The 269,602-nt window shown below is 44.2% G+C and overlaps 11 protein-coding genes and 1 long non-coding RNA gene across 40 annotated transcripts; 7 read left to right on the forward strand and 5 right to left on the reverse strand.

Annotated features, from left to right (window-relative positions):
* Positions 1 to 79,988: 79,988 nt before the first annotated feature.
* Positions 79,989 to 100,346, reverse strand: LOC118907224 (uncharacterized). 2 transcript variants are annotated; one of them, XR_008994401.1, is made up of 3 exons: positions 100,231 to 100,346; positions 99,745 to 99,941; positions 79,989 to 84,758 (listed from the first exon to the last, which is right to left on the reverse strand). It is a non-coding gene; the product is annotated as an uncharacterized LOC118907224 (long non-coding RNA). The 2 variants fall into 2 exon arrangements; XR_005022746.2 differs by lacking the exon at positions 99,745 to 99,941 and adding an exon at positions 87,693 to 87,751 and having other exon boundaries at positions 100,231 to 100,340.
* IER3 (immediate early response 3) lies at positions 99,918 to 101,174 on the forward strand. Its single transcript, XM_036875598.2, has 2 exons — positions 99,918 to 100,165; positions 100,262 to 101,174. Exons 1-2 carry the CDS (start codon positions 99,956 to 99,958, stop codon positions 100,520 to 100,522), a joined length of 471 nt encoding a protein of 156 aa, XP_036731493.1. The 5' UTR covers positions 99,918 to 99,955; the 3' UTR covers positions 100,523 to 101,174.
* A 117-nt stretch (positions 101,175 to 101,291) lies between these two features.
* FLOT1 (flotillin 1) lies at positions 101,292 to 111,133 on the forward strand. 7 transcript variants are annotated; one of them, XM_036875594.2, is made up of 13 exons: positions 101,292 to 101,366; positions 102,114 to 102,170; positions 102,499 to 102,574; positions 102,663 to 102,753; positions 102,992 to 103,135; positions 103,268 to 103,387; positions 103,476 to 103,571; positions 103,742 to 103,894; positions 108,786 to 108,967; positions 109,131 to 109,176; positions 109,292 to 109,429; positions 109,680 to 109,844; positions 110,764 to 111,133. In XM_036875594.2, the coding sequence occupies exons 2-13, from the start codon at positions 102,128 to 102,130 to the stop codon at positions 110,791 to 110,793; spliced, it is 1,284 nt and encodes a 427-aa protein (XP_036731489.1). In that variant the 5' UTR covers positions 101,292 to 101,366; positions 102,114 to 102,127; the 3' UTR covers positions 110,794 to 111,133. The 7 variants fall into 7 exon arrangements, with proteins under 7 accessions (XP_036731489.1, XP_036731487.1, XP_036731488.1 ...); XM_036875592.2 differs by lacking the exon at positions 101,292 to 101,366 and adding an exon at positions 101,612 to 101,769; XM_036875593.2 differs by lacking the exon at positions 101,292 to 101,366 and adding an exon at positions 101,622 to 101,769 and having other exon boundaries at positions 102,070 to 102,170.
* A 1,635-nt stretch (positions 111,134 to 112,768) lies between these two features.
* TUBB (tubulin beta class I) lies at positions 112,769 to 116,330 on the reverse strand. Its single transcript, XM_036875693.2, has 4 exons — positions 116,082 to 116,330; positions 114,635 to 114,743; positions 114,286 to 114,396; positions 112,769 to 114,002 (listed from the first exon to the last, which is right to left on the reverse strand). The coding sequence occupies exons 1-4, from the start codon at positions 116,136 to 116,138 to the stop codon at positions 112,945 to 112,947; spliced, it is 1,335 nt and encodes a 444-aa protein (XP_036731588.1). The 5' UTR covers positions 116,139 to 116,330; the 3' UTR covers positions 112,769 to 112,944.
* A 2,755-nt stretch (positions 116,331 to 119,085) lies between these two features.
* Positions 119,086 to 131,527, forward strand: MDC1 (mediator of DNA damage checkpoint 1). Of its 9 annotated transcripts, none has more exons than XM_036875683.2 (14): positions 119,086 to 119,454; positions 121,266 to 121,404; positions 121,951 to 122,331; positions 122,416 to 122,485; positions 122,767 to 124,031; positions 124,700 to 124,765; positions 125,411 to 125,623; positions 126,294 to 126,337; positions 126,811 to 128,646; positions 128,728 to 128,850; positions 128,982 to 129,164; positions 129,391 to 129,516; positions 129,629 to 129,748; positions 130,687 to 131,527. In XM_036875683.2, exons 2-14 carry the CDS (start codon positions 121,269 to 121,271, stop codon positions 130,852 to 130,854), a joined length of 4,731 nt encoding a protein of 1,576 aa, XP_036731578.1. In that variant the 5' UTR covers positions 119,086 to 119,454; positions 121,266 to 121,268; the 3' UTR covers positions 130,855 to 131,527. The 9 variants fall into 9 exon arrangements, with proteins under 9 accessions (XP_036731578.1, XP_036731576.1, XP_057349610.1 ...); XM_036875681.2 differs by having other exon boundaries at positions 119,087 to 119,458; XM_057493627.1 differs by having other exon boundaries at positions 119,088 to 119,458; positions 125,411 to 125,589; positions 126,293 to 126,337.
* Positions 131,528 to 147,396: 15,869 nt separating this feature from the next.
* On the forward strand, positions 147,397 to 150,260 carry NRM (nurim). 2 transcript variants are annotated; one of them, XM_036875400.2, is made up of 4 exons: positions 147,397 to 147,543; positions 148,117 to 148,313; positions 148,917 to 149,093; positions 149,419 to 150,260. In XM_036875400.2, the coding sequence occupies exons 1-4, from the start codon at positions 147,411 to 147,413 to the stop codon at positions 149,698 to 149,700; spliced, it is 789 nt and encodes a 262-aa protein (XP_036731295.1). In that variant the 5' UTR covers positions 147,397 to 147,410; the 3' UTR covers positions 149,701 to 150,260. The 2 variants fall into 2 exon arrangements, with proteins under 2 accessions (XP_036731295.1, XP_036731294.1); XM_036875399.2 differs by having other exon boundaries at positions 149,624 to 150,260.
* A 426-nt stretch (positions 150,261 to 150,686) lies between these two features.
* On the forward strand, positions 150,687 to 159,587 carry PPP1R18 (protein phosphatase 1 regulatory subunit 18). 4 transcript variants are annotated; one of them, XM_036875390.2, is made up of 4 exons: positions 150,687 to 150,823; positions 152,230 to 153,858; positions 157,871 to 158,072; positions 158,659 to 159,587. In XM_036875390.2, exons 2-4 carry the CDS (start codon positions 152,257 to 152,259, stop codon positions 158,676 to 158,678), a joined length of 1,824 nt encoding a protein of 607 aa, XP_036731285.2. In that variant the 5' UTR covers positions 150,687 to 150,823; positions 152,230 to 152,256; the 3' UTR covers positions 158,679 to 159,587. The 4 variants fall into 4 exon arrangements, with proteins under 4 accessions (XP_036731285.2, XP_036731287.2, XP_036731286.2 ...); XM_036875392.2 differs by lacking the exon at positions 150,687 to 150,823 and adding an exon at positions 151,037 to 151,168; XM_036875391.2 differs by lacking the exon at positions 150,687 to 150,823 and adding an exon at positions 151,273 to 151,400.
* A 2,387-nt stretch (positions 159,588 to 161,974) lies between these two features.
* DHX16 (DEAH-box helicase 16) lies at positions 161,975 to 181,073 on the forward strand. Its single transcript, XM_036875382.2, has 20 exons — positions 161,975 to 162,628; positions 163,842 to 164,089; positions 164,186 to 164,348; positions 164,666 to 164,722; positions 172,280 to 172,534; positions 172,720 to 172,923; positions 173,004 to 173,195; positions 173,838 to 173,948; positions 174,092 to 174,207; positions 175,792 to 176,002; positions 176,201 to 176,299; positions 176,411 to 176,563; positions 177,953 to 178,093; positions 178,277 to 178,439; positions 178,535 to 178,653; positions 178,766 to 178,833; positions 179,541 to 179,703; positions 179,799 to 179,960; positions 180,253 to 180,426; positions 180,861 to 181,073. The coding sequence occupies exons 1-20, from the start codon at positions 162,422 to 162,424 to the stop codon at positions 180,987 to 180,989; spliced, it is 3,135 nt and encodes a 1,044-aa protein (XP_036731277.1). The 5' UTR covers positions 161,975 to 162,421; the 3' UTR covers positions 180,990 to 181,073.
* Positions 181,074 to 181,114: 41 nt separating this feature from the next.
* On the reverse strand, positions 181,115 to 184,862 carry C16H6orf136 (chromosome 16 C6orf136 homolog). The gene is made up of 6 exons (XM_036875398.2): positions 184,628 to 184,862; positions 182,888 to 183,283; positions 182,507 to 182,595; positions 182,120 to 182,320; positions 181,495 to 181,564; positions 181,115 to 181,417 (listed from the first exon to the last, which is right to left on the reverse strand). Exons 1-6 carry the CDS (start codon positions 184,697 to 184,699, stop codon positions 181,304 to 181,306), a joined length of 942 nt encoding a protein of 313 aa, XP_036731293.1. The 5' UTR covers positions 184,700 to 184,862; the 3' UTR covers positions 181,115 to 181,303.
* A 207-nt stretch (positions 184,863 to 185,069) lies between these two features.
* On the reverse strand, positions 185,070 to 213,343 carry ATAT1 (alpha tubulin acetyltransferase 1). Of its 6 annotated transcripts, none has more exons than XM_036875396.2 (13): positions 213,237 to 213,343; positions 212,219 to 212,279; positions 212,019 to 212,110; positions 211,834 to 211,894; positions 211,598 to 211,711; positions 211,299 to 211,400; positions 190,773 to 190,818; positions 190,586 to 190,654; positions 188,970 to 189,041; positions 188,553 to 188,796; positions 185,888 to 185,967; positions 185,752 to 185,794; positions 185,070 to 185,421 (listed from the first exon to the last, which is right to left on the reverse strand). In XM_036875396.2, the coding sequence occupies exons 2-13, from the start codon at positions 212,255 to 212,257 to the stop codon at positions 185,247 to 185,249; spliced, it is 1,137 nt and encodes a 378-aa protein (XP_036731291.2). In that variant the 5' UTR covers positions 212,258 to 212,279; positions 213,237 to 213,343; the 3' UTR covers positions 185,070 to 185,246. The 6 variants fall into 6 exon arrangements, with proteins under 6 accessions (XP_036731291.2, XP_036731288.2, XP_036731290.2 ...); XM_036875393.2 differs by lacking the exon at positions 213,237 to 213,343 and adding an exon at positions 212,741 to 213,180; XM_036875395.2 differs by lacking the exon at positions 213,237 to 213,343 and adding an exon at positions 212,429 to 213,180.
* MRPS18B (mitochondrial ribosomal protein S18B) lies at positions 213,315 to 218,710 on the reverse strand. 2 transcript variants are annotated; one of them, XM_036875401.2, is made up of 7 exons: positions 218,529 to 218,709; positions 217,288 to 217,396; positions 217,084 to 217,181; positions 216,891 to 216,959; positions 215,548 to 215,614; positions 214,481 to 214,540; positions 213,315 to 213,900 (listed from the first exon to the last, which is right to left on the reverse strand). In XM_036875401.2, exons 1-7 carry the CDS (start codon positions 218,652 to 218,654, stop codon positions 213,605 to 213,607), a joined length of 825 nt encoding a protein of 274 aa, XP_036731296.2. In that variant the 5' UTR covers positions 218,655 to 218,709; the 3' UTR covers positions 213,315 to 213,604. The 2 variants fall into 2 exon arrangements, with proteins under 2 accessions (XP_036731296.2, XP_036731297.2); XM_036875402.2 differs by lacking the exon at positions 214,481 to 214,540 and having other exon boundaries at positions 218,529 to 218,710.
* PPP1R10 (protein phosphatase 1 regulatory subunit 10) lies at positions 218,033 to 235,772 on the forward strand. 4 transcript variants are annotated; one of them, XM_036875383.2, is made up of 21 exons: positions 218,033 to 218,048; positions 219,148 to 219,255; positions 219,471 to 219,989; positions 225,961 to 226,078; positions 226,762 to 226,848; positions 227,002 to 227,137; positions 227,546 to 227,597; positions 229,779 to 229,856; positions 230,003 to 230,176; positions 230,401 to 230,506; positions 230,587 to 230,714; positions 231,194 to 231,294; positions 231,536 to 231,683; positions 231,760 to 231,918; positions 232,017 to 232,263; positions 232,448 to 232,511; positions 232,623 to 232,817; positions 232,965 to 233,040; positions 233,265 to 233,378; positions 233,538 to 234,254; positions 234,523 to 235,772. In XM_036875383.2, the coding sequence occupies exons 4-21, from the start codon at positions 225,972 to 225,974 to the stop codon at positions 234,630 to 234,632; spliced, it is 2,799 nt and encodes a 932-aa protein (XP_036731278.1). In that variant the 5' UTR covers positions 218,033 to 218,048; positions 219,148 to 219,255; positions 219,471 to 219,989; positions 225,961 to 225,971; the 3' UTR covers positions 234,633 to 235,772. The 4 variants fall into 4 exon arrangements, with proteins under 4 accessions (XP_036731278.1, XP_036731281.1, XP_036731283.1 ...); XM_036875386.2 differs by lacking the exons at positions 218,033 to 218,048; positions 219,148 to 219,255 and having other exon boundaries at positions 219,277 to 219,989; positions 233,538 to 233,855; positions 233,904 to 234,254; XM_036875388.2 differs by lacking the exons at positions 218,033 to 218,048; positions 219,148 to 219,255 and having other exon boundaries at positions 219,277 to 219,989; positions 227,084 to 227,137.
* The last annotated feature ends 33,830 nt before the right edge of the window (positions 235,773 to 269,602 follow it).

Here is a 269,602-nt window from a genome sequence, read left to right on the forward strand (position 1 = left end):
ACTGAGACTAATAATTGCATCTGCCTCAGGGCGGGTCAGGAGTAACTGAGCTACTACATATAGTGCTCTTGGAACAGTAACTAGCATATAGAATAGTGACTTCTATTTTATATTGTACCATGTGAGAAATTCAGACACAATTTGCAACAGAGAAACTGTAACTAATTAATATTTATAATGAAAACTTCAACTTCACTAATAATGAAATAAAATTAAAATTCAATTCAATTTTTATCTTTCTGGTTGATAAAGACTGTTAAAATGACAGTAGAGTATACCTTCTCTAACTATCGGTGCAATGTTTCTAAAAATCTCCTTGGGTGAAAACACTGTGATTAAAGAACTTATTAGGGGTAAGGGAAGGCAGATCTTTAGTAAACCTATGTTTGAAAAAGGTTTTATGCCATTTCCTACTCGTCAGGATGGCTGCCATCAAAACAGAACATAACAAGTGTTGGCAAGGATGTGGAGAAATTAGAGCCCTTGTACACTTGGTGACAATGTAAAATGGTGCAGCCACTGTGGAAAACAGAGTGGTGGTTCCTCAAGAAATTAAAAATAGAACTACCATATGATCCAGGAATTCCACTCCTGGCATGTATATCCAAAATAATTGAAAGCAGAGTTTCAAAGAGATATATTTATACATCTGTGTCCATAGTAGCATTATTCATAGCCAAAAGGTGGAAGTGTCCATCAATGGATGAATGGATAAGCAAAATGTGGCATCTACATACCATATTCAGCCTTAAAAAGGGAGGAAATTCTAACACATGCTACAGCGTGGATGAACCTTGAAGATACTACACTGCATGAAATGAGCTAGTCACAAAAAGTCAAATACTATAAAATTTTATTGATATCAGGTAGGCAAATTCATAGACATAGAAAGCAGAATGGGGGGCTCTGGCACCTGGTGAAGGGGGGAATGCAGAGTTGTTTAATGGGTATAGAGTTTCAGTCCTGCAAGGTGAAAAGAGTCCTGGAGATCGAGTGCACAGCAACAGGAATATATGTAACACTACTGAACAGTACACTTAAAAATCATTAGAACAGTAAACTTTATGTTATGTATATTTTACCACAATTTTTAGAAAAATTTTTAAAGATTTTGTTTTTTATATTTAAAAATATTCCGTATTTTTTTGAGAGAAGTTTTAAGATGGCGGAGTGAATAGAGCAGTGGAAATCTCCTCCCAAAACCATATATATTTTTGAAAATACAACCAATACAACTACTCCTAAAAGAGAGACCAGAAGATACAGTACAACAGCCAGCCTGCATCTACATCTGTGAGAACTCAGCGCCTCACGAAGGGGGTAGGATACAAGCCATGGCCCAGCAGGACCCGAGTGACACCCCTACCCCAGTTCCCCAGCGGGAGGAGAGGAGTCGGAGTGGGGAGGGAGTGGGAGCCCAGGACTGCTAAATACCCAGCCCTAACCATCTGCACCAGGAGCACAAACACACAGTGCGTGGTGTGCTGGATACTAGGGAAACGGGACAGTAAAATTTGCGAGCGGGTCCCTGCAGCTGGCATCCCTGGGACAAAAGAAAAGCGAGTGCTTTTTGAAAGTCTTAAAGGGACAGGAGCCTCACAGCTGGACGGGAAGCATCCCGATGCAACCCGGCACACTCAGCCCAGCAGCTGGGAATCCCAGGGAACTCTGGGTACCCTAACCCCTGGGCAGCAGCACAGCTTGGAGGCCCCTCACGGCTATAAACAGCCTCCCGCCCGTTCCCCCTTTGGCGTGGCCCTGCCATAGTGGAGCAGCAGCCTGAGGCCAGCCACGCCCACAGCAGGCGCACAGAGCCACTTCCGCAGCCTGGGCAAGAATCAGAGACCCCATCTGCATGCAGCTGCCCAGCACAAGCTGCTAGGGGTCGCTGTTCTCACAGGAGAGGAAGGCCACAAACTAGCAAAAAGGGACGTTCTCCCAGCTGACACATGCCAGCTCCCCACAACTACCTCTATCACCATGAAAAGGCAGAAGAATTTGATCCAGACCAGACTATCAGAGACAACCCCTGAGAAGGAGCCTGGGGAGATAGACCTAACCAATCTTCCTGAAAAAGAATTCAAAATAAAGGTCATAACCATGCTGATGAACTTGCAGAGAAATATGTAAGAGCTAAGGAGGGAGAATTCAGAAATAAAACAATCTCTGGAAGGACTTAAAAGCAGAATGGATGAAATGCAAGAGGCCGTTAATGGAATTGAAATCAGAGAACAGGAACACAGAGAAGCTGATTCAGAGAGAGATAAAAGGATCTCCAGGAATGAAACAATATTAAGAGAACTGTGTGACCAATCCAAAAGGAACAATATCTGCATTATAGGGGTACCAGAGGAAGAAGAGAGAGAAAAAGGGATAGAAAGTGTATTTGAAGAAATAATTGCTGAAAACTTCCCCAAACTGGGGGAGGAAATAGTCACTCAGACCACAGAGGCACACAGAACTCCCAACAGAAGGGACCCAAGGAGGACAACACCAAGACACATAATAATTAAAATGGCAAAGACCAAGGACAAGGACAGTTTTAAAGGGAGAGAAAAAAGGTCACCTACAAAGGAAAACCCATCAGGCTATCATCAGACTTCTCAACAGAAACCTTACAGGCCAGAAGAGAATGGCATGATATATTTAATGCAATGAAACAGAAGGGCCTTGAACCAAGAATAGTGTATCCAGCATGATTATCATTTAAATATGAAGGAAGGATTAAACAATTCCCAGACAAGCAACAGTTGAGGGAATTTGCCTCCCACAAACCACCTCTACAGGGTATTTTAGAGGGACTGCTCTAGATGGAAGCACTCCTAAGGCTAAATAGATGTCACCAGAGAAAATAAAATCACAGCAAAGAAAGCAGACCAACCAAATACTAACTAAAGGCAAAAAATAAAATCAACTACCCACAAAAGCACTCAAAGGAAACACAAAAGAGCATAGAATAAAACACCTAACATATGAAGAAGGGAGGAGAAGGAATAAGAAGGGAGAGAAATAAAGAATCATCAGACAGTGTTTATAATAGCTCAATAAGCGAGTTAAGTTAGACAGTAAGATAGTAAAGAAACTAACCTTCCTTGAACCTTTGGTAACCACGAATCTAAAGCCTGCAATGGCAATGAGTACATATCTTTCAATAATCACCCTAAATGTAAATGGACTGACTGCACCAATCAAAAGACACAGAGTAATAGAATGGATAAAAAAGCAAGACCCATCTATACGCTGCTTACAAGAGACTCACCTCAAACCCAAAGACATGCAGAGACTAAAAATATTCCGTATTTTTACTAAAATAAACTAATAAAAAGATTATCAACTTATAAAACTTAGATTGGCAACTGCTTACCAATGAATGCTTGTCCATTAACCTTACCTCTCTGGAGAGCAGTGTCCTAAGGCTCCCTCTCTGCAGTGCTAATGAGATGTACACAAATCAGTTCTAGTTCAGTGCCACTAAGGGACCTATGAAGAGGGATTTTGGTGTTTGTTTGCATATTGTTCTCCACCCAAACATTCAGCACCTTTCCAATTATCAGCAGGAACTGTAATGTATGCAATTATGTAACACAATCATGAAACAGAAAGCACGGTCCAGGCAGAATGTGCTCTGGAAGGGCAGGGCAGGAGGAGAAGCTTGCGCACTGTCCTGGAAAGAACCAGGTGTTCCAGTCCAAGGATGCTGGTTCTCTGGGTCTGGGGTATGGCCCAGTTGCATGCTGGTGGTTCTGGGGTGAACCTGTGGAAGGCAGTCAGATCAGGGAAGGGAGATATGACTTCTACTCATGCACCTCCACCAACTTGCAGTTTGGCCATAGATGACGGTTTCCATTTCCTGGATTATAATCTCTCTTTTCTCTATGAAATGGAAGAGTTGGACTAAAGTGGCATCCTCATCCTATTACAAGGCGACATGACCTGTGAAGAAGGAACACGGGCCGAAGGCCAGGCTCTGGACTGGTGTTCTCTCCAGAGTCATCCTTCCTATCCCTTACCCTTTAACGGGTCCTTCTTACCCTGAAATCCATCTCCCATGTGTCCCCACCTGCCCCAGGCAGTGTCTTAATTCAAATGTCCATCACTTCTTACAGAGACATTTTCAATAGCTGCCCAGCTATTTCCCTGACACCAACCTTGATCCTGTCCAATCCACCCTCACCCTGCCTTGCTGGTGTGCATCTTTCACTGTGGTTGGAATTTCTGGCTTATCACAAGAGTGCTTTTGCCCTGCTTTATACACCAACCACTTTGTCAGATCATTAACATCCTGACAATCACCAGGGAGCAACTGACATTTTTACAACATGGTTCACATTATGCTGCTTTCTCCTTCTTTCTTCAGAAAACCCTCAGTGTCTTCCTTTTTACAAGATGAGCCAGGGTGTTATCGCGAAGGTTTGCCATTTTGATTTATTCCTCACAATCAGCAAAGTCTTAGAGAATTCTGCTTCCACTGGGAGCTGTGTCTCCATCCACACACCTGGGCATTGGGTAGTCCCTGTGGCCTCAGTCGAAGAGCCTCTCCTGGGATTTCCATTTTGTTTCAGTGGGGCTAATGACCAAAATTTGAAAGTTCCTTGAAGTCCAGAACTCTGCTTCATTTGCTGTTCATCCCCCAGCCCCTACACAGCCTGGGATATTTGTTGAATGAATGAACTCATCCATCTAAGATAAATATTAGAAGTTGTCCTTCACAATTCCCCAGGGTCAAAAATGAATAAGAGCAGTAAAGGAGCCATGGATATACCATGGGGAAATGACAGCCTCTTCAACAGCTGGTGTTGGCAAAACTGGACAGTTACATGCAAGAGAATTAAACTAGATTATTGTTTAACCCCATACACAAAAGTAAACTCAAAATGGATCAAAGACCTGAATATAAGTCATGAAACCATAAAACTCTTAGAAGAAAACATAGGCAAAAATCTCTTGAATATAAACATGAGCAACTGTTTACTGAACGCATCTCCTCAGGCAAGGGAAACAAAATAAAAAATGAACAAATGGGACTACATCATGCTAAAAAGCTTCTGTACAGCAAAGGACACCATCAGCAGAACAAAAAGGTATCCTACAGTATGGGAGAATATATTTGCAAATGACATATCTGCTAAGGGGTTAACATCCAAAATATATAAAGAACTCACATGTCTCAACACCCAAAAAGCAAATAATCCTATTAAATGGGCAGAAGGTATGAACAGACACTTTTCCAAAGAAGAAATTCAGATGGCCAACAGGCACATGAAAAGATGCTCCACATTGCTAATTATCAGGGAAATGCAAATTAAAACTACAATGAGATATCACCTCACACCAGTTAGGATGGCCAACATATAAAAGAATAAGAACAACAAATGCTGGTGAGGATGCAGAGAAAGGGGAAACCCTCCTACACTACTGGTGGGAATGTAAATTAGTTCAACCATTGTGGAAAGCACTATAGAGGTTCCTCAAAAAAACTAAAAATAGAAACACCATTTGACCCTGGAATTCCACTCCTAGGAGTTTACCCTAAGAATGTTGGATCCCGATTTCAAAAAGACATATGCACCCCTATGTTTATCGCAGCACTATTTACAATAGCCAAGAAATGGAAGCAACCTAAGTGTCCATCAGTAGATGAATGGATAAAGAAGATGTGGTGCATATACACAATGGAATATTATTCAGCCATAAGAAGAAAACAAAACCTACCATTTGCAACAACATGGATAGAGCTAGAGGGTATTATGCTCAGTGAAATAAGCCAGGTGGAGAAAGACAAGTACCAAATGATTTCACTCATCTGTGGAGCATAAGAACAAAGCAAAAACTGAGGGAACAAAACAGCAGCAGACTCACAGAACCTAAGAATGGACTAACAGTTGCCAAAGGAAAAAGGACTGGGGAAGATGGGTGGGAAGGGAGGAGAAGGGGAATAAGGGGCATTACAATTAGCACACATAATGTAGCGGGGGGCTCAGGGAAGGCAGTATAGCACAGAGAAGACAAGTAGTGACTCTATAGTATCTTACTATGCTGATGGACAGTGACTGTAATGGGGTATGTGGTGGGGACTTGATAATGGGGGGAATCTAGTAACCACAATGTTGCCCATGTGATTTTATATTAATGATACAAAAAAAAAAAAAAAAGAATAGGAGCACAAACAAACACGGAGCGTTTTTACTCCTCTTGCTCCCTTCTCTCAGGCCTCCTTCTACCCCGTCACTGGCCCCCACGGCCTACAGCAGACTCTCAGGAACCCCCTTACCTTAACTCCAGATGCCGCAGGTGCCAAAAGGACAGGTTAATACCAGGAATCAATTCTTCTCATCCTCAGACCCAAGGACAGTCAGCACTTCTCATCATAAAATGGGATACATATTTTAGTCCATGTTAATTTCAGCAATAACTCCTCACTCACCTCTTCACCCACCCTGAGATTCAGTGGCTCGGTAGTGAGGAGTTTCTAGCAAAGGGAAGCACATAGTAGATGCAGGTAAAGACAAGCCCACTTCCAATTCTTACCCCCAGGTGACTTTCTATACACAGGCAGAAAAGAAAAATCCAGGACTAAATAGGGTTGGGAGGCCCATATTTGGAATTTTAAGGTTAAGAAAAGAATTTGTACCTACATAGAAATATCAATTGCCACTTAGAACAGACACCGGAATGTGCTTTCTCATGGGCATTTTCAGCATTAATTACAGGTTTCTCCTACTATCCTTTCTGAAAGTAGAGCATTCCTATGAATATTTCATAAACTGAAACGCCATAAAGCAAAGAAGCAATTACCATTGGAAAACTTTTCGAGTGTTCCCAGACCCAAAAAAATAATCTCTCAGGCTTTTCTGATACCTCAAAACACATCTTGCTGACGGATGCACAAAGTGATCAAGATAAGTACAGTGCTCACAGCCGCAGTTCAAAGTTACAGGGGGCTTGACGCTAAGAGGCTGAGGCTGAGGGGATGGATGTAGTTCCCCGGGACGGCACTTGGTGGCGCCACTCTCCCTACTTGGAGGGCACGCTGCCTCCATAGGCTCGCTGCAATACAAATGCTGAATGTTATTTTCATTTTTCGTCTTTTTTTGTAAGCCTTCTTTGAAAGTCCTCTTCAGATTTCTTTTGCTTAGTGAAAAACGGTACTAATGGCAGGTCGTTCCTACAAGTGTAGTAGCATAATGCAAACTTTCAAAATGCGGGGGATACCTGGATCTAGTTATTGTTTCCTTATGTTTGTGGTTTTTTGTTTTTAGGATGGTAGCCTTCCTTTTTTCTTTTTTATTTCTAACGCACTCAGTTGTGCCATCTGGTGGCCAAATAAACTAGAACATATGCAATCACACTGGGCCTGAGAGCGCCTTTGCAGCGAAAATGTGAATATGGCCTTTTAAGAGGTATTCCTTCCCCCTTTTGCTCTCCCCACCTTCCTGCCATCTTTCCATTAAAATACATCACTCACTGCATAAGAGTGCCAAGGTGTTAGGAAAGAGTATAAAACCTAAATGTGATTTATTCCCACTAGGATGTTTAAACATTTCAACAGTAAGTTATTAACAAAGGGCCACGTGGTGGAAGCTGCTCGGGCTGAGAGTGGGGGTGGGGGAATTGATAAAGGCCTGGCTATACCTGTTTGAGTTTTTTAAACCTACCAATAAGAATTAGACAAATGTAAAGGAAAGCTATAACGGGCTTAGGCAATGTCCAGGAAAGACTGTGAACCCTGTAGTACTCAGCCAATGAGGAACCAGGGGAGGGACTCACGTACTAGGAGATAAATTATTGGCGCCAAACTCCCCAGGTGTGCTTGCCCACCAGACACCCAATCTTGCAAGACCGTCATTAAAGCCTCGCTCCGGTGTTCTCCTTGTCTCCGTGTCCACTTATTGAATTTGGACCAGTGAGAATTTCTCACAAGTTGGGGGCTCCTCCGGGATCTTCTTGCCTGTGCAAGGTGGGGGCCCAAGCGGAGTGGGAAGACGCGTCCCGCCTGGCTTTGGGCAGCCCGCTCAGCCTGGGCGTCTCACCTTCACACGGAATCCGAAGGGAGACCCGAGACTGTTGTGCGGAGACAGTGTGACCAAAGCAGGGGAGAAAATGCAGGCACCGTGGCAACCAGGCAACCTCGGGCACGAGCCAAGGTGGGAAAATTGGGCTATAAGTACTGCCTTGGTGGTTGGGCATTTTTCAGAGGTCGAGTGTGTGTGGCTGAGACGTGTAATATCAGGGTGTGTGCAAGAAACTTCCATTATGGGGGGTTGAGTACACAGGGAACTCAGACACAGAGACCTCTTGAAGGATGGGAAATACAAATTCTAGGCCTAGAGAAGCAGAGAAAGGGAACCAGATGATCTCCCTTGGAATTCCCCCCAGATAGCCTGCTGGAGTGAAGGTTATGGTACTGGGGGGACGCCTCCTGTACCGGGTTAAGGATAAACAGAAGATGATCAAATTTTGCTGTTTTGTCTGGATTAAAGTTAGATCAGATGAAAACTGGCTTTGTCAGGTTTGAGTTATTTTTTTATGGTAATAAAGCCTCCAGTTCACCTGAGGAATCTGTTGGTTACCAAGGGCGCTTCCCCTATTTCCCCTCAACACCAGGGAAGGGAAAGCTAGGGAGGAGGAAATACAGGAGACCTCCCAGGACAAGCCCTGGTGTTGGGAGAGCGTTGGGTGTTTTCCTCAGTCCCTTTCCCTGTCGCAGCCGCAGCGGGGAGTTGAGGGGCGGGGACATGGCGGTGGGGCGGAGTGAGAGTTTTGTTTGGAGTTACTCCTGGAGAAAGTGAGGCCACCTCAGGGGGGAGGGGCGCCCTGAGAGGTTGGAGAGAGAGTTTTAAGTTACAAGGTTGTGCACTTTGAGGGTGCCAGCGGCCTCGGAGAGAAGAGCACCCCAGAGGTTGGGGGTTCCCTTTTTAAGGATTCTTTAGGAGTGTGGCCAGCACCTGGAGCTGTAGACTTGTTAGGTGGTCTCAAGTATCTTTGATGAGACAAATTTCTTATCAGCCATCTGGGTAATTCTGCAAAATTAGCTTGACACAAGAAATTAACTGCTTTAGTCCCCTCCCAGGATGGCCGCTTCCTGGTTTGGGAGCATATCAGGACTGGCTGCGCTTCTTTCAAGGGGGGCAGAGTTATTGTCTGTTTGCTAATGAGTAAGTTGAGAATCTTGCTTCTTGACCATATAGGTAAAGTTACAAAAAAAAAGAAAAGAAGACGCTGGGACTGTATGATTAACATAATAAAGACAGGCTATGCTGAAGTACCCTCTCCTTTATCTGAGGAATATTCAAACATTCCAGGCCAAGTTGCTCATGCCTTTTTGAGCTTTAATTAATTAACTCTGGGTCTTTTTAGTGTACTTTCCTGGCCTTTTTCTCTTTCCACCCCACTCATATCTCATATCAACAGGCATTCAGAGGTGGAAAGAAGTATGGCTTTAGTGCATTTGCGTCTTTCCTCGGGTGGAGAGACCTGGGCAACAGAGGGCTTACCTGTACCTGAGAGGTGAGGGGGAGGGCCGGTTTTTGGCCGATGCTAGAGCCTGAAAGAGAGAAATGGCCCCAGGCTGCAGCTTATGAGTAGTAAATAGATTTTAAACTTTATTTCTCCCTTTGACTGATTTCAGTTTTCAGAGGTATTTTGCCCCAGGATTTCCTCTCCCTGGACTTAACAATGTAAGAAGGACTTAGAGTTTCCCCTTGCCTTCTGGGGAGTCCACCAGGAATCCCAAGATGTTTCCATTGAGAGAGGTCACGCCAGGACAAGGGGAAATTTGTTAATGCTCCCCTCATGGGTACTGAGGTGAGAAATTTTAAGCATTGCTAGAAGATCCCCTTGGCCAAGTGGACCAACTAGATCAATTTCTGGGACCTAATATATATGCTTAGGTTGAACTGATGTCCATCATGAATATCCTATTCCCTGTTGGTGAGAGGGGGGTGATCAGGAGAGCTGCTGTGTCCATTTGGGAACAAAAACACCCACCGGACCAGGGTGTCCAGTCAGCGGAACAAAAGTTCCCAAATGTAGATCCTAGATGGGATAATAATAATGTAGGGGATAGAATTAAAATGCAGGATCTTCGAGGGCTAATTATAAAGGGAATTAGGGAATCGGCCCCAAGATACCAAAATGTTTCTAAGGTGTTTGAAGTCCAATGGGAAAAGGAAGAATCCCCAACTGCATTTTCATAGAGACTCAGGAACCAGATGAGAAAATATTCAGAACTTGACCCAGAAGCTCAGGTAGGACAGGATCTTTAAAAAGTCAATTTTGTAACCAAAAATTGGCCAGATATATCTAAGAAATTATGGAATTTAGATGGATGGAATGAAAAACCTAGAGAAAAATTACTGAGAGAAGCTCAAAAAGTGTTAGAAGAGAGGCTAGAAGCTTGTATTTCAAACTGTTAGGAGAGCCAGACCCTCTCCAATAGACCCAGTGGAACTGCAAATTCTAGAGGAATTGAAAGCAAGCTTTAGTCACCACCCCAGTCCTGGCACTCCCATCTTTACAGAAGCCATTTCACTAGTTTGTTACTGTTGAACAAGGTTCCCTGTAGGGGTTTTGACTCAAACCTGGGGAGGAAAGAAACAACCAGTAGCCTTTATGTCTAAACTATTGGACCCTGTCTCTTGAGGATGGACTGAATGCATTCAGGCCATCGCAGCCATGACCTTACTGGTGGAAGAGAGCAGGAAATTAACTTGGACGAACCCTCACGGTCAGTACTTCTCACCAGGTTGGGGTCATGCTTACTTAGTGGGCTGGGCACTGGCTAATAGATTCTCAAATTTTAAATATGAAGCAACTTTACTTGAAAAAGATGACCTTATCTTAACCACAGACACCTGTCTCAATCTGACCAGCTTCCTATGGGCAGGGGAAGCTGAAGGTCAATCAGAATTGAGCCATAGTTGCATGGACCTCATAGAGTATCAGACTAAAGTCAGGCCTGATTTAAGGAAAACTCCTCTAGGTGGGGGTATGAAACTGTTTATAGATGGGTCCTCCCAGATGATGGAGGGCAAATGACATAATGACTATGCCATCATTGATGTAGACCAGTTATCCATCTGCAAAAAGGGGAGATTACCCAATCATTGGTCAGCTCAAACCTGTGAGTTGTTTGCTCTTAATCAGGCCTTAAAACTACTTTCAGATAAGGAAGGCACCATTTACACAGACATGCCTTCAGAGTAGTCCATACCTTTGGAAAAATTTGGACAGAAAAGGACAAGAATTGATTCATGGGAAATTAATTAAAGAGGTTCTGGAAAATCTTGTGCTTCTAGCTGAGATTTCTATAATGCATGTGAATGGTCACCAGAAAGGAAGTTCTTAGGAAGCTATGGGTAATAGGATTCCTGTTGTAGCTGCTAAAGAGGCTGCATCTGAGGATGAAATTAGATTTTTGAACCTCACCCCAAATATCCCTAAAATCTCATTGATCCCAAAGTTTTCCAAGAAGGAGATTAAGAAGCTACAGGAGGTGGGGGCATCTCGAGATGAAAAGGGCGGTGGACTTTACCAGATGGGAGAGAAATGATCAGCCAGCCTATTATGAGAGAGCTGATGAACATGTTACACAGAGGGAGCCATTGGGGTCCTCAGGTGATGTGTGTTGCTTTGTTAAAGGTTTTTATGGGTGTATTAGCATTTACACCATTGCTAAACAGGTTTGTAAGAGCTGCATAACATGCCAAAGAATTACTAAGAAGTGTATGAGAAAGCCAGTATCTGGAGGGAGACTCCCAGGAATAAGGCCATTCCAAAGTATTCAGATTGACTTTACTGAGATGCCGAAAGTGGGAAAGCTTAAATATTTAGTACTGATTGTTGACCATCTCACTGGATGGGTGGAGGCCCACTCATTAACAACTGCAATGGTAGGATCAGTGATAGAAGTACTTTTAGAACAAGTTATTCCTAAGTTTGAGTTAATAGAAAATGTTGATTCAGATAACGAGAGTCATTTTACTTCAAAAGTACTACAGGGAATAATGATTATTACATGAGCTACCATATCTGGGAAGGGCAACAGACTTGCCCACTATGGAAACAAAAGATCAATTTTTAAGAGAGTATGTGCTGGCCATGTCTTCTACCTTATCTTTTCTCAGGCCGAAAGGACTCCTCACCCAGACTCCCCCGCTTGAGTTCTTCGCTCACTGCTTCCAGCCTACAGACCTGGTGTTAGTAAAATCCTGGAAAGATCGACTCCCGCCCAGCTGGGAAGGCCCCTAGCAAGTGCTCCTGATCATGGAGACTGTAGTGAGGACTGGAAAGGGTTGGACTCATCACACCAGAGTAAAGAAACTGACTGGGAGATCTGGGGACAAAACAGACTTGGCAGGTGTCCCAGGTGGCTAACCAACCCTTAAGGCTGAAACTAAAAAAAACCTAAAAATGTTAACTTTTATCCTTCTAACTCTGTATTTCACAGGCAAATCGCAGGAAGCCCTAGAATGGGAAGGAACTCCTGGTTATCCTGTCAAACTGGTAATCAATATTACTAAAACATCAAGCCCCAAACCATTAGGTTTGATGCTTGTCAGGTTCTCTCTTGTGGTGACCTAAATGACCAAAGACAGCTTTCTGGAGATAATAAGTATATCTGTCCTGAATGGACAAATCTTAATAGAATAAAAAAAAGGCAAGTAGGCCCCATGTCCAAGATGGAGCAGTGTTTGGTGGACTATCCAGTTTCAAGAGTAGACAGCCCCTCATGCAGTAGAAAAATCTTTAAAAAGAAAGCTCCACTTAGCTAAAGGAATTCCTCCTGACAATTGCCAGGATAGACAGTGTAACCCCCTTTTATTAACTATACATAAACCTCAAGACGGACTTGGTGCAGATGTCATTGGAGTAGATCCTGTGGGAAGGTTTGGTCTTAATTTAATCGAAGGTAAGACTTCACCCATAGTGGCCACCCCCAATCCTGAGGGAAATATCAAGCCAGAGCTTCCCCATAATGACCCTAGACTAGTTACTGTAACAGAGATAAAAGATCTAAAACAGACTCTTGAAATAGAGATAGGTTATGAAGACACCAATGCCTGGGTAGAGTGGGTTAAATTTTCATGACTTGCTTTGAATAAAAGCGATTGTTACTCATGTGCTGCTGGATGGCCACAGGCGCAGGTGGTCCTGTTCCCTTTCTGCTGGGACACAGACCCCACTGGGATGAACTGCATGTTGGCCCTGTACCAGGACAAGGACGCTTGGGGAAATGAGACTTGCAAGGGTTTGTCTTTACTCTTTCATGCACTAAAGAAGTCAGAACCAAGGGCAGTCCCCTCTTTTTCCATAGAGAAGATGAATCACTCCTCATGCCTCTCTAGGCAAGGGGAAGGTTTCACAACTCCTGTGGGGAACATACTGACTTGTACCCATGTCCTAAATGTCTCTAAAGAGGGCAACTTCTCGAAATTACGCATCCCCCGACTGGATGTTTGGTGGTACTGTAGAAAGGGGAACCTGCACTACTCGTTGCCACCCACCTGGACTGGGACTTGTGCTTTAGTCCAATTGGCCATTCCATTTACCCTGGCATTTCTCTCCACATCCAATGAAAACATTTTTTCATAGAAGTTATAGATCATTACAAGGCACTACTTTAGCTAATGAATTAGCTGAAAACTTGTACCAGTGACCCTTTTATAGACTGGTTGGAAAGATGGTTTGGAAAATAGAAAGGTATAGTTCCCTTTGTTTTTAACATCCCCTTGTTATAGTTGTGAGACTTTTAACTGCTGTAGGATGCTGTATCATCCCTTGTGTGAGAGGCTTGACTCAAAAGCTTATAAAGGCAGCCATAAACAAGCAAATACCTATGACCTACACCCAAAATAATCTTATTAGAAGAAAATTTTAACTACAAGGAAGAAAGTAAAAAGCTATTAAAGAAATCTGAGAAAGGATCAAGCGTAAATTAAAATACATTACTGGGAATAAAATCAGAAATTCTTAAATAAAAAGAGGGGGCAACTGTTAGGAAAGAGTATAAAACCTAAATGTGATTTATTCCCACTAGGATGTTCAAACATTTCAACAGTGAGGTATTAACAAAGGGCCACGTGGTGGAAGCTGCTCGGGCTGAGAGTGGGGGTGGGGGAATTGATAAGGGCCTGGCGATACCTGTTTGAGTTTTTTAAACCTACCAATAAGAATAAGACAAATGTAAAGGAAAGATACAACGGGCTTAGGCAACGTCCAGGAAAGACTGAACCCTGTAGTACTTGGCCAATGAGGAACCGGGGGGGGACTCGCGCACTAGGAGATAAATTATTGGCGCCAAACTCTCCAGGTGTGCCTGCCCACCAGACACCCAATGTTGCAAGACTGTCATAAAAGCCTCACTCCGCTGTTCTCTTTAGTTCCGTGTCCACTTACTGAATTTAGACCAGTGAGAGTTTCTCACAAAGGCATTGAACTTAACGGTGTCTGGATCCCTATAAAGAAAGATGAAGACATTTGGTCTTGGTATAGTAAGGAACTTTAAAACTACTTATGAATAAAGGAAAAAGGACAAGTTAGGGGGAAAAGATCAGTTGCTCGAGGCCAAGAGAGGGAGAGCAGAATCTTTTTCATGCTTCCAGTGGCTAAATAAGAAGCATGACATTTGAATGGGAAAGGGGGAATGACCATTGTTAAGCAGGAATCAGAACCCAACACCTACAAAAGAACGTAAGAGAAACCACTGCTCTTCTAAATGGGTTCTGACCTAATCTGCCCGGATTACATGTTAGAGCACCCAAAATGCCCGAGAGTGTCACCATAAACAATCTTTGAGGGATAATGGAGAGGCAGAGAGGTGTTAGAAGGCTGGAGGTGGTGTAGCTCTGAATTCCATAGATGGAAAAAAGGTGAACTGCAAAGCAGTGACCTTGACAATGACCTTGGGCAAAAATCCTCAAGTGAGTTATGAAAAGGTATGCTGTGAGACCTCAAGAGAAGTCAGTGTGGCTACCGGGGGCCTGTAAGGCTCATTGAAGGCAGGCCATGCCAGACTGTCCTCATTTCATGGTCCCTTGTCAGCGCTATAGACTGAGAGAATGAGGCAGGGTCTGCATTTGATCAGGCATTTCATGACATCTTAAATTATACCCTTCTGGAACAAATGAAGGTATTTGTACAGTTAGGATACATGGGAACTGCCCAAATGACAGAATCCTGGGGTGCTGGAGGGTTCTCTCCTCAGTCCCACCCTGTTCAATATTTGTGTCATGCCTTGTCTTACATGTTATATAAAGTGGGTGTTTAGCGAATGTGTGGATGGCACAGAGTTTAAAAGAATAGAAAACCCATGGGAGTCCAGAATCAGTACCCAAAATCCATCTGGACAGACCAAACAGATTTTAATAGGATGAAGTCAGTCTTTCCTCTCCATTCCAGATCCCATTCTCGTGTCTTATGACTTGCTCAAGGTTTTCCCTGTTTACAGCTATATTAAAACTTGCCCTGCTTCCTCACTCACTGGGGGCAAAGGCATCTTCTCTGCCTTAACCTCAAGGGTTGCTCCTTTCACCTCTCCAGCAACTGGCCATCTGGTGCTGGAACTGAAGTCACACTAGGCAGAGTGTTTCTCACTCCCTTGACCACGCTGAAAACAATCTAGAGTCACGGATCGATATGTCCTTAGCCTAATGACAGAGACTGGGCAGTGTGTCCCTCGTGTTCCTGGCCCTAAAGCCCTCCTCCCCTCTTCTCCCCAAGACCTTACTCTATTAATCACCTTCTCTGCTGGGGGCCTTCAGGCACTTCCTCTCCTTCCTGCTCCTAAAACAAACAGAATAAAAGGAACCCCTCATTTTTGCTTTTACTGTCGTCTTTTCCCTTCTCAAACTCTTCAAAAGACTTGTTTCCCCTTCTCTGTCAGAGACTGGGCTCTAGAAGCAGACACCAGGAAGGAGTTCAGGATGCAAGATGACAGGAATCAACACCTGGGAAAGTGAGAGGAGGAAGCAGGGCGGGTGGGGGGTGCTGAGCTGGGGGCCCACAAAGCATGACAGCTCTGCAGAGCTTGGAGCAAGTACTGCCCATCAGCAAACCAAATTAGGCTGAAACAGCCAGGAGTTTATACCCCGGTCCTGCTCAGGTCACCACAAGGGCTGCCCAGAGACAGGGAGGCCCCAGAAGGAGCTGACAGCCTGTGACTGTCATTGTACCTCAGTGTCCAGCACCGTCTCCTTGCTTCTCATTTTCTGGCTGTGCAGAAGCCTACCTTCCATCTCCACTTTTATTCCACTTGTCCCAGCCCTTTGCCACAATCCAAATTCAGCAGGCATTTTTTGGTTCTTTCCTTGTAGCAGAAACTTCCTTATAGCTATATTCATCAGGGCTGACTCTCTCTTTGTATCTCTTATTCTCTCACAAGTCTCAACTTTGATTTCCAGGATAACTTCCTCCCCTACCCCTTTTTAACCTTTCTAGCCATTCCTTCCTGGCTTCTCAAAGGTCTTGTCCTCCTGACCACTTGAGAGTTGGGACCCCATCCTCAGTCCATCCTTCTCTTGCTCCATGCCTTTCCAGATGGTCTTGCCCACTGTCCAGGTTTTAAGTGCTATTCACATGCTAACAACTCTGAAATCTAGTCTCCAGTGTGCTCTCTCCCCCTCGTACATCCAGTGCTTAGATGTCATTGGCTGCTAGACACCTCCAGGCTAACAACATCAGAACAGTGATGCTCTGCTTCTCCTTCCCACCAGGTTTCCACCCTCTTCCAGTGCAAGAACTGAGGGACCCTTTGAACCCATTCCATCAAGTCCCTTTTCTAGACAACTAACCTTACTCCCTCCTGTTTGGGCATGTGTATGAACAATAGCAAGAATTCCACATATGAAGACTTGCATCACTGATGTATAAATAGCTGATGCAGGGTGCTGAGGCCAAAGGATATTCATCACTTCTTTCCTGATCATACTACTTACCTAACCAGGTATGACTCTCTGACTCAGTGGGTCCTGAGGAAAGATTTATTCAGAATTTCCTTATTACAGGTGATAAGAAGTGGCAGTGATTCTTTTATAGCTTGTGTTTCTCCTGAAGAAAACAGAAGCAGAGGGTGTTTAGCCATATTTTTTCTTCCCAGTCGTATCCCTGTGTGGCAAAGGCCTGCCTAGGAAGCATTATTGAAGGAAAATGATCTCCACTTTGCTTAAATATATTATGCTTGCTTGGTGTGTATCTTCCCACTCTTCCCAAATTGGAATTTCCAGCTGAATTCAATGAATACTTATCAAGCATGTACAATGTGCCAAAGGCAGAGCTAAGAATAAGACGATTCCTGCCTTATAGGACCTAAACAGAAGTGTGAGGAATAGGTCCTTTGCAGGCACATGCCAGTTTGCTGATGATCACAGAAACCATGGAAACTAAGTGCTGTGGGGTTCCAGAGAAGGGAAAGATCTCAATCTGTGCTGGCTTCATAAAGGCATCTGGGGCAGATCCTGAAGGGTAGGTCAGATTTCAGGGAGAGAGCACATGGCAGAAATAAGAGATAATGATGAAACACCAGCAGCATTTTTCAATGAACTACAACAAATAGTTCTAAAATTCATTTGGAACCACAAAACATACTGAATAGCCAAAGCAATTGTGAGAAAGAAGAACAAAGCTGGGGGATTACACTCCCTGACTTTAAGCTCTACTACAAAGCCACAGTAATCAAAACAGTTTGGTACTGGCACAAGAACAGACTCATAGACCAATGGAACAGACTAGAGAGCCCAGATATAAACCCCACACATATGTGGTCAATTAATATATGATAAAGGAGCCATGGAAATACAATGGGGAAATGACAGCCTCTTCAATAACTGGTATTGGCAAAACGGGACAGCTACATGTAAAAGAATGAAACTGGATTGTCTAACCCCATATATAAAAGTAAACTTGAAATGATCAAAGACCTGAATGTAAGTCAAGAAACCATAAAACTTTTTAAAGAAAACATAGGCAAAAATCTCTTGAACATAAACATGAGCAACTATTTCCTGAACTCATCTCCTCAGGCAAAGGAAACAAAAGCAAAAATGAACAAATGGGACTATATCAAGCTGAAAAGCTGTTCAGCAAAGGACACCATCAGTAGAACAAAAAGGCATCCTACAGTATGGGAGAATATATTTGTAAACAACTTATCTGACAAGGGGTTAATATCTAAAATATATAAAGAACTCACACACCTCAATACCCAAAAAGCAAATAATCCAATTAAAAAATGGGTGGAGGATATGAACAGACACTTCTCCAAAGAAGAAATTCAGATGACCAGCAGGCACATAATATGCTCCACGGCGCTAATTATCAGGGAAATGCAAATTAAAATCACAATGAAATATCACCTCACACCAGTTAGGATGACCAACATCCGAAAGACTAGGAACAACAAATGCTGGTGAGGATGCAGAGAAAGGGGAACCCTCCTACACTGTTGGTGGGAATGTAAATTGGTGCATCCGCTATGGAAAGCAATATGGAAGTTAGTCAAAAAGCTAAAAATAGTAACACCATTTGACCTGGTAATTCCACTTCTAGGAATTTACCCAAAGAAAACAAAATCCCTGATTCAAAAAGATATATGCACACCTATGTTTATTGCTGCATTATTTGCAGTAGACAAGATTTGGAAGCAACCTAAGTGTCCATCAATAGATGAATGGATAAAGAAGAGGTGGTACATATATATGATGGAATATTATTCAGCCATAAAAAGAAAAGAAATCCTGCCATTTGCAACAACATGGATGGATCTAGAAGGTATGCTCAGTGAAATAAGACAGGTGGAGAAAGACAAATACCATATAAGTTCACTTATTTGTGGAATATAAAAACAAAGCAAAACAAAAGGAACAAAATAGCAGTAGACTCATAGACACTGAGAAGTGACTAGTGGTTACCAAGGTGGAGGGGTTAGGGTGGGTGCAGGGGAGAGGGGAAGGGGAATAAAAGGGCACAATAATTCTCAATCACAATATAAGTTGATACGGGGACTGTTGAACTGCTGTGATGTACATTTGAAACCATAAGATTGTATATTAATGACACCTCAATATAAATAAATAAATAACATGAAGGATTATGCCTTACTTTAGGGACAAAATGTAGGCTGTCCAATAAATACTAAAATTTGCATTTTAAAAAAATGATGACACACCAATAGAAAGAAAAGAGTGACAAATGGCAAAAGGCTGTCAGAAAAAATATCTTCAGAGAATTTCAAAATAAACAGAGTAGTAGAAAAGAAATGTTCTCATAGCTAAGTCCAGATACTGAGACTATAGAAATACCCTAGGAGATAGAGAGAGGCAAGGTCATGGGAGAAAAATTATTTAAATAATATTATGACAAGGAGGTGGTAGGAGAGGCAAAATCACTGCCCCATTAGCTCTCTGTAGCCCCCAGCAGAGATACAGCCTTGCTCACCACCATGGGCAGCCTCAGTGTTGGCGGTCCCAGGACCTCACCTCTACCCTGCTCTCCAAGGAGGACAGTGCTCACTAAGAAAGAGTGCTGCTGTGTCCACCCACCTCGTCTGGTGCCTGAGTGGGTACCTCACACCTATCCCAGAGTAACCAACTGAGAAGACTCGTTCTAGTTCCCACTCTTAAATGAAGAAAACTTCATGAGGACAAGTGAGCTCTGGGCCTGGTAACCTCCCAAGGTGAGCTCAACAGCAAATGTTTCCAATTTGCTTTGGGAAGACTGAAAAAACTGAAGAGGAGTGAGGAATGCTGATAGTGATTCTAATTGTTAATAAAGTTGGAGCTTTTTACCACAGATGTCTGCTTAGTTGTTACAGTACTGCAGTTTATAAAAGAGGAAAGTGGAGCTCAAAACTGCTACGTCCAACCCCCTATATGGAGAAGAAGGGGCTGAGTCTTGTTTCCCAGAGGTCTTGGCAGGGACTGAGGGAATGGGTGACATGGGCGTCTCTTGCATACATGGATGGATTTTGGATCAGGGAAGCAATCTGGGGAAGCAGCACTGCAAGGCAGGAAGACATCTGACAACTGCTTACCCGAGCTAAAACCACTCAGAGAGGATGTGCTGGTTAAGGCTGTGTTTGGCTACAAATAACACAAACTCAATATAATGGCTTAATCAACTAGGCATTTATTTTTCTCATATATCAATAACACTGGAGCAGGCAATTCAGGACTGATGCAACAGCTCAAAGAAGTCACCAGGATCCAATCTCCTGCTAGATATCTTTATGTCTATTCTACTGCCTCATGGGTATAAGGTGGCTGCTCTGCCTGGAGGTATCACATCCACATTTGAGGCCCAAAGAAAGAAGAAAAACGAAAGTGTGTTGCACCTGAATCTATCTTTATTTTTTGTAATTAAAAAAGCAATTGAATTCCTGAAAGCCCCACCAAGCAGAATTCTGCTAATGACTCATTAGCCAAATAGTCATGCGGCCACCGCTAGATCCAAGGGAGTCCAGGGAAGTAAGCGTTTTCAAGTAGCACACTTGACACCCAGAGGAGACTGAGGTTCCACTGTGGAAGAAGAGGATAATGGAGTTTGAGTAGCAATCAACTCCACCTGCCTCAGATCTCCAGATATACAGCCAAATGACGAGATACAGAGGCTGCTGAGAAAGGACAGTCTGAGTAGAAGAGGGGAACATGATACCTTAGTAACCACCTCGGAGGTGCCGACACCTGCCCGGCTGGCTCTGCTGTTCCTGTGGGTGTGGGCCCTGAGGATGCCGGGGAGACAGTGGGTTATTGTACTTGCCCCAGGTCACTCAGATAGCTAGTAACAAAGCAAGAACTCAGCATTTCCTGACTCCAAGCCGGGGTTCTCTCCACAACCCTATATATTTGCAAACCATGTTCAACAGACCGTTGGAGACCTACAGAGGGGCCTCAAGGGGCTTCGGCAAGTATCTGGGGGGGGATACAGTGGGCAGGGCTCAAGTCCTCAGGCCTCTTCACACAGAGAAGCCCCACCTTTATGCTTTTGTTATATAGTGAGCTTCTCTATGAGATTTAATTTGATAAAGGACTAAACTATCATTTTTAAAACCCATTTTGCTATATAACTACTCTGTACTTCCATTATTCAGTGAGCATTTTTAGGTCTAATTATTGTATACATCTGTAGGTCCTCTGAGCTGGGAGGTGGGCCAATGCACATGGGATTCCAGAAACAGTTCATCCCAGTGTGGGACCAGCATCAGAAGATGGAACTCTTTAAAGTGGAATGAAAATGAGGTCAGACACCTGCAGAGGCAATCTGGGAATGAGCCAGGAACCGGGTTGGAATATTCCCTCTAGGCCCTCCAAGGAATAGAGTGTGGGCTGGGCTCCCAGTGAATCTGGCTCCATCTCTCTCATGGTAGAGGTCTGTGAGATGGCTTCTTAGCAGAAGGTGATGGTCTGGATTGAAGAAAGAATGTGCCTTTCTTTACTTTCATTCAAGAATCTGACAGTGATTAGAGGGGGGAAAGAAGGAAGAGACAGAAAGGAGTTTCAGTGATGACTTGAAGATCACTGGCTTTCAGGCTGAGTAGGGAAGAAATCAACTGATCTCTATAGGGAGAGATAGCTGCAGCAAGCCTACAGGGAGCCTTGTGTGGATTTTTAAAAGACACCCCCTCAAATGAATTAAATTGGAAAGGCATTTCCTCTTGGCACAGGCAGCCCATGGGCATACAAGCCTGGCAATAAAGGGCACCTTGTGTGCAAACTAGAAAAAAGTGTTGTCGGGCAGCAGCGTCTGGTAGGTCTCTCCTGCACACTAGGTGAAACCTCAACCAGGACAGGAGGAGGTTCTTGATGCTGATGGAGAAAGAATCATTGACCAGGTAGGACGAGTGTAGGTAAGGAAGGAATTCATTAAAGCAAGAGTAGAACTGAATGTTAGCAGGTGTGCAGCCTGCAAAGAGCAAGGAAGAACAGAGGGAGGAAAGGGAAGCTCATTGGACTCCTGCTCAGCAGAGGACAAATTTCTTGCCAACTCCTAAATCCAGGATCACCTGGTGTCCACTTGAATCTGCATAGCATGGGAACTAAGCCCTTACTGCCCCAGGACTTGGGAGAGCCTTGGAAGACTGGATGGAGTGAGTTTATGTTCTGAGAACTACCACTTCCCTACTGGTTTGAAATAAAACAGGGATTGAGAAAAGAATTGTCTTGATATTAGAAAGTTGAATAAAACAGCAAAGTGACAAAGACAGTCGCCACCAGAGGTTGAGGTTTGAGAGTTCTTATCTTTATCATGGAAAAGAGTTCAGAGATAAGTGCAATCAGCTTATGCAACAAGAAAGTTTATTTGATACAAGACAATACACACAGACAGGAGTACAGACCTCAGAGGGGAGGCACACTTAAGGGTTCAGGGTTTGGGGTTTTATAGGGCCTTTGAGTTGTGTTCAGCATAACATACAATGTATACAGGTGATTCATAATTCCTTTGAAGTTTTCTCTTAAGAATAAGGTTATTTCCCAATTAACAAATGGGCAGAGGATATGAAGAGACATTTCTCCAAAGAAGAAATTCAGATGGCCAACAGACACATGAAAAGATGCTCCGCATCACTAATCATCAGGGAAATGTGAATTAAAACCACAATGAGATATCACCTCACACCGGTAAGGATGGCCAGCATCGAAAAGACTAAGAACAACAAATGTTGGCGAGGATGCGGAGAAAGAGGAACCCTCCTACACTGCTGGTGGGAATGTAAGCTAGTTCAACCATTGTGGAAAGCAGTATGGAGGTTCCTCAAAAAACTAAAAATGGAAATACCATTTGACCCTGGAATCCCACTTCTTGGAATATACCCAAAGAATACAACTTCTCTTATTCAAAAAGACATATGCACCCCTATGTTCATCGCAGCACTTTTTACAATAGCCAAGATATGGAAGCAACCTAAGTGTCCATCTGTAGAAGAATGGATAAAGAAGATGTGGTGCATATACACAATGGAATGCTATTCAGCCATAAGAAAGAAACAAATCTTACCATTTGCAACAGCATGGATAGAGCTGGAGGACTTTATTCTCAGTAAAATAAGCCAGGCAGAGAAAGACAAATGCCAAATGATTTCCCTCATTTGTGGAGTATAACAATGAAGAAAAACTGAAGGAACAAAATGGCAGCAGACTCAGAGACTCCAAGAATGAACTAGTGGTTACCAAAGGGAAGGGGTATGGGAGGGCAGGTGGGGAGGGAGGGAGAAGGGGGATGAGGGGCATTATGTTCAGTACACATGGTGTGGGGGATCATGGGGAGAACAGTGTATCACAGAGAAGGGACATAGTGGATCTCTGGCAACTTGCTGCACTGATGGACAGTGACTGCATTGGGGTATGGGTGGGGACTTGATAATATGGGTAAATGTAATAACCACATTGTTTTTTCATGTGAAACCTTCATAAGAGTGTATATCAATCATTCCTTAATAAAAAATAAAGAATATGGTTATTTATGTGACTATTGATTCAGATCTCAGTATTCTTTATCTGCATAGGTTCATGTTCCCATGTTCTCAGCCCAGGGCAACTAACCTTTGAAGCTGAAATCAGTCAAAGGGAGAAATAAACTGGGAGAAACCTGTTTATTGCTTATAAGCAGTCATCTACTTCTGCTCACCCGTGTCTCTCATGACCCAGCTGAAAAAGGACCCCACTATACCTCTCCTGTCCTAGTGGGTATGCTCACTCCTCACCCACCTTATAATACCTATTAATATGGAGATGCACTAAGGCCAGGGGAGAGAGTCTGGAAATATTGCAGTTTTACCCACAATCAGAGACCCATCCTGCAGAGACACAATATCCATCCTCCATTCCTCCTTCTAACAGAAACCCAGTTTTATTTCAGTTAGCAATATTCTTCTGCTTTAAAAAAAATTTGTTTTTTCTCAGCCTCTCAGGCAGGTAGGAGTGACTGTATGTCATCGTTCAATGAGGTGTTAGCCTAAGTCACTAAGTGGGACTTGCAGAAAAATGGAGGTGACTCTACAGGTTTGGGTCCCCTTTTGCTTTATTTCCTTCCACTTCTTCCTGTCTGAAGCAAAAATATGATGGTTTGAGCTCCAGCAGACATCTTGAGAGCATTTATTAATTTATTTAACAAACATATGCTGTTTTCAGTGCTGGGGATTCAGCATGAATAGACATATGCCTGGCCTCAGTGAGCTTACAGTGTAGTAGAGGTATTGCCAGGCAACCGTGTCTGGGGAGGTCTCTCCCTGCACACTAGTCCAAACCTGAGCCCAGTTGGTGGCCGGCTCTTGACTCTGACTGGGAAAGATTTCCTGGTTAGGTCAAACAAGTGCCAGCAAGAAAGGAATTCACTAAAGCAAGAGTAGAACCAAATGTCAGCAGGTCTGCAGGCAGTAGAGAACAAGGAAGAGCAGAGGGAGGAAAGGAAAGTCCATTCAGCTCCTGCAAAGCATAGGGCACATCACTTGCCAACTCCTAAAGCCAGGGTCACTTGATCCTCATGGCATGGGAATTGTCTCCCTTACACCCCAGAATTTACAGGAGCCTCAGAGCACTGGATGGAGTGAATTTATGTTCTGAGAACTCTCAAAAGCAAAGGTAAAGAGAGTTTTCAGCCAGCCAGCTAAAGAACCAACAGCCACAATTCTGATTGGCTGATCACCAGGTGACATGAATGTGCAAACCCCTCCCTACTCCGAGGTTCCTGCAGCTGCTTCCCTATAGTCTGAAATAAAACACATAGAAAGGAAAGGATGGGGTTTAAGTCTAGGAAACTGAATGAAATAGCAAAGTGACAAAGACACTTAGCTCTGGTGGTGGATGCCAATGGAGTCTTGTCTTCGTCTCAAAAATAATTCAGAGACGAAGTGAATGGGCTTAAGGAGCAAGATCGTTATTTAATGAGACAGTATATATTCGGACTGGAGTGCAAGCAACCTCAGAGAGGAGGCAAATTTAAGGGTTAGGGTTTGGGTTTTATACGTCCTTTTGAGTAAGGGTCAGCATAAGGCATGATGTATACAGAAGAATTAATAATTCTTTTGAAGGCCAGGCAGAGGGAAGCCCTGCCTATGGCAGCTACAAACACAAAACATAGAGGCTTACCCCTGTGTGTTCTGCGCACTGGTTCTGGCAGTGGAGACAGGCATAGCATCCAGGAAGCAGGAAACAGATCTTTCCTCCCCCCAAGCACCGCATCACTCCCCTGCAATTCCCGACATTGCTCCAGGGGCTGAGCAGCTCCAGAAAGTAGAGCTTCTTGGCACTAGAGGGCACCACAGACAAATTATGAAACGTCAAAGGAAGCTGGCTCAAAGCAAAATTATGGATACACCTGAGAAAGATTCAAATGAAATCAACCTCATGAATCTTCCTGAATGAGATTTCAAAATAAAAATCATTAACGTGCTCATGGAGGTACAGAAAAATATTCAAGATCTCAGGAACTTATTTAGAATGGAGATCCAATCATTGAAGAACACAATGCAGATTATTAAAAAAGCATATTAGATATAGTGGAGGAGAAGAAAAATGAAATAGAAATTAGGGAAGAGGAATACAAAGAAGCTGAGGCACAGAGAGAAAAAAGGATCTCTAAGAATGAAAGAATACTGAGAGAACTGTGTGACCAATCCAAATGGAACAATATTTGCATTATAGGAGAACCAGAAGAAGAAGAAGAGAGAAAAAGAGATAGAAAGTGTCTTTGAGGAAGTAATTGCTGAAAACTTCCCCAATCTGGGGAAGGCAATAGTCTCTTGGGCCATGGAGGTACACAGATCTCCCAACACAAGGGACCCAAGGACGATAACACCAAAACATATATAATTAAAATGGCAAAAATCAAGGATAAGGACAGACTATTAAAAGCAGCCAGAGAGGGGCGGAAGATGGCGGCGTGAGTAGAGCAGCGGAAATCTCCTCCCAAACAACATATATCTATGAAAATATAACAAAGACAACCCTTCCTAGAATAAAGACCAGAGGACACAGGACAATATCCAGGCCACATCCGCACCTGAGAGAATCCAGCGCCTCGCGAAGGGGGTAAGATACAAGCCACGGCCCCGCGGGAGCCGAGCGCCCCTCCCCCCAGCTCCCGGTGGGAGAAGAGCAGGCAGAGCGGGAGGGAAACGGAGCCCAGGACTGCCGAGCACCCAGCCCCCGCCATCCGGGTCAGAGTGCAGGGCGCTCGATACTAGGGAAACAGGGCAGCAAGAACAGTGAGCGGGCACTGGAGGCTGGGAGCCGGAGGACATAAGAAAAGCGTGCGAACTTTTTTTTTTGCTTTTTTGCTATTTTGTTTTGGCGAGCGCTTTTTGGAAGTCTTAAAGGGATAGGGACCCCAATACTAGGGAAACAGGGCAGAAAGACCGGTGAGCAGAGGCCTGAGGCTGGCACCGGAGAATAAAGAAAAACGAACGACCAACTTTTTTTTTTTTTTTAATTAAAAACTTTTTTTTTTTTTTTAATTTAAAATTTTTTTTTCTCTTTTTTTTTTTTGGTGGGCGTTGTTTTGTTTTGGTGGGTGCTTTTTGGAAGTCTTAAAGGGGCAGGGCGGGTCACTTAATCCAGAGGTAGGGAATCCGGGATCTCTGGGCACCCTAACCCCTGGGCTGCAGGGAGCAGGGAGGCCCCTTACGGAGATAAATAGCCTCCCAGCAGCTCCTGCTCCAAGGCGACTCCACCATTTTGGAGTAGCTGCCCGAGCCAGGCCACGCCCACAGCAACAGCGGAGATTAACTCCATAGCAGCCGGGCAGGAAGAAGAAACCCGTCTGCGCGCAGCTGCACAGCACAAGCCACTAGAGGTCGCTGTTCTCCCAGGAGAGGAGGGCCACAAACCAACAAGAAAGGAAGTCCTTCCAGCCGTCACTCGTCCCAGTTCTGCAGACTATTCCTATCACCATGAAAAGGCAAAGCTACAGGCCGACAAAGATCACAGAGACAACACCAGAGAAGGAGACAGACCTAACCAGTCTCCCTGAAAAAGAATTCAAACTAAGAATCATAAACATGCTGACAGAGATGCAGAGAAATACGCAAGAGAAATGGGATGAAGTCCGGAAGGAGATCACAGATGCCAGAAAGGAGATCGCAGAAATTAAACAAACTCTGGAAGGGTTTATAAGCAGAATTCATAGAATGCAAGAGGCCATTGATGGAATTGAAATCAGAGAACAGGAACGCATAGAAGCTGACATAGAGAGAGACAAAAGGATCTCCAGGAATGAAACAATATTAAGAGAACTGTGTGACCAATCCAAAAGGAACAATATCCGTATTATAGGGGTCCCAGAAGAAGAAGAGAGAGGAAAAGAGATGGAAAGTATCTTAGAAGAAATAATTGCTGAAAACTTCCCCACACTGGGGGAGGAAGTAATCGAACAGACCACGGAAATACACAGAACCCCCAACAGAAAGGATCCAAGAAGGACAACACCAAGACACATAATAATTAAAATGGCAAAGATCAAGGACAAGGAAAGAGTGTTAAAGGCAGCTAGAGAGAAAAAGGTCACCTATAAAGGGAAACCCATCAGGCTAACGTCAGATTTCTCAACAGAAACCCTACAGGCCAGAAGAGAATGGCATGATATACTTAATACAATGAAACAGAAGGGCCTTGAACCAAGGATACTGTATCCAGCACGACTATCATTCAAATGTGACGGTGGGATTAAACAATTCCCAGACAAACAAAAGCTGAGGAAATTTGCTTTCCACAAACCACCTCTACAGAACATCTTACAGGGACTGCTCTAGATGGGAGCACTCCTAGAAGGAGCACAGCACAAAACACCCAACATATGAAGAATCGAGGAGGAGGAACAAGAAGGGAGAGAAGAAAAGAATCTCCAGACAGTGTATATAAAAGCTCAATAAGTGAGCTAAGTTAGGCAGTAAGATACTAAAGAGGCTAACCTTGAACCTTTGGTAACCACGAATTTAAAGCCTGCAATGGCAATAAGTACATATCTTTCAATAGTCACCCTAAATGTTAATGGGCTGAATGCACCAATCAAAAGACACAGAGTAACAGAATGGATAAAAAAGCAAGACCCATCTATATGCTGCTTACAAGAAACTCACCTCAAACCCAAAGACATGCACAGACTAAAAGTCAAAGGATGGAAAAACATATTTCAAGCAAACAACAGTGAGAAGAAAGCAGGGGTTGCAGTACTAATATCAGACAAAATAGACTTCAAAACAAAGAAAGTAACAAGAGATAAAGAAGGACACTACATAATGATAAAGGGCTCAGTCCAACAAGAGGATATAACCATTCTAAATATATATGCACCCAACACAGGAGCACCAGCATATGTGAAACAAATACTAACAGAACTAAAGGGGGATATAGACTGCAATGCATTCATTCTAGGAGACTTCAACACACCACTCACCGCAAAGGATAGATCCACTGGGCAGAAAATAAGTAAGGACACGGAAGCACTGAACAACACAGTAGAGCAGATGGACCTAATAGACATCTATAGAACTCTACATCCAAAAGCAGCGGGATATACATTCTTCTCAAGTGCACATGGAACATTCTCCAGAATAGACCACATACTAGGCCACAAAAAGAGCCTCAGAAAATTCCAAAAGATTGAAATCCTACCAACCAACTTTTCAGACCACAAAGGCATAAAACTAGAAATAAACTGTACAAAGAAAGCAAAGAGGCTCACAAACACATGGAGGCTTAACAACACGCTCCTAAATAATCAATGGATCAATGACCAAATCAAAATGGAGATCCAGCAATATATGGAAACAAATGACAACAACAACACTAAGCCCCAACTTCTGTGGGACACAGCAAAAGCAGTCTTAAGAGGAAAGTATATAGCAATCCAAGCATATTTAAAAAAGGAAGAGCAATCCCAAATGAATGGTCTAATGTCACAATTATCGAAATTGGAAAAAGAAGAACAGATGAGGCCTAAGGTCAGCAGAAGGAGGGACATAATAAAGATCAGAGAAGAAATAAATAAAATTGAGAAGAATAAAACAATAGCAAAAATCAATGAAACCAAGAGCTGGTTCTTCGAGAAAATAAACAAAATAGATAAGCCTCTAGCCAGACTTATTAAGAAGAAAAGAGAGTCAACACAAATCAACAGTATCAGAAACGAGAAAGGAAAAATCACGACGGACCCCACGGAAATGCAAAGAATTATTGGAGAATACTATGAAAACCTATATGCTAACAAGCTGGGAAACCTAGGAGAAATGGACAACTTTCTAGAAAAATACAACCTTCCAAGATTGATGCACGAAGAAACAGAAAATCTAAACAGACCAATTACCAGCAACGAAATTGAAGCGGTAATCCAAAAACTACCAAAGAACAAAACCCCCGGGCCAGATGGATTTACCTCGGAATTTTATCAGACATACAGGGAAGACATAATACCCATTCTCCTTAAAGTTTTCCAAAAAATAGAGGAGGAGGGGATACTCCCAAACTCATTCTATGAAGCTAACATCACCCTAATACCAAAACCAGGCAAAGACCCCACCAAAAAAGAAAACTACAGACCAATGTCCCTGATGAACGTAGACGCAAAAATACTCAACAAAATATTAGCAAACCGAATTCAAAAATACATCAAAAGGATCATACACCATGACCAAGTGGGATTCATCCCAGGGATGCAAGGATGGTACAACATTCGAAAGTCCATCAACATCATCCACCACATCAACAAAAAGAAAGACAAAAACCACATGATCATCTCCATAGATGCTGAAAAAGCATTTGACAAAGTTCAACATCCATTCATGTTAAAAACTCTCAGCAAAATGGGAATAGAGGGCAAGTACCTCAACATAATAAAGGCCATCTATGATAAACCCACAGCCAACATTATATTGAACAGCGAGAAGCTGAAAGCATTTCCGCTGAGATCGGGAACTAGACAGGGATGCCCACTCTCTCCACTGTTATTTAACATAGTACTGGAGGTCCTAGCCACGGCAATCAGACAAAATAAAGAAATACAAGGAATCCAGATTGGTAAAGAAGAAGTTAAACTGTCACTATTTGCAGATGACATGATACTGTACATAAAAAACCCTAAAGACTCCACCCCAAAACTACTAGAACTGATATCGGAATACAGCAAAGTTACAGGATACAAAATCAACACACAGAAATCTGTGGCTTTCCTATATACTAACAATGAACCAACAGAAAGAGAAATCAGGAAAACAACTCCATTCACAGTTGCATCCAAAAAAATAAAATACCTAGGAATAAACCTAACCAAAGAAGTGAAAGACTTATACTCTGAAAACTACAAGTCACTCTTAAGAGAAATTAAAGGGGACACTAACAGATGGAAACTCATCCCATGCTCGTGGCTAGGAAGAATTAATATCGTGAAAATGGCCATCCTGCCCAAAGCAATATACAGATTTGATGCAATCCCTATGAAACTACCAGCAACATTCTTCAATGAACTGGAACAAATAATTCAAAAATTCATATGGAAACACCAAAGACCCCGAATAGCCAAAGCAATCCTGAGAAAGAAGAATAAAGTAGGGGGGATCTCACTCCCCAACTTCAAGCTCTACTATAAAGCCATAGTAATCAAGACAATTTGGTACTGGCACAAGAGCAGAGCCACAGACCAATGGAACAGACTAGAGAATCCAGACATTAACCCAGACATATATGGTCAATTAATATTTGATAAAGGAGCCATGGACATACAATGGCGAAATGACAGTCTCTTCAACAGGTGGTGCTGGCAAAACTGGACAGCTACATGTAGGAGAATGAAACTGGACCATTGTCTAACCCCATATACAAAAGTAAACTCAAAATGGATCAAAGACCTGAATGTAAGCCATGAAACCATTAAACTCTTGGAAGAAAACATAGGCAAAAACCTCTTAGACATAAACATGAGTGACCTCTTCTTGAACATATCTCCTCGGGCAAGGAAAACAACAGCAAAAATGAGTAAGTGGGACTATATTAAGCTGAAAAGCTTCTGTACAGCAAAAGACACCATCAATAGAACAAGAAGGATCGCTACAGTATGGGAGAATATATTTGAAAATGACACATCCGATAAAGGCTTGACGTCCAGAATATATAAGGAGCTCACACGCCTCAACAAACAAAAAACAAATAACCCAATTAAAAAATGGGCAGAGGAACTGAACAGACAGTTCTCCAAAAAAGAAATACAGATGGCCAACAGACACATGAAAAGATGCTCCACATCGCTAATTATCAGAGAAATGCAAATTAAAACTACAATGAGGTATCACCTCACACCAGTAAGGATGGCTGCCATCCAAAAGACAAACAACAACAAATGTTGGCGAGGCTGTGGAGAAAGGGGAACCCTCCTACACTGCTGGTGGGAATGTAAGTTAGTTCAACCATTGTGGAAAGCAGTATGGAGGTATATCAAAATGCTGAAAACAGACTTACCATTTGACCCAGGAATTCCACTCCTAGGAATTTACCCTAAGAACGCAGCAATCAAGTTTGAGAAAGACAGATGCACCCCTATGTTTATTGCAGCACTATTTACAATAGCCAACAATTGGAAGCAACCTAAATGTCCATCAATAGATGAATGGATAAAGAAGATGTGGTACATATACACAATGGAATACTACTCAGCCATAAGAAAAGGGCAAATCCAATCATTTGCAGCAACATGGATGGAGCTGGAGGGTATTATGCTCAGTGAAACAAGCCAAGCGGAGAAAGAGAAATACCAAATGATTTCACTTATCTGTGGAATATAAGCACAAAGGAAAAACTGAAGGAACAAAACAGCAGCAGAATCACAGAACTCAAGAATGGACTAACAGGTACCAAAGGGAAAGGGACTGGGGAGGATGGGTGGGTAGGGAGGGATAAGGGGGGGAGAAGTAGGGGGGTATTAAGATTAACAGGCATGGGGGGGTAGGAGAAAAGGGAGGGCTGTACAACACAGAGAAGGCAAGTAGTGATTCTACTACATTTTGCTATGCAGTGGCTGTAAAGGGGTTTATAGGGGAGACCTGGTATAGGGGAGAGCCTAGTAAAAATAATATTCGTCATGTAAGTGTAGATTAGTGATACCAAAAACAAAGCAAAAAAAAAAAAAAGGGCAGTTCCTGTGTGGTAACCTCCAACGAATTCTACACAAGGGTATAAAGGGCATATAAAAGTGTAGGCAAAGGGTCTGTTTGTGTTTATACAGAGGATCAAAGCCTAATTGGGCTACTCCGAAAATGAACTAAGATACGATATGAAAAAGAACTTCCAACATCTGCACTCTCTGGAAGACTCATGACAGAAGATGATCATCAAAAAACCCCAACAAAGATCCACGCACTGCTACAGCTGTAGATGCACTCATCCCACCCATTCCTGGACTTGCCATGGGAATGAGGAAGGAGATATCTAAGCTGGCCTGTGCATACAGTGAAACAACAAATTTGACTGGATCTATACTGTTGGAACTCAACCAAGAATTTGGAGAAGTGCAAATTGTAGCGCTCCAAAGTCTTACAACTACAGACTATTTACTGTTAAAAGAACATATGGCATGTGAACAGTCCCCAGGAATGGGTTGTTTTAATTTGTCTGATTTCTCTCAGACTGTTCAAGTTCAGTTGGACAATATCCACCATGTCATAGATAAGTTTTCACAAATGCCTAAGGTGCCTAACTGGTTTTCTTGGTTTCACTGGAGATGGCTGGTAATTACAGATATGCTTTGGTTATGTAACTATACTCCTATTATGTTAATGTGTGTGCACAATTTAAGTAGTAGCTTAAAACCTATATATGCTGAAGTTACTCTACAAGAAGATATGTCAAAGAAATAATCAATCTTCCCATGTTTTCTTTCGCCTGCTACTTCTATAGCTTTTCTTCTTCCTTCCTAATTACAACCCTTAAATAGAATTCGCGCCTCATATCAAATTTACCGAGTATCATAATTCTTCCAAGTGGTAAAGATACCTCAAGACAAATGCTGGGCATAGAAGCCACAGGGCATAAATATGCAAAGAAGTAAAAAGCTAACCTTTTCAAACAATAAGGCTTCCCTCTCACTTACCAACTTCACATTTCCCTGTATGGCCCCGGAAGATGACTGGTTAGCCAGAGACGGGTAAGATTCCTCAAGGGAGGAACAACCTAAGACAGGCACAGTCGCAGGGGGGCCATCAGGTGAGAAATTGGGGATCAACAGAGGTGAGGCTTAGAACCTCACCCCCCCTGTTCTGAGAGAAATCTTCTGCATACGTGGATGTTTTATTGCCTGTGTCTAGCTTGGATTAACACACAGTCTACAGGCACACACCTGATCATCTACATTTGCTCTCTTCCAACACTAAACTATGTTTTCTACCTTTATCTTGTATCTACCTACCACTTCAGCATTTTATTAAAAATAATAATAATAAAGAGAGAAATGTGGTATCCACATATAAATCAAGTATAAAAACCAAATGAGTATTCATATTTGAACTGACTGTTTAGAGTTCATAATGCATGAGCAAAACCGAAAGTTTCTGTGATGACTGCCCTTGTACTGTTCACTATGTAACTTATTCATTATGTAAGAATTTGTTCTACATGTAAGAACTTGTTTGTTATGCCTCAGAAGATTGGAGACTGACGAAAATTAGGCTTGGAGTGGATTAATGATTGTGCATTGAGCATTGACTCCCCTATACAGAATTTTATTGTCATTAACAACCATTTGATCAATAAATATGAGAGATGCCCTCACAAAAAAAAAAAAAAAAAGACAGACTTCCAATGGTAAAATAAATAAGTAACCGGGATGTAATGTATAGCATAAGGAATATAGTCAAGATATTGTAACAGCTTGGTAGGGTGATAGCTGGAACCTAGAATTATGTATATAAATGTTCTACCACTGTGTTGTACACTTGAAACTAATGTAATGTAATACTGTGCATCAACTACCCTTCAATAAAAAATAATTATTAAAACAAAAAAAGCAGCCAGAGAGAGAAATAAGATCACATACAAAGGAAAACCCGTCAGGTTATTATCAGACTTCTCAGCAATAACCCTATAGGCCAGAAAGGAGTGGCATGATATATTTAATGCAATTAAGCAGAAGGGCCTTGAACCAAGAATACTTTATCCAGCAAAATTATCATTTAAATTTCAAGGAGGGATTAAACAATTTCCAGATAAGCAAAAGCTGAGAGAATTTAGCCCACACAAACCATCTCCACAGGTCTATTTTGGAGGGACTGTTCCTAAGGTTAAATAGCTGTCACCAGAGGTAATAAAAAGGGATAGACAATGAGTATAAAATATGATACCTAATACATAAAGAAAGGAGAAGGAAGAAAAGGAGGGGGGGAAGAATCTTTAGATTGTGTTTATAATAGCATACTAAGTGAGTTAAGTTAGACTCTTAGATAGTAAGGAAGGTACCCTTGAACCTTTGGTAACCATGAATCTAAAGCCTGCAAATGGCAATAAGCACATACCTATTGATAATCACCCTAAATGTGAAGGTCTGAATGCACCAATCAAAAGACATAATGATACCAAAAAAAAAAAAAAAAGACATAGAGTCACTGAATGGATAAAAAAAACAAGAGCCAATTATATGCTGCCTACAAGAGACTCACCTCAAACCCAAAGACATACACAGACTAAAAGTGAAGGGATGGAAAGAGATATTTCATGCAACTAATAGGGAGAAAAAAGCAGAAGTTGCAGTAGTTGATTCACACAAAATAGACTTCAAAACAAAGAAAGTCAGAAGAGACAAAGAAGGGCATTACATAATGATAAAGGGGTTAGTACAGCAAGAGGATATAACAATTAAAAATATCTATGCACCCAACACAGGAGCACCTACATATGTGAAACAAATACTAACAGAATTAGGGGGGAAATAGAATGCAATGCATTTATTTTAGGAGACTTCAACACACCACTCACTCCAAAGAACAGATCAACCAGACAGAAAATAAGTAACGACACAGAGGCACTGAACAACACATTAGAACAGTTGGACCTAACAGACATCTACACAACTCTACACCCAAAAACAGCAACACACACATTCTTCTCAAGTGCACACAAAACATTTTCCAGAATAGACCACATACTAGACCACAAAAAGAGCCTCAGTAAGTACAGAAAGATTGAAATTGTACCAACCAACTTCTCAGAACACAAAGGTATAAAACTAGAAATAAATTATACAAAGAAAACAAAAAGGCTCATGGACTTGGAGGCTTAACAATATGCTCCTAAATAATCAATGGATCAATAACCAAATTAAAACAGAGATCAAACAATACATGGAGACAAATGAAAACAACAGCACAATTCCCCAACTTCTGTGGGACATAGAGAAGGCAGTTCTAGGAGGAAAGTATAAAGCAATCCAGGCCTATTTAAAGAAAGACCAACAATCCCAAATGAATACTCTAAAGTCACAATTATGGAAACTGGAAAAAGAAAAACAAATGAGGCCCAAAGTCAGCAAAAGGAGGAACATAATAAAGATCAGAGAAGAAGCAAATAAAATTGAGAAGATTAAAACAACAGAAAAAATTAATGAAACCAAGAGCTGGTTCTTTGAGAAAATAACCAAAATAAATGAACCCCTAGCCAGATTTATTAAGAAAAAAAGACAATCTACACACATAAACACAATCAGAAATGAGAAAGGACAAATCATGACACCACAGAAATACAAAGAATTACTAGAGAATACTATGAAAATCTATATGCTAACAAACTGGATAACCCAGAAGAAACAAACAACTTTCTAGAAAAATACAACCTTCCAAGGCTGACCCAGGAAGAAACAGAAAATCTAAACAGACCAATTACCAGCAATGAAATTGAACTGGTAATCAAAAGCCACCCAAGAGCAAAACTCCTGGACCAGATGGATTCACTGCTGAATTTTATCAGACATTTAGAGAAGACATAGTACCCATTCTCCTTAAAATTTTCCAAAAAGTAGAAGAGGAGGGACTACTTCCAAACTCATTCTATGAGGCCAGCATCACTCTAATACCAAAACCAGGCAAACACACCACAAAAAAAGAAAACTACACACCAATATCCCTGATGAACATAGATGCAAAAATACTCAACAAAATATTACAAACTGAATTCAAAAATACGTCAAGAGGATCATACACCATGATCAAGTGGGCTTCATCTCAGGGATGAAAGGATGGTACAACATTTGAAAATCCATCATCATCCACCACATCAACAAAAAGGACAAAAAACACATGATCATTTCCATAGATGGTGAAAAAGCATCCAACAAAATTCAACATCCATTCATGATAAAAACTCTCAACAAAATGGGTAGAGAGGGCAAGTATCTCAACAGAATAAAGGCCATGTATGACAAACCTACAACCAACATCATACTTAACAGTGAGAAGCTGAAAGCTTTTCCTCTAAGATTGGGAATAAGACAAGGATGCCCACTCACGCCACTGTTATGCAACATAGTACTGGAGGTCCTAGCCACAGCAATCAGACAACACAAAGAAATAAAAGGCATCCAGATTGTAAGGAAGAAGTCAAATTGTCACTGTTTGCAGATGACATGATATTGCACATAAAAAACCCTAAAGAATCCACTCCAAAACTACTAGATCTAATATCTGAATTCAGCAAAGTTTCAGGATACAAAATTAATACACAGAAATCTGTTGCTTTCCTATACACTAATGATGAACTAGCAGAAAGAGAAATCAGGAAAATAATTCCATTCACAATTGCATCAAAAAGAATAAAATACCTAGGAATATACCTAACCAAGGAACTGAAAGACCTATATACCCTGACAACTACAGGACACTGTTAAGAGAAATTAAACAGGACACTAATAAATGGAAATTCATCCCATGCTCTTGTGTAGGAAGAATTAATAATGTCAGAATGGCCATCCTGACTAAAGCAATCTACAGATTCAATGTAATCCCTATCAAAATACCAACAGCATTCTTCAACAAACTGGATCAAATAGTCCTAAAATCGTATGGAACCACAAAAGACCCAGAATAGCCAAAGCAATCCTGAGAAGGAAGAATAAAGCAAGGGGATTATTGCTTCCCAACTTCAAGCTCTACTACAAAGCCACAGTAATCAAGACAATTTGGTACTGGCACAAGAACAGACCCACAGACCAGTGGAACAGAATAGAGAGCCCAGATATCAACCCAAGCATCTATGGTCAATTAAGATACGATAAAGGAGCCATGGACATACAATGGGGAAATGACAGTCTCTTCAACAGCTGGTGTTGGCAATACTGAACAGCTACATGTAAAAGAATGAAACTGCATTACTGTCTAACTCCATACACAAAAATGAACTCGAAATGGATCAAAGACCTGTATGTAAGTCATGAAACCATAAAACTCTTAGAAGAAAATATAGGCAAAAATCTCTTGAATATAAACATGAGCAACTTCTTCATGAACATACCTCCACAGGCAAGGGAAACAAAAGCAAAAATGAACAAGTGGGACTATATCAAGCTAAAAAGCTTCTGTACAGGAAAGGACACCATCAGTAGAACAAAAAGGCATCCTACGGTATGGGAGAATATATTCATAAATGACATATCCGATAAGGGGTTGAAATCCAAAATATATAAAGAGCTCATGCACCTCAACAAACAAAAAGCAAATAACCTGTTGGCAGCCGCACCCAGAGGGTGGCGCTCAACGTGGGGCAACTTGAAAGTCCCATACTTCCCAGTTGCAAAATACCCTACATCACAAAACCACATGCTAATCACTCCTTAGCATAAGAACCAATCAGATCTACTAAAAATTGCCATGCTAATGAAGCACGTATAGCAGCACCAATCAGCACAGAGCATGAGAGCTATATAAGCTGGCCCCTTCGTTTAGTCTGGGTCCTGCCCGACACATTTGTTTCACAAAGAGCTGAAGATTAAAGCTTTCTGCAGAAGAATCCTGCTGTTGTTGCGTGCTGTTCTTGCCGGCGAGGACGGGGCGCGCGACAAGTGGTGCCGAAACCCGGGAACCAGAACATCACCGGCACAGGGAGGACCCTTCAGACATCTGGAGAGGATTCAGAACTGCAGGACAGAAGAAAGCCCGGAGAGGTAAGTTCCGAGAGACGCGCTTTTAAGGGTGGTGGCTGATGGTTCTCTGTAAATAAAGAGGCACCATGGGAAACGCACCATCGTTAGTCTCAGCATTACAGGCAGTTCTCAAAGAGCGAAATTTGAAGGTCTCCGCCAAAGTTTTAGGATCATTTGTAAAAGAAGTAGACCGTGTTGCCCCCTGGTTTATCTGTTCAGGGTCCCTCTCCATCCCGAGTTGGGACAAGTTAGGGAAAGATCTTGATAGAGAAGAAGAAGAGGGACACTTGAGAGGAGGCACTAGACCACTATGGAAACTGATTAGAGCTTGCCTACAAGATGAAAAATGTGAAAAGGTGATAAAGGCAGGACAGAGAGCTTTGACAGAGATCCAAGAAAGCATGTCAGAAACGGAACGGGAGACAGAGCTAGCTCGCAGCCGAAAAAGGGCCGCTAGAACGAAAGTTAAAAAGCCCCAGAGTGAGGGAGAGAGCCGTCCAGGGCAAAAGCGAAAGAGCCCCGAGAAGCAGGTGACGACCACCTCGGAGAAAATAGCAAATACCCCTGGAAAGAGTTGAGGGAACTCCAACTTTCCAATAGGGAATCAGAAGATGAACTAATGTCCTCGGAAGAGGAGGAGGAGACTAGAACCGCGAAGTGCGGAAGTAAGGGAACCAGCAAGGCTGAAAAGCGGGCCAAAGAGAGAATGAAAGCAGGGTGCTCTCCGTCGCCCACTGCTCCGCCACCTTATGTGAGCGGTACACATACTTTCTGTCACCCAGATACCATACAAGCAATTAAGCAAATGTTCCCTGTGTTTGAGGACAACGGGGTACGCTCCCACCAGCCCCTGAGCCATAAACAAGTTAAAGATTTAGCAGAATCCATTCGGGCTTACGGAGTCAGTGCTAACTACAACTTAGCACAGATTGAAAGGTTGACAGAGACAGCTATGACACCTACAGATTGGCAGTATGTGACTAAAGCATGCCTTACTAGCATGGGACAATATATAGAGTGGAAAGCGTTGTGGCATGATATCAGCATGACCCAGGCACGTGCAAACGCTGCCGAAGGGCAACCCGCGTGGTCGTATGATATGTTGACCGGCCAGGGACAGTGGGTGGCCAACCAGACCGCCTTCCCCGCACAGGTGTACGCACAAATAAACGCGTGCGCTGCTAAGGCATGGAAAGCCCTCACTAACAAAGGGGAAGTGTCAGGCAATTTGACAAAGATTATCCAAGGGCCGAGCGAGCCATTTTCAGATTTCGTCGCTCGCATGATGGAGGCCGCGGGTAGAGTATTTGGGGACCAAGAGCAAGCTATGCCCCTGGTGGAGCAATTAGTATTCGAGCAGTGTACCAAAGAATGCAGGCAAGCGATAACACCCTGGAAACAGAAGGGGATGCATGCTTGACTAAAAGCCTGCAGAGAAATAGGGGGACCACTCACCAATGCGGGCCTAGCCGCGGCTATATTACAAAGCCACAAACAAGCCAGAATTACCAATAAAAATATTAAATGTTTTCAATGTGGGAAATTAGGACATATAAAGAGAGAATGTAGAAGCCCAACTTTAGAGCACACAACCCAAAAGACCCCTGGATTATGCCCTAAGTGCAAAAAAGGCAGACATTGGGCCAATGAATGCCGATCTGTTAAAGACATAGAAGGGAAACCCTTAGAGCTGCCAAAAAACGCCCAGAGGGGCCCCCGCCGTCAGGGCCCGCAAATATATGGGGCAACCAGCACACAAGTGTCATTCGGGAGCAACAAAGCCCCCCAAGGAGAGCCACTCCAGGTTCCGCGGGATTGGACATCCGTGCCACCACCAGAATAGTGTTAACTCCGCAGATGGGAGTTCAACCTATTCCCTCAGACTTCAAAGGCCCTTTACCACCAAACACAGTTGGATTACTCTTGGGGCGCTCTTCTGCCGCCTTAAAAGGCCTTGTAGTCCACCCCGGAGTTATTGACCAAGACTATGAGGGACAAGTGAAAATTATGTGTTCAGCCCCCAGAGGTATCTACCCCATATCCCCAGGAGACCGCATAGCCCAGCTTTTAGTGTTACCTAGTCTCCACGCCAATTACCCTTCCATCGCAGCGGAGAGAGGAGGAAAGGGCTTCAGCTCCTCCAACTACAATTCCGCTTTCATAGCATTAGACTTATCAGACAGACCAAAATTGACCCTCAAAATAGAAGAAAAGAGTTTTGAAGGAATCCTAGACACTGGAACAGATAAAAGTATTATCTCTGCAACCTGGTGGCCCTCCAAATGGCCTGTAACACAGTCCTCACACTCTTTACAAGGTTTAGGATATGAGTCTAGTCCTACCATTAGTGCCAAACCATTGAGATGGCAAGCGCCTGAAGGGCAAGAAGGTACAGTTACCCCTTATGTGCTCCCACTGCCAGTCAATTTGTGGGGGAGAGATGTTATGCAAGGCCTAGGCCTTAAACTCATTAATGAATACTCCACCCCTGCCCAAGGCATGATGATGGATATGGGATATATCCCTGGTAAAGGTCTAGGGAAACACCAACAGGGACGCACAGAGCCTATCCTTCCCAAAGTAAAAAATGACCGTCATGGCCTGGGTTTTTCCTAGGGGCCATTGAGGACGCCATGCCCATACCCTGGCTTACAGAGGAGGCCATATGGGTTCCTCAGTGGCCCCTATCCTCTGAGAAATTGGAAGCAGCTCACCACTTAGTACAAGAACAGCTCCAATTAGGACATTTAGAACCCTCTTATCTCCATGGAATACGCCCATATTTATAATCAGAAAAAAGTCAGGATCATGGAGATTGCTTCATGATTTGAGAGCAGTAAATGCTCAAATGAGGCTGTTTGGACCTGTCCAGCGAGGACTGCCACTCCTCTCTGCTCTACCCAGAGAATGGAAAGTAATCATAATAGACATCAAAGATTGTTTCTTCTCTATACTCCTAAATACCAAAGATAGGGAAAGGTTTGCTTTTACCCTGCCAGCTATTAACCATGAACAACCCGATGCCAGATTTCAGTGGAAAGTCCTCCCTCAAGGGATGGCAAATAGCCCCACCATATGTCAACTGTATGTTCAGCAAGCGCTAGCACCAATCCGCGAGAACTACCCCAAACTAAAAATTATTCACTATATGGATGATATCCTTCTCTGCTCCCCACAATCAGCAGAGGTAGAAGAGGCCTATGTAAAGCTCACTAAATCCCTAGAAACTTGGGGACTGAATATAGCCAGTGAGAAAGTCCAAAAGTCTAGTATTAGCAAATTCCTAGGAACCACTATTTCCACAGATGTTATTTACCCCCAAAAGCTTGAGATAAGACATGATCAGCTGCGAACCTTGAATGATTTCCAAAGACTCCTAGGAGACATTAATTGGTTGCGGCCATTTTTAAAGATACCTACCACTGACTTGAAACCACTGTTTAAAATCCTAGAGGGGGACTCACAACTAACATCTCCGCGCTCTCTTACGCCTGAGGCAGTACAAGCTATCCACAAAGTAGAGCAAGCCCTTATGACAGCACAATTGAATAGGATACAATTACATGAACCTTTTGAGTTATGCATCCTTCCTACTCCGGGACTGCCAACTGCTGTCCTGTGGCAACAAGGCCCATTGATCTGGGTCCACCCCCAAGCCTCTCAAGTTAGAACTATAGAATATTACCCAGCTGCCATAGCCAATCTCGCTCTGAGGGGAGTAAAAAACTCATTAACACATTTTGGGAAAGCTCCAGCAACAATCATAACCCCTTACAATATGGAGCAGATACAAACATTATGCGCTATGAATGATGATTGGGCCATACTTGCTTATAGCTTCTCAGGAACCTTTGATAACCATTTCCCAAAACATCCCCTCCTCAATTTTGCCAAAACTCATCCCCTAGTGTTCCCTCGGATCACTAGCCAAACCCCGTTGCCACATGGAGAAACAGTCTACACAGATGGATCCAAGACAGGTACAGGTGCCTATGTCCATAATGGCGAAGTTGTGACAAAAAACTATACACCCAATACTCCACAGATAGTAGAATGCCATATAGTTTTGGAAGTACTACAAACCTTTCATGGACCTTTAAATATTGTGTCAGACTCTAGTTATGTTGTTAATGCAGTTAATTCCCTAGAAGTAGCTGGACTGATCAAAGCATCAAGTTCGGTAGCTACCCTGTTCAAACAAATACAATCACAATTACTCCTTAGACGCTCTCCTTTATATATGACCCACATTAGAGCACATTCAGGCCTTCCCGGGCCTATGACCCAAGGCAACCACTTAGCAGACCTTGCAACTAGAAGTATAGCTTTCCCTCTGCTAGACCCTGTCGCCACAGCTTCAAAATTCCACTCACAATTTCATGTCACTGCTGAAACACTGCGCAAGCGGTTTAGCATAACCAGAGCCGAAGCTAGGAACATTGTTCTTAGCTGCCAACACTGCTGCAGTTTTCTTCCCACACCTCATGTTGGGATCAATCCTAGAGGTATTAAGCCTTTACAGGTTTGGCAAATAGATGTAACACATATTTCTTCCTTTGGGAAGCTGAAATATGTACATGTATCTGTGGATACTTGTTCGGGAGTCATCTTTGCCTCCCCATTGTCTGGAGAGAAAGTTTCCCATGTCATTCACCACTGTCTTGAGGCTTGGAGCGCATGGGGGTTACCCCAAATCCTCAAAACAGACAATGGTCCCGCCTATACTTCTGCCAAATTTGCTCAATTTTGTCATCACATGGGAATTAAACATATCACTGGTCTTCCTTACAACCCACAGGGTCAAGGGATTGTGGAGCGCGCGAACCGCACTCTCAAATACTATCTAATTAAACAAAAAGGGGGAATTGAGGACATACCCCCCACACCCAAAACAGCTATAGCCCTAGCACTTTTCACTCTAAATTTTTTGAACCTGGATGCTCAAGGCCATACAGCAGCAGACCGCCACAATCAGTGGCCAAAAGACCCACAGGAACTAGTGAAATGGAAGGATGTATTATCTAACCAATGGAAAGGCCCGGATCCAATTATAATAAGATCCAGGGGAGCTGTATGTGTTTTCCCCCAGGGTGAAGAAAACCCCTTCTGGATCCCAGAGCGCCTGACAAGGAAGGTCCTGGACAAAGGAGATGACCTCTCTGTGCCTACTGATCCTGCTCTCGTCGCTGGGAACCCCGATTCAGGGAGTACTGAGATGGGGAATATTGTCTGCCTTTCCTAAGCCCATGCCCGTCCGCTTCAATGCAGCGGTTTTTCCACGTTTTTTTACTTCCAACTCTAGCATAAATCTGCCATACCTGGCAAAAGACACCATGACAGCTCCTTTGGGAGAAAACCGATCCTTTGTAACCGACGGATCATTATGTTTCACCACTAAGAATCTAACCAACTGTATCTCCCTAAAGCAGAGAAAATATGGCTGGTTCAGTGATCCGATAACGGGGATCGTGCTTGGGGGGCCCGAGAACCTAATGATCCCCCAGAATGTTCTCTGGATCAATGGAACATTTGTAGACCCTCCCGGAGGCCTTAACTCAACCACCAGCCTCCGTCAACCCAAATATGCTCCCCACTGCTTAGGTGATTATGAGGGAGAACCATGGCCCTGGACAGACTGCCAGTCAGCTACAGTGACTTGGGCAGACACACACCAGAGGTTCACTATCTCCCCAGATATGACCGAAGGTAGAAGTTGGGGAACAGCAATGGTAAAAGATAGCAATTACTCCCAGCCTATGAACAGGAATCCTTTTCACAAATGGATGCTGTGTGGCATTAATGGCTCTTGTACAGACCTGTCCCCACTATCCGCCCTTTTGGGTGGAGGAAAAGGCGTTAGCTACAACATGACCTATCAGTGCTATACTGATGTGAAATCCTCAAGCCCTACCACTCGTTTCTGTTCCCCGGTCAATTCTACGCACCCCCAGGCTCCCCTTCCCACCAGCTCCAGTATGCCTTTCCCCCCCATTCCTGTTTATCTTGTCCAATGATGGTTTTAACTCCTGTTCCAATACCTCCTGTTTTCTGTCTCAGTGCTGGGATGCACTTAACTTTACCAATGCCTTAATAGCCCGTATTCCTCGTTGGGTCCCCGTCCCAGTAGACGCACCTAATACCATGACACTGTTTCGAGAGAAACGCGACTTCGGTGCTACAGCTGCTATAGTGCTTCTAATCTCCGTAACCGCAGTTGCAGCCACCGCAGCTGGCATAGCTTTAGACACCTCTATCAAAACAGCTACAGAACTCAATAACCTTGCGGAATCAGTATCCTCTGCCCTTGACCATCAGTCCACGCTTGATGGCCAGCTGAAAGGAGGAATAATGGTCCTCAATCAGCGAGTAGATCTAGTGGAAGAGCAAATAGATGTGCTCTGGCAGTTAGCCCAATTGGGGTGTGAGCGAAAGTTTCGCGCTCTCTGCATTACTAGCATACAATATAAAAACTTTATGCAAGCAGCTAATCTGTCACGAAGCCTGTCCCAGTATCTTTCAGGAAACTGGTCCCAAGACTTTGATGGAGCATTGGAAGAGCTACGGTGAGAAATAACCCACATCAACTCCACCCGGCTAGATATCTCCGTAGCAGAAGGACTCTCTTCCTGGTTCCACAGAGCTCTCTCCCACGTTAAAGAGTGGGCGGGCATGGCTGGGATGAGTGTATTCATGCTTGGAGGTCTCATGCTCCTACTCTGGTTGTTATGCAGGCTCCGTGCCCGACATAGGCAAGATAAAGTAATCCTTGCTCAAGCCTTAATGGCGGTAGATATTGGCGCCTCTCCCCAAGTATGGCTCAACATGCTCAATAAAGAAGCTCAGCTTTAGCTTGAGGTAGCCCTTGCACCCTGAGCCCTTGTGGCATTGCACCAGGCCCGGGTACCTTATCGCTTACCTGCAGCTTTCCCTAAGAAACTCGCGGTGCAAGAGGGTCAAAGAAAAGGTCCAAGACCCTTTGTACCAGGCGGTCCCAACGTCTGCTAGAGGATGCAAGGCAAAGCACTGCAAGAGGTTTTGGACCCCTCTGAGAGACACGCCTGACTGCATAGGGGTAGATGCCCAGAGACCCCTCTCCAAAAAGGGGGCATCAAGAAATGTTTGCTGGAGGTCAGGCCTCTATCTCCGCCTCAGCTGACAAGTTCCGTCCTGAGTTTCTATTAAACAAAAAAGGGGGAGATGTTGGCAGCTGCACCCAGAGGGTGGCGCTCAACGTGGGGCAACTTGAAAGTCCCATACTTCCCAGTTGCAAAATACCCTACATCACAAAACCACATGCTAATCACTCCTTAGCATAAGAACCAATCAGATCTATTAAAAATTGCCATGCTAATGAAGCACGTATAGCAGCACCAATCAGCAGAGCATGAGAGCTATATAAGCTGGCCCCTTCGTTTAGTCTGGGTCCTGCCCGACACATTTGTTTCACAAAGAGCTGAAGATTAAAGCTTTCTGCAGAAGAATCCTGCTGTTGTTGCGTGCTGTTCTTGCCGGCGAGGACGGGGCGCGCGACAATAACCCAATTAAAAAATGGGCAGAGGATCTGAACAGACACTTCTCCAAAGAAGAAATTCAGATGGCTAAGAGGCACATGAAAAGATGCTCCACATCACTAATCATCAGAGAAATGCAAATTAAAACCACAGTGAGCTATCACCTCACACCATTAGGATGGCCACCATCCAAAGACAAACAACAACAAATGTTGGTGACAATGTGGAGAAAGGCGAACCCTCCTACACTGCTGGTGGGAATATAAATTAGTTCATCCATTGTGGAAAGCAGTATGGAGGTTCCTCAAAAAGCTCAAAATAGAAATACCATTTGACCCAGGAATTCCACTCCTAGGAATTTACCCTAAGTATGCAGGAGCCCAGTTTGAAAAAGACATATGCACCCCTATGTTTATCGCAGCACTATTTACAATAGCCAAGAAATGGAAGCAACCTAAGTGTCCATCAGTAGATGAATGGATAAAGAAGAGGTGGTACATATACACAATGGAATATTATTCAGCCATAAGAAGAAAACAAAACCTACCAACCTACCATTTGCAACAACATGGATGGAGCTAGAGGGTATTATGCTCAGTGAAATAAGCTAGATGGAGAAAGACAAGCAAAAACTGAAGGAACAAAACAGCAGCAGACTAACAGAACTCACAGAACCCAAGAATGGACTATCAGTTACCAAAGGGAAAGGGACTTGGGAGGATGGGTGGGAAAGGAGGGATAAGGGGGGAAAAGGGGCATTACAATTAGCACACATAATGTGGGGAGCACATGGGGAAGGAGCAGAGGTCTGGTACATCCTGATGGAGAAGCAACTGGCTGCAGTGTACCACGTCTTGCTGGCTACGGAGCCCATTGCCGGAAAAGGTCCAACCAAGGTAATAACCACGTATCCCATAGCAGGGTGGGTGAGAGACTGGACCCAAAGGCCACAGAGTGGTGTGGCACAGACACCTACCGTATATCATGTGACTGGCCATTTGCCTTTGGCATCCCCAGAGAATGATGAAGCAGACACATTGGCCCAGGTGTGCTGGCTAGAAGGAAAGCCTGTCTCTGATGTGGCCCAATGGCTACACCAGTGTTTACTGCATGTGGGGCAAAAGACAATGTGGGCCCATCGGTGGGGCTTGCCATTGACCTTGAAGAAGTCAGCCGAGCCCAGAAGGAGTGCCCTGCATGTTGTGCAGATCAGAAAACCACTAAGAGGGGCCTAGAGCATCTCTTTGCAGCCTATGGCCAGTCACTGGTGACTGAGAGCAATCAAGGCACCCACTTTATTTAACATGCGTTGCAAGGATGGGTGCAGCAATTAGGAGTAAAATGGACATGGCCCTGGACATTTCAACACATGGACCGTCAATAGCTGGCTCTTCTGGCACCTTGGGGTAAAGGCCTGGAAGCTGGCCTCCTATGTATTCCTGTAATAACAGCAAAGTGGCCCCCCAAAATCATGGTTATTTGCTTCCATAGTCCTTGTGTCCTGGATGCACCCCTGGCTGCAGCTGCCACATGATGGCTGGAATGGACAAACTTTGGACTTAATCTGCATAGATAGGACTTTGAACTAGCTGAATCCTCTGGCTTGAGAATTATGATTGTGTTGCTGTTGTCAAGAAAAAAATGTTTAAAGAGAGGCTTGACTTTGTCTAATGTTTGGTAAAAGTTTTGTGAGCAATCTAGCATGGTTGTTAGGAATGAGTAAACAAGTGTAGAAACATATTTTGTGCTTAGTGAGAGATTGTGCTGTAAAGTACACTTACTTAATCTGCATAGGCTGAATCCTCTAGCTTGAGGAGTATGGAGATTTTATTGCTGTTGCTATTGTATGTTATTAGATTGGTCTGGTCGGAAGAGGGGGAACAAGTAAATTGTAAGGTGAGATTTCTGGAGGGGCGGCCTGTGGGTAAAACTGTAACATTTCCAGAATATCTCACCTGGCTTTAGCACATCTGCATATCAATAGACGTTCAGTGGTGGAAAGTAGTATGGCTTTAGTGCATTTGCATCATTCCTCATGGGTGGAGAGAACTTCATCTCCATATCCATGGGTAATTACCTGGACAACAGAGGGCTTATCTGAACCTGAGAGGTGAAGGGGAGGGCCAGTTCTGCTGCTGCTGGAGCAGAGGAGAAAGATGGCCCCAGAATGCAATTTGTGAGCAATAAACAGGTTTTAAACTTTATTTCTCCCTTTGACTAATTTCAGTTTTTAGAGGTATTTTGCCCTGGGATTTCCTCTCCCTGAACTTACACTCATTAACTCTGTGAGTCCTTTTTGGCTCTTTTATCTAGTTAACTCTTTTAGTCCCTTTTAGTGGGCTCTACTGGCTTTATTCTCTCTCCACCCCTCCTTTCATGTCTATTTTTCTCCCTAAGAGAATCAGTCCAGGAACATGCATGGAGTTAACACTACTATTACTGCTGTATATAGTACTATTATTATTGGTGTATATAAAAGAACACATCTCAATCACCTCTTCCTTGTACTTCTTCTCACCACCTTCTGTGGGCGTCCAGCCTCTTTAGCCCTTTCTTCCTTTGTAAGTTGACACTGGGCTAGGCTCAGCTTCAGGGGAGGCTTGAACCATAGAAAGGCTAGTCAAGAAGAGCATTACAGCCCAGAACTGGGACAAGGTAGAATTCTGTATTAGAGATGACTGTTCCTAAAATCATCTCTGCCCACTGGACATATACTAGACAGTTCTCTCCGATCTGCTAAGGAAGATACCCTTTCTCTTCATTGTGCTCAGCAATGGAAACCTCCTTAATCAGCCTCTCAATTCAAACTGCCTTAATTTCATGTAATTAAAGGATATGTTTATTTTGTCCCACAAAAGATCAATGCACTCCAAAATTCGTGATTTTATCATAGTGAAAGCAAAAGAAAGAGGAGAAGAGGAAAAAGAAGGAAGGTAGGAGAAGCAAGGGAGTGAGGGAGGAAGGAAGGGAAAAAAGTAAGGTAGGGAAGGGAATAGCAGGGTGAAGTAGACAGTTTCAGTGAGCTTGACTGGCCAGTGGGGGAATAACAGGGGGCAGAATGGTCTGAGACTGATAAACAAGGTGTGATAGGAACAAGCTGGAACTAGATTCAAACCAAGATGAAGTCCAATTTGACTAGGAGTAGACCTCTAACTTCATTAATATTCCATTTACCTAGTAAAATTCACACCCATCAGCACCATGATGATTTACAATTGTCATGACAACCCCCAGAAGGGATCTAAAAGGAAAAACACCCCCTCTTGTAAGAATCTCCCTGGAGAAATCATGGCTATTATACTCCCTACTTTACATGCTTGTACTTTCAACAAAAGAGCTGACAGACTGAGGTAGAGCAGAGACATGGGACAAGCATCACAATTGATTTTTCCTGCCTATGATGAAAAAGGCTGAGATGTAAACAGTATAGTAAGAACAGGAGGGACTCCATCTTAAGGCTGAGATTCCATTTTAAAAACCAGGGAGTTAGGAGGTAAGTTTCCTAACATATTTTATGGTAATTGACCAACAATTGACCCTATCTTAAGGCAGGGCAAACAGTCCTAAATGATATGTCCCCATTGCTTGAGGGTAACAATTATCTTGGAGAAAGGGATCAAAAAATTCCTTGCATTAAGTTTATCTTACAGAATATTTAGAGGACTGACTATGGATGATAACATACTGTCTCTCACTGGAGGCAGACATCATGAGACCACATGTCAAGCCTACAGTCCCTTGGCCCTTACCCCATTCTTGAAATACATGAAATACACAAGTCCTAAGCTTTCTTTCTGAGGCAGCCCACTCGCCTTTCTTTGAATGTGTACTTTGCCTTAAATAAAGCCTTCTTGCTGCTCAATTTATTGTATTTTGTGTATGTGCTCTTCCAAGCCTCTTGGGAGATTAAATGAGACCGCTTTTCCCAGTGGTAAGCATCTTTGTTATTTCACGATTTCATTCAGTTTTCTGGACTTAAGCACAAGTCTTCACTCTCTCTGTCCTACTTCAGACATGTAAGGAACGGCTACTTAGACCTCTGATTTGGGCTCACAAGTTCACGTTGCCTTGGTGGCCCTGATGAGACTGCAGCTGTACAATCACGGGCTTTATTAGCCCACCCGAAAATCTTTCTTTGCTTTGGGGAATTTACAGAACATAGTCTCATTCTATCCAGTGCTTTGAGGCTTCTCCAAATCCTGGGGATGAAGGGACTTAGTTCCCATGCCATGCAGATTCAAGTGGACACTGGATGCCAGGTGACCCTGGCTTCAGGAGTTGGCAAGGGATCTACCCTATGCTGAGCAGTTCAGTCACTTCCCTTTCTTCCCTCTGTCTCCCCTTGCTCTCTACTGCCTGCACAGCTGCTGCCATTCACTACTACTCTGACTTTAATGAATTCCTTCCTTCCCCACACTCATCCAACCTGTTCATGAATTCTTTCTTGGTCAGAGTCAAGAACCCTCCCCTATCCAGGTTGAGGTTTCCCCAAGTGCACAGGGAGAAACCTCCCCAGATGCAGCAGCCTAGCATCCACTTTGTGTTGCTGTATAATCTGTACATTCTACCTCTTAATAAATCTGCCTCATGCTGTACCTGGCATGCATTTGATTTCTCTCCTGCATGTAGTCAGGAGCCCTCCCAAGGGCTTGAGCCTCCCCATATTCTCCTGTAATGGAAGAAAACCAGGGAAAAGGGAACAGCCAGCCTGTAGAAGCTGTGTTGTTGCAGCACAAGGAAGAGACAGGGGAGAGAGAAGCAGAGAATGTGGAGTGAGTTTGGAGCTGATGTGGAGATGGAGCTTCTGTTCAGGCCCCAGAAGGGCTATGGAGTTAGAAAAGTTACTGCCATGTCCCCAACAACAGAGAACAATCCCCTTCCTGCCAGGCCACACTGACCTATGGCTGTTATGTCCTGAGTGGCACTCCAGCTCTCCTGGAGGCCTACAGAGACCATTTCCTATTTTCCTTACTCGCCTGCATAGCATAAAGAAAAGCCCATCCCCCAAGGTAACTTGGGTGTTTGTTCTTTGCAGCCCAAAACAGCTGAATGCCTCCTTTACCATAGCTTGTCTGCAGAAAGCGGTCAGGGGTTTGGTTCATTTATGTTTTCCAGTTGAAAGGATTGTTGAGGATGATTGAACATGGGAATGGGAATGTTCAAAACTGAAGGATGGAAGAAGAGACGCATACCCAGCTTGCCAATGGAGGAGCTCTGTTCAGGTCCCAGACCCATCAGACGATGTGTTCAGAAAACAAAATATATCTGATAAGGTATAAGTGACAGAAATGACCACAGTCTTCTTCTCACTGACACAGTTGTTAAAAAGCTGACGTTATTTTTGACCTACAAGTACCCTTCTTGTGCTTCTGAACAAACAGCAACATAGGCCCTTCCAGCCACCTGCGTACCATCTGTACCCTCAGGCTCTGCTACCTGATCCCCCAGATCTGCCCCCTCCCCCGGTGTCTCCCCTACTCCTGCCCCTTCATCTCCAACACACATTTTTTCCCTTCTCCTTCATATATTCAGTCTCCCAACAGCTATATCGGAAGTGTCCACCATATACCAGGCACTATGCCAGCAACAGAGTAAAAGATGAGCCAGACAGCACTCTCCCAGGCCGCAGGGCTTTCCAGCCCCACGTGAGTCTAGAGCTACAGAGTCTAGAGCCAACCACTCTGCCCACATCTCAGCTCAGAGGATCTGGGCAGTGAAGTAGGGTGAGGTTAAATCTCAGATGGAAAAATGAGCAGAACTGCATACAGATCACTGTGAACCTTTCATTATGGAGACCACAGACTTAGGAGTATTGAGCCTGGAGTTTGATGTCACATAGACTGAAATCTTACCATTTACCAGCTGTGTGACCTTACCTCGGAGCCTCTTTTCCCTTCTGGGAATAACAATCTTAGCCAACTAACAGGTCAGGATCTGACGATTTACTCCTTGTAAAATGGCTAGCACAGTACCTGGCACTGGTTGTAGGAAGTAGCTGGTAGCCAGGAGTTGGCATTACTGAAAAGAATCTGCCCTGGGCATTAGGTCAGCAGAGGAAGAGAGATCCCACACTCTGCATTCCACTCCTCCCTTCCTCTGCCCACTTCTCCTCCTCCTCTGCCTCCAGTCTTCTCCAGTAAGAAGTTTGAACTTCCTAACAAGGAAAACAAGAGGAGGAGGTAGGTAGAAACAGTAAACACAGATCATCAACAGAAACTGAGCTCCAGGGTGCCGCACAGCTGTGAACACCCTTCCCCCACCAGCTGGCAGCCATTCTCTACCCCACCCCCACCTGCAAGCCCAGCTGGTCGTCCAGGGTGTCTGCCAGACCTGCTCCAGCTTGAATCACTCTCTGGACAGTTCTTTAGTCCACTCTTCCTGAAACCTAAAAGGTTACAACTCCCTTGAACTGCTGGGAAAGCACTAGCAATCACAGAGTCCAAGAAAGAAAAACAAGCAGCAAAATGGAATCAAATGCAGAGAGTTGAACAAGATGTTTATTTTGATCCATGTCCAGTTTTGGCAAACATAGGAAAGAATAAAATTGTCCAGGAAAAGGCAAGCTGAAGAGAGGGGGATGGCAGCTAGTAATATCAAATTCAAGACTGTATATTAAAAAAATAAAATTTGATCCATTTATCATAGCATATGAAAGAATAAAGTCCATATGGAATATAAAAAATGAAACCATATAAGCACCAGGGGGAAAATGGGTGAATTTCTCTAAAACTTGGTGATGAAGAAGGCTTTCAAAAACTATGACTAAAAAAAAAAGTCCAGCTGCAATTGAGGGAAAAAAATGATAAATATGACTACATAAAAATTTATAAGCAAAACCTTTTATAAGGAAAACATGATCATAAGCAAAGTAAAATGGCAAACATCACAAATGGCTAACATCCCTAATACACAAAGAGCTTCTAAAAGTACAGGAAGAAGAACCAACAATTTGAAGGGGAACAGAATGTGTCATCCCAAAATGTGCCACTGTTTCGGCATGTGGGTTATTTTGAACTGAAGACAATGAGACCCAGCCAAGTCAGGAAAACTTTGACCTCGTCCTTAACTGCTTTAAAGAATTTAGATAGGGGGCCCATTCCAGAATGAGAGCTGTTACCAGAGATAAATTTTTAAATGACAAAGACTTTGCATGTCAGGGCAAACATCTGATTACCAAACATCTCCTATTTTACTGTGACTCACCCTCCTCCCCTTTGAAGCCCTGGGCCCCGGTCCCACTCCTCAGCTTGGACTGGCAGTAAGCCTCAAATTGATTCTCATGTCTTTATGGGCTCCTGTAAGTACATAATTCAATGTGTTTTTCTCCTGTTAATCTGTCTTAGGTCAATTTAATTATTAGATCAGCCAAAGAACCTAGAAAGGAAAAAGGAAACTTTTTCAAACCCTACAATTTCAATTTAAAAATTGTAAGAAACAAACCATTCACAGAAAGAAACGTAGAAGATTCCATAACATATAAAAAGATGTTAAACCTTGCTTCTAATTTTAAAAATACAAATCAAAACTATATTCATGTTGTATCTCTTACTTTCCAGATGGGCAAAAACCCAAAAGCTTGTCAACACACTTTGCTGGCAAAACTATAGGGAAACAAACACTCTAGTATACTGTTGGTGGGAATGCAAGGTGAGGCAAACCTTATGGAGGGAAATCTGGTTGACAGTATCTGGCAAAGTAACATATGCATTTCCTCTTTGATGCAGGTATACATTTCTCAGAATCTATCCCCCCACAAAAATCACCGGCAAAAATGGAAAAGCGTTTAAATACAACCCTGTTTGTAGTAGCAAAAGGTTAGAAACAACCCAAATGTAGGGGGTTGATTTAATTAAATATTATTAAAAACAAAATTCAACCACATAAATCTGAAGATCTGATTAGTTTCATTAAGCAATTCGCAAATGGGGCAGCTTCCCATTCAGCAAGTAGAGAGATGTTCCAAGCACTTGTACAAAATGGAAGGTTTTTATAGATGCGGAATGGGGCAAAAAGTTAGCAAAAGAAGAGATTAGGGATGGTTTCTGGTAAGATTATCCTCCTTTATGAGGGGCAGGGGCAGATGACCTCACTACTGATCAGGAAATTCCAAACAGATTGGTTTAAAATTTCACTTCTTGGAGAGGCTGAAACTGCAACTAGGTAAGGCATTACTCGGCCTAGGAGGAGTGACCCCATGTTGGGCTTGTGTTTTTCTTTTCAACAATCTTAAGTACTATGGAGCATAAAAAAGGGAATAAAAATATCTCTATGTGCTGCCATGGAGTGATCACCAGCATACACTGTTAAGTACAAAAAGCAAGGTGGAACTGTAAGTAAAATAATTATAATAACTTTTAAAATGAAAAGTGGGGAAAGCTACATAGCACTGCAGGCAAATTCTGGCGCGTTAAGACCCCCCCCACCCCTTAAGATCCAATCACCACCAACCAGATGGTCGCCCACCCTTTAAGATCCAATCACCAACGCAGAACACACCCTTCCCCTACTCCTTAAAAACGCGCTTCCTCACCCACGAGCTGCTGCTCCCCTTCTCTGGGGGCAGCCATTTTCTCTTTCAGATAATAAAATCTCTTGCGCTGGCCCGTGTCTCCTGAGTCGTTCGGGGGTAAGGAAGGTCGCAGCGAGATACCCTTTCAAGTACGCTATGTAGATTTTTTGTAATTGGACACTTTGAGAGGGTTCTACGCAGCCAACTCAATAATTTGAAAACTGGTAAGAAAAATAACACTTATCCTGCCTTTCCTGTAGGAACTGCACTAGACCACATGTTGATGAAGGAATTTCTCTTGCAGAAGTAAGTAGTCCGGCCAGTAAATGAAGAATAGAGTGATATAATTCCAATCGCATTTTGCAACCTCCATGAAATCATCACGGATTAGTCAATGATGACTAATAGCTGATAAATCACCAAGAGAAACATGCAGAGATTATGTGGCTTCTGTTGGCAGTTGAAGGATTGTCTGAGGAGTCCTGCAAAAATGAACACTGAATCAGGCCTCTAAGTGCAATCACCAATTTACAGAGACTTCACTGGACAGAGGAACGTGGTACGTAGTACCTTAAGGATATAATTGGCCAAACCCAGACTGCGGGAAACTCTACAGGACCAAAAAGAGAAGTTTCTTCAACAAATATATTTCAAGAAGAACAGAATGGGAGAAAGAACCTATACATTAAAAGAAACATAAGAAAAATATCAACCAATATAATGTATGAGCTTTCATGACTGATTCAGAAAAGTAAACTCATAAAAAAGTATGAGACATTTGTAGGAATCTGAAAAAAAAACTCCAAGGCTCCTAGATTCCAGGCTGTTCTCCCACTGGCCTGAGCCTAGGCACAACTGCTGTTGTAAGTAAACACCGCTTAAGAGCCCTGAACCACCCGGCCTGAACTACCCGGCTGGAACAAACACAGCCTCCTCTTTCATCCTCCCAGCCCCCAGTGGCCCCTCCTACCAGGCCAACCCAGCTACCAGCTGCAGAGGAGAGAAGCAAGAGGGTCAGACATTCAGCTACCAGAATGAGATTCCCGCAGGAGGTTCTCTTGAGATGGTTCTTAGGCTCGCATGCATCGGAACACAGGTGTTGGCATCATTCAGGATGCCCCAGATGGATACCTTCTGCTTGTGTGAAGTGAGTTATGTCCCTGATCCCCACTGGGCCTGTGATTTGGGAAGGGAGGTGGTCAGAATGCTCTCCCAAACCCCACCAGCAGCACCACTGTGGAGTAGAGAACTACAGGCTATGCCCTGTGGGATTCCATTTGGAAAAAGGTAAACCCTGTCACCAGGGCCTGAGGAGTCTGAAATCAGAAGACCTGGCAATGAGTATCACCCTGTCTATTACTACACCTACACCAGGGGCCCCTCACTGCTTTGAGCTCTTCAACTGTAATAGGATAGAGAGCAGACACTATGTTCCAGGGCACAGGAGAAGAACTTAAGATAAACAAAAGGACCCAAGGAAAGGCAAGAAATGAGCAAGTCAGGAGGTCTTGCTGGTGCATCAGGCCAAGGGGGCTGAAGCTGCTAGGCAGACAGTAATAATAATAATTCAGTATTTATGGAGTTCTTACTGCCTGCCAGGAGCTGGACTAAGTCCTTGCCTGCACCATCCCATTTAACACCCTCAACAGCTCAACAGTTCTCTCCAAGGCAACCTCACTCCCTTGTCTCAGGAGCACATCTCTCACATATTTCCTATTTCCAATGCCTGGCTGTTAAACGCAATAATTTAGCGAAGATGCTGGAGGGGCAGTCTTGGTGTAATGTCGGGGGTCACTGGAGGGCCAAAGACCTGAGTAACACAATCCACAAAGCTTCTTCCACCTGACATTTAAGCAGAGGCCTCTCTAAAGAAATTGTCGTCTCTGCAAAAAGTGTCCAGGAGATGCCAAGCTTCTCCAGACAGGGCTTTGTATTTTCTGTGACCCATGACCAGGCCTGGCTCCCTTCACAGGGGTGCAGTTGGCTGCTGCTATTTTGGATCCTGTCCCAGGAAGTACAGCAAGTAAGGCATGAACCACATTTCTAAACAAAAACTTGTTGGACCTCTTACAGTTTCATAATAAGTGAGTAAGTCTGAAAGTTGCGTTCCTGTATTTGCAAGAAATCACAATGCAATTAATTGGTGATTATAGAGCAATTGCATTTTTTCCATCATTTCCTAATGTGGGGTCATGCCTGGAACATGCAATAATGATATAATGATAATGACAGAAAAGGGTGAGGAATTTACACAGGCGGCAAAGAGGCAAACTGTGTTCTGTGGGTGCCATCTGTCCCCAGTGAAGGAGCGTTTGAATTGTGTACATTAATTTGGCCCCAAAACAAAAAATCCACCAACACATAATTAGGGACAGGCCTTAACTCTGTATGTAGCTACAACTAACTAATCACAGCCAGAATTATTTCAGTGAATCAATGAAGCAGCAACGGGGCATGTGTTTTTACTAGTTTGTGTCTCCTTGATATGGATATTCAAGACATAAACAACTGGAATCTGCAAATGTAACACTGTGGTTGCTTTACTGTTGGTGAAGACCCCTGGCATGTGGGAAGGCACCGTTCGGCTGAGGCACAGGGAAGAATGCTCTGCCTGGCTGGGTCTGGTTGAGTGATAGAGGGGCCACCCAGCTTCCCAAAGCAGCTTTGTGTTTCTCAGCCAGTGGTCCAGCAGGCAGAAACCTGCAGGGGACAAAAATTTTCTTAAACTTTGTTTCTTTGTGAAAATTGCCTAAAAAGAAAGCCAATCACTAATACCTATAATAGAAGTAATAAAAATGTGAAGAGTTCTGGTTTTTAGGAATTGTATTTTGGGGTACAGACATGCATTTTTATCTCCATGGCAGCTCAGCTTTATTAAACCACAATAAATGCAGATAGTTGAGATTTGAGAAACATTTCAGGAAATGTTTTCAGGCAGCTCAAAATTTCTCAGAGAAACAAAACTTAAGTGAAAGTAGGGAAATAGGAAAGGCAGTTAACTTGTGGTAAGAATATAAACAGGAAGCAGTAGCCTTTCAACATAAATATAATTAAGAAAGCCCTGGAAAATCCAGATAAGCATTTATGTATCATCTAATTTGGAGATATGCAAAGATCTCTGGTGCCTTTTGTACAAGTCAAAAGGATCACTCTCATTTCTACAAGCATGAGTCAGGGTAAATACACATCAGTCTCCCTTGTATTTCAGTATCCCTCACCCAAGACTTGCAACAAACAGGTTTTGGGGGTTGAAAAATTCTGTACTCTCTGCAATAAGATTGCCTTGGGGGAAGGATGGTGGTGAGAGCAGCCAGTATGCCAAGCATAGAGGCCCCTGTCCAACAGAAAAGGCTTCTGATTCACATTCCAAGTGCACATCCTCTGCACACACCCTCCCCTCCCTTCCTACTCTATTTACTATTTTACTCGTTTAAGGATATCCAGATTTATCATGTTTCTATCTTTATTTAACTATCAAAGTCCTTTTAGATGTAAACTTGGAGTACATAAATAATACTAGTACCTACCAAATATTATAGTTACTAATTATATTAATAGTTAAAGTATTAGTTGTACTTTTATAACATATAAATAACACATGTAATATAAAACCATAATATATATACTGTGCTACATACAATATACATATATAAAAAATAGTTATGCCCCAGTAACAGTTATAGTATTAAGGTTATGGTATGCTATAACATTCCAATTATATGTACTATGTTCACAATGCTGAGAGAGAGAACTTAGAAAAACTAGGCACAGGAAAGGTGGGCAATTTGCTCAAGTTCTCACAGTTAGTAAGTGGTAGACTCAGGGTTCAAACCCAAGTGCGGAGAAGTCTATGTCAGGGCTTGTTCTATTACTAAGTTGTCTCTGACAATGTACATCTCTTTAATATCACTCTTTTACCTATCATTAATTAGACAGCATCAACAGTTTTACAAAAGTTGTTTACCAAGCTGAGCTAAAGGAGGGTTAACTGCAGCACACACACACAATTCTTTTATTGAGCTAGATTTCAGTCTTGCCAATGGGTTTCAGCCATTCACTATGGATTCAGTGTGACCAAAGAAAATGACAGTAAAACGTTCTTGAGATGAAAGTGTTGTACCCAACTTTATTTCCACAGTGGCAGGTCAATCACTAAAATCCCGTTCACTCAGAGTGAGTCTGCATGCAGCAAGCTGGTCTCTGCCTCTGGGCCTCTGTCCTCGGCGCTGCCACCACTCCAGCCTCTGCTCTGCTCTCCTGCAGCTTTGCAGCTGTGCCACCACGTTGCCCAGAGCATTGGGTGGAGCTCTTTATATAGAGTCAATAGCAATGTACTGCCCACACGTGTGTAGTAAGCTAGCCAACCAGGGCCAGGTGAGAATCCTGGCCACAGTAACTTTCACTTTATCCACAATTCCTCCATCTTTCAACCAAAGGTATCCATGTCTACTCCATGGCAGACGCTGGCACTAGTCCACAAGTCAGGCTTGGTCCCTGTCCTTGTTGCACTTCATGTTCACCTCTTCTAATAAGGTGCCTCATTGTACACCCTGCACTTTCCCTTCATAACACCCACCACCCTTTGGTTTCCTGTTTTGTGTCATTCATCCCTTTGTCCTGTGACCTCCATGGGGCAAAATGGCGGTCCTGTTTGCTGCTATATCCAGGGTTTTTTGCCTCCCCGGCACCTAAGAGAGACTTAATAAATATTTGTTGAATGAATGGATGTGAACAAACAGTAGGAGCAGGCTCTCTCGAAGGTTAGAGCAAGTGGTGCACCAGCCAATAGTTAGCTGATTATCAGTTTCAGTGCCACAGGGTGCTGACCTCTGTGTAACAGAAACCAGCAGCCTCCCTTCTATTACGCATACCTCCAGTATCCACCTTGCCCCTGAGGTGTGCCCAGGCCTGTCTTGCCTGGGAGCTATACATGCAAAAGGCTAAAATCACCTAAATGTCATGTTAGTTTCATAGCTCTTGCTCTGTGCACACCCATCCAATCAGGGTGAGCCTTTGATCACAATCTCTAGCCTTGGGTTGAATCTCAAGAGAGTCAACAACACCTGGAATGAAAGACAACACCACCATTATTCCACCCCATACTTTATGGGGGCTCCCCAGAGATGGTGGCTTTCCTGCTGTGCCTTCTGTAGTCTCTGAACGAGAAAAGAGATGGGCATTCTGGCATCAGGCAAGAATAGTGAGGTGGGTCCTCAGGCAGGGACCTGGAACCCAGAATGAGAGCCTTGGGTGGGTGGGGGCAAGAACTGTGTATCTCCAGCCTCCCTCAGACTCCAAGTTCCAAGATAGAGGCACCAATCCAGGAGCATGCCTGCAATTGCCTGTGGGATGAAAGTAAATCAGCTGTGTCTTGTGAATCAGATTGTCTGGTTACCTATTTCTCAATTCTTTGCTTTCCCTTTTCCTAACTCGGCCTTCAGGGAAGTCTTACTTAATTGTGTCAGGGCTTTGCAGTACTGATGGCCTCAGCTGTGGTTGTTCATAAGCACAAAGGGAAAGAGAAACCTCTAGGGACCTGTTGGGGCTGGGAAGTCCCTTCTCCCCATGGAGGTAGTCCTTCCCACTGCCCCCCTTAAAGGATGAATCTCTTCATTACAAGAGATGGCTGTTTCTTTGCAGCCTCTAGGCCAGCTGAGGAGAGCTCCTGATTCCAGCCCTCAAACGGAGATGATCAGTGTACCTAGAGTGGGCTCTGGAGATTTATTCTCCAGTTATTTAATGTTGTTATGCTCTTCACAGATCCCTGTTGCCCTGGGTCATCTGGGGGCCTTGAGAGAGGAAGGTCAATACCTGGCAGGTGACAGAATCTCAGCTGTGGTCTCGGGGGCAGGAATATGGTCCATAAAACTGCCTCCCACCCCAAGAACCCAAGGCTCAAAGTCACCTTTCCTTCCACAAACAAGGTCTCCCCTCTTCTCTGTTGTGCAGAACCTCCCACCCCTGGCCCAGAGTACTTCTCTAGTTTTCTACATGAATTGGATCTCCTCTTCCATTGCTCTGAAAGAAAAGGCCTCTTCACGCCAAGCCACAACCCCTCCCAAAAAAATCCCCAACTAAAAACGTTGGTACTTTGTTTATGTGCAAATAACCAATATTCCACAGCCTCTTCTCTCTCTCATGTGTGCACAATTCCTCATTTTCCAACTGACTTGTCTCCAGTTTCTCAGTGTGCCCCTGAGAAAGTTTGTGACCTCTGGGAACAGACCCTGTCGTTCTCACCTCTCAGGGCCTCAGAGTTAACGCTCTATTAGGGGCACGACCTCAGAGAAGAGTTCGGTTACAGCGGTGTGCTGGTAAACCAGCATGGGAGTTTTGTGGGCCAGAGGAGGAGTCCCTAATTTGTAGAGGTTACCAGTTTTCACAGTGTAAATACTCCCTCCCACCAGCTTGTAAAATTCCTGAATATTTAACAATGACCTGTACTCACCCCAGTGTGTCTGAGCTGGCCACAGCACACCCCTGGTTGAGGAGGGTTGGGGATACCTGACTGTCCCTGGGTCCCCTGCATGTCCTGACAAAATGAGCAATACACCCAGTGGAACTGAAGGGAGGGAGGGGCCCTTATGTGCCATTTCTGCCCACTGGCTCCCTTGGGTCAGTGTACTGGGAAGAGTATAGACTTCAGGAAGCTGGAAAAGCTCTGGGTTCAAATCCTCATGTTTCAGCTTCCAATCCCACGAAATAGTACTGATAAAACCTACCTACAGGATTTCTTGCAGGATGAAATGGGTCACCCAAAAGAAATGCCTCATTTATAGCAAGATCTCAATAAGTGCTCTTTGATTTGCCCCAACCCTTGTCTCAATTTTTCCTGTTGTTCAAATGATTATTTTGTAAAGGGTCCAACAGGGGGAGCCCAAACTCAGTCTTGTCAGGGAGGGGGCTGGCAATTCAATGGGACTCTCACCACAGTTTTGGCTTTAACTCTGAAGCTTTGAGGAACACAGCTCTTTTTCTCACAGCTCTCCCTATTCCCAAAAGAAATCATCCCAAAAGAAGTGAGTCCATCAAAATGTGCTGTTACTGGGGTTTATGCCACCTGACTTCATTCTCTGAGACTGCCAGCTACACCCAGAGTCAGCACAGTCCACAAAGGGGCAGCATGTTGGGCCCAGAGCCAGGGCATCAGCTCCACAGAGGCTGTGCTTCACACAGTGCAGAGCGCGCACAGCTCTCTGCACACCCCAAGCACCTCCCACATCAGACCCATAATACATGGCTATGCCACATGCATGGGCATCTATGGTAAAATTGGGCCACAGAAGGCTGTAGTTGGATATCTAGATGAACTTTTCAACTATAAAGCCAACATCAAAGGAACTGGAGCCTTTGTGTCTCTGGCTGGGAGAGGGCGGAGGGGAAGGGAGTCTGTGCAGAAGGGATGGCGCCCACCAGATTTGAGAGGTTGGGCTGTTTGCCAACAATGGAATTGTTGACATGATACAGGAAGAGGCAGCAAATGAAATTTTCAGGAAATCTGTTTTTTTGTGGTAAAGAGTTTTTGCCAAACTGAGAAAGTTTCAGGAACTTAGAAGCCTGAAAACTCTTAAATAAAAATGAATGAAAAGCCTTTAGACTTTGGTTTGAACCACCTACGGCCACTTTCCTTCCAGTTGACTGACTACCCAAGTTATTTAACATCTCTGCGTCTCAGTCACTCACACATTCATTCCCCCTGCCTATATTACTGAGCATCTTGTGTTTGTCAGGCAGGGGGCAAGTGAGGAGACAAGGATGAGCAAACCAGGCATTCTTTTTTCTTATGGCATTTTCAATTTATTCATCTGAAAAAGGCGTACTAATGCCTGGACAACTGGACATACATATGCAAAAGAATAAAGTTGGATCCCTATCTCTACCACATATAAAAATTAACTCAAAATGGCTCAAAGACTTAAAAGTAAGAGCTAGAATTATTAAACTCCTAGAAGAAAACACAGGCATAAATCTTTATGACCATGGATTAGGTAATGGTTTCTTGGCTATGATTCCAAATGCATAAGTAACAGAAGAAAAAATAGATAAATTGGACTTCATCAGCATAAAACTTTTGTGCTTCAAAAGACACCATCAAGAAAGTGAAAAGATGACCCACAGTACAGGATAAAATACTTGTAAATCATATATCTGTTAAGGGGCTTGGATCTAGAATATATAAAGAATTCTTAAAATTCAATGATAAAAAGACAACCCAATTTATTTTACAGCATCTTACTATGTTGATGGACAGTGACTGTGAATGGGGATGTGGGGGGTACTTGGTGAAGGGGGGAGCCTAGTAAACATAATGTCCTTCATGTAATTGTAGATTAATGATACCAAAATAAAATTTATAAAAAAAAAGACAACCCAATTTAAAAATGGGCAAATGATCTGAATAAACATTTCTCCAAAGATAAACAAATGGCCAAAAGTACATAAAAAGTTGCTCAACATCATGAGTCAACAGGGAAATGCAAATATAAACACAACAAGATACCACTTCAAATGCACAAAAATGGCTAGAATCAAAGACAGATTAGAGAAACTGGAACCCCCATACACTGCTAGCGGAGGCGTTAAATGGTCACTTTAGAAAACATGCTGGCAGTTCCTCAAAAGGTTAAGCGAAAAGTTACCAGATGACTTATAAATTCCACTACCAGGTATATATCCAAAGGAAATGAAAACGTATATCCACATACATTCTTGTACATGAATATTCATACCAGTATTATTTGTAATAGCCAAAATATAGAGATAACACAAATGTCATCAATTGACGAATGGATAAATAAAATGTGGTATATATACCCACACAATGGAATAGTATTTGGCAATAGATAGAAACTATTGATACATGTTGCGATGTGGATGATGAACCTTGACAACAGTATGTTAAGTGAAGGAAGCCAGACACAAAAGGCCACATATTTTATTATTTAATTTATATGAAATATCCAGAATAGACCAATCTATAGAGGAAGAAAGTAGATTAATCATTGCCTAGGGCTGGAGAGGGGAAGGATCTGAGGGGAAACTGGGAGTAACCATCAATGGGCATGGGGTTTCTTTTGGGGGTGATGGAAATGTTCTAAAATTGATTGTGGTGGTGGTTGCACAACTCCATGAGTACACTAAAAACCATTCAACTGTACACTTTAAAAGGGTGGGGGGCGGAGCCAACATGGCGGCGTGAGTAGGACAGTGGGAATCTCCTCCCAAAAACATATATACTTTTGAAAATACAACAAACACAACTAGCCCTAAAAGAGAGACCAGAAGACGCAGGACAGTGGCCAGACTGCAGCTACACCAGCGAGAACCCAGCGACTGGTGAAAGGGGTAAGATACAAGCCCCGGCCCTGCGGGACCCGAGCGCCCCTCCCCCCAGCTCCCGGCGGGAGAACAATAGGCAGAGCGGGAGGGAGACGGAGCCCAGGACTGCCGAACACCCAGCCCCAGCCCATCCGGGCCAGAGCGCAGACACAGTATATGCCCAGGGGGCCCTGGATACTGGGAGAACAGGGGGTAAGACCTCAGAGCGGGTGCTGAAGCTGATGCCCCTGTGACAAAGAAAAGCGGGGGCTTTTTGAAAGTCTTAAAGGGACAGGGACTTAACAGCTTGACGGAAACAACCCAGGTCACAGTACAGCAGCTGGAAATTACAGGGAAAACCGGGGGCACTAACCCCCTGGGCAACAGCTCTGAGACCACTTTAAAAGGGTGAATTGTATGGTATATGAATTACATCTCAATACAGCTGTTATTAAAAATAAAAGCATAATGCAAACAGATACGTTTGCATCCACACTTACAGCAGCATTATTCACAGGAGCCAAAAGATGGAAACCCAAGTGCCCATCAATGGATTAATGGATAAACAAAGTGTGGTATACACCTGCAATGGAATAGTACTCAGCCTCAGAAAAGAAGAAAATTCAGACACATGCTACAACATGAACAAACCTCAAAGACATTCTGCCAAGTAAAATAGAAGCCAGTCACAAAAGGACAAATATGATGTGGTTCCACTTATATGAGGGGCGTAGAGTAAATTCATAGAGACCGAAGGTAGGATGGTGGTTGCCAGGGGCTGACGGGAGGGGAAATGGGAAGATGCTGTGAAGGGTTACAGGATTTCAGTTGGGGAAGATGAAAAGCTCTGGAGACAGATGGTGGTGATGGCTGCACAACAATGTGAATGTGCTCAATGCCACAGAACTGTGTGCTTAAAAATGTTGAAACCGGGAGATTTTTGTCCATGTCGAGTAATTTTTATTGGAGCAAGTGCATGTGTTCTGTGACTTATTTCCTTGTAGGCGTGAATGGTGAGGGGTCTTCTTTCTTTCTCTGCATGGGCCACTCCCAGGGCCTGGTCACAGTACCCAATGGGGGCAAGTCACCTTCCATTCAGGCCAGGAGCAAAGCTTCAGTCTGAGGCCCATGAGGCAGGGGTCCTCCTGCAGCTCCTTAGCCTCTCTTGCCTGATTGCCCTGGGCAGTTTCTCCCACTGCTTTCTCTTCACAAAGAAATCAGGATACATTGCCTTCTCTGAAGGACGCCAGTCATCTGAACACCATGCAGGAACCTCGCAACGCTCATCTCTCTCAGAGGAGGCACCCCTATGAGGGGAAGATGCAGGGCTCTGGATGCTGGTTGTTCCAGGAGTCTTCCTTCAGCTCTCTCAGCAGCCGTGCGGCCTTTACCAAATCCTCACTCCTACGTTCTTCAAACTGGGCTCTCATCAAACAAGCATAGGACCATTGTTTGTCCCTGTGGATGCACCATGACTTAGGGGGGGCACGGCACTCACTTATAAATCTGTGGGTGGGTCAGGAAGGCCAGAATGCCATGATGGCCTGCTCACCCTCAGAGGCCACCAAGGCTCCCGAATACGTAAATGTTATGTTATGTATATTTTAACACAATTTTTTTTTAAGCATAAAAGCATAGTAACAGTTATTATGCCTCATAGGGTCATTGTGAGGATTAAATGAGATTAACATTGGCTGAAGGAACAGCTAAAGTGGGTAGCATCGTTTATGTGAGTGGAGTTGAGGGGGGAAGGGAAGGGGCACTGTAACTTTCTACTTTAATTCACTTATCAGTTGTTTCCATTTTTTTACACCTGGTATACTTTTTTTTTTATCCTGGCATACTTTTATAACTCAAAAAAGTAAAGAAATGAGGGCTACTTATATTCCTGTGTTAGTGATTTGTAAAGACTTAGTATCCATAGGAATGTGCATGAGGATGGGATCAATGCTCTGATCTTGGCCTGTGCATGACCTTGTCTGTTTGCATCTTTATGTGTAATTTTTTCCAGATTTCCTTAGCTTTGCTTACCTTTCTCCCCCGTCATTCCCAATTTACTAAGTCCATTAGTCACAAAATCTTAAACCTCTCTGTCTGACCACTGGATCCTCTCCTCTTGCCCCAAGAAAGACCCCAGACTCCAGACGGAGGAGCTTCCTGCTCTACCTGTGTCCTCTAAACACCTCTTCCTCATTATTACGTCCTGCCCTAGAGGGAAGCCTTCCCTGAGATCTGATTTTCAGTCTCTCACTTTGAAAAATGAGAGGTTCACTCCTCCAGGAGGTCTGAGATGGCTGGGAGCCCTGGCCGGAAGTCTGCCTCCTGGGCAGGAGGACGCTGGCATAAATCCAGACAGCTGACGTCACCTGGTCCAGATGGCGGAAGCCGTTGCCCAACTGTAGGAAATGGATGCCAACAACACATTTCTCTGTGACTCCTTCCCTCGGTTCAGAAAAGCATTTTCCTAGACAGGATGCTGCTGACTAGTAGAAAGTGTCCTGGCCTTTGAACTACACAATGAATGTGTTGAGAATGAGGCTGGCTGCAGCGAAGACTGACAAATGAGCATGAGACCTTTTGTTGGACATGAGGTCAAGACACAAGTCTGAGTTGGAGCTCTGCCACCTAATTTCTGACCTTTGACAAACAGTCTCATTTCCTTTGGTCAGTTTTCTTAGCTATAAATAATGATGCCTACCTCCCAGAAGCTGTCGTTGCAAGGCTGGAGCGAGGTCATCTGTGTGAAAGGTGGCATAAACCTCAAGAGGGATGCCAAGCAAAACCGCCTCTGTGAGAGCCTTCCTGAGCACAGCAGACCCCAAGCAAGCCGGGAGAGAGTGGTCTGAGGCCGGACCGGAGTCAGGCAGCCTGCATGGGAATGCAGCTTGCTGCTTACAAGCTGTGTTTCAGATATGCTTGACACCCTCTCTGAGGTTACCTCGCAGTCAAAATGGGGATGATTTGATACCCTCATCACCAGGTTGTCAGGAGGGTAAGAGAGTTACTCCACACAGAGCCCTTAGAACACCGCCCGGCTCATGGCAGTGCTTGCCTGCCTTGGCAAGGATGATTATCCTAGAGGCCATCATGTGCACTGGCAGGCTCTGGGCTGGGCATTCAGCCCAATCCCAAGAAATCTCATAAAAAGAGATTCTGCCCCAACCTACTGTCCCCACAACAAGTAGAGCACTTTAGCCAAAATCTGGCCATGTCACTTCTCTGTTTAACTGCTCAAATCTGCCTTAGCCCACCCAGAAAAAGACATGGAGCCCCTGAGATAGGCCCTTGGGTCCCTCTCCAGCCTCGCCTCCTGATGCCCAACGCCTTTCATCAAGGCTCCAGCAACCCCAGACTACCCGCAGCTTCTCAGCTCCACCACCCGGCTCCTTTTGCCGCTCTGCCCAGCAGGCTCCCACCTACCCTCCCTTTGCTAGTTCCTAGTTATCCCTCAAGACCCTTGGACTCATGTCTTCCAGAAAGCCCTTTTTGACTCCTCTGAGCAGTGCCTGGATCCCCTTTTCTTCTTTTAAGACCTTGTAGGCATTTCCATCATTGCACAGGCCAAACTGTGTTCTAACTGTTCATGTAACTGTTTCACAGGAGATTGCGGGGTCCCTGCAGGCAGAGGCTGCCCTGGGTCGTGCTCACCTAAAGCAGATACAGTTTCCATCTGCATCTGCAGTTGTTTTTCTTACCATCTCTCTCTGTGTCCCAGCCATCCTCTGTACCTCTCTTCTTCCTGTTCTTACGCCTTGTTTCTCCTTTCTTACTTTGCTTCTCTCCCTTGCTCTGTGTCATATTTCTGTACCCTTTGTTACTTTGTACCTTTTCTTCTTCTGTGGTTGAGTGGTGGTTTGTTCTCTTGCTTCTTCACCAGGGTTCATGCCTGGGTGCATCACTTCTCAGAAAGGAAGAAAGAGATTTTGAAAGGGAAGAAATCAGTCCTTATTATGTTCTCAGAAGTTCCACACATTTTATTTCTTATAATCTTGGTAATGTCACTAATATGGTATATCATTCAAGCAAGCTAAGTTGTGCTTCTATAACAAACATCCCAAAATCTCAATGGCTTTTTGCAACAAAGATTTATTTATTGCTCCTGCAATAAACGGTGGGTTAGCTAAGGCTTAGCTCTAAGCCATCATTGTCCTAACTCCAGGACTCAGGTTGACGGAGCAGCCACTATCTAGAACATTAACATAGGAGGAGAAGGGAATGTGGGAAAGCACACACTGACTTTTCAAACTTCCACATGGAAGGGACACATTTTAATTGGCCAAAGTAAGCCACATAGCTGTGCCTGGGTTCACTGGTAAGAGTTAAATGGGGTGGCCAAGCACAATCTTCCCTAGGTAACTGGAGAAAGTGACTCAAAAGTCTGTGAACGGGCCTGATAACCACAATGGCTTATTACTGTTCCCTCTTAACAGATGAGGTGGCTCAGGCTCAGAAAGGTTATAGTTTGTTCAAGGACATACAGTAAATTTCAGGGTAGGGGTGTGTGGAACCCAGGTCTTTTGGTTCCGGAACAGAACTTTTTGGTTCCAGAATCCTTCCCACAGTACTAAATTTTGGGGGGGTACCTAGATGTTTTCTGCCATTTTCTACCAAGGTTTTGTATCCTGGAATGAAGCCTGGCTTACAGTTATGCCAGGAGCAAGATGATAAGAAGTCCAACTTTGCTCACCACCCTCTGCATTGCATCTGGTAAGGGGCATCAGACTCTCCAAGGTGGCGTTTTTAGAGACTTCCAATTTCCAAGACAAAAATCAAGTAGGTCACAAAACTTCAAGTACAGTCATTAGAAACCTTCAAGGCAAAACTGATCTATGGTGACTGAAGTCAAAATAGCAGCTGTTTCAGAAGCGGGTAGGTAAGGGGGTGCTGCCTATTGACTGGACAGGGGCTCAAGGGAACCTTCTGGACTGATGCTATCTTGATCAAGATGGAGGTGAAATAAGTGAATACAAATATAAAACTTAATCAAGCTGTACACTTCAGATTGGTACACTTCGCTGAATATCAGATTTATCTCAGTAAAAATAAGTAATAAAAAATATTCTTCACCAAAATAATAAAATATTTACTGTACCAAAGATCCTGTCAAGAGAATAAGACAAGGTAATGAGTAGAAGAAATATTTGCAAATCACATGTCCAACAATGGATGTGTATCCAGAATATATAAAGAACTCTAGTCAATAGCAAGAAAACAGACAACCCAATTTAAAAATAGGCAAAAGACTTGGATAGATATTTCACTATATAGGATATATGGAAGGCAAATAAGCACATAATATGATGTTCAATATTTTGGCCATTAGGAAAATGCAAATTAAAACCTTATTACTACTAAAAATCTACTTAAATAGCTAAAATAAAAAATGTTGATGGCACTATCAAGTATTAACAAGAATGCAGAGCAACAGGAATTCTCATGCATTACTGGTGCAATGTAAAATCATACTCTGGAACATAGTTTGGCAATATCACATAAAGTTCATACATGTACTGTATAACTCAACACTTGAGGTATTTACACAAGCAAAATAAACATGTTTGCCTACAAAAACCTGTATACTGAATGTTCATAGCAGTTTCATGTGTGATTACCCCAAACTGGGTTAAAATGTGTAAATGCTATAAGGTCAGTGTAGGTCATTCCTTAGAGTCAGAATTGGGCTCTCCAGGGCTGGAAGAATCCCTTTGCTTTTTTTACTCCCCTTGCAAAGTGGTGTTCAAATGTGCCCAGAAGGGTTACCGGGGCTGGCAGCCTGGAAGAGAAATTTCCTTTTACTATTCTGAAAATGTCTGTGTGTGTCCTGATGCCAGAATACATTCTGTAAATTCTCATGCCATCAAAAGATATTTCATGCAACTAATAGAAAAAAGCAGGAGTTGCAGTACTTGTATCAGATAGAATAGACTTCAAAACAAAGAAAGTCATAAGAGGCAAAGAAGGGCATTACATAATGATAAAGGGGTTAGTACAACAAGAGGATATAATCATTATAAATATCTATGCACCCAACATAGGAGCACCTGCATATGTGAAACAACTACTAACAGAATTGAAGGGGGAAACACAATGTAATGCATTCATTTCAGGAGACTTCAACACTCCACTCACTCCAAAGGACAGATCAGCCAGACAGAAAATAAGTAAGGAGACAGAGGCAATGAACAATACATTACAATAGATGGACCTAACGGACATCTACAGAACACTCCACCCAAAATCAGCAGGATACACATTCTTCTCAAGTGCACATGGAACATTTTCAAGAATAGATCATATGCATGATTAGGGCACATGGTGTGTGTGGGGTCACAGGGAAGACAGTGTAGCACAGAGAAGACAAGTAGGGACTCTGTGGCATCTTACTACACTGATGGACAGTGACTGCAATGGGGCAGGGGCAGCGTGATAATAAGGGTGAATGTAGTAACTACATTGTTTTTCTTGTGCAACCTTCATAAGAGTATATATCAATGATACCTTAATAAAACAGAAAGAAAGAAAGAATAGATCATATACCAGGCCATAAAAAGAGCCTCAGTAAATGCAAAAAGATTGAAATTGTACCAACCAGCTTCTCAGACCACAAAGGTATGAAACTAGAAATAAATTACACAAAGAAAACAAAAAAGCCCAGAAACACATGGAGACTTAACAACATGCTCCTAAATAACCAATTGATCAATGATCAAATAAAAACAGAGATCAAGCAATATGTGGAGACAAATGACAATAATAATTCAACACCACAAAATCTGTGGGACGCAGCGAAGGACGTGCTAAGGGGGAAGTATATTGCATTACAGGCCTACCTCAGGAAAGAGAAACAATCCCATATGAACAGTCTAAACTCATAATTAATGAAACAACAAAAAGAAGAACAAATGAGGCCCAAAGTCAGTAGAAGGAGGGACATAAAAAAGATTAGAGCAGAAATAAATAAAACTGAGAAGAATAAAACAATATAAAGAATCAATGAAAGCAAGAGCTGATTCTTTGAGAAAATAAACAAAATAGATAAACCCTTAGCCAGACATATCAAGAAAAAAAAAAGACTCTACACACATAAACAGAATCAGAAATGAGAAAGGAAAAGTTACTATGGAAACCACAGAAATACAAAGAATTATTAGATGATACTATGAAAAATTATATGCCAACAAACAGAATAACCTAGAATAAATGGACAACTTTCTAGAAAAATACAACCTTCCAAGGCTGACCCAGGAAGAACATAGATGAACATGGATGACCCTGATGAACATAGATGCAAAAATCCTCAACAAATTATTAACAAACTGAATTCAAAAATACATCAAAAAGATCATCCATCATGATCAAGTAGGATTTATTCCAGGGATGCAAGGATGGTACAATATTAGAAAATCAATCAACATCATCCACAACATCAACAAAAAGAAGGACAAAAACCACATGATCATCTGCATAGACAACGAAAAAGCATTTGACAAAACTCAGCATCCATTCATGATAAAAACTCTCAACAAAATGGGTAGAGAGGGCAAGTACCTCAACATAATAAAGGCCATATATGACAAACCCACAGCCAACATCATACTTAGCAGCAAGGAGCTGAAAGCTTTTCCTTTAAGATCTGGAACAAGACAAGGATGCCCACTCACCCCACTTTTATTCAACATAGTTCTGGAGGTCCTAGCCATGGAAATCAGACAACACAAAGAAATAAAAGGCATCCAGATTGGTAAAGAAGAAGTCAAACTGTCACTGTTTGCAGATGACATGATATTCTACATAAAAAACCCTAAAGAATCCACTCCAAAACTACTAGATCTAATATCTGAATTCAACAAAGTTGCAGGATATAAAATCAATACACCGAAATCTGTGGCATTCCTATACACTAACAATGAACTAGCAGAGAGAGAAATCAGGAAAACAATTCCATTCACAATTGCATCAAAAAGAATAAAATACCTAGTTATAAACCTAATGAAGGAAGTGAAAGACCAATACCCTGAAAACTACAACACACTCATGAGAGAAATTAAAGAAGATACCAACAAATGGAAATACATCCTGTGCTCATGGATAGGAAGAATTAATATTGTCAAAATGGCCATCCTGCCTAAAGCAATCTACAGATTCAATGCAATCCCTATCAAAATACCAATAGCATTCTTCAGCAAACTAGAACAAATAGTTCTAAAATTCATATGGAACCACAATAGACCCCAAATAGCCAAAGCAATCCTGAGAAGGAAGAATAAAGTGGGGGTATTACACTCCCTAAATTCAAGGTCTACTACAAAGCCACAGTAATCAAGACAATTTGGTACTGGCACAAGAGCAGAGCCACAGACCAATGGAACAGACTAGAGAATCCAGACATTAACCCAGACATATATGGTCAATTAATATTTGATAAAGGAGCCATGGACATACAATGGCGAAATGACAGTCTCTTCAACAGGTGGTGCTGGCAAAACTGGACAGCTACATGTAGGAGAATGAAACTGGACCATTGTCTAACCCCATATAAAAAAGTAAACTCAAAATGGATCAAAGACCTGAATGTAAGCCATGAAACCATTAAACTCTTGGAAGAAAACATAGGCAAAAACCTCTTAGACATAAACATGAGTGACCTCTTCTTGAACATATCTCCCCGGGCAAGGAAAACAACAGCAAAAATGAGTAAGTGGGACTATATTAAGCTGAAAAGCTTCTGTACAGCAAAAGACACCATCAATAGAACAAGAAGGATCCCTACAGTATGGGAGAATATATTTGAAAATGACACATCCGATAAAGGCTTGACGTCCAGAATATATAAGGAGCTCACACGCCTCAACAAACAAAAAACAAATAACCCAATTAAAAAATGGGCAGAGGAACTGAACACACAGTTCTCCAAAAAAGAAATACAGATGGCCAACAGACACATGAAAAGATGCTCCACATCGCTAATTATCAGAGAAATGCAAATTAAAACTACAATGAGGTATCACCTCACACCAGTAAGGATGGCTGCCATCCAAAAGACAAACAACAACAAATGTTGGCGAGGCTGTGGAGAAAGGGGAACCCTCCTACACTGCTGGTGGGAATGTAAACTTGTTCAACCATTGTGGAAAGCAGTATGGAGGTACATCAAAATGCTCAAAACAGACTTACCATTTGACCCAGGAATTGCACTCCTAGGAATTTACCCTAAGAATGCAGCAATCAAGTATGAGAAAGATCAGTGCACCCCTATGTTTATCGCAGCACTATTTACAATAGCCAAGAATTGGAAGCAACCTAAATGTCCATCGATAGATGAATGGATAAAGAAGATGTGGTACATATACACAATGGAATACTACTCAGCCATAAGAAAAGGGCAAATCCAACCATTTGCAGCAACATGGATGGAGCTGGAGGGTATTTTGCTCAGTGAAACAAGCCAAGCAGAGAAAGAGAAATACCAAATGATTTCACTCATCTGTGGAATATAAGAACAAAGGAAAAACTGAAGGAACAAAACAGCAGCAGAATCACAGAACTCAAGAATGGACTAACAGGTACCAAAGGGAAAGGGACTGGGGAGGATGGGTGGGTAGGGAGGGATAAGCGGGGGAGAAGTAGGGGGGTATTAAGATTAGCATCCATAGCGGGGTGGGAGAAAGGGGAGGGCTGTACAACACAGAGAAGACAAGTAGTGATTCTACAACAGGTTGCTACGCTGATGGACAGTGACTGTAAAGGAGTATATAGGGGGGACATGGTATAGGGGAGAGCCTAGTAAACAAAGTATTCATCATGTAAGTGTAGATTAATGATTAAAAAAAAAAAATGCAGTTCCTATGTGGTGACCTCTAATGAGTTCTACACAATGATATAAAGGACATATAAAAGTGTAGGCAAAGGGTCTGTTTGTGTTTATACAGAGGATCAAAGCCTAATTGGGCTACCCCAAAAATGAACTAAGATACGATATGAAAAAGAACTTCCAACATCAGCACTCTCTGGAAGACTCATGCCAGAAGATGATCATCAAAAAACCCCAACAAAGATCCACGCACTGCTACAGCTGTAGATGCACTCATCCCACCCATTCCTGGACTTGCCATGGGAATGAGGAAGGAGATATCTAAACTGGCCTGTGCATACAGTAAAACAACAAATTTGACTGGATCTATACTGTTGGAACTCAACCAAGAATTTGGAGAAGTGCAAATTGTAGCGCTCCAAAGTCTTACAACTACAGACTATTTACTGTTAAAAGAACATATGGCATGTGAACAGTCCCCAGGAATGGGTTGTTTTAATTTGTCTGATTTCTCTCAGACTGTTCAAGTTCAGTTGGACAATATCCACCATGTCATAGATAAGTTTTCACAAATGCCTAAGGTGCCTAACTGGTTTTCTTGGTTTCACTGGAGATGGCTGGTAATTACAGATATGCTTTGGTTATGTAACTATACTCCTATTATGTTAATGTGTGTGCGCAATTTAAGTAGTAGCTTAAAACCTATTCATGCTGAAGTACTCTACAAGAAGATATGCCAAAGAAATAATCAATCTTCCCATGTCTTCTTCCGCCTGCTACTTCTACAGCTTTTCTTCTTCCTTCCTAATTACAACCCTTAAATAGAATTCGTGCCTCGTATCAAATTTATCGAGTATCATAATTCTTCCAAGTGGTAAAGATACCTCAAGACAAATGCTGGGCATAGAAGCCACAGGGCATAAATATGCAAAGATGTAAAAAGCTAACCTTTTCAAACAATAAGGCTTCTCTCTCACTTACCAACTTCACATTTCCCTGTATGGCCCCGGAAGATGACTGGTTAGCCAGAGACGGGTAAGATTCCTCAAGGGAGGAACAACCTAAGACAGGCACAGTCACAGGGGGGCCATCAGGTGAGAAATTGGGGATCAACAGAGGTGAGGCTTAGAACCTCACCCCCCCTGTTCTGAGAGAAATCTTCTGCATACGTGGATGTTTTATTGCCCTGGTCTAGCTTGGATTAACACATAGTCTACAGGCACACACCTGATCATCTACATTTGCTCTCTTACAACACTAAACTATGTTTTCTACCTTTATCTTGTATCTACCTACCACTTCAGCATTTTATTAAAAATAATAATAATAAAGAGAGAAATGTAGTATCCACACATAAATCAAGTATAAAAACCAAATGAGTATTCATATTTGAACTGACTGTTTAGAGTTCATAATGCATGAGCAAAACCGAAAGTTTCTGTGATGACTGCCCTTGTACTGTTCACTATGTAACTTATTCATTATGTAAGAATTTGTTCTCCATGTAAGAACTTGTTTGTTATGCCTCAGAAGATTGGAGACTGACGAAAATTAGGCTTGGGGTGGATTAATGATTGTGCATTGAGCATTGACTCCCCTATACAGAATTTTATTGTCGTTAACAACCATTTGATCAATAAATATGAGAGATGCCCTCACAAAAAAAAAAAAAGGACAGACTTCCAATGGTAAAATAAATAAGTAACCGGGATGTAATGTATAGCATAAGGAATATAGTCAAGATAATGTAACAGCTTGGTAGGGTGATAGCTGGAACCTAGAATTATGTATATAAATGTTCTACCACTGTGTTGTACACTTGAAACTAATGTAATGTAATACTGTGCGTCAACTACCCTTCAATAAAAAAATAATAATTAAAAAAAAAAAAAACTCTCAACAAAATGGGTAGAGAGGGCAAGTACCTCAACATAATAAAGGCCATATATGACAAACCCACAGCCAACATCATACTTAGCAGCAAGGAGCTGAAAGCTTTTCCTTTAAGATCTGGAACAAGACAAGGATGCCCACTCACCCCACTTTTATTCAACATAGTTCTGGAGGTCCTAGCCATGGAAATCAGACAACACAAAGAAATAAAAGGCATCCAGATTGGTAAAGAAGAAGTCAAACTGTCACTGTTTGCAGATGACATGATATTCTACATAAAAAACCCTAAAGAATCCACTCCAAAACTACTAGATCTAATATCTGAATTCAACAAAGTTGCAGGATATAAAATCAATACACCGAAATCTGTGGCATTCCTATACACTAACAATGAACTAGCAGAGAGAGAAATCAGGAAAACAATTCCATTCACAATTGCATCAAAAAGAATAAAATACCTAGTTATAAACCTAATGAAGGAAGTGAAAGACCAATACCCTGAAAACTACAACACACTCATGAGAGAAATTAAAGAAGATACCAACAAATGGAAATACATCCTGTGCTCATGGATAGGAAGAATTAATATTGTCAAAATGGCCATCCTGCCTAAAGCAATCTACAGATTCAATGCAATCCCTATCAAAATACCAATAGCATTCTTCAGCAAACTAGAACAAATAGTTCTAAAATTCATATGGAACCACAATAGACCCCAAATAGCCAAAGCAATCCTGAGAAGGAAGAATAAAGTGGGGGTATTACACTCCCTAAATTCAAGGTCTACTACAAAGCCACAGTAATCAAGACAATTTGGTACTGGCACAAGAACAGATCCATAGACCAATGGAACAGACTAGAGAGCCCAGATATAAACCCCACACATATGTGGTCAATTAATATATGATAAAGGAGCCATGGACATACAATGGAGAAATGACAGCATCTTCACAATTGGTGTTGGCAAAACGGGGCAGCTACATGCAAGAGAATGAAACTGGATTATTGTCTAACCCCATACTCAAAAGTAAACTAAAAATGGATCAAAGACCTGAATGTAAGTCATGAAACCATAAAACTCTTAGAAGACAACATAGGCAAAAATCTCCTGAACATAAACAGAAGCAACTTTTTCCTGAACACATCTCCTCAGGCAAGGGAAACAAAATAAAAAATGAACAAATGGGACTATATCAAGCTAAAAAGCTTCTGTAAGCAAAGGAGACCATCAGCAGAACAAAAAGGCATCCTACAGTATGGGAGAATATATTTGTAAATGACATATCTAACAAGGGGTTAACATCCAAAATATATAAAGAACTCATACACTTCAACACCCAAAAGGCAAATAATCGTATCAAAAAAACGGGTGGAGGATCTGAACAGACAATTCTCCAAAGAAGAAATTCAGATGGCTAATAGGCACATGAAAAGATGCTCCACATCACTAATTATTGGGGAAATGCAAATGAAAACCACAATGAGATATCACCTCCCACAGTTAGGATGGCCAGCATCGAAAAGACTAAGAACAACAAATGCTGGCAAGGATGCGGAGAAAGGGGAACCCTCCTACACTGCAAGTGGGAATGTAAACTAGTTCAACCATTGTGGAAAAAAATATGAAGGTTCCTCAAAAAACTAAAAATAGAAATACCATTTGACCCAGGAATTCCACTCCTAGGAATTTACCCAAAGAATACAAGTTCTCAGATTCAAAATGACACATGCACCCCTATGTTTATCGCAGCACTGTTTGCAATAGCCAAGAAATGGAAGCAACCTAAGTGTCCATCAGTAGATGAATGGATAAAGAAGATGTGGTACATATACACAATGGAATACTATTCAGCCATAAGAAAGAAACAAATCCTACCATTTGCAACAACATGGATGGAGCTACAGGGTATTATGCTCAGTGAAATAAGCCAGGTGGAGAAGGACAAGTACCAAATGATTTCCCTCATTTGTGGAGTATAACAATGAAGCATAACTGAAGGAACAAAACAGCAGCAGACTCACAGACTCTAAGAAGGAACTAGTGATTACCAAAGAGGAGGGGTGGGGGAGGGCTGGTGGGGAGGGAGGGAGAAGGGGATTGAGGGGTATTGTGATTGGCATACATGGTGTGGCAGGGGGGATCATGGGGAAGACAGTGTAGCATAGAGAAGGAAAATAGTGACTCTGTGGTATCTTACTATACTGATGGGCAGTGACTGCAGTGGGGTCTGGGGGGGCTTGATAATATGATAATATGAGTGAATGTAATAACTACATTGTTTTTTCATGTGAAACCTTCATAAGAGTGTATATCAATAATACCTTTAAAAAACTGTATAAAAGATAAGTTCTCAAGCCGTCAGGTTACCTGGGGTGGTGGCACTAGAATGGAGATACTTTGTGGGAAAAGTACTTCTTGTCCTCAAACTCTGGGACAGGACCAGCTCCTCCTCCACTTGCCTTGGAGCAGCACCCAGATGCCAGCCTTGCGCAGAAAGCCCCCAGAGTCTCTTTTTAGTCATTTGGATTTCTCTTTATTGAGGTATTTAAAATATGTGAACACTTCTTCTGAGCTTTTTAGATATTCAAAGATTCTATTTAATGAAGCTGATTAACAAAACATGATTCTAAAAGCCTTGTTTCAGACCAAGAGCATATTAAACAATAATGTATGAAAAGAAAAATGGGTAAACATAACCTGATACTAGCATGGAATACTATCCAGAAACAAATTATTGATACATGCAACAACTTGGATGAATCTCAAAAGCATTATCTGCTCTTAAAAGGTTGTATGGTATATTTCATTTATGTGATATTTTTGAAAAGACAATACTATAGTGACAGAGAAAAAACAGAATAGCAAGGGGTTTGTCGGGGAGAAGGGAGGATGTGACTACAAAGGGACAGCATGAGGGAGTTTTGGGGGGCAATAGAACTGTTCTATATCTTGATCAGGGTAGTAATTACACGAATCTTTACAAGATAAAATTCATAGACCTGCACACTAAAAAGAAAGGTCCATTTTATTGCATGTTAATTTTCTAAATAAAATTTTAAATTTGAAAATCTTTTTATGTTAAAAAGAAACCTAGCCCCTCAACAACATAGAGGAGGCCCTGAGAGGAGGTACTAAAGAACTAGTTACCCTGGAAGCACACCACCTTCCTCCACCCTGACCCCATATCTGACCATGGGATTCCTCCCAGGCACTCTCTGCTTCTCACTCTCCCTTCCATTCTCCTGCTGGGCCACTCACACATCTCCTCCTTTAGACTCATTCCAAAGGAGCCAAGGAACTCATTCTGCTGTTTACTCCTACATCCTGAGTGCCTGAAACCTAGGTATGAGGCAGGTGCCCATTGACAGAGTGAAAGAATGCTCTTGCACCAGCCTTAATTCATCCTGGTACATGGCACAGCCTCGTCTATATTTAGCCTCCAGCAGCACTGGACAACGCACAGCTGGAAGGCATCACTGGCCCCTCTCACAGCCCAGGCCTGGTTATAAGCTCACCCCTCCTGGAAAGCTAAGTCTCCAGCTGTGCTGTAGTTTGAAATTGGAAAATATAAAAATTAAAATACGATGAGTTTTGTTGCTGTCATTTTAACTTCTACAGTATGTTTTTACTATAAAAATAACATCTGTTCAATGGTTTTAAAAAACTCAAATAGTGCTGGGGGGCGGGGAGAAAGGTAGATCCAGTCCTACTTCCCAGAAGCCATAATCGTTACTAGTTCATTTTCTATCTAGAAGCATTTATATAAGCGCGAGTGTCCGTAGGCATGTAACAGGCCTGAATGAAGTGACCTACAGCTCTTGGGACTCAGGTAATGCCCTATTTTTTTTACGGACTCACTCACATCAAAGCTGGCTTCAGCCCTGACCATCACTGACTGACAGTTTTCAGACTGTCCTGGGCCATGAAGGACACCTAGGCTCATTCAGTCCTGGGGAACAGGAGAGTCTGCTCCTCTGGCCAATGGTCAGCACTGCCTTGCTCCTTACCAGGCCTATGGGGGCCATTAGAAGTCAGGCCACTCAGCTAACCTTGGCAGCTCCTAATTATGCCAGAATGCCATCCACAAAGCCAGAAGAGGGGGGAAAAAAAACTTGCGGAATAATTTGCTATTTGAGAAGTGAGAGGAAAAGAAGAAAACGGGGAGAGAGGGGGAGAACATCGATGTAGCTGTGCTCCTAGGAAAAGTCAGAAAGGTACAGCACATCCTCAAAGCTGGTTTTGGTTTCAGATAGTTCTTTAATTTGCAATTAAACTGGGGACGCACCGAACATTTTTAGTGCTTCTAGATAGTCTTGATTTTCTGGGAGCATTTGCTGAGGCTCTGAAAATGCCCTGTGCAGGGCACCCCAGCCCAGTGCTCAGGAGCCTGGCAGACAGTCTGAGATGAGGGGCTACTTTCAAAGAGGCCCAGATCTCCTCAGGCCCTGGAAAAACAACCCTCTCTTCCCTCTGGGTCCCCAGAGGTTCAAAAGTCAACCAAGGGCTGAGCTACCACCTCCATACCCTCCTATCTCAGACCAAACATCCAGCACCTTCCAAAACCAAGTCCTCCTTAGGGGCAGGTTTACTTTAGAGCCCCACTCAGCCTGATTTGTCCCTTTCCTTGAAAAACACAAAAAAGCCAAACTCTTCTAGGGTCAGGGAACCCACAGTTTCAAGGAACAAAGTCCTGGCTTATGCAGAGGAGGAAGAGGAGAAAAATTCCTTCATTCTTCTTTAATTTTCAATAGATTGTTGTTAGAATAAATTCATAATAAATTGTTCTGCTACATAATATATTTAAAATTTTATTGTTTCATCAAATATAATGCTTATTGGGAAAGTTATTGTGGGTAAATCAATTAATAATCATTCATGAAATGTTTCTTGGATGAAGAAGCCCAGGAGGGCAGAGTGTGGGAGAGTTTCTTTAAGGAATAGAAAGGATCCTTCTGAGAAATTTCAGTCCAATTTAGACAACAAAATGCTTATACTATTTGGGAAACTATTTGAGGATAACTCAGGCCAATAGGTATCTATGGAGCATCTACTAATAAAAGCTAATATTTACTGACAGCTTTCCAGGAGCCTGACACTGTACTAGCTCTGGGAGTACTGCAACCAGCCAGAGATGCATCCTACGTTACAGAGCTCAGAAGGACAGACATGAAACATATGGGAATGAGGTGGTGAGTTTTACAAAAGGGGGCATACAGGCTGCCTTAGGATGTAGAGCCAGAGGACTAAACACAGGACGGAGGATCAGGGAAAGCTTTCCTTAGAAACTGACACTTAAAATAAGACTTGAAAGTGACTAACTAAAACATAGAAACATCAGAACTGGTGGGGCAGGAGCTGAGTTTATTGCTTAATAGGCAAGGGAGAGCCATGTCCCTAAAGAAATGAATTCAGTGGGTCTCCCTAAGCAGAAATTGAAAGCACTAGATATAGGTGCCAAAGGAGGAAGCCCACCAGTAAGGCAGGAGTTGAGTGCCCATCTCTAGCTCACAGAGGGGGTTGTACCCTCTACTTTATAGCTGGTCATCTTTGGGTCTCAAAAGAGCAGGTGTTCTCAAAAAGATTGAAGACAGGTTCTATGATGTCTTGGTGAATTCAGGGCAAAAGAAGGCAAAACTATATATGCTTGCTCTAAGGCTAGATAGACTTTTTCCTTACAAAGACTAAATAGGAGTAAGGCAGGCAGAAGAAGAAGGCAGGCTGCTGGGGAGATCAGAGCTGCAAGAGAGCTGAACAAGTTCAAGGAACCAAGAGAAACTCAAGATGCAGAAGCCTAGAGGCCGAAAGGAGAGTGGGGCTTAGAAGAATCTGGTAAGGTGGGCTGGATTGAGAAGAGCCTGGTGGACCACATACTATGAACTGAATTGTGCCCCCACCAAAATTCATATGCTGAAGACTAAATTTCAATGTGACTAGATTTGGAGATAGGGTCTTCAGAAGGTCATTAATGTTAAATGCAGTCCTAAGAATGGAGCCCTAATCTGATAGGATTGGTGTCTTTATAAAAGAAGGAGGAGATATAAGAGCTTTCCCTCCAAGTGCACACCAAGAAGAGGCCCTATGAGCACCAGGGAGGATAGCAAGCACCACAACTCAAGTAAAGAGGACTCAGCATTAAGCCTACCTTACCGGCACCTTACCTTGGACTTAGAGTCTGCCGAGTTGTGAGAAATACATTTCTGTTGTTTAAGCCATCCAATCTGTGGTATCTTGTTATGGCAGCCTGAGCAGACTACTACAACATATTAAGAATTTTGAACATATTCCTAAAAGCTCAGTGGGTTTTAAGCTGGGGATAGACACGCTCACACTTCTGTCTGTGAAGGCTCACTCTGACTGCAAAGTAAAGAAGGGATCTGAGCGGGGCAAGACCAGAAGCAGAGAGACACGGTAGGAGGTGAGCATAGGTGTCCGGGCTGGAGATGATGGAAGAAATGAGGAGAAGTGGACAGGCCGAGAGGCCTTTATAAGGTAAAATCAACAGGACTTGGTGATTAATAGAATGGGAGGAAGACTGGGAGAACTCCAAAGGCCCCCAAAGTAACAGGAAAGAGCACAGGGCTGAAGAAGCTCAGATTGAGGTTCTAATCCCAGATTTGCCACCAGTAAATTACCAGATGGTTTTGGCCAAGTCCCATCACTTACAGAGAGAGGTGGGGCTGGTGATCTCACAATTCCATCCAATTCAGTCATCCTATGATTATTCTCTAAAGTAAATACATTGACAAGGACACATTAAAACAACAGTGTCACCTCCCCAAGGCTAGCTTAGGGACCCTTCCTCCACGCTTTACTTAACTATTGGTCACCTTATATTTAAGGATATATCAGAATGCTCCGCTTACTCATTGTCACCCTTAAAAGACATAGGGCTCCTTGAGGACAAGAGCTGGCACCCTGTACATGGAACTAGGTCAGACATATGGCAATTAGTTCACTGTTTTTATTAAATTGACTTTTTTAAAGTATGGAGAGGACAGACACATGGCTCTTCTAGGAAGGTGTTTTGGTGTGAAGTGCTGTGTGTTTTCTGTACACAGGGCACTGTGGTGAATGACTGGGTCAAAGGATAAACAAGAAAGCCAATCATGGACTTATGTCAAGTCAAGTTGCTGAGACAGACGTTAAACACTTGAGTACAAAACCAACCGTTTATTTCCAGTTTTGCTACAAGGAAAAGTACTGGGGACTGTGAGTGTCTGACAGGAAGACCTAACCAGGGGGTAGATGAAGGTTTTTTGAAAGAAGGACCTTTACGATATTAAGGATGAGTTGATTTACTGGCAGAATGAGGGAGGGAAGAGAGAAAGCTGGTGGGGGTGGGGAGGGAAAAGGCAGAGGGAGAGATTTGGAGGTAGAAGGAATAATTGGCATGCATGGAGGCCTGAGGCAGGCTGAAGCACAGCCGAGAATACTAGAAGGAAACCCACCAGCATGAAATGTTTCTTATATTTGGGCTGGAATTACGGGTACTGTTAATTTTCTTTCATATACCTTTTGTAGTTTACAGATTTTCCATAACAAACACATATCATTTTAATCATCAGAAGGGGGGAAAACAGCATTGTTAGTTTAAACAAAGTAATAAAGGATGTGTGGTGAATGGGTGTCACAGAGGAGGGGGCACATTCCACTGGGATTGGTGACATAAGCAATGAGTAATTCCTACGTGGAGGAGAGCATAAGCACATTGGTGGGGCCGGAACAAAGCAGCAAAGCTGACTCACAAATGATACAGTCAAAGCCAGTCCACCAAGGTCCACAAAGGTGAGGCCCAGAAGTCGGGATGATGTGGGAAGTCACAGAAAGCTACGTTCAGAAGAGAACGCCAGAGCCAGAGAACATGCTAGCAGAGGGGAACAGGCTGGGGAGAAACCAGAGGGAAGAGATGGCCTAAGAGGTCCCCGGAGGGCTGGTACAGGAGAGTGGAGACCTGGTATGGGCAGGAGTCCCACATGAAGGAGCTGCCTTTGGTCCTTCTTGTTACTTCCCAAGCACCAGGGGGTTAGGCTGCCCATGCTTTCTGCCCCCACAGCGGAAGTGGAAACTGTGGTTTCCAAAAGTCCTTCCTGATCTGCAATATCTGAGAAAGAAACTGCTAACTCAGGGACATCTCTAAAGAGATAAAGTCAGATCGGTTTGGGGGGAGGGGGTGGCAGGGCACAAGCCGGATTTGGAAAATGGAGGCCTGATGCAAGTTCTAAGATCTGCTCCCACCCACTCCCAATCTTGATAAACACCCCTGCACCCTCACGGGCTACTTTGCCAGGATTTCCCTCTGAGGCTGAGAGCATTTTTAGGGCTGGGAAGTGAATTGAGGAGGCGGTGGAAATTGGATCCCCTCTCCCCTGAGCTGGACCTCCTGGAACTGCCTCAGCCACTTCTGTTCCAGGTTTTCCCCTCTTCCTATGCAGTTACCTCAGATCATCATCTGATTGCTCCACATGAATGCTCCCTGACACTTCTTACTCCTGTTGTGGGTGCTGCCTGCTCACTGCCAGCACAGAGATTTGAGGAGCAACTTCATCCTGGCCTTCTACCCATCCTGGAAGCTGAAAGCAGTGTCAGAGTCTGTGTCCAAGCCCTTCATTGAGCCCACAGGAAAAGAGATGTAAAATCATATTAAGACATCATGTCAAATGGGTGTATCAGATGCAGGACCAGTATGCACAGCTCTGAGGGAGCTATGTCCATAGCCTGCGATTGGCCCTGTGCTGCTCTGAGGCTAGAGGAGGCAGGGGCGCCAAAGGAGCAGTCCCGGACCGTAGGAATTTCATTTGCCCTTTGGAGGCATCAAGTTCTTAATACAGGTAACATCAACCCAGAAGACCTGGGCTCATGTCACAGCCAAGCTCTTGCTAGCTAAGTCATCGGGAGTAGCCCACTTACTCCTGTAGGCCTCTGTTTCTTCAACTGTGAAATGGTCATGATGGCTGATTCAGATCAAATGATGCAGTGTATATGAAAAATTGCTGATAGACTTCAAAAGCAGTTCTTCCTTCCACAGGTATCTGTTATGAGCCTATTACTGACCAAATGCTGAGGTTATAAAGATAAAAAGTAACAGGCCTGATCTCTGCCCTCAGGAAGTTCTTCCATTGCTGTTATTATTGACAATTGCTGCATAAAGGGACCACTCCTAAGAAGCAAATGGAGAGTTCTGACAGAGTATGGAAGATTACATTTTCCAAAGATGGATGCCCTTCCTCTCCCCATGCTCTTCTTGTCCAGGGTGACACATCAGCCTCCAGGGTGGGGACATGTTCCCTCCCCTTGAATCTCGGTGGGACTATGACTGCTCTGACTAGTGGGGTTGGGGGAAAGCAATGTAGGTCATAAAAAGGTGGGGTCATAAAAATACCACTCGGGCCTGGTTCTTTCTCTCAGTAAGCCAGCCACCATGCAAGAGAAGCCCACCCTAGACCATGGAGAGAGGAACTAAGCCCCCAGCCAATAGCCAGCATCCACTGCCAGTCTTGTAAGCAAAAAATCCTGCTGACCATTTCAATCCCCGGCTTTGGAGTCTTCCACCTGCAAACTCAGGCATCATGGAGCAGAGACGAGCCACCTGTACTGTGCTCCGTCTGGATTCCTGGCCCACAGCACCTGCTCACATAACAAACAGAGGGTCATGCCACTGTCTTGGGGTGATCTGTCAGGTGGCACTAGATAACCAGAACTAGAGTAGCTTTAGGAGCGACATGCAAATTGAAACTGAAAGTGCCCTAGAGGAGCTAAGAGTCAGAAGGAATGGCAGTACGTGTGGAAAGTTTTAGTGGCCCTCACCATGTGGTTTCTAACCCCGTCCAGCTGTGGAATTGCTCCCTCAAAGGCCAACAACAAATTCCAAACAAACACACACCTCGACATTCTCTCCCAGCTCATCCTCCTCCACCTCTTCCCTGGACTTGCAGTTGTAACATGAGTTCAGCTACCACACTAACATGCTCTACTGGTCTCTGTTTTGCTTTCTTCGTTGGCTCCTTTTCTCCCGTCCACCTTCCCAGGAGGGTGTAACTGACTTACTTTCCAAAGGTTTGCTCCCCACTCCCTATGGCCCTCAAAGAGCTCATTTCTTCTTGTGGCAATGATCACCTATGTGCCGGGGTCTCTCACTCCAGTATCTACGAAAGCCCTGTTCTTCTGCTTGAACGCCTACCTTGTATCTCCAATTTCCCACTAGTCATGTGCCAGTGCTTGATCTCTTTGCCACCTCAAATTCATCACACCCAGTGGACCCACTGAATGGATGCGGTCTGGGCCTCACTCAGATCCTTCCTACCAGCTGGCCCACTCATCTCCCAGCAGCCAGGCATGGCACCTGGTAACCATACACAGCTGTCACCTTTTCTGGATACCTGCCCTGGACCAAATGGGAACCAAGCCAGGCCCCTTACACACCCTTTGGATGGACCTTGGTCAGTGACTGCCTGATGTGGAGCCACCATCTTCCTTGTGTCAACTTGGAGCAATGCCGGTACAACTTATACTGAGAGCCTCGCTGTGGGCTGGGACTGCCCCTCGGCCCACATCCCTGCTTAGCTTCCTCTTCTTTGTCATTCCTTTGCTTTTGCTCTCCTTCTCCTTGCCAGTCTATCCCCTGAACCCAGGTCCTACTCCCAGCCCTGCTCCTAAGTGACCCTGATGTAAAACATACCAAGTCAGGTTCGTGCCCTTTGCCCTGTCACTGTGAATCATGTCTCTGGGCCACTGCAGCCTGGAGCTCTCTATCACACCAGCCATTAGAGCAAACACTTTTCCTAGAGAATGCCTCTCAGACTGATTTCTTCCTCCTCATTCCCATTGTCCCCACATGATCACCTCACACCTGGATTGTGAAATCAGTCTCCTCTCCTATCTCCCTGACGCCTTCCTGTTTTTCCTCTCTCCCCTAAGACGTCTAGCATGTACATGCCAAATTAAAATTTCTTAAATGTCGCTGATGTACTTGCTCTCCTACCCCAAAGTTCAGCGCTTCCCATTTCTAATGGCATTAGATAAAGATTCTTTTGTCCACTTTCCTGGACCCTCACTGAGATTTGGCTTCCACCTTATTTATTTAACCTGATTTTTCAGTATTTCTTATTTTCTGTTCCAGTCATCATCTCCAGAGTTCCACAAACCACACTCCATCACACCAGCCCCACTTTCCTAAGTCCTGTCCATTAGTGAGAGGGCCTGCCAGATACTCCCACCACCCACCCTCTCCTTCTTCTCAGTTTCTAGCTGGGCACATGGCTGCCTGGAATAAATAACACATGTCCAAGGCTCCCTTGCAACTAGATATGCTTAAGTGGCTTCATTCACCCTATTTCATATAGTCAGAAATGTTGTGTGTTGTTTCTGTTAATGGCCTTGATAGAAATGGGAGTGCGTCTCTTTGCCCTTCTCTTCCCTACCGGCTGAAATGTGGAGCTTGAGCAGACATCTCAGATCATGAAGTAAAAGCCATGTTTTGAGAACAGGCAGCAACAAAGAAGACCTACTAGGCAAGCCCTAAACTGCCTATCGTGACCTAGAGAATGAACTTTTATCTGCTAAGAAACTCTTCTTTTCAGTTTTTTTTTTTGGTCACTCACAGCTGAATCTAAGCCTAACTGACACACTAGCCTTCAAGGCTCTGCTCATATCCTGTGAAGCAAAGAAAGGAATGGATGCACTGGTGCCTGGCAAATGCTTCGTAACTGCCTGGCAGGGTGGGGGGACTGAGACCTGATTTGCAAATTTCCAATTTGCAGGGTATAAGTATTCTCAACAAGGTCAAATGTTCCCTTCAAGCTACCAATGTTATTTCCACTGGTTCACAAAACGTTAACAATCAGCTCTTGTGAGCTGGTATGAGCTGGCTCCAGCCCACCACTGGAGAAGGGCTGGAATGGCAATGACAGTTAATGAAACTTGCTACATGCCAGGCACTGTTATAGGCATTTTGTATACATTTTCTTCTTTAATCCTCTTACTCAATGCTGAGGGGTGAGGCCAATCTTCCCCAGGTTAATTAATAATTATATTAACAATAAATAATTCCCCAAACTAATCCCTTTTGGGAAAATTCCAGTACAGATGGATTTGTTTTTATATCTTTCCTACAACCTGGGAAGATATGTTGGTCACTCCTATTATGGATAATTAGAAAAAGTAGGAAATGGGGTTAAGAAGAGAAACTGGAGTGTAGTGGATAATTTCTGGGATTTGACCATCCAGCATCCACTTTCTACTCCTCTGACAAAAGTCATTGGTATTCTCTGGGGGAATTACCTGTATGGTATCCTAATGAGCTGTCGTTAAGTGTCCTTTCTTCTCCTAGACCCTACCTAAACTGGGCTAACCAGACTCTGTCCGCTGGGGCTGGAATGATGAATGTGAATGAGAGGGATAGGCAAACCAGTTGTCACTCATTTATCTCAGCAGGGAGCAAGGTCAATACTTGATTTTTGCTACCAAATCCCCTGGAGTTGCCTTAGTTCCTATGTTCCCTGAGCCTGGTTCTCTAGCCTTCTTTTGATTCTGTGAGCTGGCCAGTATCTTTACAATACTCACCTTTTCTGTTTGTTAGCCACAGTGAGTTTCTGTGGCTTGGAACCAAAGGAATCTGAATGCTAAGGAAGAAAGGTGGAAGCTTCAGAAAAATTAAAAGAAGCAGAGGCAAAGTGCACATAGCTTTTCAAAGACATTTCTAACCCATTACCACCAGGGAAGTGGCTATGATTATGTAAGCAGAACCTAGACAAGCTCAGTCAGAAGACAGGGCTGGACTTTTATGTGTTCTACTCTGCAGGAATTATGGGCAGAGCTGACTTTATATAACACCAAATGTTAAGCAAAATGTTTGAGCTCTACCATTGGATGCTCATCACAGGGTTGATAAAGACAACTCAAATCTTTTTACATCTAGTGTATCCAAGTTGATCTATGATTCTAGAATCACTATGAAGTGCCTGAGAGTTTTTTTGTTTCTTTGATGTTGATCATCTGGGTGGAGGACCAGAGAGAAAACACAGAGGGCTAAGTACTCTTTGTCAGCATTTTAAATTCTAGGAAGTAAAATGAATTTACAATTATGTCATTAAAAACTGTAGGCCATGATTTCTTTAAAGAACACACATTTGAAGGGAAAATAACAAGTTAAAGAACTAAAAAGTTGGGCAGAAAAACACTTGCCTTGGCGCAAGTTTCCTATAGCTTTTTTCCTTGACTTCCCTTTTCCCCATGTGTGAACTCCTGTGATCACCTCTCAAGCCTCCCATCCCAGAGGTATGTTTTTATAGCTTGTCAGAAAAATGAGTTTCTATAGAGGTGGGCTGGGGTGTGAAGGGTACACCAGAAGGGGTCTTCTCTCACTGGGTGGGGCCCCCTGCCACACTGCAGACCCCTGGTCATAAAGAAGTCCCAGCAGCTCACTTCCCACTCAGAGATGACAGCATCTGTGACCCCCAGAGCTCCTCATCATTAATACCCTTTTCTTGCCAGCAAGCACTTTTCATTGCTCATCAGTGTCCCACCCAGCCCTTCTACTGCTGCCCTGCTCAATAAAGAACACTCCATAAACATCTGCAGGCCTGCTAGGTAATTTAACTACTCCTGACTTCCTCCCCTGTATACTGCTCCTCACTGGAAACATTCTGGAAACAGACCTTCTAACTGGCTCCATGAATGGGCTTTGGTTTCAAGCTTCCTAGAACATATAATAGCTCCCATTCAGGAAGCAATTAAGGGCCAGACACTGCTCTAAGCAATTCAAAGACATTACTGCTCACCTTTAAACAGTGTGAAAGAACAGACATTGATCACCCCACTCTCCCCCATCCACTTCCACCTCATTTTCAGGTAAGAAACAGCTTTCAGTATTTAATTAACTTGACCAAGGGTTCCTAACCAGGAAGAGGCAGAGGCAGAACTCAAACAGTTTTCTTAAGAAACTAGTTGCTAAGCTACTGAAGGAACAGACAACTTCTAAATTGAGAAAATAAAGAATAATTTCCTTTTCTCTCTAACAGGAAAGAGTCCAGGAAAGGAGCAAAACAACCTAAATTTGTTTTATTCATCAGTTATTAGTTCCCCATTACACATGGCAAAGGTGAAAGAGGAGAAAACTCCGTTTTATACCAGTACTAGTAAGAGCTAAGATTTGTATAGAATGGTAATTATCTTGTGCTAGGTGTGTGTTACACTCATCTGGTTCTAGTTCTCACTTATAATCCCCTATTAAACTCTCTCTCAATACTACATAACTAGCTCATACTTTAAAGTATATTCTTAATATAGGTTTAAACATTGAAAGGGCTGTATGACTTGGTTTCTAGAGCTTCCAACAACTCTAAAATGTGTGTTTCCATATTATGATAACCTGGTTTGTAAGCAATAAAGCTCGGACTTAGAATCCAAATTTCCTGATACCTTTTTCTTCTTTCCTCTACCCTACCCATCATCACAGCAAGTCAAGGTGGGATAAACAGTATTTTATGCTTGTATATTTATTTCTTTCTGCCACCTACCTCACATAGGGAAGGAATGAGATGATAAATGTCAAGTTTGGAGCATTCCTTTTAGAACGGCCTTTTTCAAAATGTGGGTCAGAACCCACAGCTGAGTCATGAAATCAACCAGCATTTTTTAAATAAAATAAAATGCAACAGAAATATGGGGTATGGGTAAATACCATTTTGTGAAACTTCTTTCAATTGTATATACATATCTGTATGTATGAAGTGGATCATGCTGTAAAATGTATTTCTTACTATGCGTCACATACAAAAGCTGGAAATCACTGTTCTATATGTCAACTCTATAGAGTTCTAAAATACTATTACTATTTATGGATGTGGAACAATAAATACCTGCACATGTCTTTCCTAAAAAAAAACAAAAAAACAAACTGTAGGCCATGGAGAGTCTGCCAGGTTTTTAGTAGGGAGGCCAAGGAGTTGTATTCAGGTTTGTATGACTGCCTGGCATTCCTGCTAGTCCTGTGCCTCAACTAAATCTTTCCGCTACACCCCACCCCACAGTGATCTCACCCTGCACTGAATTCCTAGAGTGCTTGCTTTTTATATCAATGTTCCATTCATTTGATATTTATCACAGAGATTTGCTGGGTCTTCTTATGAGGATAAGTATTTGTTAAACTCTAATATATTAGTTATTATGTGTGATATAAGTATATACATATATGTGTGTATGTACAGTTATATGGTTATTATGTGTTTGTCTCTTATTTTCCTTTCATTAGGCTATAAATTTCTCTCGGCCCATATTTTATCCATATTTTTGTCTTCCTTTGCTCTTGGAAGACATTTGAGATTCAGTCTACTGATGTTCTGAGTGGGACCTAGCCTCCACCATTTCACAAGTATATGACTTTCATCCACTTACCTTCACCACCCTCCGGTGTCCTTCAGAGCTTCTGGATGGGTTAGTCTCATGTGGCCCATGACAGAAGGAACGCTTTACTTCCCCTTTTAACCTCCCATCTTTTTTTGCAGAAGTTTGGGTCATAGATGTGATTAAAATGTTTCTCTTTTCAAGAATAGATTTCTAAAGAAGTGATTTCTAGACCTCTGAATGGGCAGTATGCAACATGATCTAAAGAGAGAGGATGGATCTTGATTGTTTTAAAAGTGTTGAAGGCAAATTAAAGCCATTTGCCTGCAATAAATGGAGCATTTTTTCTTCTTTTGCCTGTCCATCATCTAGCCCAGTGCTGCCCAATAGAACTTTATAATGATGGAAATGTGCTATAGCTGGGCTTTCCAATATGGTAGCCATTGGCACATGTGGTTATTGTGCACCTGGAGTGTGGCTGATGTCAATGAGGAACTGAATTTAAAGTCCTGTTTAATTAAGTTTTAAAACAGCCACATGCTACCGTATTGGACAGCACAGAGCTACATCAAGAGAATCTGGGTCTATTTATTCATTCATTCATTCATTCATCATTCAACCAAAATCTACTGAGTACCTAACTTAGTCTCTCACCTGGAAGTGTTCAAAATTTGTTTGGGGAAACAAATGATCTTTTGAGATGACCTCAAGATTTTAACGTGTCTTCTGACTACACCACGTCCTCCTAAGAAAACTAGTTGGAGAAGGTTTCTTAGGCATGGGTCACCCTGCACTGCAGATGACCTTACTCGCTGACATCACCTGCTGGATTAGGAACCTTGCCTGAGCAAGAGGCAGCTCCCAAGGGCTGGCAGGAGAACAATGATATGCCCAGATGAGAGCATGCCCAGCAGAGCTGCCCAGCAAGGTTATTCTACCCTGGGTAGTGTGTGCACAATCCATTCAGAGTTTGGCAGTGAGACACAAGGAAGAATGCAAACGTCAGAGCAGTGTGAAATCCCGAAGATACAAAGAGGCAGGGCAGTGAGCCGAATAACGTTAATTATGAGGATTGTTGAGAGGCAGGAAAACATAGAGGTGGTTGCTCTTTCTCTGGATCCAACTTCCTGGGTGCCAGTTCCAGCTCTGCCCCTCCCCTGCTGTATAAAGCATCTGCACTGTCTCCTCATTTATCAAGTGGATGTTATGATGGTCCTCTTCTAGAGGATTGCCATGAAAATTAGATGAATTAGAACATGGAGTTGAACCCAAGTGCTCTAGGTCCAGCATCCAATCTCTGATCAACATGTTTTGTTGCTGGCCTTTGCAATGCGGTAGGTAGACCAGAGTTCCAGTCTAGCTCTCACTGCTTCATGATTATGCAATCTTGGGAAAGTGAGCTGCCTCATTGAACTTCTCATTTTCTTCATCTGCAAAATGAGGCTATATGTCCTAATAAATAGTAGGGTTTGTGAAGCCTTAATTAATGGTTCACATACAGCATTCAGAACAGGGCCCAGGCTGGGTGGGCTAGTGTTACTTTACACTGTGCCACAGGACCTATGCAGAACCATGCAGCAGAAACCGAGCAGGGGAAGAACAGACAGAGATATTGAGCCATATGGGGGTCTGCGCAGGACGGCAGGTGGGCTCTGGAGCTGCTGCTGGTTCCTTGAAACTGCTGTAGCATCCTGAGGATATGCCAGTTCTTCAGGGGCAGATGGCTAGCTGCAGATACAGCTGCATTCCAGCCCATCCCTGTCTCCTGAGGTAACCTGAGAGAGAGCCTGTTCTCTGACGAGGAAGACATTTTGATGTGGCAGATTTGATGCAGGAGTTCACAACAGGGACATTTGGATGCAGCCTCTTTAAAACAGTCCTATCAGAATATATTAAGGTAAGCCACTTTGGACAACAGCATGGCAATTTCTTATGGAGTAATTATATGTACCTAATTACACTACTCCTAGATATTTAATGAAGAAAAATAAGAACACAAAAAGTCGCATATAAATGTTAATAGCAGCTTTGTTTATAATGGCCAAGAAAAACCCACGTGTCCATCAGTGATGAATGAACAAGTCAACTGCAGTGTATTTATAAATGGAGTACTATTCAGAAATCAAAAGGACAGAACTACTGATTCATGCAAGAACAGTGATGAATCATATTATATTGAGCAAAAGAGTCCAGACACAAGAGTGCCTACTACAGTTTTATTTACATTCTAAAATGGGCAAAACTACAAGAACAGAAATCAGATCGGTGGTCACTAGGGGCTGAGAGTGGAGAGAGGCTATTATTGCCTTACAAAGGGGCATGAGGAACTTTCTGGGGCAATGGAAATATTCTACATCATGATGGTGGTGACATTTACACAACTGCATGAGTTTGTCAAACCTGATCAAACTGAACTCCTAAAAAGGATGGCCTTCACTGTATGTAAGCAATACTACAATATACCTGGCTTTAAAAACAAAGGTAATTATCACCAAGCCCAAGCAAAGTGGGGGAGAAACAGGATGAGCGCAACCCACAGGGATGGGTTGAGAATATATGACTTCTACATTCCTTACTAGTTTACTTTAAATGCTGAAATTTAGTAACATGTTTCAGCCTTGTCTGATGCCATCAGAATGTCTGTATCACAATATCGTGTGCACTTCCAGGCAACCAGAAAGACCAATAGACAATGACTAGAATATATGGGGTTTGATGTTTCCGATTTATGCACACAAGAGATGGACTCATTCTGCATGAGGGAGTCAGGGGTGGGGTTTTTCCACGAGGGCAGAGAGGAAAAAGGAGCAGAAACGGTCATGTGTAAAGGGTCCAGTGGCTATGAGTCTGGCATGTGTGAGAAAAAGCACAAAATCAGACGTGGCCCCCTATCTCAGGGCACCAGGAAAGCAATGGGGGTTGAGAGAGAAGTCTATTAAGTTGCAGGATTTCATGTTTGGGAAGCCAGGGGGGATCCCACTGGAGTTTGGAGGCCCAGAAGTTTCTAAGGCAGGCACTGACGTGGTCAGTCTGTCTTTTAACAAGAAAGCTCCAGGGTGACCTAGAAGATGGACTGGAGGGAGAAGAGTATGGAAGGTTCTTTGTGACCCATCCTTGTCATCCTTGCCATTGAAATAAAAAGTGCCTTTCTGGGAGCAGATTGTTCTCAATACCAAAAGTACTAGGTAAGTAAGTCTCAGCTAGGATACAGCAGCCCTGAAGGAAGCTCAGATGCCCAGTAATTTGGGATCCCCTATTTCCCATTAATTCAGGTTCCTACAGTTAGCACCACTTGGTCTTTTGGAGGGATGCAGCAGTTACAGGAGCAAACCCTGAAGGTCGTGCTCCACGCTGGAGGAGGTGAACAGAGCCAAGGGACACAAGGATATTTTCAGCATCCCCTTGTGAGCAATCCCTTTCTGTGCGGGGTGGGATTTCCAACCTGGAGAAACAACTAAGTCATCTGGGAAGGGAGAGTATCATAAAAGGACCAGGGCCACCAGAGCTAGGATGACGGCATCATGAGGCTCAGACACTCCAGGGAATCCGTGAGGCCATGGAGAGAAAACATGAGGGGAAGCAGGACTACTGTCTGCCTGGCCTAGCTTCCTCTCTCATGAGCTCATGGTCAAAGTCAGGCCAGCGATTCAGTGAGCCTGTTTTTTCCCTAACTTGGTTCTGAGTCACACAGGCAGCTACCCTTCCCAGAAAACCTGCTCCAGGGCTCACCCTCAGACAGCCTGGCAAGCCCCAGCACTGACACGCGATTCCCTTGGTGGGGCGGGAGCTGGAGGCTGGCCAGTCCCCAAGTTATGCCCCACCCTCAGAGGAGGCCTGGCTTCTCCCAACCTGAAAAGAAAAGGGCTTAGAGCAGCTGCTTTGGATATAGCAGGCAGGCCCAGCAAAATTTTGAGTAGGAGGGAGATACCACTGAATCATGTGGTTGCTGAGGAGGGAGAGACATCAGAGAGCCTTTAGTCTAGGCCCTTGACTTTACAAAGCAACTCATCCAGTAAATACAGGGTGTCTGAAAAGGCAGGACAAAGGGGGAAATCCTTTATTTGTTGCACGTTTCCTACCATATTATGCTCTGTGTTAAATCTCAATCATATTCTCCAAGGCTCAAACGGGAGCAATCGACAGAGCAATGCAGGCTGCTTCCCACATGAACAGCTCTGGAACACTAGGGAATTAAAGAGCCCTGCATTGCTAGTCTTTTCAGGCAGTCTCAGTCGATTGAGAGGCACAGTTCTAGGCACTGAAAACAGGGTAATGTACAAAATGGATGAAATCCTGCTTTCACGGAGTTATCATCTGGTGGGAAGGAAACCGAGGCCAAAGGGAGGAGCTACAACACTGGTGTCCTAGAAGGCCAGCATTGGTACAAGAACAGGTTGCTGAGTCCTCTTCCCAACTCCCCACTGAGCAGCCTCTGTGGAAACTGGGCTGGGCAGGGCTGGGCTGGGCTGCATCCCAGGGCAGGGTATACGATGTTCTCTTGGTGACCTTGCCATGGTGCTCCAAGCACCCTTGTCATCCTTTGCGTCAGGGAAAACTGCCAGGGCCTGATCCTGGCCACCCTAAAGCCCAAATGAAAGGCTTTGGGAATCACTTATTAACTTGCTGCCAAGAACTTCCAACCCACTGGCCACAGCGCCTCTGGCAAGAACTGTTCTGGCTAGAACTATGTATGTGGGCCAGAGGAAGTTGCTTAAAATCACTCTCATTGGCTCAACAAGAACTAGGAAACAGAAGTCTCTGTTTCTCTGAAGAAAAGAAAAAAAATGAAAAACCTGCCTGAGACGGAGAGGGAGGGCAGGGAATGAAAAGAGAAAGAGAAAATTGTATCTCCTGATGGTCTGAGCACTTGGAGGCTATTTTCTCATCCTGGACTCCTGCTTCTGGGGTGGCTCCCTGCTGCCCATATCTCCCCCATGGCAGCCTCTCTTCCCACAACCGTGATAATGGCCAGCACAGAAGAGGCTTGAAGCTTGGGCTATGTGCCTAGGAGCAGTATGTTCCTATCCTTGATCCTTGCCATAACCTCAAGGCCAATCTGCCCAGTTTTCAATTGAGGAAATATTTTCAGGAAGTTACCATACCTGGCCCAATACCACAGTTAATAAGTTGCAGAGTTGGTATTTAAAACCAGCTTCCTCTAACACCACTAGACTACAACATGCTCTTTTTTGCTCACACCTCCTTTCTCTCTCAAACCCATCTCAAGTCAACAAAGAGTCACCGAGCATCTATTAAATGCCAGATGCAGCTAAGAGCTTTCAGCTTTCATTCCGAGTACCCTGGCTCCTCTGTTGCTGCTTCCTTTTCCCAGAAGCACCCTTTCCAAACATCTGTCTCTCTCCCCTGCCCATTCTGCCTCCTCCCCATTACCTTTGTCCTCCCTGCTGGCCTGTGGTCAGCAAGGCAGCAGACTCCAGGTGGAGCAGCAGTTGTGACTCACTCTTTATGTCAGGGACTTACCCAGGCTGAGGGCCAGAGCTTTGCCATTTGTCCCCTGAACAGTTCTTCCTGAATCAATGGCAGATCACCCCAAGCCACAGTTGAGGATCCCCGACCCTCCTCTTCAAAGAGGAAGTGAGGGGGTGCTCTGAAGGGACAGAGCTGTATGAATAGATGCTTCTGAGGGTGAGGGATAGATAGCTCCCTGATGAGATGGATTTAAGAATATTTAAGTCCCCACTAGGTGAAAGGCCAAGTACTGGAGACCACAGAAGAAAAGGGTGGATGTGGTCCTGTACACGCATGGAGATTATATTCCAGTGGGGAAGATCAACAACAAAAAGGAAACCAAGACATAACAGGAATCCCCATTGTGTTGAGTGTTATGGAGAACACTGAGAAAGAGGTTGATTGGAGGTCAAGACTACAGGTCAAAAGAGGAATGAAGTAATTTGGTAACCTTGGGGGAGATGAGGAGGAAATGAGGAGAGGTGGAATGGAAAGGGGCTAAGGGCCTGTTTCTCTAGAATTAGGGCAGTAAGAACCTGTCCAGCTACTACTCTCAGCCCCTGGCCTTAACTCATACCCTGCCCTCGGGCCTGTACCCCCCACTGACTTAATGATTCACCCTCAACCTTTCCCTAGCTTCCTGGGATGGGGGAGAGCCCTGGGTCTCTCAGGGCAGCAGAAATAGGGTTGGGGTGGGTTGAGAAGGAACGAGTGGGTTCTCTCTTTGTCCCTTTCTGGTCTTGCCACAAAGAAAGGCCTGTCTGTGCCAGGAGGACGGTGAGGATAACCAGGCCCAGCTGGAGGCCCGGATTCCAGATGTGGGAAGCAGTGGTGAAACAAGATCCTGACATCCCCCTTCATTTCCCCTCCCCTGCCTAATGCCCTAGAGAAATTTTCCACCATAAACAAGTAATGCATTCCTGACCTTGGTGCCTCCCCACCCCCCTCCACCAAGCCGTTTTCTTCCATCACCACTATCTCCCCCACCCCCAGTTTGTCTGTGTTGAGCATGTGGACCCATTCACACATAAAAGCAGTCATGAGTTTATGTTGATCACTGTGTAGTGTGCAGGCTGCCTTGGAATAAGGGTGGAGGCAAGTATGCAGGCTCACTGACCTTGGGTGTAAATGTAAGGATGATGACGGCAGTTGTGAAAGGCAAGTGGGGGAAAGGTGTGTGGCTTTGTTTGTAGAGGAAGAGTGTTTTATGCCCATCAGGAAATCTGTAACGCTGAAGGGTCTCCTGTTCAGACAGGCATAGTGGGTATAAAATAAAGGCCATAATAGCCCAGAAAGCAATTGTATATACAGCAATAAAGTATCTATTTCTAGCCCAATTGTGGGGATGTCCCTTATTTGCAACCCCACACAACCTTGGTTGAGACATACTTTAGAGGACCCTTTCTTGGTGTCTATGTAAGAATCGTCCCAGCTTTCCTTAAGATGTACTGAATTTGTATGTGGGGTTTGAAGGAGTGCTACCATGTCTCAAAAGTTTGGGATGAGCGAGCCAGTGTGTGCACTCTGTATGTGCATTTATCCATCTGCATGTTCATCTCTCATTGAACAAGAGTGTTGAGCAACTACTATACCAAGGCACAGTACTGGGTTCTACGGAGGACACACAGGTATCTGTGACACAGCTTCTAGTGGAGGAGGACACACACGTGTGACACAGCCTCTAGTGGAAGAGGTCAGGTATGTACTCACTGTGTGTGCCAGTCATGATATGATCAGGTGTAAAGAAAGACCTGAGTCAGATGCGTTTCAAATCCCTGGAGTCTGCTTTGGTCCCTTCATCCTCTTGCTGTTGGCTCTCCATGCTCCCTGACTCTAATGATACCCTTCTCATCATTCAATTCTGATGATCTTATTTGGCAAAGTACCTTATTGCCACCCCTCCTCTTGGTTCTTTCTGCCAGGCCCATTTCAGGCCCACATTACCTTCCACTGGAACCTCCCACTAGCCTCCTGTCCCCTGCTCAGTGTCTCTTAGCCAGGGAGGGCATACTGATCATCCCATCGGTTTCTAGCCTGAAATGCCCTCCTTTTGTATTATCCTGTGACCTACAAGCTCCACAGTCCAGAGTCAAACCCTATCTCCTGGCCTGCAGCTAAGCTCTCCCTACTCTGCCCACCTCCTTCCCAGCCTTCATTTCTTCCCACTACTCCTTTACAGGAAACTTACTGATTGTTTTTCTTGTCATTCCCCAAACACATCCTGTAGTTTTCCAGCTCAAGGCCTCTGTTAATTCTATTCTCTTTCTCACAGTCATCTTCCACACCTTCCACTACAGGCCGCGGGCCTACACTCAGCTCTCCGCTCTGTGTAGTGCGCCATGTGTCACTCTCACAGCAACCTCCCCACCTTGACTTTCCTGGGTTCCCTGTGCTGTTCAAGGTCATCTCAATACCACTCTTCCAGGAAGTCCCACCTGATTGATCAGACAGATGTGAATCCTAGCACTTTTGGGAACCCCTTTAGCACTTATTCTTCAGTTTTGTTAAGAGCCTCAAGAGAGCGGGCCTGGTCAGGATTCCTCCCCATGCCGGAGGGTAAGACCCACAAGGCTGAGGACCTGCCTTATCTGGCTTGCCTCGCTCAGCAGCCTGCACAATGAAACCAACCTCAGTATTTCTCAGCAGCTCCTTTAACAGGATGCCTGGCTCGGTGAATGCTCAAAAGATGCCATGTTGTGTGTCCATGAGCAGCTGTCTCTACGGCGATCATGAAAATGTGTCCATTTTGTCTTGAGATATCACCATTACCACATTTGCATCACAGTTTAAGATGTCCTTCAATACACTTTATTATTTGAGCCTGCACACGGACAAATCTGGGTTGCTGCCATCCTCTTGTGTTTTGGACAAATCTGGGTGGCTACCATCCTCTTGTGTTTTGTCTTCTGCTCCATCCTTGTATGTAACATTTCTGCACACATTTAAATGGATAGCTTTGCTGGGTTCCCTGTGCCATCTCTGTACTTTTGCTCCATGTGTTGTGTGTGTGTCATATGCATGTTGAAGGGGAGCAGAATATGCCACCCCAAAATGTGCCACTTTGGCACATAGATATTTCAGGCTGAAAGCTATCAAGACAAAGCAGCCTCAGGAAAAGCTTTGACCTCTCCCTTAACTGCCTAAAAGAATTTAGATAGGGGTCTTTACCAGCATGAGCGCTATTACCAGAGATAATACTTAACTGCATGGTAGGACAAACATCTGATTACCTAACATCTGCTCTTCTTATCTTCCCGTGAATTGCCCTCCTCCCTTCTGAAGCTCCAGGCCCCTATCCCATTCCTTAGTTCAGGATGGCACCTAAGCTTCATTGACTGGCTGCCTCTAGTCTCACGTGGGCTCCTGTATTTATACAGTAAATTTGTTTTCTCCTGTTACTTTGTCTTATGTCAATTTAGTTATTAGACCATGCAAAGAACCTAGGAGGATAGAAGACTAAATTTTCTGCCCCTACAATGTGGTGTGTGTGTTTGTGTGTGTTAAGGCAGGTAGGGTTGTGTCTGTGTGTTCTAGTGTGTTCATTTCTCTATCTCTCTTTGGCTATTTCTGACTTCCCTCTTGGGATGTGTGTTTTCTAAGCATATCTGCGGGCGTGGAACTGTGGTTCCTTGACTTCCCTGGGTCAGTGGTGTAGCAGGATGACCAGACTCTCTTATGTCAGCCCTTCTGCCTCCCCAGAGATGGGCCGGGGGTTAAACCATTTCCTAAACTGCGGGCCCCTCTCCAGCTGCAGCAAGTCTGGACATGTTCTTGCAGCTGGGATCTCACCACCCCCACTCACGGCGCACAGGCTCACAACACACACTTGAGTGCCTAAGGTTGCACAGGCCAAGTCTCCACCCCTTCTCGTGGAGTCGGAATTTCCAGCTGCTCCAGCCAACTGCTCCCAGCCTCGGGTGGAGTTAAGCAGGTCCCGCCCAATTCTCAGCGTACATAATTAGGTCTGTACGGCCACGGGCCTACACTCGGCTCTCCGCTCTGTGTAGTACGCCATGTGTCACTCTCGCAGCAACCTCCCCACCATGACCGTCCTGCGGGCCCCGACCCCGGCCCCCACCACCAGCCCGGGACCCCGGCGGGGCTCCGGTCCCGAGATCTTCACCTTCGACCCTCTCCCGGAGCCCGCGGCGGTTCTTACAGCGCGCGCCAGCATCTCCCGCGTGCACCGAAAGCGCAGCCGTAGGGTCCTCTACCCACCGATAGTGAGTGTCGCCGAAGTGGGCAGCCGGGGGAAGGGCGCGGGGGGGGTGAGGAAGTCCAGACTCACCTGACCTCTTCCCTGTGTTATCTCTTGTCAGGTCCGGCGCCAGCTGCCAGTCGAGGATTCTAGCCCTGCCAAAAGGCTTCTCTTTCTCCTGCTCACCATCATCTTTTGCCAAATCCTGATGGCTGAAGAGCATATGTCGGCACCTCTGGCCCCGGAGGACGCCCCAAGCGCCGCGGCCCCCGAGCCCACCACTGAGACCCCGGTCTTCGAGCCGCTGAATGTGACCTCGGAACCCTCGGACTACGCTCTGGACTTAAGTACCTTCCTCCAACAACACCCGGCCGCCTTCTAACTGGGACTCCCCACACCCACCAAAATAATCTGAAAAACCAAAGAAACACCAGGTGTACCTGGTACATGAGACCGTATCCCAAACTGGGACTCTCCAGGCAACTCAGACTCTACACTACAAGGAGAGGTCAGCTGTTGCCTGGGATGTAGATGTGCAACTACCCTGGGCCAGGCTGGAGTGGGAGAAGAGCGTTAATTTATTTTTCATTGCGCTTAATTAATATTTATATGTATTTATGTCCCCCTAGGTGATGGAGGGGTGTATATAATATTTATTTTAACTTATGCAAGGGTGCGAGATGTGCCCCTTGCTGCAAATGTGGGTCTTTCAGTATTTATTGAGCTCTGTGGGACTGGTGAAGGCAGGGCGCCTGAAACTGAGCAAGCTTCGGGAGAAGGAATAGAGAGGACTGGGGTCCGAGAGGGCGCCCGGTGTGGGAGTTAAGGACGGTGGTGGGTCGTAAGTTTAGGGGCTGACACTCTCCGTCCTCCAGCGTGGACCGTTGGGAATAAGTTCCTTGGACTTTGATCTCTTTGAAGTTAACCCAAAGGGGTAGTAGCTACGGGGTCAGGGGTCGGTGGGCGGTCTGTGGGGGACTGTGGGGCGCCTGGTGTGTTCTGTGAACACAAATAAATTCGATTGTCAACAGTCATCTGGATGTGTCTTTGTAAGCGACGATACCCGACTCCTCCCTGCCTTCCGGCCCCAGAGAGCGGCGGGAGGGGCCGAGGCTACGTCCCCAACAGACGCTCCTCCCCGCTCCGGAGCCCCTCTTCCTGAGTCACGCAACCCAGCATCCGGCGACCGGATGCAGTTGTTCCTAGCTCAGTTTGTGACCTTACCAGTTAGTAACCACGGGGCAAATCCGAAATGAGGCAATCTCCCTCACCTAGCGGTGCCAACCCTCGAAGATCACGTCCTGCGTCCCGGGGTGGAGCGTGGGCCGGGGGCCGGGGGGGCCGGGGCCCCATCCCCCCATCCCCGGCTTGCGAGGAGGCCAGCGTGGGCCGGGCGGTCGGCGGGCTGCGGACCTAGCGCGGCCTGCCGGGAAAGGGGCGGGCCGAGCGCGCGGGGCCGAGTGGGGCTGGGGGGGCGTTGGTCTGCCGCAATACCAGGGTGCGGCCGGGTGGGGGGTGTCGGCTCGAGCGCGATCCCAGCTTCCAGGAAGGCCGGACGCGAGTGCTTCTGCTTGGCTCTCTAGTACCCTTCGCGCCCCCCGGGCCTGACCGTTGCTCGCGTTCCAGGAGGTAGGTAGGGGAGGGGAGGGAGAGTCGGGAAGCGGAGGAGCACGGAGGATGGTGCGAGGTCGGGGGCCTCGGCGCCACAGGGGTTATCAGATCTGGGATAAAAGTCTTCACTGAAGGCGGGGACGCAGCAGGGGGCAGGGAGTGGCGGTAAGCAAAGGAAGGAAGTCGCTGGGGATCTGCAGGACTTAACAGGGAACCGCATTAGCAGACGCCAGGGTGCGGAAGGAACAGGGCCTTGATGGCTGCAGACTGGGCGGGACTGACGGAAACTGGAAAGGATTCTTACCTTGGGCTCCACAGGGCTCCTTCCACATCCGCAAAGGCTTTCTCCCTCTCTCCTCCAGCTCCTACCTCAGCCATGTTTTTCACCTGTGGCCCAAATGAGGCCATGGTAGTGTCTGGTAAGTATTGTGCTCTTCTCAAGTCAGTGACCCCAAAACCCCTGCAAGTCTGGCCTCTGCCCCTTGCCCCTGTCCCTTGAGGGTCCCCAACGCCAAGCCTTTTGCCCCAACCTACCCTTTATGGCTACAAACCACCCACTTGTGATTCTCAGCAACTCCCCTTCCAAGATCCAGATTGCATCCTCTCCAGTTTCCAGATTTACTCTTGGGAATGGTCTCCACACTCCCAAGACCCCAGTTCTTCAGTCCTCTATATTCCAGCTGTACCATGGCCATATATTCTAGCTGTACCATGGCCACTGCAGTTCACTGCCCTCTCACCTTGCAGGTTTCTGCCGGAGTCCCCCTGTCATGGTGGCTGGAGGGCGTGTCTTTGTACTGCCCTGCATCCAGCAAATCCAGAGGTAGGGAGGAGGAGAATCAGGGAAGGGGAATCCCAGTCTTCTCTCTTTTTTCCATCTTCTCACTGTCCATCCCTTCTTTTTCCCCTAGGATCTCTCTCAACACACTGACCCTCAATGTCAAGAGTGAAAAGGTTTACACTCGTCATGGGGTCCCCATCTCAGTCACTGGCATTGCCCAGGTGAGGCTTTCAGAGCCTTTCCCCCAGAGTCTACTCCCTCATCACTTTTTTCCCCAGACATTAAGAATTTTATGAACATGGCCTTCCCAAACCTCTGCCTGCAGAGAAATTTCTCTGCTAGTCTCACTTTCTCAGGGGACACCCAAGGCACTTAACACCTTTTCCCTTCTTTACCTGCTTCCCTACCTGGCTTCATGAGACCTTCACCACACCCTCCCTACCCCTAATTTGGCTACAGGTGAAAATCCAGGGGCAGAACAAGGAGATGTTGGCAGCCGCCTGCCAGATGTTCCTGGGGAAGACGGAGGCTGAGATCGCCCACATTGCACTAGAGACATTGGAGGGCCACCAGAGGGCTATTATGGCCCACATGACTGTGGAGGTGGGCCTGAGCATGGAAAGATCTGGAAGGGATGCCAGAGTGAGGGGAGCCTAAGGACCAAGTTAGTCTATGGGAGACAGTGGTTAGAGGATCTGAGAGCTTAAGTTTCTCCTCACTGTCCTGTTATCCTAGGAAATCTATAAGGACAGGCAGAAATTCTCAGAGCAAGTTTTCAAAGTGGCCTCCTCAGACCTGGTCAACATGGGCATCAGTGTGGTTAGTTACACCCTGAAGGACATTCACGACGATCAGGTAAGCCTAGGCAATTGTTCCCCTCCGCTTCCCTGCCCCCATCTCCTAAGCCCTCCTGAGAACTCTGACTTCTGCATCTCTCCTGCAGGACTATTTGCACTCCTTAGGGAAGGCTCGAACAGCTCAAGTCCAAAAAGATGCTCGGATTGGGGAAGCGGAGGCCAAGAGAGACGCTGGAATCCGGGTGAGAGAGATGGGGGTCATTTGGTCCCCATGGGCTTGCTGGGCACCCAGTGGGAGAGGGGAAGGAAGGGGCACAGCTGAATGCAGGCTGGCAGGGGAAGTAAATCACAGCAAAGGCAGGGGAGCCTTCCTCTCCCTACTCTGACTTCTACCTGATCCCTGTGTGGACAGGAGGCCAAAGCCAAGCAGGAAAAGGTGTCTGCTCAGTACCTGAGTGAGATTGAGATGGCCAAGGCGCAGAGGGACTATGAGCTGAAGAAGGCCGCATATGACATCGAGGTCAACACCCGCCGAGCACAGGCTGACCTGGCCTATCAGCTTCAGGTCAGAGCCACCACACCAAGCACATGGCCAGGCTGGGCTTTTCCACCTCCCGTTCCCTCAGCCCCTCCATCTCAGGCTGCCACTCTTTATCATATCCTACCTCTGATCCCCCCATTATCCTAGCTCTCAACTCCCTATGAGGAAAATTTTAAATACTTATATGTTTCATCTAAAAGGCAAATAAAAGGCCAAGAAGGGATATGATCAGTAGGGCTGGTCATGTTTGGGGCAGGCTGTGCCCTGTGCAAAGGCCCTGGGTGAGGGGTTGAGCCAGAGCTGAGAACCAGCCCATGCTTCCCTTGCTAAGCTGTGCATTCTGGCATGGGTCAGCAGGTCTGCATCCACCCGGAGAAAGGGGCGCTTTTTCTGATTTGCACCGGGCACTCCATGGGTTCACAGCAGCTGTGGTAATCAGAGAAGGGTGTGAGGAAGGACAACATGGCCTTGGGCTTTGAATCCTGCAAAATGAGATATGGGCAGCCTTTGACATTGCAAGGAGGTATCCTCAGTCCTCATTGTCTGTGGATTCTGTGTTTGAGAATTTGCCTATTCACTGTAATTTATCAGGAACCTGAGAATCAGTACTCACGGCACTCTTGCAGACATGCAACGAAAAATTCGAGTTGCCCGATGTGCATTTCCCTGTTGACTGAACAAAATATTCTATCTTCTGATGAGTTTCAGCTCTCATCATATAAGTCACTTTCACAGTACATTTGCTGCCATGGTTTCTGCATCTTTGGTGCTGTTGGTGATTTTGCTGTTTAAAATGGTCCCCAAGCCTAGGACTGAAGTGCTGTCTGTGTTCCTCAGTGCAGGGAGTCTATGATGTGCCTTATGGAGAGAATACGTGTGTTAGATAAGCTTCTTTCACAAGTGAGTTACAGTGCAGCTGCCTGTGAGCTCACTGTTAATGAATTAACAATATACATTAAATTAGGTGTCTTTCAATGGAAACACATGTAAAACAGGGATATATGTTGTCTGTTGATGAAAATGTTGTGACCACAGGCACACAGGACCCCTCAAACAAAATTACTTTGCCAATTCCCTGTTCATGGCTCCTAGAACAGAACTACTGTAAATAATGAGAGTCAACCATACTTTGACACCTTTACTCAAAGGATAGCAATATTATGAAATTCATTTTTGCCAAGAGTTTGGTACAGGCTGAAAGCATAAGGAAGTGCAAAACATGTTCAGCACTGATGTTAAATTCCTGGATGGCTTGACAGGTAATTGAGGGTGGCACAGCGCTTTGATCCTCAAAGTGTGGTCTGCTTACTAGCAGCATCAGCTTCATTGGGAAGCTTGTTAGAAATACAAAATCTCAGGCTCTGGCCCTTGCTGACAAGCAGAATCTGCAGTTTAGGAAAATCCCTGGGTGATTCAAGTACACATTGAGTTTGAGCAGCATTAACATAGTGGAAACCATTAACCACTCAAGGATAAGGTTCTACATCTTCTAAACATGGCTTTTCTTGTCTGCAGATCAAAGGATTGGGCTGGGTTTATCTTTTGTCATCTCATTTTGTACTAGGCTTTGTGCTAGGTGCTCAAGAATTCATTTAAAAAATATCTACTTAGTGCTTACTATGTTACTATGTGCCAGACATTGTTTTAGACATGAAGATACAAATATGAATGAGACAGAAGAGATTCCTGCCTTTGTGAAACTTACTTTAACACAGGAAACAGCCAGTAAGCAAATAAATAACTTTGACAGACCCTAATTATTAATCTTGTTTAAGTGCTATGAAGGAAATAAATGGTGATGTGAAAAACAGTGAGCGGAGAGCTCTATTAGGTGGGGGGGTGATCCAAGAAAGCTTCAGTGAGTAAGTGATACATGAAATAAAACCTGAGGATGAGAAAGACCAGCAATGTAAAGAGTTGTGGGCCAAGGGCATTTTAGGTCAGTGCTGTTCAAATAGAACTTTCTATGATGATGGAAATGCTCTGTATTTGTGCTATGATGTTGAACTCTTGAAATGTGACTAGTGAAATGTGACTGAGGAAATGAATTTTAGATTTTATTTAATTTCAATGTGTGGCTATTGGCTAGGCAGAGGACCAGCACATGCAAAGGCCTTGAGGTAGAAAAAACTTAGTATGTCTTAAGAACAGAAAGCAGGTTCCTAATCTAGTGTGGCTGGTATGCCTGTGAGTGAGGAGAGGCAGGCAGGGCTAGGTCACAGAGGGTTCTGTTGGCCTTAATGGAGACTTAAAATTCAAAGTGTAGTGGAAAACTACTGGATAACTTTAAGCAGGGAGGTGTTGTTAATTTACATTTTTATAAGGATCAGTGTGGCTGCTCTGTGGATTGTCAGAAGAGAGGAAACAGGGAGATGAGTTGGAAGCTTTTTCAAAGATGATGTATTAAATAAATGCAGCTAATTGCATTCTCTCTGAAATCTCCCTAAAATCACACAGAGTGATTTTTAAAAATTATAAATAAAGATGGAGGGACTAGAAACAGAAGGAACAGAAACCATACCATCATTTTGGAAGCTGCAAACCATGGTAATTGACTAAGCCAGCCTGAGACAGCTAGGCCCAAAGCTGCAGGGGAGAAAACAATGAAATGACCTAAGACTCAGGAACTGGCTGCACCTAGGATCTCTGGAGCTGTAATGAAGGCTGTTGAAAGAAGGAGAAGCAGGTGAAAAGTGACTTCCCAGAGCCTCTCTCTGTCTCCGTGTCTCTGGGTAATGGTCCCTTCTCCATCCCAGTAGACATCTGGGGGTTTATTATCTAACAAGTAAACCAGAGGATGTGAACCTGGGGTCCGCCAAGTATAGGTGAGGGCCTCGTACTTCACCAGTAACAGGGGCATGCAGTGACTATATGCCTACTGAATGCTCAATGCTGAAAGCCTTCCATAACCCCCCACCCCATTTGGCTCCCAGACTCTCCATCTTCCACAGATGGGATTGAAGACTGCTCTGGGGAACACGACCAGTTGAAAAGGAAAGGCTTAAGATCCTGAATCAGAGGCTCCTCAGCAAATGGCCTGCCCTGCCCCCATCACCGTAGAGTGAAGCTCAAAGCCCACAGGTCTCTCCTTTATCCCTCTCAGAGCCTCCTTGCAGTGTTTTGGACCTTCTTCACTATGTGCAACCAAAGATTGCCTGTTGTATGAGGGAATCCTGCAGCATGGAAGGCAGAGAGCAAAACCACAAACAGAGCAGAGCAATTTGAAGGATACCTACTAGGCAAGGAGAAGAAAGCTTTAGAAAAAACCCAAGATCTAACATCCTCAGTGAGTTAAAAGAATTCACATCCAGGAAATCAGGACACAGAAAAGAAAACAAAAAAAGAGCTTTTAGAAATTAATGAAATGGCAGAAATGAGACAGAAAATCATGTTGAGAGATTCTAATACGTCTCCCAGAAAATAGAACAGATGGGAAAAATTAGACAATAGACAGTCTAGGAAATCCAATAGAACAAAGAAAATGAGAGGAAATCACCGATGAAAAATTTCAGAAATATTTATCTGTTCTGAAGGGTGTGTCCTTCCGGATTGAAACAGTCTACCAAATGCCCAACACAATGAAAAACATCTGTACTGTGAAATTTCAGAACAAAAAGCCAAAAGCTTCCAGAGAGAAAGGTCTCAAACAAAGGCTCAGATCTCAAAATGACTTCAGATTTCTCAAGAAGATAGGCCATGAAGCAGTACTTTCAAAATTCTGATAGAAAATGAATTCCAAATAGGTACTGAACCTATTTGTCATTCAAAGAGAAGGATAGAATGAAAATCTCAGAGAAGCAAGATCTCAAAAAACTTATTGCCCACATAATCTTAACAATGCAAAGAAGCTATTGGAAGTTGAGTTTCACCAAAGAATGGGCCTGCAAAGAGAGAAAATAGAGATAGCTCCAACACATAGATTATCCTTCACACTGGGGTAGAGAGCAGTGGGTCCAATTTGGAACTGGCTTGTAATTTTAAGGTAAAAGATGGTACAGGGAGCCATATCCAAAAAGTACCCTTCCTCTGGACTTACAATATAGGCCTAGTAAAGGCAGGGGTGCTATCTCTTGTACTGATGAGACCCACAGAGATGAGGATGCATGGCTGAGCCAGAGCAATGAACAAACAAGCGTGTACCTCCGCGGTACCTTGCCTCACCAGCATCTCAGCAAGAGCTTTCTGATCCCTGTACTCTACAAGGAATAAGAAAATGTCTGCCTAAATACAAGGAATTCCATGTATTCATGTTCTTGTAGATGCTTGGAGTGTCTCTGGAAGAATACACAAGAAGCTAGTCACAGTCTGGGGGAAGGAACAAGGTGGTTGAGGAAATAGGTGGGAGGAAGCCGTACTTCTCACTGTTTACTTTTCTTCTTTTGAATTTTTACCATATACAAAAGATAAAAATGAAAAAGGTTGACACACGGAGAAAGTCAGTAGGAGGCTATTGCAGTAGTCAGGGCTCGAACTGACAGCAGCAGCACAGAGGGAGGGAAGTGGATGGGTTTGAGCAAGACTGGAGGTGGGAGATGGCCACCATGTGCCCAGTGCTCTCCAGGTGCTGGTACCCTAGAGGGAGAAAAGGGAGAAAAGCTAATATGGGTAGCTCAACAGAGGGGCACTTCAGTTGACATGAGAGAACAGGGTCTGGATCCCAGTCTCACCCAACTCTGACACTGAGGTTGCCTAGCGAATGCCCTACCCTTGATACTGGCTCTGAGGAGGATCAGGCCACCCCAAGACCATGCTTAGGATCTGTATGGGAAATGGACTACACTGTGCTGGCTGAGCCCACCGGGGACCAACCTCACATACCTGTTCCACCTTTATATCTCACGCTGGAGCCTTGGCCTTGGCTCTGTGCCTGGGCACTGGCTCTTGCGTTTTGGCGCTGAGTGTCCCTCCTGCCCAGGTGGCCAAGACTAAGCAGCAGATAGAGGAGCAGCGTGTGCAGGTACAGGTGGTGGAGCGTGCCCAGCAGGTGGCAGTGCAGGAGCAGGAGATCGCCCGCCGTGAGAAGGAGCTGGAGGCCAGAGTTGTGAAGCCTGCAGAAGCAGAGCGCTACAAGCTGGAGCGCTTGGCGGAGGCAGAAAAGTAAAAGCCCCCTCCCTGGCCCTGCTCCTGTCTCCTTCACCACCTGTACTCCCCTGTGAAGCCCAGTTGCTGAAGCCTCTGTCCAATGCTGGGCCTGCCTTTCTCCCAGGAGCAAGGTCCCCACCCAATTCAGCCCCTTCCCCCACTTCCCTTCTGTGCCCAGGTCCCAGCTGATTATGCAGGCAGAGGCAGAAGCTGAATCTGTGCGGGTGAGTTGGGAGACAGCGCTTGCTGGCCTGTGGAAGGAGTGTGGGTTGCTTCTTGAGCTGGGGTTTCCTGTCAGCTGCTGCCATCAGTACCACAAGTGTCCTACGCCCTCCTCAGGTGCGTGGAGAAGCTGAGGCCTTTGCCATAGCGGCCCGGGCCCGGGCTGAGGCTGAGCAGATGGTCAAGAAGGCGGAGGCGTTCCAGCTGTACCAGGAGGCTGCTCAGCTGGACATGCTGCTGGAGAAGCTGCCCCAGGTCGGGGGTTGTGTGGCAGCAGGAGAGGAGGAACAGAACTGGGGATTGAGGAATGGTGGAGAAATAAGGGCTTGGGGAGAACCAACCAGGCTAGGGGACTGGAAATGAGTGGGAATTACAAGCTAGTGAGCAGAATGAGGACAGATGGTCCTCACCAGTGAAGAACAAGGATCTTAAAACCCTGGGTAAGGTGTTTTAGGAGGGATGTGTTAAGACCACAGCTGCTGAGTGGGCATCTCTGATTTACCAGGTGGCAGAGGAGATCAGTGGTCCCTTGACCTCGGCCAATAAGATCACACTGGTATCCAGTGGAAGTGGGGCTGTGGGGGCAGCCAAAGTGACAGGAGAAGTACTGGACATCCTGAGCCGCCTGCCAGAGAATGTGGAGAGACTCACTGGCATCAGCATCTCCCAGGTGAGGATACTAGGGTGGGGGCTGTGGAGCAGAATTGCTGGGTTCCTGGGGCCTGTGACACAGCAGGCCTAGTGCTGGACCCGACACCAAGGCCTAGGGGCCGCTCACATTTATTGATAGCTTTCTAGGTGCCAGACACAGGGCTTAAGCTTCTACACAAATGGTTTAAATTTTTTTTTAAATCAAATATCCTTTGGGTATATAGTGTTTTACAAAGTAAAGAAACTGAACTTCAACATGTTAAGTAACTTATCCCATGTCATACAGCTGGTGAAGCTGGGCTTCAAACCCTGGCCAGTTGTCTCTGGAGCCTGTGCTTATGGTCACCCCACTAGTATAAGGGATTAGTTGCTGTTTGTTGACAATCAGTTAATTCCAGGGGCTGTCACTGCTTTTCTTGGTTCCTATTTATTTACCTATAGATTATGGTAGAGGTCAGAGTGGGCTCTGGAACCAGGTTGTGACCTTGTATAAATTATGAGCTCTGTATCTGTGTCATCTTAAAATCGGGTTAATAGTAACTGTTGAATTGTTATGGGAATTAAACGTTTGAGTAAACATTTATAGTGTTCACAAGAGTGACATAGTATGTGCTAAATTAAACACATGTATAAAGCACTGGACCATACCAGTGACATTCCAGCTGGGTTCCTTAGAGCCTCCCTAAGGCCTGCAGGGGAAGATTGGGAGTTAAGGAGGGTCTGTGTGCAGATAGGGCTCTGGCCCTGTCAGCCCCCTATTGATTTGTTATACATGGATTGTTAAGGCCTGCTTGGTGAAAGGGGGCAAGCTGTAGAGTGCCAGAAAAAAACATTAGATTCCTGAAGTACACATCCTCCCTGCAGGCCCTTCATCCAAATGGTCTAGGAGAATAAGATGCCTGGTTCCCAAGTTTTCATCAGTGTTGTCTTTTTGCCAGGTGAACCACAAGCCTTTGCGAACAGCCTGAGCCCCCAACCTTCACCGATGCCTCACTTCATGGCTCAAGTTGCTGAAACGGCCCCCATGTTGCATGCACTTCAGCTGGCCTCCCTGCGCATGTCCTTTTACAGTGGGGTTCCATCCGTATCTCAATACCTGTACCTTGCCTTGGAGGGGATGGGTGGCTTCCCTTCCTAACCCCACACTGCCAACCCAGGGGTCCCATCCAGCCTTGATTCTTCTACCCTCCCCAGTTTAACTTCATAATTTGACTGTCTGAGCTTGTTTCTTAGAACTCTTTCCTGACCAAGACTGAGAGATGGCCTGGAGTTTCTCAGCTTTGTCAAATAAATTGCTATTAAATACTGCTTGCTTACAAGCAATTATGTAGAACTCATTCAGAATGAATGCTACAATGTAGCTTACTCCCTTGTATTCAGTATGCTTTTTAGAATGTGAGAAAAGTAGTCTACTGTAGAAAACTTTCCCCCAAAATTTGGTTGTAATCAGGAAAGCATGCTGAATTGTAACAAGTGTTTAAAATTGCATTAGTCCCCAATTAAATTGACTGTTAAATCTCCAGGATAGCCTTTTCACTTATAAGAAGCATGAGACAGGTATTATGTGCAGCATAGTTTAGAATGGGCCAATGAAGTAGCATTCCCCATTAGTTATCTTAGCCTTAGGTTGACTGAAAAACATGCAAATAGGAAACAGCAAGATCCCTGTAACCCAAAGGAATCCTGGGTTTGCTCTACATAGGAAATGGTGTAGTGGTGGCTTTCACCTCTGCACTTGAGATTCTCTGAAACAGAGTGCCAACAGGTTTCTGGTCCAGTGCATCTGGGTAGGCCTGAGGATACACATTTCTGCAAGTTCCAGGGGAACAATGTTGCTGTTCTAGGAACTCATTATACACTGACACTGATCTCAGTTCCCATTTCTACCTTGGTTCTGCATGTGGGCCTATGCCTATCCCAGTTACTAAGACTGGTTCTTGGTGGAGGTGGGTGGTTTGGGGCCCAGGAAAATAAGAGGATAAATTAAGTATAAAGATACTTTCATCGTTTAGGGAGAGCAGAGCATATGTGTAGCTTAACTTGAGTCCCAATGCCTCCACCAGCAACCTTTCCCTAAATGAGCACACATCTCACCACTTTTTTCATTTCCCATTTATTTTCTGGCTCTCAGGGCAATGTTTTTTTCAATATGAAAAACAAGTTCAACACAAAGTAGAAACGAAGTATAGAACAAAACCAAGAGTAAAGGAAAAAGCAATAGCAAGAAGGAAGCAGATGTTGCCAAGATGGGCCTCCTGTCCATTCCCCTCTACAGAATGACCTGAACATTTCACTGGCAGTCCACACCTCCCCCCTTGTGTGTGTATAGCAGGGCTGGTATTTTATTCTAGAGCTAAGAAAAGGTGGGTATGGGTAAGACCTTTGCAAATTTCCAAAGGCTAGGGACCAAGGCTGGTCTCTTCCCTCTCTTGACCCCCTTTCTCCAATCCTGTGAGGGAGGTAACATGGGAGAGGGAAGGACGCCACTGGATGGTGGGGTAGACCACTGCACAAACAGCTCAGATCAGAGCTTGGAGGGAGACTAAATCTGGAGATAACACCATTAACACTTCCCCAGAAGCTCAAAGAACAGCAGGGAACACCTGGAAACTAGGACTCCCAACAGTCTGCCCTGTTCCACCCCCCCAAAATTAGCTAGCTCTAGATTGTAAGACCACACACCTTCCTTGTAGGGTCTTCTACCTGCTGCAAAGTAGCTTGGGTTTCCTTTTCCCTGGGCTACCACACAGGATTAGGATGGTAGCCATCTGTCTGGGTTTTCAGCATATGGGTCTAAATGTGATCTCGTAAGACCAGCTTCTTGGAGGATTATCTTTAAAACAGTTAAGTATTAACTGCACAAATGGGGAAAATGGGCACCAGAAGGGAATACAGGGTTACCTAGTATGGCAGAAATCTAGGTTTTCCAGAGTGGAGAGAGGAGACATTCAACAAATATTTATTGAGTGCCTGTTATGTCAGGCACTGTTCTAGAGAGACACACTCCTCACAAAAGAAAAAAGATAGAGGCAGAAGATGCAAATTTTGAGGGAGAGTAAAGGGGTAATTGAGGAAAAAGGCTGAGGGAACTGAGAAGCCTGAGGTGATGGAGCTCTGCCTTAGGCCTCCTCTTCAGCCTCCTCACCGAAATCCTCTTCCTCTTCTGCGGTGGCATCCTGGTACTGTTGGTACTCAGAGACGAGGTCATTCATGTTGCTCTCAGCTTCAGTGAATTCCATCTCGTCCATGCCCTCACCTGTGTACCAGTGGAGGAAGGCCTTCCGGCGGAACATGGCAGTGAACTGCTCTGAGATGCGCTTGAAGAGCTCCTGGATGGCTGTGCTATTGCCAATAAAGGTGACTGCCATCTTGAGGCCACGGGGTGGGATGTCACAGACGGCCGTCTTGACATTGTTGGGGATCCATTCCACGAAGTAGCTGCTATTCTTGTTTTGTACGTTAAGCATCTGCTCGTCAACCTCCTTCATGGACATCCGCCCACGGAAGACAGCAGCTACAGTGAGGTACCGGCCATGGCGGGGGTCACAAGCAGCCATCATGTTCTTGGCATCGAAGACCTGCTGGGTGAGCTCAGGCACAGTGAGGGCCCGATACTGCTGGCTTCCACGACTGGTTAGAGGGGCAAAGCCAGGCATAAAAAAGTGGAGACGTGGGAAGGGCACCATGTTGACTGCGAGCTTGCGCAGGTCAGCATTGAGCTGGCCAGGGAAGCGGAGGCAAGTGGTGACACCGCTCATGGTGGCTGAGACGAGGTGGTTCAGGTCCCCGTAGGTTGGTGTGGTCAGCTTCAGGGTGCGGAAGCAGATGTCATAGAGGGCCTCGTTGTCAATGCAGTAGGTCTCATCAGTGTTCTCTACCAACTGATGGACAGAGAGGGTGGCATTGTAGGGCTCAACCACGGTGTCAGACACTTTGGGTGAGGGCACCACACTGAAGGTGTTCATGATGCGGTCGGGGTACTCTTCACGGATCTTGCTGATGAGCAGGGTGCCCATTCCAGAGCCTGTGCCTCCGCCAAGTGAGTGGGTCAGCTGGAAGCCCTGCAGGCAGTCACAGCTCTCTGCCTCCTTCCGCACGACATCCAAGACTGAGTCAACCAGCTCAGCCCCTTCAGTATAGTGGCCCTTGGCCCAGTTGTTGCCTGCCCCAGACTGACCTGGAAAGGGGTCAGAAAGCAAGATTGATTGGTCAAGTTTGGAGGACACATGACCACATTTCTACCTTTCAACTCCTGGAGTAATACCCAAGGATATTATCTTCCTTCTCCCTCACCTGTGATACATCTCCCCACTAATTTACCACTTGGGCAGTCACTACACCCCACATTAGAGATTTCAGAACACAACCCTAACTAAGCTTTCTAGTACACAACCATCTCCTAATTCTTGCTGTTTCCTTGGACCCAAATATGTCAGACTTAACAATTATGTTTAACTCACCAAAAACAAAATTGTCTGGTCTGAAGATCTGACCAAAAGGACCTGAACGGACTGAATCCATGGTCCCAGGTTCCAGATCCACCAAGATAGCACGAGGAACATATTTGCCACCTACAGGGAAGAAAAGTACAAATTAGCCGACAGGAAAGTAAATTGGGGGCTGGGGACAGCCAAGAACCCAAACTTGTGATTACAGGCACTGCGACCAGGTGGCAACAGAGGCACTTTGGCCCTACTGGTGGGCTCTCAAGTAAGGTCTCAAAAGGGAAAGGATAATGGACTCATCCAAAAGGGGTTAAGGTGTTTTCTCCAGGAATGGAAGCCGAGCTTCCTGGGCTCCTGCCCTCACCTGTGGCTTCATTGTAGTATACGGAGATGCGGTCCAGCTGTAGGTCGCTGTCCCCGTGGTAGGTGCCGGTGGGGTCGATGCCGTGTTCATCACTGATCACCTCCCAGAACTGCCAGGGAAAAGTAATGAGGCCTTAACAGGTCTGGACCCAGCCTATGATGTCCCTCCATAGTTTTATTCCACATACACGCTCCATTCCAGGGCCTGCCTCTCCCCTATCTGCCTGCCACACCCTTCCCCTTAATGCCCGCACCCCCGGGAAAGCCGCAGATTTCACTATCGCGAGTTTGAGCTGCAGCTGGAAAGTGGAGGGCCAGGCGATTACAGGCACCAGGGTGGGGTGGGGGTGAGGCTGACGGACCGGAACGGAGAAGCGCCCCTCCCTACCCACCCCCACCCCACCCCCACCCCCCGGCACCGCCCTTCCACGAGGCACACAAAGGGCCGGGGGAAGAAGAAACCCGCTACCGCAGTCGACCCCGCCCCCGCGTCCCGACCCTCCACGTGACTGCGGCGCACAGGCGCCCCCAGCTGCCGACAAAAGGTGTCGCTCGTGGGCGGGGCGCAGCTCGGGCCTCTCGGGCCCGCCGGGCCGCATTGTCCTTGCGCGCCAGGAGCCCCGCCCTTCTGCTACAACGTAGCAGCCGCACTTCCTCCCTGCCCCTCCCCTGCTACACTGTAACCGCGCGCGAAAAAAAGAGCGCAGGAGGATCCCTCAGTCCCTCCCTAGGCCTCGGAATTTTACTGCTTCGCTTTTCTCTATTTGACTTGGTTCGAAGGGACTCTATAAAGGACCCAACCTCCTTTTCTCCCGCACTTTTTCAGATCTGTTCACGCCCTAAAAGGGTCTCTTCAGGCGAAATGAAGGTAAAATTAATCCAGCACGTATGCTTTTCATCCACAAAAACCGATGGGGCCGCCTCTCGGGGACCGCGGACGTGCTCAGATCCCGTCCTTTGTTAAGGGTAACGCTCAATACAGCCCACCTTGGCACACCGCGCTCCCCACCCCACCTGGCATCTGGGCCTTCTGCAGCTGCCCGACCAACCGCGCCCCCGCCCCCTCCAGCGAAGCCCCGCCAAGAGGGATGCACATGGGGAAAACCGCCTCGCTTTGTCTCGACCGTTTCCGCAACTCCCTCCCTCCCCGGTCTTAGGACCGTTAGCAGACTCCTCTTAAGTAAAATATTAACAAGCCTCTGTCTTCCAATCCCCCACCAAACCCGAAGGGTGCTTTTTAGTACCTTCCCCAAAGTGAGCCTGCCAAGAAAATAACTCCATCTTTCGAAAGCGAATTCGAGCTACAGATGTTTATTACACATAGAAAACTTTTCCGGGGCAAAGCTTAATGCTGAAGAGTGCAAATGTCCCACAACCATTCTAAAGAATGTACTCGTTTTTTTCTTCTCAAATGAAACACAGCTTAAAAAGAAGTTTAAAATCCTTACCTTGGCACCAATCTGGTTGCCACACTGACCGGCCTGGATGTGCACGATTTCCCTCATGGTTCGAATTTATTTCAAATTTTTTGCTCGCCTCAAGATGTGTACGGAGCCAAGAAAATGAGTTGTAATCTTTCTCTGCGGCTGATCGCTGGCTGGGAAGAATGGACGTGCCTCGGAGGCTGGAGCAGAAGGTCCGAACGCGGCGGCAGGAACGTTCTGAGAGGGAGAAAGAGGAGGGAGGGCGAGGGAGGGAAGACGGGCAGGGTGGGGCGCGCGTGCGCCAGGGCTGGGAGGCGGGAGAACACCCCCGGCACCGCGTTCTGGAGACAAAGGCTCCTCCGGGCTGGCCCTGATTAGTTGACGCCAGCCTTGTATGTGACTTCCATTGGTCTCTGAGCGGGTGGACGAGCGCAGTCCTCCTTGGGAGTTGTAGTCCTCTATTGTTGTCCACACAGCAAAATGAAGGGACAAATGGGTAGGTACTGGGTTTTGGTTTTTGGGTTCGGTTTTTTAATATAAAATTACCTTGCGCAAAATTTATTTCCTCTATGCCTGAGCTTTTTGTACAAAAAAGGAGTAGTGTTCGGGGATACAGGAACTGGGGACACTGGGTTGCCAGGCGTTGGAAGGTGGGGTGGGTACGCCCTGAAAGCTCCCCACTGCGGTAGCTCGGGGGAAAGACAAGACTGCTTAACTCAGCGAAAACGGGATAAATGCGGCACCCTGCTGAAACCTAACCGCTAGTCCTTTGGTGACCCAAAGTATGATCTCCGATAAGCCGCTGCTCCCCAAGATACCTCCGAAGGAGGAGGGGATTGTCCCGCTGCTATTTTCTTGGGAGTTTCCTCTAATGATAAAGTTTAGAAAGAGAAACAAAATTGCAACAAGGGCTTTTCAGGATAGAAGTGTAACTGTCTGAGGTATGTTCTAAGAATAAGTTGGTTTGGAGAAACTGCTATCTGGGATCTGTGAAGCCCGAAGTCTCCTTCCCATATAGGGGATCTGGGCCTTGGAGCAGTGTTGAAGATTCTGTGTTTTTGTCAAACCGAAAATTATAGGGTGAGGTGCCTGAAAGAACTTCAGTCTTCCAGCCTGCCTCTCTGGACACTTTGATGAAGTCAGTGGTTTTTCAGTTCGCTGGTTTCACTGACTTGGTGGCTGGCCATTGCAACCTCTCAAGAGCCTCAGAATAGAAATAAAAGGTGGAGGGAACTGATGGGAGAAAATTGGATGAACTCAAATCAGGGTGATATACTTCTGAGGGAATTAATTCATTCCGTAGTTATTAAGTATCCATCAAACCAGAGGCTATGAGACAGGTACCTTGGGCTTAGAGTAGGGTGAAGGCCTTTGGAAAAAGCAAGGCAATATAATTATAGTCAGAACAATGTAACTATATGCACTATATGCAAAGAAACCCCCTAGCAAAACATTAAGCTCTAGAGTCATTCTTCAGTGGGATCAGTTAATATTCCCCAGATAAAGTCTCAGCATAGCCCATGTTTTTATTATGCTAATCATTTGTAATCATGTGTAAGATTATCTTTAGCATGCTAAAAGGTCCAGACTACATTTGCTGTTTTCCTCCTTCTGACCTAATCAAGTAATTTAAAACCTGGGCAATTAATATGGCAAGCAACATATAATATAATGAACAGCATAGTAAGCAAGAAAAATTCCATCTTAAAGATGAGATTGCCTTTTAAAACCCAAGATGTACAGTTCTTAAACTCTTCGGCAAACAGACAATAATTCAGCTCACGTTAAGGGCAGGGCAGGTATGCTCCCAGACCAAGAAGCTGCTATTCTGGGAAAGAATCTGCAGTAAATGTCTTATGTTAATTTTGCAGAATTACCTGGAGGACTGATGAGAAAAGAGACTTAATGTCTCATCAAGGATGAACATTCTAAGACCACTTTTAACAAGTCCACACCCCTAAGTCCTTTATCACGTTCCCAAAAATCCTCAACTGCCTATAAATCCCCTAGACAAAGCACCACCCCAGGCTCTCTTGTCCCCTCCTGGCATGAGCGAGGAGCTCTGTCCTCTCACTTTAAAAGCCTCTCCCTGGCTCTCCTACCTTGAGTGTTTGCTAAGTTCATTCTTCAACTCCACGAGCAAGAACCCTGGCATCAGTTAGGGATACAAAAATGATTAAGAATTGGCAACCTGGTCTCCAGGATCTTGCAATTTGTTGAGAAGTGTGTACACCAATACAGCAAGCACTATATAATAGTGGACATGTGATATCAAGGTCATCACTGTTAACTCACGTTCACTTCAACACCTATTTCCAGTGCTAAGTAAGGAACATCAAGTTGTTCAAGACCCTACTACCCACTTAAAATACAATGTTTTATGTGTTTGGGGATGATCACAATGGAGTAGCTATTTTGTGGTAGTGGAGAGACATCAAAATTTACAATTAGACGACTGTCTCTACCTTACATTAACAGTAGGAATCTCGGCAAGTCATTAACTCCACAGAGCTTCAATTCCCTCTGTAAAATCTACTTCTGCCTATTTGTTGTGGTCAGAATGGAGTGACATAATGAATGCAAAAGGACTTACTAAGTTATACATGTCAAAGTTATTTTCTTCTTGTCTTAGTATGAGATAAATAGATGATTTTATCATACTTCCTTCACCCCCTTGAAGGACCTCAGTCAAGCCTTTAAGATGGCTAGCAAAACAATTCTCTGTTCGCCTAGGGATCTTTACTTTAGGAAAATGTCCTCAAAATGTCCGTCAGGGATGTATTCTCAGGGAGGAAATGACAAGGACTTCTAAACAAAACAAATCAAAAGGAAATGAACTTCCATTGCAAAGAGTCCTCAGTGCCACGCCTTAGGGCAGTTCTCCGAACTGCAGCCTCGGGACACGACTGCAACCCGCCACTCGCTTTCATTTCTCATGAGTCAGCGGACACCATGCCTGGGAGGACCGAGGAAGGGCGCTCTGGCCGCACCAGACGCACTATGATAAGCCCTCTATCCGCCGCCGACAGCCAGACTCTGTGATCACGTTTGGAAATCTGCGCGGGAAGTGGGCGGTGGGTGGTGAAGAGGTAGTGGGCTGTCCCTCGGAGCTGCCCAATCGAGGTGCGCCATTCTATGCGCGCACAGCGGCCTCTGATTACCGCCTCAACTGATAACCGGCTCGGCGGAGGAGCTGCCCCTTTGAGCAGCAGGGGGGCGGGGACGTGGACGAGGCTCTGGTTGAGCCGTCGCGTTGGGCCCAGGCTTTACCAATCGGCGTGCATCAGGGCCGTGACAGACCGCGGCAGGAGCCAATCAGCGAATCGGCTCTCTCCAGGCCAGGGCGCTCGCGCCACCAGGTCGTGGCCGTTACTCGTGGCGCGCGCGGCGACTCAAAGTAGGTGAGTTCTTGGGGGCCTCGCCCACGGCGCCCAGGGTGCCATCTTAGTTTTCCCGGAGGGCGGGAGAGGCGTGCCTTGGGTGCGACTGGGCGGAGATGACTTGGAAATTTACTTCTCGGATTGTAATACTCATCCTCACTTGACGTCCGTCCCCGAGTTTAGGTATGAAGACACAGGGAGACGTTGGGCCAGGAGGGAACCCACTGGGTTGGGAATCAAAGATGGTGGCCCATTAAATTGAAACCAAACGTCATGGGCACCCCCTGCGTTTGCCAGTCATAAGAACAGAGTTAGCTCCATCTCCGTGAAGGTGTCCTACTTTACCTGTCAGCAGTTCCTCTAGCGTGGCATTTAAGTGATGTTCACCCATACTTTTGTGAGATTTCATCTCTTTTCATTTGTTCTTTGACCAAAAGGGCAGGGTTAATTTTACGTTTGGTTCATGAATGTACCCTGAACACTTCGAATGGAACAGCAGGAATAAAGTAACAGTTGTTATGAATATGATGAACCCCAGAGGAAAAGACGTAGTTCTGCTGATCCAGTCCTCAAAGGGGTGTGTGAAGGCAGAAATGGAAAGTAATGATTACATTGTAATGAGAAGCCTTAGGCACAAGTCCGCTGACTACTGGTGGGCCATGTGGATACACCAAGAACACCAGAAAACAGGGACTATTACAGGAAAGTTTTGCTAAGAAAGTGACAGTTGAATTGAATCATAAAGGATGGGTAGGAGTTGGCAGAAAACTAGGAGTGAATGGCCAAGGAGCTGGCTAAGTCATGCAGATGTGGGGGACAACAGTGACAGTGTGTTCAGCTATCAGGGAGAAGGTCCATGTGGCTGAATCATAGGCTTTCAGGGAAGGTGATACATTGCAGGACATAGCATTCAGATCACAGAGGGTCTTGCTGAAGAGTTTAGATTTTATCTTGTGGCATGGAAAGCCTTCAGATATTAAACAGAGGAGAGACCTTATCTGAGTGATCTTGGGCAAGTTCTTTAACCCATCTATTCTGCAGAATCTTTATCTGAGAAATAGAAGATAACAATTATACTTCTTTTACAGGGTTCTTGTGATGATTAAATGAGTCAGTCAATATAAACTAACGAATAATGCCCCACATATAGCAAGCCTGTATATATGTCAGCTGTTAAAATTCTTTGCAGTTTAATCTGGTCACACTGAGATGGTCTGGTAAAGTGTGAAAAGCATGGGCTTTGCAGCCAAAAGCACATTTATTCCTATCCTTGGACTTACCTGTTGTGTTATCCTGAGCAAATGATTTAATGTTTTTAGCCTATGTTTCCTAAATGCCTGTTTCATGTGGCTTCTATGCCTGACATGTAACACAATACCTGACACATAGTTGATGCTTAGCAATAATTAGCTCCCCTTGAAATGATGTTTTTCAAACTAGGGATTGAAACCTGTTAGTGGATAGTGAAATAAATTTAATGGGTTGCAATTTGGCATTTAAAAAATAGAGAATAGAAAAAAAATACCCTGAAAACTACCAATGTGTTATGTGTAGTAAGGCTAAACATTATTTCTCAAAAACGTTTATCTACATAAATATGCACATGTGTTTATATATATGTGTGTATTTAGGACATTATATTTATTTCTATTATGTGCTGTCAAAAATATCTTTTAAATGCTTCTGAAGGATAACAGCAGAATAATTGTCAGACAAGAAGCATCAGCCTCCTTAACTATCCAGGCTTACCCTGAGTTACCAGTCTTCTTTCTTGAAGCCATGTTTGTGAACCAATGACAGAGATGATGATAATGTGTTTCCTTCCCAGATCATGGAGGACACCCAGGCTATTAACTGGGAGGTTGAAGAAGAGGAGGAGACAGAGAGACCCAGTGAATCCTTGGGGTATAGCTTGAAACCCGTAGGGCAACTGCATATCTTCAGTAGTGCCCATGGACCAGAAAAAGGTCAGAGAGTACTGGTTGCAGAAGTACTGGTATAGGTTTCTTATTTTTGTGGAGATGTAGTTGGAGGGTTGCAAGAAGTTTATAGTGTTTCAAGGAGGTCTAAAAAAAATTTTTTTTTACTGAGAATGGAGAAGAGGGGGCTGATTGAGTTGATTGCTCCAGGCAAATGCCCTGGACACAATGGGGGGATTTTACTTTGGTAGGAGAAGATGAAGAAATTCAAAAAAAAATTCAAGATGGTTTGGAAATGGATGGCTGCACAACAATGTAGATGCATGTAATCCCACTGAAATGTATACTTAAAAAATGGTTAGGTGGTAAACTTTGTATATTTTACTACAATAGAAAAAAAATCCAGTGTGGGTGGATGGGTTACTGACTTTAAATAACACATTGCATATATTCTTCAAAGCCTAGATGTCCTAGGGTCTTTTATTTTCTAGTGCATGTAGGGATCTTGAGTGAGTAGCAGGGTATTTAATAAGATATCATCTTCGTAGCAGGCCAGAACTCTCGTCTTAACCTGTCTACCTCTCTAATTCTTAGATTTCCCACTTTACCTTGGGAAGAATGTGATAGGCCGAATGCCCGATTGCTCCGTGGCCCTGCCCTTTCCATCCATCTCCAAACAACATGCAGTGATTGAAATCTTGGCCTTGGACAAGGCACCTGTCCTCCGGGATTGTGGGAGCCTCAATGGTACGCAAATCCTGAGGCCTCCTAAGGTCCTGAGCCCTGGGATGAGTCATCGTCTGAGGGACCAGGAATTGATTCTCTTTGCTGACTTGCCCTGCCAGTACCGGCGCCTAGATGTTCCCCTGCCCCATGTCTCCTGGGGCCCTCTAACTGTAGAAGAGACACCCAGGGTACAGGGAAGAACTCAACCCCAGGAGCTCCTGCTGGCTGAGAACTCAGAGGAGGAAGTAGGTAAGTTTGTGGATTGAATGGGTGATAAGGAAATGGAGACAGTGAGTGTAAAACTGTCAACTTACTCCCTTCTACTCTTGGCAGATTCTCTTCCTGAAAGATGTGTAGTGAAAGGACCAAGGACCTCCCCTTTGGCAAGTGTAGTTCCAGAGAGGTGAGTGTCAAGGGCGAGGCATCCAAGTCCTCAAAAGGATGAGGAGCCAGGGACTGGAGGATCCATCTCTAGGAGAGATGATTACCATGAAAGAGGACTGGGGAGCCACATGTACTTTCACTCAGCTAGATTTTTTTATTGAGTACCACTGAGGTGCCAAGTGGAGAACTAATTGCTGGAGAGAGAAAAACAAATACTGCCCTCACACAGCTCACAGTTGAGTGGGGTATCCTGCCTTGGGAACTAGGTTCTATAGATTCTCTCTTCTCTTCCCTTCACAGTGATGAAGAGGGGCCTTCTCCTGCCCCAGATGGCCCTGGGCCACCTTTTGCCTTCAACTTGGACAGTGACACAGATGAGGAACAAAGGCAGCGACCAGCAGTAGGAAAGTTCTCCTCAGCTGCTAGAAGAGGTGCCACTGCAGAGACAGAGCAGCCTAAAACTGTCTCAACTGAAACCCAGCTTGAAAAGGATCAGTGCTCAGTGAAAGAAAGGAACAAAAAACGAACAGTTGAGAGGGATGCAAAGAAAGGGGCAGTTCCAGTTGGGGTGATTCTGGAGATGAGTCCACCTGCTGGGGAGGATAGTGACACCGGTGCAGGCAGGCCTCCAGGAAGGCCAGCTGAGGCCCACTTGGAAAGGGCCCAGCTTTCTGGCTTCATAGACAGTGATACTGACGTGGAAGAAGAGGAGATCCCTGCAACCCCAGCTGTAGTTCCCACAAAGAAGAGGCACATCTTCTATGAAGTTAGTATAAAGAATTCTCAGGCACCTGGCTTGGCCCATCAGCAAGAAAGCCAGACCGGGAGTGATACAGATGTGGAGGAGGGTGAGGCCACATTGGCAAGCCCTCTGGAGAGAAGCCAAGCCTCCATGCTGATTGGCAGCAATACAGGTCTCGAGGAAGAAGTCTCAGCTGCACTTACTCTGGCACAGCTAAAAGAGAGCCGAGCCATTCCGTGGAGCAGAGATACAGCTGTGGAAGAGGACAGGGCCCAACCTGCAGCCCTTCTGGAACAAAGCCAAACCCCTATTGTGAGGGTCAGTGACACAGATGTGGAGGAGGAGGGGATCCCAGTGGAAAAGAGAGGGACTGTCCCCAAGAGTCACACCTACAAGGCACACTCAGAGAAGAGCCAGCCTCTTCTCAGGGACAGTGATATAAAGGGGGAGGAAGATGAGAGCTTACCTGAGGTCCCCCTAGAGAGAAGCCAAGCCTCTGCCACAGTAGATGTCAGCACACAAGTAGAAGAGAAAGTCCCACTGGGGCCAGCTGTTACCCTGCTGGAGAAGCGTCAGGTGCTAGTGGCTGGGACAAGTCAAACAGATGTGGAAGCAGAAGATGGTCCAGCAGACCTGCCTAAGGTGCATCTAGAGGAAGCCTGGTCTCCAGCTGGGGGCTATAGAACAGATGTGGAAGGAGGCACAGCCTTAGCAGTCTCAGCAGTGGCAGATGTCAGAGGCAGCCGGCTTCTGGCAGAAGGGGATGCTGAAACGGAGTGGGCTGTGCTTGAGCAGGAGAGAGCACTTGAGGCAGGGGCCCAGGGTGAGTCACCTGTGGCACAGGTGGTGCAGGGCTTCCTCCCTGTCTCAAGAGAGAACCGAACATATCTGGTGGTGGTCACAGGCAGTCCAGGGGAATCCACCCAGACCCAGAGAGAGGGAGCTCAGGCCCCCCCAGAAAGGGTGAGAGAACCACATGCAGATAGGACCAAAGACTGGAGGAAACCATGATAGTGGGTGTTGGCCTACCTTCCTCCCTAGGCCCCCAAAAGAAAGCAAGCTTAGAGGGTATCTAGTCCATTTGAGCTGCTATAACAAAACACCATAGACTGGTGGCTCATATAAACAAAAGAAATTTGTTTCTCACAGTTTTGTAGGCTGGGAAGTCCAAGATCAGGGAGGCAGCATAGTTGTGTTCTGGTGGGGGCCTGCCTCCTTATTCATAGGCCCCTGTCTTCTTACTGTGTCCTCACATGACAGTAGGGCACAAGGGAGAGATCTGGGGTCTTTTACAAGGGCACTAATCCCATTCATGAGGCCTCCATCCTCATGACCTAATCACCTCCTTCCTCCAAATACCATCACATTGGGAACTAGGTTTCAACATGTGAATTTTGGGGAGACCAAAGATAGGGGTAGGGGAGAAAACATAAGGAATTGAGAGTCAGCTGTGATTTTTTTACTATCTATTCTGAATTCCTTCCCAACTAGATTCTGAAGATCTGTACCTACAAGCTACCCAGTGCTTTGTGGAGAGACAGGATGAGAGCCGAGAAGGTGAGGACAGCTGTGTTACGTGGATACCAGGGGAGATGAGACTGGTGGTCCTTGAAGGGTGTGAAAGCTGTCATGGGTGGGGCAGGAGACCAGGAGTCCTGGAGTTCTGTGGAGGAGCTGTGCTCAGGCCATCTTTTCCTGTGCTGCAGTCCAGAGCACAGAGGATGAACCCACCCAAGCCTTCCTGTTTTCTCTACCCCAAGAGGCTGGCCCTTCCTGTTGCCACTTCCAGACCCCGGGTAGAAGAGACTCCTCTCCTCTGTGTCCCTTACTTGACATCCTTGTTTTCTCCCTTGACACATTTCTTTCATATTCTGTCACTATTTTGCTGATGTTTCTCCGTCTCATCAGAAAATGCCATATTGTCAGACCCATAGAGCAACTGGTTTAGCATTATTTTTAACGAGGCTGCTATGAAGGCTTCTACATGAAGGTGTGTAGTCTTCCTTTTCCAGATAACATTAAATGTTGTAACTGTCCTCCTTATTCGCAGCTTTCCTTTGATAACCCGTTTAGGTTTATTATTCATTATCTTAATCTTCTCTCAGCCTATTACTTGTTCAATCTACATCTCTGTCTCTCTGTCTCTCTGTCTCTCTGTCTCTCTCTCTCTCTCTCTCTCTCTCTCTGTGACTCTACTTCTAGATGCCCTGGAAGAGCCATGGGAGGTCTTGGCTACACAGCCATTCTGTCCAAGAGAGTCTGAGGCCTCAGAGCCCCAGCCCATTGCTGCCCACTTGGACATCCATGGATCTTGCCCCTTTCCACCTGGGGCAACACCACAAGACCAACATCCAAAGAGCCCAGTTCATGCAGAGCCACTGGGGAGAGAAATGCACACTGTGAAGAAAGACATGGGTATACCAGGAGAAAGAGCAGAGAGGGCAACGCCTGAGAGAGGGCAATTAGAGAGGGAAACCCAGGAACTGCCACAAGAGGGAGAGCGAGCAGATGTGATGGGAGAGGAAGAGCTACCCATGGGGACACAGGCTAGAGAACAGAAGCAGGTGTTAGCCAGAGACATTCAGGGACAGGAGTCTGATCAAAAGGTGGACCGTGCAAGTACTGAAAGGGATACAGAGAGCCCGAAGGTGGAAAGTAAGACACTCAAGGAAATACAAGAGAAATAGAAAAGCAGGCACTTGGAAGAGAAGTCTGTGAGAGAGAAGCAGAGAAACTACCAGAGAGATGGCAAGCCAGGTGGATTAGACGTCAAAGAAACCAAAGTGATACTACAGAGAGGCACACAGAAAGGGGATACAGAGGGAGGGAGCCAAGCCCAGAAAGGGCAAGCCTTCAGTCCAACACCAGAGCCTGCATCAGGGGCAGGGGACCTTCAGGGACTTGCTTCAGCCACAGTAGCTTCTGGGAGTCAGTCAGGTGGAGGAGGGGGAGCCCCAGTGAGCCCCAGGAAGCAGCGGAGGGGTAAATAAAGGCAGAAGGAACCCAAGGTGGTACACAGCCCTTATGATAATCAGCCCCTAAGTGAGTGACTGACTACCTACATTTATCTTTACTTTCCATCTAGGCCACTTGACTTGCAAGATGCCACCTGCTGAGAAGGCTTCCAGGGTGAGAGCTGCTTTCTCTACCTCCACTATTCCATGAATAGTCTCCACCACCCCCACGCCGCTTCCCCTGACTTTGCTTTAATCAATTCCTTTTCCCCATCTTCTCAAAGTTCTTTATTTTCTGCCACTCCTTAGTTGGCTTCTGTCCCTTTACCTTGGCACCTGGTGTTTTCCATATCTGTTTCCCCACCTGTTTTAGAAAGTCCCTTTCTCTGTATCATTTCCCTCTTTCTCCCAATCACCTCTTTGTTGCCAGCATCTATATAGAGAATGCTCTACCAGGGTTATAGGGAGAGGTCTGTGGGTGGGATGACTGCTTCCTCCCCAGGAAGTTCCCCATCTAATGGGAGAGAGGAAACAGACAGAGAAATGTCAGTGAGCACACTTTAACCAGAAGCAAGTGTTGAGAAACAGTATCTAAGTCCTCTCTTCCCTCTGACTCTTCCTCCCTTGCTTGCTTCTATTTCTTCCCAGGGTGATCAGCAATCCCCAGATGCCTGTCTGCCTCCTTCAGTGCCTAAAGCCTCAGACCCCCAGCAAAACCCCCCCTTCTCTCAGAGCCAAAAACATCCTGCACCCCAGTCCCTCCTTTCTCCCTCTCCACCCTCTTTAGAGCCACCCATTCCCAAGGCCAGGAAAAAGGGGAGGCAGCAAGTTTCAGAAACTTCCTTGTCCTCAGAGTTAGAGCCTCTCCACCCAAAAAAACCCAAAGTCAGGCCCCAAGGGGCCTCCAGAATGACACCCTCTCCAGTCTCTTCTGTAGCCCTTGAGCCCCAACCTGCAACCCCTACATACCATCCCCTTAGCCCTAAGCCCACATCTCGGGTCACTCGAAATAGGACATATAGGTCCTCTGAAATGACCACTGCACCAGTTGTCCCTTTAGCCCAGGAGCTTCAGTCTTCTACCTCCATGGACCAACCTGTCACCCTGATGCCCATATCCTGGGCCGCTCGGACACGTAGGTCCTCTGTCAAGACCCCTGAATCAGTTGTCCCCACAGCTCCTGAGCCCCAGCCTTCCACCTCCAGAGGCCCACCTGTCACCCCCAAGCCCCTATCTCAGGGCAGTACACATAAATCTGTCAAAACCCCTAAACCAGTTGTTCTCACAGGTCCTGAGCTCCAAACTTCCACCCCCACAGACCAGCTTGTCACCTCTGAGCTTACATTTCGGGCCACTCAAGGCAGGGCACTTAGGTCCTCTGCCAAGACTCCTGAACAAGTCGTGCCCACAGGTCCTAAATTCCAGCCTTCTACTTCCACAGACCAGCCTGTCACCCCCAAACTCACATCTCTGGCCACTCGGGGCAGGGCACGTAGGTCTTCTGCCAAGACACCCAATGTGGTTGTCCCCACAGGTCCTGAGCTCCAGCCTTCCACTTCCACAGACCAGCCTGTCACCCACAAACCTACATCTCGGGGCAGGACACAGAGGTCTTCTGTCAAGACCCCAGAACCAATTATCCCCACAGCCCCTGAGCTCCAGGCTCCCACCCTCACAGACCAGCCTATTACCCTTGAGCTCACATCTCGGGCCACTCGGGGCAGGACACATAGGTCCTCTGCCAAGACTCTTGAACCAACTGTTCCTACAGCCCCTGAACTTCAGCCTTCCACATCCATAGATCAGCCTGTCACTCCTGAGCCCACATCTCGGGCCTCTCAGGGCAAGACACGTAGGCCCTCCATCAAGAGCCTGAAACCAATGGAACCCACAGCCCCTGATCTTGAACCTCCCACCTTCACAGAGCAGCTTGTAGCCCTCAAGGCCATAGCTCAGGGCGGTCAGAGCAATACACTAAAGTCTTCAACAATAAGTGCTGTGCCAGTTCCTACCACCTCTGAATTCCAGTCTCCTGTCCCTACAGGCCAGCCTATTTCCCCTAAACCCATCCCTCAAGCCAATTGCAGCAGGAGACCAAGGGCCACTAGGAAGCACGGGTCCCTCACTGCTCCTGTGGTCCTGGAACCCTGCTCTGCACCTGCTGAACCTAACTCCTGTTCAAGGAACCAAAGACGAGGAGCAGTGAGAGCAGCTGAGTCCCTTAGGACCACCCCTGACCCTGCCTTTGCCCAGCTTCCTGAGGCACCCATTCATGCTCCCCAGATGCAAAAGGTAGAGGCAGCAGGTAGATCTGGAGCCACCCCAGAGCCCCAGTCCAAGTCCTCTCAAAGCCGCAAGAGGTCTTTAGCTACCAGGGAGTTAGAAACCCCACTTCAGAAACAGCTCCAAAGAAGGGAGGTCCCCCAGAAGACAGCATTCTTCAAGGAAGAAGAAGATCCCACAGAGAGACCAGGGAAAGAAGAGGTGAGGAGAGGGTTGGGGCCATGAAGCTAGGAAAGGGCTTGGAGGCTCAGAAACTCCCACAAAGATCTTCCTCCTTCCCAGGATGTAGTGATTCCAGGACCAGGCAAAAGAAAGAAAGACCAGGAAGAGGAGGAGCCACCCAAGGGAATACCAAGCCGCAGCCTCCGACGGACCAAACCTAACCAAGAATCCACAGCCCCCAAAGTAGGAAAGAAGGAGCAGGGGTCTTCCTGGGAGACAGATGTGGGAGGGTGGGAGGAGATCTCAGGGATTCTGGAGATGGGTGCTGACAGCACAGGGTGCTGTGACCAGCTCAGGCTCACCACCCCCCACAGGTGCTCTTTACAGGAGTGGTGGATGCTCGTGGAGAGCATACGGTGCTGGCCCTGGGAGGAAGTCTGGCCAGCTCAGTGGCAGAGGCTTCCCACCTGGTGACTGATCGGATCCGCCGGACAGTCAAGTTCCTTTGCGCCCTGGGTCGAGGAATCCCCATTCTCTCCCTGGACTGGCTGCACCAGGTAAGAGGCCAGGAGATAGTAACAGACCAATTGAGACAGTGACCAGAGAAGACTGCTCAGACACTACTCGAGTGCTGGGAAGAAAGGGGGTCCAAGAGGACAAGGGAGGTTAGTGAAGCAGAAGGCTCAATTCAGAAAACATTCTGTGAGTTCCCTACAACTGCTAGGCAGGATTACTGGGTGATGGGCTGGGCTGAGCTCTGATGCTCACTGCCACTGTCTTTAGTCCCGCAAGGCTGGTTACTTCTTGCCCCCGGATAAGTATGTGGTGATTGATCCTGAGCAGGAGAAGAACTTCGGCTTCAGCCTACAAGATGCCCTGAGCCGGGCTCGGAAACGAAGGCTGCTGGAGGTGAGAGGCTGTCTTCTGCCCCCATGCTTCAGCCCTCCCTCCAGAGGTTTCCAGACAGCCCATGACCTCTCAGTGCATACATCTACTGTCTCCACCATTTTCCTCCTTTTAGGGGTATGAGATTCATGTGACCCCAGGAGTCCAGCCACCACCACCTCAGATGGGAGAGATCATTAGCTGCTGTGGAGGCACTGTCCTACCCAGCATGCCCCGGTCCTATAAGGTAGGAGTGGTATGTTCTGGATCTGACGGGGGTAGTAGTTAAAAGAGGTGGCTGGAATGGGAAAAGTTTGGAGGAAAAATGGATGTACACATGGGAGCATGGATAGTGAGAGCATCTAGGAAGACCTGTGGAATATAAAGGGATAGCAATAAGGGAGCAGTCTTCTGATTCCAAATGGACTGGTTTTTATTTAAGCTGTTTTCAAATATACAGAAAGGGAGAGAGAATGATGTATGAAGCTCCATATACCAATCACTCAAATATAACCAGTTTATTTAGGTTTTACTACATTTGTTCTATCTATCCCTTTTTTCCTTTTTCTTTCATTTTACTTGCTGAAGTGTTTTAAAGGAAATGGCAAATATATGATTTCCTCCTATATACTTAAATCATACATCACTAAAAAATATGTAGATTTTCTTATATAATCACAATGCCATTATTGATCTATAACAAAATTAACAATAGTTTCTTGCTCATTTTCTCATACTCCATTAATCAAATCTCTCTAATTATCTGGAAATGACTTTTTACAGTTCAAACCAGGATTCAAAGAAGGGCCAAGTACTGCCACAATTGTATCTCTTAATTCTCTTTTACTTCAGAGCATACCCCCAACCCACCCAGCCTTTTTTATTTCATTGACTTCCCACAGAAACTAGGTCAGTTGTCCTTTAGAATGTTCTACAATTTAGATTGTTCTGTTTGTTCCCTTTTTATTTCATTTATCTTGTTCTTCAGCCTTCTATATTTCCTGTAAATTGTAGCTAATATAAACAGCCTAAATAAATTTCCTGGCAAGAGTACTTCATAGTGCAGTGTATTTCATATGGCTTCATAGTAAGAGGTGCTATGTTAGTGATGTTACAATGGATTAGTGGGTCCTGAACCTATTTCTAGGATTCTGTTTCACCCCTAACTTTCTGTCTTTGCTCTCTGTTTCCCAGCCTCACAGAGTTGTGATCACATGCTCGCAGGACTTCCCTCGATGCTCCACTCCATGTCGGGTCGGGCTGCCCATCCTCTCACCTGAGTTCCTGCTGACAGGAGTGCTGAAGCAGGAAGCCAAGCCAGAGGCCTTTGTCCTTTCCACTTTGAAAACATCGTCCACCTGAAAACGTCACCCCAGTACCCTTTTCTCTCCCAGACCAATAAGTGAAGTATTAGAAAATATTTGGAATAAAGAACTGGGAGCTTTAGAAAAGATTGGGGAGTACTCTTCTAATGTGTCTTGGAACATGGGTGGGGCCAAAAAGGTTTATGGGTGGACAGAAAGATAGGGAGATTGGGAGCCATAGATTTTCTTAAATGGGCACTTAAAAGTTGGCTAACCCCATTCTCTGATATATTAAGTGGCTGCTCATATTTAGCCGAACTGATGAGCTTACAGCTCTGTGGCACACAGTGTCCTGCCTCCCACTTGAAAACCATCTTTCTTCCTCTTTTACTGATATTCTTATTCATCCTCTGAAAGACAGTAGAAACAATTTTAGTATCAGGAACTGGGAGTGAGTAAACTTAAGAGTAGGGTTACAGAATGCTACTAAAATATTTTCCTCTTTCCTGACCCCATCTTGTTAGAAGTGTCCTTTAGCTTTGACTTTGAGGAAATCTCTGCACATTTCTAGCCTGCTTTTCCAATACTTATAAAATTAGAGTTTAGACTTAACCTCTGTGATAAATAAATTTTCACCCTGTGCCTTATTGTATAGTGTAGCTTTTTTTTAAGTACTGCTTAAATTTAAATTTTAAAAGTTGGTTCATTATAGAGATGTGGAAAAATTAGAATGCTGATACATTTTTTCATGGGAATGTAAAATTGTTCCACCCAAAATAATTAAAACAGATGTCCAGAAGGGGAGGACCCAAGATGGCAGCGGGAGTAGGACTGCAGAAATCACCTCCCCAAAACATACATATTTTTGAAAATACAACTATTCCTAAAAGAGAGACCAGAAGATACAGGACAACAGCCAGGCTACATCTACACCTGCGAGAACCCAGTGCCTTACGAAGGGGGTAAGATACAAGCTGTGGTCCGGCAGGACCTGAGTGCCACCCCCACCCCAGCTCCCAGTGGAAGGAGAGGAGTCAGAGCAAGGAGGGAGAGGGAGACCAGTACTGCTAAATACCCAGCCCTAGCCATTCGCACCAGGAGCACAGACACACAGTGCGTGCTGTGCTGGATTCTAGGGAAATGAAACAGTAAAACCCACGAGCGGGTCCGCGCAACTGGCGACCCTGGGACAAAAGAAAAGCAAGTGCTTTTTGAAAGTCTTAAAGGGACAGGGACCCCACAGCTAGACGGAAGCATCCTGGGACACTTAACCCAGCAGCTGGGAATCCCAGGGAACTCCAGGGCCATAACCCCCTTGGCGGCAGTGCAGCTCCAAGGCCCCTCAGTGATAAACAGTCTTCCGCCCATTCCCCCTCTGGCGCGGCCCCACCATAGTGACCAACAGCCTGAAAGCAGCCACGCCCACAGCAACCGGGCGGAGCTCCACAGCAGCCCAGACGAGAATCAGAGACTGCGTCTGCACACAACTACCCAGCACAAGTTGCTAGGGGTCGCTGTTCTCCCAGGAAAGGAAGGCCAGGAGCAAGTGGAATGGGACTTGGTTCTCCCAGCTGACACATGCACCAACTGCCTATGACTACCTCTATCACCATGAAAAGGCAGAAGAATTTGATACAGACGAGATTAACTGAGACATCCTCCCCTGAGAGGGAATCTAGGGAGATAGATTTAACCAAACTTCCTGAAAAAGAATTCAAAGTAAACGAAATAACCATGCTGATGGACTTGCAGAGAAATACGCAAGAGCTAAGGAGGGAGAATACAGAAATAAAACAATCTCTGGAAGGACTTAAAAGCAGAATGGATGAGATGCAAGAGGCCATTAATGGAACAGAAATCAGAACAGGAATGCAGAGAAGCTAACAGAGAGAGGTAAAAGGATCTCCAGGAATGAAACATATTTAAACAGAACTGAGTGACCAATCCAAAAGGAACAGTATCCACATTATAGGGGTACCAGAAGAGGAAGAGAGAGAAAAAGGAATAGAAAGTGTCTTTGAAGAAATAATTGCTGAAAACTTCCCCAAACTGGGGGAAGAAATAGCCTCTCAGACTATGGAAGCACACAGAACTCCCAACAGAAGGGACCCAAGGAGGACAACACCAAGACATAATAATTAAAATGGCAAAAATCAAAGACAAGGACATAGTATTAAAGGCAGCCAGAGAGAGAAAAAAGGTCACCTACAAAGGAAAACCAATCATGGTTATCATCAGACTTCTCAACAGAAACCTTACAGGCCAGAAGAGAATGGCATGATATATTTAATGCAATGAAACAGAAGGGCCTTGAATCAGGGATACTATATCCAGCATGATTATCATTTAACTATGAAGGAGGGATTAAACAATTCCCAGACAAGCAAAAGTTGAGGGAATTTGCCTCCCACAAACCACCTCTACAGGGTATTTTAGAGGGACTGCTCTAGATGGAAGCACTGCTAAGGCTAAATAGATGTTACCAGAGAAAATAAAATCACAGCAAAGAAAGCAGAACAATGAAATACTAACTAAAGGAAAAAAATAAAATCAACTACCCACAAAAGCAGTCAAAGGAAACACAAAAGAGCACTCACACACACACACAATAACAACTAACATACAAAGAAAGGAGGAGGAGGAATAAGAAGGGAGAGAAGTAAAGAATCATCAGACTGTGTTTATATTAGCTCAATAAGTGAATTTAAGTTAGACAGTAAGATAATAAAGAAGCTAATCTTGAACCTTTGGTAACAACGAACCTAAACCCTGCAATGGCAATAAGTACATGTCTTTCAATAATCACACTAAACGTAAATGGACTGACTGCACCAATCAAAAGACAGTAATAGAATGGATAAAAAAGCAAGACACATCTATATGCTGCTTACAAGAGACTCACCTCAAACCCAAAGACATGCACGGACTAAAAGTCAAGGGATGGAAAAAGATATTTCATGCAAACAACAAGGAGAAAAAAGCAGGTGTTGCAGTACTAGTATCAGACAAAATAGACTTCAAAACAAAGAAAGTAACGAGAGATAAAGAAGGGCATTATATAATGATAAAGAGGTCAATCCAACAAGAGGATATAACCATTATAAATACATATGCAACCAATAGAGGAGCACCAACATATGTGAAAAAATACTAACAAAATTAAGGAGGAAATTGAATGCAATGCATTTATTTTAGGAGACTTCAACACACCACTCACTCCAAAGGACAGATCCACCAGACAAAATAAGTAAGGACACAGAGGCACTGAACAACACACTAGAACAGATGGACCTAATAGACATCTATACAACTCTAAACCCAAAAGCAGCAGGATACACATTTTTCTCAAGTGCTCATGGAACATTCTCCAAAGTACACCACATAGTAGGCCACAAAAAGAGCCTCAGTAAATTCAAAAAGATTAAAGTTCTACCAACCAACTTCTCAGACCACAAAGGCATAAAACCAGAAATAAATTGTACAAAGAAAGTAAAAAGGCTCACAAACACATGGAGGCTTAACAACATGCTCCTAAATAATCAATGGATCAAAGACCAAATTAAAATAGAGATCAAGCAAAATATGGAAACAAATGACAACAACAACACAAAGCCCCAACTTCTGTGGGACACAGTGAAAGCGATCTTAAGAGGAAAGTATATAGCAATCCAGGCATATTTAAAGAAGGAAGAACAAATCCGAAATGAATAGTCTAAAGTCACAATTATCAAAATTGGAAAAAGAAGAACAAATGAGGCCTAAAGTCAGCAGGAGGGACATAATAAGGATCAGAGAAGAAATAAATAAAATTAAGAAGAATAAAACAATAGAAAAAATCAATAAAAACAAGAGCTCGTTCTTTGAGAAAATAAAGAAAATAGATAAGCCTTGAGCCAGACTTATAAAAAGAAAAAGAGAATCTACACACATCAACAGAATCAGAAATGAGAAAGGAAAAATCACAACGGAGCCCACAGAAATACAAGGAATTATTAGAGAATACTACAAAAAACTATATGCTAACAAGCTGGAAAACCTAGAAGAAATGGACAACTTCACAGAAAAATACAACCTTCCAAGACTGATCAAGGAAGAAATCTAAACAAACCAATTACCAGCAAAGAAATTGAAGCAGTAATCAAAAAACTACCCAAGAACAAAACCCCCAGACCAGATGTATTTACCTCGGAAATTTATCAGACATACAGAGAAGACATAATACCCATTCTCCTTAAAGTTTTCCAAAAAATAGAAGAAGAGGGAATACTTCCAGACTCATTCTATGAAACCAGCATCACCCTAATACCAATACCAGGCAAAGACCCCACCAAAAAAGAAAATTACAGACCAATATCCCTGATGAACATAGATGCAAGAATACTCAACAAAATATTAGCAAACCACATTCAAAAGTACATCAAGAGGATCATACACCATGATCAAGTGGGAATCATCTCAGAGTTGCAAGGATGGTACAACATTCGAAAATCCATCAACATCATCCACCACATAAACAAAAAGAAGCACAAAAATTACATAATCATCTCCATAGATGCTGAAAAAGCATTCAACAAAATGCAGCATCCATTCATGATAAAAACTCTCAACAAAATGGGCATAGAGGGCAAGTACCTCAACATAATAAAGGCCATATATAATAAACCCACAGCTAACATCATACTGAACAGCAAGAAGCTGAAAGCTTTTCCTCTGAGATCGGGAACAAGACAGGGATGCCCACTCTCCCCACTGTTATTTAACATAGTACTGGAGGTCCTAGCCATGGCAATTAGACAAAACAAAGAAACACAAGGAATTCAGATTGGTTAAGAAGTCAAACTGTCACTATTTGCAGATGACATGATATTGTACATAAAAAACCCTAAAGACTCCACTCCAAGACTACTAGAACTGATAGCGGAATACAGCAAAGTTGCAGGATAAAAAATTAATACACAGAAATTTGAGGTTTTCCTGTACACTAACAATGAACTAATAGAAAGTGAAACCAGGAAAACAATTCCATTCACAATTGCATAAAAAAAAATACCTAGGAATAAACCTAACCAAGGAAGTGAAAGACCTATACCCTGAAAATTACAAGACATTCTTAAGAGAAATTAAAGAGCACATTAACAAATGGAAACTCATCATATGCTCTTGGATAGGAAGAATTAATATTGTCAAAATGGCCACCCTGCCCAGAGCAATATATATATTTAATGCAATCCCTATCAAGTTACCAACATTCTTTAATGAACTGGAACAAATAGTTCTAAAATTCATATGGAACCACCAAAGACCCTGAATAGCCAAAGCAATCCTGAGAAGGAAGAATAAAGTGGGAAGGATCTCACTCCCCAACTTCAAGCTCTACTGTAAAGCTACAATAATCAGGCCAATTTGGTACTGGCAGAAGAACAGACCCACAGACCAGTGGAACAGAATAGAGACTCCAGACATTAACCCAAACATATAGGTCAATTAATATACGATAAACGAGCCATGAGCATACGATGGGGAAATGACAGCCTCTTCAACAGCCGGGATTGGCAAAACTGGACAGCTACATGTAAGAGAATGTAACTGGATCATTGTCTAACCCCATACACAAAAGTAAATTCAAAGTGGATCACATACCTGAATGTAAGCCATGAAACCATAAAACTCTTAGGAAAAAACCTAGGCAAAAATCTCTTGGACATAAACATGAGTGACTTCTTCATGAACATATCTCCCCGGGCAAGAGAAACGAAAGCAAAAAAATGAACAAGTGGGACTATATCAAGCTGAAAAGCTTCTGTACAGCTAAGGACACCATCAATAGAACAAAAAGGCATCCTACAGTATGGGAGAATATATTCATAAATGATAGATCCGATAAAGGGTTAACATCCAAAATATATAGAGGGCTCACACACCTGAACAAACAAAAAGCAAATAATCCAATTAAAAAATGGGGAGACGACAAGGGAGGAACAACCTAAGACAGGCATAGTCGCAGGGGGGCCATCAGGAGAGAAATTGGGGACCAACAGAGGGGAGGCTTAGAACCTCACCCCCCGCCCCGTTTTGAGACTTCTGCATCTGTGGATGTTTTGTTGCCCTTGTCTAGCTTGGATTAATACTTAGTCTATAGGCACAGAATTTATCATCTACATTTGCCCTCTTACAGCACTAAATTATGTTTTCTACCTTTATCTTGCATCTACCTATCACTTCAGCATTTTAATAATAATAATAATAATAATAAGGGAGAAATGTGGGATTCACATATAAATCAAGTATAAAAATCAAACGAATAATCATATCTGACTTGATTGTTTATAGTTCATGATGTGTGATCAAAACCGAAAGTTTCTGTGATATGATTGCCCTTGCAGTGTTCACCATGTAAGAACTTATTCACTATGTAAGACCTTGTTCACCATGTAAGAACTTGTTTGTTATGCTTCAGAAGATTGGAGACTGTTGAGATATAGGCTTTGGGTTGATTAATGACTGTGCATTGAGTCCCCTATACAGAATTTTATTGTTGTTAACAATCATTTGATCAATAAATATGAGAGATGCCCTCTCAAAAAAAAAATGGGGAGAGGTGCTGAACAGACAGTTCTCCAAAGAAGAAATTCAGATGGCCAATAGACACATGAAAAGATGCTCTACTTCGCTAGTCGTCAGAGAAATGCAAATTAAAACCACAATGAGATATCACCTCACACCAGTAAGGATGGCCACCATCGAAAAGACAAACAACAAATGTTGACGAGGTTTGGGGGAAAGGGGAACCCTCCTGCACTGCTGGTGGGAATGTAAATTAGTTCAACCATTGTGGAAAGCAATATGGAGGTTCCTCAAAATGTTCAAAATAGACATACCATTTGACCCAGGAATTCCACTCCTAGGAATTTACCCTAAGAGTGCAGGATCCCAGTTTCAAAAAGACATATGCACCCCTATGTTTATCGCAGCACTATTTACAATAGCCAAGAAATGGAAGCAACCTAAGTGTCCATCAGTAGATGAATGGATAAAGAAGATGTGGTACATATACACAATGGAATATTATTCAGCCATAAGAAGAAAACAAATCCTACCATTTGCAACAACATGGATGGAGCTAGAGGGTATTATGTTCAGTGAAATAAGCCAGGTGGAGAAAGACAAATACCAAATGATTTCACTCATATGTGGAATATAAGAACAAAATAAAAACTGGAGGAACAAAACAGGAACAGAATCACAGAACCCAAGAATGGACTAACAGTTACCAAAGGGAAAGGGACTGGGGAGGATGGGTGGGAAGGGAGGGAGAAGGGGGGGAAGAAAGGGTGCCTTACAATTAGAATGTATAATGGGGGGGCACAGGGGGGGCTGTGCAACACAGAGAAGACAAGTAGTGATCCCACAGCATCTTACTACGTTGATGGACAGTGACTAATGGGGTATGTGGGGGGGACTTGTTGAAGGGGGAAGTCTAGTAAACATAATGTTCCTCATGTAATTGTAGGTTAATGATACCAAAATAAATAATAAAAAATAAAAAGTTAAAATAAATAAAGGTGAATTGAAGTTATTTTTCAGGTAAACAAAAACTGATAGAATTTGTTGCCAGCAGAACTGCCCTAGAAAAAATGCTAAAGCAAGTTTTGCACACTAATGGAAATGTTACCAAGATACCTTTTTCTTTTCAGCAATGTGTTCTGCTCCTTTACTGCTTCCTTAACCCAAAGATGAGTTCTCAAGAATGGTGTATTTCTGCCTACTACTACTCACCTCCCACTCTCACTGACATTCATCCAAAGCAGTAGATTATACTATAAATGTGTTGTGATCCAGTTAATCATTGCATTTCCCCAAATACAATGTTGTCCACTTCAATACTTACTTAGCGTTTATATTGAAAACGGTTCTTCACAGTCACATTATTTTTAGGGTTAACTGTGCATATGCAATGCTCTCCTACAGAGATCTCTGTTGTGTTTAATCTGTTTGTTCAATCAGAGTCCTGTTGTGATTATTTTGTCAGGAAGGGTAAATTAGTAATATGTTCTCTGAATCTGTGCTCATGCAATATTTTTCTTTCATCCTGATAGGGGACTGAAATTTTGAGTGACTGCAGGGTTGTTCATCCCAAACACATCCTCTGTGTTGTGTATAGATTTTATTTTACTGTGTACTAACTTTCATATATTTTGACTTTTCACTTTCATAAATATTTTTTCTGAAATTTTCTTTTTCAATTAAGGAATACAATAATTTTACCAGAAGAAAAAAAACAGATGTCCAAACAAATACTTGTACACAAATGTTCATATCAACACTTCTTTTTTTCTTTATTAAGGTATTATTGATAGTCTTCTGAAGGTTTTGTATGAAAAACAACGTGATTACATTTACCCATGTTATCAAGTCCCCACCCATACCCATTGCAGTCACTGTCCATCAGTGTAGTAAGATGCCACAGATTCACTATTTGTCTTCTCTGTGCTACACTGTCTTCCCCGTGACCCCACACACACCATGTGTACTAAATATAATATCCCACAATCCCGTTCTCCCTCCCAACCCATCTGCCCTGCCCCACCCCTTTCCTTTGGTAACCACTAGTCACTTCTTGGAGTCTCTGAGTCTGCTGCTATTTTGTTCCTTCAGTTTTGCTTCATCGTTATACTCCACAAATGAGGGAAATCATTTGGCACTTGTCTTTCTCCTCCTGACTTCTTATTTCACTGAGCATAATATCCTCCAGCTCCATCCATGTTGTTGTAAATGGTAGGATTTGTTTCTTTCTTATGGCTGAATAACATTTCATTGTGTATATGTACCACCTCTTCATTATTCATTCATCTACTGATAGACACTTAGGTTGCTTTCGTATCTTGTCTATTGTAAATAGTGTAGTAATAAACAAATCTGAGAAGTTGTATTCTTTGGGTAAATTCCAAGGAGTGGGATTCCCAGGTCAAATGGTCTTTCTATTTTGAGTTTTTTGAGGACCTTCCATATTGCTTTCCACAATGGTGAACTAGCTTACATTCCCACCAGCAATATAGGAGGGTTCCCCTTTCTCCATATCCTCACCATCATTTGTTCTTCTTAGTCTTTTCAATGCTGGCCATCCTAATTGGTGTGAGGTGATACCTCATTGTGGTTTTCATTTGCATTTCCCTGATGATTAGTGATGTGGGGCATCTTTTCATGTGTGTGTTGGCCATCTGAATTTCTTCTTTGGAAAATTGTCTCTTCATATACTCTGCCCACTTTTTAATCGGGTTATTTGTTTTTTGGGTGTTGAGGAATGTGAGTTCTTTATATATTTTGGATATTAATCCCTTGTCCAATATGTCATTTACCAATATATTCTCCCATTCTGTAAGATACCTTTTTGTTCTGTTGATGGTGTCCTTTGCCATACAGAAGCTTTTTAGTTTGATGTAGTCCCATGTGTTCATTTTGGCTTTTGTTTCCCTTGCTAGAAGACATCCATTCAGGAAAAGTTGCTCATGTTTATATTTAGGATGTTTGCCTATGTTTTCTTCTAAGAGTTTTATGGTTTCATGACTTACATTCAGGTCTTTGATCCATTTCAAGTTTACGTTTGTGTATGGAGTTAGACAATAATCCAGTTTCATTCTCTTGCATGTAGCTGTCCAGTTTTGCTAACACCAGTTGTTGAATAGGCTGTCATTTCCCCATTGTATGTCCATGGCTCCTTTATCATATATTAATTGACCATAAATGGTTGCCTTTATATCTGGGCTGTCTAGTCAGTTCCATTAGTCTGTTGTTGTGTTCTTGTGCCAGTACCAAATTGTCTTGATTGCTGTGGCTTTGTAGTAGAGCTTGAAGTTGGGGATCATAATCCCCCCAGCTTCTTCTTCCTCCTCAGGTTTCTTTGGCTATTCGGGGTCTTTTGTGGTTCCATATTAATTTGAGAACTATTTGTTCTAGTTTGTTGAAGATTGCCATTGGTATTTTGATAGGGATTAAATTGAATCTGTAGATTGCTTTAGGTAGGATGGCCATTTTGACATTAATTCTTCCTATCCATGAGCATGGGATGTATTTCCATTTGTTGGTATCTTCTTTAATTTCTCTCATGAGTGTCTTGTACTTTTCAGGATATAGGTCTTTCACTTCCTTGGTTAGGTTTATTTCTAGGTATTCTTTTTGATGCAATTGTGAATAGAATTGTTTTTCTGATTTCTCTTTCTGCTAGTTCATCGTTAGTATATAGGAATGCAACAGATTTCTGTGTATTAATTTTGTATCCTGCAACTTTTCTGAATTCATATATTAGATCTAGTAGTTTGGGATGGATTCTTTAGGGTTTTTTATGTACAATATCATGTCATCTGCAAACAGTGACCGTTTAACTCTTCTTTACCAATCTGGATGCCTTTTATTTCCTTGTGTTGTCTGATTGCTGTGGCTAGGACCTCCAGAACTATGTTGAATAAAAGTGGAGAGAGTGGGCATCCTTGTCATGTTCCCGATCTTAAAGGAAAGGCTTTCAGCTTCTCGATGTTAAGTATGATGTTGGCTGTGGGTTTGTCATATATGGCCTTTATTATGCTGAGGTACTTGCCCTCTATACCCATTTCTTTTGAGAGTTTTTATCATGAATGGATGTTTAATTTTGTCAAAAGCTTTTTCAGCAACAATAGAGATGATCATGTGGTTATTGTCCTTTTTGTTGATGTGGTGGATGATGTTGATATATTTCTAATGTTGTACCATCCTTGCAACCCTGGAATAAATCCTACTCGATCGTGGTGGATTAACTTTTTGATGTATTTTTTAATTTGGTTTGCTAATATTTTGTAGAGTATTTTTACATCTATGTTTATCAGGGATATTGATCTGTAATTTTCTTTTTTTGTGGTGTCTTTGCTTGGTTTTGATATTAGAGTGATGCTGGCCTCATAGAATGAGTTTGTGTAAGTATTCCCTCTTCTTCTACTTTTTGGAAAACTTTAAGGAGGATGGGTATTAGGTCTTCGCTACATGTTTGATGAAAGTCAGTGGTGAAGCCATCTCATCAAGGGGTTTTGTTCTTAGGTAGTTTTTTGATTACCAGTTCAATTTCGTTGCTGGTAATTGGTCTGTTCAGATTTTCGGTTTCTTTCTGGGTCAGCCTTGGAAGGTTGTATTTTTCTAGAAAGTTGTCAATTTCATCTAGGTTATCCAGTTTGTTAGCATATACGACTTTTTCACTGTAGTCTCTCAGAATTCCTTGTATTTCTGTAGTGTCCATAGTGATTTTTCCTTTCTCATTTCTGATTCTCTTTATGTGTGTAGGTTCTCTTTCTTTCTTGATACTTCATGCAACTAATAGGGAGAAAGAAGCAGGAGTTGAAGTATTTGTATCAGTCTTGCTAGGAGTTTATCTATTTTGCTTATATTCTTGAAGAACCAGCTCTTGCTTTGATTGATTCTTTCTATTGTTTTATTCTTCTGAATTTTATTTATTTCTGCTCTGATCTTTATTATGTCCCTCCTTCTACTGACTTTAGGCCTCATTTGTTGTTTTTCTAGTTTCAATAATTGTGAGTTCTGTTTCTAGTTTCATTAATTGTGAGTTTAAACTCTTCATATGGGATTGTTCTTTCCTAAGGTAGGCCTGTATTGCAATATACCTCCCTCTTAGCACCTCCTTCGCTGTGTCCAACAGATTTTGTGGTGTTGAATTGTTGTTGTCATTTGTCTCCATATATTGCTTGATTTCTGTTTTTGGTCATTGATCCATTGGTTATTTAGGGGCATGTTTTGAAGCCTCCATGTGCTTGTGGGATTTTTCATTTTCTTTGCATAATTTATTTCTAGTTTCATACCTTTGTGGTCTGAGAAACAGGTTGGTTCAATTTCATTCATTTTGAATTTACCAAGGCTCTTTTTGTGGCCTAGTATGTGATCTATTCTTGAAAGTGTTCCATGTGCACTTGAGAAGAATGTATATCCTGCTGCTTTTGGGTGTAGAGTTCTGTAGATGTCCGTTAGGTCCATCTGGTCTAATGTGTTGTTCCATGCCTCTGCCTCCTTACTTATTTTCTGTCTGGTTAATCTGTCCTTTGGAGTTAGTGGAGTGTTGAAGTCTCCTAGAATGAATGCATTGCATTCTATTCCCTTTTTAATTCTGTTAGTATTTGTTTCAAATATGTAGGTGCTCTCTGTTGGTGCATAGATATTCATAATGGTTACATCTTCTTGTTGGATTGACCCCTTTATCATTATGTAATGTCCTTTGTCTCTTGTGACTTTCTTTGAAGTCTATTTTGTCTGATACAAATACTGCAACTGCTGCTTCTTTCTCCCTATTAGTTGCATGAAATATCTTTTTGCATCCCTTCAATGAGTCTTTTGTAGGCAGCATATAGTTGGATCTTCTTTTTTTATACATTCAGTGACTCTGTATCTTTGGATTGGTGCATCCAGACCATTTACATTTAGGGTAATTATCGATAGGTATGTACTTATTGACATTGCAGGCTTTAGATTCATGGTTAGCAAAGGTTCAAGGTTAACTTCCTTGCAATCTAAGAGTCTAACTTAATTCACTTAGTATGCTATTACAAACACAATCTAAAGGTTCTTTTTTCCTCCTCCTTTTTCTTCTCTTCCAGTCTTTATACATTAGGTATCATATTCTGTACTCTTTGTCTATCCCTTGGCTGACTTTGGGGTGGTTGATTTAATTTTGCATTTGCTTAGTAGTTAACTTCTACTTTCTATACTGTGGTTTTATTACCTCTGGTGACAGCTATTAAACCTTAAGAACACTTCCATCTAGAGCAGTCCCTCCAATATACACTGTAGAGATGGTTCGTGGGAGCTAAATTCTCTCAGCTTTTGCTGATCTGTAAATTGTTTAATCCCTCCTTCAAATTTAAATGATAATCTTGCCAGATAAAGTATTCTTGGTTTGAGGCCCTTCTGCTTCATTGCATTAAATATATCATGCCGCTCCCTTCTGGCCTGTAAGGTTTCTGCTGAGAAGTCTGATGATAGCCTGATGGGCTTTTCTTTGTATGTGATCTTATTTCTCTCTCTGGCTGCTTTTAATAGTCTGACCTTATCCTTGATCTTTGCCATTGTAATGATTATATGTCTTGGTGTTGTCCTCCTTGGGTCCCTTGTGTTGGGAGATCTGTGCACCTCCATGGCCTGAGAGACTATCTCCTTCCCCAGATTGTGGAAGTTTTCAGCAATTACTTCCTCAAAGACTCTTTCTATCCCTTTTTCTCTTCTTTTTCTGGTAGTCCTATAATGCGAATATTGTTCCATTTGGATTGGTCACACAGTTCTCTCAGTATTCTTTCATTCTTAGAGATCCTTTTTTCTCTGTGCCTCAGCTTCTTTGTATTCCTCTTCTCTAATTTCTATTTCATTTATCATCTCCTCCACCATATCTAATCTGCTTTTGAAATCTTCCATTGTATGTTTCACTTCTGATACTGTGTTCTATAATGATTGGATCTCCGACCAGAATTCATTCCTGAGTTCTTGAATATTTTTCTGTACCTCTGTGAGCATGTTTATGATTTTTATTTTGAAATCTGTTTCAGGAAGATTCATGAGATCAGTTTCACTTGACTCTTTCTCTGGTGTATGTATGATTTTGCGTTGAACCAGGTTCCTCTGACATTTCATATTTGTATGTGGTGCCCTCTAGTGCCCAGAAGCTCTACTCACTGGAGCTGCTCAGTCCCTGGAGCAATGTCGGGGGTCTCAGGGGAGCGGTGTTCCTGCCTGGGGGGAGGAAAGAGCTGTTTTCTCCTTCCCGGCTGCTATGTCTGTCTGCACTGCCAGAACCAGCGAGCCAAGCACACAGGTATAAGCCTCTGTGCTTTACGTTTGTAGCTGCTGTAGGCAGGGCTTTCCTCTGGCTGGCTGATGCCAGGGCAGAGTTTGCTGATTGTGAGTCAGGTGCGGGCTGGCTGGGAGGAAGACGCAGCAAGCTGCGTATCATGGAGGGTGGCCTTGGAGCCTTTTAGCTAGCCAGGGGGCTGGAGTAACTGAAGATCGTGAAAGTTCCCAACCTGCTGGGCAGAGTGCACCTGAACAATTTTTTCTACCTGTCCTTTGTCCTTAGCAGTAAGCTCTGTGCAATACTTGCCCCTTTAGCAGTACTTTTACTGTTAGAAAGTCTCTCAGACTGCCCTCCTTTCTTTTGTTCCAGAGCAGCTGAATATGGATCCCTGTTTTCCAGAAGTGGCTGGAATCTCAGTCTCTCCTTTTATTCTGCCTGTCTTAGCTTTCCAACACGTGTAATCACCACAGCACCATGCAATGTAGGTTTGTGCTCCCAGGGCAAATCTCCAGAGCTAGTTGTTCAGCAGTCCCAGGCCTCCACTCCCTTACTGCTCCATTTTCTTTCCTTCTGCCAGTGTAGTGGGGTGGAGGAAGGGCTTGGGCCTCACCGAGTCATGGCTTTGGTACGTAATTACCCTGTTGCATGATGTCTATTGTTTTCTCCAGGTGTATGCAGTCTGGTGCAGCCTTCTTTCCTGTTGCTCTTTCAGGATTGGTTGTATTAATTATATTTTTGTATTATATATGGTTTTAGGAGGAGGCCTCTCTCTCACCTCTCATGCCACCAACTTTAATCCCCTCCTATCCACATCCATATCAACACTTCTTAAGAGCCAAAAGATCAAAACAAGTGTTCATCAGTGGATGAATGGATAAAAGTGGTATATCCTTACAGTGGAATACTATTCAGTCATAAAAGGCAATAAAGTACACACTTATGGTACAGGATTTTGAGGATAAGTCTCAAAAGCATTATGCTAAGTGAAAGAAACTAGACATTAAAGGTCACATTGGATGTTTCCACTTATATGAAACACCCAGAATAGATGACTCTATAAAGACAGATTGGTGATTGCCTGGGGCTGGAAGAACAGGAAAACAGGGATCGACTGTTTAATGGGTACAGAGTTTTATTTTGGGGTGATGAAAATGCTTTGGAACCAGACAGAGGTGGTGGTTGCACACATTATGAAAAACTAAATGCCACTGGGTTGCTTTCTTTAAAATAGTTAATTTTATGTGAACTTCAATAAAAGAGATGGTTGATTGGTTTTGTGTACTCTTCTGCAAGTAAGTTATACTTAAGTTTGGAATACTTTTGTGTAGTGGAAAGAGCATGAGTTTTACCAAACACTGTACTGACTTTTAAACATACCTAATCTCATTATTTATTTTAAGCAGAGCCATTGTTGGGTATGGCACATAGTAGGACCCAAATAAATATTAATCCCCTTACACAACTTGAAACTTTGTGCTGTATGACATTCCATGTCTTTCAGGTCCACAGAATTCCTTATAGTGCTCACTGTCTCTCTAGTCCCATTTGGCACTCAACATGCACTCCCTTCTCATGATTGGTACCATTTAAGTGCCTCAGTTTAAACTTATAGGGAATAGAGATCTTTTCTTAAACTTCCAATGAATCCCACAGCTTGTGTGTGTAATCAGGGTCCTAGCTGGAAACCATTGCACAAATTAGGATAATTTGGGGACAATGTAATGTAAAATTACAAAGAAGGAAGAGTGTAAAGAAGCCACAAAGAATATTGCAGTCCCCCAGTACCCACAGCTGTTGTGGCCACCTCTACACCTGAGAGGTTGAGAGGAGGGAGCTGTTATATAGAGAGGATTCCCTCTGTGAGAGCGGTGATTTTGATGTAGTGCATTCAGGACAACTTCCTGAAGCAGGAATCAGGATCTGGAGGGAGGACATCAGATATCTGATCTGGTACAGTGTACAATAGCTTTGATTCAGAGGAGGGTGGGAGTAGTAAGCCTCTGGGAGGGAGGAGAAGGAATGTAGAGCCTACGGGGTGCTGCTTGGCAATTTTTTCATCCCTGAGACCACAGGACTAGTAGCTCCTCAGTTCTCATTTTGGGAATATTCTTTGTCTCTTTGAGCTTATTTTTCTTCCTTCTGTAAGTTAAGGGAAATTAGTTTAATGATGTTTAAGGTCCTTACCACGGTCATAGCTACTGTGACAAGGTCCTTAGATCCATGATCTTTAATTCTGATAGAGAAAACCTTATTTTCACCTTGCTTTTTAAAATATGTTAGTCTCTAGGTGTTACAAACAGATCTGTACGAAAAATATGTTCAGACAAAAGGTCTTAATGCTTCCTAACTAGTAAGTGGAGTCAAACTAATGAGGTTGCAGAGTAAAGTCATAGGTAGTTAATTACCACAGGCTTGGATAAAATTAACCTAGTACAAAGTTTACAACTGTAATAAAGTTATCTATCACAAATTTTTAACATACTGCCTTCATTTTATATTGGAAAAACAAGAAGCAACTCAAGCCATTCGAGTGGCCGCACAGCCGCTGCCCTTTTCACCTCTCACTTGGATTCTAACATTTCCCCCTGTGACGCCGGAGGTAGCTGGCTGGGGAAGGCACCAGATGCCAGCCCTGCTGCGGGTTGAGAGACAGAGGCGCGCGGCCACCCGGAAGCCCGGGTGGCGGCGCACAGGAGCCCAGCCCTCCTGGACTGGAGTCCGGCCATGGGCGGGGCCAGAGGCGGGGCCTGCGGCCGCGGGAATCCCAAACCCTCCCCTTTCTCCACCCTCTGCTTGTCGCCATGGCCCCCGCACTGCTCCTGGTCTCCGCTGCCCTCGCCTCTTTCATCCTGGCCTTTGGCACCGGGGTGGAGTTCGTGCGCTTTACTTCCCTTCGGCCACTTCTTGGAGGGATCCCGGAGTCTGCTGGTCCGGGTGAGCGGGAGGGATGTAGGATGAGCTCTGGGGTAGGGAGGTGGAGCCCGAGTGGACAGAGCGAGGCGGGGCCTGGGGACAAATGACAGCGGGAGTACGGGAGTGGGAACGAGAACCTTGAAAGCCGCCGAGAAGCTGCAGAGAGACTACAGGGCTAAATTAGGAACTCAGGGGTTAGCGGTTCGGAAGGGTGAGAGTGTGAGGACGGAGTAGGAGAGAAAGAGCGATAAAACAGAGTATTCGAAGGAAAGTGCTTTGTGGAGAAGACCGGAGGAGAGTTCAAAAGATGGAGCAAATTTAGCCAACCGAAATAAAAGAGGGACAATCCAACTGGTGGCCTCTCCATCCATGCCTTTTGTGACTACCCAACATGAATCCTCTTCCCCAGCTCTGGAGGAGGCCTGGGGTAAAGGGAAGAAACAGGGAATGGAAAAGTGAGGTGGGCAAACCTTGAGAGGAAGCATTAAGGCTATTGAAAGCATTAAGGGTGTCCTGGGGCCCCAGGAGATGAGGATAAGTGAAAGTTCCCTACCATCTTCTTTATCTTTTGTCCCTCTCTTCCCCTCCCCCTAGATGCCCACCAGGGATGGCTGGCTGCCCTACAGGACCAAAGTATCCTTGTCCCCCTGGCTTGGGATCTAGGGCTCCTGCTATTATTTGTAGGGCAGCACAGCCTCATGGCAACTGAGACAGTGAAGGCATGGATGTCCCGGTACTTTGGGGTCCTTCAGCGGTCACTGTATGTGGCATGTACTGCCCTGGCCTTGCAGGTATGAGGCCTTGGCAGCTGAGTTCCCAAGGGAAACAGTCTGTGGGAAGGATGCCTTAGATCGGAAGGGCAAAGATCTTAGGCATCTTGGGAAAAAAGTGGGTTTAGGATAACTGAGGATGTTCAGGACTTGAAGTTCAGCTTCCATTCTTTTACAGCACATACCCTACTTTTTATCAAGAAGGGCATACATTCCCCAGGCATGATATATGAAGTGTGCATTGTTACCTTTGCAACTTTGTTCATGTTGTCCTGCTTGAGATCCCCTCGTTTGCTCTTCAGTCCTACCCTTTCCTCAGAACCACTTGCCTAGGTCTCAGAAAAGGATTCCCAATTCACACTCATCAGTCTTTCTCAGTGGGTGCTTGGCATAGGCCACTTTGTGTACCTAGGTGGCCACCCCTTCTGTTCTGTAAGTCTTCAGGGTAGACACAGGTCATCCTTACATCCTTGGGCCCCCACCCAGCACCCTCCACATGGTGAATATTTAACGATGCTTGTCGTAGAGGTAGGGAGAGCCACAGGCCAGCCTGGCGTCAGCAGCCTCAGGGTCTAGGTCTCCCAAGGGTGGGCCAGGATACCCAGCCCCTCATCTTTCCCCCAGCTGGTGATGCGGTCCTGGGAGCCCATATCCAGAGGCCCTGTGTTGTGGGCAGCTCAGGCAGAGCCATGGGCCACCTGGGTGCCACTCCTCTGCTTTGTGCTCCATGTCATTTCCTGGCTCCTCATCTTCAGCATTCTTCTCGTCTTTGACTATGCCGAGCTCATGGGCCTCAAACAGGTGAGTCCCAGATCCTCACCTGATGCTTTCCAGAACACTGCTTTCCCTTCCATGGATTTCCCTCCACCTCCCCCCATGGTCTTCACCTTCCTTGCTTTTGACTCCCTTACTTCCCTCCCTCTCTTGTAAGAGTCTTCCTTCAGCCCTTCCTCAAAGGCTAGAAACCATGGGCTTCCTGGCCTCTGGAGAAGGACCAGAGATGAAGGTCAGGAGCCATATCTCACAAGGGCCTGAGTTATAGAAGAAACTTTCCTGGAAGGGAGGAAAAGGGTGGCTAAATTGTGAAAAGGGACTGACTCCACTGCTAAGCTGTTCTCCCTTCTAGGTGTACTATCATGTGCTGGGGCTGGGGGAGCCTCTGGCCCTGAAGTCTCCTCGGGCTCTGAGACTCTTCTCTCACCTGCGCCACCCAGTGTGTGTGGAGCTGCTGACAGTGCTATGGGTGGTGCCTACCCTGGGCACTGACCGCCTCCTCCTTGCTCTCCTCCTTACCCTCTACCTGGGCTTGGCTCATGGGCTTGACCAGCAAGACCTCCGCTACCTCCGGGCCCAGCTGCAAAGAAAACTTCGTCTGCTTTCTCGGCCCCAGGATGGGGAGGCAGAGTGAGGAGCAAACCCTGGTTCCAAACCCCATACTTCTCCCTCAACATCCCAATCAGTTAACTTCCAGACCCTGGCAGCTTCAGACCAGAGGCCCAATTCTAAAGCTGAAGGGGCTATCCCTTCCCCTGATTGAGCCACCACTTCCAGGGTCCAGCTCCACATCCTACATTCTGAGTTTCAGCTACTGGACTCCAAGGTCTATTTCTCACCAGCCAGGAAGAGGGGTGGCGAATTTATCTGCCTCCTTATAGTTTAAGGCTTGACCCCCTCCCCACCACCTCCCACCTAACAACCTCCTCATAGGGACATGGGTCTAGCCAGACCACTCCCTGGCACTGTTACTTCCCTCTGAGCCTCAGGGATCTAACCCCCACTCCCCTGCCCCCGCTGCACCTCCTTAGGCCCAGGGACCTCCTTAGGCCCAGCCCCCGGGCTTGGTCCTGCAACTTCGTTGAGAGGATCCTCTCACTCTGAATTCGGGTGTCTAAGGGTTCCCTGGTTCCCACCTGTTGGAAGGAACACGTGCTGCAGCATAATAAAATTCAGCCAAATTTTTAAACAAAAGGCATGTAGTCTGTCGGTGTTTTCCCAAATTGCAGGGTTGACTTTGGAACGGAAGGCAAGTTGGAGCCTGGGCGAGCCGAACTCGAGTCTGGGCAGCCACCGCGCCCTCTGGCGACCGCTGGGCGGCGGCCACTCCCCGTGGACCTACCCCCACTTTCCCAGAGCAGCCCAGTCTCCCTTCCTCCAAATCTCCCAATTTCCCGGCTGCAGACCAGGGACCCATGGAAGACAGGTTGCACTTAAAAAGAGTGGGGCAACGGTTCTGGTACGGAAGCGAGCTTCCAAATCCATGGCTTCCGAGCGCCTCTCCTGTCGCCCCGCTCCACACGGGTTCTCCACAGCCTGGCGGCGGCCTGGACCCCACAGTAACAAAGGCCGTCCCGGGAAGGCAAAAGCGTGGGGAGGGGCGGCAGGATGGGAAGGGCGGGCCCCGCTCGGAGCAGCTGCTGCTTCCTCCCCAAGTCCCTCGAGGGGCCTGAGTCACGGGCCGCCGCCCAGGGTCGGCGAGATGGGGGCGGAGGTCTGGACACCTGGGTTCTCCAGAGCAACCGGCAAGGAGCTTGGTGAGGGGGCCCCGATAAGGGAGAGCGGAGAGCCAGGGGTCGCGGCCGGAAAGGGTGTACGGGAGCCCAGTCCCACGCGCGGACGCAGGGAGCGAGGCCCCGCCCCCTTCCCGGGCCCCGCCCGCGCCCCCTTCCCTCTACTCATTGTCCTCAGACAAAGCGGTCGCGGCCCCCGCCAGGCCCCCAGGTCTAGGTCTCGGTCTCCCTCTTTGCTCCTCCAGGGCTCCCTCTTCTCCCCCTCCTCCCTCCTGTCTCCGGATCTCCCTCGATCCCTCTCTCCTCCTCTTCCTCTCCTCTCGGGACCCCAGGCTCCCGCGCACCCCTCCCCTCGGAACCCCTCAGCGTGTAAGTTGCCCGAGGGGCTACCGGACTTGGGGAAGGCGGTGTCTCCTCTCTCGCTTCCCCGCTCCCGTCCTTGCCCCAGACCTTGGGCTGTCTCCCCTTTGTGCCGAGATTGCCTGTCCGTGCGGTCACAGGCGGGGTGGGCATGGCTGGCTATGTCAGGGTTCCATGAGAGCGGAGACCCGCGCACAGGACTCTCAGACTCCGGAGAGAAGAGACGTGGAGCCGGTCCTCCGTACGCCAGGGTCCCGGGCACAGCCGGTGTGGGAGGCAGGAGGTGGAGACGGGACGGGGTCGGGGTGGACGCCAGGGTTCTGGGAACGGGCTGGCAGCCCAGACACCCGGGTTCCGAAAGTCCCCGGGGAAGGGTATTTCCCCCGACCCGCTTTGGGGCAGAGTGCGGAGCGGAGGGGTGGGGGCTGGGGGGCGGGAGAGGCGTGTTCCGAGCGGAGCTGGAAGGGGACCGGACCTCTGGGGCCCGCGCCGAGGAGCGTCAGGCTGCTACTGCCGAGCTCCCTTCCCTCGGCCCGCTGCTTCTCCCGCTCCCCCTTTCCTCTCCGCTCTCCGTCCGCTCCTCCCCTCCCGACACCCACTCAGGCCCCACTGCCCGCTCTCCGGCGGGATTCCCTGCCGTCTCTTCCCACTCTCACCGCCCCTGGGGGGAGGCCGGGGCCACTTCCCCTGAAAGCTGCCTCCCTCACCCTCAGCCTCTCTTCTGTCTTCTCCCTCATGCCAACTTCTCTTTTCGCCCTTTCTTCTCACATCCCTGGGACTGCCTCTGATACACACTAGTCCTGCACTGCCAGATCCGACTCCCGCCTCTTCTCCCTGTATCTCCACTTTTCCTCTCACCTCACTCGCCCCCACAACTTGGCCTATAGCTTTTTCTTCAGTTTCTCAGTTTCCCCGTCCTCTGCCTTCCCTCCTCTTCCTCCTTCCGTCTGCACCCTCAGCCCCTCTGCCCTCTCTGTGCCCACCTCTCCCCCTCCACTTCCTCTCCTGCCACCCCTAGTTTCATCCCCTGGGCCTCTCTGGAGCCTCTCCTTCCTGTTCTCTGCCCCCAGCACTCCTCACCTCACCTCAAGGCAAGCATGGCCACCATCCCTGATTGGAAGCTACAGCTGCTAGCCCGGCGCAGGCAGGAGGAGGCGATTGTTCGTGGCCGGGAGAAGGCTGAGAGGGAGCGGCTGTCCCAGATGCCAGCCTGGAAGCGGGGGCTCCTGGAGCGCCGCCGGGCCAAACTTGGTCTGTCTCCTGGGGAGCCTAGCCCTGTGCCTGGGACTGCAGAGGCTGTACCTCCAGACCCAGACGAGCCTGCGGTCCTCCTGGAGGCCATTGGGCCAGTGCACCAGAACCGATTCATTCGGCAGGAACGCCAGCAGCGTCAGAGTGGAGAGCTATCTGCAGAGAGAAGGTCTGGGCCTTCCGAGACCCGGGAGCCGAAACCTAGCCCTGCGGTGATGCGGGATCAGAGCCCCAAAGGAACAGCGTCAAGAGAAGAGCACCTTAGTCCCAGGGAGGCCAGAGAGAGGAGGCTGGGAATAGGGGGAGCCCGAGAGTCCAGCCCCAGGGCTTCAGAGGCTCTGGACTGGAGGCAGAGTTCAGGAGAGGCAGGAGACTGGAACTCCAGGCTGTCAGAGGCACAGAAATGGAAGCTGAGACCCAGAGAAACTCCAGAGCAGAGTTTGAGACTGGCGGAGCCTAGAGAACAAAGCCCCAGGAGAAAAGAGGTGGTGGAAAGTAGACTGAGCCCAACAGAGTTTGAAAAAGAGAAGCTGGACCTGACAGAGGCCCATAAATGGGGGTCTGACTCCAGAGAGTCTCAGGAACAGAGTTTGGTACAACTGGAAGCATCAGAGTGGAGGCTGCGTTCAGCAGAAGAAAGAAAAGACTGCTTTGAGGAATGTGGGAAAAAAGAAGAGAGACCAGTTCCAAGGATGGCCACACAACTGACTTCAGGGTTGTTAGAGACCCTGACGAGGGAGGCTCCAGATAGCAGCTGTGGAGGAGTGGACACAGCAGATCAGAGGCCCAACCCTGTGGAGGATGACGAGAGGAGCTTGAGGCTGACAGAAGGGTGGAAATGGACCCTGAACTCTGGAAAGGTTCGAGAATGGACACTTAGGGTGATAGAGACTCAAACTCAGAAACCAGACCCTGCAGAGTCTGCTGAGAAGCGTCTTGAGCCTCTTGGTGCAGAGGCTGGAGAAGGGGAGGTTGAGAAGGGGGCGGGGGATCAGGGCAGGCCTCTGAGCACCCTACAGAACCGCTGCTCTGTGCCCTCCCCCCTCCCACCAGAGGACGCTGGGACTGAAGGCTCTAGACAGCAGGAAGAGGAAGCCGGGGAACAACGGCCCCCAACAGCAGCCCCTCTGTCTCCCCGACCCCCAGCCCCACCTGCCCCCCAGCCCCCTGGGGATCCCCTCATGAGTCGTCTGTTCTATGGGGTGAAGGCAGGGCCAGGGGTGGGGGCCCCACGCCGCAGTGGGCACACCTTCACAGTCAATCCCCGGCGGTCCATGCCCCCTGCAGCCCCTGCCACCCCGGCCACCCCAGTCACAGCTGATGCTGCAGTTCCTGGGGCTGGGAAGAAGCGGTACCCGACTGCCGAGGAGATCTTGGTGCTGGGGGGCTACCTCCGCCTCAGCCGCAGCTGCCTTGTCAAGGGGTCCCCTGAGAGGCACCACAAACAGGTAGGGAGCAGCCAAGCCAGTCTTCTGAAAAGCCCACTTGTCAGTTCTGACTCCTGTCTTTGTCTTTTTATACCCCTGTATTCTTGTATTCCTCTGCTTTTTCTTGATTAATTCCTGCCACCACCCTTCCTCCTCTGCACACACATTCTTCCTTCTTGCAGCCCTCCATTAATTTCCAAGCCCCAAGGATCCTGCCCGGCAATCAAGGGCTGTCCCAGGGTGTGTCTCTCTCAGGGTGTGCCCAGACTGCTCACTCACCCTTCCCTCAGGCAGTGAGGTGCACCCCCCCCCACGACCCCCATCTCTCTCCTTCCTTTCCTGAATCTGTGACCCAACTCAGCCCATCTGGTGGGAGTCCTTGGATCTCAAGTTACCAGGGTGAAAGCACTTTCAGCCTTCCAGGGGTGAGAATGGTGAGGCAGAAAGCCTGGGGAGGTGAGGGGGTGGCTCTGAGGTTCTAGAGAGAAATGGCAGGGAGGAGTGAGTGGAGGAAGGTCTCACAGTCTCAAGGAGGAGGTGGGCAGAGCTGAGTGGGGACATCCTAGGGTAGAGGGGGAGGGGGAAATGGTACAGGGCTGGCCAAAGCAGAGAGAAGGCTTTTGAACCCTGATTCTGCCCCATACACACAGAGGCCGTTTGAAGTAGGTGACCTCCGGGTTGCACACCCCCAGCTGGGCCACTGCTTCAGACAGTGCTCCCTTCTCTCGGGACAAGAAAAGCCTTCTCCTCTCCCTGTCCTTCCTCCCTGGTCTTCCCCTCCCCCTAGAACTGGCTCAGCATTTGGTTTTCCCCTCTCTTCCTGTCATCCTGATCTCTCCCTCCCCTTGGGGTAGAAAAAGAGAGAAGTGAATTTGGAGGAATTTAGCTGAGAGCAGGGAATACAATGGGAGTTGGGGATAGAGGTGGGGGCAGAGTCAGGAAACGGTTAGAGGTTGAACTGGAAAAGGGGCATTCAGTGATATGGGAGCAGCCAGGCTGATTTCTCCCCCTGGCCCTGGCCCAACCCCTTCCCTACACACCTATTAGTTTACAGCTTAAAAATCTGTAAGCAAAGAGAGTTCCCTGGACCTAGCACATCTTCCCAGGGACTGCAAAAGCCCTTCCTAGTCTCCAGTCTTCATCCCATGTGTGATGTCCTTAGATGTGTTTTTGTCTTCAATGCCACTGGGAAACCACAGGAACCCAACACGTGGGTTAATCCTGGGGGCCTCTTGATCCCCAATTCATCTTCATGTGAAGCTTAAGCTCCTATCCTGGAGCCACTGAATTTGAGTTTATTCTGAGACCTCTGTCTACTACCAGCCCCTTCCCCTTCAGGCTGGAACTGCCAAGGTGAGGTGCTCAGAAAAGTGTACTGCTGAGGTTGGCTTATACCTTTGGGGAGCAACAAGCAGGGAGAAGCATGAAGTTTAGGGCCCAAAGTCTGGGGATGATCTGAGTGCAGAGCAGGATCTGTGAGGGTAACTATACCTAGGTCAGGGAGCAGGGGAGCCGGAAGCAGATCGCCCAAACAGGAAGCTGGTGTGGAGGCCGGAAGGCTGGTGGGGCTGAGTGGGGAACGCTGGGCCTTGAGTATGCCAGAAGTGTGCTCAGGATGTGGTGAGAGAATAAGGAAGGCGCTCTGGGTGTGGGGGTGGGGAGAGGCAGCTCATAGTTCTCTAGACCCAGACACCGCCTACTCTGCTCTCTCTCAGGCCACTGTGCTCTCAGCACCCTCTTCATCAGGCACTGGTAACGCCCTGTTCAGCCCTGCCCAGCCCTGTCCCAACCATAGCTCAGGGGTAGGAAGATCCCACTGCCCATCCCACCCCTGTCTTCCCTAAGTAAGTTTGGTTTGCAGGCTAATTCCATCAAACGTATCCCTGCCAAGGGAGTCCATGGTATGGGCTGTGGCTGGTGCCCTTCCCTAGAGGCCCTTCTGGCTGAAAGACCCACCCCTCCCCTCTCTGGCCCCCTTGTGACCTTATATAGCTGATGGGAGACGAACGAGTGAGTCACCCCTACCCTGCACTCCCCCCAACTCGGATGCAGGCTGTGCATTCCTGAGAAGTCCAGTCAGAAGTTGGGGATGGGAGAGACAAACATGGACTGAGAGCAAATAAAATGAATCCATCATCAGTGGATAGTAAACTGTGGAGCTTTTTATCCCAGAAGGGGATATGAAAAGAAAACAGAAATGGGTTCCCAGAAGTTTAGGTAAATCAGTCAGTAGCAGAACCAAAAGTGGTCCCTTTTGAGAAGCTGGGATGTAAGGGGTCTGGTAGCTGCTCAGTTCTACTTGCCAGTTCACAGACAGACTGGGGGCTAGTGTATAGGCTGGGTTACCTCCCACCTTGTTCCTCAGTGTTGGTCCTCTGTTGGGATTTCATCTGAGGTCTGGACCAGCCCTTTGTTACCTCTTGTAGCAACTTTATGTGTCTAGGGATAACTCAAGGCTGTCACATAGGATGACAAGTAAATACACAATAATAGTAAGTAAGTCCTCTAGTGGGTTAGAAAGGTAAGTGGTCACGGGGAAAAAATTATAATAGGGATAAGTAAAACCTAGAGGACCAGGAGGTGGGGAGTGAATATGACATCTTTATGAGGGTGATTAGGAGAGAGAAAGCCATGGGGATATTTGGGGGAAGAGTGTTCCAGGCAAAGAGAACAGCCAGCACAAAGGCCCTGAGGTGGCAGTGCCCCTGGTGAGCTTGGAGGAATCACAGCTAGTGTGGCCGGAGTGAAGGAGGATGCCTGAGATGTGAGTGGGGAATGGTACATTGGGAGTACCCTGTAGGCCTTGGTCAGGCTCTGGCTTTTGCCTCCAGTGAGATGGGGAGCGCCAGTACAGGGTTTGTAGCCAAGGAGAGACACATACAGTTCTGAGTGTCAGCTTCCCATGGGACCTACGTGTCACATACCATATAGCCCTTAGCAACAACTGTCCGACCACCTCCTGGCTTCTCTCTTCTCACACCCTAGTCCCTGTGGAAACTCAGGGATGAAGAGTGCCCCAGTTCTGTCTCCCAAACAGGCACCAGGGAAGGCCTGAGTAGGTCATATGGACCTTTCCAAGTAGTTCACATGGAATCCTCCTGTTTGTCTCCTTAATCACTTTGCCTCCCAGGTTAATCCCACCCTGTCCCTTCCCCTGAGCTTCTTAGGAGAGCTAACGGGAAGGGTAGAAAGGCAGTGAGGACCTGCTCTTAGAACTATGTGTTTATGAAGGACTTTCTGCCCCCTTCAAATTCCCTCTCTGGTCTCTGCATGTCCCTTCTGCTGCACTCTCCACCCCAACCCTGTGTTTGTGTGGACTTTCCTCTCTGTCCTGTCACCTCCCCCATCTGCACCTCTCAGTGACTCAGGGACTCTTCTCCCCAGTGTGTGTTATGGGAGAGTCTTCATTTCCTCTGGGCCTTTCTATTGGTGTCCTCTTCTCTACAAGGCCCTAGAGTCCCTTTGTTCTTAGGTCTACTCCAGCTACAGGAAAGGAGTGAGGGGAGCAGGAGGGGGCAGGTGTCCAGGGTCCTGGGTTTCCCAGCAGGCAAGGGGCTGAGAACAAGGAAACCCATGTTTCTGATCTGTGCTTTTACCTGGGACTATCTTCCCATCCAGCAATTTTCTGCCAGCTCAAATCTCACCTCCTCTGGGAAGTCTCCTTGATTGCTCTCAGGACACCCAAAGATTCAGTTCTGATCACAAGAGTTACCTCCATGCATTATAATTTCTTTTTACGCTTTTTCCTACCATACTCTAAGTAGGAACCTTACTCAGTTCTGCTGAAGGGACCTCTGCCAAAGCTCAGGCCCAAGTGGGATGTTTTGGGAACGATATGATTAAGGAGGGGAAATCTGAAAATGGAGAGCCAGTATCGAAAGTAAAACTGGATCCCAGAGTGGCTGGGGAGGGCCAAGTCACTGGGGTGCCCAACTCCAGCCCCCACTCCCCACCTAGCATCTGCTCCCCTGTGGCTTCCCCCCCCACCCTTCCCCCGCTGACCTCTCCTCCCCACTTTCTCTCCTGCTCTCAGCTCAAGATCTCCTTCAGTGAGACAGCACTGGAGACCACGTACCAATACCCTTCTGAGAGTTCGGTGCTGGAAGAGCTGGCCCTGGAGCCTGAGGCACCCAGTGCCCTCTGCTCCCCTGCTGCCCAACCCGAAGACGAAGAAGACGAGGAGGAGCTGCAGCCAGAGCTCCAGAGCGGGCTGCGCACCAAGGCTCTGATCGTGGGTGAGCAGGCTCTGTTGGCCCCAGGACGCCCTCTGGCATTCAGGGAGGACACTGTGGCCCACTGCAGGTTCAAGGTGGTGGTCCTGGAAAGCGAAGTGCACATGGGGTCTCCAGATTTCAAAACCAGGAACTCTTTCTAGCGCTTTAGTGTGATTAAAAACACAAGGTTTGGGTCAGACAAAGTTTGAATTCCATCTTGTCGCTTACTTGTGGTTTGACCTTGGGGAAGTCACCTGACCTCTGGCCTCAGTTTATAATTTATGAAATGAGGTCATTCATAACTACCTCCTGGAATGTTGCGAGGATTAAGTAATTTTTGTGAAGCACATAGAAACTATGGCTGAACATCAAATTACTTAATCACTTGGGGCTATCATGAGATTAAATGAGTTATAAGAATGCTTGGCACAAAATGTGAGTCAAACAAGTGATGGCTGCTGTTACTGGTGATGACAAGCAATGAAGACATGGAAGATAGCATAAGACTTCTGTGTGCCAGCTGCCCTGCAGTGCGGGGAGCAGTGGGAGGAGGCAGGAGGCAAAGGTCCTCACTCATTCTCTATCATTAATGTCTCCTCTCCCACAGATGAGTCTTGCCGGAGGTGACCCTCTTCCAACACAAGGAAATACCTCCTTTCCAGAACTGGAGATCCTGGAGACTGGAAGATTCAGAGCAGACAGAACCTGAAAAGGAGCCTGGCAGGGAAGGGCAACCAACATCTTCCAACTTGCTTTCCTCACCCTGTTTCTGGGGGGCAGAGCCAACCGCTCAATTTCCACCGTCACCTAAGGGTGGGAGTGCATCAAATGTGCTAGTGCCTCCTAGGTGATCCAAGAGTGAGCGCCAAGTCCTGGGGAGGAGCTCACAGTTCATAGGGGGTGGAGATGGAGCACTCCCTCCATCTCCAAGGGCTGGGTACACTCTCCTTACAGCTTTCCTTGACTCCCTACCATCCCTGTAGTGGCATCCTATAGTGTAGCCCCCCTGGGGGCTCTCAGGATTTAAGCACTCATCTCCCTGGGAGACTTGGATCCCACTCCATTTATAGGCACCTCTCCCTCCTGTTTTTCTTAGGTCACTGTCCCTTTGTTTACAGCTTCTGTCTCCTCTTGGACCACAGCCTGGTTTACAAACCCTACTATCTCCTAGCCCCACCTGCCAAAGTTCCAGGTTTACAAGCCACACTTACCTGCTGTGTCCAGGTGGAATCCTCTCCCCTGTCCTCTGCTGTTGCCTCATTGGAAGTAGCCTGGGGCTGTGGCTTCCTCCACTTTTGCTCAGTATTACTGTGCCTCAGTTTTCCCCAAGAGGGAAGGCTGGGAAATCTTAACTTTGTACCCCCATCTAGTTATTTAATTCTGTTCTTCCTAGTGGTTCACAGTTGAATTGAATTGCAAGGGTGTCCAGTGACTAACCGGCACCTCAACTCTCCTCCCCCATTCCTCCTTCCTTACCAATTGCCTGTTGTTGTTTTTTTAACTTTCTGTAATACAATGGAGCTCTCTCCAATTCTCCCTGATGCTTCTTTTTCTTTAGAAAAAAATATTCTTGTTGGGGGAGGCTCTAGGTTCCTCATTCCAAGCCTCTCCCAACTTCCTATTGGCCACTAAGAAGTGGCCATGGCTGTGGGAGGGAAAACGATAGGGATGAACCACACTGACATGTAGAAAGGACTCTGGGAAACCCCTGCACTGCTTTCTTGAAGGACCAGCAGGAGAAGGACTGGTAAGAGGAAGGACAGGAAGTAACCTCTATCCTGGGACTGCCATGAGGGCAGACTATGTCAGCTGGGTTTACTGAAGCATCCCTCCCCATGCCTGGCATCTAATAAACACAAAATTATTTCTAGAATGAGTGACTGAACAAATAAATGAATAAATGAAAAGAGCTAAAAAATTGGAAGAAGATACTCTGAATTTAAAGATTCCAATATTCAGAAGCATGGGGCAGTGCAAGTGACCGTTAGAGTGTGACTCTGGCTAATCCAGGGCATTTACTCCAAGACTCAGGAGCATAAATAATAAATCTCTTGAAACTGCTGCAAAATATGGAGTATATACAGAAGTGCAGTTTCCTGAAAAAGGGCCTCATGGACAATGGATTTTATATTCCTACAGGTTTAAGATCCTTCAATAATTCATGGCTTTGTTGCCCAAGTATAGTTGATACTGGGAGATTGTCTTGCCTGAGGGTTTCAGCCCTGGGCAAGTTCACTATGAATTCAGTGAGATCAAGAAACGACAATGGAATGTTCCTGGGGTAAAAGGGTTTATACCCGGCTTTATTCTCCTGGAGATAGGTCAAGCACTAGAATCATGTCTTCAGCAGTCTGCAAGTGTGTAATCCTCCGTCTCTGCCTCTGCCCAGAATACTGGGCAGAGCTCTTTATATAGTGACTCAGTCAATAAAAGCCTATTTCCTATTGGTGTGGAAGCAGTAATCTAGCAGTAGGTCGGTTACACCATCAAGTAGTTTAGGGTCAGGTGAGGAACCTGGAAAATGGAAGTGGGGAACTTCCATTTTCCCCACAGAGGTTTTTCCCATTTCAAGGAATTTCTAATGTGGAAGATCTATACTTTACTTACTAGGTCATTTTTTCAGTTCTCTATGCTAGTAAAGATGTGGTTGAGTAGTTAATAGTCTCACCACTACAGGATGCTTCTCACAGCCTAGTCAGAAGATACATTTTACTAAATACAAAATATATTAGACAAATTGATCCTAAACATATGCCAAAGGTCTTTAATTTACTAGCAAGGGAAAAACAAGCTGTCGAAAGAATGACCAGTTTAGCGAGGGCATGGGTATAGAGGGAAACAGAGTGTTTACATTAGTAGCTAATTAGGTAAAGATCCCAATCAGCTGTGACCCAGGAAAGCCGAGGCAGGAAGCTCTGAGATGCCAGGGGTGCCCAAAGTCCATTTCAGAAAACAATGCATCCAAGAAGTCAACGATATGGAGCTAGCTACCTGTGGCTGTTAATAGGAATAACAATATTTCACTTACCAATAACAGTGTCTGACTAGTTCAGTTGATCATGGAAGTACGAAGCAGGGTGTCTTGCCAATGGTTTTCAGCCCTGGATAAGTTCACTATGGGTGCAGTGAGACCAAAAAATGACAATGGAATGTTCTTGGGGTGAAAGGGTTTATACCCAACTTTATTCCCATGGTGACAGGTCAATCACTAGAATCCTGTCTACTCAGAGTGAGTCTGCATGCAGCAAGCCAGTCTCTGCCTCCGGCCTTTCTGCCTCTGCAGCTGTCTCAGCCTCCATCATCGGCGCCGCCTTCTAGCTTCTCTTCTGCAGCCTTGCAGCCAGAGTACTGGACGGAGCTCTTTATATAGAGTCAATAACAACGTATTGCCCACACGTGGGTGGTGTGCAAGCCGACCAGGGCCAGGTGAGAATCCTGGCCATAGGAACCTTCACTTTCTCCTCACAGGGTCAGAGTTCAGACAAGCAGATAGTCAAGAAACAAATTCTACTTATTTTTAAATAAGCAGCCACCAGTGAATTTGGCAACCTATTAGCAAAAACGCAGAACACAGTCCACACATTCCTTAGTCTGAAGATCTTTTAAAATAACCAAGAAAAGAGGGCATCTTTTATTTTTCTCCCAGATCCTATCTCTTCCTGCCTGGAGGTTCTCGCTGATGCCTAACCTGTATTCGTTCCTGCTGCAGATACCAGTTCTAAACAAAGGTCAATCCTAATCAGTTTGTGCTAATCTTTCCTAAGCCTGGACCTGATCTTCCAATTTGAAATAGAATCCACCTCCCGGCCTCCCCCCGACCTCGATCCCTGCCCCGACACCCTGAATGCTTTTTAACCCATAGGACTTACATATTTTATTTACTACGTATCTTGTCTACCCTTCACCTCCCGCCCCCAACCCTGATGTAAATTCTGTGAGGGATTTTGCCTGATGTGTTTTATGGCTATATCCCCAGGGACTAAAATTGGGCCGAGCACACATTAGGCGTTCAGCATTTATTGAAAGAGTGAGTGAAGCACCCACGGACTGACCATCAGAGGGCGGCAGAGAAATTCGATAGAGGCGGAAATGAAAATGTTTTATCGAAGTTTCAGGTACTGTTCCGCGAGGTTTGAACTCGCTCGGCCACCGTAGTGCTGAGGTCGGAAAAGTGCGAGGGCTTCCGGCCTCCGCGGTCGGCGAAGAAGGTTTTGGGCTGTCTGAAACTGAACCCCAAGGTCCTAAGCCAGCACCCTTGCGGAGCTAAGGCTCCAGCACAGGACTGAAGGCCTCCAGGCTTCCGCCGGGCCCGGCAGCCAGACCAGCTGCTCGAGCCACTTCAAGGCCGGGAACAGGGAGCGTGGGTCGCCATGACTGCACCGGCCGGGCTAGAGCGCTGGGTGCAAGACGAGCTGCACTCGGTGCTGGGGCTGAGCGAGCGGCACGTGGCCCAGTTCCTGATCGGTACCGCGCAGCGCTGCGCCTCAGCCGAGGAGTTCGTGCAGCGCCTGAGAGACACTGATACCCTGGACCTCAGTGGGCCGGCCCAGGACTTCGCCCTGAGACTCTGGAACAAGGTGTCGCGAGGGGTGGGGCGCGCTGGGGCGGGGCCCGGCGTGGGAGGGGCGGGAGCTGAGGTTGGAGCCTGGGGAGGGGCCCTGGTTAATTTTACAGGTGCGGCTAGGCAAAGTGTCCTTCGGGGAATTAAGTAAGCTAAATTCACAGGCATTAACTCTTTCCGTTATCGCCTGTGTACTGTGCTAGATGCTGGATGTCCAGCTCAGGGGAGAAGATTGAGGAGGGCTCAAGTGTGTTGGGTTAAGTGCTTCTCGAACTTTAACATTCCTTCAGAGCAAACATACGATTCATCCAGGGCCCTTGTTAAAGTGCATCTTTCGATTTGGGAGGTATGGGATGAGATCTTAGTGTCTTGCATTTCTAACAAGTTTCCGGGTGAAGATCCAGGACCACACTTGGAATAGCAAAGCTATAGAAGGAGATGTGCGGGAAGTGCTGTGGGAGGGCAGAAGAGGTGGAGGCAGTGATCAGGAAAAGCAAGCCCGAAGATTCCCTGGAATTTGTCAGGTAGAGAAGGGGGAAGTAGTAAAGGTGTGACAGTGAGCTCCTGAAGGACAGGCCTGTATATTTCTCGTCTTTGTGTTCCTACCAACTAACAGAGCACCTGACAGAACAGGTGCTCAGTAAGTATATGGAAAGTGTTCAGTATGTTCAGAGACTGGCAAGTATAGCCTGGTGTGGCTGTCCTATATGGTGCCTGGGGAGAGATGAGGTTAGGATGTAAGTGATGTCAGGGTGGTACTTTATGTTAGTTTGTTTACCAGTATATCTCTGGAGTGTGGTTCAGTATCAGGCATGTGACAGACCTGAGCAAATCTATCCTTGTAGCATGTTAATCCTTTTGTATGAATGACTTAATAATTGGGAAGAACAGAGTCTGTGCAATTGAAAATTGGGTGTGACAATATAAAATAAATTCCATAAGGGCAGGGATTTTTGTCTCTTGTTTATTCCTGTATTCTCAGTGCCTAGCAAGTATACCTGGTGCATGGGACAGGCTTCAATAAATGTTTGTTAAATGAATGACTGTGAGGAAGTTTGGAAGCTGAGAGGCCCAATTCAGGCTGAAGAACATGGTGTGAAGGCATGGGGAGGAGAGAAGAGATGAAGGCTGGTTTAAGATTAAGTCATTCTGTAGACTAGGAACAGGGAAGAGTAGGAGGACAGAGATCAGGAGTTGCTCACATCCCTTTTCTTCCTCTCTACTGACAGGTGCCACGGAAGACAGTGGTAGAAAAGCCAGCTCGGGCAGCTGAGCGAGAGGCCCGAGCACTGCTGGAGAAGAACCGATCCTATAAGTTGCTGGAAGACAGTGAGGAGAGCAGTGAGGAGACTGTAGGTAAGGCTGGAAGCAGTCTCCAGAAGAAGCGTAAAAAACGGAAACACCTCAGGAAGAAACGTCAGGAGGAGGAGGAAGAAGAGGAGGAAGAGGTTTCTGAGAAAAGGAAGAGAAAGACAGAGTAAGTCAGAAGAAGGGTGAGAGAGGATGTTGCAGGTGAATGACAGGACAGTAAGCCTCCTGGATGCCCTTATTTCATGGCTGGCTTGGGTTGCAGGGGGAGTAAACAGCAGGCAGAGGAGCCAGAGTCAGAGGATGAGTGGGAGCGGACAGAGCGCGAGCGCCTGCAGGACTTGGAGGAACGTGATGCCTTCGCCGAGAGGGTTCGGCAGCGGGACAAGGACCGAACTCGCAATGTCCTGGAGCGGTCAGACAAGAAGGTGCATGGAAGAAGCATGTTTTGTAACCCAGGAAGATGCCTGGGTCAAATCTCAGGTTGGGTGTGACTGCAGAGATAGCGATCCCTGGGAAGACAAGGGACTGCCTCGTGCTATGTTCATCTCTGTGGTGAGGGGACCCCTCTGGGTCCTCTCGCCCAGGTGACCCTCTGCTGAACCTGTAGCCACAGAGGTTCCTCACTGAGAAGGGACATTTCTTTGTGCTAGCATACATTTGAATGATCCTTGTGATTCTAGAAGGGGAGTGGGTATGGGGACTTCTGGCCTTATAGCCCTCCCTTCTTGGTGTCTTCTCCTAGGCTTATGAAGAGGCTCAGAAGCGCCTTAAGATGGCTGAGGAAGACCGGAAAGCTATGGTGAGTTCTAGGCCCAGGAAGCCAGATCAGAAGACAAAAGGGAGGACTTTCTGATGGAGTGGCTAGGGATAGGAGAACAGATAACACAGGAAGTTTGGAGGGGATGCTGATAGGGTATCAAGTCTTGGGAGGAGGGGGCATGGTTGACAGGAGCCTGCTAAGGATAGGCTTAAGTTACAGAGGGAAGGAAGCTACCTACAAACCCTCCTTGCCTCCTTAGGATCAAATCACACTGTGTGTTAGTAAGGGGAATGCGAGCTTTTCCTGTCCCTGGGACTTAACGAAATGCAATCAAAGGCAGCTGGAGCAACACGGCGGTGAATGGATGGCAGAGGCAGCATTGCTGTCCCTCTGCCAATGGATGTGCTGACCTTTCGTCTTGGGCACACCCTCTCCAAATACCTTGCTACCACCTCATCCCTCCTTCCCCATCGTGGCCTTGTGATCTCCCTCTGGTATCCTGGGTTGGTCTTCTCACTGGACAGGGACGGAGCCCTTGTAACTAATGAACTGGACTTATTCTGGTGTGAGTCTAGGTAGGGCAGGCAGTTTTCCTGAGGCCTGGTCTTCCCAGGTACGGTGACACTTAGATTTCCCAAAGAAGTTTAAGACTGGTGTCTTAAGAATGGCCTAGTGGAACTCGGGTCTCTCCCAACCAATCCATCTCACATCCTACCCCACAGAATGGCTGTGGTCAGAGGCTTCCGAGACATCTCTCAATGCTGGTGTAATGTTTTTATTTCCCTGAGTTTTGCTTTTCTTTTTCAATTATAAAAACTTTGAGATAAATAGGATTGAAAGAACAGTATAATGAATGCTCATACGATTATTTGGTCAGAAATTGCTAATACCATGTGCAATATTTGTGGTGTCTATGTAAATGTGGGCCTTTTTTTTTTGAACCATTTAAAAAAGTTATAGGCATCATAGTATTTTATCTCATCAGCATGTAGCATGTACCTCCTAAGAATAAAAATGCTGCCTTCTAAAACCACAATGCCACTGTCAGACCCAAGATGAACAGTGATTCTCATATATCAGCTGTGGACCTGTCTGTAGTAAAATATCCCCAGTTACCTCAAAATGTCTTTGATAAAGGCTCTTTCCAAATTTTAATCTAGTCCAAGTTCATGCATTGCATTTGGTTGTTAAGTCTCCTAAGTTTGTTTCATTTTATCTTCCTCTTTCTGTCTCATCTTGTACCATGCCCTACATTCAGGATTTATCTGATCCTTATTTTGTAATGTTAAGTTCTTCTATGCCATGTGCTTCCTTTCAAGTGGAAGTTGGATCTAAAGCTTGCCAAGAAATCCAGGTTCTGTCGTTGTGGCAGGAACACCTCTTAGGTGGTAATGGACACTTTCATTTGTACCCCATCCAGGGATATGCTCTCCAACTATGTACCTGTTAGTACAGGTGTCCTTTCTTCCAATAGCTTCTTATTTCCTGGTTTAGCAACCATATCTCATCCTTTACTGAATCGGTTATTTCATTGGAGATTGCAAAATGGTGAGTTTTGGATTCTGACATGCCTTCTACATTTATTGGCTAGCCTTTTTATATAAAGAAGAGCTTTTCCTCCACAACTAGGAGTAAGCTAAATGTTTCTTAAAAGACAGGGTAAATGTTTGTTGCCTCTTAATTTTCAGAGTAGGGGGTTTGGCTTAACAGACACCTCATTGGTGGCAAGTATTTTTTTTATTAAGTTATCATTGATACACACAATTAAGAAGGTTTCAAGATGACAAGTTTTTTTCCCATTCTTTGTGTTTGTGTGTGTGTGTGTCACATTGGGCTCATGAATTTTTATTTTTCAATATTTAAGAATTGCATATTATTCTTTTTTTATCCTTATTTTGTTATCATTAATCTACAATTACATGAAGAACATTATGTTTACTAGGCTACCCCCTTCACCAAGTCCCCCCCACAAACCCCATTACAGTCACTGTCCATCAGCATAGTAAGATGCTGTAAAATCACTACTTGTCTTCTCTGTGTTGCACAGCCTTCCCCGTGCCCCCCCCCCCCCACATTATACACGCTAACCGTAAGGTCCCCATTCTTTTCCCCCCCCTTATCCCTCCCTTCCCACCCATCCTCCCCAGTCCCTTTCCCTTTGGTAACTGTTAGTCCATTCTTGGGTTCTGTGAGTCAGCTGCTGTTTTGTTCCTTCAGTTTTTCTTTGTTCTTATACTCCACATATGAGTGAAATCATTTGGTGCTTGTCTTTCTCCGCCTGGCTTACTTCACTGAGTATAATACCCTCTAGCTCCATCCATGTTTTTGCAAATGGTAGGATTTGTTTTCTTCTTATGGCTGAATAATATTCCATTGTGTATATATACCACATCTTCTTTATCCATTCATCTACTGATGGATACTTAGGTTGCTTCCTTTTCTTGGCTATTGTAAATAGTGCTGTGCTAAATTTTGGGGTGCATCTGTCTTTTTCAAACTGGGCTGCTGCATTCTTAGGGTAAATTCTTAGAAGTGTAATTCCTGGGTGAAATGGTATATCTATTTTGAGCTTTTTAAGGGACCTCCATACTGCTTTCCACAATGGTTGAACTAATTTACATTCCCACCAGCAGTGTAGGAGGGTTCCCCTTTCTCCACAACCTCACCAACATTTGTTGTTGTTTGTCTTTTGGATGGTAGCCATCCTTACTGGTGTGAAATGATATCTCATTGTGGTTTTAATTTGCATTACTCTGATGATTAGCAATGTGGAACATCTTTTCATGTGTCTGTTGGTCATTTGAATTTCTTCTTTGGAGAACTGTCTGTTCAGCTCCTCTGCACATTTTTTAATTGGCTTATTTGCTTTTTGTTTGTTGAGGTGCGTGAGCTCTTTATATATTTTGGATGTCAACCCTGTATCGGATCTATCATTTCTGAATATATTCTCCCATACTGTAGGATACCTTTTTGTTCTATTGATGGTGTCCTTTGCAGTACAGAAGCTTTTCAGCTTGATATAGTCCCACTTGTTCATTTTTGCTTTTGTTTTCCTTGCCCAGGGAGGTATGTTCATGAAGAAGTCTCTCATGTTTACGTCCAAGAGATTTTTGCCTATGATTTTTTCTAAGAGTTTTATGGTTTCATGACTTATATTCAGGTCTTGATCCATTTCGAATTTACTTTTGTGTATGGGGTTAGACAATGATCCAGTTTCATTCTCTTACATGTAGCCGTCCAGTATTGCCAACACCAGCTGTTAAAGAGGCTGTCATTTTCCCCATTGTATGTCCACAGCTCCTTTATCATATATTAATTGACCATATATGTTTGGGTTAATGTCTGGAGTCTCTATTCTGTTCCACTGGTCTGTGGCTCTGTTCTTGTGCCAGTACCAAATTGTCTTGATTACTGTGGCTTTGTAGTAGAGCTTGAAGTTGGGGAACGAGATCCCCCCACCACTTTATTCTTCCTTCTCAGGATTGCTTTGGCTATTTGGGGTCTTTGGTGTTTCCATATGAATTTTTGAACTATTTGTTCCAGGTCATTGATGAACGCTGTTGGTAATTTGATAGGGATTGCATCAAATCTGTATATTGCTTTGGGCAGGATGGCCATTTTGACGCTATTAATTCTTCCTAGCCAAGAGCATGGGATGAGTTTCCATTTGTTAGTGTCCCCTTTAATTTCTCTTAGGAGTGTCTTGTAGTTTTCAGGGTATAGGTTTTTCACTTCCTTGGTTAGGTTTATTCCTAGGTATTTTATTCTTATTGATGCAGTTGTGAATGGAATTGTTTTCCTGATTTCTCTTTCTGTTACTTCATTGTAAGTGTATAGGAAATGCACAGATTTCTGTGTGTTAATTTTGTATCCTGCAACTTTGCTGAATTCCGATACTAGTTCTAGTAGTTTTGGAGTGGAGTCTTTAGGGTTTTTTATGTACAATATCATGTCATCTGCAAATAGTGACAGTTTAACTTCTTCTTTACCAATCTGGATTCCTTGTATTTCTTTGTTTTGTCTAATTGCCATGGCTAGGACCTCCAGTACTATGTTGAATAACAGTGGGGAGAGTGGGCATCCCTGTCTTGTACCCGACCTCAGAGAAAAGCTTTCAGCTCTTGCTGTTCAGTATGATGTTGGCTGTGGGTTTATCATATATGGCCTTTATTATGTTGAGGTACTTGCCCTCTGTGCCCATTTTGTTGAGAGTTTTTATCATGAATGGATGTTAAATTTTGTCGAATGCTTTTTCAGCATCTATGGAGATGATCATGTGGTTTTTCTCCTTCCTTTTATTTATGTGGTGGAGAATGTTGATGAATTTTCGAATGTTGTACCATCCTTGCACTGCTTGGATGACACTTGGTCATGGTGTATGATCCTCTTGATGTATTTTTGAATTCTGTTTGCTAATATTTTGTTGAGTATTTTTGCATCTATGTTCATCAGGGATATTGGTCTGTAATTTTCTTTTTTACTGGGGTCTTTGCCTGGTTTTGGTATTAGGGTGGTGCTGGCTTCATAGAATGAGTTTGGGAGTATTCCCTCCTCTTCTATTTTTTGGAAAACTTTAAGGAGAATGGGTATTATATCTTCTCTGTATGTCTGATAAAATTCCGAGGTAAATCCATATGGCCCAGGAGTTTTGTTCTTGGGTAGTTTTTTGATTACCGATTCAATTTCTTTGCTGGTAATTGGTTTGTTTAGATTTTCTGTTTCTTCCTTGGTCAATTCTTGGAACATTGTATTTTTCTAGGAAGTTGTCCATGTCTTCTAGGTTTTCCAGCTCATTAGCATATAGGTTTTCATAGTATTCTCTAATAATTCTTTGTATTTCTGTGGGGTCCGTAGTGATTTTTCCTTTCTCGTTTCTGATTCTGTTGATGTGTGTTGATTCTCTTTTTCTCTTAATAAGTCTGGCTAGAGGCTTTTCTATTTTGTTTATTTTCTCAAAGAACCAGCAGCTCTTGGATTCATTGATTTTTTTCTATTGTTTTATTCTTCTCAATTTTATATTTTCTTCTCTGATCTTTATTATGTCTCTCCTTCTGCTGACTTTAGGCCTCATTTGTTCTTTTTCCAATTTCTATAATTGTAATGTTAGACTATTCATTTGGGATTGTTCTTCCTTCTTTAAATATGCCTGGATTGCTGTATACTTTCCTCGTAAAACTGCTTTCGCTTTGTCCCACAGAAGTTGGGGCTTTGTGTTGTTGTTATCATTTGTTTCCATATTTTGCTTGATCTCTATTTTAATTTGGTCTTTGATCCATTGATTATTTAGGAGCATGTTGTTAAGCCTCCATGTGTTTGTGAGCCTTTTTACTTTCTTTGTACAGTTTATTTCTAGTTTTATACCTTTGTGTTCTGAAAAGTTGGTTGGCAGAATTTCAATCTTTTTGAATTTACTGAGGCTCTTTTTATGGCATAGTATGTGGTCTATTCTGGAGAAAGTTCCATGTGCACTTGAGAAGAATGTGTATCCTGCTGCTTTTGGGTGTAGAGTTCTATAGATGTCGATTAGGTTCATCTGTTCTAGTGTGTTGTTCAGTGCCTCTGTGACCTTATTTTCTGTCTGGTGGATCTCTCCTTTGGAGTGAGTGGTGTGTTGAAGTCTCCTAAAATGAGTGCATGGCATTCTATTTGCTCCTTTAATTCTGTTAGTATTTGTTTCACATATGCTGGTGCTCCTGTGTTGGGTGCGTGTGTATTTATAATGGTTATTTCCTCTTGTTGGACTGAGTCCTTTATCATTATATAATGTCCTTCTTTATCTCTCATTACTTTCTTTGTTTTGAAGTCTATTTTGTCTGATACTAGTACTGCAACAGCTGCTTTTTTCTCCTTGTTGTTTGCATGAAATATCTTTTTCCATCTCTTGACTTTTAGTCTGTGCATGTCCTTGGGTTTGAGGTGAGTCTCTTGTAAGCAGCATATAGATGGGTCTTGCTTTTTTATCCATTCTGTTACTCTGTGTCTTTTGATTGGTGCAGTCAGTCCATTTACAATTAGGGGAATTATTGAAAGATATGTACTTATTGCCATTGCAGGGTTTAGATTCGTGATTACCAAAGGTTCAAGGTTGGCTTCTTTAGTATGTTACTGTCTAACTTAACTCTCTTATTGAGCTATTATAAACACTGTCTGGTGATTGTTTATTTCTCTCCTTTCTTATTCCTCCTCCTATATTCATTATATGTTGGTTGTTTTATTCTGTGCTCTTTTGTGTTTCCTTTGACTGCTGTTGTGGGTAGTTGATTTTATTTTTTGCCTTTAGTTAGTATTTGGTTGGTCTGCCTTCTTTGCTGTGATTTTATTTTCTCTGGTGACATCTATTTAGCCTTAGCTGGGCTCCCATCTATAGCAGTCCCTCTAAAATACCCTGTAGAGGTGGTTTGTGGGAGACAAATTCCCTCAACTTTTGCTTGTCTGGGAATTGTTTAATCCCTCCTTCATATTTAAGTGATAATCGTGCTGGATATAGTATTCTTGTTCAAAGCCCTTCTGTTTCATTGCATTAAATATATCATGCCATTCTGTTCTGGCTTTAAGGTTTCTGTTGAGAAGTCTGATTATAGCCTGATGGGTTTTCCTTTGTAGGTGGTCTTTTTCCTCTCTCTAGCTGCCTTTAAAACTCTGTCCTTGTCCTTGATCTTTGCCATTTTAATTTTTATGTGTCTTGGTGTTGTCCTCCTTGGGTCCCTTCTGTTGGGAGTTCTGTGTGTTTCTGTGGTCTGAGTGACTATTTCCTCCCCCAGTTTGGTGAAGTTCTCAGCAATTATTTCTTCAAATACACTTTCTATCCCTTTTTCTCTCTTCTTCTTCTTCTGGTACCCCTATAATGCAGATATTGTTCCTTTTGGATTGGTCACACAGTTCTCATAATATTGTTTCATTCTTGGAGATCCTTTTATCTCTTTCTGCATCAGCTTCTGTACATTCCTGTTCTCTGGTTTCTATTCCATCAATGGCTTCTTGCATCTCATCCATTCTGCTTTTAAGTCCTTCCAGAGATTGTTTTATTTCTGTAGTCTCCCTCCCTTTGCCTTACAGTTGGATGCTGTACTACCAACTTTTTATATGTAAAAAAATTATATACTCTTTCCCCAAATTAGAGTCGTTTGGTTTAAGACCAGGGAGCATCTAACTGGGGCTGAAGATTACCTAGTGTTGGCACATCAAGTGGTTTCCAGTTGTCTCAGTTATTTTCAGTTTGAGACCTATGCTTCTAAATGCTGTTATCAGCCCTTTGTTTTCCCCCTTTCTACTAAGTTGAATCAAATAGGGTAGAACATAACATATTCAATTAGTTGCTTTAACAAATCTATCTTGACAAAGAGGATGAGGCTGCACAGAGGACCTTCTAACTGGATCCTGCTGCTGGAGGGCAGTGTGTGGGGTCAGTGTGTGGCTTTCATAGAGGCCCAGCTTTGGGCATGCCATTTGTCCAGTTGGACATCACAGAGTGAAGGTGGAGGACACATCTTTAGGTTCTCATACTGGCCTGTAGGGATTGTGTCATTCTGACAGGTAGGGAAGGAAAGGGGTTGCTGTTCCAGCAGGGTGAGGCTTTGACTGCCTGTCCTGACCCAGGTCCCTGAGCTGCGGAAGAAATCCCGCCGAGAATACCTGGCTAAGCGAGAGCGAGAGAAGCTTGAGGACCTGGAGGCCGAGCTGGCTGATGAGGAGTTCCTTTTTGGGGATGTAGAGCTGAGCCGGCATGAGCAGCGGGAGCTCAAATACAAGCGGCGAGTGCGGGATCTGGCTCGGGAGTACCGGGCAGCAGGGGAGCAGGAGAAGCTGGAGGCGACCAATCGCTACCACATGCCTGAGGAGACCCGAGGACAGGTGAGGTGAAACAGGGTCTGCTTCAGCCCTGGTCCCCAGGCTGAGGGAAGGGAAAGGCAGTGGGCAGTGCCTTGGCTGGCCCAGTCTTTGTCTTGCCTTTCCCAGAGGGCAGGGGTGGTGACTGGGGAGGAGGGGATTGGGCACAGAGGGGGGCATCCTTTGTCTTCCCATGACCCTCTCCATAGCCAGCACGAGCTGTGGATCTCGTGGAGGAAGAATCAGGCGCCCCTGGGGAGGAGCAGCGGCGCTGGGAGGAGGCCCGGCTGGGGGCAGCATCCCTGAAGTTTGGGGCCCGAGATGCTGCTGCCCAAGAGCCCAAATATCAACTGGTTCTGGAGGAGGATGAGACCATAGAGTTTGTCCGAGCCACTCAGCTCCAAGGCGATGAGGTGAGAGGGTAAGTTCTGGGACATTCTGAGGAAGATGGGGAGCTGGCCCTGGAGTTCATGCCCCTCTTTCTCCTTCTTAGGAGCCATCAGCATCACCTGCACCAACCCAGGCTCAGCAGAAGGAGTCCATCCAGGCCGTCCGCCGCAGCCTCCCTGTATTCCCGTTTCGCGAGGAGCTCCTGGCTGCTATTGCCAATCATCAGGTCCTCATCATTGAAGGCGAGACAGGCTCAGGGAAAACCACCCAAATCCCGCAGTACCTATTCGAGGAGGTACAGTCATCCATCTGCTCCAGGTTGTGGGGGTGCCGGCCATTGGCAAGCACAGTCCCATCAATGCTCCTTTTATGTGACAGTTTGGTCACTTACCTTTTCCACTTGAATTGTTTGGTCATTTCCACTAAATCCTGAGGCTCCTGAGAAAGAGGGCCAGATTCTTTTCTCATTTCTGTTCTCATGTTCTGCCACCCTTGCCATGCCTGGTAGGCATTTAGTACATTCACGTTGAAAGGACATGTGGATGGACAGATGGTGGGGTATGGACCTCCCCACATTCTAGCCAGCCTGGCTCACACAGCTCTGCCAGGGCCAGAAAATGAGGAATGAACGGACTTGTTTGTTTGCTCTCCCCCTCTTTGTTCCCATTGCTTTGGGTCTGTCCCGGCTGGTCTGTCCTTTTCTAGCTCCAGTCTAGCTGAGCCCTGAACTTGATTTTGTAAGGTCTGGGACAATCAGGGCTGTGTGCAGGCCCCCTCAGGCCCTGGGTCAGCTGTCCTGTTTGCCCCACTGTCTGGTTTCTAGCCTCTGTCTATTCCCTTCTCTCCCTCTACCTTGCACCTACAACTTTTTTCCCTGAATTGTCTTGGGCTCCAGGGATGTACATAGTAAAGCATGTTCTTTTTCCTTGTCACTCAGGGTTACACAAAAAAGGGTATGAAGATTGCCTGCACCCAGCCCCGGAGAGTGGCAGCCATGAGTGTGGCTGCCCGAGTGGCCAGGGAGATGGGTGTGAAGCTTGGGAATGAGGTAAGGTCTATGGGGACTGAGGAGCAAGGGGAGCTCCTAGGGTCTGGGTCTCAGCCCATCTGCCCTGAGGACCCACACAGGTCCAGGCACTGGCCCCTCGTCCTGTAGCCCTGTACTTCCTTCTTGATTGCTAACCTTGACAGGTTGGCTACAGCATACGCTTTGAGGACTGCACATCAGAGCGAACTGTCCTCCGCTATATGACAGATGGGATGCTTCTCCGGGAGTTCCTCTCTGAGCCTGACCTTGCAAGTTACAGGTATACACAGGGGTTCTGTCCCTGCCTGACTCCCACCTCCCATTGCCCTCGTTCCTCTCGGTGCCTTACTGATCTCCTTTAATTCCTGGCCCTTTTCTCCTTCCTTCCTACCCAGTCAGTTTGGGCATTTTCTTCTGATTAGTTTACCAGTTCTTAAATATTTATGGTTCAAACAGTCTTAGAACTGACCCCCAAGTACTATGAAGGTGGGGCCCGGGGATAGAAAAGACGGCATAGAAAGCTTCTCCTCCCTCCCCAGTTGATTCCAGAATTTAGAAAACAACCAGGATAGTAGAATGGTACTGTGGAGACTTAAAAAGCATGTGACGACCACTTAAAGAAACTTAGAATATTCTGCTTAGAGGGGAGAAACTCAGAGGTCCTCTAAGTATATGAAGGACTGTTATATGGAAAAAGGGATCAGCCTTGTTTCATGTGACTCTAGAGAGCCACACCTAGGAACCATGGGGGAGGTTATAGGGAGAAGGATTTCATCTCAATGCTAAGAAGCCATAGAGTGGTAGGGACTGCAAGGGCTGTCAAAATACTCCCACCTTGACTCTTGGGCCTGTAGCCCAAGTCTTGGAGGGGCTTGGTCTATGAATAGTGAGTTCTCAGTGCTGGCATTGGCCAAGCAGGCTGGATGAGCATGTGCTGAGGAGGAGAAAGAATTCATGCATGGGATGGAGGTGGGGTCAGGCCAGCTGAGCAGTATGTGCCTTTTCAACTCTTGGGAGGCTGTGAATTTCTGGTCCTAGAAGATCACAGTGGAGAAATAGGACAAATATGATTTGATCCTTCACATCCCTTGCAAAAATCTGTAAGAACCCATGGCACCTGAGAGCCAATGCAAGTGTTTCGGGTGTGGGTTTTCCCATCAAGCCAGCCTGCCTTGTGAAACAGCCAGGGACTTCACCATCACAGTAAGGGTTAGGCATAGAGGGCCGAGTTAGGGGTGAGCTCCTGCAGGCTTGGCTGTCATCTGGAATTCCAAAGCCTAGAACAAGGAGAAAGAAGGTGGCACACACATAACTAAGTTGGGAGGAGACCAAGAAGCCTGCAGAATCCTCTAAGGTTGGGGTAGGAAGGCTCCCCTAGCCCTTCCCTTCAGAAACAGGCAGCAGGTCCAACAGGGACATGCACCAAGTTCCCACAGGAGCCTGGGAGCTTCTGGATTGTTTGAGTCATGGTGGCTCAAGTCCTGTCTGCCCTTCCTCAGCCAGCCTGGGGGGCCCAGCCTTATTCAAAGAGGACTGTCTTCACTTTTTTTTCTTTTAAACAGATACCTCTACCTCTGCTGACTTGAACAGACTCCTGCTCTGACCTAGAGGGCATGTCTGACTTGTTCTGGCCTCGGCTTTCAGCCTCCAGATCTCGGGTGCTGTCACCTGCCCAGGCTGGGCTAGGCTGCAGACCGCAGGGCTCTGGCTTTCTCTAACTTACTATTGGTCTGACTTAATGGGATGTTTCGCTTCTCCATGATTCACATTTATCCTTGGGCTCTTTGCCCACACCCAAGGGACCCTTGTGTCCATTTCTGCATTGCCCAGCTCTCCTTGCTCACTGCTCCCATTCCTTCCCCAGTGTGGTGATGGTAGATGAGGCTCATGAACGGACCCTACACACAGACATTCTCTTTGGGTTGATCAAGGATGTTGCTCGTTTTCGGCCTGAACTCAAGGTTCTGGTGGCTTCAGCCACACTGGACACAGCCCGTTTTTCTACCTTCTTTGATGATGCCCCTGTCTTCCGAATCCCTGGACGCAGGTTTCCGGTTGACATCTTCTATACCAAGGTGCCCCCCTCGGGGAGGATGGGCTTAATTGCGAGGCAGTGAAGCTGGCACCTTACAAGGAGGTTGTCCCAAGGAGGGAAGGGGAAAGAGAGAGTCCAAAGGGGAACTGGCAGAAAGTGTTTAGCTGGGAGGAGAGAAAGAGCTTTGCATGTGCAGATGGCCTTCCTGGACCCTTCTCCTTCTCTTCCTCCTCCCCAGGCTCCAGAGGCTGATTACCTGGAGGCCTGTGTAGTGTCTGTGCTGCAAATCCACGTGACCCAGCCCCCCGGGGATATCCTGGTGTTCCTGACAGGACAAGTATGTGACAAGTGGGGAGGGGCAATATGTGCGTCCCAGGGGAAGACAGGGCTGGCAGGTCAGCCTTCTGTGACTCTTGTACTTCTGCTGCTGTCCCCACTCCAAATCCAGGAGGAGATCGAAGCTGCCTGTGAGATGCTCCAGGATCGCTGCCGCCGCCTGGGCTCCAAAATCCGGGAGCTCTTGGTGCTACCCATTTATGCCAACCTCCCTTCTGACATGCAGGCTCGGATCTTCCAGCCCACACCCCCTGGGGCACGAAAGGTCAGTTGGAGAAACCAACTTTCTTCACTGTAGTTCACACCACTCGTGGCCAAAATGGAAGACTGTGCCTGCCCTATGCAAGGTGTGTCCTAGGCTTCACTCGCAGGCTGAGCAGCAGGTGGTCCTTTGCCTCCAGAGCTGGAGAAAGAGGATGAATACAGTGTGAACAGAGAGGCAGCTGAGTGTGTGATCTGGAAAGTAGGCACTGTGGGGATAGATGCAGAGGAGAAGGGAAGCCCTGGTGTGCCAGGAGGGGGGATTTCATTTGGACCTATAAGGAAAACTGTGGGGGAATATCAGAGGAAAGTCTAAGGTGTGTTTGAGGTCAGAGTGTAATCTAGAAGGCTTAGTGGAAAGTCCACATGGTGGAGTGATGGGAAACAAACTAAAACCAACTATGACTGAAATCAGGGAGGGCCTTTGATGGCAGGTGGAAGAGTCTGGACTTTAGACAGTTGAGTGGCAATCAAAGGGTTTGGAGCAAAGATGTAACTTTCAGTCAACAGATACTTAACAAGTTCCTCCCACATGCCAGGTAGTGTTCTAGAGGATGAGGACATGGCGATGAACAAAACAAAGTCCCTAGCCTCACAGAGCTTACAGTCCTTAATGTCAGGAGACAGTGGATATGTATGTACATACTGTTGATTTGTGACACATGCTGTGAAGAGATACAGAGATGAGAAGATAGGGTTGAGGGTATGGTATTTTCCTTGGGCTTGTAGGGAAGGTGTTTCTCTCTCCAGTAAGGTGAAAGGGAGGCTGAGGCCTGACCCGGTGAGGGAGAGAGCCAGGCTGATCTGTGGGAGAAGAGTGTGCTCAGCAGAGGGAACAGCTCATGCAAAGGACCTGAGTGAGGTGGGTGCTGGGGAGTGGAGCAAGAGAGCCCACAGTGCTAGGAGATGAAGTCTATAAGGTAGCCAGGGACTGGAGGACTCAGGGCATCAAGGGCTTGAATAGAATTCCCAAGTAGCAGGGGAAGCCACTGAAGGATAGGGGGAGTGATGTGACAGGTTTACATTTTAAAAGGACCATTCTGGATGCCAAGACAGTGACTTATTAGGAGGCTGTTGCAGGCAGTAATGTGTCAAGGTGAATATGAACTTGGTAATGGGAAAGATAGGGCCAGGGACCTGGACCCACCATCTCCCATCTCTGAAAAAAACTGAATCCTCTTCTCTATTTCCTTTCCACATTTTGTCTCCACTTATCCCCATTCCTCCCTTACCCTTCTCCTGGCCTTGTTCCCATCTCCTAACTTTGTACACTAATCCTCTCAGCTCCTGCCCCTTGTCTGCCCCTGTTTCTCCACTCCAAAACTTCCAGAATTATTGTGTCTAGTAGCTAGGTGGGTGGGGGTTCTCTGGGTGACTATATCCTCTTACTCAGGTGGTTGTAGCAACAAACATCGCTGAGACATCGCTCACCATTGAGGGCATCATTTATGTGCTGGATCCAGGGTTCTGTAAGCAGAAGAGTTACAACCCCCGAACGGGCATGGAATCACTCACTGTCACACCCTGCAGCAAGGTCAGCCTGGGCTCTGGCAGGGTCTCCATGGGGGAACGGGAGGAAGAAACAGCCCCAGAAGCCCTCTGGCTTCTTAGAGGACAGGAATAAGCAGTTTGCACTCTCCCAGATTTCCTGCATAAATACTACCCTTTCTCTCCCCTTACCAAATTGTTAGCCAGCCTGCCTCTCCTTTCTTTCCAGGCCTCAGCCAACCAGCGGGCTGGTCGGGCAGGTCGGGTGGCTGCAGGGAAGTGCTTCCGCTTGTATACCGCCTGGGCCTATCAGCATGAGCTAGAGGAAACCACAGTGCCTGAGATCCAGAGGACCAGCCTGGGCAATGTTGTGTTGCTGCTGAAGAGTTTAGGTGATTGGGGTCTCCAGTCCTCCTGAGGAGGGAGTGGGGCTGGAGCCACTCGTTCTTGTGAAGAAACTGTTCTACCCCCTCACATCTTTCTTCAGGGATTCATGACCTGATGCACTTTGATTTCCTGGACCCTCCACCATATGAGACCCTGCTGCTGGCTTTGGAACAGCTCTATGCTCTGGGAGCCCTCAACCACCTTGGCGAGCTCACCACGGTGAGGTGGGAGGACAGCCTGGACTGGGGCAGGATGAAGGGGTTGCATGAGCCCTCAAGTTGCAAAGGGCCACCAGAAGGAAGATGGCCTCAGCTCTCTTTTCTCTCTGTAGTCTGGCCGAAAGATGGCAGAGCTGCCGGTGGACCCCATGCTATCTAAGATGATCTTGGCCTCTGAGAAGTAAGCTACCACTCCAGCCGGGGCCCCACACACAAACTGGCCATACCTCCTCTGTCTCTTATGGCCACCTGTGTCATCTTGCTCTTTTTATCTCTAGCATATTCTTCTTTAACAAATAATAAGTTACTGAAGAACTCTTACTGCCCTTTTGAGGTCCATAGGATCAGTAAGACACTGTTCTGTCCCTGATGATAATATCAAATGGGTTAAGATTGACAAACACATAGAAAATTTGGGGGCATGAATGGAAATGGAAGACTTCCCAACTGTGAGGAGGGCTGAGTGAGGTCTGGTTTGGGGACTTAATTATTCCTAAGGTTTCAGACTGGAACACTTAGATGTAGCTTTAAATGCCATTCCTCTGCTGTGATCAAAGTCAGAGGTCATCACATGAACTTGAAGTGCCACATTTCCCGAATGCGTGGAATGCATACCTTCCTACTACAAAACCCACAGAAGTGCCCAGGTCTTTCCTGCCTCCCCCCTCTGCAGATATTCCTCCTTGGGTACTGTTTCATCTACCACCCCCACCTCCTCAACCCCTGTCATTCCACCTCTGCCACCAAAGTCTGTACTCTGATGTGTAGCCATCATCCCATTTGCAGTCTCCATGTGAGCATTCATCCATATGTAGTGATCACTTGCCCCCACTGTGTCTGTTACTATATCTTGCCGTGAACTCTCATGCTTTTCTCTCCTTGCCCCAGGTACAGCTGTTCAGAGGAGATCCTGACGGTGGCTGCCATGCTCTCTGTCAACAACTCTATCTTCTACAGACCTAAAGATAAGGTCGTCCATGCCGACAATGCCCGTGTCAACTTTTTTCTCCCTGGTGGGGACCACCTGGTTCTGCTAAATGTTTATACACAGGTCACTGGGCTTGGGTGAATTGGAGTGGGCGAGATATGGGGGACTCTGGTGCTGTTGTATATACTTAACCTTCTTTTTTTTAACCCTCTTCAAAGTGGGTCGAGAGTGGTTATTCTTCCCAGTGGTGCTATGAGAACTTTGTTCAGTTCAGATCAATGCGCCGAGCCCGGGATGTGCGGGAACAGCTGGAGGGACTCCTGGAACGTGTGGAAGTTGGCCTCAGCTCCTGCCAGGGGGACTATGTCCGAGTTCGCAAGGTCAGTGTTTCTTTGGTCTGCTGCTGGCTCCGGGCTGGTTCCTCAGCAGTGTGCCTCTCCCATGGTGGTCTGCTGCACTTCCTTAAGCCTGGAAGTATGCCCTCCTGCTCTTGTGGCAGCTGTGCTTTCCCTGTGCTTTCTCCCTTACCACTGGAGGTTCCTTTGCTGGGGGTTCTTCATGCATTCCTTACCTTTCTAGTTCTCCAGAAACCTGAGCTCTAAACATAGCAAGTGCCATGGGTGCCTGGCTGTCTGGCTTCCCCTTTGACTTCCTTTTCTGCCTGCTCCTTAGGCCATCACTGCTGGTTACTTTTACCACACAGCACGCTTGACTCGTAGTGGCTATCGCACAGTGAAACAGCAACAGACGGTCTTCATTCATCCCAACTCCTCTCTCTTTGAGGAACAGCCACGCTGGCTGCTCTACCATGAACTTGTCTTGACCACCAAGGAGTTCATGAGACAGGTGAGGGACCATCCCCTGCCTAGGAAGGTGGAGATGTGTGGGTTCAAATTGTTGGGACTGGCAGAGAAATGAACACATTGGTGTAAGGTAGGATAAAATAGGATATCCTGCAAGCTAACTCAGCATCTACTAAAATCCGAGAACTCTATGTTCAGTCAGTCAATATTTGAATGCCTCTTGTGTCAGTGATAATAGTGAATCAAGCAGATGTGGTCTCTATCCTGAGCCTACTTTAGTCTTTAGGTTCAGGCTTTTTTCAGGACTAGCTTGAGATAACACATAGAAATGTCTACCCTTGGGGTATGTAGTCTTTGAGCTCAGCACCTTTTCCCTTAGCCCTGCAGTCAAAGGGAGAAGAGAAACTTTTCTGATCAAACATACATTAGAACCTAGGTTGGAAAAGGGGAACCCTACTGACTTCTTTTTTCTTGTAGGTACTGGAGATTGAGAGCAGTTGGCTTCTGGAGGTGGCACCCCATTATTATAAGGCCAAGGAGCTAGAAGATCCCCATGCAAAGAAAATGCCCAAAAAAATAGGCAAGACACGAGAAGAGCTAGGGTAGAGAGGACATACATAGAACCCAACACCAGCTCCTTTTCCTTCTGGACATTATTTAATATCCATTAATAAAACATTTTTGGAATAATGCTTGTGGGAACTTTTGAGAGAGAGTGACAAGCAAACTAGTTCATATATTCACTTAGATTTATTATTTACAGTTAAATTACACAGCAGCTTTACACAGCATGAGATGGCAAGGAAGGTAGGAAGAGAGTGAAGAGGGGAGGAAGCCAGCTCCTGAGTTTCTTGGCTGCCCCCACAGCTTCCTGTTGTGTATAGCAAAGTCTTCAGTGCTGCCTCCACTCCAGTTCTGGATCAGGTCTCAGAACGTAAGTGTAAGCTGGGTTCTGGTTCTGACAGCCCCAGAGCTACTAGGGCTCCTACTAGCAGCTTCTTCACAGGTGTTGGCGGTGAGTGTGAAGGCATCAGCTGCAGAGAGAAAGATTAATGCCAGGTGATGGGGTGTTCTACTCTCTTACCCCCCACCAACCTGCTCTAGGACTCACTTTGTCTAGGCGATGGCGACAAATGAGCCCATTGGAATTCAGGTAGAAGGTAGAATAGGCATCATAGGTCCTGATGAAGGGAAAAAGGTTCACTGAGGGAAAGGGTGACTGGCCACAAAGTTTGACTCCCAGCATTTGTTTAAACTAGTCATTCCTAATCTTTGCTACATATGCTCAGGTACATCCTGTTGCAATTAAATCAGAATGTCTGGCACCAGTATTTTTAAGAGATCCTTAGATGACTCCACTGTATAGCAAAGCTTGAGAACCACGGGTTTGGGCCAACCCTAACAATCTCCTGTGAATTTTTTCTGTGCCAGAAATTTGCTAGGTACTTTACCCAAGGTTGTGAGGCTCAAATTGTAAAATAGGAATTTTCACTTATTTAATAAATATTTGGACATCTACTATAAGGTACATGAAGAAACTTGAGTTGAGAGCTTTCCTAATATACTAAAAGTCCCTATTTCTGTTATATTACAGGATACTAGCAAGATCTCTGCCCTTGAGTCTGCAGTCAGGTCAAGGTAGATCAAGGATTGGCTGGGAGACTAGACAATCAGGGTCCTAAAGGGGTAAGATCAGGAAACTGCTTGTAGTGTGTGTCCTTTCTTTCTTCTCTTACCGGTAAAGCTCTTCCTTGTCACGTTTGTAGAAACGCAGAAAGAGCATGTGTATGGGCAGCCCCACCAGCCGCCAGCGGGCTTGCAGGGTCCAATTCTCTGGGTGGCGGGTCAGCTGTAGAACCTCCAACTTAAGTTGTGCAAAATAGTTCCAGGCCAGGAAACGGCAGAAGGTCAGTGATATAATGTACCATGTCCGACCCCTGTGAAGAAGGAATGGGAAAGAAAGCTCATGATGGTAAAATCAGAAAATAAACTGGCCTCTCTCCGAGGAGTGGGGAACATTTGTAAGAAGCAGCCTAGGACCCTCTCGGGTAAGTGAAAAGGGTCCAATACATAGCATTGGGTCCTTTTCCTCTCCAAGGTCCTACCGGTCCCTGGATTCTCACTTGGTATGCACGTTCAGGATCTCATTGATGAATTCCACATCCGACGAATAGAGTGTGTAGTCATGGGAGTGAAGGAAGAGATTGGGAAGCTAGGTGAAAGAAGAAAGCATCAAACCAGTAGGAAAGAAAAGATGATTCTATTTCTCAGTTTCCTAGTTTTAGTGCTTCCTTTTCCCTTTTCCTCTGAGTGAAAGGTCATTTTATTCCATGTTCAATTTCCCTTAATCCAAACTGAGGATCATCTTTTCCTTGGTAAACAGATTTCTTGCCTGCCTTATAGTGTCAAGAAAGAATCCAGTTGACTAACCCTCGGAAAAATTTTCCAAGTGTTACCTACATCTCTTCCCACTGCAGACGAAGGCCACTTTTGAACTGACTTACCTCCGGTCTCAGTCTCTCATACATGACAGCCAGGTGCTCTTCCATACTTGGATCTCTTGATGGAGTGGCAGGGGAAGGGCAGGCAGTACCAGGGGCTTGGAAAGGCATCAAAGCCCCAGAATAGGGGCAGGGTGGTCCCTCAAATAGGCTCCTAAGCCCATCCAGGCAGCCACTATGCAACTCAGGTCCTGGTCCCTCCTCCCCCTTTCCTGGAGGGAGAACCACCCATGGTGAGTTGAGGGCCTGGACCTCCGGAAGAGGTAATGGGGGGGCTCGGGGAAGCAGCCGGGTAGGAAGGCATGGAAGTGGGAGGGACCAGATAAAAGGAGAAGATGGAGAAGTTGTGGAGTGGAGCCAATGGGGTGGGAATGGTAGAGGCCGTGGAGAAAGCTGGTCCTAAGGAGGAAGAACCAGAGAAAAAGGTAAGAATCCAGTTGCCTAACGCCCCTTCATGCAAACTGCTCATTAACATGCTTCCAATCCCACCTGCTCCTCCTGATAGGAAAAATGGAATATTAAAATGGAATGGATTCATCTCCCTTTCTAGTGAACATAGGAGGGAATAGTTTCCTGTGACCTAAGTATAAGTACCTCCCCAAAGCATTAGCAAATACCTTTACATTTAAGATTCCAACACTCTGAGAGCAGTTCCACCTCTCTTAGCGCAAGAATCGTAATACATATTTGAAGAACAAATGAGTAACAGGTTTTACTATACTGCAGATGAAACTATATGGCCTGTAATACAACTCGAAGATTAAGTGTGTAAGACAGATGTTGTAAAGAGAAAAGAACGTCCAACGGGAACTAGGAGACATTTCTTTGAGTTCCAACTCTATCGTGTAACCTTAGGCACTCTTAATTCCTTATGTCAGTTTCCTCTTATAAATGAGGATGATGAAGCCACCCTGACTTATTATGAGGGCTATGTGAGGATAATAGGTGTAACTAAAACTTTGCGACCCATAAAGTAGTATATAATTGTAAGTTACTATCATTTCGGCCCCCCATGATAGACCACCCTAGGGCACTTAAAAAAAGTTGGACTTCATTCCTCCTGGCTTAGCAACGTTGAAAGTGCAATACGGTTAGGTCAACCAAAGTCAGGCCTGACCCGAGTCCCTCCGCTCCCAAGGAACCCCCCCCGGGGGCGTCTCACTCTCGGGAAGGCGGGCGGGCCCCGCGGGTACCTCTGTCCCGACGGTATCCCCGAGGCAGCGCCTCCCCCGGGGGCGTGGCCATCTTGCCCGCCCGGGCACAGGGGCCCAAACCAGGTCCACCCGGGCCGGCCTTCCCGCCGGAACCGCTATCCGGGAGCAAGATGAGAGGGCGGCTAAGCGCAGTCCGCAGGTCTGTCTGGTCTGGACCGGGCAACTCCAGGGCGGCGCCGCGGCCGCGCTGCGAACCTCTCCGTCCCCTGCCCTTCAAATCACCTCCAGGCACAGATAACCGCGGAGACGCGAGCGAAAGGCGGACGCGGACCGCTGACCCACCTTCAACCCCGCTTGCCCACCCCAAGCCCAGGAGAACCGACGTCCTGTGCGCGCCAGGGTTGGCGGCGCCGAGCTCGGGTAAACCCCAACCACTAGCCCCTCTACTCACCGCCCAACACAGGTGGCAAGGGGCGGTGGGACATGACTGCGCCTGCGCGGAACGGAGAGCGCGCTCCGCCCCACGCGCCTGCTCTGAGGAGGGTCTCTCCCCGCCCCCTCTCTTCTCCCGCTCTCCCTCTGCTCTCACCTGGGGGCGAGCCTGGTAGGCGCGGAGGCAGTGGCCGAGACGCAGGGTCACCCCCCGGCTGGGCTGGTACATGATCTTCCGGGAGTGTAGAGAGCGCCTCTCGAGTCCGGCCTCTAGCCTCCTCACAGGGGTGAGCGTGCCCTGCAGCCGGCTTCTTGAAGGGGAAAGGCCGGGGGTGCGAAGGGGCTGAGGGGAGGGAAACGGAGATGTCGCGCGCTTGCGCACTGAGGATTATTCCTGGGAGGCGGCGAGGCTCTCGTTCTGCAGTAAGTGCGCCTGCGCACGCTGGACTGGAGGCTGCTCCAGAGCGCTTGCGCAGTAAATTAGCGGCTCGAGCACTGCTGTCTCACCTGGAGCGCTTGCGCAAAAAATTTGGCGATGATGGTGTTGAACTGGGTGTAACGAAAGTAAGGGGTGGGATTGAAGTAAGTTTTTCAGTAGCTACTGATAAAAATAAGTACTTTATTGCTCTGGTTAAAAATAAGACACAAATGACTAGACGTTGATAAGAAAGCCTTTTGAATGGGTGAATGAATTACATCCATTATGAGGGTGGGCTTTAACTATTCCCTGTAGTGAGAGAGAAATAATACTTTGAAGGTGTGAGAGGGGGCTATGGTCACCAAGGCCTGGTGCCGCGACGTTCCTGCAAGTTTCGAATGAACCTGGCGTTGAACATGTCCCCACCCACTGTCCAGGACTGGGCTGGTGGGGCCTGGGCCTGTGGAGGAACTGTGTGCATGGGATCCTCCCCAGACCCATCCTGTGATAAGACCTGCTTCTCACTGGCAGACCTGGTAGGTGGGAGAGAGATGGAAAGTGGTTACATGGGTACTCACGTGGGAATTAAGATCACACTCTTCAAGGTTTGTCTGGCTTTTACGTAGAGGAGCACATGAGGATTATGAGGCTGACACCATTAGTGCTATGTCCAAATTTGAAACCCCTGAGGGTGCCAAGGGATGCACAAGAGCTGAACTTAATGGGGAAAGAGGGCAGTATAATGTTAGGTGGAATGATCTGTGGGAGGAGTTGGTGTCCAGTTCAGAGAGTAAGATTTAGGAGGAAGTAGCTGAGAGTGATGTTAGGAAAGGAGTCAGTCCGGGGAGGGGCTCAGATCTCACCTATTCTCTGTTTCCTGTCTCCCCTGCTTCAGTTCTTGGTTGCCTTTGAAAATACCAGGCATGTGCATGGGAAGGCTGGAGTAAGTAGTAAATAATGGCTTACTTGATTTGAGGGTAAGAAGGGATGAATACTTACCTGTAGTGGGGGATGAGGAATTCAACCCCTCAGGGCGGCTATAGCAGCAGCTTTGGTCTACCAACCCTGGGGAAGTCTCCCTGCAGAAGAAATGGGAGATGATGGGGAAGAGGCTAGAGGAAGAAAGATGAGTGGGTATGGAGGAATTAGAGGAGAGGAATAAAAGGAACAGCACAGCAAAGAGAAGAAAGGGGTAACTATCATTTTTGAAGGGTTTTAAGCTAAGCTGTGACCCAGAAAAGGGGAGGGAGCTCATTTTATTCCCTAAGATTTTCTTGAGCAGTCCTGATTTGTTGCTTTATTATTTCTAGTTGAGGTAAGGCTAAATGTGATCTAAACCATATAAAAGTGACTCACATATAGGCAAGAAGTATGTTGGACCAGGTGTCCTGATGTTTGGCTTGGAAAAATGGTTACCTTCATTATAGGGTACCTCAGACCAGGGGGAAATAGGGAGTGCGTGGCAAGGCTGAATTCAGGGGGAAAATGAAGGGAGCCTTTTGGAGAGAGGTGACAGACTGCTGGACTCTCAACAGAAAAAAGATTGTCTTGAGAGAGGTCCAGGGGTTTGTGATGGAGAGGCCAGGAAATCCAGGGAACACTCAAGAGGCAATGAGTGGATTCCAGAGATGTTGATAAGTCTTGAAATCTCAGTATGAGTGGCCTAAGGTAAAGGGTACAAATAACTGGGGAGAGCTGGAGGTTTCTGGAGGGGATAGGGGAGTGGATATAGAAGCCTACACAGTGGAATCCGGTGACTATGCAAGGACACAGAATCTGAAAAATGTCTAGCAGTGAAGTGGGGATGGGCAGACACCAGATCCTGCAAAGGGAGCTCTGAGACTCCCTACTGGAGGAGCTGCAGATCCCAGAGGTGAGGAAGATGAGGGACAGGTCCTGATACCTCAGGAATGACGCATAAATGAGGCTGAGACCTTAAGGTTTTGTTTTTTGTTTTTTTTTTTTTTCATTGAAAATGTCCATTTAAAAACACAAAAGAATTCACAATTTATTCAGACAACATTGAGAGGGAGAAGGAAAAGGAGGATTGAGCCGAGAGAGAGGGAGATCCTGCTCCCAAGGACATAGGGGACACAGTGGGAGTACCTGACCTACCACACATTCAAAGGGTAGGGAGGGGGAAGGATGTTCTAAAACCTGGGTACTGAGCAGGGAAGAAGGTTCTTGCTATGAAGGAAGGAAGGGCAGAGGAAGAATTCTCCTATCATCTCAAGACAATCTCACAGGACAGGAATATATCAGCATCTAGCTACTGGGGAGGGGTAGTTGCAAGAGGGGATTCCAGGAGCTAACAGATCTTTGACACTCAGGTTTACCTTCTGAAACATGGCTAAGAGTGATCCCAGGGTGCTTACTGGGCTCTACTGCCAAGAAACTACCTCACAGAATTTGCTTCTGGGAAGTGGTGGTGTCTTTAGAAATATGGTGAGTCTTTAGAGCTCCATACATCACCTCAAGGGTTCCCTGACACATACAAAAATGTGGAAATTAAAAGAGTTTGGCAATGTTGAGTGGATCCCTTTGGGAAGCTGTTAAGTCCCTGTCCTACCTTACTGGACTGCTCTGAAGCAGAGCTCACTGCTTGGCATCAGCAGGTTGGGAGGAGCTGGGAAAAGTGGGGTAGGCAGCACAAAGCAGTATTAGAGCCACCAGCAGACACTGTAGAGGGATTCTGGGATTTTTTTCTACAGACAGGACTCCTTAAAAGGTTTCCCTGGCAGAGAAGGCTCTTGGGTCTTCTATGGTGCTCTAGAGTCTGACAGCAAGCTAGAGTGTGCTTCCCTGGATAATCAGTATGAACCACCCAGCCAACAAGTCTGGCAGCGAATCAGACTGTCTGTGGGAGACTGTTCAGAGTCCAAGTTAGGAGAGAAGGGGTGCTTTCTGTGGTAAGAAAAGCTACAAAGTATTAGGCCATCTATGACCATGACAACTGAGAAAGGGGAAGAGGGAATCCTACGGACTGTCAGGTTCCACAAGATCCTGTGGGATGCAGTGGAAGAGTAGGTCCAGGATTCTCAGGGAAAGCAATCTCTGCCCACCCCAGGTCTCCCAGGGAGGGGCAGGGGGTTAGCTGTCTGTCAATATCGACTCTCATCTGAGCGGGGAAGGGAGCTGTGGATGGATGTTATGGACAGGAGGAAGGGAGAGGGAAAATGGGGGAGAGAGAAAAACAGAGAAGTCAGAGGTGAAGAGAAAGCTAGGGAGAGAATTAAAGGAGATGCCTACTCTGCCTAATGGGGTGGGTTCCTGCCACACAAGGCACTGACCTGGGGCCAGTGGATCCCCAGTCTGTCAGAGACATTGCCCCTTCCCAGCAATTATTTAAACCAAGAGTTCCCTAATCTGATAGGCTCAGTTTCCCCCACCCAATGGACCTGTGCTCTTCTTACTCTTCCTCCCAACTCTCACTTTAAAACTAGAGTCCCTAGATGCCATAGAAAGTCCTATTCTGCTCTGTCACTGTAGTATCTTTCCAGACTGCTCCCACAAATATTTTCCTGTATATTCTCAAAAGGTTTCAGGACTCTTCAATCCACCTGTCCTGTTACTTCACATCTTTGACAGACTCAGATTGCCCTGTGTTATATCCAACACCCTCTTTGACAGTGGTGAGGCTTCCTAACCCTCTAACTTCTATTACCTGGTACGGCGGCGCTGGGCTGGGCTGCCCCCTGGGTCGGTAGCAAGCAGAAGGCGGGCCGTAGGGTGTGGGGGGCAGAGGCGCAGGGAACGCAGCAGCTCCTGCTCTGGCACAAAGGGGCGGAGGGGACCCCGTTCTGGCGAGTTTCCCAGGCTGCTGGAGCGGGGGGGGGGGTGGGTTGCAAGTGTAGCACGGCGAGGGGCCCTGTTAAGGGGCCAAGGAGGCTCCACAGCTACCTTCAGAACTGGGGAGAGGGAGAATAAGGAGCAAGACAGAGAAAGAAGAAAAAGGAGAGAAAAGAGAGTCATGACGGCAAAGATTCAGGTAGAAAAAAAAAGAAATCAGAGCCCTTAGAGAAAACTAATCCTTACCCTGGGTTAAGGTCCCCCAGGCCCAGACACTCTACCCCAGTCTTACATTCTCGGTCACTAGAAGAGTATGGCTTGATGTCTCCCTCTGCTCTCTTGGGTGGCAGCTTCCTTGCTGGAGCTGGCGGTAGAAAGGACACAGGCAAGGTAAGCATTAGGAGACAAACTCTGCTCCCGTCCTCCCAGTCAGTACCCCCACAACCCCAAACCTCTGCTCCCTGACACCACAGTTCCTCCTGGGGAAGAAGAGAGTTCCGCTCCATTGCAGAAGCAGCTCTGCGGCAATGCCATCACATCAAAAGGGAATTCAGGGGGAGTGCTGGAGCACTTCTGAGGAGAGCCAGAAGGAGTAGGCCAAATGCAGAGTTTAGGGAAAAGATCCAGGGGAAGACTGGCGCCTGGGAGATTCATAAGGGCAGCTAAGGGAGGTGAGCTCTTACTGTCAGTGGATGCTCTCAGGACCCCCTGGGATTCTAGGGCAGTGGAATGGTCGCAGCCTGGCCAACGAGGACCCCAGGTCCTTCTAGATGAGATGGGCAAAGTCCTTGGTTAATTAGGAATTGCTTTGGAGCCAAGTCAAGGGAGAATGCTGTGGGACTGAACCTTTCTTTCTGGTGCAAAGATAGGAAGACAGATTAAGTTTTATTATGAGGGAAGAGAGTCTGAGAAGAAAACACAGACATCTGGGAAGGGGTAACCAGAGTAAATGGGAGGCTAACGCATTGTCTAAGGCTCTGTCTCCCATTCCCTCACTTCCCTGCTTGCTTCCTCCCTTCCCCTCTCAAGAGGTTCTCCATCATGTACCAAACGAGACTTCTCAGCAAATCCATTAAGCTTTATCCACAGTCCCTTCCCTGTGGACTTGCGTCTTCACCATGCTTGTTGGCTCTCACTCCCTCTCACAGCCTGTAGTTCAGCAAGAGCTAGATGGGGGAAGCCTTGGAAACCAAAGCAAGTCATGGACATGAATTGCCTCTCAGTGTCTGACAATGATCGAAGCTAGGAACAGACTGGTGATGGATACTCCCTTTCCTGGTCACAGAGGTGGTGAGAGCTAGTTGCAAAGCCAGCTCCAGAAGGGGGCTCTTCTGTGCAAGCACGTACTGCATGGCCAGCAGAGGGCTGTGCCACTCCTCCTCTGGGAAGCAGTGAGGAAGAGGAAGTGGGCTCTGACTGGCAGGGATGAGGGTGGAGTAGGGAATCTGGCAGCACTTCAGTGGCTTCTAGGTTTGGTTTCTCCACATCAATTTTATTATTTGGTTGGAAATGTTATAAATTCTGAGTGTTATCTTCCAAAATGACTATTTAAACTTCAGATCATTTATGTCACTATTCTGTCATGAAATGTAAGGGCTGACTGCACTTGCCTGTCCCTCACTGGCTGACAGTGACTCTGATCTATTTTGATGGACCTGAAGCAGCAAGAGGCTCCTTCAGGATTAATCACCAAACAGGCTCCCAATGAGCTTGCTTAGTGAAAAGTCTTGATAAGTATAAGATGCACTGAGTTCCCTAGAGGGTGAAGGCAAACAGGTAATGACTGCTGGAGACTGAGGTTGCCTTAGAATTCTTCCAAATTGCTCACAGATCACACTGTCTCCCCACAGCCTCCAGAGGAACTAGCCATCATGGCACTACAATTCCACCCATTCAATGTAGCTTTACCAGCGGGCGTAGTCTCAACCTCAGCAGCGTGAGAGTGTCGAGTTGCCCTCAGAGAGGGAGCAGGGGGCCCTGTGAGGAAGGAAGTGGTGGTGCCCCTCAGTGAGAGGCCAGTGGGACCAAGAATCCACCTCTTTCCTTTCCCTCTCCCCAGTTACTTAAACATTACACACAAGGTGAGAAAACTTACGATGTTGATGGGCAAAGAAGCCTTCAAAGATCACAAAGTTGTTCACCTATAAGATGAAACAGGAGAAAAATGGTTGTCCATTCAGTCACTCAGCACATTCTTGGGTATGGAACCCTTCCTAGAGGGAGGAACAAAAGCCAGCATTCCTGTCCTGTAGACCAAGTCAGTCGAAAACTCAGACCCTGATAAGCAGATCCTAAAGTTGATATGGAATTGCAAAGGACCTCAAATAGCCAAAGCAGTCTTGAAAAGGAAGAAAGAAGTTAGAGGATTCACACTTCCTGATTTCAAAACTTATTACAAAACTATAGTAATGGAGTGAGTAAAGTCCAGAAATAAACCCATGTGTCTATGGTCAATTGATTTTCAACAAGGTTGCCAAAACCATTCAATTTGGAGAAAGAACAATCTCTTCAACAAATGGTGCTAGGCCAACTGATCCACATGCAACATAATGAATTTATTAGACCTCTCCTCCTACTTCCTCCACCTGACAAAAAAATAATTAAAAATGTATCAAAGACCTAAATGTAACAGCAAAAGCTATGAAAACTCTTAGAAGGAAACAGGAGTAAATCTTTATGACCTTGGATTAGGCAATGGTTTCTTAAATATGACACCAAAAATACAATCTACAAAAGAAAAAAACAGATAATTGGACTTCAACAGAAAAAAATCTTTTGCACTTCAAAAGACACCGTCAAGAAAATGGAGAGACAACCCAACAGAGAATATTTGTAAATCATATATCAGATAAGAGTATTGTATCCAGAATACATAAAAAAAACCCATAACTTAAGAGCAAATAAAGAACACAATTTAAAAATGGGCATAGAACTTGAATAAACATTTTTCTGAAGAAGATAGACAAATGGCAGCAAGTACTTGAAAATCTGCTCAATCATTAGTTGTTAGGGAGATGCAAATCAAAACCACAAAATAGATGCCACTTCACACCCACTAGAACAGGTTTTTGTTTTTGTTTTTCAGATGTCTCACTTTTATTAAACTTCACTTACTAGCAACTGAACAATGATTTACATAAAACATGATGTCAGGCTGCAATCAAAGGATCAAACTTCAGTAGATGTAAAAACTACTTAATAAAGAGTTGTGCTTTTTTCCTTAGAATGGGTATTTTTTAAAAAAGGAAAATAAACATTGGTAAGGATGTCAAGGAATTGGAATACTCATACATTGCTGGTGGAAATGTAAAATGCTGCAGTAATTGTAGAAAAAAGCTTGGCAGTTCCTCAAAAAGTAAAATATAGAAATACCATATGATCTAGCAATTCCATGCTTAGGTATATCCCCAAGGGAATTAAAAATATATGTACAAACAAAATCTTGTACATGAATATTTATAGCAGTATTATTCATAATGGCCAAAAAGTGGAAGCAACCAAATATCAATCAGCTGATAAGTGGATAAACAAAATGTGGTATATCCATATAACAGAATACTATTCAGCTATAAAAAGAAATGAAGTACTAATATGTGCTACAACATGGATGAACCCCATGAAAACATTATGCGGAGTGAAAGTCAAACACAAAAGCTGCATACTGTATGATACCATTTATATAAAATGTGAAGAATGAGTAAATCCATGGAATGACTAGATTAATGGTTGACAGAGCTAGTGGAAGGGGAACAGGAGTGACTGCTTAACGAGTACTAGGTTTCTTTTTGGGTGATGGAAATATTCTGCAATTAGTGGTGATAATTGCACAACACTGTGAATATACTAAAAACCACTGAATTGTGTATTTTACATTGTTAAACAGTGGATTGTACCTCAAAAGCAGAACATCCAGACCCTACTTTTCAGTTCTCTCAGGACCCAGGCTAATGGGGAGACAGTGCACAAAACATCAGGGAAGACAAGATATCTAAAACTGTCGAAAACTTCAAAACAACACACACTGACAAGGCCAAATGACATATGTGGGACTGATGAGGTTAATACATAATTCAAGTAAGGTAGAAATCAAATGTATAAGCACACATGACTTGATTGTTTTTCCCACACACTCTATTGATGTGTAGTCAAGGACTGAGTGATGAGAACCAAAGCAGTTCTCATGGCTTGGAGCCACCTTCACACAGTTTTGGTATCCTTGAGAAGCCTCGCGTCCTTGGGCTAGACTCAAGGCCAGATAATGATGTTTGAGTTCATTGTAAGTTCATTTATTCAATAAATATGAGAAATGCCTTTTTGGCATTGCTCTTGAGCTGTTACGCCTTGAGCCCCCTGGCTGGTCCTTTCAGGTCTTCGATAACTCATGGCGTCGGCTCAGAAGCAGGGAGGGGACGGTTGAAACTGAGAACAGGGACTGTTGAAACTCAGAATGGTGACATTTGAAACCCAGAGCAGGGAAGCCCCGCTCGGGTGACCCGTGAAAAGCAGAGCGGGCAGGCTCCAAAGATCGTTGATCTGGTAAGACTCCTGGGAAATTGCACGTAGGGATAGGATCGAGACGTCAGGGACACTATAGTGGGCCAAACTGAAACCAAAACAGCTAAACTGGAGGATTATTTAAAATTGCTCTGTGCCCTCCTAAAAACATCAGGGGTGAAAACTTCTAAAAGAGATTTTGCTCAGCTTTATAAATATATTAAGAAACATTGTTATTGGTTGCCACCACAGGGAACCCTCAAACAGACTGATTGGACTAATGCTATGAGAGATTTTTAAAAAGGCTCACAGACAGGGAAACATTATCCCTGTGCCTGTTTGGGTAGATCAATAGCCCCTTAATAGAGAAAAAAACTGGCATCCTTACACACGTTAGTTTAAGAACAGCTTCAGCTAGATAGATTAGAATTTCCCACGAGTCCGTGGAATTCCCCTGTATTTGTTATAAAGAAGAAATCAGGAAAGTGGACACTCTTGCATGATTTACGACACATTGATGCAGGTCTTAAACCTATGGGACCTTTGCAACAAGGTCTCCCTTTTCCAACTATGATTCCAAAAGATTGGAACATGGCTATTATTGATCTTAAAGATTGCTTTTTTACTATTCCTCTAGCCATTGCAGACAGGGAGAAATGTGCTTTTACTGTTCCTTCCCTGAACTTACAGGCCCCATCAGAAAGGTTCCAGTGGAAAGTGCTTCCTCAGGGAATGCTAAGTAGCCCCACAATTTGCCAAAATTATGTACACAGAGCCCTTCAGCCTGTACGTGAAAAATGGCCCTCAGCTTATATCATTCATTATATGGATGACATTCTCATAGCCCTACCTAAACATTTATCTCTTACTACCATTCTCGATGAGACAGAAGCTGAATTAAAACAATGGGGCTTATAAATAGCTCCTGATAAAATACAAATACAATACCCAATGAATTACTTGGGGAATAGAATTCAAGGAAATTCAATAATCCCTCAGAAAATTCAGATAAGGAGAGATCATCTTAAAACTTTAAATGATTTTCAGAGATTATTAGGAGATATTAATTGGATCTGACCATTATTAAATATTCCTACTTATAAACTGCAACATCTCTTCAATACTTTGAAAAGACCCTCAGATCTTAATAGTCCTAGAGAATTAACCTGAAAAGCTGAGAACTCAAGGAAGTAGAACAACACATTCAAAAAGCTCAATTATCAAAGAAAACACAAAAGAGCACAGAATAAAACACCCAACATATAAAGAATGGAGGAGGAGGAATAAGAAGGGAGAGAAATAAAGAATCATCAGACAGTGTTTATAATAGCTCCATAAGAGAGTTAAGTTAGACAGTAAGATACAGAAGCTAACCTTCAACCTTTGGTAACCACGAATCTAAAGCCTGCAATGGCAATAAGTACATATCTTTCAATAATCACCCTAAATGTAAATGGACTGACTGCACCAATCAAAAGATACAGAGTAATAGAATGGATAAAAAAGCAAGACCCATCTATATGCTGCTTACAAGAGACTCACCTCAAACCCAAAGACATGCACAGACTAAAAGTCAAGGGATGGAAAAAGATATTTCATGAAAACAACAAGGAGAAAAAAGCAGGTATTGTAGTACTAGTATCAGACAAAATAGACTTCAAAACAAAGAAAGTAACAAGAGATAAAGAAGGACATTACATATGATAAAGGGCTCAGTCCAACAAGAGGATATAACCATTATAAATATATATGCACCCAACACAGGAGCACCAGAATATGTGAAACTGTGGGTTGCCATCCATAGATGATTCTGTTTCTATGGGAATTGTTTGCCTTCCTTGTTATCGGTGGTGCATGCCGCAGCTCACTAAATCTAAACCGAGATCTGTTTCTTGTTATCTCTACCCCCTCATTGCCTGGCACCAGGGACGACTTGCCCCAGCGACCTGGAGGCAATTACATTCCTATAGTAAAGCATGTTGATCATTGTGTCTAGAAACTTGTTAACCCACTCAAAAATGTGATGCCTGATCAATAAATATGAGAGGTGCCTTTCCAGCACCACTCTTGAGGTGGTATGCCTTGAGTCCCCTGGCTGGCCTACTCAGATCTTCAATATCTCATTGCGTCGCCTCCTCTATCTGTGGGCCGGAGACGGGGAGGAGGCTGACAGAAACAAATACTAACAGAATTAAAGGAGGAAATAGAATGCAATGCATTCATTTTTGGAGTCTTCGACACACCACTCACTCCAAAGGATAGATCTACCAGACAGAAAATAAGTAAGGACATAGAGGCACTGAACAACATACTAGAACAGATGGACCTAATAGACATCTATAGAAATCTACATCCAAAAGCAATAGGATACACATTCTTCTCAAGTGCACATGGAACTTTCTCCAGAATAGACCACATACTAGGCCACAAAAAGGGCCTCAGTAAATTCAAAAAGATTGAAGTTCTACCAACCAACTTTTCAGACCACAAAGGTATAAAACTAGAAATAAATTGTACAAAGAAAGTAAAAAGGCTCACAAACACATGGAGGCTTAATAACATGCTCCTAAATAATCAATGGATCACCGACCAAATTAAAATAAAGATCAAGCAATATATGGAGACAAATGACAACAACAACTTCTGTGGGACGCAGCGAAAGCAGTCTTAAGAGGAAAGTATATAGCAATCCAGGCATATTTAAAGAAGGAAGAACAATCCCAAATTGAATAATCTAATGTTACAATTATTGAAACTGGAAAAAGAAGAACAAATGAGGCCTAAAGTCAGCAGAATGAAAGACATAATAAAGACCAGAGAAGAAAATATAAAATTGAGAAGAATAAAACAATAGAAAAAAAATCAATGAAACCAAGAGCTGGTTCTTTGAGAAAATAAACAAAATAGATAAGCCTCTAGCCAGACTTATTAAGAGAAAAAGAGAATCAACACACATCAACAGAATCAGAAACGAGAAAGGAAAAATCACTACGGACCCCACAGAAATACAAAGAATTATTAGAGAATACTATGAAAACCTATATGCTAACAAGCTGGAAAACCTAGAAGAAATGGACAACTTCCTAGAAAAATACAACCTTCCAAGAACCGAGCAAGGAAGAAACAGAAAATCTAAACAGACCAATTACCAGCAAAGAAATTGAATCAGTAATCAAAAAACTACCCAAGATCAAAACCCCCAGGCCATATGGATTTACCTCGGAATTTTATCAGACATACAGAGAAGATATAATACCCATTCTCCTTAAAGTTTTCCAAAAAATAAGAGGAGAGAATACTCACAAACTCATTCTATGAAGTCAATATCACCCTGATACCATAACCAGGCAAAGACCCCACCAAAAAAGAAAATTACAGACCAATATCCCTGATGAACATAGATGCAAAAATAGTCAACAAAACATTAGCAAACATATTTTAAAAATACATCCAAAACATCATCCATTGTGATCAAGTAGGATTTATTCCAGGGATGCAAGGATGATACAATATTAGAAAATCCATTAACATCATCCACCACATCAACAAAAAGAAGGACAAAAACCATGTGATCATTTCCATAGATGGCGGAAAAGCATTCGACAAAATTCAACATCCATTCATGATAAAAACTTTCAACAAAATGGGCATAGAGGGCAAGTACCTCAACATAATAAAGGCCATATATGATAAACCCACAGCCAACATCATACTGAACAGTGAGAAGCTGAAAGTATTTCCTCTGAGGTCGGGTACAAGACAGGGATGCCCACTCTCCCCACTGTTATTCAACATAGTACTGGAGGTCCTAGCCATGGCAATTAGACAAAACAAAGAAATACAAGGAATCCAGATTGGTAAAGAAGAAGTTAAACTGTCACTATTTGCAGATGACATGATATTGTACATAAAAAAACCCTAAAGACTCCACTCCAAAACTACTAGAACTAATATCGGAATTCAGCAAAGTTGCAGGATACAAAATTAACACACAGAAATCTGTGGATTTCCTAAACACTAACAATGAACTAATAGAAAGAGAAATTAGGAAAACAATTCCATTCACAATTGCATCAAAAAGAATAAAATACCTAGGAATAAACCTAACCAAGGAAGTGAAAGAGCTATACCCAAAATTACAAGACATTCTTAAGAGGAATTAAAGAGGACACTAACAAATGGAAACTCATCCCATGCTCTTGGCTAGGAAGAATTAGTATCGTCAAAATGGCCATCCTACCCAAAGCAATATACAGATTTGATGCAATTCCTATCAAATTACCAACAGCATTCTTCAACGAACTGGAACAAAGAGTTCAAAAATTCATATGGAAGCACCAAAGACCCCAAATAGCCAAAGCAATCCTGAGAAGGAAGAATAAAGTCGGGGGGATCTTGCTCTCCAACACAAGCTCTCCTACAAAGCCACACTAATCAAGACAATTTGGTACTGGCACAAGAACAGAGCCACAGACCAGTGGAACAGAATAGTGACTCCAGACATTAACCCAAACATATATGGTCAATTAATATACAATACAGGAGGTATGGACATACAATGGGGAAATGACAGTCTCTTCAACAGATGGTGCTGGCAAAATTGGACAGCTACATGTAAGACAATGAAACTGGATCACTGTCTAACACCATACACAAAAGTAAATTCAAAATGGATCGAAGATCTGAATGTAAGCCATGAAACCATAAAACTCTTAGGAAAAAACCTAGGCAAAAATCTCTTGGACATAAACATGAGAGACTTCTTCATGAACATATCTCCCCGGGCAAGGGAAACAAAAGCAAAAATGAACAAGTGGGACTATATCAAGCTGAAAAGCTTCTGTACTGCAAAGGACACCATCAATAGAACAAAAAGGTACCCTACAGTATGGGAGAATATATTCAGAAATGATCTGATAAAGGGTTGACATCCAAAATATATAAAGAGCTCATGCACCTCAACAAACAAAAAGCAAATAATCCAATTTAAAAATGGGCAGAGGAGCTGAACAGACACTTCTCCAAAGAAGAAATTCAGATGGCCAACAGACACATGAAAAGATGCTCCACATTGCTAGTCATCAGAGAAATGCAAATTAAAACCACAATGAGATATCACCTCACACCAGTAAGGATCACCACCATCCAAAAGACAAGCAACAACAAATGTTGGCGAGGTTGTGGAGAAAGGGGAACCCTCCTACACTGCTGGTGAGAATGTAAATTAGTTCAACCATTGTGGAAAGCAGTATGGAGGTTCCTCAAAAGCTCAAAATAGACATACCATTTCACCCAAGAATTCCACTTCTAGGAATTTACCCCAAGAATGCAGCCCTCCAGTTTGGAAAAGACAGATGCACCCCTATGTTTATCGCTGCACTATTTACAATAGCCAAGATATGGAAGCAACCTAAATGTCCATCAGTAGATGAATGGATAAAGAAGATGTGGTACATATACACAATGGAATATTACTCAGCCATAAGAAAAAAACAGATCCTACCATTTGCAATAACATGGATGGAGCTAGAGGGTATTATGCTCAGTGAAATAAGCCAGGCGGAGAAAGACAAGTATCAAATGATTTCACTCATATGTGGAGTATAAGAACAAAAGAAAACTGAAGGAACAAAACAGCAGCAGAAGCACAGAACCCAAGAATGGACTAACAGTTACCAAAGGGAAAGGGACTGGGGAGGATGGGTGGGAAGGGAGGGATAATGGCGGGAAAAAAAGAAAGGGGGCATTACGATTAACATGTATAGTGTGTGTGGGGGCACGGGGAAGGCTGTGCAACACAGAGAAGACAAGTAGTGATTTTACAGCATCTTACTATGTTGATGGACAGTGACTGTGAACGGGGATGTGGGGGGGACTTGGTGAAGGGGGGAGCCTAGTAAACATAATGTCCTTCATGTAATTGTAGATTAATGACACCAAAAAAAAAAAAAAAAAAAAAAAAAGAATGCAGCAGCCCAGTTTGAAAAAGACAGATGCGCTCCTGTGTTTATCGCAGCACTATTTACAACAGCCAAGAAATGGAAGCAACCTAAGTGTCCATCAGTAGATGAATGGATAAAGAAGATGTGGTACACATACACAATGGAATTATTATTCAGCCATAAGAAGAAAACAAATCCTACCATTTGCAACAACATGGATGGAGGTAGAGGGTATTATGCTCAGTGAAATAATCCAGGCGGAGAAAGGCAAGTACCAAATGATTTCACTCATATGTGGAGTATGAGAACAGAGAAAAACTGAAGGAACAAAACAGCAGCAGAAACACAGAACCTAAGAATGGACTAACAGTTACCAAAGGGAAAGGGACTGGGGAGGATGGGTGGGAAGGGAGGGATAAGGGTGGGGAAAAAGAAAGGGGGCATTATGATTAGCATGTATAATGTGGGGGGTGGGGAAAAGGGGAGGGCTGTGCAACACAGAGAAGACAAGTAGTGATTCTACAGCATCTTACTACGTTGATGGGCAGTGACTGTAATGGGGTGTGTGTGGGGGACTTGGTGAAGGGGGGGGCCTGGTAAACATAATGTTCTTCATGTAATTGTAGATTAATGATAACAACAAAAAAAGCTCAATTATTAAAAATTGACTTACACAAACCTTTACTCTTATTAATTAACCTTGCTCCCCATTCAAAGCAGTCCTTTTAGGCCTGCTCCACTTTCTCCTGTGTAATGTAAATGGAGTCTGTAATAAAGCTGAACCCTCAGACCAACATGTAAATAGCTCTATTCTATTAACTCCTTTCCTTAGAGGTAGTCGTCCTGGAGCTAAGGATTTCCTTGTTTGCAGCCCCAGGGAAGCGAAGAAGACTGTGACTCAGATTAAGACTCTAGCAGTGAAAAGTCACACAGTCCGTGCACTTAACAGACAGGCAGTGGCCTCTCAAGGAATGACTAAAGCTCAGGCAGAAAAAACTAGGAAAACTAACTGGGAGCAATTTGATCCCTAAATTCTATAAAAGAAGTGTCTTATCTTCTACACACAAACCTGGCCTCAGTACAAACTCTCTGATTAGAGAGTTTGGCCACTGAAAGAAGTATGCAATATAATGTTATGCAGCTAAATATATTTTGCCACAAGGAAAGAAAATAGTCAAAAGTCCCGTGAACTACGACAATATGGAACTAGTTTTCTAAATTCTTTTATTGAAAATCTATTCTACTTATTAGGTTCACCATTATCTTTGAAAATTGGGAAGTTTTAAACAAGACTCCCTGAGATAGAAGAAATTTATCTTTTACAATACTGGCTTTAAATAACTGGTGCTAGAATTGTACTTGTATTTCATTTCCAGCCCCCTGGGTGCACACAGTCCCTATCTGTTCAGAGCCTTCATCATCCCTTTCAGTCTGGGGCCATCTAAACCTTAACCCAGTTATGTAAACTGCTCACCCTTAGAGTGTATTCTTGAAAACTGAAGTACTTTTAATCAAATAAGCTAAAAAGAAAGAAGGCAACTGAATATTAGTAACTTAAATATTTGTATTAGTTTGTGTATATGTTCTTTTATATGAAAAGTGTTGCTAACTGTAGTCATTATGTCTCAATCTGTATGTTTGTGTGTCTAAGTGTGTAATTGAAGAGTATTTTCTACCTCTGGATGGTATTAACAAAAATTGATTTAAAGACAAGCGCTTGTGAACACTGGGCATTCTAAAACTTCCAGAAAATCTAATAAAAAATATTAAGCATTAATGCTAATTTAAGTTTAAGTGAAATGGACATGTCCTTATAGTTATCAGCTGCCAAAGTTTACTTAAAGTCATTTAAGTTAATGTTACCTGTTAAATATTTCAAGAAGATGCTTAAAGAAAAGCTTGACTTTGTCTGATGTTTGGTAAAAGCTTGATAAGTAATCTAGCATAGTCGCTAAAAATAAGTAAACAAGTGTAGCAAATGAACATCTTAATAATACTACGGTATTAATGTATAACAGTGTATATATCTGCAAACAGCCTGAGAATTTTTGTGGTAATCCAAAACTCTTATAGTTTTGCTAAGTTGTATAGACATATTTTGTGCTTAATGAGAAATTGTGCTGTAAGGCACATTTCCAAAAATGATAAAATATGCTCATAAATGTATCCATCTGAAGAATGCTGGTGTAACAGTTTACAATGGCCTATTTTTCAGTGCTCACTAAAGGTTAATGTACCAAATGGTTTTAACTTCTAATTAAAACTACTTAATATAATAAGGAAAACATTTCTGTATGCTACCAATGTATGTTTTAGTAAGAGAAGGTAAAAGGAATAAAAATGCATTGTGTTGAAAGTAAAAAAAGATAACTATTCAAAAGTATAGCTGTTTGTTCAAGGAAAGAAAACACTGAATGTAAGAGGAAAGTTGTAAAAGGTTTGTAAAAGATTGATATAGTCATGCTAGTGAAATTCAAGCAAATAAATCTTGATATCACGTACACAGCAAGACTAGAATTTTTGTTTGTTAAAAGAACAAAAGTTTATTACTCTACCTTTAGTGTTGAAAGATTGTAGAAAGTTTTCTAATTGTTCATTAAACAGTTTCTTATGCTTACAGTCTCAATGAATTGCCTGAGTATTTAAGAAAATGAGACCTTAATTAAAAAAAAAAGACTGTAAGCTAAGTGTTGTTAACAACTATGTAACCTTCTATATTTGCTTTTAGCCTTCTTAATATCATCGTGGTTAAATAACAAGTGTTATTTAATAACTATAATACTATTTAGGCAAGTGCCTTAAAAACTTTTGACAACTTCCCAAGACCAAATTTTAAAAAATATTTTTACCTCTAATTAACTGATATTTTCCAGAGGGCCCCTGGAACATGTCAGAGGAATTTCTTCTCCTCATCAAGGAAAATATTTGATTAATTTGGCTTATTTACCTGATATATACTTACCTGGAAAGTGCTGTCAAAAAGAATAATGCTAAACTTTATTACTGAATGTTTTATGTTACAGAAATGTCACTCTTCAACCTAAGACGCTTACTCCTGATGCCCAATTAAATTTGCCTGTTAGTACTACTATAATCACTGACTGTGTATATGTTAATTGTACTCATGTACCCGCTTACTGTAATTCCAGAAACAATGCAAAATGGTCTTCTGGATATAGACTTCCAAATGGTAAGGTATTTTGTGTAATAACAAAACATATCAAGTCCTCTCTTCACACTATCAAGGTGTTTTTAGTATGGGACACATTCTTCCTGCCCTAATAGATCGTCCTGGATATAAGCGCAAGAAGCTCCTCCGAGTTCTGCCATCTGACTGTGATGAAAACTTGAAACTTTCAGACCCTGCCGCTGTTGCAGTTGCAACTGCATTCATCCTGCCAGTTCCTGGACTTGTCGTAGGAATGCAGAAAGAAATATCCAAGCTGGCCTGTGCATACAGTAAAACAACAAATCTGACTGCTTCTATATTATCTGAACTCAACCAAGAACTAGGAGAAGTACGAGTTGCAGTACTTCAAAATCATGCTACTATAGCCTATCTATTGTTAAAAGAACATATAGGATGCGGACAGTTTCCAGGAATGTGTTGTTTCAATTTGTCTGATTTTTCTCAAACTATTCAAAATCAATTAGATGATATCCATCATATTGTCAATAAGTTCTCACAAATGTCTGGGTTACCTAACTGGTTTTCTTGGTTTCATTGGATGTGGCCAGTAATCATTGGTCTGCTCTTGTTATGTATCTGTGTTCCCATTGTATTAATGTATGTACATAATTTAATTAGTAGCTTGTTAAAACCTATACATGCTTACATTACTCTACAAGAAATCATGTCAAAGAAATAATCTTCTTATATCTTCTTCCATCTGCTACTTCTATAGCCTTTTTCCTTCCTTTCAAAATACAGCTTTTTATTAGAATTAATGTTTTATACTTAAAATTGCTGTGCATCATAATCCTTTTTACTAGCAAAAGATGTCTTAAAGCAAGTGCTAGACTTAGACCACAGAGCATAAATCTGTAAAGAAGTGGAAAGCTAACCTTTTCCAAGAACACTGCTTCTCTCTCACCTACCAACTTTACATCTCCCTGTATGGCCCCAGAAGATGCCTGGTTAGACAGAGACGGGTAAGATTCTTCAAGGGAGGAACAACCTAAGACAGGCACAGTCACAGGGGGGCCAGCAGGTGAGAAAGTGGGGGCCAACAGAGGTGAGGCTTAGAACCTCATCTCCTCCAGTTTTGAGAGAAATCTTCTGCACCTGTGGATGTTTTGTTGCCCTTGCCCAGCTCAGATCAAAACGCAGTCTATAGGCACAGACCTGCTCACCACCATCTACCTTCTAATTGCACTGCATTCTCTATCTTTACTCTCCTTTACGTACATTCAAAACATAGACTTTTATTTTATACTGTAGAAAGTAGAGAACTACACTATGTCAAAAAAACCTTCCATTAGAAATTGTCTACTACTTAAAAGAAAAGGGGGATATGTGGGATTGATGAGGTTAATACATAATTCAAGTAAGGTAGAAATCAAATGTACAAGCACACATGACTTGATTGTTTTTCCCACACACTCTGTTGATGTGTAGTCAAGGACTGAGTGATGAGAACCAAAGCAGTTCTCATGGCTCGGAGCCACCTTCACACAGTTTTGGTATCCTTGAGAAGTGTCGCGCCCTTGGGCTACACTCAAGGCTGGATAATGATGTTTGAGTTCATTGTAAGTTAATTTATTCAATAAATACGAGAAATGCCTTTTCGGCATTGCTCTTGAGCTGTCCCTTGAGTCCCCTGGCTGGTCCTTTCAGGTCTTCAATATCTCATCGTGTCTCGTCTCCTTCCTTGTCTGCGGCTTAGAGGCAGGGAGGGGACCGACAGACATAAGTATACAAATCCTGAGAAAAACTTAAGGTTTAAATAGTGTTCAAATGGATGGGGTTGTAGAGGGAAGACACACTGGAGGACAGGGTGCCACTTTGGTAACTAGTAATTACATTTTAGTGGGATTTCATTATATTGTCCCATTCAATTTGACCTTCACAACAATCTGTGGAATCACTTGAACAAAAAAGTCTTGGAGACATGACTTACCCAGAGCCAAGTAGCTGCAAGTGACAGGACTTGGGCCTCAAGCTCTAGCTTTTAGCTGCAGCATTTCATCCAGGAATAGTATAATCATTAAGCGGTGGCTATGGATTCATGTTCGAGCTCTACCACTTACTGTGAACCTGGTCATCTGTATATTTCCAAAATGCGGTAAAAAATAGCACCTACCTTAAAAAGATGTAGGAACATCAACTGAAATGATACATGGAGGACAGCACACAGAGCTTATAAAACATTAGCTATTATTATTTACATGCAGGCTGCTCTTGTTTTACATATTACCTGGGAATTATGTTTGATGCCAAAACGTGCTCCTTCCACTGCTCTCTGCTGCCTCCTAATGGAAAAATGTACTGGAGAAACATTCTAATTGTCCCTGCCTTGATCCTACTGTAATGTCTACCTACCCACATTCATGCTCTCCCAGCAAGCACATGCCCAGCAATCTAGCCACACCAAACTGCTTGCAGCGCCCTGAAAGGTAGTTGAATCTCTTCACCTTTGCTCATTCTGGTTCACTTACATGAAATATATTTTAGCCCACCCACTTCTGTCCCCTGACACATAATCACCTTGCAAAATAAACATAAATCAAGCCTCCCTTTACCCAATCCCAAGGACTCATCATGTCCTTATGCCTCCTCTGGAAGCACAGCAAACAAATCATGTTACAATGGATGAACTGTCTGTGCTCCTATCCAAGGCTACTTGTCAACCCACTCCCAATCCCTCCTGCCCACTCAATGACATTGCTTCAGCAATTCTCCCCATGTTCTCTGACATCAATTTTTCTCTCTACTGATCATTCTTAAGCTGTTAGTTCTTTCAATGGAAAAGAATCAACCCTCTCTTGATCCACCTCTCTCTCTGGCTCTTGCTCTATTTCTATTCCCCTTTAATCAGCATTTAAAACAGTGGTTTATTCTTGCTGTCCCCTGTTCCTATCGTCTCAATCTCCTAAACCCACTTCATCCAGGCTCCCACCCACCACTGCACTGAAGCTGTCAGGATTACCCAGTAGCTTCAGGCAGCTAAATCCAACCGTCACTTCTCAGACCTTTTCTTACCTCACTGATCAGCACCATTTGACTCAGTAAACCATTCCCTCCCCGTAGAAACATTTTCTTTATAGGCCTTCCATGTCACCCTACTTGTAAATTTTCATTTATTCACTGGTCACTCCATGGTCACATTTGCTGGATCTTGTTCTCCTCTGTGATGTAAAAGAGTGCCCAGAGGCTCAAGTCCTTGGACTACTCTTTCTATACTCACTCCTTGGTGACCTCATCCTGTCTCTCTGCTTTCAATACTGTTTATAGACTGAAAACTCTCCATTCCAAACTTGGTTTCTGAACTCCAGATAAGTACTCAACTGTCTACTCAGCTTGGAGTTAGCACAGACATCTCTAATTAACACACTGAAAATGGACTCCTACTGATTTATTCCAGGGATGCAAGGATGGTACAATATTCAAAAATCCATTAACATCATCCACCACATCAACAAAAAGAACTAAAACCACATGACCATCTCCATAGATGCCAAAAAAGCATTCAACAAAACTCATCATCCATTCATTATAACAACTCAACAAAATGGGTGTAGATGGTAAGTACCTCAACATAATAAAGGCCATATATGATAAACCCACAGCGCAAATCATACTTAACAGTGAGAAGCTGAAAGCTTTTCCTTTAAGATCAGGAACAAGACAAGGATGCCCACTCTCCCCACTTTTATTCAACAAAGTTCTGGAGGTCCTAGCCATGGCAATCAGACAACACAAAGAAATAAAAGGCATGCAGATTGGTAAAGAAGAGTTAAACTGTCACTTTTTGCAGATGACATGATATTGTACATAAAAAAACCCTAAAGAATCCACTCCAAAACTACTAGATCTAATTTCTGAATTCAGAAAAGTTGCAGGATACAAAATTAATCCACAGAAATCTGTTGCATTCCTATACACTAACAATAAACTAGCAGAAAGCGAAATCAGGGAAACAATTTCATTCACAATTGCATCAAAAAGAATAAAATACCTAGTTATAAACCTAATGAAGGAAGTGAAAGACCAATACCCTGAAAACTACAACACACTCATGAGAGAAATTAAAGAAGATACCAACAAATGGAAATACATCCTGTGCTCATGGATAGGAAGAATTAATATTGTCAAAATGGCCATCCTGCCTAAAGCAATCTACAGATTCAATGCAATCCCTATCAAAATACCAATGGCATTCTTCAATGAACTAGAATACATCGCTCTAAAATTTATATGGAACCACAAAAGACCCCGAATAGAAGAATAAAGCTGGGGGAATTATGCTCTCTGACTTCAAGCTCTACTACAAAGCTACAGTAATCAAGACAATTTGGTACTGGCACAAGAACAGACCCATAGACCAATGGAGCAGACTAGAGAGCCCAGATATAAACACAAGCATATATGGTCAATTAATATATGATAAAGGAGCCATGGACATACAATGGGGAAATGACAGCATCTTCAACAATTAGTGTTGGCAAAACTAGACAGCTACATGCAAGAGAATGAAACTGGATTATTATCTAACCCCATACACAAAAGTAAACTTGAAATGGGTCAAACCTGAATGTAAGTCATAAAACCATAAAACTCTTAGAAGAAAACATAGGCAAAAATCTCTTGAATATAAACATGAGCAACTGTTTCCTGAACACATCTCCTCGGGCAAGGGAAACAAAATAAAAAATGAACAAATGGGACTACATCAAGCTAAAAAGCTTCTGTACAGCAAAGGATACTATCAGCAGAACAAAAAGGCATCCTACAGTATGGGAGAATATATTTGTAAATGACATATCTGACAAGGGGTTAACATCCAAAATATATAAAGAACTCCCATGTCTCAACACCCAAAAGGCAAATAGCCCTATTAAAAAATGGGTGGAGTATATGACACTTCTTCAAAGAAGAAATTCAGATGGCCAGCAGGCACATGAAAAGATGCTCCACATCACTAATTATCAGGGAAATGCAAATTAAAACCACAATGAGATATCACCTCACACAAATTAGGATGGCCAACATAGAAAAGATTAGGAACAACAAATGCTGGTGAGGATGTGGAGAAAGGGGAACCCTCCTATGCTGCAAGTGGGAATGTAATCTAGTTCAATGATTGTGGAAAGCAATATGGAGGTTTCCTCAAAAAACTAAAAATAGAAATACCATTTGACTCTGGAATTCCACTCCCAGGAATTTACCCAAGGAAACAACTTCTCAGATTCAAAAAGACAGATGCATCCCTGTTTACTGCAGCACTATTTACAAAAGCCAAGATATGGAAGCAACCTAAGTGTCCATCAGTAGATAAATGGATAATGATGATGTGGTACATATACACAATGGAATACTATTCAGTTGTAAGAAAGCAACAAATCCTACCATTTGCACCAACATGGATGGAGCTAGAGGGTAATATGCTCAGTGAAATAAGTCAGGCAGAGATAGACAAATACCAAACGATTTCTCTCATTTGTAGAGTATAATAAAGAAGCAAAACTGAAGGAAGAAAATAGCAGCAGACTCAAAGACTCCAAGAAGGGACTAACGGTTACCAAAGGGAAGGGTGGGGAGGAGGACAGGTGTGAAGGGAGGGAGAAGGGGATTGAGGAGTATTATGATTAGTGCGCATGGTGTGTGCAGGGTCATGGGGAAGACAGTGTAGCACAGAGAAGACAAGTAGGGACTCTGTGGCATCTTACTACAATGACGGACAGTGACTCTAATGGGGTATTGGGAGGGAACTCGATAATAAGGGTGAATGTAGTAACCACATTGTTTTTCTTGTGAAACCTTAATAAGATTGTATATCAATTATACTTAATAAACTTTTTTTTAATAAAGATTAAAAAAAAAAAAAGAAAAAAGAAAATGGACTTTTACTACATCCCCTGAAAGCTGTTCCACCTAGTATCTCAGTTAATGCAACTTCATCCTTCCAACTGCTGAGGTCAACAACTTTGGGATCATCCCTAACTTCCTCATTCTTTCTCAACAGACAATCTATCAGGAAATCTTTTGCTTTAGCTTCAAAATATTTAAAATTTGACCACTCCTTACCAGCTCTACTAGTACTATTGTAGTTTGAACCACCACCATTTTTTCATCAGGATTGTTGCTTCCTAACTGGTCTGCTTGCTTCCCTACTGCCTATTCTTGAAAGCCAAAATGGTCTGGTTAAAAGTATCCTATCCTGGAACAAGACAAGGATGCCCACTCTCCCCACTTCTATTCAACATAGTAATGGAGGTCCTAGCCACGGCAATCAGACAACACAAAGAAATAAAAAGCCCTAAAGCAACTGACAGATTCAATGCAATCCCTATCAAAATACCAATAGCATTCTTCAATGAACTGGAACAAATAGTTTTAAAATTCATATGGAACCACAAAAGACCCCGAATAGCCAAAGCAATCCTGAGAAGGAAGAATAAAGCAGGGGGGATCTTGCTCCCCAACTTCAAGCTCTCCTACAAAGCCACAGTAATCAAGACAATTTGGTACTGGCACAAGAACAGACACATAGATCAGTGGAACAGAACAGAGTCCAGATATTAATCCAAACACACATGGTCAATTAATATATGATAAAGGAGCCATGGACATACAATGGGGAAATGACAGCCTCTTCAACAGCTGGTGTTGGCAAAACGGAACAGGTACATGCAAGAGAATGCAACAGGATCATTGTCTAACCCCATACACAAAAGTAAATTCAAAATGGACCAAAGACTTGAATGTAAGTCATGAAACCATAAAACTCTTAGAAAAAAACATAGGCAAAAATCTCTTGGACATAAACATGAACAACTTCTTCATGAACATATCTCTCCAGGCAAGGGAAACAAAAGCAAAAATGAACAAGTGGGACGGTATCAAGCTAAAAAGCTTCTGTACAGCAAAGGACACCACCAATAGAACAAAAAGGCATCCTACAGTATGGGAGAATATATTCATGAATGACAGATCTGATAAAGGGTTGACATCCAAAATATATAAAGAGCCCACGCACCTCAACAAACAAAAAGCAAATAAGCCAATTAAAAAATGGGCAGAGGAGCTGAACAGACACTTCTCCAAAGAAATTGAAACGGCCACCAGACACATGAAAAGATGCTCCACATCACTAATCACCAGAGAAATGCAAATTAAAACCACAATGAAATGTCACCTCATACCAGTAAGGATTGCCAACACCCAAAAGACAAGCAACAACAAATGCTGGCAACGTTGTGGAGAAAGGGGAACCCCCCTACACTGCTGGTGGGAATGTAAATTAGTTCAACCATTGTGGAAAGCAGTGTGGAGGTTCCTCAAAAAAACTAAAAATAAAAATATAATTTGACCCAGGAATTCCACTCCTAGGAATTTACCCTAAGAATGCAGCAGCCCAGTTTCAAAAAGACATATGCACCCCTATGTTTACTGTAGCACTGTTTACAAAAGCCAAGAAATGGAAGCAACCTAAGTGTCCATCAGTAGATGAATGCATAAAGAAGATGTGGTACATATACATGATGGAATACTATTTAGCCATAGGAAAGAAACAAATCCTACCATTTGCAACAACATGGGTGGAGCTGGAGGACATTATGCTCAGTGAAATAAGCCAGGCAGAGAAAGACAAGTGCCAAATGATTTCCCTCAATTGTGGAGTATAACAATGAAGCAAAACTGAAGGAACAAAATAGCAGCAGACTCAGAGACTCCAAGAAGGAACTAGTGGTTACCAAAGCGGAGGGGTGTGGGAGGACAGGTGGGGAGGGAGGTAGAAGGGGACTGAGGGGTATTATGTTTAGTACAAATGGTGTGGGGGATCACAGGGAGAACAATGTAGCACAGAGAAGACACATAGTGGATTTGTGGCATGTTGCTGCACTGATGGACAATGACTGCATTGGGGTATGGGTGGGGACTTGATAATATGGGTTAATGTAGTAACCATATTGTTTTTTCATGTGAAACCTTCACAAGAGTGTATATCAATAATACCTTAATAAAACATTTTTTTAAAAAGTATCCTATCCTGCATCTGTTCAAACCCCTACGATGGCTGTCCATTTCTGCTTAGCAAAGAAGCCAAAGCCTTTGCAATAAACTACAAGGCCTAAAATGTCCTTCCTCCTCCTCCATTACCACTCTGAGCTAATCTACCATACTGCCTTTCACTCTAGCTTCCCTAGCCACACAAAGCAATTCAATCTTCTAGGCACACTCCCACCTCATGGTCTTTATACTAGCCATTCCCTCTCCCTCCAGATATTACCTGGCTTTTATTCTCACCTCCTTTCAGTTATTGCTCAAATAACCTTTGTCAGTAAGGCCTTCCCTGCTTATCCCATTTAAACTCGCAAGTGCATGCACTGCCATCCCCACTGTGGCACTCTCGAGCCTCTTACTGGCTGTCATTTTTCCAGAGAACTTATCATCAGTCCTGTTATATACTTGTTTGTCTCCCTAACTAAAATATAAACTCCACAATGGTAGGGACTTTTACTTGTTTTCTTAAGTAAAGTATTCCTAGTGCCCAGAACAGTGCCAGGCGCTCAATAAATATTAGTTGAATTAATGGACAGCATTAATTCCTTATGTTGTATTTATAAGCAAGCCACCTTCCGATGTTAGACTAAAGCTCCTGGAAAATAGAAAACATGTATTATTCTGGACCCTTAATAAATGTTGATTGACTAACGGTCTGCACGAAAGCAAGGAGGTGAAATGAGCTGGCTGTGTTTTGATTACAAATGTATCAGTGGGTGTATAGAACCACCCATGATATAAGTGTCAAAATAGATGAGAGTGAATAGCTGCAGGATGAAATATGTTACTGCCAAAAACTAAAGAAAAAGAGAGAAAAGAAAAAGAGCTTAGTTGTGTAAAATGAATCCTACATAATGAGGAATAAGGAGAACTTGAAAGTTGTCACTTTTTTACCCCCAAATAATAAATAAATTCAGTAGGAATCCTCAATGGAGATCTACTCTCTGATACCTCTAACCTGTGGGACTGTGGACTCCAGGTTGTAGTGTTTATTCAGGAACTTGAGCAGCTTTGGTGAGGGTCGGTCAATAGCCAGTTGGTGTGGTTCAACTCGCTCCTTCTGCAGGGAACAGTAGAGTCAGGGTAGGAGGAGGTGTGGGGAGAGCATGTCAACAAGAACCAGGAGCCTGGGAAGGGAAGTGAAGGATGTGGGAAAATGGGGGGCAGAAGGGCAGGAGGCAGGGCTTCTGGAAGGGATCAGGGCAAGAGGGCCTTTGACCTCCATTTTAGATAGACTGTTGAAAGGATAATCGATACCTGCAACATATACTGGAAGAGTTCTTGCCCATGGCCGTGGCGTTGAAGTGACTCATGGATGTAGAAGTCCAAGATGCAAAGTGGTTCTACCTCATTGTGAGCCTCACGATCATCCTAAGAGGTAAAGAACAACAAATACCTTTTAGGACCCAGACATCGTCGCCACCTCCCAACCTCCCGCACTTTTGTTCTCAGGAGCCAAGGCTTATGAGCTCTCACCTTCCAATAACACTCACCAGTACAAAGAGTTTCTTGTATCCAACTTTGAGGAAGCCAATAATGGCTCCTTTTCCAGCCCTGCAGGATGAGGAGAATAATGAACAAGCTAGGAGCAGTTATCTGAGACAAGTAGACCCCAACAAAAGAGAGGGACATTGGGAGAAGGAATTAAGCACGGCATGATAGAGCATCTGGCACTCACGGTCGCACTGAAGTGTCTTTAAGCACATACATAACGTGGCGGTTACTCTGCATCCTTGATGCACTGGTGATGGGAGCTGGAAGATGCTGGGCCTGTTGGGAAGATGAAGACACTTTCTGCAGGTACATTTCAAAGGACCCAGGGCTCCCTTGTCTGCTGTGCCCAGAGAGGCTTCCCCTTTAGTCTAGACTCCCCAGTACCTTGGCAGAAGCCTTGCCCAGTTCATCTACAATGGTCATAATTTGCTGCTGCAGATCAACACTATAGAAAGAAAAGAAAGAGTCAAATACTGAATTACAGGGTCCTGGGCACTCAATGCCTGGGAACATGGGCCATAACCCTCAGCCAGGTTCGGCACTTAACATCCTCTGATTTTACCCTGGAGTCTTCCAATCTGATTTCCCACTCACCCCTTTGGAACCCAAACTTTTGCTACACTTTCTTTCACTGTGGTACACTCCCTCCTCCCTTAAGGTTATTCAGGGGAAGCAGAAAGGCAGGTCATCCATATCCTTTAGCTGGAACCACAAATTGGGCCAAGGTGTGAAAGGTCACAGATCCAAGCGCCAATCAACCCCGCTCAGTCCGGGGTCAAAGGCCATCAAAAGACAAGCCCCGACACCAAAAGCGAACGGTCCCTAGTCAGTGAAAAGGGCGCGTGGTGCCTGGGCCAGGTTTTGAGAGGAACCGGGAGAAGGGCCTTGGGGCGGGTTTGAGATCACCGGGCAGTAGTTGTGGTTCCGGGTCGGCGGGCTGGGGGTCGCAGGTGCTGGTCCAGCACCGTGATCCGCTCCGGGAGCAGGGCATCCACATTGAACGGGAACTCCATGGCCCATTGTGCACGGCTGGATCCGCCCCACACGACGTCACTTCCGTCCATCCCTCACCGCCCCACCCTTCGGTCTTCATTTCCCCGCTGTGCCGGGAGGGACCCAAGACCCACCCCACCCCCACGCCCACCGGGGAACCCAGCCCCGGAGACCCCGTTCGTCTCGCGAGATTAGAGGTCCCTTAGCAACACGACACTGCCCCGCCCCTGCCTGCACAGCAGCAGGTGACTAAGCAACAGATTTTTCCAAGGCACAGCGTCTTTCTCCAACCCTTTAGTCCCTTAGTTTATAGCTGGGTATGGTGGGAATGCTGGGTCTGGCACAGGGGAACCACAAAGGTTGTCATGACAGAATGGCACAGCTACCCATCACAAGTGACTTTAATTACCGAGTCACTGGTCTGGCTGGCTCAAGCCTATTCCCATTTCCCCACAACCAATGGCATTCATGTGAAACTTGGCCCAGAGACAGGAGACTCAGCTTTATTGTGGAAAAGCCCAGCTGGTAGAAGTCAAACAGCAATAGAATGTTTATTTTAGCCCATCTATTTACAACGTATCAGGGTTGGGGTTTTCTATATATATCTGTCCTGCCCTCCTGCAGCCTCAGATGTATTTATCCCTTTCAATACATTTCCTTTATGGGCCATGGGCATGCCATTAGCCATAGAATAGAACTCTTCTGGGTGAAATCCCATCAAGTAATCCCTAGGCCCTATTTTTTAATCCCTCAGGCTCCCTTCCTAATCTGCAGCTCCTACAGAGCACTCTGGGGGCCTGCCTGCTCAGTGGAAGAGGCTCCAGCTGGGGGTGTAAAGGGCACCTCCAGCATTGACTCAGGAGGAGGGCCACTCTCTTCTCGAAGATGCCCCTGATAGAGCCGGCGAAGGCGGAGCAGCTCTCTCTCTGGTGGCTGTTCCCAGCTGTACCATGGGTACCAGGGGTCACCTGAAACCAGGGTGGGGGCTGGTGGAGTAGCACTCACAGCTCCATGAGAGGTATTAAGGTCAAGGTCCCGAGGTTCAACCAGGGGAATGTAGTAACTGAGGAGACCTAAATGATTAAAAAAGAGAGACAATACAAAGTGATGGAGGGAAGCAAAGAGAGGTAGTTCAGATTAAGAAAATCAGGAAAATGATCTATAGAGAGAGCAAGGGGACCATCAGAGCCACTGGGTACAAAAAGGCAACTGGCCAAGGGGCAAGCATGGGCTTACATACTGCATACTGCCTGGGCTCTTTCTTGCCTGCCAAGCTGTGTAGCCCTGTATCCAGGCTATGAAGTTGCATTTGCCCTAGGTACCTTTTGCTAATTTGTGCAAAGATGTCATGGAACCCAGGGACAGAAATTTTATACAAAGATCCTCCTATGATCTAGCTATGGCATTGGGACCAATAGTTACAAAATAAGAGGGTTGAGAAAGAAAAGACAAAGAAAAAGGTACAGGGCAGTGACAAGGTAAAAGAGACTCAGGAGTGAGAACAAGGGACAGTGGAATGATGAAAGAAGAGATTCTTGGGAAGAAAATTTTGGATGCTATGTCCCAGACAGGTGATAGCATTTATAGCCACCCTCCAGCCCTAAGTCACTTTTATGCCTAACAAAACTGCCCTGTGTCCCTTCTTGTGCTCACCATGATCCCTGGCTTTCTGAATGGCCTGGGTCAACTTTTTATGCTGCTTCATACAGACCCCTGTAAGGAGTAAAAAACATAATTTGGCGCTCAAATGCATAGTAACTACAGCATACAACTGCTTCTATCTGGTGAGAGGGCTGGATTTGGAAGACCTGGCCTGTACCCAATGGCCCATTCACCTAACCCCTCCATGGACTCGTTTCCCCATCTGCTCAATGGGAAGAATCCTTCCTCCCTCTAGGAGTGGGGATGAAGACTTAGAAGGGCCTAGCCACTATAAAGAAGCCATTTAGTAATAAAAGCTCAAGACAGGGAGTTGAAGACAATTCAAAAAGCAAGTGTGGTTAAAGTGTGGTCAGTAAGGATTTCAGACCCGGGAAAGTGATCTGAAAAAGTAGCAAAATAGTCCCTTCAGCCTTCCTGACAGACTTAACTTCCAAGGACCATGCTGCCACCCCAAAAAAGGCAGACTCAGACTATTCTTTGCCAACTTATCTTGCTTTAGAGCAGGGAATAGCAAATTTTTCTGTGTAGGGCCACATATTTTAGATTCTGAGGGTCTTGTCTCAGCTACTCAACTCAGCTGTTGTAGCCTGGAAGCAGCTACAGAATATGAAAACAAATGGATGTGGCACTGAGCAAAATCTGGCCTGTTAACAATAGTTAAGGAATAGATGTAATCTTGAATTGTGAATATTACAATAGCCAATTTGTGAAACCTAATTTAATTGTCACTGGTTTTAAAGAACTTATGTGATAATCAGTTTGTGAGAAAACCTCTTGTAAAAAGTAAGGAGGCCTTACAGAAAGAAAATACTCACCAGCATTATCTTTTAAGAGCTGTATTTAAATAGTTTGTTTATACTGATTGGTACTTGCCTGTATCTTTCGTCCACATGTAATTGTTTTAGTATGTGAGTAGCCCCATTAAGGTAGGATTTCCGTAATCACACTTTTTATGCTGTAAGTAAGAGCCACCAAACAAATACCTATTGTCTGTGTTAATAAATGAAAAATGCTCCAAGGAAAAGCTGTTCCGGTGGTGACAGGGATGATGGGCTAACCTGTGTATGGAGCATGGAAGATGATACCCGTGTGAGCGCAGACAAACTGTTCCAACAGCTTCACGTTCTGTAGGAGAAAGTGGTGGAGAAACACAAGAGGGGAAAGGAAGGGCAGTGAGACCTTTCAAGACTAGACAACCCCTATACTGCCTACACGATGACCTTAAGCCCTCTATGTCTTTCCAGATGTTCTCCTCCTCCATGTCCCGGTTTTAGCCCCATCACTTTACTAAACAGATTCTTGAAAACTCTAGCACTTTTCCCTTTCCTGGCCTTTCAGCCATTTCACATGCACATCTGGTATTCTGTCACTGAGATTCACGTAGAATTCTCTTCTACAGGGTTAAGTTCTAAAATCAGCCGTTTTGTAAAAAATTAGGGTCAGTTGGCAATCCCTTAAATCATCCAGAAAATGTAGTGTATGTTGTAATGTTTCTGTATAAACGATTAACATATTGAATAGCACAGTATATGTAACAGATACATTTACTAAGATCACTTCTACAGTTTTAATTATGTAAATGACCATCAGCCAGGAGGTGACACCCAAGGAAAAAGCATGTACAGTTGCAGAGTAGAATGGCAGGCAGAATCATCTGCATTATTCAATTTGTAATCTTTCTGTCTCCCTTGGTTATAAACTATATGCAATTGGTTATAATATTTTTATAACCAGTTGTAGACAGTTGAACTTGAAAAGTTATCTATGGGACTGTTCTACATTAGTCAGAAGGGGCCTGACAGTAGTCAGACATCTCCATCTGCTGACTGATATAAGAATGCCCTGCAACTTCCCCAATGACCAGCCATTCAGCTTCTCCTCTAACAGCTTCACTGCAAGCTCAGAAGAGCACTTTCCCATTACCAGTTTTGTAAGGTTTTTGAAGTCTTTAAGGAGCAAGTCCTGTTCTCCTTACAGTGGAAGAGAAAATAGCTGGACTCTGTATCTTGCTTCATGTATCTGCCTTCTAATCCCAAGTCTCAGCATGCCACCAATCATCAACATGACAATGAAAGAAGAAGAAAACTAGCCTAATCTACTTGCTAATAATTGTGATGGATATAAATGAACCTTTGGGTGTTGCTCTCCCATTAGAAATAGGCATTTTTCTTACCTGCCAATTGAGACTATAAATGTCATAGGTAGGGAAAAAGGCTTTTTAGTATAATCCATAGTAGATGGGAAAAGGCTGGTGGGAAAAATGTTTTTATATTGCCAGAAAATCAGTACAAAATGGACTTTAGGGTGCCAGGATATGAAGAAGAGTGAGGCACCTATGGTAATCTTATTAGTATTGCAAAGAGCCTCCAAATCCTTACCTTGGAGAAAAGATTCTCCTTACCCTAAAGTCAATGTGCAGCTTGTGATCCCGGCAGATGGGGCAGGGATTCCCAGCAACTTTATTTCCACGCTGTAGAGAAAAGAAACTAGCAATTAAAGATGTTCAAAGTCCTATCAGAAAAAGTGCTACTGCCGACTGTCCCTATGGTCTCCACCCTCACTCCACCTCCCATTCACGTGCCACTCTGACTCACAATACACGTCTTTCTAGTCCGCTGTGGGGGTATTCCACCTTTGTGGTTGCGACGGTAGTCAGCCCAGACGGAGCGAGAACCATAGCGATTCTGGTATTCTGAAATGAAAGCTCACTCAACTTATTCCTGGGTGAGGGTGAAGCAGGTGTCTCTGTCCATTTATTTCAGACCCCACCTGACCTTCCCCTCCCCATTCAGAGGTACCTTCTGAGTCTAGGTACTTCCAGGGTTCATTCTCATAAGGGGATGTGGGAAGCTGGGACAAAGAATCTTCCTCAGAGGGGGCTTCCATGCAAAGAGACTGGAGGGGAACCTATAAAGAGAGCAAAAAATGAGAGAATAAATTCAAGGAAGGGGCCCAATTGTTTTGCTGTCCACACTTTGGGGGAGAAGAGGAATGAACACCCATTGTGTTAATGGAATATATCAAGAATATGTATGGAAAATAGCATTTCTATTGAGATTAAACTAACATAATCAACAATCATTCAATCTCTAAGTGAATCCTGAAAAGGAAGCTAAGGTAAGGGGAAAATGAGGACAGGTGACTGGAAGGCAATATTATATAAAAGACAATGTAAACACCTGGCACATGTAAGAAGATATTCATGAATTTTTGGATGAACTGAATGTAGTGAAGGAAAAAGGAGAAAAAAAGAAAAGGGAGGATGTCTAGCTTCTTGAAAGTAAGATGTGGTGGACAGGGGATGCACAGTACAGGTGAGTCTCCAATCCAATCCCGAATCACTGAGTTACCCGGCCTTATAAAAGGTTGAAAGTCAACATTCCACAAGGCAGAACAAACTTGAGTCCTAACGCTAGCTTTAAAGCTACTAGACCTGTTATTAACTCTGTGGTGACCCCTGTCACAACTCCTCAGGCCCACTTCAGGGAGCGGCAGTGGGCAAGTCTTTCTATCTCACCCTGCCCCACCAAAAATCTGCCTTCCAAGAACCTCCGGGGTGGTGAGTACGCGAGGCTCGAAACCTCAATCCAAAGGGCTGAGTTAAGCTTTAATTTTAAAAATGAACGGATTTAGTAAGATAAAGAGAGCTGAAAAACTGGTCCCCAGGTCCTAGCTTTATGGGAAAGATCAAGGCTGATAGAAGTCAGCATCCCTCATCAACCCAGGGATACTTCAGAGCATCTCAAATTTAGAAGCCATCTGCATAGCTGAACTGGTTGTGCATGACCAAAGGGGTCGATTTCTTCACTTAATAATTTAGCATAGTTGGTAACTTGGGAAGAAGACAACAGCTAACTTCGACTCGAGATTAGAAAATGCGCGCAGTACTGGGAGGGGTGAGAGGAACGGGGAGGATGGTGGAAGCAAAGAGTTACCCAGACATCAAAGTCATAAGCCCCTGGATTCCGACCAGCGGAGTGACGACCAAGAGAAGATATAGCTAAATTAGGGCTGTGCAAACTGTGCTCCTAGGAGTTACCTGAACTCCGGAGGTACCTCTGAAGGGCGAAAACCGGGGAAGGCGCCTCAGCAGCGTACTGAGCACCGAGGCCGCCATCTTGACGTAATTCCCCAAACAGGAAGGTCTAGAAAGGCGACTGCGCATGCCCTACAAAACTGACGACAGTAGGACCAAGGACGAGCCCGTAGGGCGGGAGGCGCCGCGCACTTGCGTCAGGACGGAAGCGTGGGAGGGTGGAGGGGCGTAGGGGAGAAGCCAATTTCGCCTGCGTCACAATAGAATTCGGCCTCAAAAACACATTTTTACCGAACTATTCATTATGAGTCTTAACTTTTATACTCAGAGTTTGCGTTTTAAGCAATTTTGAAGGAGATTTTTGACCGCGATTCTCTCAGTGCGCATGCGCCGGTTCAGTTCTACCAACCCAGGGTAAGAGACGGTCTTGAGGACGGAAGTAGTAGAAACAGAGGAAAGGGAGGTGCTAGTCTCTCCGGTCACGCGCACGTACGGGAGGCCCGGCAGGAGGCGGAAGAAGGTGCTGGAAGGAAAAGGGTTGAGCGAAGTCGAAGGAAGGGTAGCCAACCAGCTACTGAGTTGTCTTTCGGGCTGACCAATGAATTTACGCCTCGCTCCCAAGGTCTCGCGACAAGGGCGTTCACTGACCACGGTTGGGCGCGTTGGGCGGCGTCCGGATATAAAAGACTCCGCCCGAGCGGGCAGCCGCCATTCTGGGGTTCGTTTAGAGGTAAGTACTTTGCTGTCGTTGTTTAGATGGTCAGATTTTTTTTTTGAGAGCTTCAGAGTGGGCTAGGGGTAAGGTGTTGGTTCAGCTCAAAGTGAAGCGGCTGTGTTCGGGACGGGACACGGAATTGGTTGGGGACAACAAAGGTGGTACTTTCGGGTATTTGAAAGCAACCCGCACTGATTACAGCTTTCTACCTTGTGTTCCTTTTATCCCAGGTTTGAATTATCTCGGAGAAAGGCCGGCCTCAAGGAAAAAAGAAACAAGCCGCAGCAACATCTAAGCCCTTGAAAGGATCCTGAGGGGGGGAAGGGAAAACAGCAGCCACCAGCCCAACCACTGTGTCTTCTGCCCCCTCCCTTCCCACCTATCTTGCCCACCCCACCAGCCCACGCTGCTTGGGACTTGAAATCTGTGGCCGAAGGACCATCACCACATAACTTCAAAAATAACCACCCTCCCTTACCAAACCCACCCAAATTCATTCATCCAGCATTTACCTTTTTGAACCACTCAGAACTTACTTTCTACGACCCCCCCGCCCTAAATGGAGTTGGGTGGGGGGGGAATGAAAACTGAGTTGGCTTTTTTTTTTTTTTAAGAGACTTTTTGATCCAATGAGGCCCCCCAAATAATTGAGTTTTGGGTCCTGGTTGGTTGGTTTGTTTTTTTTCTCCAAAATTTTAACCCCCCTCCCCCCTGAGCCCGAGGTGCTGACGTCGCAAAAAAATTGGATAGTAAGTGTCGAATTTTCAAAAACCAGCCTTGCAACAAGAAATCAACGTATCCCGTTGTGAAACCAAAATAATGAGAGGAAGAAATGAGACCATAGGACAAAATAGAGAACTGGAGAAGGACCAAGCCGGTCACTTAATCTCCACTGAAAGGGGCCTTTGGGTCTAAAAGCAATCCTGTTCTCTCCCCTGCCACCTACCTCTTCCCTGCCCTGCTGCAGGCGAGAAGATGGAGGGCCAGCAAGTGGGAATTTTGATGGTTAACCCTTGGTAATCCAGCCAATTTCCAGACTGCCAAAGCTATAAGTATAAGGGGGAATGGTTACGTTCCTCTCATCAGCAGTCTTAAAAAGGGTTAATGAGCTCACATACAAAAGATGGTGGATCTTGTGGCCTAGAAGTCCCACTACTTTGTGTGTGAGACAACCAGAGCGCCTTTCAATTCGCCAGATTAATAAGCAATCTGTACATAAAGATTGCAGGGTAAGGAGATGGGCAGAGAGAAATAGCTGGCTATGACAAATGTTAAATCCTCTCAATGTAATTTGCTTGGGGTGTATATGTGTGGTTAAATAGGTGGCAATCTAGGAATAAAGATTGCAAGACACTTAATCCAGGACAGGATATAATCTTAGTGTCAGTACAAAACAAGATAATAGTTGGGGAGGTAAATGTTTTGTAATTGTTGCGGATTGCATAGGTTATTTAAAAGCCAAGAGTGATTAACATTTTAACTTGATACTTTATGGTGGGACTACAGTTAATAGAGGGTGGAAAGGTTGGGAAATGTGGAATTCAGGAGTATAACTTTAAAAGCCATTTAGTGCAATTGAATGCTAGCGTTCTTAAAAGATTTGTGTCGTTAAAAGGATTTTTTTCTTCCCTGCTTCAATATGGCGACTTCTCATTGTCCTTTTGTCTTACAAGCGGCGTTGCAGATTGTGTCTTGACCATTTTCTCCTGTCCTCCCGCCTCAACCCTATTTGTTGAGAGGGGTCCAAGTCCTCCCCCTTCGTCTTTATAGGGAGTATAGAGGTGGTCTATGGTAGCAGGTTGAACCTCAGTTGCAAATTCAGTTCTTCCCCGCAGGAAATTGTTCTATTTAATATTTTAATTGCTTTTATTTTAACAATGCTCTTAAAATAGGTCAAAAATCTATTCAGGGTAGGGGGTGGTTTCTTTTTTTTTTTTACTTAAAAAGGGTGCTTTTTAATGTAACTAGCTCCCGGCAGAGCCGAGTACCTTTTCTAAGTTTTCCTCTTCTCCATTACAAAATGGCGCCCCTGCTTTGTTGTTTTGCTTCACGTTTTGCCAACCAGAGCTTAGGGCCGCCCTAGAAACTTGGTGAAGGGGAGGAGCAGCGTGGAAAGGTGATGTAATCAGCGTTTTTCCTCCTCCACACTCTAAACTCCACCCTTAAGCAGATAGGTTCTGGACTCTGCACGCTGCTGCTAGACAGGAAAAGACATTTTCCTTGTTTTCTTTGGAATAATAATCTTTTACAGCTACGGAAAAAACAGCTTACAGGAATTAGATGTTGAAGCAGTCCATCTCCTTGACGGCTCTAGTTTTTGTATTTTAACAACCAGAGCCTGTTGCTTTTATTTTCACCTTGCACTCATCACAACTGCTTGGAAGTTTTCCGATTCAGTTGTGGGGTGGAAAACCAGTCAAACCAACTATAAGACAGACGTGTGTGTGTGAATGTGTGTATGTGTATATGTGTGTTGGATGATACCGGGGCAAGACACAAAGGCTTGTGAAAGACTTAATTTGAATAGACCATTGGGGCCTAATGACACAAATGTGCCATCTCTGCTCAGGAACCAGTTCTTGGGCGTCGCATTTGGTTGCTTTGAATGAGACTCTGGGGGAGGGTGAGTACTTAGAGGACTTTCTTATAAATCGCCCTTATTCCCGCCTCTGGGTTTGGGGGTAAACTCTTTGTATTCAGTTCTGTGTCACGTTCTCCAGTTGCTTAGCTCCTGTACATTGGTACTAGGATGAGAAGTGAATCTTTAGGAAAGGAGGCAACAGTTGTAAACTCAAGGCAGGGGGAATCAAGCTACGGTTTCTGGTAAGCAAAACCTTTCTGGTATTAACATTTCACAACCTTCATTTCTTTTTTCCAAAGAGCCACCTCTTTTTGAATTTCTTTTTCTTCCCCTTCTAAAAGGAATTCCTTAAAAACATTAATGGGAATATGTCTTACTCATTTTTCAACTCTTGCGGTGCTATAGCAGTCCATGCATGTTTGAGAGCCAGGCCCCTGAGGGTGGTATTGGGCACCCTTTCCCTTAAACTTTCTTCCTCCAACTTTTTCGAAGTCAAATCTTTGTCAGACTCTCCATATAACTTTCATTTTTTTCAAGTCCTTCCCTGAAGCTTGGAAATTGTAGGCAGAATAGAAAAGCCATTTTGTACAACTGTCCTGTGGTGACTTGGTGAGACTTAAGGGCTAATTTACTGCTGGGTATGGACTCTCAAATTAACTAGTTTCTGTATTGAATGGGTGGGACTCTTCCACATGTCTATTGACCACAAGTGTTTTATCTTTTAAGCAGTTTGCCATATGCCTCTGCAGCACACCTTGGGAGCTGAACTTTCTACCACTGGGGTGCCTGAGCAGGGGATTAAGAAGATCTTCCTTAACTTGGGAGATGGGAGACAAGGTCTTCTAGGGAAACCAGATCCATCCAGACAACCTTGGAGAACCTGATCGTTGTAGTTTGAGGCTAGAGTTTTATTCTGAGACCCCTGGGGAGTGGGATATACATTGTTACTCAAAGGCAAATGAGTTTTTGGGGAAACCATGTACTGATTTACAAAATGGTTTTGAAGAATAGGGGCTTACGACTTAGTAAAGAGGTTTAATTTTGTGAATCACCGGAGAGACATAATTCAGGCCACTATTGAAATGCTAGTAAATGCCTCACACCAAGGAAAGGAAGGGGAATGTAAGGGGTCAGATATAAAGCATTTTCACTTCCAGAAGTGCTAAGGCCTCTAAGTTAAGGTAAACTCAGACTCCCTCCTCTGTTAGAAGGGTGTTGTGATTGTTTTTAAAAGAATGTTAAAGTTCTGACTTGCATGGAATTTTTGCCCAGAACCAATTCAGTTATTTTTCATTGGTGATGGGTGTGGAGTAACTAGCTAAGCCAGGTATTTTTCACCCTATTTAAATGAATAACCTTCAAGTAAAGAACATTTTGGAGGCAGAAGTCTCACTTCTGGACTTGTAATTTTATCTCTGGTAAGAACAGTAGGAATTCCCCAGTGCTTTGTGTCAGTAGTACACATCTCTGCCTGCAACAACCTCAATAAGGAAAGCACAGCTTAGGACAAGGTGGAGACAAGGCCAGGGGGGTTGCCTTTCTCCATTCTGTGTGTTCTACCTTCAAGGAAATTAAAACATCATGCCCTGTATTATTTTTGGTTCCAGAAAGCTCCCTCAAACTTTCGTGCCAGGTTCCAGGTAGGACTAGGTAGTGTTAAGACACTTGGTCCCTCCTGCTCCTTCCCTGGTCAGCTCATTTGCTTTTTCTGCTGGAGACCTGTGCCAGGAATTTAGGCTCTTCGTTACTTTCTGCTTGAGTGCCTTGGAACTTTTTTCAAAATGTACTGACTTCAGAGTAAGGAAATTAGATTGTAAGACACTTGGGGTCCTTAATTTTAAATGAACGAAAAGGAATTTGCCTATAGGAAAGCCATCTTGAGAAAATGACACATTTTATCACATGATGGATGCTCATGAGACCAAATGTAGTTTTGTTATATTTCCAAAATACAAATAATAGGAGTAATAGTGGAAAATGAATATTTAACATTAATTCTGCTTTGTCTTCTAGCATCCCTTGACTGTTCCTCTTGTTATGAATGGGAATGAAAAAGTCCCTGGGTCCCATTGCCAGCAGAAGCCACTGGACAGAATTTAGCTTTGTATTCATTGGCCTCTTTCTAAAGATTGTTATTCTCTTGTCTCCCACCTTCTTAATGCAGAGGAGCATTTGAACTCATGTAACAGTGTTTTTAGTTTCTGAACCGGCAGTAGGCCTGTTGGCTTAGACGGTAGTTGGATATGCAAAATCTCTGAGGTGGTGTTTATTCAATTCTGGATTTGAAACAATGGAGTCGGCTATATTCAGTGGGGACTGGTTTGAAGTGAAGTTTAATTGAAGGCTTTCGATTAAATTGTGTATTTTGGTTGCTGATGTTATATGATGTTACATTGGATTCGTTTATTGCTTTCCCAGTCTCGCAGATGGGGAATCTTTTTTTATATCCCTTTATTGTATCTACATATTTCTTTATATTGTCTTAACTACATGCCTTTGTCCCATGTTTGTCTCTGTGTATAAAAATCACGACTCTTCAGTGGATTTGGCCCTTGGACCTCTAATTTTACCTGGTATTCTATTTAGTGTTTTTTCCTCAGACCTCAGGTTCTACCTGTCCTTGTGGAGGTTCCAGGGCAGCAGTGACAGCACAGTTAACTCAAATGTGCTCACCTGTCAGCATTTTTTACGTCATCTTCTCTCTGTATTCAGCCCACAGGTTATGATCTCAAGAAGCCTCCTCATGCTCCGGCCTCTTCCCACCTTAGTTGTTAGGACTTAGTATTTAGGAATTTACTGACCTTGTTATTGGGAGGACTAAACTGTTGGGATGGTTAATGGTTGTTTTTCTTTTTGGTTTGAGAACAAGTAGAACTAATTTACATCATAAGAAACCTGTTCTCTTTTCTGCACAGAATATAGTCATCTTTGTAAAAAGTCTTTTGATTTTTCCACCCTTTGGTGGGACAGTGTCTGTTAACTCGGTACCAAAAGCAAGATACAAGATATATTTTTTCTCCTTGCCTCCTTCCTCTCCAGTCTTATTTCCCAAACCGACATTACTGAGGTGGCTTTCTTTTTTGGTTCTCAGAAGCTGGTAGGGGCATTGTGTATAAAAACCCCTATCAGAACCATACTGTAAATTACCTCTCTGAAACTTAGGTCCTGGCCTAGAAATTGCTTTATACTTGTCTGTCCCATAACAGCAGTTTAGCTTTTCAGTTAACTCCTTTTTTCTCTGGTCTAAAGTAGCTACTTAAAATGTACTGGCATGTTTCCAGCTTCTAGCTCTATTCCATTCTTTTTGGCTCCATGGTTTGTAGTTTCAGGACTTTCTTAGGGATCTTAGATGGTATGATTTCCTGGGGGAATAAAGGGTCAGATTTGCATCTTTGCTCTTGAAACCACAGACCAGTCTGCCCTTAATTTTGAAACAATAAAAACTTGTGCAGTGTTTGGTTGGTTAATGAGTGACATTCTTTCAAGGCTTAGGAAGACCTGTTAGATTTCCTTTGTATCCATTTGTTTCCATTTCTGGGAGCTTGTTATAACTCCCTTGTTGACAAACCATTTCTTCTCTAGTGCCTGTTATTTAAACTGATTGTCTGCTGGCACAGAGCATATAGCCTGCCACTTGTGATTATGACTCTTAATGGGCTAAGCTAAAAAGGAATTGGCTAAGCTTAGAAAACATTTAGCCAAAGTGCCCAAGACTGGCCCAGTTCTTACCAAGTTGGCATTTTTTGTTCAAGTCAGATCAGCAACTAAGGAGAGATAGGACCTAACAATAAGAAAAAATGCATTGGAGAGTTGAGTGTTTTGTTAGGGGAATGTGAATCTTCGCTCTAATATGGTATCATCTAGGGAAGCCCAGCTGTCTTAGGAAGGATGGAACTAGGAGAGGAGGGTGTGCTGCCCATCCTGCAGTCATTGTCTGCCCAGTCACTCATGTGGTAACACTGTGCTTAGCTTGGCAGGGCAGTTTTCTCAGTGATGGCAATGGGGTGTTGATATTTCTAATCTAGAAATGGTGAGTGTAGTACAGTGTTTTGTCAAATGTGGAAATGGAATTTATTAGAGGGTATACTGGGGCTGTCCTTGCCACCCATTTATTCTGTGGGTTTGTTTTGTCCTCTCAGAAACCTCAATCATGGGTTCGGGTCCCATAGACCCCAAAGAGCTGCTCAAGGGCCTGGATAGCTTCCTTAACCGAGATGGGGAAGTCAAGAGTGTAGATGGGATTTCCAAGATCTTCAGGTGAGTCTATACCCATCTTTGGATTCATTGTGTATAGGGAGTACTGTATGTTATAATATGACTATAATTAAGGCAGAGAAGATCAATCTTCCTGGAGAGGAAAGGGAGAGTCAGTGGAATAAGATTGAAACAGTAATTCTAGAATAAGTGATGGATGATCCCTTGGTTCCTGGCCATAATGAAATCTGGATAGTCACATATTCAGTCCCAAGGGAGACAAACTTTGGAAGGAAGGAATCAGGGGAACCAGGTGACAGAATTCTTGGTTCTGTTTGGGTTCATGTTCCACATACCCATATTTATTTTCCTTCAGGGATACTCAAGTTTTCCCAGGGGAAAGTAAATGACTGAGCCAATCCTGAACAGACCTGGAAGGAATGGTTGGAGGGCTGGGGATCTTCACCTGGGACAGGAATCAAATATGCCCTGTGTTAGAGAGGCAGTGCTCCCCTCCCCAATCTGAGACTTCAGTGTCTCCTCAGCTCTATTCTGTCTTCCTTTGGGTTTCTATGTCCCTCTGGGTCCATTCCATCCTCCTAGAGGCCAGTGTGACCCTCCCATTCTGCAGCAAAGTCCCAAGTCATCAAGGATTTCCAGGCAGCCCCCCAGATGAGAGACTCTTCTGCTCAAAGAAGAGGCTCCCTCTGGCTGCTCCGTTTCTAACCTTAACTCACCTCCTGCAGCCTGATGAAGGAAGCACGGAAGTTGGTGAGTCGATGCACTTACTTGAACATTCTCCTGCAGACCCGGTCACCAGAAATATTGGTCAAGTAAGTGGGGAGCTTGTGGCTTGGATGGGTAGATGCAGTTAGAAGTGGGGGGAGATAAGGCATGGGGTTTCCTGGAATTGGTGGGGCTGGGAGTGTGTATGTGGTGCTTCAAAACCTGAGAAGGGCAATACAGATTCTCTTTACTGCTAACAGGTTTATTGATGTTGGTGGCTACAAGCTTCTTAACAATTGGCTGACGTATTCAAAGACAACCAACAACCTTCCCCTCTTGCAGCAGATTCTACTGACCCTGCAGCACCTACCACTTACTGTGGACCATCTCAAGCAGGTACCTTCAGTCTTTATGACCCCAGTGCTTCCTTTTTGGTGTAACCTAACTGATGAAAAACTCATACCAACTCTGATGTGGTGGCAGTCTTGGGCTTGTGAGGTAGAATGGGAGAAAAAAAGGAATTTGGAATCAAAGGACTTGGTTCAAACTGACCTCTGATAGGTGTGTGGCTTGGGGCACTTAATATATTTGAGCCTCAGTTTCTTCATCTATAAAACGGGAATATTTGTACCTGCCTAACTTGATTGTTCTAAGTAAGAATATAGCTACAAAGGTCTTGTAAAAGGTAAAGTAGTGGCTGTTAAGGGACTGTTAAGAGATTATGAGTAAGTTTGTGCAATTGTTAGCTCCAAGTGGGCTTTTCCTCCTGGTGTTTACCTTTCTGCTGCTCCCCATCTCTCATAGAACAACACAGCTAAACTGGTGAAGCAGCTGAGCAAGTCAAGTGAAGATGAAGGTAGGGGCCAGTCCTTCCTCTCTGTTCTGGGCCCCCCTCCTTTACTGCCACATAATTACCTTTGCTTCTCTCCCCATCCTTGGATTGTCCCTTCACTCCTTCCTTCTTAATTCTACCTTACCTTGCTTTTCTCTTTTAGAAATATAGTTCCTCTAACCTATCCCCTCTTTTTTCTTTTCTCAGTTCTGAATGGGACTTATTTCTGTACTGTTTGTTGTAAGATAAGATACCATACTTCAACCAGAAGCTGATTCTTAAGATCTCTTGGCATAAAAGGCATACACTTAAAATTATTTGGAGGAAATAGTGGCATCCTAGAGAGTTTCGCCATCATTTACTTCTGTCTTTCTAAATTAATATTACATATGCTAGGATCCTGTCTATTTTCCTAACAATAGATACACTGTTTCTACCAATACACCTTCCTTTAGGGTATTGGCAGAGTCCTGACTCCTGGAGTATATCATAGTTTTGATAGCAACAGATTCTTTTCTGAGACAAGGGTTTTGGAGCTCCTGGCAAGGGCTGTATACAGTTCTGGCTTAAAGATGAAACCTGGCTCCGGACTGTCACAGCCTTTTCCTTAGAGAAGAAAAGGGTCTATGTCCAAGGCATAAACGAGGAGCACAAGATACTCGTATCCCACAAGTGAGCAGCATTCTGGCAGAACTGATCCCCTTGATCAGAAGAGGGCTTGCTCTTTGTCTAAAGAGAATGCCGTGATAGGTCCTTGTGGAAAGAGGCTTTGGCCATTTGGTGTGGAGGGAGCAGGCAGGCCTAGGTAATCCTATTTGCAGTTGTTTAGCTAGAGGAGAAAATACTGGGAACACTTTCCAAGATAAAGATTTAACTCAGTGTTGGTTAAGTGAAATACATTCTCTAGCTTTTCGATTCTTTTAATTGTATTAATTCTCAGTCTTTAGGTACTTTTGGATTTTGGTCCCTTCACTATTTTTGAGACATCTTGAAGTATCTTCAATAATTTGTAGCTTAACATATAACGTGGAAGATCCCATTAATTTGTCATCCGTCTCTTCTTTCTTTACTGTCGGGTAATTGTTCCCTGTTCTCTAGCTGGCATAATTATACTGCCTCCTTTGAATATATATTTCATTATTCTATATTTCTTTAGGTACTGAACTTTGCACATCCTTATTGAGTAGTTAAGTCTCACTGGGCCATAGTATCAGTTGCTCCAAAAGAGTTTTAGGTTATTCCTGCATTGGGGATGAAGCACTGAGGTTCATGTTGCCTTAAGTACAGAAATTGCCAGTTGTGTGAGTGTTTAGAAGAGTTAGGTTTTAATTTTTTATGACAATCTCATTATTAAAGGAGTCTATAAGTAGAAATTTTGACAAGAAGAGAGGTGCCAGAGTAAGAGATGTTACTTGCCAAGTACGAAAGGCAAGAGCTACAAAGGTGTTTCATATATTTAGAAATAAATTCTGTTTCTGTAGATAAACTCTGCTTCCCCAACCCTTAATTGTTCTGTTTTTAAGCTCTTTTTTCATCATTGTGATACTTAATTAATTTTTTTAAAGCCATTATCACTAGCAGCATTCTAGGGGAAAAGGTTGCCTAGAAAGTCTTCTTTACAATGAATGTAAATCGGCCACCTTGAAGCTTAATTGCATTAAGTTTGCCTTTAGGACAATGCAGAATAATACTATTTCTTTTAAAATCTGGTAGCTCTTCAGCTGCTTGAATCCCGTCTGCCTTTCTCCTGATTTTAGTTTCTGTTCTTATAACGCATGGTTAGTGGAAGAGTATAGGCACTAGTTCATTCTGCTGCTTTGTAGTTTTGTGACTTTAATTGTTATGCTTCTGTGTGTGTGGAGGGAGATCAAAAACCTTCTAGTTGTAACAACCACATGAGATACATATAAAGCAACTAAAGTAGTTCTTGCAATATATTCTGTAATAAATGTTCCTTCTTTTCACCCCCTCCTGTTGTGATGGCATCTGGGTTGAAAGTTATCTGAATAGAAGACAAACCTGTGATTCATTAAACCATTTTGAAGACTTTGGTTTTTAAGCCTAACTCATGTTCTTTTAAAACTCTGGGTTATTTTTTCTGTTACACAGATTTTTGTGGTATATTTTCAAACATCTCTCTTTTCTGTTACTGGAAGGAATAATATTTTTAATTACTTAGGCATTTCCCATTTCTCTTACCTGCAGAACTCCGGAAATTGGCCTCAGTCCTTGTCAGTGACTGGATGGCTGTCATCCGCTCCCAGAGTAGTACTCAGCCTGCTGGTAAGCTCCTTAGTCCTTCATCCCTTATATTTACTTCTTTCCCACTGGGATAGGGCCTTCAGTGTCCTCTGCCTGCTTCACCTCTGACTGACAGTGTTTTTCTTTATCTAAATAAAATCCTTTTCTGTTTTGTTTTTCCACAACAGAGAAAGATAAGAAAAAACGTAAAGAAGAGGGAAAGAGTCGAACCACCCCTCCTGAGCGACCCTTGACTGAGGTGAAGGCTGAAACCCGGGCAGAGGAAGCCCCAGAAAAGAAGAAGGAGAAGCCCAAGTCTCTTCGAACCACAGCACCCAGTCATGCCAAGTTCCGTTCCACTGGTAAGGCTGTTGGCTGGCCCCAGGGGTCTGTGGGCAGATGCCGGCCCAGGGCCTTGCGTGGAGTAGTGGATTTATGACATGGTTAACCCATGGAAGAGGCGAGACTAGTGGGTGAAGCTTTGCGGGGCTCTGTAAGGCTGGATGAAAATTTAACTGTGGGAACAGGGAGGAAGAGTTAAGAGTCGGGAGTGAGTTCAACTCTAAAACCATGTGTCTGCTGCCAGGGCTAGAGCTGGAGACCCCATCCTTGGTACCTGTGAAGAAGAATGCCAGTGCCGTGGTAGTTTCTGACAAGTACAACCTTAAACCCATCCCCCTCAAGCGTCAGAGGTACGGACTGTGTTCTGGGCTTGTAGGCTGGGTCTGCGGACAAGAGGGAAAGATGGGGTGAGTCAAACTGTCATTGACAGCTCCTTTTCTAACAGCCCTGCAGCTACTCCAGGAGATGCCACCCCCCCTGCAGAGAAAAAATACAAGCCACTCAACACAACACCCAATGCCACCAAAGAGATCAAAGTGAAGATCATCCCACCACAGCGTGAGTCTGAATTTGGGGAATGTGCTTTGAGTTGGGAGCATACTCTTCATGGGAATGAGTGGCCTGGAGGGTGGGTAATCCTTGGTGTCCTGAAACTCTGCACCTCTGGAACGCCCCTTTCATCTTCACAGGCTGCGTAGCAGTGATTGTAGAGATGAGTTGGTGTGGGGGAGAGGGGGGTGCCATTTAGTGATGATAGAGGTGCTCCCAGCTGGCAGGATAGCATGTCACAGGCTGGCTTCCTCAGTTTCCTTAAGCCCTGATTCAGATCCAAAGCCACATGTTGCCTGCCTTTAAAAGAGAGAGTGATGAAAAGAATTTCTTAGGTGGATCCTCTTGTATACGCTCCCTGTTCACCTTGAGCTCACTGTGTCCTAGGTTGAGGCTGGATTTCCATTGGCCCATTTTCTGCCCAGACTATAAGAATAGGATTATGAAGCGGATCTGATGATTTCACTTTATGCTTTTTCCTTCTGTAGCTATGGAGGGCCTGGGCTTTCTGGATGCGCTCAATTCAGCCCCTGTTCCAGGCATCAAAATTAAAAAGAAGAAGAAAGTGCTGTCACCTACAGCTGGCAAGGTATGGGTCCTGGGTGGTAGGTGTTTCAGTGACAGGGTGTGAAAGGTGATGTCAGAGGAAGGGGCCCAGCAGCCAGGAGCAGGTGAGTCAGCAAGAGGAGTTTTGTCTCGGATATGGACTTGTGGCAGTGGGACAGTGTTAGAGGCAGAGTCTTTGGTAAGATCCTGCCTGAGATCCTGGACTCATTGCCTTGGCCTTGGCTTTTTTGTCAGCTCATTAACTTCTTCTTCTTTCGCAATAGCCAAGCCCCTTTGAAGGGAAAACGAACACAGAACCAAGCACAGCCAAACCTTCTTCCCCAGAACCAGCACCTCCCTCTGAGGCTGTGGACACAGACCGTCCAGGGACCCCAGTTCCCCCTGTTGAAGTTCCAGAGCTCATGGATGCAGGTAAGTCTAAACACTGGTTCTGGTGTTGGGGTTTTCTGAAAAGATGGGCCTGTGTCTGAAACTTCTCTGCTTATAGCCTCTTTGGAGCCAGGAGCTCTGGATGCAAAGCCAGTGGAGAGTCCCGGAGATCCTAGCCAATTGACCCGGAAAGGCAAGAAGAGGAAAACTGTGACGTGGCCTGAGGAGGGCAAACTGAGAGAATATTTCTATTTTGAACTGGATGAAACTGAACGAGGTTAGAAGTTACATTTCCTATATAGCAGGTTGGTAAAAAGAGCTTAAAAAGGACTTGGTTGTGCTTAGTTTCTCTCTTGGTCTTTTTCTCCTCAATAGTAAATGTGAATAAGATCAAGGACTTTGGTGAGGCAGCTAAGAGAGAGATATTGTCAGACCGACATGCATTTGAGACGGCCCGGCGTCTGAGCCATGACAACATGGAGGAGAAGGTGCCCTGGGTCTGCCCCCGTCCCCTGGTTCTGCCCTCACCTCTTGTCACACCTGGAAGCAACAGCCAGGAGCGATATATCCAGGCAGAGCGGGAGAAAGGGATTCTTCAGGAGCTCTTCCTGAACAAGGAAAGGTGAGCAGTTCATCCCCAGGGTGTTGAGCCCTTGGACTCCTGAGAACATGCCATAGGTGGTTAAGAAAGGGATGGAGGTTAAGAGAAATTTGAAGTCCTGAATATAATGTATATATAAGTAAGTTGACTTACATATAAATAAGTTGACTCTTCTTTTTTCTGTTGCCTGTGGCATTCCTGATAGTCCTCATGAGCCTGATCCTGAACCCTATGAACCTATCCCTCCAAAACTCATCCCCCTAGATGAGGTGAGTGAGCTTCCTGGTGACAGAGGCTGTGGTTGACCATAATGAATCTTTGGTGTGAGGATGTCTCTGTCCTTTCAGTTAGCCCTCACTGTCCTCCCATTCTTCTTCCAGGAGTGTTCCATGGATGAGACTCCGTATGTTGAGAGCCTGGATCCTGGGGGGGGCGGTGGCTCACCTGATGGGTCAGGCGGCTCCAAGTTGCCTCCTGTTCTAGCCAACCTCATGGGAAGCATGGGTGCTGGGAAGAGCCCCCAGGGTCCTGGAGGAGGAGGCATCAACGTCCAGGAGATCCTCACCTCCATCATGGTATGGGCCATCCGTCCTCTTTGGCACCTCCTCTGGAACCTCCCTTTCTCTTTACCCCAGTCCTCCTCACCTTCCCACGTACCTCCTCTTGGGCTCTCCCTTTCCCTGCCAGTTTGCTGACCTCACTCTCTTGACCTTGCCTCATAGGGTAGCCCAAACAGTCATCCCTCAGAGGAACTGCTAAAGCAGCCAGACTATTCAGACAAGATCAAGCAGATGCTGGGTAATTACCAGGGCCAGCACCGGGCCCTTGGGGAGGAAGCCTGCAGTGGAGGCATGGAAAGCAGGGGTGTCACCAAGAGGTGGCAAGACATGGGAGGGGGAGAGGACAGAGAGCCCTGCTTTGCCAACTTGTTCTGAGAGGGTCAGTGAGGCACAGCCGGTGGGAAGTCTTGCCACCCTTCTAGAATCCTTTTGCTGATGTTTCTATCCTTTTTTCATTAACAGTGCCTCATGGACTCTTAGGCCCTGGGCCAATAGCCAATGGTTTCCCACCAGGAGGCCCTGGGGGCCCCAAGGGCATGCAGCACTTTCCCCCTGGACCTGGGGGACCTATGCCAGGTAGGTATTGAGTGAGATGTTGGAATGGTCTACCTGCTTGATTTTGGCCTGGTAATAGTATGTTGACCAAAAGGTGGGAGGTAGTTTAAGTTGGGTGAGGCGGGTCCCTGAGTATAACAGGTAGCTGATACTGTCTCTCTCCCTTTTTTTCCCTGACAGGCCCCCATGGAGGAGGCCCTGGGGGCCCTGGTGGGCCAGTGGGTCCACGCCTTCTGGGTCCTCCACCGCCTCCCCGGGGAGGCGATCCCTTCTGGGATGGCCCGGGTGACCCCATGCGGGGGGGCCCAATGCGGGGAGGTCCAGGACCTGGTCCTGGACCATACCACAGAGGCCGTGGTGGCCGAGGAGGAAATGAACCTCCTCCTCCTCCTCCATTCCGAGGGGCCAGAGGAGGTCGCTCTGGAGGAGGACCCCCAAATGGACGAGGGGGCCCTGGTGGAGGCATGGTTGGAGGTGGGGGACATCGTCCCCATGAAGGCCCTGGTGGGAGCATGAGCAGTGGCAGTGGACACCGCCCCCACGAAGGCCCTGGCAATGGCATGGGTGGTGGCCATCGCCCCCACGAAGGCCCTGGCGGGAGCATGGGTGGAAGTGGGGGACACCGTCCCCATGAAGGCCCTGGCAGTGGCATGGGCAGTGGCAGTGGACACCGCCCCCACGAAGGCCCTGGTGGGAGCATGGGTGGAAGTGGTGGACACCGTCCTCACGAAGGTCCTGGACATGGGGGGCCCCATGGCCACCGGCCTCATGATGTCCCTGGTCACCGAGGCCATGACCATCGAGGGCTACCCCCTCATGAGCACCGTGGCCATGATGGCCCTGGCCATGGAGGAGGGGGCCACCGAGGGCACGATGGAGGCCACAGCCATGGAGGAGGTGAGGATGCTCCCTGTCCCCCAGATGGCTTTTGGTGTCCCATACAAATTTCTGGGAAGTGTCACCACCCTGAGTATGCCAGGCCAAACATGAGGTTGCCCCATTCCCAGCATGTATGGCAGTTCCTACCCTTTGCCCTAACCCTAAACCCCAAGACCCCATGTCTCTCTAAAAGGCAGTTCTCAGGATGCCATGGACTGTGGTGGGTGAGGGTGGCATTGACCACTTAGCCATTTCCTATTTAACCATTCCACCATTGTTCCCACAGACATGTCAAACCGCCCCGTTTGCCGGCATTTCATGATGAAGGGCAACTGCCGCTATGAGAACAACTGTGCCTTCTACCACCCGGGTGTCAATGGGCCCCCCCTGCCCTAGGGCCCACCTGCCTCCCTGCCCACACGTACCCCTGTGGACTGCAGCCTTGCTCCTTCCACCTGTTAATGGCTTCTGTGAGGCCCACTTTCCCCAGCTGATGAGGAGCCGGCCCCCTCCCAGTTCCCACCTGCTTGGGTTCCTGGGTGTTTTCTGATCACTGGTGCACGTTGATGTACATATTTCCTCCAGTCTGGGGAGGAGAGAGACTGGACATACTCTGTATCCTGGACTGCTGAAGAGGAGACCCAGTTGGCTTCACTTTTTGAGGAGATTTACCCTGTAACCCCAAACCCCTTTCCAGTATTACCCCTTCTGCCTGAGAACCTAAATCTGGTTATCCTGGAGAACACCTCTGCTTTCCTTTGGGGGTCCTCCACACGCACACAGAACTGACATGGGATCACCTGCACTTATGAAATAATTCTAGCCAAGCTCCTTAATACCCAGGAGGTGGGGAGATGGTAAAAGGGATATTGTATATCCCACTGCACTGAGAGGGCTCAATCAGGCTGGATTTGAGTTCTGGAACACATCATCCCCACTTCTTCCCCAGCACAGTCTTTACATTCTGAATATTCTCTCAAGACTGCAACCTTCCGTGAAGACCCATGTCTGCATCATGGGTCTGCTAGGTTCGATGATGGCAAATTAATGTTTGCGTCCAGTGAAAGTTGTATCTGGAATAGCTGAGGTCGGTGGTGTTGATCCACCCTTGCCTACAGCTCATTCTGGAAACTTCATAAAAGACTTAAGTGAGACCAGCTTTCCATCAACTTCAGCCCGGCACGCCAGGCCTAACAGTCACACTACATGCACTGCCTTTGGGAGTTAGCGCGCTCCTTACCCCCACCTGGAACCTTGTGCGTGTGAGGCCTCCACCTCCCTTGTCTTGTCGGCCACCTCAGGATCCCCACCAGGTGCTTTCTTGGGTGGAGTCAACAAGATGACTTGCCCTTTCCCAGCCCCTTCCTTCACTGTCTTGGCATCAGTTGTTTTCTATGAAAACAGTGGATTGGTTGGGTTTTGTGCAGGGTCTTGGGTTAGAACCACAATGGATTTGAAGATGAGTATTTTCTTTTTCTTTCGGTTTTGTATATTTTGTACATTAATAATAAACAGTGGAAAGAGAAGCTTATTGAACCCCTGTATTTGGACTCCTTTATTTAATAATAATAAAAACAGCCATTACCAACTGCTATTTTAAGTGCTGTAATGCAAACTTCCATGCAGTTGGGTTTTTAGTTCTTCGAGTGGAGCTGGCACTTGTTCTACCTTCAAGTCAGTGTTGGTGTTAAGTCAAACACTGGCGAAGGGACGCTTTGGATCTAAGACACCATAGGCACGGTAAATCCCATAGATGAACATACATTGATCAAGCAGTGGCGCCTTGGGGAAGGAGGGGCTCTTCAGGTTGCTAGAGCTGCGGTTGGACTTACCACCTCAGGTGTGTAGGGCAGTAATTTGAGGGTAGGTAGAAAAGGGGAGGGAAGAGCTGCTAACGAAAAATCCAGGAGCAGTTTTTGGGCAAGAAAGGGAAAAAAAGTGGCTCCTTTTAAGAGCTGTTCAGTGGAGAAAGTGAGCAGCAAGAAAAGGGGAACTATATAGACTGCCCTCCCCAAGTGTAGCCTTGCAGGGGAAAACCAAGCCTGCAGCTACAGGTGTCAATTCTTAGGGAGAAGTATTAAATTGGGGGCCTGGCTGATGGAGTAAGATTCTGCAGGAGACAGGTTTTGGAGAACACAACACGGAGAGGGTAGGAATAATACGAAGTTCTGCTATTCTCAGAGGAGAGGGAAGATGGGGTTATTAGGGAGTAGGTTGTTGAACAGTGATTTTCAACCTTTCAGCACTCGTCGGGGTCACCTGAAGGGCTTGCTAAAAGACTTGCGGGGTGAGGCCCAGCACATTTTCTGATTCAGCACGCCCGGGATTGATCCTGAGATTCGCAGCTCTAAGTTCGCAAGCGCCTGCTGATCGGGAAACCCTGAGAAGTCTCTGCCTTAGAACACGTTTCTTGGCTGTTGTTCCCGACATTGGCCACATGAGGGCAACAACTTCCTACATTTCACAGGCCTCATTTAGGATTACAACGGGGCTAATCTACCTTCCCTTTGCTTTGTCTTCAGAGGCAGGAGTTCAGTCAGTTGGCCTATTGTTGCTCTGTGCACTTGGGAGAGACCCTGAGAAGAGCAGGTAATCTAAGGACCAAGCTAAGAGGAGAAATGCCAGTCAAGTACACAGATCAAAAGAAAAAAAATGGACAGGTCAAGATTTACCAGGTCATTCTTCAACTTCTGTGTTTCTTTTCTTCTGATTCTATCTACCACCTGCTTCATCACCAGCCACAGGCCACAAGAACCTTTAAACAGTTAAAAAATTTTTTCTATTTTAATATAAAGATGAGTTCAGTCATTTTCCAAATTCTCTATGAAAATCCTGTTACCTAAGATATTTTTTTTGGCAGGAAGGCTGAGCATCCTCCATTTCACCACACCTGCTGACCCATTTCTGTTTCTTCAAGCCCTGCAGGTATCCCACCCTACCTCCTCCTGTTTCAGTTGGTCTGTTCTTATGTTCTGCTTCCATTTTCTCCCCCCAAATGCCCTTTCAACTTCATTCTCTGTTAACGCTTCCCCAGATACACCAGTTAGATCTCCAATTCTGAATCATTATTCTATTTCTCATTCTGGATCCCATGGAGTAAACCTAATGTTGAAAAATTAAAAAGTCCTACTATCTTCACCCAGTACAAATAGTTAGCACCAACTTAACTTTTCCTGCAGCTTGGCAAACGTCCTAGTTCTTGATTTTCTGGCAACAAAACTCCTTAGAGTGAGCTCCATCCAATGTGAACACACCTCCCCTTCCCTGCACTGGAAAATATCAGATTATCTTCTTTCCTTAGGGGGAAAAGGTATCTCCTTTCCAAGGCAATATCTATATCTAATTCTTCTCCTGGTCTCTTCCCTGTCTCCCTCTACCTACTATTTTCTATTCAGCAGCCAGAGCAATTTTGTAAAAATGAAAACCAGATGAATTCACCCTCCTGTGTAAACAGCACCAGTGGCCTCCCATTGCACCTAGAACCACATCTCAACTTCCTGTCAAGGCTACATTGTAAGGCCCTGTGTGTCTGGCCCTTGCTGTAAGCTCAAACCATGTTAACCGTATCAAGCTCATCCCAGTTCCTGGGCCTCTGCACACTCTGGGCCCTTCCCCACAACTCTTTTCCACTCCCCTGGTTGGTTCCTTTGACCCTCCAGGTTTTGGCTTTAATGTTACTTCCTCCAAGTAGCCTTGCTGTTCACTCAGTCTGAACATGACCTTCCCTGCTTCCTGTCCTAGCACATTTCCCTTGATGTGCTCCAAAGGCACCACCAAACTCCTCCCTGAGCTGCTGAGACTCAGGAGCTGCTACTGGTCTGGACTCTGACCCACTGTTCAAGAATAGCTAGTTCAAGTTGCTTGGTTCTTGCACTCATCACTGGCCACACAAGGGCAGCTTTTACATTCCCAAGCCTCCTCTTAATTTTGTGTGCCCATAGGCTGTCCTTTTCCACTGAAGTACTGTCTTCCCTAACCCAGCTCTCTGTGTTCCTAAAACTCAGTCCTGAGGATTAAAGATGGCAGTGTGAGAGGTGAGACAGAGGCCTCCTCCCAAAACCACATATAATACGAAAATATAATTAATACAACTAATCCTGAAAGAGCAACAGGAAAGAAGACTGCGCCAGATTACATACACCTGGAGAAAAGAACAGGCCTCACAGAACAGGGTAACGTACCAAAGCCGTGATCTGGTGGGCCCCAAGCCCTTCCCCCAAGGCAGCTCACCGATGGAAGAGAAACAGAGTGGGGAGCAGGTGGAAACTTGGGACTGCTGAACACCTAGCCCTGGAGATATGCTTTGTGAGCAGAAAGCTATATTGTATGGTGCTCTGGACTTTGGGGAGCTCCGGCAGGCAGAGTGCTTGAAAGACTAGGATTCCGGCCGTTTGTGGAGGAGGGGATCCACACCCGGCCGCTCTGTGTTAAAGGAATGGCAGGCAGTCTGTGAGGCTTCCTAGCAGCTACAGGGCTGCTGAAGGGGCGGGGTTTGCATGGAGCTTGCTGTGCGGGGGAGGGGAGAGCTGGACAAGGTTCTCTGGGTGCTCTCTGCCCAGCTTGTTGGGAACTTAGAGGAGCTTTGGGTGCTCCATCCCCCTGGGTGGCTGCTCAGCTCCAAAACCCCCCACTGAGACATGCAGCCTGCTACACCTTGTTCTGAGCCTGCCGGCACTGGTTCACAATCCGACAGTCACTGTGCTGGCGTCAGCCAGGGGGAGGCCCTGCCTACAACAGCTAGAGACTCCGAGCACAGAGGCTTACCTGTGTGCTCGGCCCACTGGCTCTGACACTGGAGACAGGCACCGCAGATGGGAATCAGGAAACAGATCTTTCTTCCCCCGAGGCACCAGCTCCACTCCCCTACAACACCCAATTTCACTCTAGGGGCTGAGCAGCTCCAGAGACTGGAGTTTCTGGACACTAGTGTGCACCACACAGAAATATGAAATAACCATGTCAAAAGAACATGGTTCAGACCGAAATCTCACAAACCCCAGAAAAAGGGCCAAATTAAAGTGAGCTCACCACTTTTCCTGAGACTTCAAGACAAAAATTATAAACATGCATATGGAGGCACAGAAAAATATTCAAGAACTCAGAAACGAATTTAAGTCGGAGATTCAATCATTAAGAAATTCCATATCTGAAATGAAATGTACAATGGAGGGATTTAAAAGCAGATTAGATGTAGTAGAAGAGATGGTAAATGGAATAGAAATTAGAGAAGAGGAATACAAAGAAGCTGAGACACAGAGAGAAAAAAGGATCTCTAAGAATGAAAGAATATTGAGAGAACTGTGTGACCAATCCAAAAGGAACAATATTCACATTATAGGGGAAACAGAAGAAGAAGAGAGAGAAAAAGTGTTAGAAAGTGTCATTGAGGAAGTAATCACTGAAAACTTCCCCAATCTGGGGAAGGAGATAGTCTCTCAGGCCACGGAGGTACACAGATCTCCCAACACAAGTGACCCAAGGAAGATAACACCAAGACATATAATAATTAAAATGACAAAGATCAAGGATAAAGACAGACTTTTAAAAGCAGTTAGAGAGAGAAAAAATATCACATACAAAGGAAAACCCATCAGGCTATCATCAGACTTCTCAGCAGAAACCTTACAGGCCAGAAAGGACTGGCATGATATATTTAATGCAATTAAACAGAAGGGCCTTGAACCAAGAATACTCTATCCGGCAAGGTTATCATTTAAATTTGAAGGAGGGTTTAAATAATTTTTAGATAAGCAAGAGCTGAGAGAATTTACCTGCCACAAAACTTCTCTACAGGGTATTTTGAAGGCACTGCTATAGATGGAAGTGTTCCTAAGGCTAAATAGCTGCCACCAGAGGAAATAAAACCACAGTAAAGAAAGTAAAACAATTGGTTACTAAGGAAATGCAAAATTAAATCAACTACCCCATAGTCAGTCAAGGGATAGACAAAGATTACAGAATATGACAACTAATATATAAAGAATGGAGGAGGAAGAAAAACGAGAAGAAAAAAAGAACCTTTAGACTGTGTTTATAATACCATGCTAAGTGAGTTAAGTCAGACTGTTAGAAAGTTAGGAAGTTACCCTTGAAACTTTGGTAACCACAAATCTAAAGCCTGCAATGGCAATAAGTACATACATGTCAATAATCACCCTAAAATGTTCTGAATGCACCAATCAAAAGACATAGGGCCACTGAATGGATAAAAAAATAAGATCCGTCTGTATGATGCCTGCAAGAGACTGATGCCAAACCCAAAGTCATATACAAACTAAAAGTGAAGGGATGGAAAAAGATATTTCATGCAACTAATAGGGAGAAAAAAGCAGGAGTTGCAGTACTTGTATCAGACCAAATAGACTTCAAAACAAAGAAAGTCATAAGAGACAAAGAAGGACTTTACATAATGATAAAGGGGTCAGTCCAACAAGTAATATACCCTTTATAAATATCTATGCACTCAACACTGGAGCACCTACATATGTGAAACAAATACTAACAGAATAGAAAGGGGAAATCGAATGAAATGCACTCATTTTATGAGACTTCAACACTCCACTCCCTCCAAAGGACAGATCAACCAGACAGAAAATAAGTAAGGAGACAGAGGCATGGAACAACACATTAGAACAGATGGACCTAATGGACATCTAAACAACACTCCACCCAAAAGCAGCAGGATACACATTCTTCTCATGTGCACATGGAACATTCTCAGGAAGAGATCGTATATTAGGCCACAGAAAGAGCCTCAATAAATTCAAAAAGACTGAAATTGTACTAATCAGCTTCTCAGACCAGAAAGGTATGAAACTAGAAATAAATTATGCTAAGGAAATGAAAAATCCCAGAAATACATGGTGACTTAACAGCATGTTCCTAAATAACCAACGGATCAATGACCAAATAAAACAGAGATCAAGCAATATATGGAGACAAATGACAACAATAATTCAACACCAGAAAATCTGTGGGATGCAGCAAAGGACGTATATTGCAATACAGGCCTACCTCAGGAAAGAAGAACAATCCCATATGAACAATCTAAACTCACAATTAATGAAACTAGAAAAAGAAGAACAAATGAGGCCCAAAGTCAGTAAAAGGAGGGACATAATAAATATTAGAGCAGAAATAAATAAAATTGAGAAAAATAAAATAATAGAATCAATGAAAGCAGGAGCTGGTTTTTGGAGAAAACAAAACAGATAAACTCGTAGCCAGACTTTCCAAGAAAAAAAGAAGGCCTACACACATAAACAATCAGAAATGAGAAAGGAAAAATCACTACAGACACCACAGAAATACAAGAAATTATGAGAGAATACTATGAAAAATTATTGCTAGCAAACTGGATAACCTAGAAGAAATGAACAACTTTCTAGAAAAACACAACCTTCCAAGGCTGGCCCAGGCAGAAACAGAAAATCTGAGCAGACCAATTACCAGCAACAAAATTAAATTGGTAATCAAAAAGCTTCCTAAGAACAAAACTCCTTAACCAGATGGTTTCACTGCTGAATTTTATCAGACATTTAGTGAAGACTTAATACCCATCCTCCTTAAAGTTCTCCAAAAAGTAGTAGAGAAGAGAATACTTCCAAACTCATTCTATGAGGTCAGCATTACTCTTATACAAAAAACAGGCAAAGACCCCACCAAAAAAGAAAATTACAGACCAATATCCCTGATGAACATAGATGCCAAAATACTCAACAAAATATTAGCAAACAGAATTAAAAAATACATCCAAAAGATCATCCATCGTGATCAAGTAGGATTTATTCCAGGGATGCAAGGATGATACAATATTAGAAAATCCGTTAACATCATCCACCACATCAACAAAAAGAAGGACAAAGACCACATGATCATCTCCATAGATGGTGGAAAAGCATTTGACAAAATTCAACATCCATTCATGATAAAAACTCTCAACAAAATGGGTATAGAGGGCAAGTACCTCAACATAATAAAGGCCATATATGACAAACCCACAGCCAACATCTTACTTAATAGTGAGAGGCTGAAAGCTTTTCCTTTAAGATCTGGAACAAGATGAGGATGCCCACTGTCCCCACTTCTATTCAACATAGTTCTGGAGGTCCTAGCCACAGCAATCAGATAACACAAGGAAATAAAAGGCATCCAGATGAGAGAGGCTTAAAGATGGTGGCATGAGAGGTGAGTCAGAGAACTCCTCCGTAAACCACATATAATATGAAAACATAGTTAATACAACTTGTGGGATTAATATATAAATCAAGTATAGCAATCAAATGTATAATCATATATGACTTGATTATTTTTCCTGTAATTCCTTATAAGTGATCAAGAACAGAACAAACAAGACCAAAACAGTTTCTGTGACCTAATTGCCCTTGCTATTGTTTCAATACCAAGAACCCTAGCATCATTTTGGGGTGCTCGCCTGAGATAACATCAGAGGTGAGTATCAGCATCCAAGCCTGCCTTTTCTTTCACTGTCCTTGTAGAAGGAAGCCATCTATGGCACACAACATTGGGTGCTCATCAGCCATTTAAATGGGACTAGCCCAGCTGCCATTCTCAAAGCCTCAAGTGACAGGTTCCCCTGCGTCTCCCTCAGTGGATCCCCATCTCCCTTGGGAACCGGGAAAGTCACCTGAGTGGAGGCCAGGATTCCCTTTCCATGGCATCTCCTTGGATGCGAGGGACTGAGTAAAGCTGTGGGCAACTGCGCGAGTCTTGGCTGAGGCTACACTTCAGCGGCTTCTCAAAGGTCCATGTATCTGGAATCAGACCCCAACAGCCTGACTGGGTATCCATGGGGAGTGACTATCTCTGACTTCCAGCCTGCTTTTTCAGGCCGCTCTGGCCTCTGAGTGAGGCAGGGGACATTGCTAGCTCTCTTCTAACTTCACCAGTTTCACGGAACCTGATGCCCACCACCACAAGGTAAGACATTGCTCTTATTCCTAACTCAATGCTGTATTCTTTATCTCATAAAATATGTCTGAGTACCTGTTAGCCACTTAAAAGATGATTAACATCGGCTACCAGTCTTGTCTCTGATTAGAAAGGCCCTGAGAGAAGTATACAATATAATAAGATTATGCAGCTAAATATATTTTGATGCAAAGAAGGGAAATGGTCAAAAATCCCTTAGACTACAATATGGTATTAGTTTTCTAAAATTTTTTGGGTGAAAATCTATTCTCATTGGGCTCATAATTATTTTCAAAAATTGGGAGATTTTTAAACTAGACTTCCTGAAATGGAAGAAATATATCTTCAGCAAGACAGTCTGATTTTTAAATAACTGGTGCTAGAATTGTACTTGTGTTTCATTTCCTGCCCCCTGGACACCTATTAGTTCAGAGCCTTCATCAGCCCTTTTAGTCTGGGGCCATCTAAACCCAGTTATGTAAACTACTCATCCTTAGAGTATATTCTTGAAAATTGAGATTCTTTTAATCAAGTAAGCTAAAAAGAAGGCAATTGAATATTAGTAACTCAAATCTTTGTATCAGTTTATCTGTCGGTGTGTATGTTCTTTTTTGAAAAGTGTTGCTAACTGTAGTCATTATGTCTCAATCTATACGTTTGTGTGTCTAAGTGTGTAAATGAAAAATATTTTTCTACCTCCATATGGTATTAATAAAAATTGACTTAAAGACAAGCGCTTGTGAAAATTGGGCATTCTAAAACTTCCAGAAAATTCTAATAGAAGATATTAAGCATTAATGCTAATTTAAATTGAACTAAAATGGACATGTCCTTATGGTTATCAGCTGCCTAAGTTTGCCTAAAGTCAATGAAGTTGATGTTATCTGTTAAATCTTTCAAGAAAAAATGCTTAAAGAGGGGCTTGACTTTGTCCATTGTTTAGTAAAAGTTTTGTGAACATAGTTGTTAGGAATGAGTAAAGTAAATAAGTGTAGCAAGTAAACATCTTAATAATAGTGTGTTAATGTATTACAGTGTGTCACAGTGTGTATACCTACAAACAGCCTGAGAATCTTTGTGGTAACCCAAATCTTAATGTTTTGCTAAGTAGACATGTTTTGTGCTTAGAGATTGTGCTGTAAAGCACATGGTTCCAGAAATTATAAAGTGTGTTCTTAAATTTGTTAATCTAAAGAATGCAATGGTTTACAATAGCCCACTTCTCAGGGTTCATTGAAAATTAAAGTTCCTAATGGTTTTAAGGTCTAATTAAAGCTACTTAAAGTAATAAAGAAAACATCTCTACTTCCTAAAAAAGATGTGTATTTTAATAAGAGAAGGTATAAGGAATGGAAATTCTTTCTGTTAAGGGTAACAAAAGGTAACTGTTCTAAATTACAGCTGTTTATTTAATGAGGGAGAACACTGTATGTAAAAAGAAAGCTGTAGAAAGTTTGTGGAAAAATTGATATAGACATGCTATGTGAAATTAAAGCAAATAAGTCTTGATATCAAGTACACAGCAAAACTAGAATTTTTTATTTGTTAAAAGAATAGGGGAGGAGCCAAGATGGTGGCATGAGTAGGGCAGAGGAAATCTCCTCCCAAAACCATATATATTTCTGAAAATACAACAAACACAACTATTCCTAAAAGAGAGACCAGAAGATACAGCACAACAGCCAGGCTACATCTACATCTGTGAGAACCCAGCACCTCACGAAGGGGGTAAGATAAAAGCTGCAGCCCAGCGGGGCCCGAGCGCCCCCCACACCCCAGCTCCCTGGCAGGAGGAAAGGAGTCGGAGCAGGGAGAGAGAGGGAGCACAAGACTGCTAAATACTCAGCCTTAGTCATCCGCACTGAGAACACAGACACAAGTGGGATTCATCTCAGGGATGCAAGGATGGTACAACATTCCGAAATCCATCAACATCATCCACCACATGAACAAAAAGAAGGACAAAAACCACATGATCATCTCCATAGACGCTGAAAAAGCATTCGATAAAATTCAACATCCATTCATTATAAAGACTCTCAACAAAATGGGCATAGAGGGCAAGTACCTCAACATAATAAAGGCCATATATGATAAACCCACAGCCAACATCATACTGAACAGCAAGAACCTGAAAGCTTTTCCTCTAAGATCGGGAACAAGACAGGGATGCTCTCTCTCCCCACTGTTATTCAACACAGTACTGGAGGTCCTAGCCATGGCAATTAGACAAAACAAAGAAATACAAGGAATCCAGATTGGTAAAGAAGAAGTCAAACTGTCACTATTTGCAGATGACATGATATTGTACATAAAAGACCCCAAAGACTCCACTCCAAAACTACTAGAACTAATGTCGGAATTCAGCAAAGTTGCAGGATACAAAATTAATACACAGAAACCTGTGGCTTTCCTATACACTAACAATGAACTAACAGAAAGAGAAATCTGGAAAACAATTCCATTCACAATTGCATCAAAAAGAATAAAATACCTAGGAATAAACCTAACCAAGGAAGTGAAAGACCTATACCCTGAAAACTACAAGACACTCTTAAGAGAAATTAAAGAGGACACTAACAAATGGAAACTCATCCCATGCCCTTGGCTAGGAAGAATTAATATTGGGAAAACGGCCATCCTGCCCAAAGGAATCTACAGATTCAATGCAATCCCTATCAAATTACCAATAGCATTCTTCAACAAACTGGAACAAATAGTTCAACAATTAATATGGAACCACCAAAGACCCAAATAGCCAAAGCAACCCTGAGAAGGAAGAATAAAGTGGGGGGATCTCATTCCCTAACTTCAAGCTCTACTACAATGCCACAGAAATCAGGACAATCTGGTACTGGCACAAGAACAGAGCCACAGTCCAGTGGAACAGAATTGAGAGTTCAGATATTAACCCAAACATATATGATCAATTAATATATGATAAAGGAGCCGTGGACATACAATGGGGAAAATGACAGCCTCTTCAACAGCTGGTGTTGGTAATACTGGACGGCTACATGTAAGAGAATGAAACTGGATCATTGTCTATGAATGTAAACTCAAAATGGATTAAAGACCTGAATGTAAGTCATGAAATCATAAAACTCTTAGAAAAAAACATTGGCAAAAATCTCTTGGACATAAACATGAGTGACTTCTTCATGAACATATCTCCCCAGGCAAGGGAAACAAAAGCAAAAATGAACAAGTGGGACTATATCAAGCTGAAAAGCTTCTGTACAGCAAAGGACACCATCAATAGAACAAAAAGACATCCTACAGTATGGGAAAATATATTCATAAATGACAGATCCGATAAAGGGTTGACATCCAATATATACAAAGTTTACACACCTCAACAAACAAAAAGCGAGTAACCCAATTAAAAAATGGGTTGAAGATCTGAACAGACAGTTCTCCAAATAAGAAATTCAGATGGCCAACAGACACATGAAAAGATGCTCCACATGGCTAATCATCAGAGAAATGCAAATTGAAACCACAATGAAATATCAACTCACCCCAGTAAGGATCGCCACCATCCAAAAGACAAACAACAACACATGTTGGCGGGGTTGTGGAGAAAGGGGAACCCTCCTACACTGCTGGTGGGAATGTAAATTAGTTCAACCATGTGGAAAGCAGTATGGAGGTTCCTCAAAAAGCTCAAAATAGAAATACCATTTGACCCAGGAATTCCACTTCTAGGAATTTACCCTGAGAATACAGCAGCCCAATTTGAAAAAGACAGATGCACCCCTATGTTTATTGCAGCACTATTTACAATAGCCAAGAAATGGAAGCAACCTAAGTGTTTATCAGTAGATGAATGGATAAAGATGTGGTACATATACACAATGGAATATTACTCAGCCATAAGAAGAATACAAATCCTACCATTTGCAACAACATGGATGGAGCTAGAGGGTATTATGCTCAGTGAAATAAGCCAGGTGGAGAAAGAGAAGTACCAAATGATTTCACTCATATGTGGAGTATAATAACAAAGGAAAACTGAAGGAAAAAAACAGCAGCAGAATCACAGAACCCAAGAATGGACTAATAGTTCCCAAAGGGAAAGGGACTGGGGAGGATGGGTGGGAAGGGAGGGATAAGGGCAGGGAAAAAGAAAGGGGGCATTACGATTAGCATGTATAGTGTGTGTGGGGCACGGGGAGGGCTGTGCAAACCAGAGAAGACAAGTAGTGATTTTATAGCATCATACTATGCAGATGAACAGTGACTGTGAAGGGGTATGTGGGGAGGGGACTTGGTGAAGTGGGGAGCCTGGTAAACATAATGTTCTTCATGTAATTGTAGATTAATGATACCAAATAAAAAAAAAAACAAAAAAAACAAGACCCATCTGTATATTGTCTAAAAGAGGCTCACTTTAAACCCAGGGATATACACAGCCTGAAAGTGAAGGGATGGAAAAAGATATTTCATGCAACTAATAGGGAGAAAAAAAGCAGGAGATGCAGTACTTGTATCAGACAAAATAGACTTCAAAACAAAGAATGTCACAAGAGACAAAGAAGGACATTACAGAATGATAAAAAGTCAATCCAACAAGAAGATATAAATGTTATAAATATCTATGTGCCCAACACAGGAGCACCTACATATGTGAATCAAATACTAATAGAATTAAAAGGGGAAATAGAATGCAATGCATTCGATCTAGGAGACTTCAACACTCCACTAACTCTGAAGAACAGATCAACCAGACAGAAAATAAGTAAGGAGACAGAGGCACTGAACAGATTAGAACAGATGGACCTAACAGACATCTATAGAACTCTACACCCAAAAGAAGCAGAATATACATTCTTCTAAAGTGCACATGGAACATTTTCTAGAATAGATCATATACTAGGCCACAGAAAGAACCTCAGTAAATACAAAAAGAATGAAATTGTACCAACCATTTTCTCAGATTGCATATGTATGAAACTAGAGATAAATTATGCAAAGAAAATGAAAAATCCCAGAAACACATGGAGGATTCACAACATGCTCCTAAATAACCAATGGATCAAAGACCAAATAAAAATAGAGATCAAGCAATATATGGAGACAAATGACAATAATTCAACAACAAAAAATCTGTGGGATGCAGTGAAGACCGTGTTAAGGGGAAAGTATATTGCAATACAGGTCTACCTCAGGAAAGAAGAACAATCCCATATGAACAGTCTAAACTCACAACTAATGAAACTAGAAAAAGAAGAACAAATGAGGCCCAAAGTCAGTAGAAGGAGGGACATAATAAAGATTAGAGCAGAAATAAACAAAATTGAGAAGAATAAAACAATAGAAATAATCAATGAAAGCAAGAGCTGTTTCTTCAAGAAAATAAAATAGATAACCCCCTAGCTACACTTATCAAGAAAAAAAGAGAGTCTACTCACATATACAGAATCAGGAATGAGAAAGGAAAAATCAGTACAGACACCAGAGAAATACAAAGAATTATTAGAGAATACTATGAAAAATTATATGATAACAAACTGGATAACCTAGAAGAAACAAACAACTTTCTAGAAAAATACAAGCTTCCAAGGCTGACCCAGAAAGAAACAGAAAATCTGAACAGACAAATTACCAGCAACGAAATTTAACTGGTAATCAAAAACCTACCTAAGAACAAAACTCCTGGATCACATAGCTTCACCACTGAATTTTATCAGACATTTAGTGAAGACCTAATACCCATCCTCCTTAAATTTTTACAAAGAGGAGAAGAATAGGGAACACTTCCAAACTCATTCTATGAGGCCAGCATCAATCTAATACCAAAAACAGGCAAAGACACCACAAAAAAAAAGAAAATTACAGACCAATATCCCTGATGAACATAGATGCAAAAATACTCAACAAAATATTATCAAAGCAAATGCAAAAATATACCAAAAAGATCATCCATGATGATCAACTGGGTTTCATCCAGGGATGGAAGGATGGTACAACATTTGAAAATCCATCAACATCATCCACCACATAAACAAAACGGACCAAAAGCACATGATCATCTACATAGATGCTGAAAAAGCATTTGACAAAATTCAACATCCATTCATGATAAAAAATCTCAACAAAATGGGTATAGAGGGCAAGTACCTCAACATAAGAAAGACCATATATGACAAACCCAGAGCCAACATTATACTTAACAGCAAGAAGCTGAATGCTTTTCCTTTAAGATCAGGGACAAGACAAGGATGCCCACTCTCCCCACTTATATTCAACATAGTTCTGGAGGTCCTAGCCATGGGAATCAGACAACACAAAGAAATAAAAGACATCCAGATTGGAAAGGAAGAAGTCAAATTATCCCTGTTGCAGATGACATGACATTGTACATAAAAAACCCTAAGGGATCCACTCCAAAATTACCAGATCTAATATCTGAATTCAGGATACAAAATTAATACGCAGAAATCTGTGGCATTCCTATACACTAACAAAGAACTAGGAGAGAGAGAAATCAGAAAAACAATTCCATTCACAGTTGCATCAAAAAGGATAAAAAACTTAGGAATAAACCTAACCAAGGAAGTGAAAGACCTATACTCTGAAAACTACAAGACACTCATGAGAGAAATTAAGATACCAATAAATGGAAACACATCCCATGCTCATGGATAGGAAGAATTAATATTGTCAAAATGGCCATCCTGCCTAAAGCAATCTACAGCTTCAATGCAGTCCCTATCAAAATACCAACAGCATTCTTCAACAAACTAGAGAAAATCATTCTAAAATTCATATGGAATGACAATAGGCCACGAATAGCCAAAGCAATCCTGAGAAGGAAGAATAAAGCTGGGGGAATTACACTCCCCAACTTCAAGCTGTACTACAAAGTCACAGTAATCAAGACAATTTGGTACTGGCACGAAAACAGACCCATAGACCAATGGAACCGACTAGACAGCCCTGATATAAACCCAACCATATATGGTCAATTAATATACAATAAAGGGGCCATGGACATAAAACAGGGAAATGACAATCCCTTCAACAGCTAGTGTTGGCAAAACTGGACAGCTACATGCAAGAGAATGAAACTGGATTATTGTTTAACCCCATACACAAAAGTAAACTCAAAATGGATCAAAGACCTGAATGTATGTCATGAAACCATAAAACTCTTAGAAGACAACATAGGCAAAATGTCCTGAATGTAGCATGAGCAACTTCTTCCTGAATGTATCTCCTCAAACAAGGGAAACAAAAGCAAAAAAAAAGTTTACATCAAACTAAAAAGTTTCTGTATGGCAAAGGACACCATCAACAGAACAAAAAGGCATCCTACAGTATGGGAGAATATATTTGTAAATGACATATCCGACAAGGGGTTAACATCCAAAAAATATAAAAAACTTACATGCCTCAGCACCCAAAAAGCAAATAACCCGATCAAAAAATGGGCAGAGGATATGAAGAGACAGTTCTCCAAAGAAGAACACATGGCCAACAGACACATGAAAAGATGCTCCATCCACATCACTACTCATCAGGGAAATGCAGATTGAAACCACAATATGATATTACCTCCTACCAGTAAGGATGGCCAGCATTGAAAAGACTAAGAACAACAAATGCTGGCAAGGATGTGGAGAAAGGGGAACCCTCCTACACTGCTGGTGGGAATGTAAGCTAGTTCGATTGTGGAAAGCAATATGGAGGTTCCTCAAAAACTAAAAATAGAAATACCATTTGACCCGGGAATCCCACTCCTAGGAATTTACCCAAAGAAAACAACTCCTCAGATTCAAAAAGACATATGCTCCCTGTGTTTATCACAGCACTTTTTACAATAGCCAAGATATGGAAGCAACCGTTTATCAGTAGATGAATGGATAAAGAAGATGTGGTACATATACACAATGGAATACTATTCAGCCATAAGAAAGAAATAAATCCTACCATTTGCAACAACATGGGTAGAGCCGGAGGACATTATGCTCAGTGAAATAAGCCATGCAGAGAAAGACAAGTGCCAAATGATTTCCCTCAGTCATGGAGTATAACAATGAAGCAAAACTGAAGGAACAAAATAGCAGCAGACTCAGAGACTCCAAGAAGGAACTAGTGGTTACCAAAGGGAAGGGGTGTGGGAAGGCGGGTGGGGCAGTAGGGAGAAGGGGATTGAGGGGTATTATGTTTAGTACACATAGTGCGGAGCATCACAGGGAGAACAGTGTAGCACAGAGAAGGCAAATAATAAATCTGTAGCATCTTACTACACTGATGGACAGTGACTGCATTGGGGTATGGGTGGGGACTTGATAATATGGGTAAATGTAATAACCACATTGTTTTTTAATTTGAAACTTTCATAAGAGTGTATATCAATAATACCTTAATAAAAAAAATTTTAAACATCCTAGGTAATCAATTACTCTTCTTGCTGCACTTATGCAAATAGTCAAGCCACGTGTTAATTTCTTTATCTGGTTACTTCTAATAAAAATGAGGGTGATTTTGGAGAAAAATATTGTTTCAGTAATGCAGCTTTATCTATACTAAATCCTCATACTAGTCATTGGAAGGTAGAGTAGATCCAGAATTCTAGTTTCCCCAAAATATGTACCTATGATTCCCCAAATGTTTTCATTTTCTCCCATAATTTCAATTAAAATTTTACTGTTTCTAATCCTCATATTCAGTCATGCATTGTTAGTATTGTCAAGTTCCTTCATAGAGGAAAATCCAACTCCAGATATTGCTATTTAACCTAACAACATGATTTGTTCTATCTTGCCTGGAAGTCATAAAACTGCAAATAATAATAGAAATGGAACCCGGAATAGAAGTGCCAATCTTCCGTGGCCCTCTCAATTGACCAGTAATGGAGACCTAACTGCATCCTTTATGCGCCCCCTCTCAGCATGAAGCAGCCAGAACGGCCATTGCCCCCTTTCCCTAGAGGGAGCTAGGGTCTCTATCTGTAGAGGGGGGAATGAGACAGGGACCATTAGCTTAGACAGAATAAGGTGAGGGTCTTCGGAAAAAGCAAGGCAGGATATTTGCAGTCAGAGCAATGTAACAACATGCAAGGAAGCCCCCTACCAAAACTGTGTGTTAAACATTAAGCTCTAGAATCATTCTTCAGTGAGATCAGTTAAAGCTCAAAAGGCCAGGAGCAACTTGGCCTCAAATGTTTGAGTGTTCTGCAAATAAAGAAAGGTATCTCAGCATAACCTGTGACTTCACTGTAAACAGCGCTAGCAACCAGACAACAACCCAGCCCACCTTAGGGGCAGGGCAGGTGGTACAGGCCCACACCCTAAGTCCTCTCTTCACATTATCAAGGTATATGTGGCATGGGACGCATCCTTCCTGCTCTAATAGGTTATCCCGGAAATATTCATAAAAGATTTCTTTGAGCTCTGCTGTTTGATTGTTACGACAACTTCAAGCTTTTATATCCCACCTCTGTTGCAGTGGCTGCTGCATTCATCCTGCCAGTTCCTGGACTTATAGATGGAATGCAAAATGAAATATCTAAGTTAACCTGTGTGTACAGTAAGATAACGAATTTGACTACTTTCATATTATCTGAACAATCAAGGATTGGGGGAAGTGAGAATAGCAGTACTCCAGAATTGTGCTACTATAGACTATCTGCTGTTAAAAGAACATACGGGATGTGAACAGTTTCCAGGAATGTGTTAAAATTTGTCTGATTTTTCTCAAACTATTCAAAATCAATTAGACAATATTCATCATATTATTAAAAAGTTTTCACAAATGTCTGGGTTACCTAACTGATTTTTTTGGTTTCATTGGATATGGCCACTAATTGTAGGTCTGCCTTTGTTATGTATCTGTATTCCTGTTCTGTTAATGTGTGTATATAATTTAATTAGTAGTTTGTTAAAACCTACAAATGCTCACATTACTCTACAAGAAGTTATGTTAAAGAAATAATCAATCTTCTCATGTTCTCTTGCTTTGCTACTTCTATAGCTTTTCTTTTTCCTTCCTAAATACAGTCCTTTACTAGAATTCGTGCCTCGTACTTAAAATTCCATGTATCATAATCCTTCCAGCTGGTAAAGATACCTTGGACATGTGCTGGGCATAGAAGCCACAGGGCATAAATCTGCAAAGAAGTAAAAAGCTAACCTTTTCAAAGAATATTGCTTCTCTCTCACCAACTTTACATCTCCCTGTATGGCCCCAGAAGATGACTGGTTAGCCAGAGACAGGTAAGATTCCTCATGGGAGGAACAACCTGACAGGCACAGTCACAGGGGGGTCATCAGGTGAGAAATTGGGGGTCAACAGAGGTGAGGCTTAGAACCTCACCTCCCCAGCTTTAAGAGAAATCTTCTGCACCCATGGATCTTTTATTACCCTTGTCTAGCTCGGATCAATACCTAGTCTATAGGCACGGACCTGACAGCCTGTACTTGCCCTCCTACTGCATTAAACTTTACTTTCCATCTTTATTTTACATCACAAGATTTAAAAAATAAATTATCTTTTTTGGAAAGATAAACTGTGTTAGAAAGCTTTCTATTAGAAGCCATAATCTTTATTTTGTCTACCTACTACTTAAACATTTTATTTAAAAAATGAGGGGGAAATGTGGGATTAATATATAAATCAAGTATAGAAATCAGATGTATAATCATATATGACTTGATTATTTTTCCTGTAATTCCTGATAAGTGATCAAGAACAGAACAAACAAGACCAAAACAGTTTCTGTTACCTAGTTGCCCTTGCTGTTGTTTCAATACCATGTAAGACATTGTGCCCCAGGAGACTGAAGACTGCTGAGGATTAAGTTTCGAGTTAGTTAATGATTGTGTATTAAGTCCCTCACACAGAATTCTATTGTTGTTAACATTTATTTGGTCAATAAATACAAAGGGTGCCCTCTCAGCACCACTCTTGCGCTGTTAAGCCTCAAGTCCCCTGGCTGGTCCTTTCAGATCTTCGATATCTCATCATATCTCCTCCTTTATCTGTGAGTCAGAAGCTGGGAGGAACTGACAAAACCAATCCTAAGAGAGGAATGGGAAAGAAGGCTGTGTCAGACTGCATACACTTGGATAAAAGAGCAGACACCTCATGAAACAGGGCACCAGTGCTGCTCCCCTGCAACCCCCATCATCACCCCAAGGGCTGAGTAGCTGCAGAGAGTAGAGCTTCTGGGCACTAGAGGGCGCCACATACAAATATGAAACATCAAAGGAACCTGGTTCAACCCAAAATTCCACAAACACTAAATGGCCAAGTGAAACTTAACTCATCAATCTTCCTGAACGAGTTCAAAATAAAAATCATAAACATGCTCAGGGAGGTACAGAAAAATATTCATGGAATAAGGGACAAATTTAGGATGCAGATTCAATCATTAAGAAATTCCATATCAGAAATGAAACATACAGTGGAGGCACTTAAAAGCAGATCAAATGTAGTAGAAGAGTTGGTAAATGGAATAGAAATTAGAGAAGAGGAATGCAAAGAGGTTGAGGCACAGAGAGAAAAAAGGATCTCTAGGAATGAAAGACTATTGAGAGAACTGTGTGAACAATCCAAATGGAACACTATTAGCATTATAGGAGTACCAGAAGAAGAAGAATAGAGAAAAGGGGATAGAAAGGCCCTTTGAGGAGGTAATTGCTGAAAACTTTCCCAGTCTGGGGAAGGAGATAATCTCTCAGGCCCATGGAGGTGCACAGATCTCCCAACACAAGGGACCCAAGGGAGACAACACCAAGACATGTAATAATTAAAATGGCAAAGATCAAGGATAAGGACAATTAAAAGCAGCCAGAGAAAGAAAAAGATCACATACAAAGGAAAACCCATCAGGCTATCATCAGACTTCTCAGAAGAAACCTTACAGGCCAGAAGGGAGTGGCATGATATATTTAATGCAGTCAAACAGAAGGGCCTCTAACCAAGAATACTCTATCTGATAAGATTATCATTTATGCTTGAAGGAGGGATTAAACAAATTCCAGATAAGCAAGAGCTGAGAGAATTTACCTGCCACAAACCTTCTCCACAGGGCATTTTGGAGGCACTGCTATAGATGGTAGTGTTCCTAAGGCTAAATAGCTGCCACCAGAGGAAGTAAAAACACAGGAAAGAAAGTAGAACAATTGATTACCAAGGAAATGCAAAATTAAATCAACTACTCTCATAGTCAGTCAAGGGATAGACAAAGAGTACAGAATATGATACCTAATGTATAAAGAATGGCAGAAGAAGAAAAAGGAGGAGAAAAAAAAAGAAACCTTTAGACTGTGTTTATAATACCATGCTAAGAGAGTTAAGTCAGACTGTTAGATAGTAAGTAGGTTACCCTTGAAACTTTGGTAACCACGTATCTAAAGCCTGTAATGGCAATAAATATATATGTGTTGATAAACACCCTAAATGTAAATGTTGTGAATGCACCAATCTAAAGACATGCAGGAAGTGAATGGATAAAAATAAGACCTGTCTGTATGCTGCCTACAAGAGACTCACTCCCAACACAATGACATACACAGACTAAAAGTGAAGGGATGAAAAAAAATATTTCATGCAACTAATAGGGAGAAAAAAGCAGGAGTTGCAGTACTTGTATCAGACAAATAGACTACAAAACAAAGAAAGTCACAAGAGACAAAGAATAATATTAATAATGATAAAGGGGTCAGTCCAACAGGAGGATATACCCATTATAAATATCTATGCACCCAACAGAGGAGCACCTACATATGTGAAACAAATATTAATAGAATTGATGAGGGAAATAGAATGCAGTGCATTCATTTTATGAGACTTCAACATTCTACTCTTTCCAAAGGACAGATCAACCCAACAGAAAATAAGTAAGGAGACAGAGGCATGGAACAACACATTAGAACAGATGGACCTAACAGACATCCACAGAACACTCTACCCAAAAGCAGCAGGATACACATTCTTCTCATGTGCACATGGAATATTTTCAGGAATAGATCATATACTAGGCCACACAAAGAGCCTCAGTAAATTCTAAAAGATTGAAATTGTACCATCCAGCTTCTCAGACCACAAAGGTATGAAACTAGAAATAATTTTGCGCATGAAATGAAAAAGCCAAGAAACACATGGAGGCTTAACAGCATGCTCCTGAATAACCAATGGCTCAATGACCAAATAAATCAGAGATGAAGCAATATATGGAGACAAATAACAATAAAAATTCAACACCGCAAAATCTGTGGGATGCAGTGAAGGATGTGCTTACAGAGAAGTATATTGCAATACAGGCCTACATCAGGAAAGAGGAACAATCCCATATGAACAGTCTAAACTGACAAATAATGAAACTTGAAAAAGCAGAACAAATTAGGCCCAAAGTCAGTAGCAGAAGGGACATAATAAAGATCAGAGCAGAAATAAATAAAGTTGAGAATAATATAACAAAAGAAAGAATCAAATAAGCAGGAGGTAGTTCTTGAATTAAATGAACAAAACATATAAACTCAGCCAGACTTACCGAGAAAAAAAGAGAGTCCTCACACATAAACAGAATCAGAAATTAGAAAGCAGAAATCACTACAGACACCACAGAAATACAAACAATTATGAGAGAATATTATGAAAAAGTATATGCTAACAAACTGGATAATCTAGAAATGGAAAAATTTCTAGAATAATACAAACTTACAAGGCTGCTGAAGGAAGAAAATGAAAATGTGAACCAGACCAGTTACCAGAAATGAAATTGAATTGTTAATCAAAAAGTTTCCTAAGAACAAAACTCCTGGACCAGATGGGTTCACTGCTGAATTTTATCAAACATTTATTGAAGACATAATACCCATCCACCTTAAAGTTCTCCAAAAAGTAGAAGAATATGGAATACTGCCAACCTCATTCTACGAGGCCAGCATCACTCTAATACCAAAACCAGGGAAAGACACCATGAAAAAAGAAAATCACAGACCAATATCCCTGATGAACATAGATGCAAAAATACTCAACAAAATGTTAGCAAACCAAATTTAAAAATACATCAAAAAGATCATCCATCATGTTCAAGTACGATTTATTCCAGGGATGCAAGGATGGTTCAATATTAGAAAATCCATCAACATCACCCACCACATCAACAAAAAGGACAAAGACCACATGATCATCTCCGTAAATGCGGAAAAAGCATTCGACAAAATTCAGCATCCATTCATGATAAAACCTCTCAACAAAATGGGTATAGAGGCAAGTACCTCCACCTAATAAAAGTAATATATGACAAACTCACAGTAACATCATACTTAACAGTGAGAGGCTGATAGCTTTTCCTTTAAGATCTGGATCAAGACAAGGATGCCAACTCTCTCCACTTTTATTCAACATAGTTCTAGAGGTCCTAGCCACAGCAATCAGACAACACACAAAAAAATAACATGTATCCAGATTGGCAAGGAAGAAGTGAAACTGTCTCTGTTTTGAGATGATATGATATTGTACATTAAAAAACCCCAAAGAATAGACTCCAAAACTACTTGACATAACATCTGACTTTAGCAAAGTTATAGGATACAACACTAATACACAGAAATCTGTTGCACTCCTATACACTAACACTGAACTGTCAGAAACAGAAATCAAGAAAACAATTCCATTCACAATTGCATCAAAAAGAATAAAATACCTAGGAATAAACCTAACCAAGGAAGTGAAAGACTTATGCACTGAAAACTACAAGACACTCTTATGGGAAATTAAAGAGGACACTAATAAATGGAAATTCTTCCCATGCTCTTGGCTAGGAAGAATTAGTATTGTCAAAATGGCCATCCTGCCTAATGCAATCTACAGATTCAATGCAATTCATATCAAAACACCAAAAACATTCTTCAATGAACGAGAGAAACTTGTTCCAAATTCATTTGGAACCACAAATGACCCTGAATAGCCAAAGTAATCCGGAGAAGGAATAATAAAGTGGAGGGATTATGCTCCACTACTTCAAGCTCTACTACAAAGCCACAGTAATCAAGATAATTTTGTCCTCCACAAGAAGAGATCCATGGACTGAAGGAAAAGAGTAGAGAGCCCAGATAAAACCCCAAGCATATACGGTCAATTAATATACAATAAAGGAGCTATTGCTATACAATGGGGAAACGACAGCCTCTTCAACAGCTGGTGTTGGCAAAACTCGACAGCTACATGCAAGAGAGTGAAACTTGATTATATTGTCGAACCCCATAAGCAAAAGTAAACTCAAAATATATCAAAATATATCAAAGACATAAATGTAATTCATGAAAGCATAAAACTCTTAGAAGAAAGCATAGGCAAATTTTTCTCTTTTTTAAATTAAGGTATCATTGATATACACTCTAACAAAGGTTTCACAAGAAAAACAATGTGTTTATTACATTCACCCTTACTATCAAGTCAACCCCATACCCCACTGCAGTCACTGACCATCAGTGCAGCAAGATGCCACAGAGTCCCCACTTGTCCTCTTGGACCTACACTGTCTTCCCCATGACCCCCCGCACACCATGTGCACCACTCACAATACCCCACAACCACTCCTCGACTGTCCCCCACTCACTCTTTTCCATGCCTCTCCCTCATGAACCATTAGTCCCTTCTTGGAGTCTGTGAGTCCACTGCTACTTTATTCCTTCAGTTTTGCTTCATTGTTATGCTCCACAAATGAGGGAAATCATTTGGTATTTGTCTTTCTCTGCCTGACTTATTTCACTGAGCATAATACCCTCTAGCTCCATCCATGTTGTTGCAAATGGTAGGATTTCTTTCTTTCTTATGCTGAATATTATTCCACTGTTTATATGTACCACATCTCTTTATCCATTCATCTACTTAGGACACTTAGGTAGTGTCCATATCTTGTCTATTGTAAATAGTGCTGCAATAAACATATGGTGGCATATGTCTTTTGGAACCTGAGAAGCTGTTTTCTTTGGATAAATTCCTAGGAGTGGAATTCCCGGGTCAAATGGTATTTCTATTTTTATTTTTTTGAGTAACCTCCATATTGCTTTCCACAATAAATTACTTTACATTCCTACCAGCAGTGTAGGAGAGTTCCCCTTTCTCTGCATCCTTGCCCACATTTGTTGTTCCTAGTCTTTTCTGTTTGCCATCCTAACTGGTCTGAGGTGATATTTCATTGTGGTTTTAATTTGCACTTCACTGATAATTAGCGAAGTGGAGCATCTTTTAATGTGCCTCTTAGTCATCTGGATTTCTTCCTTGGAGAAATGTCTGTTCATATCTTCTGTCCATTATCTAATCAGATTATTTGCTTTTTGGGTGTTGAGACATGTGAGTTCTTTATATATTTTGGATGTAAACCCCTTGTCGGATATGTCATTTACAAATATATTCTCCCATATTGTAGGATGCCTTTTTTGTCCTGCTGATGGTGTCCTTTGCTGGACAGCAGCTTTTTAGCTTGATGTAGTTCCATTTGTTCATTTTTTTTTTGTTTCCCTTGCCCAAGGAGATGCGTTCAGGAAAAAGTTGCTCATGTTTATAAGCAAGAGATCTTTGCCTGTGTTTTCTTCTAAGAGTTTTATGGTTTCAAGACTTACATTCAGATCTTTGATCCATTTTTAGTTTACTTTTGAGTATGGGGTTAGACAATAATCCAGTTTCATTCTCTTGCATATAGCCATCCAGTTTTGCCAACAACAGTTGTTGAAGATGCTGTCACTTCTCCTTTGTATATCCATGGTTCCTTTATCGTATATTAATTGACCATATATTCTTGCATTTATATCAGGGCTCTCAAGTCTGTTCCATTGGTCTATTGGTCTCTTCTTGTGCAGGACAAAATTGTCTTGTGCAGGTTCCAAATTTTCCATCCTAACTGGTCTGAGGTGATATCTCATTGTGGTTTTAATTTGCATTTCACTGACAATTAGCGATGTGGAGCATCTTTTAATGTGCCTGTTGGCCATCTGGATTTTTTCCTTGGAGAAGTGTCTGTTCATATCGTCTGTCCATTATCTAATCAGACCATTTGCTTTTTGGGTGTTGAGACATGTTACTGTGGCTTTGTAGTAGAGTTTGAAGTCAGGGAGTGTAATCCCCCCACTTTATTCTTCCTTCTCAGAATTTGTTTGGCTATTTGGGGTCTTTTGTGGTTCCATATTAATTTTGGAAATATTTGCTCTCATTCGTTGAAGAATGCTGTTGGTATTTTGATAGGGATTGCATTGAATCTGTAGATTGCTTTATGCAGAACAACCATTTTGGCAATATTAATTCTTCCTATCCATGAGCATGGGATGTGTTTCCATTTATTGGTGTCTTCTTTAATTTCTCTTATGAGTGTCTTCTAGTTTTCAGAGTATAGGTCTTTCATTTCCTTGGTTAGGTTTATCCCTATGTATTTTATTCTTTTTGATGGAATTGTTTTCCTGATTTCTCTCTTTGCTAGTTCATTGTTATTGTATCATGCAATCAATGCAACAGGTTTCTGTGTATTAATTTTGTATCCTGCAACTTTACTGAATTCAGATATTAGATCTAGAAGATTTTTATGTACAATATCATGTCATCTGCATATAGGGACAGTTTATCTTCTTCCTTGCCAGACTGGATGTCTTTTATTTCTTCATGTTGTCTGATTGCCATGGCTAGAATCTCCAGAACTGTATTGAGTAAATGTGAGGAGAGTGGGCATCGCTGTCTTGTTTCAGATCTTAAAGGAAAAGCTTTCAGCTTCCTGCTATTAAGTATGATATTGATGGTGTGTTTGTCATATATGACCTTTATTACTTTGAGTTATTGGCCGTCTATACCCATTTTGTTAAGAGTTTTTATCATGAATGGACGTTGAATGTTGTCAAATGCTTTTTCAGCATCTATGGAGGTGATCATGTAGTTTTTGTCCTCCTTTTTGTTGATGAGTTGGATGATGATGATGGATTTTAGAATGGTATACCATCCCTGCATCCCTGGGATTCAACCGACTTGATCATCATGGATGATCTTTTTGATGTATTTTTGTATTCAGTTGCCTAATATTTTGTTGAGTAGTTTTGCATCTATGTTCATCAGGGATATTGGTCTGTAATTTTCTTTTTTTGTGGTGACTTTGCTTGTTTTTGGTATTAGAGTGATGCTGGCCTCATAGAATGAGGTTGCCAGTATTCCCTCCTCTTCTGCTTTTTGGAAAACTTTAAGGAGGATGGGTATTAAGTGTTCTATAAATGTCTGATAAAATTCAGCAGTGAAACCATCTGGTCCAAGAATTTTGTTCTTAGGTAGTTTTTTGATTACCAATTCAATTTTGTTGCTGGTAATTGGTCTCTTCAGTTTTTCTGTTTCTTCCTGGTTCATCCATGGAAGGTTGTGTTTTTCTAAAAGTTGTTTGTTTCTTCTAGGTTATCCAGTTTGTTAGCATATAATTTTTCATAATATTCTCTCATAATTCCTTGTATTTCTGTGGTGTCCATAGTGATTTTTCCTTTCTCATTTGTGATTCTGTTTATGTGTGTAGACTCTCTTTTTTTCCTGATAAGTCTGACAAAGGGTTTATCTATTTTGTTTATTTTCTCCTAGAACCAGCTCCTTCTTTCATCTATTCCTTGTATTATTATTCTTGATTTTATTTATTTATGCTCTAATCTTTATTATGTCCCTCCTTCTACTGGCTTTGGGTTTCATTTCTTCTTCTTTATGTAGTTTCATTATTTGTGAGTTTAGACTGTTCATATGGGATTGTTCCTTTTTCCTGATGTAGGCCTGTATTGCAATATACTTCCCTGTTAGCACATTCTTCACTGCCTCCCATAGATTTTACAGTGTTGAATTATTGTTGTTATTTGTCCCCATATAGTGATTGATCTCTGTTTTTATTTGGTCATTGATCCATTGATTATTTAGCAGCATGTTGTTAAGCATCCATGTGTTTGTGCACTATTTCAGTTTCTTTGTGTAATTTACTTCTAGTTTTATACATTTGTGGTCTGAGAGGCTGGTTGGTAGAATTTCAATCTTTTTGAATTTACTGCGGCTCTTTTTGTGGTCTAGTATATGAACTATTCTTGAAAATGTTCCATGTGTACTTGAGAAGAATGTGTATCCTGTTGCTTTTGGATGGAGTGTTCTGTAGATACCTGTTAGGTCCATCTGTTACAAAACGTTGTTCAGTGCCTCTGTCTCCTTACTTATTTTCTGTTTGGATGGTCTATCCTTTGCAGTGAGTAGTGTGTTGAGGTCTAAAAAAAAAAGGAATTCATTGCATTCTATTTCCCCCTTCAATTCTGTTAGTATTTGTTTCACATATGTAGGTAAGCCTATGTTGGGTACATAGATATAATAGATATATATCCCCTTGTTGGACTGATGCCTTTTTATTATGTAATGTCCTTCTTTGTCTCTTGTGATTTTGTTTTGAAGTCTATTTTGTCTGGTACAAGTACTGCAACTCCGGCTTTTTTCTCCCTATTTGTTGCATGAAATATCTTTTTTCCATCTCTTTACTTTCAGTCTGTTTATGTCTTTGGGTTTGAAGTGAGTCTCTTATAGGGAGCATATAAGAGCAAAACAGGTCTTGTTTTTTATCCATTCAGTGACTCTATGTCTTTTGGTTGCTGCATTCAGACCACTTACATTTACGGTGATTATTGATAGGTATGTACTTATTGCCATTGCAGGCTTTAGATTCATGGATACAAAGGTTCAAGGGTAATTCCCTTACTATGTAATAGTCTAATTTAACTCACTTTGCATGCTGTTACAAACGTAATCTGAAGGTTCTTTTCTTTCCCTCCTTTTTCTTCGTCCTCCATTCTTTATATATAATGTATCATATTCTGTACTCTTTGTCCTTTGACTGACTTTGATGGTAGTTTATTTGATTTTGCATCTGCTTAGTAATTAATTGTTCCACTTTCTTTACTGTGGTTTTATTTCCCCTGGTGAGAGCTATTTAGCCTTAGGAAAACACTTCCATCTATATCAGTCTGTCAAAAATACAGTGCAGAGGTAGTTTGTGGGAGGTAAATTCTTTCAGCTTTTGCTTATGTGAAAATTCTTTAATACCTCCTTAAATTCATATGATATTCTTGCCAGGTAGAGTATTCTTGGTTCGAGGCCCTTCTGTTTCATTGCATTAATTATATCATGCCCCTCCCTTCTGGCCTGTAAGGTTTCTTCTGAGAAGTCTGATGATAGCCTGATGGGTTTTCCTTTGTATGTGATCTTTTTTCTCTCTCTAGCTTCTTTTAATAGTCTGTCCTTATCCTTGATCTTTGCCATTTTAATTATTCTATGTCTTGGTGTTGTCTTCCTTAGGTCCCTTGTGTTGGGAGATCTGTGCATGTCCATGGCCTGATATTGGGGAAGTTTTCAGCAATTACCTCCTCCTAGATACTTTCTATCTCTTTTTCTCCCTCTTCTTCTTCTGGTACTTGTATAATGAGAATATTGTTTGGATTGGTCACACAGTTCTCTCAATATTCTTTCATTCCTTGAGATCCTTTTTTCTCTCTGTGCCTCAGCTTCTTTGTTCTCCTCTTCTCTAATTTGTATTCCATTTACCATCTCTTCTATTACATATAATCTGCTTTTAAATCCCTCCATTATATGTTTCATTTCAGATGTGGAATTTCTTAATGATTGAATCTCCACCCTAAATTCATCCCTGAGTTCTTGAATATTTTTCTGAACCTCCATCAGCATGTTTATGATTTTTATTTTGAAGTCTCTTTCAGGAAGTTTGGTGAGTTAAGTTTCACTTGTCCATTTTTCTCATGTTTGTGAGATTATTGTTTGAATCAGGTTCCTTTGATGTTTCATATTTGTATGTGGTGCCCTCTAGTACCCAGAAACTCTAGTCTCTGAGCTGCACAGCCCCTATAGTGATGTCAGGGATTGCAGGGAAGGCATTGGTGTCTGGGGGTAGGAAAGAGGTGTTTCCTGCTTCCTGGTCACAGTACCTGTTCCCACCGTCAGAACCAGTGGGCCGAGAACACAGGTGTAAGCCTCTGTGCTTTGCGTTTGTCGCTGCTATAGGCAGGGCCTCCCTTTGGTTGGCCTGATGCCAGAGCAGTGTCTGCCAGTTTGTGAGCCTATGATGGCAGGCCAGAATGAAGGTGAAGCAGGCTGCATATCACACTGGGGGGCCTCAGAGCTTGGTAGCCAGCCAGGGGGATGGAGAGCCTGAAGCTCCTGAAGTTCCCAAACTGCTGGGTAGAGTGCACCCAGACAACCTTGTCCACCTATCTGTTCTCCTAAGGAGGAAGCTCTGTGCAATGCCTGCCCCTTCAGCAGCCCTCTCACTGCTAGGAAGCCTCTCAAACCGCCCACCTTTCCTTTGTTCCAGAGCAGCCAGATGTGGGTCTCTGTCCTTTACAAACAGCTGGAATCTCAGTCACCCCAAATATTCTGTCTTAGCTTTCCAACTGCAGTAACCTCCAGAGCATCATGCAATGTAGGTTTGTCTTACCAAAGCAGATCTCCAGGGCTGGGAGTTCAACAGTCCTAAGCTTCCCAGATCTCCCCGAACTGTTTCTCATCCTCCTTCTGTTGAGCTGGGGTGAAGGAAGGGCTTCGGTCCCGCCAAATCAAGGCTTTGGTATGTTACCCTGTTTCATGAGGTCTGCTCTGTTCTCCAGGTGTATGCAGTCTGTTGCAACATTCTTTCCTCTTGCTCTTTTAGGATTAGTTATATTAACTATATTTTTATGTTATATGTGTTTTTGGGAGGAGATCTCTGTCTCATCTCTCACACCACCATCTTCTATCTCCATAGGCAAAAAATCTCTTGAATATAAACATGAAAAACTTTTTCCTGAACACCTCTCCTTGGGCAAGGGAAACAAAAGCAAAAATGAACAAATGTGACTATCAAGCTAAAAATCTTCTGTACAGCAAAGAACACCATCAGCAGGACAAAAAGTTATCCTATGGTATGGGAGAATACATTTGTAAATGATATATCCGACAAGGGGTTAACATCCAAAATATATAAAGAACTCACATGCCTCATCACCCAAAAGGCAAATAACCCGATTTAAAAATGGGCAGAGGATATGAACGGACAATTCTCCAAAGAAGAAATTCAGATGGCCAACAGGCACATGAAAAGATGCTCCACATTGCTAATTATCAGGGAAATGCAAATTAAAACCACAATGAGATACCACCTCACACCAGTTAGGATGGCCAACATAGAAAAGACTAAGAACAACAAATGCTGGTGAGGATTCAGAGAAAGGGGAACCCTCCTACCCTGCTGGCAGGAATGTAAACAAGTTCAACCATTGTGGAAAGCAATATGAAGGTTCCTCAAAAAACTAAAAATAGAAATACCATTTGACCCAGGAATTCCACTCCTAGGAATTTACCCAAAGAAAACTACTTCTTGGATTCAAAAAGACATATGCACCGATGTTTATTGCAACACTATTTACAATAGCCAAGTTATGGAAGCAACCTAAGTGTCCATCAGTAGATGAATGAATAAAGAAGATATGGTACATATGCACAATGGAATACTATTCAGCCATAAGAAATAAACAAATTCTACCATTTGAACAACATGGATGGAGCCAGAGGGTATTATGCTCAGTGAAATAAGCCAGGCAGAAAAAGAAAAATACCAAGTGGTTTTCCTCATTTGTGGAGTATAACAATGAAGCAAAACTGAAGGAACAAAATAGCAGCAGACTCACACAGTCCAAGGGACTAGCGGTTACGAAAGGGGAGGAGTGAGGGAGGGAGGGTGGGGTGGGAGAGATAAGGGGATAGTGGGGCATAATGATTAGCTGACATGGTGTGTGTGTGGGGTCTCAGGGAAGACAGTGTAGCATAGAGAAGACAAGTAGGGATTTTGTGGCATTTTACTACACTGATGGGCAGTGACTGCAATGGGTTATGGAGGGGGGACTCGATAATATGGGTGAATGTAGTAACCACATAAGAATATATATCAATGATACCTTAATAAAAAAAGAGAAATAAAAGGACTCCAGATTGGTAAAGAAGTTAAACTGTCCCTCTTTGCAGATGACATGATATTGTACAGAAAAACCCTAAAGAATCCACTCCAAAACTACTAGATCTAATATCTGAATTCAGCAAAGTTGCAGGATACAAAATCAATACACAGAAATCTGTTGCATTCCTATACGCTAAGATGAACTAGCAGAAAGAGAAATCAGGAAAACAGTTCCATTCACAACTGCATTAAAAATAATAAAATACCTAGGAATAAACCTAACCAAGGAAGTGAAACACCTATACTCTGAAAACTACAAGACACTCATGAGAGAAATTAAAGAAGATACCAATAAATGGAAATATATCCCATGCTCATGGATAGGAAGAATTAATATTGTCAAAATGGCCATCCTGCCCAAAGCAATCTACAAATTCAATGCAATCCCTATCAAAATACCAGCAGCATTCTTCAACAAACTAGCACTAATAGTTATAAAATTCATATGGAACTACAAAAGACCCCGAATAGCCAAAGCAATCCATAGAATAAAGTGGGATTCTGATCCCCGACTTCAAACTCTACTACAAAGTCACAGTAATCCAAGACAATTTGTTATTGGCACAAGAACAGACCTATAGACCAATAGAAGAGACTAGAGAGCCCCAATATAAACAAAAAAATATATGGTTAATTAATATATGATAAAGGAGCCCTGGGCATACAGTGGGGAAATGACAGCTTCTTCAACAACTGTTATTAGCAAAACTGGACAGCTACATGCAAGAGAATGAAACTGGATTATTGTCTAACTCCATACACAAAAGTAAACTCGAAATGTATCAAAGACCTAAATGTATGTAACAAAGAAAAAATAGGCAAAAATCTCCTGAATATAAATATGAGCAACTTTTTCCTGAATACATCTCCTTGGGCAAGGGAAACAAAGCAAAGATAAACATATGGAATTACATCAAGCTGAGAAGCTTCTGTACAGCAGAAGACACCATTAGCAGAACAATAAGGCATCCTACTGTATGGGAGAATATATTTGTAAATGACATACCCGACAAGGGGTTATCATCGAAAAAATATAAAGAACTTACACGTCTCAACACCCAAAAAGCAAGTAACCCGATTTAAAAATGGGCAGAGGACATCAACAATTCTCCAAAGAAATCCAGATGGCCAACAGGCACATGAAAAGTTGCTCCACATCGCTAATTATCAGGGAAATGCAAATTAAAACCATGATGAGATATCACCTCACACCAGTTAAGATGGCCAACATAGAAAAGACTAACAACAAATACTGGTGAGGATGCAGAGAAAGGGGAACCCTCCTACACTGCTGGTGGGAATGTAAGCTAGTTCAACCATTGTGGAAAGCAATATGGAAGTTCCTCAAAAAACTAAAAATAGAAATACTATTTGACCTGGGAATTCCACTCCTAGGAATTTACCAAAAGAATACAAGTTCTCAGATTCAAAAAGACGTATGCTTCCCTGTTTATTGCAGCACTATTTACAATAGCCAAGATATGGAAGCAACCTATAGATGAATGGATAAAGAAGATGTGGTACATATATACAATGGAATACTATTTAGCTGTTAGAAACAAATTCTACCATTTGCAAAAACATGGATGGACCTGGAAGCTATAATGCTGAGTGAAATGTCAGGCAGAGAAAGACAAGTACCAAATTGATTTCCCTCATTTGTGGAGTGTAACAACAAAGCAAACTGAAGTAACAAAACAGCAGCATACTCACAAACTCCAAGATGGTAATAGAAGTTACCAAAGGGGAGGAGTGGGGAGGGCGGGAGAAGGGAATTAAGGGGTATTATGATTAGTACACTTGGTGTGGTGTGGATCATGGGGAAGACAGTACAGCACAGAGTAGTTGTTACTCTGTGGCATCTTACTACACTGATGGACAGTAATTGCAATGGGGTGTGTGGTTGAATGTAGTAACCGCATTGTTTTTCTTGTGAAACCTTCCTAAGAGTGTATATCAATAACAACAAAAAACAATTGTGGAAGAAAAACAAAAAACCATCAAAAAAACTCAGTCTTATGCTGGCTCCATGCCCTGCCAGGACTCATGCTTTGGTCACCTTGTCCACAGCCTGGGACATGGAGTCAGGTAAACAAGGGCCACCATCCTAGCAACACCCCTCTATGGGCTGGATTAGGTCAAAGTCCTCTGAGTCCTAGTTTTCCCATTAGGAAGCTGTGTAGAAGAATCACGACTTTTCAAAAACATTTCTGTGGTGCAAACTGTACCAGATTAATGTTTTGTAGACACCTATTAATAAAAACATTTTGTTAATGAAATTCCATTTTTCCAGGCTCTGGGTTACCCATATACTGTGTACCATGCTAACATATTTTTTCGTTCCTTTGCTTTCCATTTCTATGCTGTCCTTTTTGGAGAAAGGAGCAGTTTTTGCCCACATTTGGGTGATAAATAATTCCCATTACATAATATGTGTATTGAGAAATGAAGTTTGTACCTATGGATGAAAGTGGTTTTGGAGCATCTGAAGTACTTGTGAAATTAGTGATCAAAAACTTGAGATGCAAAGTTTTGGTATTTGCTTTATAAATAATATTTGTATGTATTTTATGTATTATCTTGACTAGGCAGCTGAAATTTTTAAGTGTGGAATATAGAATGTAACATGAAATACATGTTAGGAATTTAAAGCACTTTACAAATAATGTACCTAATCCCCAAATAATCCCATAAAGTTGGTACTCTTCATCATCACATCATGCAGATGAGGAGGCAGGTCCCAAGAAAGTTAAGTAGCTTGTCCAGGGTCACACCATTAGTGAGTGGACTTGAAGCCTGGCTCCCAGTGTTCTCTGATAGATCTACTTCACCAAAATGTGGAATTTACTTTATGTCACATCTTAAGTGCTTGCCAGAAAACCCTGTTTTCCCCTCAAATTCTGAGAGGTGTTCCATTATCTCTAATTTGGAGACATCCCCTAATGGTGCCTCTGCAACCTCATATTATCTCCACCTCAAAACTTCATTTACACAAAAGTGAATACCCCAATATAAAACTTGGACTTCAGGTCTGCTGTTACTCACTCACTTGCCCATAAAGTTATTTTCAAAAAGTAGATGTCCAAATTCAGTTGTCTTAACCCAACAGCTCTTCATGTTCCCCCTAGAACTAGATAGACCTGGTCATCCTTTTCTCTCTTCCTGAACTCTTTCCATCTTTTTTCCTTTCCACCCCTTTCCCTAGTTCAACATTTAGTTACCTCATCCCAGTAAAAGATACGGGCTCCACCCCAGTGTTCCTACAATCCACTTCCCCATCATTATCTAAAATCACCCCCAACCACTTGTAACTTAGTTTACTTCATAAACCTATCTCCTCAATCTAAGAAAAATGGCCACACCTGTCATGCTCCCTAATTCCCAAATAGTTTTTTCTTCCAAGTTCCTTTCCTAGGTTCCAAAAATAGCC

This window comes from Manis pentadactyla, chromosome 16 (genome assembly GCF_030020395.1).
Source record: "Manis pentadactyla isolate mManPen7 chromosome 16, mManPen7.hap1, whole genome shotgun sequence".
In the NCBI taxonomy this organism is placed as follows: Eukaryota; Metazoa; Chordata; class Mammalia; order Pholidota; family Manidae; genus Manis; species Manis pentadactyla.

What these genes read in the sequence shown, in the direction of transcription:
- IER3 (XM_036875598.2), top strand. Translation starts at nt 99,956, where the DNA reads ATGTGTCACTCTCGCAGCAACCTCCCCACCATGACCGTCCTGCGGGCC. An exon ending in GGGTCCTCTACCCACCGATA is followed by an intron (nt 100,166 to 100,261) that starts GTGAGTGTCGCC and finishes ATCTCTTGTCAG; the next exon opens with GTCCGGCGCCAGCTGCCAGT.
- FLOT1 (XM_036875591.2), top strand. Translation starts at nt 102,008, where the DNA reads ATGGCTGCAGACTGGGCGGGACTGACGGAAACTGGAAAGGATTCTTAC. An exon ending in TGAGGCCATGGTAGTGTCTG is followed by an intron (nt 102,171 to 102,498) that starts GTAAGTATTGTG and finishes CTCACCTTGCAG; the next exon opens with GTTTCTGCCGGAGTCCCCCT. An exon ending in TGGCCCACATGACTGTGGAG is followed by an intron (nt 103,136 to 103,267) that starts GTGGGCCTGAGC and finishes CTGTTATCCTAG; the next exon opens with GAAATCTATAAGGACAGGCA.
- TUBB (XM_036875693.2), bottom strand. Translation starts at nt 116,138, where the DNA reads ATGAGGGAAATCGTGCACATCCAGGCCGGTCAGTGTGGCAACCAGATT. An exon ending in ATACTACAATGAAGCCACAG is followed by an intron (nt 114,397 to 114,634) that starts GTGAGGGCAGGA and finishes TCTTCCCTGTAG; the next exon opens with GTGGCAAATATGTTCCTCGT. An exon ending in ACCAGACAATTTTGTTTTTG is followed by an intron (nt 114,003 to 114,285) that starts GTGAGTTAAACA and finishes ACCCCTTTCCAG; the next exon opens with GTCAGTCTGGGGCAGGCAAC.
- MDC1 (XM_036875683.2), top strand. Translation starts at nt 121,269, where the DNA reads ATGGAGGACACCCAGGCTATTAACTGGGAGGTTGAAGAAGAGGAGGAG. An exon ending in CCCTGGACTGGCTGCACCAG is followed by an intron (nt 129,165 to 129,390) that starts GTAAGAGGCCAG and finishes CACTGTCTTTAG; the next exon opens with TCCCGCAAGGCTGGTTACTT. An exon ending in GGAAACGAAGGCTGCTGGAG is followed by an intron (nt 129,517 to 129,628) that starts GTGAGAGGCTGT and finishes TCCTCCTTTTAG; the next exon opens with GGGTATGAGATTCATGTGAC.
- NRM (XM_036875399.2), top strand. Translation starts at nt 147,411, where the DNA reads ATGGCCCCCGCACTGCTCCTGGTCTCCGCTGCCCTCGCCTCTTTCATC. An exon ending in CCCGGAGTCTGCTGGTCCGG is followed by an intron (nt 147,544 to 148,116) that starts GTGAGCGGGAGG and finishes CCCTCCCCCTAG; the next exon opens with ATGCCCACCAGGGATGGCTG. An exon ending in GTACTGCCCTGGCCTTGCAG is followed by an intron (nt 148,314 to 148,916) that starts GTATGAGGCCTT and finishes TCTTTCCCCCAG; the next exon opens with CTGGTGATGCGGTCCTGGGA.
- PPP1R18 (XM_036875390.2), top strand. Translation starts at nt 152,257, where the DNA reads ATGGCCACCATCCCTGATTGGAAGCTACAGCTGCTAGCCCGGCGCAGG. An exon ending in CTGAGAGGCACCACAAACAG is followed by an intron (nt 153,859 to 157,870) that starts GTAGGGAGCAGC and finishes TCCTGCTCTCAG; the next exon opens with CTCAAGATCTCCTTCAGTGA. An exon ending in CACCAAGGCTCTGATCGTGG is followed by an intron (nt 158,073 to 158,658) that starts GTGAGCAGGCTC and finishes CCTCTCCCACAG; the next exon opens with ATGAGTCTTGCCGGAGGTGA.
- DHX16 (XM_036875382.2), top strand. Translation starts at nt 162,422, where the DNA reads ATGACTGCACCGGCCGGGCTAGAGCGCTGGGTGCAAGACGAGCTGCAC. An exon ending in CTGAGGAGACCCGAGGACAG is followed by an intron (nt 172,535 to 172,719) that starts GTGAGGTGAAAC and finishes CCCTCTCCATAG; the next exon opens with CCAGCACGAGCTGTGGATCT. An exon ending in TTGACATCTTCTATACCAAG is followed by an intron (nt 176,003 to 176,200) that starts GTGCCCCCCTCG and finishes CCTCCTCCCCAG; the next exon opens with GCTCCAGAGGCTGATTACCT.
- C16H6orf136 (XM_036875398.2), bottom strand. Translation starts at nt 184,699, where the DNA reads ATGTACCAGCCCAGCCGGGGGGTGACCCTGCGTCTCGGCCACTGCCTC. An exon ending in GACAAGGAAGAGCTTTACCG is followed by an intron (nt 181,565 to 182,119) that starts GTAAGAGAAGAA and finishes TCCCTTCATCAG; the next exon opens with GACCTATGATGCCTATTCTA. An exon ending in GTCGCCATCGCCTAGACAAA is followed by an intron (nt 181,418 to 181,494) that starts GTGAGTCCTAGA and finishes TTCTCTCTGCAG; the next exon opens with CTGATGCCTTCACACTCACC.
- ATAT1 (XM_036875393.2), bottom strand. Translation starts at nt 212,898, where the DNA reads ATGGACGGAAGTGACGTCGTGTGGGGCGGATCCAGCCGTGCACAATGG. An exon ending in TCTTCCAGTATATGTTGCAG is followed by an intron (nt 211,401 to 211,597) that starts GTATCGATTATC and finishes TGTTCCCTGCAG; the next exon opens with AAGGAGCGAGTTGAACCACA. An exon ending in CTTCTTTGCCCATCAACATC is followed by an intron (nt 190,655 to 190,772) that starts GTAAGTTTTCTC and finishes CCTTCCTCACAG; the next exon opens with GGCCCCCTGCTCCCTCTCTG.
- MRPS18B (XM_036875401.2), bottom strand. Translation starts at nt 218,654, where the DNA reads ATGCGCAGTCGCCTTTCTAGACCTTCCTGTTTGGGGAATTACGTCAAG. An exon ending in GAAGTACCTAGACTCAGAAG is followed by an intron (nt 217,182 to 217,287) that starts GTACCTCTGAAT and finishes CTTTCATTTCAG; the next exon opens with AATACCAGAATCGCTATGGT. An exon ending in CTTCCATGCTCCATACACAG is followed by an intron (nt 214,541 to 215,547) that starts GTTAGCCCATCA and finishes TACTCCTTACAG; the next exon opens with GGGTCTGTATGAAGCAGCAT.
- PPP1R10 (XM_036875383.2), top strand. Translation starts at nt 225,972, where the DNA reads ATGGGTTCGGGTCCCATAGACCCCAAAGAGCTGCTCAAGGGCCTGGAT. An exon ending in AGATCCTCACCTCCATCATG is followed by an intron (nt 232,818 to 232,964) that starts GTATGGGCCATC and finishes CTTGCCTCATAG; the next exon opens with GGTAGCCCAAACAGTCATCC. An exon ending in ACCTGGGGGACCTATGCCAG is followed by an intron (nt 233,379 to 233,537) that starts GTAGGTATTGAG and finishes TTTCCCTGACAG; the next exon opens with GCCCCCATGGAGGAGGCCCT.